The sequence below is a fragment of the Sorex fumeus genome, unplaced genomic scaffold, assembly GCF_029834395.1.
Source record: "Sorex fumeus unplaced genomic scaffold, SorFum_2.1 ptg000072l, whole genome shotgun sequence".
NCBI lineage: Eukaryota > Metazoa > Chordata > Mammalia > Eulipotyphla > Soricidae > Sorex > Sorex fumeus.
The window spans coordinates 4,295,826-4,575,690 of NW_026606129.1; the positions used below are offsets into that span (position 1 = coordinate 4,295,826).

At 59.0% G+C, this 279,865-nt stretch overlaps 3 protein-coding genes across 9 annotated transcripts; 2 read left to right on the forward strand and 1 right to left on the reverse strand.

Annotated features, from left to right (window-relative positions):
* The first annotated feature begins 6,628 nt into the window (after nucleotides 1–6,628).
* On the forward strand, nucleotides 6,629–10,473 carry LOC130037428 (histone-lysine N-methyltransferase SETMAR). Its single transcript, XM_056129271.1, has 2 exons — nucleotides 6,629–6,782; nucleotides 9,628–10,473. The coding sequence occupies exons 1-2, from the start codon at nucleotides 6,666–6,668 to the stop codon at nucleotides 10,471–10,473; spliced, it is 963 nt and encodes a 320-aa protein (XP_055985246.1). The 5' UTR covers nucleotides 6,629–6,665.
* Nucleotides 10,474–16,398: 5,925 nt separating this feature from the next.
* On the reverse strand, nucleotides 16,399–42,545 carry SUMF1 (sulfatase modifying factor 1). 2 transcript variants are annotated; one of them, XM_056129514.1, is made up of 9 exons: nucleotides 42,313–42,545; nucleotides 35,716–35,889; nucleotides 34,176–34,250; nucleotides 32,321–32,403; nucleotides 31,100–31,222; nucleotides 30,501–30,615; nucleotides 29,950–30,063; nucleotides 25,598–25,657; nucleotides 16,399–17,046 (listed from the first exon to the last, which is right to left on the reverse strand). In XM_056129514.1, exons 1-9 carry the CDS (start codon nucleotides 42,529–42,531, stop codon nucleotides 16,936–16,938), a joined length of 1,074 nt encoding a protein of 357 aa, XP_055985489.1. In that variant the 5' UTR covers nucleotides 42,532–42,545; the 3' UTR covers nucleotides 16,399–16,935. The 2 variants fall into 2 exon arrangements, with proteins under 2 accessions (XP_055985489.1, XP_055985490.1); XM_056129515.1 differs by lacking the exon at nucleotides 25,598–25,657.
* Nucleotides 42,546–78,630: 36,085 nt separating this feature from the next.
* On the forward strand, nucleotides 78,631–220,724 carry ITPR1 (inositol 1,4,5-trisphosphate receptor type 1). Of its 6 annotated transcripts, none has more exons than XM_056129649.1 (60): nucleotides 78,631–78,737; nucleotides 79,897–79,967; nucleotides 121,819–121,934; nucleotides 124,703–124,789; nucleotides 126,866–127,024; nucleotides 127,360–127,458; nucleotides 127,869–127,952; nucleotides 128,028–128,174; nucleotides 128,884–128,979; nucleotides 129,998–130,042; nucleotides 132,491–132,645; nucleotides 136,338–136,437; nucleotides 137,130–137,290; nucleotides 137,547–137,688; nucleotides 137,768–137,926; nucleotides 139,410–139,582; nucleotides 140,211–140,330; nucleotides 140,794–140,991; nucleotides 142,489–142,740; nucleotides 143,870–144,011; nucleotides 144,454–144,607; nucleotides 144,890–145,077; nucleotides 145,993–146,131; nucleotides 146,608–146,666; nucleotides 148,868–149,029; nucleotides 150,200–150,370; nucleotides 150,765–150,827; nucleotides 151,394–151,531; nucleotides 152,341–152,466; nucleotides 152,927–153,127; nucleotides 154,267–154,518; nucleotides 155,342–155,467; nucleotides 156,278–156,406; nucleotides 159,437–159,557; nucleotides 160,736–160,920; nucleotides 161,631–161,779; nucleotides 162,326–162,437; nucleotides 165,459–165,491; nucleotides 170,617–170,652; nucleotides 171,465–171,515; nucleotides 175,471–175,603; nucleotides 176,462–176,652; nucleotides 183,952–184,132; nucleotides 184,588–184,841; nucleotides 185,463–185,663; nucleotides 185,776–185,886; nucleotides 187,129–187,224; nucleotides 189,000–189,122; nucleotides 189,199–189,303; nucleotides 190,067–190,259; nucleotides 191,704–191,826; nucleotides 195,538–195,713; nucleotides 196,227–196,391; nucleotides 197,691–197,886; nucleotides 198,695–198,787; nucleotides 199,123–199,262; nucleotides 199,412–199,577; nucleotides 201,552–201,712; nucleotides 212,431–212,592; nucleotides 219,411–220,724. In XM_056129649.1, exons 1-60 carry the CDS (start codon nucleotides 78,646–78,648, stop codon nucleotides 219,495–219,497), a joined length of 8,250 nt encoding a protein of 2,749 aa, XP_055985624.1. In that variant the 5' UTR covers nucleotides 78,631–78,645; the 3' UTR covers nucleotides 219,498–220,724. The 6 variants fall into 6 exon arrangements, with proteins under 6 accessions (XP_055985624.1, XP_055985625.1, XP_055985626.1 ...); XM_056129650.1 differs by having other exon boundaries at nucleotides 171,468–171,515; XM_056129651.1 differs by lacking the exon at nucleotides 129,998–130,042.
* Nucleotides 220,725–279,865: the final 59,141 nt, after the last annotated feature.

Sequence of the window (279,865 nt, forward strand, 5' to 3'; positions counted from 1 at the left end):
TTTATACCACTATGAGTTGAGTTACTACAGTTCTTTAACCATCAATGCCAGGTATTTACAGCTAAAACTCTCACGCCCACCATGTCCTGATTGTTATCTTGATGTTCTTTGTTGTGAAATTAGCGAGTGGTGGGTAATTGTGGGGATTCATAATTTCATGAAACCAGGTAAATTATGATCTCATCAAGCCACAGTGATAAAAACAGAAAACAATGTGCAAGTTTTCTCTGCTACTGGAAATATATATTTACTAACAGTCTAAATACAAAAATAAAACCTGAAATCTTTTTATAAGTATAAATAGCACAATACCATCACGGTATCACGGCATCACGGTCCTCCTGTTATTCATCAATTTGCTCAAGCAGGCCCAATAACGTCTCCATCGTGAGACTTATTGTTACTGTGTTTGGCATATTGAATAAGTCACGGGGAGCTTGCCAGGCACAATACCATATTTGCATAAAATACAACTTTCAACTTATTTTAACCAATTGCCTTAATTTTTTTGTTGAAAACAATCCAAGTACTACATACTCTGACATCAGCCCTCAGCCACTAAGGACACACTTTTGACAATATTAGGCACATAGGTATTAGCTAGTATGACTGCTCTGACCCCTGTCACTAGCTAGAATGTTCCATTTTTTACTTTTCTATGCTGTGAATTTCTGTACACATTGTTCCGGAGAAAACTTCTTTAGTGAAAATGTCAGAAAGATAAAATGATAATATCAAAACATAGTTCAACAACTTCCTAAATGAATAGACAACTGTCACATACACCCACGAAGTTGTGTCCTTTAGGGGGTGGGAATCTGGCCCTCGCTTCCTTACCATTTTTACTGTCACTGTCACTGTCCTCCTGTTGTTCATCGATTTGCTTGAGCGGGTCCAGTAATGTCTCCATCGTGAGACTTGTTGTTACTGTGTTTGGCATATTGAATACATCACGGGGAGTTTGCCAGGCTTTGCTGTGTGGGTGAGATACTCTAGGTAGCTTGCCAAGCTCTCCGAGAGAGGTGGAGGAATTGAACCCGGGTCGGTCGGGTTGGCCGCGTGCAAGGCAAACACCCTACCGCTGTGCTATCGCTCCAGCCTATTTTTATTAAAACCACTTTTATTAAAATGGTGATACTATGCCATCAGAGATGTGCACGGGATCTTTACCAGTCTAAATTTTTTGAACTAAGTTAACAAAACACACTACCAGAACCTAAACTCAGAGGAAATTTTTTGTTAGACAAGTATGTCCAGTGACTCAGGAAGGACCCAGAACCATCTGCCTGTCCACTTCACATTAATACCGGTCTAGCTGCTTTTGGGCCCCATCACCCTGAGTCTGCCTGCCCCGCCCCCTGGGGTGGGCCCCAACCCAGGGCCAGAAGCAAGTGTGGACGGGGACTCCCAGTATCAGCATGACTGCCAGTGAGGTTGCCGCTGCATGGGGCTGGTGGCCAGGGCCAGCGTCTTCTCCAAGGGAAGCCCCTGCCCCGCTCTGCCAGGAGGACCCGGTGCTACCCTGCAACTACTCACTCTGGGAATGTTGCTTATCATTAGACGCTAGGACGCTCCAAACTAGCCATTAAGTGCTATCGTTGATGCCAGGAGATCTAAAACTTTCCGTAAAGGACCTTTCCCCACTGCTAAAAGGTCCACCCCAGAGCGAGTTCAGGTAATGCTAATGAGACTTTGATGCAAGGGTCTTCTGAGTGCAAAACCACATACAGAACATTAGCCACATTTTTCTTCTTAAGCATTGCAAAGGAACACTTTAACTAGAGTCAGTGCATGTGAGGTGGCCAGACAGTCCTTCGGTCTGTGACTCCCAGTGAGAACAGGCCGGGGAGCGCCCAGGGCAGAGTGAGGTCCCGGTTGGATTCCTGGCAACCCCCTCAAGGTGAGCCTCACATCCCCTGTGGGGCCCCGTGCAGGGGAGCAAGGGGTAAGTATAAAATAAATTCATATCATTTTTTAATTCATTTAAAGGTCATTTTTGTTTTGGAAAAAAAAGAGAGGCTGGTCATAGCCCACAATTTAGCTAAAAATAGTTAAACCTATTTTAGCATTTTATTACACTGCAATTTTTTTATTCCTGATCGGGGCTAGGGTTTTGCCAGTGGAAAAATAAGTCAAAAGAAATTTGGATAATTGATGTAGTATTCAATATTAATAGCAGTTAATTTGGGCAACTCATAAAAATGCTCTTTTTATTTTTTTTTTAACCACGTGCCTAAAGTGATTTTCTGGGCAGATTTTGAAGAGCCAGACCCCTGCCGAGAGTAAGCAGAGATGGGCTTTAGACCTGAAAGGGGAAAACCCAGCTGCCTGTCACTCTGAAGATGGGCTCTGTTAGCCGGCAGACACCCTCTCCTTTCTTTAATCTCGCACTCTATAAAAATGCTCTTGAATTCCTTGCCAGCACGATAAAAAATAAATAAATAAATAAATAAAAATTGAACCGAATGGCTGACATGAACTGAATATCTTATTCTAGAAGGACCATCGCTGACAACTTAAGAAAAGAGGGAACCGGAGCAGGTCTTTCGAAACGGTTCTCGGCAGGCAAACAACTTTCCAACGAAGAATCCGAACTAGAAGCAGCCCGAGCCCCCCCAGCTGTGGGCGGGGGTCTCCTCCCTCCTCCCCTGAGTCTGCACCGTGACCTTCCTCAAGATCCCCAACTTCGGGGCTGGAGCGATGGCACAGCGGGGAGGGCATTTGCCTTGAACGCCGTCAAACTGGGTTCGATTCCTGGCGTCCCAGAGGGTCCCCCAAGCACAGCCAGGAGTGACTCCTGAATGCAGAGCCTGGAGTAAGCCCTGAGCATCGCTAGGTGTAACCCAAAAGGAAAAAAAAAAAGATTCCCAACTTTGGGGATATACCACGTGTCTGCTGGTTAGAAGCTTGCTCGGGGCCCCAGGTTTTCTCTGTGAGGTCCACAGCACAGGGCAGTAAACTGGCCTCGACGCGAAAGGCCAGCAGGGCCTGGGAACCGGGCCGGATGCGATGCATGGGCGTGAGCACGGCCCTGAGCACCGCAGGATGTGGGCCTGGTGCCACGGCCTTCCTGTTGAAGCCTAATATTGAACCGGCCCCTGGTCCCTCACCGGGAGCCCTCCCCTCCCGCAAATGTGAAGATCAGCAAATTCTTTGCACATCGGCGCATGTCTTCCTTGTTCCCCGTCCCTGGAAGTAGCAAGAACCTGCTCCTGCATCCCTGGTGGTCCCCCGCACCCCTCCCGGGCCTGGCTCTGCCCCTCCAACCCCCATCCAGTCCACAGGCCTCTGGCAAACAGTACTTCTACTGTCCAGTGCCCTGATCGCCGTGGCCATAGCAAAGGTGCCGCAGTGACGGCTCACAGCACTGCCCCTGACCCTTCCTGGCATTCTTGGATGGAGTGACCATCCACGGCCCAAGTGGAGGTTCCCCTCCAGAGACCTGGGCAGCATGTGGCCGAGTCTGATAAAAATCTTCCCTCCTGAGGACCCTGATATCTAGGTACCTAATTCAGGATCTCTCACACTAGCACAGATGCTTGGGGGAGGCAGGAAGCGCCCGGGGCTGCAAGATGCCTGCTGTGATTGCCCCAGTCACTTTTATTTTATTTCTGCTTTTTGAGTCGCACCCAGCAGTGCACAGGGGTTCCTCCTGGCTCTTTACTCAGGAATTACTCCTGGAGGTGCTTGGGGGACCCTATGGGCTGCTGGGAATCGAACCCAGGTCGGCCGCATGCATGCAAGACAAATGCCCTCCCCACTGAGCTACAGCTCCAGTCCCGTGAGCATTTTCTCACCCGGTTTGGGTCCCTGGAGCCTCTTCCCCAAGTCTCCACATCTGCGTGGAGGGGCCACGGGGGGGGGGGGGGCAAGGACATTTAATGGGATCTAAGATAACTGTTGGGTTTTCCCAAAGTTTCATTCACTCAAGCATTTTTGATAGTTCCATTAGCCAGGCAGTGGTAAGAAGCAGTAGAAAATAAATGACTCTGAGCCTGCGAAGGGGGCAGGTTTGAGGGTGGGCGGGGAAGAGTGGACAGTGGTGCAGGGCCCAGAGGTGCTGGGCTGGCACTGAAGCCTTGGGTGCCTGGACCAGCTGCAGCAGGAACAACTTTGTAAACCAGTATCAATCAAACGGGGAAGGAATAAAACCACTGCCAATGCAAAGGTCACCAAAAAACACTGCTGGTCATTTTAATGACCTTCTTTCCGACAAGGCTTCCGGTGGGCCCAACGCTCTGGCAGCCTTCTGCATAGACACCACCTCTCACCTTCCCTCTGCCCCTTTCAGAGTACGGTTCGTATCAGATATTGATCTTGAGCAACGTGGTGTGGGGTGGGGGGGCGGTGGGCCACACATCATGCGTGGCAGTGCTCAAGCAACCGTCCGCGGCCGCCCACGTGCAAGGCGAGTGCCACGGGAGGGAGGCCACGGGAGACAATCAGCTGTGCAGCACCCAAAGGCCTCGCCCTCACCGAGAGCCCCGACCTCGGGCCTGCAGCCTCCAGAACGGTGAGAACCCCCATTTCTGCCCAGGCCCCAGCTTACCAACGAGGGGCGCAGAACTGAATGTGGGGGCTGCAAAGAAACGAACGTGGCCGGCTTCTGCAGGCGTCACCGACCATCTGCCAGGTCCTGCCGTGGCATGCCGGAGCCTGTGTGTCTCCACGGCTGCGGAGAGGGTGGCACTGGCCAGGTGGGTCGGACCCAATGTCGGGGTCAGCGGGACAGAGCGCAGCCACCCCACTGCCTTTGAGACACCCGGAGGCTCAGAGCGTCTCTCCTCTAGGGACACCAAGGAAGCGAGTCCGCAGCCAGGACAGCAAGGTGGCCGGACCCTGGGTGACGCCAGACCGCCAGACCTTCTCCAGGGGAAGCGGCACAAGAACCCACAGGGGGCCGGGGGCCTGGCCCGCCCCAAGAGACCAGCAAATCAATCAGCCAAACACGGCTGGACCAAAGGGCTCCCAGCACCAGCAACCCCCTCCCCCCCAGCCCCACAGACTCCCTCTGCTTTTCTCGGATGGAAAAGTCCTTGGCGTGGCATCCGCCTCCAGACCGCCAGCCAGGGTGCGGGGGCAAGCGATGGGCCACTGCGGAGGCTAATTGCCACCCATGTGGCCTCAGCACCCCATAGGGGCCGCCAAGCCCCTCCGGGGCTGAGCCTGGAGCGCAAAGCAGGAGTAAGCTTTGAGCACTGCTGGCTGTGGCCCAGAAACAAACAAACAGAAAAGCTGAAAGACCTGCAGGGTCCAGTGAAGGAAGCAGCCTCAGTTTCCCCTTGCCGGTGGGAGAGGAGGCCTGTTTTCCCTTGCCAGAGGCTTCATCTCTCTCAGGTCCACCTAACACAGACTTCATCCCCAAGGTCCTGCCTTAACTTCCCAGGAACTTTCCAGGATCATAAAATTCTGATCAGCGGCCGAAGACCTCCAGGACCAGCCACCACCATGCTGAGACCACTCTCCGCACACATGAAGGTACTGGCAGAGGGACAAATCCATGCGGGTTCCGGGGCTGAGATCTCCCAGCCTACTCGTATTGGAGTCGAGCATCCTCCACCCAGATCCTCCAAATTCCAGTAGGTGGGGGTCACACCCACCACCTGGCCCCCTGGCGCCGTGTAATCCCATCAACGGCCAAGACTCAGAGACTATAAAATCCAGCTCCGGGAACCGCAAATGCGGCCGCGCTCGGGACATCTTATCAGGACATCTTTCATGACATCTTATCATCTCATTCCTACTTTGGACAAACTTGCAGGCTATCGATTGTAGCCTGCCCACAGGGCAGAGTCTGGCAAACTCCCCGTGGGGTACCAAATATGCCAAATACCAGTAACAATGATGGGTCTCATTCTCCTAAAGAGCCTTGAATATAATCTCAGGGTTAGGATGAAAGAGACGTTACTGGGGCCTGCTTGAGGCAATCGACGAATAAATAAAATTCTGCCCCGGAGCCTAGACCCACGATGCCTGAGGCAAGGCGACCAGTAACCACTTTCCAGCCTTTGCCACGTTTGTCAAGGGCTAGGAAATGGGAAGATCCCAATTTCCACCCGAAGGGGCCGACAGGAAGAGCCCTTCCCGCAACTTCCTTGCATCCTCTGTAACTTTAGTCAGTTGATAAGAAATTCACTAGACCAGGGACCTATAAGAGGGGTCATGCAACTCCCTTTTAACTCAGCCCTGTACTAAGTGCCTCCCGCCTCGGGAGCTCCTTTCCTTCTCCCTGCTGCTTTCCAACAAACGTCTCTACTCTCCAACTCTGAGGCTGAGCACCGAGGGACCTTCTGAGGGCTTCGACGGCCTCCGGAGCTCCGGCCTCCAAACCCAACAGGTCAAACTCGGCGCCTCCAAGCAAGCAGCGCCAGCGCCGGACCTGACGACCTGAGGACACGCCCGCAGACTACAACTCCCATCGGGCGCCGCGGCCGCGGACTACAACTCCCATCAGGCGCCGCGGCCGCGGACTACAACTCCCATCGGGCGCCGCGGCCGCGGACTACAACTCCCATCGGGCGCCGCGGCCGCGGACTACAACTCCCATCGGGCGCCGCGGCCGCGGACTACAACCCCCGCCAGACGCCGCGGCCGCGGGACAGCGGCCCAGCACGCTCCGCGGGGCGGACCAAGGCCGCGGCCCCCGAGCACCGTGCCGGGTGGGGATGGCGCGAGAGGCGGCAGCCCCCGAGGCGGAGCCCGAGCTGCTGGACATCGCGCGCGGCCTGGAGAACCTGCCCGTGAGCGTGTGGCCCCCAGGCGCGGAGCCGGAGCCCTTCGAGGTAGCGCCGGCGCGGGGCCCCTTCCGGGCGGGGCGGGGCCGGGGGCGGGACTTCCGCGGCCGGGCGGGACTTCCGGGTGGGGTTTCCGGGGCGGGGCCGGCGGCTCCAGGTGGGCCCGCGGCAGGTGCGTCCTGCGGGCCTTGGCCCCGCGGCCCGGCCGCTCGCTCGCTCGCTCGCACGAGGAAGCGGTGCTCGGTGCTCCGGGGTCGGTGTCTCCCCCCGATGTCGCGCCCCTGATGTGCTGCTCGCGTCCGCGGGGCCTCCGGGGGGACCTGGCAGGTCGCGCGCCCACCGGCCTCGGGTGTCCCGGGCGCCCCTCCGCGGGCAGCCAGCCCCCCGGAAGCCTGGGCGAGCTCCCCAGGGGGAGGCACAGCCTCAGGGTCCGGTCGCGAGCAGGTGCCTGGCCGCCCCGCCTCAGCCCTGCCTCGAGCGGGCGCTGCGGGGCAGCAGGGAGAGGGGCCAGGCCCAGCCCCCCTTACGTTCGTCCTCCGGGGCCCATGGGAATGCCCAGAGGGGCCCGGGCCACACCCAGCGCGGAGGCCACCGCGTAAAGCAGCAGCTTCGGATCAGTTCTCAGAGCAGGGTATTAAGTATCAGAAACAGTCACTGTGCGCAGCCCAGACTCTGCCAAGTGCCTGGTCCAATCAGGTCCTTATTCAACAGATCACTGTGTGCCCGTAAGACGGCAGGCACCAGTTTAAGCAAAGCAGAAAAGACACAGTGCAAGGATGGGGCGGGGGGGACAGTAGCAGACACCTGGGTCCTTCCATCCGCAGCTGAGGAATGTGACCAGCGATCCGGTGCTCAAACCGAGCCTCGGCCCCGGTGCTCTGGAGCTCTCTGGCTCCTGCAACCTCCCTGGCAGGGTTAAAGTTGCAGAAAAATGAGAAGGACACTCCCTCTGGCACTTAGAGTCCTACCAAGAAGATAAACATTTCAGTGGGACATTTCAGTGACAAGTTTCAGAGGCCTTCAGCTAGCTTGCTTCCAGACATTCAGGGAACACAAAACCAGTTTTACAAGAGGTCAGACTCTTTGTGCCGTGCCAGTCCCGGCCTTCACAGGCATCTGCACACACAAGGATGAAGGCACGAAAAACTCAAGGTAGAAGTAACCGCCTCTGTGCCTTTGGGTGTCCTGTGAAAAGCAGAAAGAACATCCAGCCAGTGAGCTTGGAAAGAGGCCTATCAGTGTCACCGGCATGAGCACCGAGCAGACACAGAGTTGATTTTCGTTAGCGCCTTGTTAGATGAAAGCATTTTTTTCTGATCTCAAAACCCAGCCTCTAAACACCCATGAAGATTCTCTTTTGACCTTGAGAATGAGCTGGCTCAGTCTCCTACTAGCTGCTTGGAGCGAAGACAAAGTCCTGGGGGCTGGAGGCCAAGTACCAGGATTCTTGGAGCTGGTGTTTCAAAACAACCAAAAAAGGAATGAAGATTCCCACAGCGCTCCCTTCCAGCCCCGAGTCGCGCGCTGGCAGTGTGACTCGGGAAAGTCCGACCCTGCACTAGTTGCGGGGCCACCGCACCCGAGTGAGCACACAGGGACCTGGGGCTCACCCCCTCCACGTCTCCAGTGAGGGTTCTCAGCGCAACCATGGTGAGGAAGAGATATGTCGAGTTTTCTGTCAGAAAACCTCGCATCTTCGCCTGGAATCCGGCACCTTTACAGGGCCCAGGCTCCTGTGAAAAGGTGCCCCTGTCCCTGACCTGCCCTTCAGGTCCTGCTGTGTCCAAGTGGCCACGTCCCTGAGCCACTGCTCAGGTGAGGCTCAGCTGAGCTGGTGGTGATGGGCCGCCGGGGCTTCGCATCCTCGTTACCTCTGAGGCCAGCGAGCCCGCGAGTTCCACCCTGGGGACTTTGTTTGCCAGCCTGTGGCCTGCACTCCTGGCGGCCCCTCCACGGGGATATTTGTACGTGGGTTATCCGGTCTTCTCCTTGGCGGGCATCTCTGGGACCGAGAGATGCCTGGGGAGTTGCGCACTGTGCCCTGAGCCTGTGCCATTGGTCGTCTCCGGAGCAGTGGCGGCAGAGGGAGGCGGGTGTGTGGGGGCCAGGGCCAGGTCCTGTTGGTTCCGGCAGAGTGGACGGTCCCTGCTGGGGGCTCTGCTCACTCCCGTCCCCTCCTCACTCTTCAGCCGCTTTCCCGCCCTTTCCCGCAGCCTTCTCAGCTCCCCTTAGGTTTGTCAGTCAGGACTCATTTCGCTCACAAGAAACACAACCCAAAAGGACACAGCCAATAGGGAAACTTGCCGGATGCCAGAGGGTCCAGCAGTGAGGGGAGGGGTGGGTCCCCGGCTGGGCACCCACTCCCTGCTCCGACACCGAAAAACACTCCCTAGGGGCGTGTGTGTGTGTGTGTGTGTGTGTGTGTGTGTGTGTGTGTGTGCCCACTCCCTGCCCCGCCACCAAAAAACACTCCCGTGTGTGTGTGTGTGTGTGTGTGTGTGTGTGCCCACTCCCTGCCCCACCACCGAAAAACACTCCCGTGTGTGTGCGTGTGTGTGTGTGTGTGTGTGCGTGCGCGCGCGCGCGCGGGCGCACTCCCGAGGTGAGGGGGGCTGGGGTAGGGTCCCGGCTGGAACGAGGGCCCACCCGCATTTGTTCCCCTGCGGGCCCAGGATTCTGGTCCAGCGGGTGGGCCGTGGGCCGGCGCCCACCGGTGCCGATCCCCTGATCGAGCGGGCCGAGCGGCTCTGTCCCGCGCGAGCCCCTTCTTGGCCGCCGATACCCGAGTTGGGGGAGGGGCCGCGCAGGAGGGACGGAGGGAGGCCGGGCCGGGCCGGGCCGGGGGTCAGCCGCCGTCCCGCGAGCGCTGACCGGCCCCCCTCTCTCCCCGCAGTACTGGCCGGACCCCGTGGCGGGCCCCGGCGCCCCGGCGGACCCCGCGGAGATCGCGCTGCCCGGCTGCCGCTGCCCGCCGCCCGCCTGCCGCGCCGCGTGCGCCTGCCTGCGCGGGGGCCCCGCGCCCTACGACGCGGCGGGGCGCTGCCTGCAGGCGCTGGGCGCGGCGCCCGCGCGGCCCGTGTTCGAGTGCGGCGCGCTGTGCGCGTGCGGGCCGGCGTGCGGGAGCCGCGTGGTGCAGCGCGGGCTGCGGGCGCGCCTGCAGCTCTTCCCCGCGCGCGCCAAGGGCTGGGGGCTGCGCGCGCTGGAGCCGCTGGCGCGCGGCCGCTTCGTGTGCGAGTACGCGGGCGAGGTGCTGGGCGCGGCCGAGGCGGCCCGGCGGCTGCGCGCGCGGCCCCCCGGCGCCCCCAACTACCTGCAGGCCGTGCGCGAGCAGGTGCCCGGCGGCCGCCCGCTGCGCACCTTCGTGGACCCCGCGCGCGTGGGCAACGTGGGCCGCTTCCTCAACCACTCGTGCCAGCCCAACCTGCTCATGCTGCCCGTGCGCGTCCACTCGGCCGTGCCCCGCCTGGCGCTCTTCGCCGCCCGGGACGTGGCCGCCGGCGAGGAGCTCACCTACGACTACTCGGGCCGCTTCCTGAACCCCGGGGGCGACCAGGGCCAGGAGGAGCCCCCCGAGGGGCAGCCCCGGACGCCGTGCCGCTGCGGGGCCGCCGCCTGCGCCGGCCTCCTGCCCTTCGACGGCTCCCCGTGGGCGCCCGAGGAAGAGGCGCCCACCCAGGACCCGCCCGCGGCCCTGTCCCCCGCCGTGGCCGCCCCGGAGAGCGCGCGGGCAGGATGCTGACGGCCGGCCGGGCCTGCCCAGCTCCACGGCTGCCCGGCCCCGGCGGCCCCGGACCTCGCCGCCCGGCCCCGGTGGGATCCAGGCAGAGCCGCGCGTGCGACCCGGAACACCGAAGAACCGGGGCCTGCCAGCACTTTCTCCTGCCGCCTGGCCCGAGCCCGGGGTGGGCCTGGGAGAGGACCCGGGACGCTCGTGCCTCCTCCCGGTGCCCACCTGGGGCCACTGCGCATCTCCATGACAACAGCGTCTCATCCACCGAACGGCGGCCCTGGGCCAGCTGGGGGGCGCCTGGAGCCCCTCACTGTGTCGTAATAAAGACGGCCGCCCAGCCGCATCCTTCTCGCTGGCGTCTTGCTGTGAATCCTGGGACGGTGGCAGGGCCGTGGCCCCATGTGGCCTGCGAGGGACACCCCCCCCGCCCCCCAGTTCTAGCCCTGACCGCAGAAGCCCAGCTGCCCTCACTGCGTGATCTGTGGTCATAGGGCTGTTGGGGACTCCCTTTTCCGGGATAAGGATAGGCAGTGACCGGCTGGCGGGCAGGGGGAGGGCAGGAACCACGCCCCCGCCCCCTTCCAGTTAGCGTGCTGTCTGGGAGCTGGAATTGGGACATAGCTGAGCTCTGGAAGGGTGGGATTCCTGGGCCCAGGGTGGCACATGTGAAGTCACAGCTTCCCAGTCCGTTCAGGCCCAGCTCAGGAGGCCACTCAGGCCCAGCCTGGAGGCTCTCCGCTTGTTTCCTGGGGCCAGGCCTGGCAGTGCTGGGGCCCTGTGTGGTCCTGGAATTCCAGTCGGGGTCAGGCCACAGCCGAGCACTAAGGTGGCACCTCTGGACTGCCCGCTCTGCGCTGTTTTGGTTTTAGGTTTTTTTGATTGTAAAAAAAAGTTTTTTTTACACTTGTTTGTGCTTTTGGTAGACAAAATTATGCCTCTCAACAACCACCAAAGGACCAGAAGCCACCCACTGTGCCCTGTGTCACTTCCAGCCGGCTGGGCGTCCCTGCTCCCACAGCTTCTCTCTATGATAGGGGGTGTCTGTCTCTCAACCTCCTCCCTCGGACTTGTTCTAATTCTACCCAAAGTTGTGGCAAAGGAGCGTTTCCTCTCAGAGCCGACGGTGGCCTTCATGTCCTCTCCGCCATTTTGCAGGAGAGGGACAGCGGGGAAGGCACTTGGCCACCATGAGGCTGACCAGGGTGGGTCCCCGACACCTCAGTTAGTCCCTCGAAATCCACCAAGAGTGGTCCCTGTGTGCAGAGCCAGGAGTAAGCCCTGAGCATCACCGGGTGTGGCCCCCAAAACCAAGAAATGATAATAGATATTTACCGCTCTAGTGGTTGTATAGGATATACCTGGGTGGTTTTAACATTCAGTACTGGGATGTCTGGCATTTTGTAGAGTAACAGAAGGTGGTGGGGAACGAAAGAGCCTCGCATGGCCCCAACCTCCCCCCAACCCCGTCCATGAACTCAGGAAGCTACAGAGACCCGCATAGGCGGGGGGCTGCAGGAGGTCTGGGTGCCCTCCCCACCCCCACCGTGGCACCAAAGGCAGAAAGAAGAGGGAAGGAAGGGAAGTGGAGGGAGGGGCGGCGGGGGGGGAGGAAGGCCAGGAGACAAGACCTGCATGTAAGCCCCCTCTTCCCGGGTCCCAGCCTTGCCAGCCTCCAGCAGACCCGCCTGCCGCAGGCCCGAGCCGGTCTGGCCACTAGAGGGGGGCAGCACACAGCAAACACGCGACTCCCTCCACCAAGCACAGGCCCAGGGCCGCTTCCCGTCTGCCCCAAGCAGCCTCGAGCTACAGGGCTGGACAGCAAACACACAGTCGCACACAGGACTCTGGCCCCATGCCCTGGAGAGGCCTTTTCCCTCAGGTGAACTGGGGTCCACGAATGTTCTGAAACCCAGACGGGCGTGGGCTGGGGCCGCCCCACAGGCCAGGGGCCGAGTCCCACGGCTTAGTCCCATGGCTCAGTGCTGGGGCTGAGTCCCACTAAGCTAGACAACCTGACACCCGGAGCCCATGACCCGGCCACCAAGCATCCCACCTCGTGCCACTTTCTCCTTGCGTCTCCCCGCGGGACAGTGCCACAGCAACTCAGAGTGACCGACACGGCCGCAGGGGAGGGGAAGGGTGGGGAAGGCACAGAGGGGCAAGGGTCAGGGCCCCAGGGTCCAATCACCGGCACCTGCTGGGCCGTCCACGGCGGCACTCCAGACCAGTGTCCATGCGAGTCGCAGTGACACAGAGGGGGAGGCGCCTGCCCCGCACATGGCCGACCCACACCCCTCCGGGCACCATATAATCCCCCGAGCCCCATCAGGCAGGACCCCTGAGTACTGAGCACCGTGACGTGGGGTCCAGGAACCAAGCACTCCACCTTGCCGCGATCTCCGTCCCTTCCAGCCTGTCGTCTGCCTGGTTCCCCTGCCACTCAAGCCCCTGCGTACCTGCCTCTCCCCGCGGCCCTGTGAGACCCACTGACCTTGGCTCGGTGGGCCTGAAGCATCAGGCGTGGCAGCTTGTGTGCGAGTGACATCCTGGAGGACGAGCTGGGAGGACGCCTGGACCAGGGGCGGGGAGCACTGATCCATGGGGACACTCTGACCTGCGCCGGCCTGGGAAACCGAGGCAACAGGGCAGCAGAGGTCCCCAGACATACTGGGCTGACACCGCCTTTTCTGGAGAAACTTTTCTCAGAGGCCACCTGGAAACCTGGTATTAAGGGACCAAACAGAATGCCACCTATGGCCTGAGGCCACACCCACCCACATGCACATCCATGCATATACATATGCACAGGAACACACATGCACATGCACGCATAAACATGTACAGAAATACGCACACATGCATATACACATACATCCTCGCACATATGCACAGGAGCACGCGCTCACACACTGTTCCAGGCCTTCCCGGGCAGTGCAGGCGCCTCAGGAAACGTGGGCCTGGACTTTGCGCCTGAAGCTCTGGGATCAGCCCGGAGACCTAAGGCAGGTGACGTGAGGAGGAGAATCCAGCCAGCACTCAGGATTTCCTAAACAAATGTCCTCTGAAGCCACATGCAGATGAGCGCAGGGGTCTCCGCAGACCTTGACCCGCAGCTGCCCTCCCTGCCTTCACAACCCTGTCCCTGGGGACACCCCCAGCCCCGTGCACCCACCGTCCCCCCAGCGGCAGGGCTGGTCTCTGTGACAAGCCCAAAGGTCTTGGAGATGGGCTCAGGGTCCACTCTGGCCAGCGCCTGCCCGAATAGCCAAGTGCCTTGAGACGCAGCCTGCAGGGCACGGGGACGCCTGTCGGGTCCTTGGACGGAACCAGATGCGCCTGGTGAGTGGTGAGCAGAGACCAGCGGGCTGTAGAGAAGCACCCTCCCCACCCCCCGCAGCACCCCGAGTTCGCATCGGCGCAGGCCAGGCGTATCGCTGTCCCGTGGGGCGCAGGTGCCGGTTCCCTGCCCCAACTCATGTTCCCTGCACCAACTCATGCTGGGGAAGCAGCGAGGGTGGATGCAGGCACCGGCTCACTGCAGTTTGCTCCCGGCCGTGCCTCGGGCTCCAGGCTCGGCCAGCAGATGCGTCTTCCGGCTCTGGGCTGTCCTGGACACACCAGCCGCGATGTGGCTCGTCCACAGCCACGGCCCTCGGCTGACGGGCAGAGGGGCGCGTTCCCAGCTGCCCAGGGGCACAGTGCGGTCAGGCGGGGCCCCCAGGGACACGGCTGAGCAGAGCCTCTGCACAGCAGAGGCCAGTTGAAGAGACGGGCGAGCAGGGCAGCGGTAGGTGGCACAGGGCAAGTCCGAGGCAGCCGTGTCAAGCCCTGAGCTCACCGCCATCCTCGCACCCCGTCCGTCCCGGCGGAATGTCCCGACTGGAAAGGCGAAGGGATTTCCCTGCCCACCCCCGCCTGAAAACCAGCTGGGCCTGTCCAGGACTGCAGCAACAGGCCCTAGGGCGGCCCCTGAACACACTTACACATCCACACACGTATGTATACACAGAGACACATTCACACACATATGCACCCCAGACCCAAGAAGGACCCCTGAACACACACACACACACACACACACACACACACGCGTATATCACAAATACGCTCCCATATACACAGCCCAGGCCCAAGAAGGGCCCCTGACCACATACACACTTTCACACCCATATTCATACACATATACACACCCCAGGCCTGAGAGGATCCCTGAACCTATATATGCACACGCATGTACGCATGCGCGTGCACGCAAACACACACACACACACACACACACGTTCCGCCCTGGCACAGGCGTAGGGATCAGGCCACCAGCTGAGCTAGGGTGTGTGACAGACATATTTTAATATAAAGACTCACCCCACAGGGTCCACCGGCAGGGCAGGGAGAAAACAGGGCAGCCTGCTGGCAAGTGCAAACTGGAATGTCCTAGAACTTTCCGTGGTGGGTCTTCTCACGTGGACCTACAGGATCTCTGGACAGCAGCTGGTCCCCGGAAGCCACGAGGAGGTTCATCCCGTGGCTCTCAGCTCTCCCACACCTCCCTGTGGGGCTACGGCGCTGGGAAGGCCGAGGCCGGCCTGGGGAGCTGCAGCCCCACCCAGGAGCAGCCCAGGACAGCGCCGTCAGCACCAGCCTCGTGCACCCACCACGGCCCTGAGGTCCTAAGCAGGGATCCCCGGCTCCATTCCCCCAGGACCCCGGTGCTGTGTCCCAAGGGCTAACACGGGGCCGTGCAGGGCGTGAAGGGGGAGGCGGGTGGGCACTGACCACCTGCCCGGGGCGGGATTTGAACCCATGCCTGAGAACTGTGGTTCCCGGCGGCTGGGTGGTGCTGAGGGGGTCCAGGCAACTCCCGGCCACGCTTGGCAGCTGGGCCCCAGGAGTGGGTGCTGCTTGGGGGCCTGGAGGGCCACAGCACTGCGAGGGCCCCTGTGATGCCGCGGCCGGAGCCCCTGCAGGTCTGTCCTGTCCGACACGGCCCCAAACGCGGCGCTGAAGCCCACGACTGCCACGATTTCTTTTGGTTTCGTTTTTTTGGTTTTGGGGCCACTCCTAACTCTGCGCTCAGGGATCGCTCCTGGGGGTGTTCAGGGGACCATCGGGGGTGCCGGGGATCAAACCCGGGCCCGCTGTGTGAGAGGCCAGCACCCTGCCTGCCCTGGCCCAGGTCTTCATCTGAAATGCAGCGCTGCCGCCAATGCCCAAACACACCCCAAAACATCAATCACTGCTGCAGCATATTCACGAGCGAGGAAAACTCAAAACATACACCCTAAAAATACAGGTGAGGGTGCCCACCAGTGGGGGCAGAGGCCATGGCTGGAGGGTGCCCGTGGGTGGGGGGCGGGCAGGGCTGGAGGGTGCCCGGGCTGAGGGGTGTCCGTGGGTGGGAGGTAGGGGCAGGGCCGGGGGTACCTGTGGGTGGGGGGTGCCCACAGCGCAGCACACTCTCCGGATTCCCCAGTTCCCCAAACACTGGCTGGGTTTGCTTGGCCAGGGTCAGGTCCATCGGTGCAAGTGAGGAAGGGCCGTTTCACACCCAGAGCGACAGCCATCGACGTGGGCACACCGAGGAAATGTGCGGCCTCCAGTTCTCACTCCAGGGGCTGTGCCCCGATGGGGGGTCAGTGTGGGGACTCACCTTCCCAACCACCTGAGGGGCCAGGCGACAGGGGTTGCGAGTCACGCGTCACCCTGAAGCCAGGCCTGGCTCGGGGTCTCCATGCGCCTCTGCCCGGTGCAGAGAGGAGGAGGGTCCCAGCAGAGCTGCTGGGCTTGGGGACACTTGAGCTTGGGGCGCCGTGTCCTCAGACAAATGCCGCGGAGGAGAGAGGAGCCGAGACACGGTGAGATGCGTTTATTGGCGTGCGGGTGGCCCCCAGCCCCGGCAGCCCCGCGACTCCTGCCCAGGCCCCTTCCCCCCTCCACCAAGAATTAAAGCCGTTTCATCACGATTCCTTCCAGGAAGGCTTTGGGAACGGGGGCTGAGTCCGGCCCCCTGGTCCAAGGCACTTAATGCTGAAGCTAAAGCTGAGCCGCCCCTGCGGTCACCCGGCCGGCGTGGCTGCCGCAGGACACAGGCTCGCCGTGACAACAAAGACACTGGTTTCCTTGGAAAAACAAAGTGCAGTATGGACAGAATGTCCCCCCCGGCCCTCCCTGAAAATGAGACCCAGACATTCCATGATTTCTAGCACACATGGGGAAGACAGCTCAAAAATAATCTCTCATAAATTCTCACTAGAAAATCACAATAGAATCTGTTCTGTTCCACCCCTCGATGGGGGCCAGAGGGGCCGCGGGCGGGCGGGCGGAGGGGCTGAGGGCCCTCCCGGGCCACCGGCGAGGTCATGGGCAGTCAGGAGCCTGACGCCGCTCCCTCCGTAGAAGAAAGACGCGAGATCTTGGCCACGGTCTCCGGAGACGCCGCTCGTGGACGCTTGTGCTGACCGGGGCGGCTCGGGCTCAGCCCGCGGTGGGCAGACGGTCAGCCGCACAGCGGAAGCCCAGGTTGGAGGCCGAGCTGTCAGGCGTGTTCTGACTCCGCGCCGCACAGCGGTACCTGTAGCAGTAGGCCTGGGGAGGGAGAAGGAGGGTGAGGGCCTACAGGCGGGGACGGCAGGAGGCAGTTGCCCAGCTGTGCCCACACCCCACAGAAGGGAGGCCAGCAGAGGGCACAGCGCCCCAGGGCCTGTATCCTCTGGACCCCACGACACATGCAAAGATCCTGGGGTCAGCGCTGCTCATCACGGCAGAGAACCAGCGCTGCCCTAGGACAGGTGGGGTCAGCCTAGGGCAGGGCAGGGGGCGGAGGCAGAGCAGGGCAGGGGAGGGAGGACAGCTTAGGGTGGGGGGGCAGGGTAGGGGGAAAGCTGGGGCAGTGTGGGGGGGACAGGGTAGGGCAAGGTGGGGGCAGTTAAGGTCAGACACAAGCTTTGCAAGTCCCAAGCCTGACCCCCCACGACCACCCCAAGAACGCAGCAGCTCCGGGTGGTCAGGACCCGACTTTGAGCTCTCCCACCCACTGACCAGATACTGCTGGGCCCGGGCTGGGCACCAGGGCCCTCGTGAACCCTACGGCTGTTTACATGAACTGAAGAGTGACTGGCGTGTTTCAAACCATCCCTCACTACAGAGAGTGTCAGGAGCAGCGCCAAGAGGGGGCCAGCGCGATAGCACAGCGGGGAGGACGCTGGCCTTGCCCGTGGCTGACCCACGTTCGAGCCCCGGAATCCCAAATGGTCCCCCGAGCACCGCCAGGAGTCATCTCTGAGAAGAGGAACAGCACCAAGACACCATGCAGTGTGCGCGGCCGGTCGGCCCCGCCCCGCCCTGCCCTCAGTCCCGCAGACACAGGAGAGCCGGGACTCCGGCTCTCACCTGCCCAGGGGCAGAAGCCAAATGCCAGGCACCCGCACATGCATGCAGACCCCTACCTGGCACACACGTGCAGACAGAGCACACGTGTGCAGACTCGGCGCCTCCCACACATGTGCAGACCAGCACCCGGCACATGTGTGGCACACGCATGCAGACCTGGCACCCGGCACACGCGTGCGGGCCCGGCTCCCGGTCGCTTCAGGATGCTCTGGGATAGTGCAGTGGTCAGAGGAGAAGGACTATGGGGGGCGGGGGGGCAGACCCCCTGCAGGGACACTCCTGGGTGGACAGCCATGACCTGCAGCCCCTGGTCCGGTCCCCACACACCTGCCTCAGAGCACACGCACATAAGCATATCCCCACACATGGACACGTGTGCACATACCCACCCACACACCAGTCCTATTCACACGGTGTCTGTATACACACCCAACACATGCATTTTGTGTGAACATGTGCACACATGTTCCCACAAAATGCACAGGTTCACAAGGCATGCGTGCACCTCTGCACATAATCATGTTTTCACACATTCACACATGCGTGTGCGCACATCTGAGCTCTCACACTCACACAAGACCATGCCATCAGTCGAACACAATCCCTCCCCTGCCCAGTCTCAGCGAAGACCTGCAGACCATCAGGTTCCCAAGCTGGACAGCGAGGTCAGCAGAGCCGCCGGCACCAGGCACTTCCCGGGTAGCCCACGGCACGGCCTTGGGGCAGGAGAAGCTCATCTGGGGGCAGGTCACCCTGAGGAACCCCGGCCTCCCCGGCTGTGGCTGTCCCAGCCCCGCCCCCCAGGGTACCGTCCAGGTACAGCGCAGGCCCGGAAGATGCCCACCCCGCCAGGGGTTCTGCTGGGCACGGACACCTGGGCGGGGCGCACAGGTGTGCGGTGACCATGAGGGTGCCAGGCCACCCCTCCAGGGCCTCCCACTGGGGCCAGGAGTGAGTCAGGTGCAGGGGGTGGGCACAGCAACGCCAACACGTGACAAACCCACCCAGCCCGGAGACAAAGCGGGGAGCACAGAAAAGGCTTCCAGGGAGCGCAGCCCCAGCCCCAGGTCCCTTCCCACCGTGGGGGGCGGGGGGGCTGGCTTTGCAGCAGGGGTAGCTGTGCAGAAGTTCCTGGAAGGGAGCCCCGGGTGAATGGGCCTTCCAGGGCCTGCACTGGACAGCATGGTCAGGCCCCCACAGCCGCACACCAAGTGAGAAACTCAGGTGGGGCCCGTCAATCTGCTCCAAGCGAAATCCTGGGGGTGCACATGGAAGGAAGGGGGGCCCCTGGGAGACAGGCAGGGGGCGGGTGACAGGGCAGTCCCGGCTCACCAAGCACCCGCAGGCCCACCACTCCGCAGCAAGAGTCGGGAAACTGTTTCCAGAAGCAGTGGGCACCGTGCAGCGGGGAGGGAGGATGCGCGAGCCGGTGGCACCCTGCAAGGGTGGCCCGGGAAGACCCCTCGGAGGAGGTGATCAGTGAGCCCCAAGCCTGGGAGGCAGAACCCAGGCCCAGCACACATGGAACAAAGTGGGCACGTGAGATGTGGCCGGGAGTGCGGGCTTGGGTCGAGGGCTGAGAACCACGACCTCTCGCCCTCACGGCCAGCCCGAGCCGTAACCCCCATGGTGACTCAGGGTCCTGACAGATGAGACCATGTCTCTGCCACAGTCCTTTCAGGGTACAGCGGCAAACTCAACCACAACCAACAGCACCCACCCGCATGAGCCAGACCCAGGCCATGGGGCGGGAAAACTCGCCAAGACTTCCAGACTGGACCCTTCTCTCCTGTACCCACACGGAAGGGCAGGATGCAGCGCTAAACTGAGACAGAACTAAGAAGCTGTAAAACAGGGCGGGACGAGCACCCGGGATTCACCGCCCGCCACCCACGCCTGCTCTGTCTCCCTCTGACGCCCCTGCTGTCTTGGAGAAACAAGGCCCTCACAGCCCAGTCCAGGCAGAGCGTCAGTGAGGGGATACCCACTGGCATGCTGAGTGGGGACCAGCGGCGGGGCTGGGCATGGGGAAGCCTTGTGACGCGGGCCCACGCAGGGTGGTTCCCGAGGCTGGGCACCCATGGAGCTGCCGCTAACGGGACCGTGACAACATGCATCCTCTTGTTGAATGTCTGCACACAGGCCATGCATGAGCAGGCGGTGGCCAGGCGGGCTCGCCGGCAGGCTGCAGTGTGACCTTCATCAAGAACGCAACCTCGGCCCATCTGACCTGGCCTCGGGGGTCACTAGAACATCCTCGTGTCTCAGGCTGGACGCAGTCTTTGCTGGACCTTCACCCGTGGCGCTGGGGTGTGAACACGCGTCACCTGCAGATGGTGGAGTGTGCCAGCAGCACACATGGGGCCTGCCAAGCGGGCAGAGGAGCCCCAGATGCCCGAAGGGCCGGACAGCCACTCCCTCGCATGCCCCAGGACGCAGGGGAGGTGTCCGCTCCTGCCCCCGTGTTTACCACGGCCCGTCATTAACATTCCTCACTATTATCCTCCACCGCAGCGGAAAAGTCCTGTTCACGGGACAGAGGAGCTTAACACCCAAGACCACAGAACAGGCTGTTTCACTGAATCACGCACGAAGCGACCCGGCATCTGCCTCAGGGGCTGGGACGAACCAACCCTGAAAGCAGGTCTCGGTCCACGTCCGCGATGGGCCCAAAGCCACGTCCAGAGGGAACGTGGCTCTCTCTGTGGGCACCACCACCCCCGCCCCCCGCCCCCAATCCTGGCGTGCACTCTCTCAGCAATGAGCAGTAGCTCGAGTGCAACTGAACTGGCCGGGCGGGCGCCGTGGAACAGGCCACGGGAGCGGGCGGCCTGGTTAGGAGTGTCCTCTCGCTCCTTCCTCTATCTTTAGCACCAAGTATGGTTATTAATGATGTCTCTCTGAGAGCGGCTGAAATATAGGTCACTTTATTAATTAAGAACGGGGGCAGGAGGCCCCATTTTAGCCGAGTCCATCACAACAGCTAATTAGTGTGTGAAATTGCTCTCCCCCAGGTGCTCGCTGAGCGCACGGCCCCACACTCCGATAAGCCACTGAAGACCGAGATGCTCCAACCCCGGGTCGGGGCCCAGCAGGTCGCAGTCTGGGGCCCGGGAGAGGAGCCAGGAAAGGCCTGGGCTGGGTTCTGCTTTACCTCGTCCCTGGCGCAACCCCGAGCATCACGCCCGTGAAAGCTGCAGCAGGGGCAGGCGGAGGCTGACAGTGGCCGCGGCCACCCCGGGGCCCCGGGGCCACCCCGCTGACCCGCCCGGGCCGGGGGACGCTGCTCTTCTCTGCAGAGGCTCACAGCTCCCACTCAGCTCACCTCCCTGCTAGTGCCTGTTCTGGAACATTCTCTCCAACGCCGAGCCAGACCCAGTGAAAGCTCATCCTTGGGGCAGCCACGAGGAATTTAAGATGTTCAATGTAAACCATTAAAATGTGATCCATCACCGCCAATGAGCTAGATAAGAAGACGGGATGCTGGGGCTGGAGCGATAGCACAGTGGGTAGGGCGTTTGCCTTGCACATGGCCGACCCAGGTTCGATTCCCAGCATCCCATATGGCCCCCTGAGCACTGCCAGGAGTAACTCCTGAGTGCATGAGCCAGGAGTAACCCCTGTGCATTGCCGGGTGACCCAAAAAGCAAAAAAAAAAAAAAAGAAGACGGGATGCAGTGTGTTCAGACCAGGCCAGGGATGTACTCTTGGGAAGAGCCGGTCGCAGCTGTGCGAGGCCCTGGGCTGACCACAGGGGACCACAGGGGACACGGCCAGATCCAGCCTCTGGGCCCAGCACTGCTGAGTGGCCCAGAAACACTATCTGAAGATACGTCAAATATACATATGCTGCATATGTAGATATCATACATGTATCACTGTATCACAGTCATCCTGTTGTTCATCAATTTACTCGAGCGGGCGCCAGTAACATCTCTATTCCTCCCACCCCTGAGATTTTAGCAGCCTCTTCTTACTCATCTTTTCCCAAGAATTGGAGGCTCTTTCAGGGTCAGGGGAATGAGACTTGTTATTAGTTACTGGTTTTGGCATATCAAATACGCCACAGGGAGCTTGCCAGGCTCTGCGCGGACGGGTGGGATACTCTCGGTAGGTTGCCGGGCTCTCTGAGAGGCATGTTATTTATATATTTCTCTCTATAATTTGTTGCCTACTGTCTGAACCCCATCAAATATGTTGTGATAATTATGGAAAATGGGTAGGAGGTGTCTTATAATGTGTCGCGCAGAGTTGGGACTCTGCGCCAGGCTGTTTTCACTCGGGGCGCCCCGGAGGGGGTAGGTGACAGCCCTCCCCGCCCCAAGGGACCCAGCAGCTGACCTCCACTACCAAACCACTACCACACTCCAGGTCGCTTTCCGGACGCTCGGGCTGAGCCTCACCTCACGCAAGAGTGAAGTCCCACAGAACCAGGTAACGCGGAACTTTGTGACTTTGGACTCTGGACTCAATGGAACCCCGGAACAGAGAAGCTCTGCCTGCTTCCCCCAGTCTCCGGCGACGCAGGGGTGACACCCATAAGCCACAGGCTGCTGGCACCAGATAATCTCATCGTTATGCATAAGGGGAAAAGGAAAAATGATAGAAAAAAAACAAACTCAGCCCCAAACCCAGGGTCAGAGTGACAGTACAGCGTGCAGGGCACTTGCCTTGCATGCAGCTCCCAAGACCCATATGGTCCCCCAAAGCCCACCAGGAATGGTCCCTGGCGCAGAGGCAGGAGTAAGTCCTGAGCATTGCCGGTCGTGGACTCAAAACTGAACAAAATTAAAAACTCGCTCAGGCCGCAAGTGGTAAAGCACTCGTGAACTTATTTCAGTTATTTCAGTGAATTAACTGAAATTATTTCAGTTATTTCACTTATTTCAGTGCCAGTTCCTGGCACCCATGACGTCCCCACACGCACCAACTGGTCTGGCTCTGCAGGTCCCCAGGCACAGCTGGTCCAAACAGTCAGGCCGTGCTGGGCCCAGGCCCACAGGAGTTTCCCTTCTATAACAGAGATAGAAAACAAAACAAACAAACAAACAAACAAAAAACCAGTCTGGGACGGACGGGGCAAAAGAGAAGACCAGAGAAGGCCGGGCTGGGGGCGCCGCCTGCCCGCCGACCCTGGCTCGGTTCCCAAATGCCCGGAGCCAGGAGTGGCCACGAGCATCACACCACAAGGGAAAGAGAAAGCAGAGATCAGGATGGCAAATCCAGCCTTGTCAATAAGCAAATCAAATGTAAATGGTCCAAGCACCCAACAAAGGCAGATACTGTGTAATCAACTCAAGGATGCCGAGGAGAGGGACAAATTTGCATCCTCCAAAGATGCAAATTCCTATAGCTTAATGATGAAGAAGAAGAAAGAAGATCATCTTCATAGTCCTGGAGTCAGGAACTAAAATCGATACGGAGAGTTCCAGGCCCAGATGGCGTCTCCAGGGAAACCGTCAAACACTGGGGGGAGAATAACACGAATCCTACAGAAACGCTCAGAAAATTCCAGCCGAAGCACATGTGCAGCTCGGCGAAGGAGGCAGTAACACCCGAGGCCGGTCCAGACAGGAACACGCCAGCACCCACCCATCACGGACACAGATGGAAAAACGTCCGACCAGTTTAGCAAACCTGATCCTCAATGCAGAAGGACAGCACAGCAGGGAGTTATCCCGGGAAGTTAAGAACGCATTAACATTTGGAAACCGATCAGTGTATTAGCGGACTGACAAAAATAAAGACCCTGCAACTATCTCGATAGATGTCGGAGAAGCATCTGGCCCAAGATGAGACGCCGATTTGCAACAGCAAACCCCAGAGGAGGTAAAGGTAAAGGTAAAGGTAAAGGCCCTCCCGTTGATCGTCGATTTGCTCGAGCGGGCCCAGTAACGTCTCCATTGGAGACTTTGTTGTTACTGTGTCTGGCATATCCAATACTCTCGGTAGCTTGCCGGGAACTGAGGCTTTAATGGATGGAGTGCACGGGCGGGATCGCTCAGCAGATGCCCACCATGCTGGCTGCTCGGGCAGAGGCCAGACGCCGCTCCTGCAACCCCGCGACAGAGCCTCCGCACAACATCAAGCCACAAGCAAAAGGTGCTTCTCAGGGAGTTAAGTGTGGCACTAGGGAAATGCAGATCACAAGCAAAAATGACGAACTGTTAAAACAGACATGCTAACACAGCTGACATACGTGGCACTGGGACAGTGCCCAGGGACTAACATACCTGGGTCTGCGTGTTGCTGAGGTCTGACCCCTCGGCCAGGGAACTCAGCCATTGTACTAAAATACTGTCACACTGCAGACTGTCGGCCATGTCAGCACTGAAAGGGCCTGGGTGGCCCAGGGCAGCGATTTTGATTTAAAATTAACACGCAGCAGGGAGGGTGCGCGTCACGCACGCAGCTAGCCCAGCTTCGTTCCCAGGCACCCCACATGATGCTCCAAGTCCGTCCGGGGGTGACCCCTAAGTGCAGAGCCAGGAGCAAACCCCGAGCATAGCTGGGCGTGCCCAGAAATAAAAACGAACAAAAAGAAACTGTGCGTGCAGTGGTGGAGGCCAGCCTGAGTGCCACACACGTGGCCAGGCCAGCACTGAGAACATTAAGGACAGCGGGTCTCCGTCGGGTTATGGACCGGGGCGTGAACCATGACTGTCCACCTGAGCCCCTGGAAACCCGTCAGAAACGCAGCAGGCACACCCGCAAATAAGCGTGCCCTAACATAAGAGACCCAGTGGCACACAAGACCACACACGCACGAGAGCGGGCGGCAGGGGCAGGTGGGGAGCGGGCGCTGTGCTCTTCACACACGCGGGCAAGTCTGAAAACCACCAGCAGATGACGTCTGAGCGTAGGTGGGCTCAGACCATCGGCCCACCCGGCCCCAGCTCGGCCGCTCCTGTCTCCGACTGCCTGGGCCAGGTAACTGTCCGCAGGAAGCTTCCTGAAGGAACAATCTAGAACAGCATGTTAGCAAAGGGACAAAGACTGAGGCTGAGGGGCTGGAGACAGGAAACAATATAGGATCTGGAGGTGGGGGGCTCCATCTCCCAAGTCCATACGGAGGGGGCTCCTGGACCCCCATTCAACGCGACTCGGCCAAACAGCAAGGTCCGGCACCAAGAGCACCCCTCAGAGGAAAGCCGAGCTCTGGGGCATGCACGGGCCAGGCCCTGGGCCACCCCCGCTCTGCAGGGGGAGAGGGGTCCAGCCCTGGGCCGTCTCCACTCCAACACCACCACACGGAACGGGCACCTTCACCTCCAGAGAAGGCGGACACACAGGGCACCCCAGCGGATCAGTGCCATTCCTCCCTCTAAAAGAGGGTGTGTACACACGTGCACGCGTGTGTGTGTGTGTGAGAGAGAGAAGAGAGAGAGAGGCTGACTTGCTGAAAAGGGGTGTGTGTGTGTGTGTGTGTGTGTGTGTATGTGTGAGGCTCGTGTGCACATATGTATGTGTGTGTACATGTATGAGTGAGAGAGAGAGGGACTCGTGCAAAAAAAGGCATATATATGTGAAAGTATGAGTGTGTGTGCACAGACCTGTGTATGTATGCGCGTGTGTACCCAGGCAGACTGTTGCAGAGACACACCCCCCACCCCCCGCCAGCTTGGTCGGGGACAGCCGAGGTCTCCCAAGGAGCAGACCCACAGACAGAGCGACAGGCCACGCCCGCTCTGCCTGCCCGCGCCCGCGCTGACGGCCGCCCGCGTGGCACTCCGCCCGAGCAGCTTACCTTGTGGCACATGTAGGAGCCGCCCTTCTTCACACGGTCCTCCCCAAACGAGGGGCCTTTCTGCGGACAAGGAGGGAAGGCTTAGCGCAGAGAGAGCTGGGCAGGGTGCCCGAGCCTCCCACGGCCGCCCACTCGGAGACCACAGGCGGGGGCTGCTGTGACCCGCCCGAGTCGGAGCCCCGCCTGGCTGGTCCCGGCAGCTCTGAAGCAAGTTTCATCAGCCACCGAGCAGCCCCTGCCTTCCTGCCGCCAGCCAGGGCAGACGCCAGCTCAGACGGGGCCCAAAGAGACCCAGGGCCCGAGCACAGCAGTGTCCGGTCCTCACTGCAACATCAGGCGCCGCCAAGAACCGGGAAGACAGAGAGCCAGCCAGGCACGTCCACCCAGGGCAGAAGTGCGGCCGGGACGCCTGGGGCCTCAGCACCCACCACACAAACCCGAGCAAAAGGGGCATGAGGCAGAGATGGATGGAGAAGGAGAGAGCACAGGAACGATAAATATGGGGGTCTCTGGGGGCGACAGCCCTGCAGTGCTCGGGGGCTCCTCCCAGCCCAGAGGCACTCCTGGCAGTGCCCGGGGCAGAAGCAGCAGCTGCAGGTCTCAGAACTGACAATAATCCAGAGAAAAGCTTCTGCAAAGCAGCAAAATTGCAGGAGAGAGGGACGGGGGGAGGGGCCCGGTGACCCGGGAGCTGGGAAGCACCCTGAGCCCCACAGGACCATCCTTGAACACCACAGCAGGTAAGACCGAGCACCAGCACTGCAGCCCCAAACAGAACAAGAATATCACACTCATTCTTGCGGGTATGAGCACGGAACTACGAGTCCTGCTTCCTGGAAGGGAAAGAGGAGGTCACCGGCGCGCACTCAGGAGGCCCAGGTACTGCCAGGGTTCTGGCCAGGACAGTCCAGTCGGCTCATGATACTGATGGAGCCTGGGGGATACCTGAGCCGCCCACCCCCTTCCCCCTCCCTGCAGCCGGATGATGTCCAGGGAACCGCATGGTGCCAGGAATCGAACCAGCATCACCGAGGACCGTTTCCAGCCTCATCTGTGCATGTGACGAGCACGTGCTCTGGGGACAGACCCCGGGGTGTTCAGCCTTTTCTGGCTAATAACCAAGGGCTGCCCACCACAAAGAAAAACCACACGACAACTGGACGCAGGCAGAGCTGAGGTGCCGCCGGATGTCTCAGCCAGCGCCAGGCGCAGGAGACAAACGGCCTCCAGCTGTCAGGTGACCAGAGACGGGGGCCAAGGGGAGCCCCTGCGGCCTGTCTGGAGGCTTCACCCCACAGGCCCAGCCAGGAGGGGGAGCAGCTCCTGAGCGGGACGCCAGGCGCAGCAGGAAGGGCCGGGGTTCAGCTTCTGGGCTCTACCCCGGGGGCACAGGCCACTCAAGACGGGTCCTGCCGGGGCAGGGGCCGCGCTCACGGGCACAAAGCTTCCTTCCCTCGTCCGCAGCACGAGCCCAGCACGAGGAGAGGAGGGCACAGCTGGGGAGGGGACGGCCGCGGCGCTCAGGCTAAAGGGAAAGGGGTGTGGGCCCTGCCTGGCACTCCTGGCACATGGGGTCCCCGTGCTGCACGGCCCCACAAGCGGGTTCAGGGGGAGCACGGTCTCCTCGGCAGCTCTCCGTTTCCTAGAGGATGCACAGAAACGCCGGGAAGTGCTGGATCCTGTCCCGTGTCTGCTGAGGGGATGCAGGGAAGTCATGTAGCCTGTCACACGTGTGCTGGTGAGATGTGGGAAATGCATGTGTCCTGTCACGTGTGCTGAAGGGTCGCGGGAGTGCGTGCCCTGTCACACGCGTGCTGAAGGGACGCGGGCGCTGCGGACAGCTGGGTGTTAAGCACCAAGGTCAGCGGGTGCCAGTGCAGACACAGTGTGACCGCCTCACTGTTCCGGGATACGGGCGAGGCCCTTGAGCATCAGAGGCTGAGACACTGGGGGAGCGTCAGGGGTGCGTGGGACCCCTGAAGGCCCACCTGTGCAGGAGGCCCAGCACGGGGAGGGAAGGGGCCACACGCTGGGAGTGGGTCGGGCCCAGAATGGGGCCCTAGGTGGCAGCTGCCATCTCTCTGAGAGCTCCCAGAAGGTTCAGTCCTGAGCAGGGGGCTCATTCCACCAGAACCAGAGCTGGGCGGGCCCGTTCCACCAGAACTGGTGAGTGGCCTCCTCAGCCTGGGAAACCTGAGACTGTCAGCTGCAGACGCATGACGCAGACGCATGACACAGGGAGCGACATGACAGGCTGCTCCCGGCCCTGCTCAGGTGAGGGGGGTTAGGCAGGAGGCTGGGGCGGTGGGAATCTGCAAGGAAGGTTCTGGAGTGCCTCCAGGTGGGGCGCTGTCAGATGGCCTCTGGGAGTGTGGGTGGCCTCGGGGGGCTGGATGGCGTGAGGAAAGCTCCGGAATGTCTCTGCTGAAGATGCAGGTGCATTAAGGAAGTCCTGAGTGTCCCATCGCCCTCCCAAGGATGCAGGGAGGCACAAGGAAGGTTCCAGGATAGGCCACAAGAGCAGGGAGAGGCTGGAGTGAGTCCGCGCCCAGTGCAGACCAGCAGCTCGTGCGGTGAAACAGGGACAGGAACCAATGCTGGCATCTCCCTGGCGCTACTGGGCTTTCCCAGAGCCCATATGCCCGGAGGGCTCAGTGGCCAGGGGCCGTCTGGGGCCAGCCCGCTCCTCCTCACGGCCACAGAGGAGGCTCCAGAGCCCCCGCGGCCAGCAGGCGCCGGGGCAGGAGGTCGGCATGCATTCACTGCTCGGACTTCTCCCTGAAACCGTCCGTCCCGGGTGACACGGGTCAGGCGCGGGCTGGCACTGAGGGGCGGGAGCACTGACCCCCACGCCACAGCTGGCCAGTCTCAGAACAGCCACGGGAGGGCCAGAGACACACAGGCTTCGCGTGTAAGAGCTCCGGGCTCCAGGCCTGGCACCAGGGGGTCTCCCAGTCACCCCTGGGGGCGTCCCTGGAGCCCTGAGCTGGGACCCACCCCAGCACCATGGAATGGAGCCCCAGAAATGAAAGGCAAAAGCAGCTGTACGGGGGACATGGGCCGGACTGTGTCAGCACAGAAATGCAGAGGCCCTTTACACGGCTCCCGAGCACGAACACGCACATGCGGGCACATGCAGACATATGCCCCATGCCTGCACACGTCTATTCACGAGCGCCCATGCACACATGCACGCACATGTGTGTGCTCCCTTCTCCTGCCAGTGGGGCTGATGTGACCCCCTCTGCAGGGTCTGACGCCCTGGCTCACTTCGGCCAAGCACGGGCACCTGCTGCAGCCCAATAACCCACACGCTAATGATTAACCCTCCCTCCCCAGGGCCGGAAGGAGCCGCTCCCCGGACCAGCTGTGCGTGCAGCACTGGCCCCCCCCCCCAGCTCCCCGAAGGCTGGGGGATGGGCGCCAAGAGCTGCAGAGCGGGGGAGGGGTGCCCCAGGAGGCGGGCGAGTGCCGGGGCATCTGACAGGAGCAGCCTTCAGAACGGCCTGGCGGGGCACTCGGCTCGGGGGCAGCCTCCCTGAGACCAGCCAGCGGTGCCCGCCGGACCCCGCTGCCCGGGAGGACGGGGCACAGAGACAGACCAGGCTTCAAGGGCAGAGGACCCCAAAGCCACCCAAAGCCACCGTGAGCAGCGGGGCCGCGACGAGCACCCTGCCTGCTGCCCAGGCCGGCCTGCCCAGATGGACGGGGCGGCCGAGGGCCACGGACAGCCTCTCAAGAGCCCAGCGGCTCCGCCTGCCCCACAGAGGGGGTCTGAGTCTTGATTGGTCACGAGCAGCCCACGGGCCATTCCGGAATGCCCAGCATGACCAGCAAACCGACCCACATTCCGAAAGGCGACCTGAGAGGCTCAGGCACGCGACTCCCCTCCCCGGTGCTCTCACTCGCCCGGGCCCTTCGGAGGGGAAGTTCCACCTGGCGCCTCCCGAGAGCCACGCGGCTGGGCTGAGGGCGGACGAGCTCGCGCCCCCGGGGGGCGTCGGTGTGGACCCGTCTGCGAAGGCCCAGCCTGCTCTGCTCACCCCGGGAGAAACGGCACCTTGGCAAGCTCGCCTGCCCCCATCCGTGTCTGAGCTGCGGTCGGCTGCGGGGGGCAGCCGCTGGCCCAGGAGCCCCGCGCGTGGACACCAACAAACGGGTCCTTCCCCCGTCCATCCCGAGTCCTGATCCTGAAGCCTGGGCCGCAGGGGGTGCGGAACACTTCTGACCACGCCTTCCCCTGACCCACTACTGACCCAAGGGCCTCACCCGGTCACTCGGGGCGCTGAGGGGGGGGCAGAGGCCCTGCGCGGCCCCCGGGCGCCACCCGAGCACTGGGGGCAGAGACTCACCGGGTTCTGCGTGGCGGCCGCCGAGTGCTGCACGCTCCACCAGTCCGCCGTCCACTCCCAGGCGTTGCCCACCATGTTGTACAGGCCAAAGTGGTTGGGCGGGAAGGCGTCCACCTGCAGTGAGTCAGGAGACCGTCCCCTCAGAGGCGCTCCCTGGGAAAACGCCGCACGCGGGGCCAAGGCCAGAGACAGCGGGTGCGAGCAGCCCACAGCCGAGCTGCCGACAGAGGCGCAGGCGCCTGAGGCAGGTCGGAGATGGGCGGGGAGGCTCATCAGGACAGTCACCTGGTGCCTGCCTCACCAGGACAGTCCTGAGCGTCACCCCGAGGGGACCGGCTCATAAAGGAAATGGGAGACAGCGTTGGCCCACGTGCAAGAAGCGGGTGCAGACGCAGGGGAGGCAAACCAGCCCGTGCCAAAGCACGGCGGTCTGTCCCCCGGGACACTGGACAGTCAAAGCTCTAACCCCAAGGCCCCGTGGCGACTCAAAGGGACTGTCCCTCCGCCCGCCACTACTCGCGGGGACTGTCCCTCGCCCCGCGGCTACTCACGGGCGCTGTCCCTTGGAAGCCGTCCTCGCCGCTGTTGGTCACGGGGAAGGTGCCCTGCCAGAGGTTGGCATAGTGCTGGCCCCTGGGCTGCAGCTTGTTGCCCCACGGGAACAGCCTGCGGGAGAGACTCAGCCTGGCCACGGCCCCAGGAGGGACACGAGGACGGATGACAGATGGACGGACAGATGAAGCCCCACACCAACTTCGGGGATCCAGTTCCCACAGACAAGACATGCCAGGGACCCAGGGCCGAAGGAGGCGCGGGATGGGCTCGGAGACAGGACCCCCAGTGGGGGCACAGATGGCGCCCACACCTCCGAGGAGCCCCCCAGATACAGGCCCCCAGCGGGGTCTTGGGCTTAAGACCTGGGATACAGGAAGGCCCTGGCCTGAGAGGATGGCTGGCAAGAGCCTGGGGGGCTTCGAGCCTGGGGCACCAAGACCACCTGCCCTTGGGGACGAGGCAGCGCCATGGTGGGGGGGGGCAGGGCACTCCAGGCTGTGGGGTGTCGGGGGTGGGGCCCACCCCAAACTGTGGGATGCGGAGGGATGGGGAAGAGGGTGCCCGAGCTGCGGAACGTGTGAGGGGGGGCACCCACCTGCCCTCCAGGCCGCCTCGGCAGCCGTACTCCCACTCGGCCTCCGTGGGCAGCCGCTTGCCCGCCCAGGTACAGAAGGCCACAGCATCGTTCCAGGAGACGTGGAGGACTGGGTGGTCCAGCCTAGGGGGGAGGACGGACAGAAGTGAGCAGGGTGCGGACATGGTGCCACCAGCACCCTCCGTCAGCCCAGGGCCCGGCCAAGCCCCACGTGCGCTCCAGACACGTGGCAGCCCAGCTGAGAGCGATCGGGTCGGACTCGGTACACCCCACCCCACAGCGGGCTACCCTGCCCATCCCCTCGCGGGGTACAGTGGACTCAGGGTGGCAGCCCCACCCCAGAGGAGGGGCTGCGTGCTATGGGGTGTCCCTCGGGGTCACACTCAATTCTCAGGGTCCTCCCAGTGATGGGGATACTGACAGCCACGCCCGAGGCAGCTGGGAGCATGAGGGCCCAGCCCGGACACCCACACCCGGCCCCCGCGCCCAGCCCTGACCCCTGTGACCAACCCTGACCCCCACGCCCGGGACCCTGCGCTGCTTCCCCGTAGAGCTCAGGCACACACAGCACCCCACACGCACCCTCCTCCCCTCACATTTCCAGGGGAGTGACACCCGCTGTGGTGACTCAGTGGCCTGGGGCCCAAGGAACCTGGCAGCAGGAGTGGTGTCCCTGTGGGAGACGCTGGCCCTGGGACCTCGCCAGCTGCGCCGAGGCAGGTTCCGGGACCCTGGGATGGGGCCGGGACCCTTCTGGCAGTGGCCACCCTCCCTGATGACAAGGCCAGCACTAGGGACCCCTGGGGACCCGGGGCTGCTCCATTTCTGCGCCAGGACCCGGGGGACGCGCTGCCCCACTTGCCACGGTGCCTTCTCCACACCGGGACCCGCGAGACGCACTGACCCACTTCCTGCGTCTGGCCGCCATGTGCCACCCAGGGCAGCTGGGGGAAGGGGCGGAGGAGGGGCAGGGACTCCGGGGCCAGTGGGCTCCCCAGGGCCGCACTTCCAGGGAGTGTCCACAGGGCCCAGGTCGGAGGGAAGTGATGCTGCCGCCTTGTGCAATGGAGCCAGGCGTGAGCCCAGAGTGTGCCAGGAACGAGGCAGGGTCTAGGCACTGCTTCCTGGAGCTCCCTTGGGTGCGGGAAGAGGCCCCAAGGACACGCATCCTGGCAGAGATCCAGCAGCCCACCTGGGCGGGAGCCCCCGTGCGCAGCCCACCTGTGCAGCAGAGTGGAGTTGGGCCCTTCAGGGTGCCGCCAGCTGGCTCCTTTCACAGGTAACCACCAGGGAGCCTCCGCCACCTGCAGCGAACCAGAAAGGCCAAGGTCAGCTCTGCGGGAAGGGACAGACTTGGCCCGGCCCCTTGGCACATCCCAGACTCGACACGGACACCTACAAGAGAGACCCGACACGGCCCGTCCACTCGGAAGAGACCCCGACACGGCCCGTCCACTCTAGGAGACCCTGACACGGCCCCATCTGCCCTTGGGACTGCCCCCGGCATGACGGTTTCCGGAGGAGCCAGGGTCGGGCCACCACCCTGTGACCAGAGAAGACACCTGAGACCCCGAGGCGGGTGTCTGGAGGGCCGAGCCCGCAGCTGGCATGCGGGAGGCCCTGCCCGACCCTGACCCCCAGCAGCAACCTCTGCAGCCCGCGTGCTCTGACACCTGAACGGCACCTACGACGCTCACTCCACAGAAAGAGCTTTCCACGGAAGACACAACTAACGCGGCTCAGCTCCTACAGGAAACTAAGAGACGGACTTCCTGTAGGGGGCGCTGCCAGGGAGTCCAGGGTGGTCGTGCCACCAGGACCTGTCCTCGGGAGCATCGCCGAACCCTGACTGGGGAGCACGGCGGCCAGGGGGGCTTCCAGGAGGACCGTGTCATGGCAGAGCCTGTCACAAACCCAACATTCCTGACATTCCAAATAACGAGGGTGTCATTTAGAACGACCCCACGAGGCGTCTGTGACACAGAAGCCGCACGGAAGTGGACACTCGCAGCGCCCACGCGCGCAAACCTGCCAGGAACCCGCTGACGTCTCCAGCAGCGGCACGGAAGGCGGCTTCCTCCCGGCTGATGGTGGTTCCGGCCGGCTGAGCTGCAGGCGCCCAAGTAACGGGTCCCAGGGGGGCCTGGAAGGGGGGGTGGCCTCGTCCCCAGGGGCCTGGGGGTCCGCTGTGACCCTGGGCACTGCCATGCCCCATGGAGAAAGGCAGAGGGTGGGGGGAGGGGAGGCAGAGCTGTGGGGCAAGGGGCAAGGCTCGCGGGGGAGGGGGGGGAGGGTCATGAAGCCAGAGCAGGGCCGGCCCGTCCAGCCCTTTGTAAACAGGCTTAAAAGGTTTGTACTGGCGTCAGGGGCACTTAGGCAGGAAGCGCCCCGGGCTCGGGCAGGTTCTCGGGGGCCTCCTGGTTACCAGGGCACAGGCTGTGGCCGAACACACAGCCTCAGAGCCCACAACCCCCATGCGGCAGTGTGCCTGGGCCCAGACAGACAGACAGACAGAGGCAGTGTGAGACCCAGCCTCGTTCAACCTGCTCGCTCAGCCGACCCAGAACCCTGCACACGAAGCAGACAGATCCGGTTTCAGGCGGACACATCCTGTCGGCAGGGAGGAGCAGCACACGCACCACGCTCTCAGGCCCCAGAGGCCCCGGAAGGGGCTCAGAGACAGAAGCCACCCCCGTCCCCGTCCCCCACACCTGCTGCCCAGGCTCGCCCTGTCCTTCGGCCCCACGCTCAGAGACCCCCGGAATGAGCACACGGGCAGGACCGTGTCAGGACTCACTCAGCACACGGAGGGACCGTGTCGGGATCGGCACGCAAACCCATCTCCCACAAACGCCCCCCAGGAGCCTGTGAGGGGTCCTCCTTGCCAGCCCCCCGAGATCTGGAGTGCAGAGGGGACGTGACCCAGCCACCACCAGGCGGCCCGGAGTCCAGAGCAGGGAATCAGCCCAGGCCCAGTGGCGCCCCAGAGCACCGGTCAGCGACACGGGGGGGTGGGGGGGGGTGGGGGGGGGTGTCTCTGCAGTGCCGTCACACGAGCAGGGGTGGCAGCCCTCACCGCCTGCTGGATGCCAGCCTTCACGCGCTCGCTCAGCAGCCCTTCAAACACGAACGAGTCCCCGAACCTTTCGGCCTGGAAGGAAGAACACAGAGAGAGGGACCAGGTCAGGGCACATGCCCGTGCAGGAGCCCCCACCCTCTGAATCAAGCTGACCATGCAGGAACACCCCTTCGGCCCCCCGCAACAAAGCTGGGTGCCCTGGGCTGAGGGACCAGCCTTGAGGCCGCACAACCTCCTGAGGGTCACCTCGCCACCAAAGGATGAGCTCCTGGCCCTGGCAGCTACAAGGCTGCAAACACCCCCATCGCCCACCACCAGGGCCATCGAGATGACCGTGACCCAGTGACCCTGCACCAGGCACTGCCCCTGGGGCTGGCTGAGGGACTCCTTGCTGGGGGCTGAGCCCGTACTGGGCTGAACGTCTCCACAGGCGCCCCCCGGTTCAGCCCTCCTGCAGGGTTGGGGGAGGGGCTCCCCAAGTCCCCAGACCTCCAGGGCAGGCCCCAGTTACTCCAAATACCCCACGTCCCCCCCCTCCCCGCCAGGCCTCTCCCGAGCACAGGCGCCCTGTGGCACCTCAGGGCACTGCTATGTCCCTACCCTGCCCCACCCAGTCAGGGAACCACACCTGCAGCCAGCACAGACCCTTCCCGCCGGGGCACCTGGCCTGGCCACCCACAGCGCCCTGCCATGGCCTGCCCGTGCCCACACGATAGGGGTCAGGCCAGCTCTGATCCCGGGCATCCCCAAAGATCCAACAGGACCCCGTCACCGGGCAGAGGGAGGCCCAGGACCCCATCACCGGGTCAAGGGAGCCCCCCCGGCCCGTGACACTGCAAGGGTGACATGAGCCCCAACGTAACAGGCAGAGGAAGCATCAGGAGAACAGACGCAGGGGTGGAGGGGAGCCAGGAACCCAGGAACCAGTCCAAGTGGGGAGAAGGTATCAGAAGCAAGACCACAGCGGGGTCGGGGAACAGGGGACAGGGATGGGGGGTGGGAAGCAGTTTCCCAGTGCCACTGACCCCCACACACACCACGGCAGGTCCCAGGCTGCAGCTGGCACGGGCGTCTGAGGGGCACAAGCCCAACAGGACACACGGTCAGACTGTGCTGCCCCCTTGATGCAATGCTGAGTCTGCTGACAGCGGGGCCAGACCAGAGGGCCCCTCCCCTGTGCGCCGGGGGACTACAGTCCAGCCACTGCACCCCCCCACGTGGCCCGCCAAGGCACCTGTGAGAGACACGAGGCCATGAGGCTCCCGTCACTCTCCCACCAGATTCCTCAGCAGGAACAGGGAAACGACCAGCAGGGACCCCGCCGGCAGGGCACGGGGCAGGGGTCCTGCACACAGGTGGGCGACACAGAGACCCCAGGTGCCCATGTGCGCCAGGAGCCGCCAGGGGGAGCTCGTGAGGGCCAGTGGGCAGTCGCCAGTGTACCAGCCATGCCAGCACTCAGCCCCTCCCAGGGACCCTGCTGCTCCCGGCCTCCCCTGGTGTGATGTGCCAGGTACAGCCCCTCCCCACCCCTCACCTCTGTCAGGTAGCCCGTGGCATTCACGAACTTCTCGAATTCCGCGTTGCTGACTTCATAGGCGTCGAGGTAGAAGGCGTCCACGGCCACCCTGCGGGCCGGCGCCTCCCCATCCAGCTTGGTCTGGGGGTCGTCTGTGCCCATGGTAAAGACGCCGGCAGGGATGGGGACCATCTGCAGGGGAAGGCATAGGGGAGTCAGCTGGGGTGCCCCAGTCACATACGCACCCCACCCCCACCACACACACACACACACACACACACACGCACACACCCCACCCACATACCTACACCCAAGCAGGCAGAGAGAAATGTGTTTCATATGGTCCCTCAAGCCCTGCGAGAGATCCCTGGGCACAGAGCCAGGAGTACCGGGTGTGGCCCCCAAATAAGACACAAAATGAGGGCGGGAGATATAGGACAGCAGGGAGGGCGCTGGCTGCGAGCACAAATCTGGGCTCCACCCCGCCTCCTCAGACGCCCCGCGCCCTCAAGCCCTGCTGGGAGAGATGAGAGCCCTCCCCACAGACTGCCTTCTCCAGTGACTCCTAGCAGGCTGGTAAACAAGGGTCCCCAGGTTCCAAACAGCCTGAGTGTGGCTGTAGATAAAATGTCACAGTATCTCTGCCATGAGTGTGGCTGTGGATCAAGTGTTACACAGTATCTCTGCCGTATCTCAGCAACACTCACGCCCTGACTTTGTAGCAGAGTGAAAGGCCCTTTGGTGGCATCTTGCTTCTTTGTATCTCTGCGCTTCCAGGAAACAGAGAAACATACCCAGAAGGGGTTGGGGTGGCCACCGCACAGGGCTGCAGGACACCCCTCTGATTTATTCTGCCGCCCAGACCCTCCCTGATCCCTCTCCCCCAGCCCCCACCCCCCTCCAAGGCTAACCCAAAGCAACCTTTGATCTCAGGAACTTCCGGAAAGGCAGGAGGGGCCACCTCCACTCCAAGTGCTGTGACTCTCCTGCCAAGTCCGGCCCTGCAAGGAAGGATGCCTCTGGCCACTGCAAGCGAGGGTCGCCGAGAACCCGACTTTGACATCACCTTCTCGGCACACCCAGGACATAAACCTATTCTTAAGTTTGTTTGGTTTGGGGTCACCAGGCGATGCCCAGGGGCAACTTCTGGCTCTGCATTTCAGGAATTACTCCTGGTGGTGCTTGGGGGACACACGGGGTGCTGCGGATCGGACCACGTTGAGCGTGAGCTCGATCTAGCCCGATTCTTAAATCTGTGTCTAAAGATCATCTGCTGAATTAAACAAATCAAACAGAAAACAAAGGTGTGGGGAATGAGTTCAATGCAATCGCAATCCGAACCCTACCGTGTTGTTTTACAAAAGTCAACAAACGCACGCTGAAGTCCACATGGAGAGGCCGAACTCAGTACCAACATCTTTGGGGAGAGTCATGGCCCATTCCACCCGGCACCAAGCGCCACCAGGTGCGGCCCAAACACCCCTCCGAAAATAAAACAAAACAGCCAACACAGGGGACGGAGCAATAGCACAGCAGGTAGGGCCTTGCCAGGAGCTGACTCGCATTTGATCCCCGGCACCCCAGATGGTCCCCGAGCCCACCAGGAGTGACCCCGAGATAGACCCAGGAGTCAGCCCTGAGCATAGCAAGGTGTGGCCCCCAAACCAAAAATAAATAAATAAGAATAGGTAAAAGGTAAAGGTAAAGGCCCTCCCGTTGATCGTCGATTTGCTCGAGCGGGCCCAGTAACGTCTCCATTGGAGACTTTGTTGTTACTGTGTCTGGCATATCGAATACGTCACGGGGAGCTTGCCAGGCTCTGCCGTGCGGGCGAGATACTCTCGGTAGCTTGCCGAGCTCTCCGAGAGGGGCGGAGGAATCGAACTCGGGTTGGTCATGTTGGCTGCGTGCAAGGCAAACGCCCTACCGCTGTGCTATCGCTCCAGCCCTAAATAAGAATAGCCAACACAATATTAAGGATAAAAACATGCAGAGGACCAATGCTATCCAACTTCCAAAAATTTACTAGCAAGTTCCAGCAAAGAAGACCATAGGACCCCAGAGAAAATCGACATACACAAATTCAGCTGTCCCAGACAAAGGAGCAAAGGCAACACAATGAGGCGGCATTCCCTTCCACCAAGGGCACTGGGATCATCGCGTACAAAACTAAGCAAGCCCAGACAAAGACCCTACACCTTTGGCAAACACCGACTCAAAAGGGATTACAGAGTTCAATGTAAATCTCAGTTACTAAGCTCCTAGAAGGGAATGAAGGAGAAAATCTAGTGGAACTTGGTTACGGGAAACACCAATATTTGTTTGTAGTCAACACCTTCTTGTCTCGGTCAGACCAATGATGTACTTGATCACTCGCGCTTGTACCATCAGGTCCTCGATGGATGCATCTGATGCTAGCGTACGTGCATTGAAAGTACAGGCGATCATTTTTGTCTTCCTTCGTTGTGGCAGCCTAGGTCGGCCTTGAGATTTTGTCGGCCTCTCCTTTCTCATCCTTCTCAGTGCTGCCATGTCGGTGAAGCCTTCAGGGTCAGGTGAATGAGACCAGTTGTAGTTACTGGTTTTGGCATATCGAATACACAACGGATAGCTTGCCAGGCTCTTCCATGCGGGCGGAATACTCTCGGTAGCTTGCCAGTTTTCCGAGAGGGATAGAGGCTTTTGGGGCGACCTCTAATCACCCTTGTAGGTGTTACCATATTTGAACCCTATCAAATACGGTACGACAATTCCGGAAGATGGGTATTTAGTGTCTTATGATGTGACCCGCTTCGCGGCCGCGCGGGTCCGGAAAGCATCCTGGAGTGTGGCGACGGCTGGGTAGTGGAAGTAGTGTCGACTTCTTCGTCAAGATCATGAACAATCGGTTTGAGGCCCTTCATGTTCCCGGAGCGAACAGATGCCATTGGGCTACACTAGCACGCGACAGGGACAAATGGAGACGTTACTGGTGCCCGCTCGAGCAAATCGACGACTAACGGGAAGTTAAGTGATTAAGTGATTAAGTCAACACCAAAGCAGCATCTACAGAAGACATAACTGCCCAACTGGGCTTCATTAAAATGGGAACTTCTCCTCAAAGGACCACGGCTATTTGAAGGCTAGCTGCAGACTGGGAGAAGACAGTTCTAGAAGACACAACCGATACAGGACTGTCATCCTGAATCTACAAAGAATACTTAGAACTCGGCAGTAAGAGAACAAGCAATCCAGGTGTGGGGTGGTCCAAAAGGGCAAACAGGCAGCAGACGAGCGCACGAAAAAGGTATATAGTATTCACGACAACCAAAATGCAAATTAAAAGGAATGAAAATGAGAGCCCACAAACCTGTGACACAGCCCAGAGCTGCCGCACAAAAACCCGGGCAGGCAGCAGCAGGAGACGCGCTTATGGCCACTGGGAGAGGTGGTGATCTCTCACCAAACTCACCATCCGCTCGCCATTTGATCCAGCAACCACTCCTAGGGCATCAGCCACGGGAGACAAACATTTATGGCCACACGAGAGCCTGAGCACTGATGTTTGGGGCAACTTTGTTCACCAGTGCCAGGACATGGAAGCCACTGAGCTCCCCCCAGTAGATGAATGGACAAATATTCAATACACAAATGGAAAAGCAGTGTGGTCCTGCCACACAGTGGCCTGTTGTCCCGTGCTAAAAAGACATGAGCTAGCGAATGAAAGACAGGAAAGAACTCAAACATATTACTACCCAAAGGAACCAGTCCACAAAGGCTTTATATTGTGCACTTCCCACTATAGGACATTCTAGAAAAGGCAAAACTATGAAGACAGTAAAAGCACCAGTGGTTGTCAGGAGAGATGAGGACGGGGGACGATGATGGTAATGCTGGATACATGTCATCCAACACCGACAGAGAACTTCTTGATATCAACCAAGAGCGTCCAGAGATCCATGAAGGAGCATTCTTTGTAACAATGCGGCATCTTCAAGGGGGAACTGTGAGGGGGGCTTATGGAAATCTCCACTTTACTGAGAATCTAATCAAATGTGTTCCAGGGGCGGCGGAGGGGGGGGGGGTAGGGGGGAGGGGCAGCTGCCTCTGAGACAATGTACCTCACGGGAGTTCCTAAATATAAAGTCAACGATTGTGTTAGGATTAGATCACAGTTATGAAACATTTGAGACAGAGAGAGAGAAGAATGCCCAATAACTAAGGCTCCCTCTAGGCATTACAGAACATAAATGCGAGGCCTGGCCAAAGAGGACCCTCACAACAGCCAGTGTGGACACAAAACCACTCTAAATGAGGTCACTTACATGTGTGTGCACACACAAAATGTTGTAATGCCTATCTTGTAATGTGACACCAAAGAAACTGGGAACCACGTCCCATTTGGAACTGGGAAAATGAAGCACTGGAAATGGTAAATTTGGGGCTGAAGCAATAGCACAGCGGGTAGGGTGTTTGCCTTGCATGCGGCCAACCTGGGTTCAATTCCCAGCATCCCATATGGTCCCCTGAGCACCGCCAGGGGTAATTCCTGAACGCAGAGCCAGAAGTAACCCCTGTGCATTGCTGGGTGTGACCCAAAAAGCAAAAAAAAAAAAAAAAAAGAAAAGAAAGAAAGAAAATGGGAAATTTTCAGTACTTATGAGAAAGCTATAGGCAACATTTCAAGACAACCCTAATGTGTATCTCCTACAAATGAAAGACGCCCTCTAAGCACTGAGCAGATGTGGGAATTTCTCTGTAGAAGGAAGGAAATTATCAATTACTGAGCATGTTATAGAGGAACTAAACTCAGGCATGGCAACATACATTGCAACTGTGATGGATGAGCCCAAGTCCTGCTGAATGCCCCACCACGCAAAACAGAGAGTGGCAGTTCCTCTGTGGACTAAAAGGAAGAACTTTAAATGCCAATAACTGCATGCAAAGTGATGGCACTGACCCCCCCACCACCACCAATAGACATTGACAGACAAGCACATCTAGTGACTATGTCAAGAGTAAGAAATAAGAAAGGGGGAAACAGGGGTGGGGTCTGTGAGGGACAGGCCCAAAATGGACTACCACCAGAATTAATTTAGCTTAGCTTAATAGGAACCTGCATTGCAAAATAACTTGTTTTTCAAGGAACAGGTCTAGATAAGCTTTTTCAGATCCACTTTGTAGGAGCCTGCACTGCAAAATAACTGGTTTTTCTGCCCCTGACCAAGGAATTCAGATACAGGTACTCGAAGGGTGGGGGTCAGACCAGATAACCGGATGTCTCTCACAAGACCCATGTTGCAAGACCCAGGACTGCCTTAAAAACCTGTCAGTTCCTAAGCACCGACACAAAATGCTGATCTTTAAACTATAGGCTAAGAAGTGATGTACCCTTAATTGGATTGGTTAAGAAAGCATATGTTGTTACAAATCTATTGGCTATGAAATGTGCGGGCTTTGCTGTAACGGCCAGTGAAGGCCTATATAAGACCCCCTTTGAAGAAGTTTGGGGTCTTGCCTCACCTAACTGACCTGCGTGTCTGTGTAGGTGGCTTGACCCTGGCTAGCCAGTCTTACAATAAACCTTGCTTGCTGTTTGCAGTCTTGCAGTCTCTGGAGTCTCTTTGTCGTTAAAGGGAGATCACGATCGCGCCCTAACAGGGTCGGCTACGGCTGCCCCAGGATGTCTCCTCCCACAGAGTCCTGAAACTTGTCAGAACTAATCAGTCCTCAATGAAGTCAATGAAGTGGGGTAGAAACGGCGGCCCTCGCCTGGAAGAGCTAGTTTAGGATTGGATGGTCCTGGCTGTAGTCTCCTCCTTGCTTCCAGAAACAAAACAATACACAAATTACCCTGGCAGACAGGAAGAACAAAGCAATGGGCATCTGCCTTGCAGGCGTCCAACACGGTCAACCCGAGTTCCAGGTCAACCCGAGTTCCATTCCTCGGCCCCTCTCAGAGACCCGGGCAAGCTACCGAGATCTCTGCAAGCTCCCCGTGAGGTATTCGATATGCCAACAAGTAACAAGTAACAAGTAACAAGTAACAAGTCTCATAATGGGGATGTTACTGGGCCCGCTGGAGCAAATCGCTGTAACAACCGGAGGACAGACAGTGCTGCAGTGCCACTTATATATCCTGACATCCTGGCACTCACACATCCAGGCACAAAACGACGGTGGTCTTGGCCTCGCCCGGGTGCTGGAGTGCCAAGGTCAGGAGGGAAAATGAGGCAAGTCGTGGTCGCCTAGGACACGCCCAACCACCCACAGGAACGCAAGAAATGCTACGCGAGAGACGCGACGTCAGAATCAGCCTCCCGATTCCTCGCCGGCGAACAAGAACCCGGGACCCAGACCTAACCTGGCTGGGCTGACATTCCGGGCGAGGGCAGAGGGAGGAGGAAACGGCGGGTCGGGGGCACGGCAAGGCCCAACGACGGCCTCCGACCATCCTTCCCGGAACCGGGCACGGCCGCCGAGTCCCGACCACCGCGCGAGCCGAGGGCACGGAGCCCCCCGCGGGACCCGTGGGCGAGGGCGCGGGTGGGGGCGGCCTCCCCGCCCGCCCCGCGCCGGCCTCCCGCCACCCCGACCGCGCGCCGACCCCCGCCCGCCCCGGGGCCCCGGGCGCACCTTGGCCGGGCCCGCCGCGTTGGCCTCGCGCGAGTAGCGGTGCGCGGCTGCCGAGGCGCCCTGCGCTCCGGGCCGCCGCGGGGAGCCGCAGCCGCACGAGCCCGGCCCGGCCTCCCCGTCGCCCGCCGCGGCGCCCGGCGCCCAGAGCAGCGGCAGCACCAGCATCAGCTTGAGCCCCGCTCGGCGGTCCCGAGCGCGCCTCCGCGCGGGCGCAGCCATGTTGTCCTGCGCGCCATGTGACCCGGCCGGTCACGTGGGCCCGCCTTCCTTAAAGGCGCCGCACCCCGGTCCCGTTTAGACGGCCCATCGGACCGCGCTTTGGCCGCCTGCCTCTTTCCCCTTGGGCGCTGTTGGGGTAGAAACTCCACAGAGTCCTACAAAGTTCTAGACCTTGCACAGACTTCTGCTTCGTATTCTTTATTGGTTAAAGAGACTGTTGCCAAATCTTTTTTTTGTTTTTTTTTTTTTTGCTTTTTTGGTTTTTGGGTCACACCCGGCAGTGCTCAGGGGTTTCTCCTGGCTCATGCACTCAGGAATTGCTCCTGGCGGTGCTCAGGGGACCATATGGGGTGCTGGGAATTGAACCTGTGTCGGCCGTGTGGGCTGCGTGCAAGGCAAACGCCCTACCCGCTGTGCTATCACTCCAGCCCCACTATTGTCAAATCTTAACTGACTTTTTTCTAAGGAGACTTTTTTATTATTATTTTTAGTGAATTAGTCGTAAACGGCCTTCCATTGGGGCAGGCTTGAATGGTGGCTGGGAAATTTTGAAATAATCGTGGTAGGGAGGTGTAATGGTGGCGGGTTTGGTGTGTGGAATATTCAACGTAATAAATTATTGTGAACAACTTTATTCAAATTTTTAAAAAGGAAATACAAAAAAAAAAGGAAAAACTGTTGTCGCATTTATTGCCCATCTGCTACGGCAACTGAAGACCTCGGGAACCCAGCCATATCCATGCTTAAGACCACTCTCCACACGCTCGGACGGGCCTTATGCACGAAGGAACCAGCAGAGGAACCCAGGCATGCGGGACCAGGGCCTGAGATCACCAAGCTTGCTCGGATCAGGACTGGTCCGCCTCCATCCAGTTCCCCCATCTTCCAGTAGCTAGACAGTTACACCTGATGTAGGCAGGTAGATAGGGAAAGGCTCCTTGCAATTCTAGGAAGAATTCTAGGAATGACCCACCTTGTGGACACAGAAAACAAAGGCCTGATAAGACCATCCGCAGACCCTCAGGACATAGGCCTCCCCATGGAATTCCTCTTTTTGGACCTCCCTGGTAACCTCCTTAGCAACGGACTTTTACCTGGGAAGAAGCCCCACGTGGGGGCAGGTTGAAGAAACCCTATAAAGGCCACCTGGAACAAAGGAAGGGCTCGCATATGCTGCCTGAGCCCATGTGTGCTTACGCCCACGTGGCTGAGCACATGTGGTGCCCGAGCACATGTGTCGCCCGCATCTCCCCTCTTGAGATGTGTACTTTCATGCTTTGATCTCTCTCTCTCTCTCTCTCTCTCTCTCTCTCTCTCTCTCTCTCTCTCTCTGCCCCTCCTATTTCTTTCACTGCTTGTCTACTGAAATTCCTTTCTGCGAGGCGAGACAAGAACCCAGTAACCCTGGGTCCCGGATGGCAGAGGCGGGGAGAAAGTGACTGTCTTTCTCCTCCCCACTTCATATAAGTCACCTGTGGGGCCCACCGACATCACACCCACCAACTGCCGTGTAATCCCACCAACAGCCAAGACCCAGAGACTATAAAACCAAGCTCCCGGAAGCGCGCGGCCTCTTATTGTCTAGTTCTCGCTCTTGGAGAACCTGGCAGGCTACCAAGAGTATCTGCCCACACGGCAGAGTCTGGCAAACTCCCCATGGCGTATTCGATATGCCAAAACCCAGTAACAGTGATGGGTCTCATTCCCCTGACCCTGAAGGAGCCTCCAATGTGGCACTTGCTAAAAGCTCAGGGCTAGGACGAATGGAGACGTCACTGGTGCCTGCTCAAGGAAATCGATGAACAACGGGATGGCAGTGATACAGTGATTCTAAGTGCCTAGCTATTCCAATTCCTTGAAATCTAATTAGCTTCCCAAGGGCATGCACAGAACATGGAAATGACTTGCCCAAGGCCACTAGGCAAAAGCTTATTTAAACACAGAGAAGCTGTATTGCAAATCATAATGCCCCAAAGTAAAGAGAGCATGGGGTAAATTGTTTGCCATAGAGGCAGGGGGAGCAGTGGGATGGAGGATGGGGTCGGTGGGATATTCTGGGGACATTGGTGGTGGAAAATGTGCACTGGTGGGTGGGTGGGTGTTAGATCATTGCATGACTGAAACTCAAACAGGAGAGCTCTGTAACTGAATTTCACGGTGATTCGATTAAAAATAAATAAGTAGAAACCAGAGGATCAAACGTCAGCCCCCGAGTTTTAACCAGAGTGCCACACTTCCTGCATTAAGTGAATTTCTCCCAGCAAAAGCTAAAGAGGAAGGGGCGGTGAGGGCCCTGCCACCAGCGTCCACTAGACAGACCTCCACCGTGGGCCGGTCAGCACCTGGGAATTGAGGAGAGACGCAAGACGGAGTGGCACTTTCTGGCCACGGCCTCGAGCCGCGTGCCTCAAACTCTCCTCTGAGCCCATCGGGGCGGGTGGTGGCCATGCTGACCGAAAGTGGCCGCACTGTTCGCCAGCAGCGTTTCTGCAGTCACGACTGAATGCGAACCCCAAGGGAAACGGTGACGTGATGGCGTGGAGGGAGGCTGGGGGTGGGGGTGTACAGGTGGAAAATCTCCTGTCAGCCAGTTGCAGTAGATGAACCTTATCTAAACCCTGACTCAAACCTGCTTATCTCAAAATGTGGGAGAGAGTCAGGGAAACGTGACCGCTAAATCAGAGTGTGATATCTGATGGAAATAAGTCAGTACTGCCCTTTTACTTGGACTTTTTTAAAAATTTTAAGACAGAGATTTGTCAGTTGGATTTTTATTTGCTTTAAAAAAAATTCTTCCTGGGGCCAGGCCTGCAAACCCCAGGGCCACATTAGATCCGAAGCACCAGGTGTCTGTCCCTGACCCGAGTGCCCCCCAGAACTGCTGACAAAACAGCGCTGCATCGCTGGGAGAACAGCCGAGCCCCCCAAAGCCCCTTCCTTGGAGCTGCCGTGGAGAGATGGCTGACAGGGGGGTGGGCAGGCGGGCAGTGAGCAGGGCTGTGTGTGTCCAGAGTTCATGCCCCACAGCAGGTCCTGGGTGACAGGCAGGAATGAAGCCCCAGGGCCACGCACCGATCATGTCTAGGCGTTCCTCGCACAGGTCTCTCTAGGTTGTACTTCAGCTTCGGAGAGAAAGTCCTTCTCTCCGTGGGCACCGTCTTTACAGTTTGCCAAGAGCTTTCACACGCGTCCCCCTTGGAGCTGATTCCTGCAACTCCTTTGCCTTCACAGCTGCCAAAGCTGCAGTTGGAGGCGGCTTGTGTGCCCGCTGTGAGGCACCTTTCTGGGGCCCAGGCACGCACTGCGGGGTCCCAGCACAGCTGCAGCAGCTCCAGATCCTGCTCCCCTCCTCGGCCGGGGGCTCCCCCAGGCCCAGGCTCCTGCCCCTTCACCACCCCGGGATGGGCAAAATTGGGCCTGGCACAGAGTAAGACCGTTATTGAATTCACGGGTACAGGGATGAATGGCGCTCGCAGCCTCTTTCCCTAAAAGGAAGCAAAGTGCTGAGAAAATCATAGACATTTTAGACTCAGGAGCGGCTGTGTTCCAGACCATTCTCCTGGGAGAAGTCCGACCAGCGCCCAGAACTTCCCCTCTAGGGTCTGTGTGAAGTGGGATAATAACCCCTCCCTCGGTTAGAGGGTTGAGGTAATAAAAGACGCGGCCCATGCTTGGCATGACACGTTGCGTAAAAGTCAAGTTCGCTCTTGTTCTTTGTCACTGTCTAAGACAGAAACCTTGCTTGTCCCGGAAGCGTCGACCTTCTCTCTCAACTGCTCCATCATTTCTTACTGGCCATTAGTCAGTGGCCAGTAAGATGTGGATGAGTCGCTCAAGTGAGCGTCTGTGCGGAAACAGAGATAAAGTTCCCAGGAAGAGAAATCTTTTCTTTTCTCTTCCTTGTTGGGGGGTCTCACCTGGGGATATTCTGGGGTTACCCCGGTCCTACACTCAGGAATCACTCCTGGCAGTTCAGGGGCCAGTTTGGATGCCGGGGATCGAACCTGGTTGGGCTCGTGCAAGGCCAGGCCCTAACCACTGAACCCTCTCTCCAGCTCCTGACCTGGAGAACCGTCTGGAATCCTGTAGCGGCCCCATCGCCTCCATCCGCTGCCATCCCCGCCACTTGCTGGTGGCGCCAGGGGCTGTGGGCAGAGGGGGCAGGGAGGTGTGGAGCAGTGGGGAGGGCCTGAGCGGGCCCCGCCCTCAGGAAGGGAGACCCCTGAGCTGTCCCGAGAAGACCCCACAGTCTGCTGCATGCCAGGGTTGTTTCCAGCCTGGATGAGGACCCCTGGACCACCCTGGCCTCCTCCCAGCTCACACCCACCTCCCTCCCAGCTGCCTCCCACCCCTCCTGGCCTCCTTCTGGCCCCCTCCTAGGCCCCTCCCATCCCCCCACTCCCACCCCCCAGCCTCTCCTGGCCCCTTTCCAGCTGCCTGCAAGTCACTGAGCCCAGAGGCCACATCCAGTCTACTGTGACTTCTGAGGGGGCTGCGGGAAGAGGAGGGGCCCTTGGGACACGCCCCCACTCCAGGGCTCTGGGGTTCAAGACCCTCGGGAGTGACCATTGGCGACCACTTCTACCTGCACCCCAGTTCCTGAGCTCAGCCAGGGAGGCAGCAGTGAGGGGCAGGGGAGGGCGGCCGGGCGCTGCCCGCGTTGGTGGCTGCGTGTGACCTGCCCCGGGCTGGGACCTGCAGGGCCTGGACCTCGAATGGGCCCTTGGTGCCTCCCTGCGCTGAGTGGGCCTGAAGGAGCCCCCGCCCACCACAGCTGTGCTGTCACCTGCTTCCTGAGGGTTGGCTCCCCAGGGACCCCTGCCATGCCCAGCCACAACAGGGGTGAGAAGGAACTGTCGGCGCTGGGGCTGTGGCTCAGGGGCCAGAGATGAGCGCCCCCCCCCCATGCCCAGAGTGCCCCCCCACACACCCAAAAAATCAAAACCAAAAGGTGAGGAAAGGGCATTTGTCAGGGTTTTCTAAGAACAGGGCGGGAAGCAGGGAGCTGGATGGATGCCAGGTTCTGAGAGCAAGCGATCAGGACGGGTGAGGTGCCATCTCCGAGGGCAGACAGGCTGATGGCTCCGGAAATAGGCTCGTGGAGGTGGGCGGGTCTCAGAGCAGAGCCCAGGGAGCTGCGGGCAGTTGGAATCGGAGGAGTCCAGAGGCCTGACGCCCCGGGGGGCTCAGGGGGCTGTCTTGGTCCCAGCCAGCAGACTGGAGCATGAGGCAGATGCTGTCTCACGGTGTGTTTAAGTGCAGGGACAGGGCCACGAAGATGGCCCAGGGGTTAGAGCCTGGGTCTGTTCCCGGCACAGCTGGAGCGGTCGGGGGCTGCCCCGCTACTAGAGAGCCTGAGCAGCTGTCCCTGGTACTGAGTAGCTACCTGTTGACCATGTGTCACCAGGCCTCACTCTAGGTGGCGGAGCACTGCTCAGGAGCTCCCCACCAAAAAAAAAAATAATAAATAAAAATGCAGAGGAAGGGGATCAGGGACAGCTGGAAGGGCTGAAGCCCCAAGCAGGCGTGCAGAGGCCTGGAGTCCAGTACTCCGCCCCTCAGACCCGCTTCCGCCCACTCACCAGGGGTGGGCTGACCCTGTGTGAGTGTCCACTCCAGCCCTGAGGGTACAGCCGTGGGCACGACAGGGAACTGGTCTTGCCAATGTGGCAAGATCTCAGGTCCAGGGCTGGAGCAATAGCACAGCGGGGAGGGCGTTTGCCTTGCACACAGCCAACCCGGATTCGATTCCCAGCATTCCATAGGGTCCCCCGAGAACTGCCAGGAGTGATCCCTGAGTGCAGAGACAGGAGGAACCCCAGTGCAATGCTGGGTGTGCCCCCCCCCCCAAAGAAAAAGCAACCTCAGATCCAGCAGGTGCAGTGCTTGGGACATTACTCAGTATATAACCTAGCACTGCAAGCTATTACCCACATTCAATACACACGGTGAGGGCCCAGCGGGACACGAGGGTGGGAACGCACAGCGCAGAGGCAGGAGGTCTTGCTGGCGGCCTCTCGTGCTGTGCTGCCGGGGGCTCGGCGCCCCTGTGCCCACTCACTCTGCTTCCCTTTGTTTATTTTGAGACCACACCAGCTTGGTGCTTGGGAGTTGCTCCAGGGGTGCCGGTGAACTGTGAGATGCCGGAGCTAGAACTGGAGGCTCACGCAGGCAGAGACGTGCCCCAGCTCCTGCAGCCGCCGCCAGCCGCTGCTCCGATTTTTTAAGTTTGTTCAAGTATGCTGCAGCCAAAGGTAGATATTATTTCACTTTTGGTGTTTTACCTCTTTTCTGGTTGAAACAGTTTTATCCTTTGCTGTTGCCTTGAAATCGGGTGCTCACATGCGTACACACACACACACACACACACACACACGTCCACACGCCTTCCGTGGAAGGATGGCAGGAGACATGCTTTCAGAACACACAGAGAGAACAAGGACAGCAGAACGTGGTTCCCATTTGGAGGGTCTGGATCACAGTCAGGACCCATGCTGGGCTGGACCCTGGACAGTCTGAAGCTGCCGGGGGCCTGGGCAGCCGGGTGTGGGTCATGAGGGTCCACCAGGTCCAGCCTCTCTGTGGCGACCCTTCCTCTCTCTCTGACCATGCAGCTGCACCCAGCGCACTCCTGTCTGCTGCCTTCCTATGACCCCCCAACCCCTGCCCTGCACGCGGCCTCCTCCCTGCAGCTCACCCAGACCAGTGGGGCCTGGGGCTCTGTTGGCGGTCCCGGAGTTGACTTCCTGTCTCCATTCAATTCAGCAGCACTGAGAATTTGGGCCGAAGCTAAAAGTGTGTCAATCAGGGAGAGAACCTGCCCTTCACGTGCACCGAGGCTGCTGCCACTGCTGCCATCGGGACGTGCTCCCTTAGAGAGCCCACCCTGATGCCACAGACAGGGCCAGGGCAAGGCACCCTGAGTGGCCAGCTCAGCACAGCCTGGCCGCCTCGCTGCCCACATTCCTCACTGCCGATACCCGGCACAGGGCATGGTGTGTAGGGCGGCTGTCGAGGTGGCAGGATCCAGCTTGAACTCTCGCTCGGTGCTGCCCTCGAGTCCTCTCCACCAGATCCCCGCTCCGCAGGACATGAGCAAGGAGCCTCGTGCTCCCGAGATGAGCTCCCGTGTGTCCACGGGATGAAAACGCCCAAAATCACTGTTCCAGGTGCCCCCATGCGGCGGTTCAGCCCAGAGTTTTTCATCAGAGTCCAGGAGCTGGAGCGATAGCACAGTAGGGAGGGCATTTGCCTTGCATGCGGCCGTTCCGGGTTCGATTCCCAGCATCCCATAGGGTCCCCCAAACACCGCCAGAAGTGATTCCTGAGTGCAGAGCCAGGAGGAACCTCTGTGCACCTCCGGGTGTGAGCCAAAAAGAGAAAAAAATCAGAGTCTGGAGGGCAAAGACGGTGACCAGCAGGTCTCATGGGCCCCCTTCCTCAGGAGGCGTTTCTTGGGCACTTCAGCCCATGTGCACCCGGGGCTGCATCTGGCCCCTGGCCCTGGTGCTGGGGACGCTGAGCCACAGCGGGCGTTAGGTCACCCTGCTACCCGTTTCCTACCGGGTGCAGCGCTGAGGTCTGCAGTGCAGAAGGAGGAAGGGGGAGACCCTGCCTGGGGGCATTCGTGTCACTCTGATCCCATGCATGTATATCACCCCTCTGTTGCATTCATGCACTGAGCATAGCACTGGTCCTACAGACGGGGCCAGGGTGAGAGTACAGGTAGGCAGGGGGGCGGGGGGGGGGCACTTGTCTTGCACGGTGCTAACCTGGTTTGATCCTGCCAGGAGTGATCCCTGATTGCAGAGCCAGGCGTCAGCCCTGAGCACCACCCAGTGTGGCCTTAAACAAAAGACCCAACTCAGGTGGGTCCTGATGCTTGGGTCTTTTCCGCGCCCGCGTCTCGTCTTGAAGCAGGAGTGCAGGGGGCGGGGGGGGGGGGGGGTGGCGGGAGGAAGGAGCCGCGCCCTCCTCAGTCCTCGGCGTGTTTCTGATGGATGACCTGAGGCTAGTCCTTGCTTTCTCTCTCCGTTCCTCTCTCTGCAAGCTCACCGCTGTCTCGTGAAGGAGAAAGTCGCCCCGTGCACACTCAGACCCTCACAGCCCACTTCCCTTCCCAAGACGCCCATGACCACCCATTGCAAGGGTGACGTGGCAGATCTGGGTCCACGAAGCTCTTTAAATTAGGGACATTGTCCTGGACCAGGCAGAGGGGCCCAGTGTGACCACCACAGACCCATTTGGCTGATGTGTGCTCATGCATGCACATGTGCTTGTACACCTGTTGCGTGTGTGTGTGTGTGTGGCCAGAGACCAGCCCCAGGGCGTCACACGGCAGGAGCCCTGCCCGAGAGCCACAGCCCGGCCCGCCGCTCGGCTGGTCTTGAAGGAGGAGGAGGCTGTGAGCTGAGGGGTGAGCCAGGCGGCTCCGGGGACGGAAGAGGCGCACGCAGGATCACTGTCAGCCAGCGTCTCCACCCCATCTGCAGGAGCCTCCTCTGGGACCGGGAGAGAAGTGGGGAGGGTCCCCGCCGTGCCCTGTGGGGTCTCATGACGGCAGCGATGAGAAACGAGCTTAAGCAGGAGTCTCAGCTGCGGCTCTTGGCGCGGCCCAGGCAGAGAGCGGGGTACGCAGAGCCCGACTGCACCATGCAGAGCAGGACAAGGGGTTCTGGCCCAGAGGGGACACGGGGTATGGCCCAGAGGAGACATGGGGGTCTGGCCCAGAGGGGACACAAGGGTCTGGCCCACCAGGGAACATGGGGGGTCTGTCCTGGAGGGGACACTGGGGTCTGTCCTGGAGGGGACACTGGGGTCTGTCCTGGAGGGGACACTGGGGTCTGTCCTGGAGGGGACACTGGGGTCTGGCCCAGAGAGGACACGAGGGTCTGCATCAGCGGAAACCCCTCTTCCCCTCTGGTCATCTCCACTTGCCATGGCGCCAGGCAAGCGTTGTGATTCTGCTGAGTGGGGCAGGACATGGTGTGAGGGCGGCCAGTCAGGGCTGAGACCCAGGTGACCTGATGCACAGTGGCCGCTGTGGGGAGTCAGAGAAACGCCTACCACTGCTCCCAGACTCTGTGTGGCCGCGATGTCCTCATGTCCGAGAAGCAGGAACAGGCCAGGGGAGTGTCCACAGGCGCCCCCAGGCCTCGAGGACTGCGAGAAGCACTGCCCACACTCACTGGCTTTCTCATTCGGTTCTTTGAGCGCAGCTGGAGAAACGGCCCTGGATCGGCAGGGGTGCGGGGACCCGGACAGGTGCAGCTGCGTGCAGGTGCTGACTAGTCCCTTCTGGAAAGATCTTGGGCAACTGAAACGGTGAGATTCTTGGGCTGGAGCGCACACTGTGCACAGAGCCCCAGGCCCGAGCTGTGGCATTGCCTGCCGCTGAGTGGCACTGGACGGGGGGAGGGGAGGGGGGCTCAAAATGGAAGAAGAAAATAACCACAGGATTGGGATTCTTCACCTCCCCCCAATGTGTCCATAGGACGAGTAAAACCCCCCTCTGCGGGCTGTGACGGGGTGAGTGAGCTTAGTGGCCGGGCCACACAGAGCCCTCGGGGGAGGATCAGGACACGCTCTTGTCATCCTTATGGTGATTGATGACCAGCTGCTACCTGTGACATAAAAGGCTGGCAGGGGCTTGCAGACTAGCCAGCAGCAGACAAGAAATGCTCCCTCACAGTGCTCCTCCAACCATGAGAACATTCTGGAACCCCCACCTCCCGTTCCCCCCCCCACACACACAGACACACCATGAAGAAGCCCACGTGTCTCTGAAAACCAAGAGTTTGCCTGGGAAAGAGATTGCATCAGACCCAGCACCCCAGAACCCACTGAAGAGGAAGCAGGGGGCTTGCAAACGCTTTGAGAAAATGTGTCCCGCAGTAGGAAGAGGAAACTCATTTGGGTGCGAGGCAACGGCTGGCGAGTAAGAGTGACCCAGGCCAGGAGCAAATTCACTCGAGAGTAATTGCAGAAAAGAAAATGGAACCGTGCTTGGCTCAGCGCTCCGGGAAATTCTGCCAGAAAGGAAGAGTTTTCTGTTTTTCTTTCCCCTTCCCAATTCTGTCGAGTTGGTGTGGCCCTCGTGAGGAAAGGGAATGTCCCCACTCCCCATGACTTCATTGTCCTTCCTCCTGAGGGGTCATCCTCCGTGTCACAAACACCAGAAAGGCCGACTGGGCTCTGGGGAACCAGGAAGTTCTTGGGATTTCTTAGAAAGTATCTCCTTCCAGGCAGAGTTTGGCCATCTGGAGGGACACGCCCAGGAGAACAGGGTGGGGTTCAAGCCCACCGTGGGAAAGGGGCTTCCTGCAGCTTGGCTCCTTCTGTGACCACACAAAGGGTCTCCCCCCTGCCATATTGTGACACATCGCCTTCGCTTTCTGGCCTCATCCAGTGCTGGGGACAATGTCAAGTGGTTCAGTCATTTTGGAAAACAGTATGGACACTCCTAAACTTTGGTACATCTACACAATGGAGTACTGTGTAGCTCTTAGAAGAGATGAAGTCATGAAATTTACATACAAGTGGTACAACATGGAAAGTATCATGCTAAGCGAAGTGAGTCAGAAAGAGAGGGATAGACATAGAAAGATTGCATTCATCTGGGGGACATAAAGTAACAAAATATGAGATTAATACCCAAGAATAGCTGAGATCAGCACCAGGAGGATTACTCCATAGCTTAGTGGCCAGCCGGGCATTCTAGAGGAAAGGGCAGCTCAGATAGAGAAGGGAGCACCAAATAAAGGGTGTTTGGAGGATCCTCCCAGGAGGGGAGATGCATGTCGAAAGTGGACTATGGACTGAACATGTTTGCCACTCAATGCCTCTTTTGCAGACCACAACACCCAAAAGGAGAGAGAGAACACAGGGGATTGCCCTGCCACAGAGACGGGGGGATGGGGGGATGGGGGTGGGAGGGATATTATCCATGGTGGTGGAAAATGGGCACTGGTGGAGGGATGGGTATCTGATCATTGTATAATCGAAACCCAAGCACAAAAAATTGTAAATCTACAACTGTACCTCATGGTGTTTCACTAATAAAAAAAATTTAAAAAAAAAACAACTAAGAATTGAGCTTCCCAGCAATTCCAACCCTCAGAATCTACCCCAAGGGCTCAAAAAAACTGATCAGAAATGTCATTTGCACTCCTGTGTTTATCGCAGCACTATTCACGCCAGCCAAAGTCTGGAGACAAGCCAAGTGTCCAGGAACAAACAACTGATAAAAAAATAAATAAATAAAATGGAATAAAAGTGTGGTACAGAGACACTATGGAATACTATTCAGCAGGAAGAGAAGACAACATCGTCCTGCCACCTGGATGGAACTGGAGAGTCATTGAGCGAAGTCAGCCGGAGGAGAGAAACAGCTGGAGAAGGAGCACTCTCCCCGTGGAATATGAAGCAGAGCAGAGGGTAACGGGAGGCCCAGAGAAACCGCTTCTCGGGACTGGGATGTAGGTAGAGCCAAGCAGACCACGTTTGCCGGGGGGGGGGACCCTGAGCAGGGGAGGGAAGCAGCTCTGGTGGGGGGTCTGTTTCCATGAAAACCTCTCGATGGCATTGTGAAACAGTAAATCTTGGCACTAGGAAAGCTACGAGCCAACCTCCCCCGCCTTATCTCTTCCTTTATCAGTTGTGGGATTTGGAGCGGCTCCACTTTTCGTCTGGCTTTTTTTCGAACGCGGGGCTCACCCATGCGTGCAGCCTTGCACTTTTGGCCGATTGTGGCGTATGTGCCGCTCGCTGGCCATGCCCAGGGTCCTGTGGGCCACGTTTCCTGTGTCTGGGGCCTGGCGACAAGAGAGAGGGAGCAGCCCCGCCTCTGGGCTCCTGCTCCTGGCGGGCGCCGAGGACAGGCAGATCTTGTGCGCAACCTTGCACATGAGTATCACCGGCTTGGTCTTTGTTTCGTAGCAGCTTTACAGGAACGACATTTTCCTTAATGATGTAGCTGGACATTAAGTTCGCCCAGTTTGCTCAGAATCCTCTAAGGATCTCCACGATCACTTGAACTGACCTCAGAAACCCAGACTTCCTGCGCACATACGTAGTGCTGGGCCTGAGACGCATTTAGCATGGCTGCTTCATGCGCTTGCCCATAAGGGGCCAAGGTTTCTGTTCTGGGACTGCATGGCGCCCTGGGAGCACCAGGTCAGGAGTCACCCTGAGTACATGTGCATCTGCTGTGTACATATGCGTGTGCGTATGTGTGTGTGTGTCTATGCCAATGGGGCCAGAGAGATAGGACAGCACTTGACTTCCGTCTTGCATGTGGTGGATCCGGGGTCGATCCCCAGCACCCCACTTGGTCCCTTGAGTGCCCCAGGAGTGCTCCCTGAATGCAGAGCCAGGAGTAAGCCCTGCACACCCCCGAGTGTGCCTCCAAACTAACGAGCAAATATCAAATACAGATATATTTGATATATATGCTCTACTCCTTATAGATTCCTTACAGCATACATATGCGTTTATATACGCTCATATATATGTTCCAATATGTTCCTTTGAGCATATATATATATATATGATGAACGAGTATGTTTTGTATATTGGTGAAATGAGCATGTGTTACAAATATCTGCAGTAGAGTAAGTGCAGAATATAGAGACATATAGCACAGTCGAACATGTGACAGTATAGTATCGTCAGTATAATAAAGCACGGTGTGGCGTAGAAATAGTTCCGCATAGCACAGTGCAGTATAGTCAAAAGTACAGTAAAAATAGTAGAGTTTAGTAAAGTATCACCTCATGCCAGGCTCTGTGGGAGGAACCGGGGAACTCCGGGAATAAAAACAAAGGCCTGGAATTCTCTGAAAACCACATACGCTCCCTTTGCTGCCCGAATCTGCCAGCTCTCTGCCATCGTGTGCGTTCCGGATGCCAGCAGCGCCCAGACGTACCTTCCTAACGGCGAGATCTAGGCTCGGAGCAAACTTGTCTTCCCTTTGAACACACTTCTTCTGCAGGGGCATGACAGAAGCCAGTGATTTTCTTCCTTATAAATTGACTTTAGGGGGCTGGAGCGATAGCACAGTGGGTAGGGTGTTTGCCTGGCACGCGGCTGACCTGAGTTCGATTCCCAGCATCCCATATGGTCCCCTGAGCGCCACCGGGAGTAATTCCCGAGTGTAGAGCCAGGAGTAACCCCTGAGCAACGCCAGGTGTGACCCAAAAAGGAAAAAAAAAAGTTGACTTTAAAGCAAACCTTCCCGGTCCCGTATCCCTGCACCTTTCCCACGGTGTTTTAAATGAAGCTGTGACGCCAAGGGAGATCCTGCCCGTAGAGGCTGCGGCTCATCTGCTCTGAGTTGCTGCCGAACAGGAGCTAGCACAAGAGACGCCACGAAGTGGTCTCCCTTCCCCTCCCCGGGAACCACACGCCACCACCCGCTGGCTCGAAGCTGCGCTCCTAAGTAGGTTAGCCTGGCAAGAAGCCTGATTTCCTTCTCTTTTTTTGATATTGGTGCCTCTTCCCTTGTGATAACGTTCTGGAAATAAGTCAAGAGAAAGAGAAGTAGAGGCTAATTTAATCCGAGAACCTAATTTTCACGCTGATTTGAGGTCAGACTATTCATAGTCTTCCACGGCAAGGATACTAAAGGCAATACGAACACTTCCCAAACCAGATGAAACTGAGCATTCTGCTTTTTCTGAAGGTCAAAGGATCGCTCGGTGGAAATGTCTCACCTGTCTCGTTTTGTGCTTACGCGGTCCTATGGCCTCGCCAGCCAGCCCCATGCCGTTGCAGTGCTTCGCGTTCAGCTATGAAACAGTGTTTTCAGGACGGGACTGACTCGCAGGCTTTGCCCGCAGGGTTCGTCCCTGGCACCACACGGTGGCTGAGTGAGTGTCCCCAGAGCAAGTCCCAAGCACAGGACTCCGAGCACGGCAGCCTTGGCCCCGCAACCAAAAAGAACCAAAACAGCATTGTCAGAAACGTAGAGAAGAAGGCCTTGCTTTTCCTCCAGTGGGATTGCTTTTGGGACACAATAACATTTTAATTGTAATTTCCTTTAAGTTCGTTTTTCTGAACTCATTGGTCAGCTCACTGGTCAGCTGCTCACAGGGGCACAGCCACCTGCCAGGTGCCGAGGCCACCTTCGTTGTTTCATTGTTTGGGGGGACTCAGGATTAGGCCACACCCAGAGGTGCTCAGGGCTGAGTCCTGGCTTAGAGCTCTCCCTGCAGTTCTAGGGACCAGGTCGTGCCAGGGCTGAAGAGGGTGGGCAGGGTACAAGCCCCGGGGTGCTTTTTTTTCTCTGGTTTGGTTTTGGGGCCACACCTGGCGGTGCTCAGGGCTTACTCCTGGCTCTGGGCTCAGGGCTTACTCCTGGCTGTGTGTGGGGATGGTATGTGGTGCCGGGGATCGAACCTGGGTTGGTTGCGTGCAAGGCAAACGCCCTCCCTGCCGGACTAGCGCCTGAGAGCACTGTTGAATAGACACCTCCTTGGCTCTCCCCCCGCCATGAGGTGACCCCGCTGGAAAGGTGAGTGGAGGGGCTTCTCTGGGGGTGACGTGAGAGAAATAGAAGCCCTTTTCGGCTATGTTCCATGGCAGGGTTTACACGAGAAAAGCTCGTGCTAGTAAAGTCCCTTGTCTGAGTCTGTGAAATGCGCAGGGCCAGGATGGTGGGAGATCGGTGGCTCAGGGAAGCTGCCGAGCTGGGGCTTCCGGGCTCGGGGTCTGCAGGACATTCCTGGGAGAGAAGTGGGTGGGGGCCTGGGCTGCAGCTGAGTTCAAAGCCAGATTCAAGGGGGGGGGGGCGTCCGAGGGCGCCTGTCTCAGCACCCTATGGGACAGGAAGGAGGCGAGGAAGCAAGCTGCCCCCGCCCAGGGTCCAGCCGGAACACAGGGGTGTCCTGAGATGGTGGCACTCCGCGAGCCGCCACTTAAGCCACCGCAGGTTGTCCCTGTCAACCCCACTTCCCAGCTGACCCCCTCTGGCTGATCTGTCTCATGAAGATGGGCCCAAACGCTACCCTCAGGTGCACACCTGGCACCGGATACCTGCTGCCACCACCTACAGCAATAGGGAGTTTCGGCTTTAAATCTGGAGCAGAGCATCTTCAGGGATGAAACTCCAGTGACCAAGCAAGTGGAAGCCAAGATAAACAAATGGGACCACACTGAACTAGAACCTTCTGCACCTCAAGGGAAACGAGGATTAGGATACAAGCAGAGCCCAGGGACTGGGAAAAATTATTTACCCAATTCCCATCTGTAAAGGGTTAATGTCAAATACATAAAACACTGGTAGAACTTTACAAGGGAAAAATCTCCAATTCCATCAAAAATTGGGAGAAAGGAACAGAAAAGAAACTTCCTCAAAGAAGAAATATAAATGGCCAAAAGGCACATGAAAAAATGTGCCACCTCACTAATCATCAGGGAGCTGCAGATCAAAAAAACAATGAGATATCATCTCACTCCACAGAAACTGGCACGCATCCCAAAGAACAAGAACAACCAGTGCTGGTACAGATGCGGGGAGAAGGGACTCTCATTCATTGCTGGTGAGAATGCCAACCGGTCCAGACGTTATGACAAACAATATGGGCATTCTTCAAAAAACCAGAAATCGAGCTTCCATATGACCCAGCAACACCACTTCTGGGAGTATACCCCTGGGGTCAAAAAATACACAGCAGAAAAGCCCTCTGCACATCTGTGTTTACGGCAGCACTATTCACAATGGCCAGAATCTGGAAACAACCTGAATGCCCGAGAGAGATGACTGAATTAAAAAAAAAAAAAACTATGGTACATCTACAGAATGGAATACTATGCAGCTACCAGGGAAAACGAAGCCATGAAATTTGCTTATACATGGATGGACATGGAGAGTATCATGCTGAGTGAAATGAATCAGGAGAGGGACAGACATAGAATGGTCATACTCATTTGAGGGATATAGTTTAAAAAGTAGTATGTGAATAATACCCAAAGACAGTAGAAATGAGGGCCAGGAGGACTGGTTCACTGTTACTGTTGGAAGCTTGCCACAAGGGGATGGGGAGCAGTTACAGTTACAATAGAGATGTGACACTGTGACAATGATAGTTGGAAATGGTCACTCTGGACAAGAACGCAGTATTGAAAGGAGGTAAATATATACGCATGATAACTTTTCAGTAATAGTATTGCAAACCACAGTGCCCAAAAGGAAAGAAAAGAAATGGGGAGAGGGAGAAAGAGAGAGAGGGGAAGAGGATAAAGAAGAAGAAGAAGAAGAAGAAGGAGAAGGAGAAGGAGAAGGAGAAGGAGAAGGAGAAGGAGAAGGAGAAGGAGAAGGAGAAAAGAAAAGAATGGAAGAGGAAGAAGAAGAGGAAGAGGAAGAAGGAGAAGATGAAGGAGAAGGAGAAGGAGGAGGAGGAGAAGGAGAAGGAGGAGGAGAAGGAGAAGGAGGAGGAGAAGGATTGAAAGAAGAAAAGTGCCAGCCACAGAGGTGGGCTGTGGAGGTAGGGGTAGGGAAACTGGGGACATTGGTGGTGGGAAATGTACACTAGCGAAGGGACGGGTATTGGAACATTGTATGACTGAAATCCAATCCTGAACAACTTCCTAACTGTATCACAGTAATTCAACAAAAAAGTTAGAAAATTTTGGAAAAGGAACAAAAAGATTTTAAGTCAACAGCCCCTCCCAGTTTCCTGACCTGTTTTAGATGCTCGATTTCTCTTTTTTTGTGGCTCTTCCTCTTCTTTCTATAAGCTAAAATATAGTCCAAAAACCCCCCAGACATAGAGCAGAATGAAGCGGGGACAACAGGAAGCGGTTCATTTGCCTGAGGCCACGAGCCCAGAGACATGGGAAGTGAGACAGCCGGGCTGTCCTCCGGTGGGTGGCTGAGGGGCGTCAGGGGAGTGAGTGGGATGCTGGCATGGAAACACCTTCCCCAGGACAGGGCACAGTGACGCCCTCGGGAATTCTTCATCCTCCCGCCTCCCTCTCTCATGCATAATTCCCCTTGCTTTTCTGGTTGACTTAAGAAACCCTGGAGCAACTGGAATTATTCATTACTTGGAGAAAGTTGACCCAGACATCACCCAGTGAGGTCACTTGCTTTGCATCTTACCCAAAGCGTTAAACGCACTTTTCTCTAAGAACATAATGCCTGTGATTGTTCAAGAAAAGTAACTCACAAAAATTTGTAAATCTACAACTGTACCCCATGGTGTTTCACTAATAAAAATCTAAAAGAAAGAAAGAAAGAAAGAAAGAAAGGTAACTCGACTTTCACTGAATTGATTGCAGAAGTGTCAATTACATGTGCAGAGTTGGAGTTTCTAAAGAACGTGACAGGTACAAATATATGAACATAACTTTCTTTGAGAGTGAGTTTCAGACTCCATGAGCTTCCATTTGAGATACTTTAGGGTAAGTGGGCTATGTACCCCAGGGAAGGGACGGGTGTTGGAACACTGTCTGGCTGAAACCCAGTCCTGAACAACCTTGTAACAGTGTATCTCACGGTGGTTCAGTATAAATCAATAGCACAGTTAAGGGTACTTCTGCCAAGGATGGGGCATTGTACCCCACAATGCAGTGCTGACCCCAGACCGGGAACTCAGTGACCCCCTCAGTTTTGGACCCTCCCCCTTGGTGCTCTGGGGCTGGGGGACCATCTTGGTGGCTCCTGGCGACCGGACCAGATCCCAGGCCCAGGGACCCACTGCCCCTTCAACACAAGGTCTAGACTCACATTTTCCAGCTGCTGAAAAATTCCTCTATAGATTTATTTTTGTTTCTCTTACTTTGGGATCCAGTCATGGGTATAATTTGCCTTTACAGACAATGGTCATCTTTGTGTTTGTAACTAGAAGTCCACCCAGTGGGGTTCGGACATGGGATCACTCCTGGTGAGGGGCTCAGGGTCTGCCAGGGCTACATCTGGGGGTGCTGGGGGCCACCCACGCGGGAAGGGGCTGGACCTGCCTCCCCCAGCATCATTGTGCTGCCTCTCTGGACCCCCCACCCCCGTGCCTTCTCTGAGCCCTGTCCCGCCCTCTATATCCCTCCTGCCCATTTTCTTCTTCCCAGGATGTGGATCGCTTGCAGAGGCCGGACCAAGGCGCCTGTGGGATACACCATTTGGGGGTGTCTGCGAGTGTCCTTGAACATGTCTGAGGGCTGTATGATGGTGGGTGCCCCACAGAGAATTGGGGTGCAAAGGGATGCTTTTTCCAGGCTGTCCGTGGACACTTGGTCCGATAGTTCCTGGTGGTGGCGTGTGGACCCTGTGACGATCTAGTGTCCACTTTGTGGCTGGTGGGAAACGTGGGGTGATTAGGGAGGCCCCGTTTCCTTCCCCATTGACATTTGGCCCAGAGGCACGGCACCTACTGCTATTTTGTCTAAATAAATTATTACTCAGGAAGCTGAAAGTGGTGATTTTCTAATTTTATTATTCTTTCCACGTGTGTGGGTTGCATTTTTCTGTAAAGAAGCACTCTCTTGCTTTTCTTTTCACCAATTTCGTTTAATTTCTAAGGAGGGGACAATGAGGCCTTTCCTGAGCTTTTCCTCAAGGCCACAGCTAGGGCTGGGCTCCTGGGCGGCTCTGGTGACGGTCTTGAGGTGGGGGCAGTGTGGGAGCCAAGTCAGCCTTGGCAGGGTTGTGTACCTGGTTTTAGAAAGGCGGGTGGCTGGCACCGCCCACGCGGGAAGGGGCTGGACCTGCCTCCCCCAGCATCATTGTGCTGCCTCTCTGGACCTTCCAGAATCCAGCAGTGCTCTGTCAAGTGCCCTCTAAAGTCTAGAGAGCACTGAGGCAAAGAGTATTCCTATTCCAGCTTCTCGCACCCCCTTTCCTGACACCGCCCTCCCCACCCCGGTCTCTCTTGCTCCAGCACCATACATACTTGTGTTTTTTGGGTCTTTTTTTTTTTTTTTGGCTTTTGGGCCATGCTCAGCAATATCCTGGCCTTACTCATGGCTCTGTGTTCAAGGGTCACTCTTACTCTTGTTGGGGCTCAGAAAACCATCGGGGATGCTGGGATCGAACCCGGTTCCACTACGTGCAAGGCAAATGTCTGACCTGCTGTCTCATCTCTCCTGCCCTCACCGTGGACACTTCCCATGTGTCCAACGATCACCTCCCCTAGCCAGCATGTGGCCCCGACACCCAGTTAACGGTGAGCCCCATCTCTGGATCAACTGAGTCGGGTGCCTCAGCTGCACCAACTCCCCACCTGCTCCCTCCCTCTGTGGCACCTGGGAGGGAGATGGGGGGGAGTCTGAAGCTGCTTCCACATGCCACGCCCCCGCCCCCCCCCCCCCCCCCCCCCCCGTTACGCGGCCTCACGGACTGCACAGGAACCTAGCATCGCAGTGCCTTCGAAGAGAAAAAAGCAGCTGAAATGCTTTTCAACAATCTGTTTGATTTGACCCGATCTATACAAAATATTCTTTCCCACATGGGCTGAATATAAAAATGATGGAGATATTTTGCTGTTTGGTATCATCTTTGAAAGTCACCGTGACTTGACACCCATTTCACATCTCACGTGGCAGGAGAGTTAGAACGGCTCAAGTTGCCTATGGCAGGGCCTTTAGGCAAATTGTCCCAGGAGCAAAGTGTCACGAGGCCAGAAGTGCCATTTCTAGCACTCTCACTGGACAGACGGCAGAGGTCTCTCATCACCGTGCCAGAGAAACAGCTGGACACCTGGCCCGGATCCTGGTCAGTGCAGGGTATGTGACCACAGAGTCCATGAGCTGCCCACCACCACCTGCCTCTCTGATCCCCTTTGGCCCTATGAATCCCACTGCCAGGGGCAGCTGCACCAGTTGTGGCCCCTTGGTGTGGGAGGCTGGAGGGGAGCGGAGGCATTCAGGTTGAGACATTCAGCGGAAGGTTCTAGTGCCCAGGGAACAGGGCACTGGGCTGGAAGAGAGGAAGGGCAGGTGAGCAGATCAGCGATACAGTGCACCGGGGCCTTTGTCCATTCCAGGTCTGGCTTTCAATGCGTCCATGAGCAGAGGGACACATGTCTCCAGGGCGGCTGTGCAGGTGGGAGAGTCATCGTCCACGGGTCAGACGCCCCAGAAAGCTCTTCCGCTTCAGGGAACTTCAGCACCTTCTCTGGGCTTTAGTTTCCTGAGTACCGAAATAACAGTTTTCTCTCACAGATTCGATAAAGCAATGTACAAAACCAGCTCCGATTAATGCCTGGCGCATAGCACACACATCCGATAGACCCCAAGCTTATGATTAGCTCGGCCATTAGCAATCTTGTATTAATATGTTAGCCCCCTGGCTGCAAGGGTCTTATTCTGGTACTCCCCTGATTTGTTCGGGAAGTTTCTCTCTCCAGGCTCCATTAAGCAATCTCTATGTAGATTTGTTATAAAGCAGCAAATGGTAATGACCTTTCCCTCCAAGAGTGCAGAAGTGGGGCAGAGGGATCGCTCAGGGCTGCTTCAGGGCCGGCAGGGGCAGTGACTTCCCCAGAGACAAGGACCCAAGGCTCGGGAGCAGAAGGGTCAGAATCCAGGCTGTGCCAGTTAATTCCCTGCTCGCCTTGGGAAATGCCCCGGTTTCCAGAGTCCTCCGCAGAGTGCCCGTCCCTGGGGATAATGAACGCTGGTAACACCGGGCCCCCACGTGGGAACTCTCCTACTGCTCATACTGCCGTTCCCAGCTACTGTGACTCTGGGGTGCCAGCCAGGTCCCTGAGCCACGGGCAGTTCCCCTGTGAGGTGAATGCTGGGTTGAACCTGGCAGCCAGCTGCCGAGGACACAGGCATATCTTCCAGGGCAGAGGTGAGGGAGGGTGGGTTAAGGGGCAGCCCGCAGGCGGCCTCTGACCTTCCTCAGCCTGCTTTCCTTAGCTGGGCGCTACTGTGCTGAAAACCCCACAGCTGCCCAGGTGGGGTCCCCTCCCCACCGTGTGCACCTGCTCTATTGAGCTTCCGTTTGTCTGCCGTGCTGTTCAAGCTCCCAGAGCTCCTGGGAGCAAAGGTGCCGCTGAGGGTCCCACTCACTCGGCTAAGTGGGGATGTGTACAGGCATTTGCGTGTGCAGGGGTGAATGTGCACACATATGCGTGGTGTGTATGTGCTCAGGTGTGAATGAATGTGCACAGGCGTGAATGCACGCACATATGCGCGGGGCGCGCTTATGCACAGGTGTGAATGGTCTCACACACGCGCGGGGCGCGCGCACAGGTGTCTGCATGCATTGCGTGTCTGCGCGTGCCCAGGTGTGAATGCGCGCACACAGGCGCGGGGCGCGCGCGTGCCCAGGTGTGAATGCGCGCACACAGGCGCGGAGCGCGCGCGTGCCCAGGTGTCTGCATGCATTGCATGCTATGCGTGCCCAGGTGTGAGTGCGCGCACACAGGCGCGGGGCGCGCGCGTGCCCAGGTGTCTGCATGCATTGCATGCTATGCGTGCCCAGGTGAGAGTGCGCGCACACAGGCGCGGGGCGCGCGCGTGCCCAGGTGTGTGCATGCATTGCATGCTGTGCGTGCCCAGGTGAGAGTGCGTGCACACAGGCGCGGGGCCCGCGCGTGCCCAGGTGAGAGTGCGCGCACACAGGCGCGGGGCGCGCGCGTGCCCAGGTGTGTGCATGCATTGCATGCTGTGCGTGCCCAGGTGAGAGTGCGCGCACACAGGCGCGGGGCGCGCGCGTGCCCAGGTGTGTGCATGCATTGCATGCTGTGCGTGCCCAGGTGAGAGTGCGTGCACACAGGCGCGGGGCGCGCGCGCGCGCACAGTTGTGTGTGTGCCCGTGCGCAGTCGGGAGCGGCACTCCGGTCCCGGGCCGAGCGCGGACCCGCCGCCCCCCCGCCCTCCTCACGGAGCTCTCGGGACCCTGCGGGGTCCCCGGGCGGCGTGGGCCGTCCTCCAGAACTTCTTTCTCCCTCCAGGCCAAGCCCCCGGGGCGGAGCGAGCGCGGCGGCCCGGCGCGCCCCGCGAGCCCTGACCGCACAGCCGGGCGCCCCAGCGCCCCGGATTTCTGAAATTCTTGGCTCGCGGAGCGGCGCGGGCGGCGGGGGTGGGGGCGGGGGCGCCGGCCGCGGGGAAAACTTCCCCAAGCAGAAACCGCGGCTCCTCCCCGCCCCCCGCGACACCCGATCCCCGGGGAGGGGCGGGCCGAGCGCCCCCGAGCCGGCCGGGGGCCCCGGGAAGCGGCGGCGGCGGGGCGCGGACGGCCGGCGGGGCGGGGCGGGGCCGGGCGCTCCCGCCCCGCCCCGAGCGGCCCCCGGAGCCCGGCCCGGCGCGCGGGGCATGCCGGGACTTGTAGTCCCGCGGCGCCGCGCGAGGCCGGCGGGGCCCCGCGCGCGGACTCCATCTCCCAGGGAGCCCCGCGGCCTATATAGGGCGCGGGAGCCGCCGCTCAGCGCAGTAACCATGTGGATGCGCTGCTGAAGCGCCCTCGACTCGCCGGGGTGGGCGGAGGAGGCGGAGGAGGCGGAGGAGGCGGAGGGTGGCGAGGAGGAGCACGTCGAGCGAGGTGCGGGCGCGCCGCCTCCTAACGGACCGGCGGGCCGGGGCCGGGGGCGCGCGGCGGGCGCGGGGAGCGGCGCTGCCCAAGTTCGCGCCCGCCGCCCGGGGTGCGCGCCGCGGGCCGGGGCCGGGGGTCCGGGACCCCCGCAGCCCGAGCAGGGGCCCTGGGCGCCGTCCGCGAAAACTTGCCGCAGTTGCAGGAAACCGTGGTGCTCCGTTCGTGCTCCGTTATTTTTTCGAAAAATAAAAACGCTGGAGGCGGGGGAGGGCTCTGGGGTGCCCGACGTGAGTCCGCCGAGGGAAACGGTGTTCGGTGGGATGGGGGTCCCGGAGGGGCGCGCTCGCGGGTCGGGGGCCCGTGCGGGACGGAAGGGTCCCCAGCGCGCCGGCAGCCCCTTCCCGGGGGCGCGTCTCCCCAGGAAGGGGGGCGAGGGGCGCTGGAGGCGTCCCGCGGGGTCCATCCCGGCGCCCATCCCGGGGTCCTTTCCCGGGTCCGTTCCCGGGACCCACCCCACGGGGTCCATCCGCGGGGTCCATCCCGTGGGGTCCATCTGCGGGGTCCATCCCCCCGTCCATCCCGCCCCCCGGCGCTCACTGGCTCTCGGCTTTCCCGCAGGCGCCAGCCGGCTCGGACCCTGCGCACCGGGACCCCCAGAGCGGTACTTTAGGACCAGCCGCGACCCCCGCCGGCCTGGGGGCAGGTGAGTGTGTGCGCGCTTGTGGGGGCGTCGGGGTTTTCGGTTCTGGAGGGAGGGCCCGGCGGGGAGGAGCCGGAGGAGCCGCCAGGGGGTCCCCGTGGGCGCCCAGTCTGCACCCCGCTGGCCGCGACCCCCAACCCGTTGGGGCGGGGGTGGGGGCCCTCAGGATTCCGCGGCCTTGGCGGGGGGCGCGGTGCGATGCTGACCACCCAGATGCCCAAGGCCGACTGGCGGCGTTTCACCCGCTCAGAAACAGTAAGCAAGAACCCGCGGCCTTGCCATGGCAAAAATAGTCACTTTCTTTTTTCTTCCTGTGAACGTGTGTTTCATCAGAGGAGGCAGGAATGCCAGAAATGAAAGTCGCTGCTGGCAGATTGAAAGAATCAGAAGTTCGAAAAGGGAAGTTGGTTCTCCTGGCCCCAGAGGCCTCCCCAGACACCTGGGTGGCGGCCGGGCCCCGTCTAGGGTCCCTGCGTGGGTGCCCGTGTGGGTGCCCCCTGGGCCAGGAGCCGAGGGCAGCGCTGCCCTGTCAACACAAACCGCCCTTTCCTTTCCCCAAAATGGTCAGACTGCTCTCGGGGAGTCGGAGGCTGGGTCGGGGGCCGGCACCCGTGCTGCCCGGCTGGCCATCACACACTCTCTCTCCCAAAGTGGTCAGGGGCCAGGGTAAACAGAGGGGACGGGTGGGGACTCGACTCGGACGCTCTAAATATTTGCCTGTTCCCTGGGCTACAATCTTGGGGTTTTCTAATTAGAAAATAGAAGTCAGACCCCTCATTAGCGGAGCTCGCTGGCTTGCTTCCTGCCGATAAGATCCTCAGGAGTGCTGGGGAAGTGCTGTGCCCGCCTCCGGGCAGCCACCCCTGCCCCCGCCCACCGGGCTCCCTGGCCCTCAGGCCCGTCCCCAGAGGGCCACTGAGTCCCGAGGCTCCTGACACGAGTCCTCGGAGCCGCGATGGCAGGAACCCGCAAGGCAGGTCAGGAAGGGGCAGGGTGAGGAATGGAGTCAGTGTCCCAGGGAATGGCCCCGTGTGTGTGTGTGTGTGTGTGTGTGTGTAAGTGGAGTTGTCCCAGGCCCTGGATATGTGTGTGTTTGTGTGTATGTGTGTGGAGTAGGTGTCCCAAGGAATAAGCCCCTGGTTGTGTGTGTGTGTTTCTGTGTGTGTGTGTGTGTGTGTGTGTGTGTAGAATGGAGTCATTGTCCCAGGCCCTGGATTTGTGTGTGCGTGTGTGTGTGCGCATGTGTGCATTGATGTAGTCACTGGCCCAGGGAATGGGCCCTTTGTGTGTGTGTGTGTGTGTAGATGGAGTCACTGGCCCAGGGAATGGGCCCTGGGTATGTGTGTGTGTGTGTGTGTGTGTGTGTGTGCAGATGCAGACCTGGGGTGGTGTGTGTATGTGTGCGTGTGCGTGTGCGTGTGTGCGCGCACACGTGTGCAGGTGTCGTCACTGGCCCCCAGAGCGGCCCTGGGCATGTGCGTGTGCAGGGGTGGCCAGGATCCCAGGGCACGCACTTTGTCACTGTTGCCTGCGTGGCTCCCAGCAGAGGGAGGCTGAGTGTGTCTTGGGAAGCCCTGGCTGGCAGTGGCCTGAGCAGAGCTCAGGACCACCGTGCCGGGACCCAGTGTCCGCTGTCACCTGAGACCCGCTGTCTGCATCTTTCCTTCTGGCAGCCGGAGCTTCTCGGGATGACCCGGAAGTTGCAGGTGCTGGCTGGTAGCCTCTCACACACTCTGCATGGCTTGGGGACTAGTTTGCAGAACACTCTCACTGATTCCCGGGCACGTTGCGAGTGCGCCTGCCCTTTGAATAATGCAAATCGGGACAGAACATAAAGATTCCTTACCAGGAAGGGGCTGTTCCTCATGCTTTGAATGGAGTAATTCCGACCTGTGCTTCGAGACCCGGGACAGTTCTTTGGGGTTGATGACGGTCTCATCCACTGGCGCAGAGTGGCTGCCTCTGAGGGGAAACTGGCATCTGTGGGAACGAGAGATGGCACGGCATGTAGGGAAGGAGTGGGCGAACTTAACTCACGGGCCCTTTCCGCCAGATACTTTGTGCTGAGGAAGACCGAGACACGTGTGTGTGTGTGTGTGTGTGTGTGTGTGTGTATGTGTGTATGTGAGAGAGAGAGAAAGAGACAGAGACAGCGACAGAGACAGGAGAAGCTTGCAACCCCCTGGTGTGCAGGCAGCTGACTTCCAGAGAAAAAGGAGTGCATTCCGGAGAAAAACGAGTGCGTGCCTTTCAAGCTTATTTTTATGATCTCATGGAAACTGCCCGATTCCTTCATAAGTAGCTCTTGAAAAAACAAGCCCTGGTGAAACAGCAAACACCAAATATGCAAAAGAGAAAATAAAAACTCCCCTCAAAACGGGACCAAGTGGGTTGGAGTTAGGTTTCTAGGTCAGGATACATCTAATTAAGGCGTGTCCCCCAGGCCACTGTCCCATCTGCTTTGCTCCCTGTATGATCTCTTCAAGTAATGCGCGTCGGTTCCATGCTCCAGCTCGCGTGTATAAGTGGCTCTGGGTGAAATGTGTGGCAGCTTCACGCCAGTGACGGGAATGACAAAATCGCCGCGAGTTCTCCGGTGTGGCACAGAGTCCGTCGAGATGGGGGCGAGCTGAAGCGGAGTCGAAACCGCCCCTCTTGGTCTGAGCCCCCCTGCACCCGCTTTTCACGACGCTGCAGCCCCGTGGGCGCTGTCACAGCCCAGCTGCCTCTCGCTCGGCTCTGGAGCGCCTGCCGGGTGTGTCCTCGGGGCTGGGAACGCGGCAAGGAGAAACCCGTCCCCGCACCCGTCCTTGCATCTCGCATGGGCGTTAGACGCGCGTGTCTGCCACGGTGCAGCTGGGAAGGCGGGGTGTTGGCGAGAGCGGGGGAGCTGGGATGCGTTGCTCCGTGGGTGGCATGGGAGAAGGCGCTTGCCTGGGAAGAGTCCCCCTGACCCCCCTCTGCTGGTGGACGCCCCGGGGATGTGCTGGGGGGGTGGTGGTGGCTAGCCCTGCCCATTGCCCGGGGCTGTTCTCAAGGTAGATCTCAGCCTGGTGCCTGGGTGGCAAAGTGGCCAGGCCAGACCTTAGCCCTCTTCAGCCCAAAGGGGGTTCCGACATGCATCCCACAGAGCTCACCCAGCCCATGGACTGCAAGGGCACAGAAGCGCCCCGACTCTCCCCTGGCCCTTCGACACCAGGCCTGGGTCTGAGCTGAAGTGGGGAGTGTGTGGGGGGAGTCGGTGGGGATGGCGGGGCTGGGGGGCCAGTGCCCGGTGCCAGGCGTCACCCAGGAAAGGCCCAGGGCTTGGGCTGTGGCTGTTGGCCACAGGGGTGGCCGCAGCAGCTGCATGCCAGCCAGGCCTTCGGGGCTCGGGCTGGACAAGGTGCCCCGGGCGATGTGGGGGGGAGGGGCCGGTGCCCTCGGGGTCTTGGGTGGGCAGGAGGCCGGGCCGAGCAGGTGGGAGATGCAGTGCTGGGCGCTGGCAGGGGCAGAGGTTGCTTCCGGGGCCGTGTCCTCGCCCAGGGGACCGGCCAGCTCTCATTTGGACTCGGGTTTCCAGACTGACCGGTCGGCCGGCCGGCTCATGTGGCCTCTCCTGTTGGGAGGGTCTGAGGAGCGCCGGTCTCCACGGCCCGCCTGATGCTTCTCACTCGTCTCACCCGCAGCCCCATCCCGTGGTGCCCTCTGCCCTCTGCTCTGCTTCGCTCCATGGCCGCTGGGGGGTGTGCACAGACAGACAGACAGACAGACAGACACTCCCCTCTCGTTCCTGGTTGCCCGAGATGAGCGTGCAGGTTCCCACAGCAGTCGGAAGGTGTGGCCGGCCCTGCTCTGGTGGGGTTCCCCGCGTATGCGGAGCCAGGGTGTGCGTGTGGCACCTTGTGGGGTCCCTGCCGTGGGCCTTCCACACAGGGGCACGCTCCCTCCCCCACGGGGCCGCCCCCGGGTGACTGCACCCTGTCAGGGCGAGAGTTCCAGCTCCTTGGTCCAGAGCGGGGTCTCTCGGGTCACCGAGTCACGGGATTCCTCGGGGGGAGCTGCTCGCGGTGGCCTGACGGGTGCTGGCCTGCGCTCTCCGCTGTCGCTCCTGGGGCCGCTGCATTTTTCTCTCGTGTCTCAGGCCGCGGAGCCGCCCCGGGCTGCCATTCTTTCTGGGAACGGAGCCCAGGGATTCTTCTTGGGAGCACTTCTTGGGAGCCTGTGGTCAGTTTGTTAAGTGGGCGTGTGCGCGTGTAAAATGACGCGGTCCCTGTGCGCATGTCATGGTGCGTTTCAAGCAGGTGCTGGTCGAGGTTGGTGGGGGGCCGGGGGGTCTTCCCAGCTCGTGTTCCTCTGCGCCCCTTTGTTCTTGCACTTTGAGGTGGAGTCCGAAGAAACTGGCGATGCACTTGCCCCAGTTGGGATGTCGCTGGCTGCATTGTGGCGGTTGGTGGGGTCGGGCAGGCCCTGTCCCCGCTGGCCCCTGTCCCCGCTGTGCCCCACGGCTGGTGATCAGCCCCGAGACAGGCCGAGTCCCGCTCTCCCCGCCCCCACGGGCGACCCGGTGAACTTCACCCTGGGGCGTGTGTGATGGGTCCGGCCTCTCTCGTGAGCAAACAGTGTCCGTTGCCTCAGTGCCCGAGTTTGTTCGGTTGCAAAACCCCCCGGCTGCCAGCTCCTTGGTGGGCTGGAAGACTCGGTCACAGGCAGGCTCCTCGGTGCTGCGAGTGCCGGTCTCCCTGGGGCGAGTCTGTCTCTGTCTCACTCTTCTCAAACAGGCACCATCATCACCCAGGTCACACAGGGCAGCATCTGCGGGCACCACGAACACAGAGGGCTCCTGGCCCCGATGGGAACTGTCCCTCCCGAGTGACAGTGGGGCCTGTTTGTGTCGGTACATCAGGAGCCCCTGTCCCACCTGCGGACACGACTGCTCGGGTTCCCCCTGGTCCTGCCGGCTCGCTGTCCCCCGCGTGGCATCCCACCCTCCCCAGCCGCCCTCGTTCTCTGCAGAGGGGAGTGGGTCAGAGGCTGAGGCCAGGGCCGGGCCGGGGCTTGTGTCTTTCTCGTGTTGGCGTCAGAGAACGTCAGGGCAGACCCAACGGGGACCTTTCCTGTCTCTCGGTCAGTTGGTGGACTGAAAATCCCCCCCGTGTGTCGCTGGTCCGGGGGGGCCCCCGGAGCGGGTGGCCCGCGGATGGCAGATCGTCTCCGTGTCTGCCTGGGCTCCGACACGCAGCTCCGGGGCACGGGGCGCCTCCTGGTTTTTTCATTTCTGTTTGTTTTGATCTGCTGGCAAGCAGGCTGGTCCCGGCTCTGTTACTTACTCGTGGTAGTGAGCAGGGGGCATCGGCTGCCATGCGGGGGTCCACCTCGGGGCTCTGCGTGCAGAGCGTGTGCTTGGCCCAGTGTGTTCAGGCCATACGCGCCTGAACATGGAGCCGGGGCGGCCAGACCCTCTGGCTTCCTCTCCCTTAGTTCCCTTCCTCTCCCTCCCTTTTTTCCTTCCCTCTCTCCCCCTTTCTCCCTCTTCCTCTCGCCCTCTGTCCTGGCGGGCCCTAACTGCTCTCCTAACTGCTGTCCTGAGGCTGGGGATCCTTTGGTCTCCATCCCTGGGATGTGCCTCACCCTTGATAGAGATGCAAATGTCCCCCGACCCTGGCTCCCAGGTGCCTGGAGCCGGCCAGCGGCCAGCCCTGAGAGGAAATGTGCCCGTGCCTGGCCTTCGCCTCCCGCCTCCTCCCGCACTGTGCAAACATCCTGAGGAGCTGCCACTCACAGGGCAAGGACAAAGCCTGCCTCTCAGGCCCAGCACTGTGACCTCCTGTCCTCGTGTCCCGTGGCTGGGCCTCACCTGCTGGCAGCGGCCTCTGCGCCTGGGCCGCGGCTCCTGCATCGGGAGAGAGGCCGGCGGAGCTTCCTCCGACAGCTCCGGCTCCTGGCGTCTGGGCGTTCTTGGGGCGTTCTTGGGGCGTTCTTGGGGCGTTCTTGGGGCTCGGGTAGAGAGAGCCCCGTCCCCGGGGAGGCTGTGCGGATGGACAGAAGCAGCTTGGCCTGTGCCCCTTCCCTGGGGCCTTGCTGGGTAGTGGGGGCCCCCCTCAGCTCAGCTGCACCCCCAGCAGACTGCGGCGGGAGTCGCGGGCTCACGTTGGCCTGTCAGGGCACCTCTCGGGGGCGCAGAGCGGGGAGGCTCCTGCCCACTGCGGATCCGCCGGGGCTGGTTGTGCCGTTCCCCGGGTGTGTGTGTGAGAGAGGAGAGTGTGAGTGTGTATGCGTGTGTGAGAGAGGTGTGAGAGTATAATAGTCTGCAAGCGTGTGTGAGCATGTGTGAGTATGTGAGGGTAGTGTGTGTATTAGTGTGCGTGCGAGTGGGTGAGAGTGGAAGTGCGTGTGTGAGTGTGAGCATATGAGTGTGTGAGGTGTGAGGATGCGTGTGTCTGTGTGTGTTTGAGTATGTGAGGGTAGTGTGTGAGTGTATATTGGTGTAAGTGGTTGTATACAAGAGAGCGTGTGAGTGTATGAGTGTGTGCACGTGTTAGAGCGTGTGTGTGTGTGAGGTGTGAGAGTGAGTGCATGTGCAGGAGCATGTGAGAATGTGAGAGTATTGTGTAGGAAGGTGTAAGAGTAGCGTGTGTGTTAGTGTGTGAGAGTATTAGTGTGAGTGCATGATGGTGTATGACTGTGAGTGTGCAAGTGTGTGATGGTGTCTGAGAGTGTGAGTGTGAATTTGTGTATGAGTGTGTGCCTGAGAGGTGTGAGTGTGTGTTCATGGACGAGTGAGTGCATGTATGCGGAGAGTGTGCTGTGTGTGTATGTATGAGAATGTGAGTGTGCGTGGGCGTGTGTAGGTGTTTTTGTCAGTGAGAGTGTGACGTGTGAGTGTGTGTCTGAGTGGAGGTGTGTACGTGAGGTGTATGGATATCTATGTGAGGGAGTGACGGCTATGTGAGAGAGTGTGTGTATGTGTGGTCTGAATGTGTGGGTGTAGACGTGCGTGTGACCTGGAGAACATTCACTTTTCACACCTCGCCCTCTGCCGTGACGCCCCATGAGACTTGCTGCCCTCCTGTTCTGGTGCAGTTCCTTCTCTTCTAGGACGCCTTTTCTCACTCTTGGAACTCACATAGCCTTCTCTGAAGCTCTGGGCACCGTGTTTCGCTGTGGGCCTTGGTGGGGCCCCTGTGGGCACTCGGGGCGGGGCCTCTCCACAGTGCCTGTCCCAGCAGGGCTGGGGGCTCGGCAGACCCCGGCCTGCCTGGGGGCGTGCAGGCTCTCCAGCCGCATCTCAGCCTCGCCTTCTGGTTTAAAACTTAAAAGTGATTTATTTGCTCTTTGGCCTTCCAAGCAGTGCTCGGAGCTGCTCCCAGCTCTGCTCGGGGGTCGCACTGGGGCCCGCCTGCCATTCCCCTGGCCTGTCGCTGTGATCTCCGGCCCGTAGTGCACCTGTCACCCAGCTCATGGAACGCTTGTTTTGTGCAGTTCCTTATTTCTGGACCTTTTTCTGGAGGCTCTCACTGCTTCTCAGGAGGATGGTGGTTTGGTCCCCTTTCCTGATGGAGTGTCTGGGGTTGGGCTAACCGCTGAAGGTCCTCGCTGCTGCGGGAGTAAGAGCCCTGGGGACACGGACTGTTTTTCCTCTCGGTGGGTGCAGACATGGATCAAGAGGATCTTTGCATGGGGCAGACTTGGAGGAAGCAGCTTCTTTGGGAGAGTATGGACGAGTTTCTCAGGGAGTGAGTGCTCCCTGGTCGGTGTAGATGTGGGGTGAGTGCTCCCGGGTTGGTGTGGGTGTGGGGTGGGTGCTCCCCCATTGGTGTGGATGTGAGGTGAGTGCTCCCTGGTCGGTGTGGACGTGGGGTGAGTGTTCCTCGGTTGATGTAGATGTGGGGTGAGTCCTCCTTGGACAGTGTAGATTTGGGTCTCTCTCACCTGGCAGTGCCCAGGGGCTACTCTGAACCCAGTGCTCGGCGTCAGTCCCAGGGTGCAGGGTGGTGTGTGGTGCTGGGACTGGGCTGGGCCCCCTGCCTCAGTGGTCAGCCTTTCACCTCTCTCCTGGGCCCAGCTTCTCCTGATTGACAGCAGACACCCGACCCCCAGACTGGGCTGAGCTTCTGGGCCCCTGCGTCTCTAGGGGGCCATGGGGGCTTCTCTCGGCCACGGGAGGAGCCGCTTAGGGGAAGTGTCTCCAGGCCCGGGCCCACCACCCCCTGAGCGCCCGCCCTGCCCCCCGTGCCTGCTGCTGCCCAGCCGGCCTCCTGCGGGCCTGGCTGAAAGCGAGAGCAGAGGAAAAGGCTCACGGCTGCACCCTGTGAGACCAGCCCCGAGACCCCCACACTGCCCTCTGCTCGCCAGAGGCTCCGTGTTACCATATATGTCCCCGCCCCGCAGCTCCTGCGGCCACTCTGTGCTGGAGGGGTCCTGGCCGCCAGCCAGGAGACTGACCCGAGGCCGCCCTGCATCCTCTCTTGGCCAGGCCCCGTTGCCCTTCTGGGGGCCCTTCTGGCGGGGTCCCCCGAGACTGATGCTGCCAGCGCCTTCAGGCTCCGGGACCCCCAGGACGTTCCGCTGTGCAAGAGTGCAGGACAGACGGGCCTCTGGGACAGAGGGACGCCAGGAGGGGGATGGTGGCCACGCATACCCCTCCCCGTGCACATCCAGTGACCGGGATGGCCGGGACCTGCGTGCTGGCGGGTCGCCGTCCTTGTCCTTCCGGTGGTCACTCCCGGCAGCCTGGAGGACACGGGAAGTCCCTCTCCGTGCCTGAGGCTGCTCAGGCCTCTTGCTGTTGGCAGCTTTCACGCCCCCAGATCCGGTTCTGGGCTGGAAAGGCCCCGGTCATCGGTCGGGTCCCATGTGCTACGCACGGCCACTCGGTAGACGCTTTTGAGACGCCATGGGGATTTCCCCGGGGACCCAGGCTGGGCAGGTGGCCTCTGGGAGGGTCCCCACAAGCCCCTGGCGAAGTGTGTGAGGTTGTCGGGTCCCGGACGTTGAGGCTGGTCATGCTGCAGGGACGGACGGTGGGCACTGGCCCGTCCACTCCTGGGGGATACAGTGGCGCCTGAGGTGACTTCTCGGCTGAGCCAGTGGTTCTAATTTAGTCGCATTTCAGGAGTTGCTAACTTTTGAATTCTGACTTGTGTGTGGGCGAAAGTTGATTTTTTTTTTTTAGAAAAATGAACATAATACAATTAGTTAAGTGTATGCAGAAGAAATAGATGGGAAAAATTTCAATAAGTGAGTTTTCTGCCAGAGTCAAAGCTTTTAGCAGAGACGAGGGGGGAGGGAGAAAGATGGAGAGATGGAGAGATGGAGAGAGAGAGAGAGGAAGAGAGAGGAAGAGGAAGAGAGAGGGTGGGAATGCTCAGGAGCGAGAGCCGTGGGGGAGGGGAACCCATGGCCAGTGTCTTGAGGAGCGTGGCCAGGCCCTCCCCAGAGCTGGCCTCCGTCCGCATGCCGAGGCCCGGCTGTCCTGACCCACCCCCGAGTCCGCCTTCCTGTGGTGCTTTCCTCGCTGTGTGTCCAGCAGTGCTGGCCAGGTGGCCTGGAGGGTGCCCGCGTGTCTCAGGGAAGCCCACAGGCCCTCGGAGGAGCCCCGGTGGGAGCAGATGCGAGCAGATGCGGGACCGGTCCGTCCCAGTGCCCGAGGGCAGTGACATCTCAGGCCAGACCCCCGGGTCACGCTCACACCCCCACCTGGGGGCGGCCTTATGGGTGGGTGAGCTGCTCCCCCCAGCCTGGTGGGTCTCTGCTCCCTGGAGCTGTCTGGCCGTCAGGGCAGCTGAGTGGACGCTGGTCCAGCGCCCCCACCCCCCGCCTCTCCCCAAGCGTCTCTCTGAGTCCTTGTGTCCCCACTTCCTGCGGGACGGGCTCACACGCCCCTTTGCTCAGTCCTGGCTCCCAGAGCCCCTCAGGGGCAGGACCCGGACTGCCCTGGGGATGTCCAGGCAGGAGAGTGGCAGAGCGGCTGGGAGGGCTGATGCTGAGCTGGGGGTGCCCGCCAGGCGCTCGGGGTCAGTCCGTGTTGGGGTGCGTGGCGAAAGTTGGGGAGAACGTCCTGCATTGGGCGTCTCTGAGTGTCTGAGGAGCGGAAGTGCCAGAAGCGGCTGTTCCCATGGGGAGGCCTGGGCGGGGGGGGGGGTGTCCTGGGCTCAGGGGCCCCCAGCTCCGTCTCTGCAGGCATAGGTGGGGGTCTGATGGGGTCTGTCCATCTGACACTTCGCAGGCTTCAGGGTCCCCAGCAGGCGGCCGCGTCCTCTCCCGGTGCTCCCGGCGCCCGTCCTCAGAGGCAGGTGCAGGCCCTGTTGGGGGGCTGCCTGTTGGCGGCTCAGGGGTCTCCAGGCGAGGCTGAGCAGGGGCCTGCCTGAGTGGTCAGGGATCAGATAAGCGGCAGCTGGGCCTCTGCACAACAGGAAAAGCCTCCAGCCCAGCCCGCGGCCTGTGCAGGCTTCCCGGCCTTTGTTTTCCTTCCAGAACATTCACTGATGACCATCCCGGCTCCTCCCGCCGCCCCTGGCCAGGGGAGACCCCGAGGCTTCCAGCCGGCAGGAAGGGCCCAGCCCGGCCTTTGGGAGGGGCCTGGGAGGGGCCTGGACGGCCCCACGAGAGAGGGTGGCCGAGCGGCTGGGCTGGGAGGAAGCCACACGGCTGGGTCTTTCCTGCCCGTCAGGTTCCGTGGCCGTGGCAGCACCGGGAGGAGATGGCCTTGCCGTGACAGAGCAGGAGGGGCAGGGGGCGGCCCCCCAGGCACTGCGGGCGAGGCCTGAGGCCCCCCAGGGGCCCCCGCGACCGGCCTTGCACCCCTGTGTGCTGCGATCCTTGGGTCTGCCTGACTCTGTCTGCCGATGGCTGAGGGTCACAAGGAAACAAGACCAGGACAGAGCGGGAAGCCAGGTGGCGCCCTGGGCCGTGTCGCCCCACGCCCTGCTGGCCCCTTCTCTCCGGTGCTTGGACAGAGTGCGTGTTGGAATTTGGTGTGTTCTAAAATTCATGGTTAAGTTAGAAGCTAAGAGGAAGCCCAGCATCCCCGTTAGCTGGTGCCGGGGCCATTTTGGCCTGCCTTGGTTTCCCCCAGCGACCTCCTCTTACGGCAGTGCCTGCCCTGCACGGCCAGGCCACAGGAGACTGAGACTGTCCAGGCCGCTCACCAGTGCCCCCCGGCAGCGCCGCCCTGCACCTGCCAGCCTGCCAGGGCCCCATGTCGCACCCACTTCTGCTAGGTACCACAGGAAGTACTGGGCACCCAGCACCGGACCCGGTGTTGTCTGCCGTGTTGTCGCTCTCCAACGGGGAGGTAGGGTGGGGCCGGGGAGGCCTGGGCAGGCCCCTCCCGGCCGAGCTCAGCCGCGTGGCTCGGGGATCGTCTTGCTGACCCTCGACGCTTGGTGTCTCCAGGCTCTGGTGAGACTCGGCAGGTCGGCCTTGGCCGAGTGTCTCCAGGCCCGGACAGCATGTGTCCCCCTGTACCAGCCTCAGGCGCGTCCCTGAACTGTTGCAGCGGCTTCCTGGGGTGCAGTTTGCTTGCTGTTCTCTCCACAGACGCCCGACGTGAAGGTCTCCCCTGCTCCCCCCGCTGGGCGCCTGTGGGTCTGAGCACTGGCCACCCCTTCTGGAACTTTCCTGCTGATGGTCACTCGCTCTGCCATAGTTCGCAGGCAGGGAGACCCGAGGCGGGGAGAGGGTCTGAGCAGGGACCTCCCGAGCAGCCCTTGGGGCCACTCCAGGCTGTGGACTCACAGCTCAGTGCTCGGGGTCCCCCAGGCCACCCCACAGTGCTGAGTGAGGGCCTCATGCAGGACTGTGCTCTGTGCCCGCTGTGGGGCGTGTGGGGCCTGGTCAGCGCTCGAGCCTGCCCTGGGTATGGGGTCAGCGTCCGTCTCACGCTGTCTTCCCACGGTCCTCGCTGAGTGGGGTTCAGTTTTGGGGGCCACACCCAGCGGTGCTCAGGGCAGGCCCCTGGCTGTGCACTCAGCCATCACTCCTGGCGGTGCCGGGGATCGAACCTGGCTTGGCCGTGTGTGAGGCCAGCGCCCCTCCCCGCTGGACTCCGGCCCCGAGCTTCTCAGCATCACTGTGTCTGTGGGGCCGGTTTCCGTTCCTCGCGGGAGCTGTTGCTGGGTCGTGTCGATGTTCCTGCTGGTATCGAAGTGGGCCGTGTGCGTGTATGTGCACATGTATGATCGTGCACCCTTGTATGTGTGCGTGATAGAAACGTGTATCTGTGTGTGCGTGTGTGCGTGATTGTGCACGTGTGTGTCCGTGTCCTTGCATGTGTGTGTGCATGAATGTGCACTGTGCATCGTGTGAACACGTGTGCCTGAGGGCACCCATGGCTGGCACATGTTAGTGCATGACAGTGCACGTATGCAAGCCGAGTGCGGCCGTGTGCGTGTGCCGTGTGTGTGTGTGTGTGCCGTGTGTGTGTGTGTGTGTGTGGTCTGCTGGGGGTCTCTGTGCCGGATTGTGCGTCTGACTCAGCTCACGTGTCCCATCTTGCCGGACCCCTGCGGCACCCCCACCCTCTGCCCAGAGAAGGGGTGTGGCTGCGAGGCCCCGGTGCTGGCCGGGAGGGGCCGGGGACCTTCTGGTCGCTGTGACCAGGCTCCGCTCGACCTCCTCTGGCCGCCGCGGTGGGTCAGCCAGGCGCTGCCGGCCCCGGGGGAGCCCTGAGCCGTGTCCTTCCCCGGGGCGCCCTTCCAGGCGACCGTTCTGTGCTCTGGGACTGCCCTGGGCTGACCCGGTGAGGGGTGAGGGGCCATCCCACAGCCCACCCCGCCCTCCCGGGTGTGTCGCCAGAGGGGGTGGGGGATGGGCCGCGTGGAGCAGGTGCCGCTGGGGTGTCTGCCAGCAGAGAGCAGCTCTGGGGGACCGCTCGGAGGCCCTGGCCATGCTGACCCTCCCAGCTGCCCCTTCCCCTCACTGTGGCCGTTTCCCTCGCCAGGAGCCGCGCTGAGACATGTCGGACAAGATGTCCAGCTTCCTGCACATCGGGGACATCTGCTCCCTGTACGCCGAGGGCTCCACCAACGGCTTCATCAGCACGCTGGGGTGAGTGTGGGGCGGGGGGTGGGGGTGGGCATGGTGGGGCGGGCACTGGCAGGCTGGGCTGGTGGTTCCTGCCCAGAGGCGGGGTGGGTGGGAGAGTGGACGGCGGCGCTCTGCGGTCACCCAGGGACCTGGTCCTTGCCTTTCACCCGGTGCCAGTGCAGGGCTCCGGGCCCGGGCCTCGCCTGTTCCTCTCCCCATGCCTTGGATCTGTTCATTTTCGCGTTTGGCCACACCCTGCAGTGCTCAGGGCCGACTCCTGGATCTGCCCGTGGGGTCACTCCTGGGGGTCTCTGGGGACCGTGTGGGGTGCGGGGTTGAACAGGCCAGCTGTAGGCCGGGCCAGCGCCCTCCCCACTGTCCGGTCTGTGTGGCCCGCGAGCGGCCTCTGCTCTTCCTCGTCTCTGCCGTCTGGGTGCTGCTCTGGGTGCTGCCCGGTGAGCCCAGGGCCGTGGAGGGCAGCAGCCCCAGCCTGTGGTCGCTGGCTGAGTGCTCGGTCAGCTGGGACGTTCCCGGGCCCCAGAGCCAGGTCACCCGGAGATGCTGGGCCAGAGGTGCTTGGCGGGAAACTGTCCCTGTTACAGTGACGCCTGGTGGATGTGTGTGCTTAAGTGTACTTGTGTATCTGTGTGTGCGTGTGCACATGTGTGTCTGTGAGTGAGTGTGTGTGTTTTCTCTGGGTTCAGTCACAGCTGTTCTGTGCCCCTGAGGAGTGATACCCTGGGGCTTCTTCCAGATGGGGAAGGGTTGGCTCAGGGGTGCTTGGGTGGGCGCTGAGTCTTGGGGTGCTCTCCGTCTCTGGGTATCTCCTTCTGTGTGTTCCAGGGGTGCCTGTCCTTCTGAGCATGTCTCTGGCTCCGAGGAGTCCCAGTCCCTGACTTCTGCGCACACACAGCAGTCCTTGTCTGCCTGAGACGGCTGCTCGGGCCTGGGGCCTTCCTGGTGGGCTCCCCTCTGCCTGTTGTGGCCCTTCAGAGCTCCCGGTGTGGCGCTCGGGTCAGGGGACGTGTGGTGCTGGGGAGCGAACCTTTCCCTGTGCTGGCACACCCCTCCCCTCCCCCCAGCCGCCGCCCTGACCCCGACCCTGGGCCGTGCCCGCCAGGCGAATGGGCGAATGGCTTTTGCTGAGCTCCGTGTCCCACTTGTCTCTGTCCTCCTGCAGCCTCGTCGATGATCGCTGTGTGGTGCAGCCGGAAGCCGGGGACCTGAACAGCCCCCCCAAGAAGTTCCGAGGTAAGGGGGCGCCCCTCCTGCGTGCGGCCCTGCTCCCCAGGGACTCCGGAAGATGCATCCGGTGCTTCTCTCTGGGCAGCTGCTGTTGGTTCACTCGCTGTCTCTGAAGGCGTCGGCTCTCAGCTTTGGTCTGGAAAATGCAGTTCAGGGCTGTGGCTGGGGGCGCCGCGGGGCCTGTTGGGTGCAAGTGGACAGTGGACCTGGGCACAGCCACACGGGCTGCCGAGGGCGCTTGTGTCCCCTTTGCCCTGGGATGATGGTCTCTGGAAACCCTCGATGGCTCTGGGCTTCGGCGTGATGGTCCCTGCTGTGGGTCCCTGCGTGGTCTCCTTGTCGCCCCTCCCCCGCCATGCCCCCAGGGTGGCTTCCTGAGGCTGCTTTGTTGTCTGTCGTGCCTGATGTGTGGCTGTGTGGTCGCGGCTCTGCGTGGACGAGCCCCGGGCCTGACCCCCAGCCGTGACCCCACTTGCTGTGTCGAGGTGCTTGAGCCGTGGAGGTCTTGGCTGTGGAGTCGGATGGTCTGGGTGGCAGGTAGAGTGGCTTGCGGCGAGGGGCGACTCGAGGCCCGGGACGGAGGCCTGGGGATGGGCGTGTGGTCAGGTCGCCCAGTGGGTCAGTAACCCATTACTCAGTTGACCGCTTGGGCGTTTGTGCCGGTGCCAGGGACGGGGCCATCTGCAGCTCGGGGCGCCGAGCGGGAACATCCAGTGGCCGTGCTAGGGGCCCGGGGCTCTCCTGCCACGCCCAGGGTCACCTGGCGCCCAGCTCGAACCTGGGCCTTTTGCATGCTCCGTGGGGGGGTCCCTGATTTCTGGGTTCCCTCCCAGGCCCCCCTGGTCTCTCTCCCGCCGGGCGGGGGCCGGGGGTGGTGGCACCTTGTCAGATTTTTAGATGCTGTGAGTTTCTATCGAGAAAAGAGGAGGACGTGGGAGTGAGCACTGAGTGAGGCGCAGGGGCGCCCTGGCCTTGAGCCACAGTGGCCAGCGGGTGTCCGGATGCCGAGGCCCCTGGGGACCCTGGCCTTGAGCTGTGTCTGGTGCTGGGCGCTCTCGGGTCTCTCTGACCTGCGACGCTTCCAGACCCAAGGGGGCAGCAGGACCCGGAGCCCAGCACAGGGGAGCGAGTGCAGCCGAGGGCAGCAGTGCTGAGCATCACCCTGGCCGTCCTGGGGTTCCTCACGTGGAGCAGTGCCGCATGCCTCAGTTTACCCACCGACAACTCAGGCAGTGCGTTGAGGCCTCTGTGCGGGGTCAGGGTCTGAGTCCAGGTGCCTAGGAGATGGGGGTGGGCCCCGGGAGCTTTCGGCTGCTCCGAGCACCGCCAGGTCTGCCATGCCACCTCAGGTGGGCACGAGGCCTGGCGAGGGTGCCAGCCGGGGTGCAGGTGTGTCGCCCTGTGCCCAGGCGGCTGGGGTGTTGAGAGAGTCCAGGGGCCCTTGGGGTGCCCGGAGGACATTGCTGCGAGCAAGGCCAGAGTCGGGGTTGGGAGGGGCTGGGGCCGCCTCCCAGGTGAAGGGCAGGTGGCGACCCCGGGGCTCTGCAGGTCACGTGCCTGCCCCCACCCTGGTGCCCTTTCTTGGCTGAGGGCGTCTCCCTTGGGAGGTGCTTCACGCTTGGGGGAGACCTGGGCCAAGCTGCCCTCGGCTCTGCGGACGCCAGCGGGGGTGGGCATCCACGGACCCCTACTTCCCCGCTGCCCACACGCCACCCTCGGGGGCCCTGCACCCAGGGGAGACCCACACCCACAGAGGCCCCGCACACAGGCCCCACACCCAGCCCCGCGCTCTGACCAGGCCCTGCTCCGAGCCAGCCCTGCCTGCAGGAGGGATCCCAGTGTCGGCTGGGATGGGGGTTGGGTCGGCCGTTCTCTCTCTGCTGCCACTTCCTCCCCACTCCTTGTCCCCGGACCCGGGAGTGGTGTCCGTCCGCGTCCCCGGGGGCAGGTGGAGCCCCACGGCCCACGCCCCCTTTGCTCTCGAGCGTCGCACTCAGCGTCGCTGCCCGCTGCCCCGTGGGTGCCGTGGGCGCGGCGTTGGGCCGCTGGACGAGGCCGCTGCCGGCATTCCTTCCCGGTGCCTGGCGTGGCCATGCGCTCGGGGACCCACGCTGGCCCTGGCCTCTTGTTCTTGGGGCGCTGCCTGCGGGTGGGCACGGCTGTGTCACGCCCTGCCCGGCCACCCCCGGAAAGTGAGAACCTGCAGGAAGGCGCCTCGCGGGGAGGGAGTGGCGGGTGGGGACAGGTCAGCGGTGGGGCCGGGGTCAGGGTTGTGCGTGGGGCCGGCCTGGCTCCTTGTCTCTGCCCCCGTCAGCTTGTGCCACGCACAGCCCTCGGCGCCTCTGAACGGGCCTCGGTGACGAGCGGGTGTTCCGTGACGGGGTGAGACGTGCGCCTGCCCCTTGCTCCCATGGCCATGGGGGGGTGGAGACCAGGGCCGTGGCCTCAGCCTTACCCCCTGGGGGGTCTCTTTGACTGCCAGGCCTCAGTTTCCCTGTCTGTTCTGGGGAGCTTGGTGAGGTGACTGGAACCCTGGTGCTCGCCTGGGGGGGTGGGGGGCAGGTCGGCAGCTCACAGAGGAGTTTGGGGTCCAGGCCAGGCCAGGGACAGGCTGGGAAGGGTGTCTTTGCCTTTACAGGACATTCGGGTCGGGATGCAGCGAACGGAGGAAGCAGCCTGGCCCACGCCTGACGCCACTCGGGGCTATGGGGACCTGGGGGACTCAGGTCATCTGGGCAGAGTGACCCCGACCCCCACCCTCACGCCCCTCCAAGCCCCCCTCCCAGCCCCCGGAGGAGCGACTCCTGGGGGCCCACCTGCCGCGCTGGCCCCGCGCCGCTCGCCCCCGGCTCACGAAATCAATTCCAGTTTAATCAAAAGATCAGCAGGTTCTTCTAATCTTCGTTTCAGATTTACCAGCTTATCTCCGGCGGGCGCCACTGAAGGGGGATCAGGCCCGTGATTCAGACCCGTCCCACCGGGAGCTGCGAGGGAGAGGCCCCGCCCCCCACGCGCCCCCAGCCCTGCGGCAGCCCACGGAAGCCACGCTCGCACGCGCTGACACCCCGCACACTCCCGCACACACACATCCTGCACACACACACACACACACTCACCCCTCCCCGCATACTCACACCCCCCCACACTCACACTCACACCCCCCATGCTCACACACAAACACACATTCCCACACACTGTCACCTCCTACACCCTCACCCACATGCTCATACACACCTGCACACTCTCACCCCCCACCCCACACACACTGCACACACACACTCTGACCCCCGCATGCATACCCTCAGCCACACACACACCCTCACACTCTCACCCCTCCACCCCCCCATTGCATACCCCTCACGCTCTTACCCCCCCGCACCCTCACCCTGACCCCCCTTCACCGTCACACACACTCACCCTCATACACTCACCTGTGCACTCCATCCTCACACACACCCATGCGCACTCACTCTCACGCACCTGTGTAACACCCTCACACACTCACTCTCCCCCACACACACCCCCACGCACATACCTACGCGCTGCGGGGGTGGGGGGTCGGGGGGACCCTGTGTGAGAGAGGCGGGGATGAGGCTGTGACCTGACTGCTCTCGGGGCTCTGCAGGGACCTTGGGGGCAGCCCCGAGCGAGCGTGGGCAGGCTGCGGGGCTTGGCGGCCCGCGTCCCTGGGCGCCCACTCAGGCTCTCAGGAGGGGCCCCGCCCCCCAGCTTCCTGCTGGTGTCACACACCGTCTGCTGGAAAGTTCCAGCCCCAGGCTCTGTGGTGGCAGGGGTTCCAGCGCCTGGGGGCCGAGGGCCACCCCCATCCGGCCTGTAGGAAGCGGGAAGCGCTGCTTATCTGGCCACCCGGCTTCCTGTGGTCCAGAAGCAGGACCAGCGGGCGCTGCCCCCCTGGACCCCGGGGAGGGTGTCGGCCCTGGGAGGTGCTGCTCGAGCTGTGGAGACCCCTGGGCGTCGGAGAGCAGCCCCTCGCCGGGGCCCTTGTCTCCCACCGCGACTGCAAAGTTCCTGGGCCCGTCTGGTATTTTTCCGGCACATTCGAGTTCCAATTTGGGTGCCTCTGAAATGTCTGGATGTTTTGTGCTGCTAAAATTACGTGTGTCTAAAAATGTTCCTGTGGGTGACACTTGTCTCAGCCGCCGAGGCCGAGGCCCCGCTCTCCCCGGCCCACCCGGCCCACCTCAAGGGCCCCGCGGCTCCCCGAGCCCCAGGCCCGGCCTTGGGATCTCCGCTTACCTCATGGTGAAGGATCCTGGAGTTTCGTTGCCATAGTTTCCGTGAGAAATGTGACCTTAGCTACAATAACACAGTTAGGGAGAACTAGCTAATCGGTTTTCTAAAATTAGTGCGCCTGCGCTGGGGGCGGCTGGCCGGGGGACAGGACAGGCCCGACGCCGTCCGTCTGGGCAGGAACAGGGACATCGGGAGTGGGCCCACAGCGGGTGCAGAGAGGAGCTGCCAGGGTTGGGGACCCCTGGGAACGGCCACTGGCTCGGGGCTGTGGCGGCTTGTGCGCTCTCGGGGCCCCGCACCCTCCGTGCTGCTGCCACACCTTCGTCTTCTCCCTTCTGCTCTCTGGAAACTTGGCGTGCGGGGTGTGTGTGTGTGTGTGTGTGTGTGTGTGTGCACGCGCGCATGTATATGTATGTGTGCGCTCATGTATCGTGTATGTGTTTGCATGGATGGAGTTTGTGCATGCATGTATATGTGTTCCGTGTGCGTGTGCACATGCATGTGTGTGTGAGTGCGTACATGTGTGCGCTCATGCATGCATGCATGTGTACGTGTGCATGTATGGAGTTTCTGTGTGTGCACACATGTATGTGTGCATGTGTGTATGCCTGTCTGTGCATGTGCACATGTCTGTTTGTGTGCATATGTGCACACGTGTATGCATGTTTGTGTGCATGTGCTGTGTGTATATGTGTGCATCCATACGCATATGTGCACGTGTATATGTGTGTGTGTTGTATGTGTGCATGCATGCATATGTCTTGGTGTGTGTGTGCATGCATGCATGCATGTGCGTGTGTGTGTGTGTGTGTGTGTGTGCGCATGTGTCTCTGGGCTCCGGCTCTCCATCCGCAGCTTGTGCCCTTCCCCTCCAGCGCTGCTGTGCCCGTGGTGCCCGGAGGAGGCTGCCTGCTGCCCTCAGCTGCTCTTCCACATGGCACTTCCTCCTAGAGGGCAGAGGGTTCACCCCTGATTAGCTCAGAAGATTGTTGTGAATTGGCTGCCCCTCAGGAATGAGGGGAGAGATGTGGAGAGAACTGGCCGGTGGGGGTTTGCCGCCCGCTCTGGCCCTTGGCCAACGGCCCCGTCTCTTGGGCTGTGTTTCCCCGGGAAGGGGGTGGGCTCGGCTCTTACACTCTTGGTTGCTGATTGCAAGTCACCTTGAAGTTTTTAGTTTCTGCCCCTTAGTGTTTTCCTCCTCTTCCTTCTCTGGGACCTCCCAAGCGTGCTCAGGGGCCCACATGCCCTTCCTGGTGATGCCACATGGGCCGGGGCCAGGCGCTGAGTGGGTGCTGCCGTGCCGGGCACCCCTCCCTGGCCCTGAGTTATATCTCGCTTACACTGAACAGTGACCCTCAGACTCTGAGCCCCCTTTCCCGTCCCTCGCAGCCACACTCTGAGCTCTATGGATTCTGGCTTTGGGGGTGTCCGGTTCTGTGTGCCCCGGGTGGGAGCTTCTAGGCTTCCTTCCTGAGACCCATCGCACCGTGGCCGGACAGCCTGCTGGGCCCCAGAGCGCCCTGGATGCCAGGACTCGCCCTGCGTGTAGAGGACGCTGCGCTCTCCCCCCCTCGTGCTCCGTCTCCCTGGGGCCGCCCCCACGCCCTCCCCGGGCGGCTTGGATTTCTGGCCACCTCGCCAGTGGTTGAAAGGCTTCTGTTACCCATTTTCTCTTGATTTGGGGAGATGACGAAACTGTCCCTGCAATGGCTGAGTGTTGGAACTTAGAATTGTTCATCACAAATTCTTTTTACTGCCTAGAAATATATATGTATATATATTATATATGTGTGTATATATATATATTTTGTATATATATATGTGTGTATATGTATATTTTTTAAAGTCCAACAACACCCCCCGTGACAGTGGCTCTGCGATTCTGCTTCGTAGTCTTTTGGGATTCTTTTTTTTTTTCTTCCTTGTTGGGTCACATCCAGCAATGTACAGGGGTTATTCCTGGCTCTGCACTCAGGAATTACTCCTGGTACTCGGGGGACCGGATGGGATGCCGGGAATCGAATCCGGGGTGGCTGAGTGCGAGGCGAACGCTCTACCTGCTGTGCTATCGTTCTAGCCCCATCCTACAGGACTCGTGCACTGACGTTAAGGTGTACTGAGCTTGTTTTGATAAAGGACAAGAAAGTCATGGTCACTTTCTGGTGAACTACATGATTTCTCCTCATATAGGGTTCGTCTTTATCTCCTGTCTGAAATCGGTTTCATCCGAATGACATACTCACATAAGAATCAATCTGTGTTTTCTACATATATTGGTTTGGGGGCCACACCCGATGATGCTTAGGGGATGCTCAGGGGACCGTCTGGGGTGCCGGGAGTCGAACCTGGCTTGTCTGCGTGCAAGGCAAGTGCCCTTCCCGCTGTCCTGTGGCTCTGGCTCTATTCATATGTCTTTGCCTGGAACTTTATTTGGGGGGGTGGGGGCCACACCTGGCAGTGCTCAGGGCTCATTCCTGACTCTGTGCTCAGGGCTGCAGCCTGGCATGGCTTCATGCAGTGCAGGTCCCTTGCCCTCGGCCCCTGGCTTGAACTTCAGATGAGCTGCCACTGGGGTTCAGAGGTCAACTGTTGAACAAGGGTGTGGAGACCCGACCCTCCACAGTGCTCGTGTGTTTGGGGATGCCCGGGGGAGTGTTAGCCTCAGAGCCTCTTTGCTGCCCTCTTCAGACTCGGGGGGCTGCTGGCTGTTCTCCGCCCCCCCGCCCCTCTGGCTGGAGGGTCCTTTGGCAGCTGCCCGGCCTCAGAGCTCCTTCGAGCACGGGGATTCCTGTCGCGCACACGCAGCACATGCTTCCGCTGTTCTTCGCGTGAGCCTGTTATTTGTTTCTTACTTAAACTTGGCACATTAATAGCGTTTGTTTTATATTGTCATTAACAAAACCATCCCTTAGGGATCATTTCCTTTCTGTGTTGAGGAAGAATCTTTAGACTTTAAAGGGTATGTGAGTGGAAAATACTCCGATCTGATTTTGTACTTTCAGTGCTTTCGTGCCACATCTCATGGTGCTCAGGGCTCACTCCTGGCTCTACACTTGGGCGGGGCTGGGGGGACCAGACGTGGCGCCCGGGGCCGATCCTGTGCCGGCAACACGCAAGCTAAGTGCCTTCCCGCTGTCGCTCTGGCCCTCAATTCCGTACTTGAACGTGTTCACTTCGGGGGCTGCAGAGGTATCTCGGAGGGCTGCAGCACACGCTTTGTGGGTTCGGATCCCCGAGTTGGACCCGGTCCTCCTTGCATGCTCCCCTCCCTGACCCTCCCCCCCATATGTGACTAGGTTCAAGCATGGAGTGGTGGGGCCCCATGGACTGAAGATCACATGGGTTTCCTGAGTGCCGTGGTCCCTTCGGGACCCACCCCACGCCTCACACCCCCAAAAGGGTAATACTCGTGGTTCCCTGGTACATCTGGAGATCTAACTAGTTTTTTCCAAGCACCAGTTCAAGCTGGCTCAGAGACTGACCGCGGGGCTCCCTTAGCACGGCTGGGGCAGCGGCGAGTGGACTTGCCCTGCCAGCCGGCCTGTGTTGGTTTCCTACCGTGGGTCAGGCTTGGCTCTGGACGCGCCCGTCCTCATTGCGGCCTGCCAGCCTCTTCCTCTCTCCGTCTCTGTGCTGAGCACTTGCTGGAGGCGTCTTCCAAGCTCCCGGGCCCCTGCTGGGGGGGGGGCACTCTCCCGGGCCCCCCCTCAGCCCACAGCGCTCCTTTCAATCGGGATTTATTTCTAGGTTTTTTATTTTATTTTATTTTGCTTTTTGGGTCACACCTGGCGATGCACAGGGGTTACTCCTGGCTCATGCTCTCTGGAATCACTCCTGGCAGTGCTCAGGGGACCATACGGGATACTGAGACTCGAACCCGGGTTGGCCATGTGCAAGGCAAAAGCCCTACCCGCTGTGCTATCGCTCTAGCCCCCCCCCCCCCTTTTTTTTTAATTGAATTCTTGCTTCGCCTTCTGTGCAAGCCTCCATCCTACTTCTTGTTACGTAAAAATCCATAAAAGTACATTTCCCCCGGGCCTGGGTGACACTCAGCCCCCGGACTGGCCTGTCCAGTTTCGCTTTCTTGCAGCACTGGCTCTGGACAGGGCCTCGTTCCTGCCTGTGCGGGTGAGGTTGTCGGCTGTGTTTCTTGGCGCGTCACCTGAGGGGTTTCTGCGAGGCCTGGGGTAGAGCGAAATTTCTTCCGGAGAAAATGATTTTCCTTGGCCAGCCGTCTGAGGACTGACTCAAACTCCACTCTGGCCGGCCCTAAATCAGTGCTCGCGGGAGCGTTTCTGCGAGTCTTGTGCCGACTTGTTCCCTGGTCAGCTTCGAGGATTTCCCGGCAGTGGCCTGTGGGTGAGGGCACGCGGCTCTGTCCAACCCCATCCCCGCCTCCCCCAGCAGCGGGCGGCAGTGACGTCTCCCCGTTTCTCCCCATTTCCGGGCAGCTATGCAGACTCAGCATGGTTTGAAGGCGTGACCAGGGCTGTTATCTTCACGCATGGGCTCTGCGGAGGGGCCAGAGGAGGCTCTTTTTTTTCCCGTTTCAACTCTGCTTTCAGTTTTATTGCTTTATTTTTAAAATGTCTGAAGATCGTGATGTAGGACGTTGACGGTAATAGAGTTCGGGCATCTGATGTTCCCGCCCCCGCAGCAGCGGGACGTCCCTTCGGCCAGTGTCCCGGATCCCACCCTCAGCTCCCAGCCCCTTCCTTGGCAGGCACATTTTTGTTTCCTTATTGTAGTTTGGGGAATGATGAAATCCTTCAACGCACGCACTGCAGCTTGGGGGTGGGGACAGCCAAGTGAGAAGGACAGGGGCTGGAGCGAGAGCACAGCGGGGACGGCGTTTGCCTTGCACGCGGCCGACCCGGGTTCGATTCCCAGCATCCCATAGGGTCCCCCGAATACCGCCAGGAGTAACTCCTGAGTGCAGAGCCAGGAGTAACCCCTGAGCATCGCCGGGTGTGACCCAAAAAGCAAAAAAACAAACAGAAGCGAGGACAGATGCCAGTTCCTGTCACTTAGAGCAGGGCAAGGGAATGCAAGGTGTCCAGAGGGTCACCTTGGTCACCTTTGACTCCTGTTCACAGAGAGGACAAGGCCTGGGGTTCGCCCTCCCATACACACTTGCTGTCAGACACCTGGTTTCCCAGGAAACGGGCACAGATGACCACGGGCTGGCAGGGCCCTGGGGTGCATGTTTGAGCTCTGCTGGCCTCTCTGGCCTCTGGGTGAGCTGGCAGCTTCCGGTTTAAAGCTCGGCGAGGACCTGCGAGGGCCTGGCTCCACACTTGAGGGTCACAGGCTTCAGTGCAGGATGCCTGGGGCTACCCAGAGCCCCACAGTGTGTGGCCCATCGGCCAGCAGCTGTCCTGACTGTCCCCTGCTTTTCAGGGTCCCCGGGGAGGGTCCAGCAGTGCTCGGCAGCCCAGCAGAGGACACAGCTGCCACAGTGCTCACTGTCGACCAGAGCCAGAGTCCTGGGGAGAGGATGCTACTGGTGTCCATCAGGGTCCTTCTTCCAGCTCAATCAGCTTCAGGCCGGGGCAGGGGCCAGTAGTGTTACTGTGTTGACACAGAAACTGAGAGAAGACTCTTTGGGCCAGGATCGGGTCTGGAAAAGCGAAGGCACGACAGAGCCTTCCAAGTCCCCAAAGCCGGGGGTCCCGGGGGGTGGCCGGGCTCGGTGAGCGCCCCCTCCGGCGGCTCATGGCTCGCACTGTAGAGGCGAGGGCGTTAGCTGGGGAGGGCCTTTGTGCCGACTTGGAAACCCAGCGGTGGGCAGTGCCAGCTGCAGGCAGGAGTCCGGCTGCCTTGTGCCCTGGAGCGTCAGGGCTGGACTTTCCTTCTCACCTTCTTGTCCCCTCAGGGCTGCGAAATGGCCGCAGTGGCCCCAGACATCTGCATGGCTTTCACGGCAAAAATAGAGGGGCGGGGGCAGCAGGGTGAGCGCGCCTCACATTCCTGTCCCTCTCGGAGGAGACACAAGCCCATCGTGGTCCTTCTTCACAGCCTGCTTTCACATCCTGGGTCCCTCTCACAGTCCTAGGCTGCCAGGACCATGTGGAAATGCTTCTCCATCTTTCCAGCCCTACGCCCGGGACGGCGAGTCACCAGCAGCTCCGAGGGGACGCGGGTTCCGTGGGACAGGGAGTGTCCAGCAGCTCAGAGGGAACGCAGGTTTCCATGGTGCTGTGGAGCCCTCGAGGCCCGGCGTGACAGCCCTGCCCTTGTGCCAGTGGCTTCTCTCAAGCACCCCCTGGGAGCAGCAAAGCCCCTAGAGCGTCAGGCTGCCCCGCGTGCACCCAGCTGCCAGCGCTCACTTCACGGCGGGCCCCTCCCGAACCGTGTGAGCCCCGGGTCTGTGGCGCGGTGCCGAGAGGCGCCCCTGTCCTATCACGGCTGCCCGGCTGACCCCCGAGCATCCAGTGGGGTGCGTGAAGAGCTTCCCCACATCCCGGGGTCTCTCCGTGGCCAGCACGGCCTCCACCCTGGTGGGGCTTACGGAGCCACGTGGCCAGATGCAGAGGGGAGCGAGTGGCCCCTGGTTTCCTGGCACCCTTCCGGGCCGCCCTCCTCGGAGCCGTCATGAGAAGCTAGAGCCCACGTGGACGGCTGCTGGGATCACCACTTCTCCGAGGGATGACACTTGAGGGGAAACCTGAAATAAATTAGCCACTCTATTTTAAAATTCAGCACATTTCCCTTTTTTTTGTCCTGTGGAGGGAATTCATTTTTCCTGGAAAGTGCTGGAGGCAGCATTGGCTGCCTGAGGACCGCTCCATGGTTTGGGTGCCGGGGACAAGCGGGAGGCCCAGAGGTTCGGCCCTCACGCAGCCAGGAGCCCGAGACCAGGATTCCTGGCGCGGGGATAAAGAAAGAAAAGAGACTGTGGGGACCATCCAGGGTCTAGCACGCGCGGCCCCGCGGGCTGTCCCTGGAAGATGTCTGGGCCTCCGGTCTGATGCTGAGCACAGAGACTCTCCCGGTCAGAACCTGCTGCCCCCACTGCTGTCGGCTCCCAGGCAAGTTAGTTTGCCACAGCTAAAGCGGTGACAGCAGTTTGGGGGCGCGGCACTCGCTCGCTCGGGGCACTGCAGCACGGGCTGCAAGGAGAGCGGCCTTTCCTGGGGGGGATGGGCTTGGGGAGCAGAAGGCAGCCTCGCAGGGTTCCGGGAGACGTCTCCGTCCCCCCTGCTGTCCCCCTGCCCTTGGAGGATGAGGCGGGTTAGGGTCCTTTCTGGCCCGGGGCCAGGGGTGGCCGAGCTAAGGGAGTTGGTGGGGTGGGATGCTGTTCCGACCTTCAGGACAACGCGCGCTCGTCTCAGGGGAGCCCCTGGGCAGAGGAGCAGGTGCTCCGTCTCTGCAGACCCAGGGCCCAGCCCGTTCTGCTGACTGATGACCCGCCATGGCTGGGAACAGCGAGATCCTGCCCTCTGCTCTGGTGGGTCCCGGTGGGAGGGGGGGATGCCCCAAACCCAGCACTAGTTTCACTAAAGCCTAGAGCCGCGTCACCCCCTGCCTGCCACTTCCAGGCCCTTGACTCTGGCCGCCCCCCTGCCCCGGGGGCTCCAGCTACACCCCCACACTCGGGGTTCCAGCCGCCTCCCCCACCTGGGGCTCTGGCTACACCCCCTGCACTGAGGTTTCCGCCTGCATGAGTCCGTGGTAGCACAGTGGGCAGTGTGCTTTGGTGGTCAGTTCTCGACCCTCATGGCCTGACCCCATGGAGGTAGCGGTCCCTCCGTCCTCAGGCCACCACGTGAAGGGTGCTGTTGGCCACTTGCTGCCCATGGAGGAGGCGCCGTGGGGCCAGGAGCAGGTGTTTTCTCTGTCCTGGGTTTGCTGGCTGGTCCCTCGGCACTGACCATGTGGGGGTGCTGGAGCGTCCCCCCAGGAGCTCAGAGGGGCTGCAGGGAGAGTGGGGGCCACACCCGGTGGGGACCACATGCCGCGAGGGGCATCAGTCTCAGTGGTTCCAGGACGGCGTGGCAGGACCCACTCATTGATCGGAATCCTGCCTTCCCATGTGGGCGCGCAGCTGTGCCCGTCGCGACGGCACAGGTGACCTCTGCTGACCCAGAGCAGGGGCGCAGCGGCTCTTCTGCCAGCCGGGAGCCGCACCCGTGCGGGGGCTGGTGCGGAGGCTGGGCTCGGGGCGCCATCCGGGCATCGCGCGGTGCCCACACGGAGCTTCTCTCCATCTGGCGTGGACTGTGCTTTTGGAGCGACAGGCTGGTTCCCCGGCTCCCAGCGCCGGCAGTGGGGGCGGGGATCCCTACTTCCCTCTGTAGAAAGTGCCAGAATCCCGCCACAGAAGGCAGGCCCCTGTGCCCTGGGAGTGAGCACCCCGGGCATGGCGGGGAGGGAGTGTTGGTTGGCACCATGACGCTGCGCAGGGACCGGCCACGGGGCCGCTCCTGGAGGCAGCTCCAACGTGACAGTGTCCGTGGCTCTGGACGGCGCCCTCATTCTTCCGTCAGCCTTTGCAGGGCAGAGTGACGGGTGACTGTGTGCGGATTGAAGGGCACCTTCTGTTTGCTGCCTGGGTGCAGTGTCGCTGCTTTGCCGTGCCAGTCCTGCCTCTCAGCTGTGATCCCCACTTTTTTGGTTTTTTTGGGGGGAGGGTCACACCTGGTGATGCTCAGGGATTCCTCCTGGGTCATGGGCTCAGGAATTACTCCGGCGGTGCTCGGGGGACCATGGGATGCTGGGAATCGAACCTGGGTCGGCTGCGTGCAAGACAAATGCCCTCCCTGCTGTGCTATCGCTCCAGCCCCCTCCCCATTTCTTTTTTGTGGGGGTTAATTGAGATCCGCTCTCGCGTAGACACTTCAGCCTCTGAAACGCCTCTCGTGGCTGTTTTGTTTTTGTTTTGGGGGGTCACACTCGGTGGTGCCTCAGGACTCCCTCAGGGCTCTGTGTTCGGGGATCTCTCCTGATGGGGGTCAGGGGTGCCAAGGATTGAGCCCGCGTCAGCCACACGCAAGGCCAGCGCGCTCCTGACTGTCCTGCTGCCCTGCGCCGTTTGTGCCTTTGGACCAACACCCCCTGGAGTGCTCTGCCCATGATGCCCTGCTGGGGCCTCGCTTGCTCCTGGTTCTGCAGGCTCCCGCCTTCCGCACGGGCAGGGTTGCCTCTGCCCCCGAGTGATGCCCGCAGGCCCGTCTGTGCTGCGGAGAGTGGCAGGATGGATGAGGTGCATGTGTGCACATGTGTGAGAACTGGGTGTTCTTGTAGAAAAGGGGCAGTTTATGTGGTTGTAACAACACATGCTTAAACCCTCCCATGTGCTTCTCCGACGTCTGTCCTGAGGCCAGAGCTTCTTTCTCCTCCGTCTCTGTACCCAGAACAGGCACTGCTGGATCCTTTGTTTAAGGCCCTCCGCGTGTTCTGCAATGCTGGTCTCCATCGAGGCCCCACAGTGGACACTACCCCAGCTCATCTCCAGGTAGTGGGGTGGGGAGCGAGCGCGTCACAGGTCCCTGTGGTCTGGGCCTGAGTAACGGGGACGGACACACATGCGTCTCCTGCCAGCTGTCCCCGTCCCATCTGACAGGGTCATTGGGCCTGCGGATGACATTCTGTATATCCAGATGGGCGTTGGCAGAAGGAAGGCTCCCAGCCCCTGGTTTCGTGGGTGCCAGTGGGTGATCTGAACCCAGTCTTCCCACTGTGGGGTGGCTGAACCCAGTCTCCCCACTGGCTCCAGGATTAGTGGGTGCCAGGGGTGACCGAACCCAGTCTTTCCAAATGCGGGAATTCAGTGCTTAAAGCTCATTTCCTTTCAACTGTTCCCTTGGGCCTTCATTTGATGCCGCGTTTTGACTGAAACTTTGGGCTCTCACAGTGTCTTTGGGGACCTTCTCGCTTAAATATGTGTTTTCTTTCCCATTTGGAGTCCTGGGCAATTGAGGCCATTCCGTTGGAGGATCTTTCCCCTTTAGAGTCTTGCTGTGCATTCCCTGAGCACAGGGAAGGCGCTGTGGAGCCGGTGTGTGTGTGTGTGTGTGTGTGTGTGTGTGTGTGTGTGTGTGGTGGGGGAGTGGCCTGATTCTGACTGTCCAAACACATATCATGCGGGCAGAAAATACGGTCTTCAGCCTCATTCAGGGCGAATTCCCAGGTGTCAAATAATGCACGTCAGGAGTGTTTGAAGTAAGTTTTGGTCCAGCCACAGAAACTGCACCTGTCCCTTCGTGCAGGGACAGGTCCCTCAGAGCTGGCTTGGGGAACGGTGTGGCTAGGCCTTCCCTTGAAAATGCCCTTCATGATCGATCATACAGCAGATCATACTTGTCTTACATGTGCCTGACCTGAGAGCACTGCTGGCTGTGGTCCAAGATCAAATAAATAAAAATAAAATTCCCCTGAAGAAACGGTGAGTTGTGCTTTGGAGTAGTGATTCCTAGTGAGTTTCTATAGTCCCTGGACAGGGTTAGTACATATTAAAACATAGATCTCAGCGAGTGGCAAAGCGGCTGTTCGTTTCTTTTCTCTCTGTCTCTCTGTCTCTGTCTGTCTCTCTGGATTCCTTATTAGGGGCTGGTTAGCTGGCTGGATCACTCTTGTCAGTACTTATAGGACCCCATGGGGAATTCCCGGTGTGCACCAGGAATGTGACCCCCGAAGATTGAGTGTCTGTGTTTGGAAAGTGACTCAGCCTATATTCGCACTTGCTGATCTTGGAGCCTCAGCCCCTAATCCCTTGCTCCATGGGGCTCCCAGCTTTGGTGTTCTAGAACCTTCCTTATGGGCGGTGTCCTGTACTGCTGTGCATGGGTCTGGGAGTTAGCCCACCTCCTTTTGCTCTCGACTCTGACACATCATATTTCTCTGAGCTTGCATGAGTTTCTTAGCCACTGGGCCTCAGTTCCCCTGCCTGGCAAAGGTGATCGTCCTCTTGCTGCACAGATGGTGATGAGGCTCAGGTGACTCGGAAAAGGCCTTCGCTCTCCCCCTGCCACCTACACACAGGAGCCATGGCGACGGCCGTGGCCCGAGAACCCTGACAGGCAAATGCGGCTGGGTGGACAGATGGACAGATCGGGAAGCGTGGGCTCCAGCTGCGGGCTGTTCCTCCTGGAGCGTCATCAGCCGAGGGAAGCCCTTCCTGTCAGACGCTGCTCCCTAGGTCCTGAATGCTGGGCGGTCAGCATTGTCCCCTCGGCCTGGGCAGCCAGCACTGCCCCTCAGTCCTGAGTGATCAGCACTGCCCCCTCAGTCCTGAGTGATCAGCACTGCCCCCTCATTCCTGGGCAACCAGCATTGTCCCCTCATTCCTGGGCAACCAGCATTGTCCCCTCAGTCCTGGGCAGCCAGTATTGCCCCCTCGGTCCTGGGCGGTCAGCAATGCCCCTCGGTCCTGGGCGGTGAGCACTGTGCCCTCAGGTCCTGCTTGCTTGGTGCTCAGTGTTCCCCTGGGCTCTGAGAGTGCCTTTTCCATGGGTCCTTTCCCTCAGACCTCAGGTTCAGTCAGGAAGCCGTGGGGCCATCCTCTCTGAGGAAGGAGAGCGACCTGGGTTGGGTTTAAAGGGAAGGAAAAGCTCCATCACCACATTGAGAAGTTGCGAAGATTCTGGAAGAACCCACGAAAACGTGCACCAGGGGCAGCAGATCTGGCGTTTGGCCCCGCAGCGCCTTCAGGATGAAGTCAGGAAGACTCCAGGGCTTCGGGCTTGCTCTGACGCTCTTTTCAACCGTCTGGATTTTGCTGAAAGCTGATTGCTCGTGAACAGGAGGCGAGGCTGGGGAAACCGCGACGTGCCTCCGAGTGGCCCCTGCACCGTTTTGTTTGCAGAGCCAGAGGTGGGCCGGGGCCACCGGCGTGAGGCGCGTGTGCTGGCTGCGCCGCGTCTGACCCCCTCTGCTGCCTCGAGGAGGTGGCTGTGAGGACTTGAAGGTCGTGCATGAGTGGATTCGCCACCGAGGATGGGCAGGACCCGGGAGGAGACTCCAGCAGCGCACCTGGGGGCTTGCGACTCGCTGATCACAATCGGGAGCGCGCCCCAAGATGGGGGCGTGGCCTCGGGTGCAAAGGCGCCGTCTCATTGGCCTCTCGTTGAAGGGGCGCCATCTCATTGGTCGTCTCATCAAAGGGGCGTGATCGCGTTGGTCTCCCAGCAGAGGGGTGTGATCTCATTGGTTGGCTCAGCAAGTGGGTGCGATCTTATTGGTCCCCCAGCGGGGGGGGGGGTGCCGTTTCATTGGTCATCTCTGCAAGTGGGCGTGCCCCCACCGGGGACAGTCCCTCTGTCCTGATTGAGGAGGACCGCGGGCTTCCCGCCCCGACGTTTATTGGGCTGAGCCGGGACCCAGGCTGGGGTCTCTGCTGAGGGGCCGGGCCCTGCTGGTGGTGCCTGCAATCCTGGCTTGCTCTCACCATCCTGTTAGATTCTTGAGCCTCCTGAACTTTGCTAATGAGACAGTCCTAGCCTAAGAGCCAGAACGCATTCAGTTGGTTTCTAGGTCCAGACATGGACAGTTTTGAGCCCAGTCTGCTGTGCTGCCCCTGAAGGGGGCGGGGAGAGAACAGTGATGCATGTTACTGACCATTATTCCTGGGTCTTGAGTCTGGAATGAATTTCGGCGGAGGGTGTCACATTTCTCCAGAGATTGGCTTTTTATTCACAAGATTAGCTTGTGTTAGTCACAGTTTAGCTAGGATGACTTACGTTGAAAATTAAATGCGGGGTAAAGGGACATGACTAATGGACCTGCCAATAGCTCCTTACAAATGGAAGCAGACACGCCGCTTTGTTTATCCCGTCAACTTCAGGGCCCGGCACCCGCTGTCTGACTTCAGGAATGATTTGAAAAGGGGAATTTGGAAAAGTCAAACGGACTAGCTGGTAGGTCACTGACCTTTATATTCAGCTTGGTTTGTAATGCTTGTTTACTCTCTGAACATGCAGAAGATTGGAATTCAGATAAAACCCATTAAAATACTCAACGTTGTAAAAAAATTTCCTAATTCCTGTTTTTATGAGGAAAAAAATGTTTGGTGGTATTTCTAAAATGCACCTAACAGCTTTGTCTTTTGCCTTTGAATATGCCCCGATTTTATTAAAAGCTTGGCTCGTGGTGTCTGTAGTTTTTCTCTTTTTAATTAAACTGATAGTGCGTAAAAAAGCTCCGGAGTGGGTGCAGCCTTCGGACTAATTGTTTAAGCTGAGATTACTTAAGGAAGAGTGTCTGACGTGTTTATGTTACACAGAGCGAATTGTTTATGGTAGGGATAATTTCCATTCGCATTACCGATATCTTAGGTGTTAGATTGGTCGAGGCTGTATGTTGAGACTTTCCAGAATCTCCTGGTTGCACCAACTCCTGGTTCCCCCTCGGATAAATGACAGGATTTTCCCACCTGTGAAGAGTGCGCACCGTTCACCGTTCACCAGAACCAAACCGAACTGAAACCCAGCAGTACTGTGCACCGAGCTAAACGTGGGGTCGTGCTGGTCAGGGGATTTAGTGCTGGTCATGGCGGTCATGGGGTTAGTGCTGGTCATGGGAGGCTGTGCTGGTCATGGAGGGCGAGCTGGTCAGGGGTAGGGCTGAGTTCAGGAGAAAGGAAGAGTCCGTCCTCGGTCCTCACTTACGAGTGGGGAGAGGGCATTTGAGCAGACACTGAATGCTAGAAGATTCTTCCAGAGACGAGAACGTCCAGCTGGGTGGAGGTGGGTCTGGGCGGCAGCGCCGGGCTGCGAGGGGAGGGCAGGAGTCTTCTGTGGAATGGTGGGTGACGGGGTGCTGCAGCAGGAAGCCCGTTGAGGCGCTGACCGGCGGGTCGGGATGGTCATGCATGTCAGGAGGGAGGGAGGAGGCCCTGGCCCCGGGACAGGCCCGGCACTGCCATTCTTCCTCCTCGTTCCGGTCTCTGACCTTGTGTCCGGGCAGGAGCGGGCTGGGCGCCATCCAGCCGTGGTGCAGAAGCGCCACGTGGCCCCAGGAGTGCTGCTTGGTCACACCCGAGGGCCACCGGGATGCACGTCCCCCCACGCCTGCGGGCAGCACCCAGGGCCCTCGGCTGCTGCCTCCCCCCTCTGTCTGGGTGAGGGCCCCTCTGCTCCACTGTCTCGGCCTGGGCACTTCGAGGCGCGTGGCCTGCTGGGATGGATGAGGTGCTGGGGCCCAGCTCCCCGCCCCTCACAGTGTGCCGCGGCCCCTGTTTACCTCGAGGAACGTCCCCCCTGCCGCCCTCGAGGAGGACCGTGGGCAGACCCTCCCGCTCACACGCCGGAGTCGGGCTGACCCTGAGCGCCCCGAGCTTTGCTGCTTGATTCTGGTCTGTGGGGGTCATAGCGCAAGACCTGCCCTCACCCGCTCCGGGGTCCGTCCCGCCCCGTCTTGCCGGGTGCCCTGTTTGGGAGAAGCCCCCGAGCACTGGGTGACGTCGCATCCCATGTCCAGCTGCCAGGAAGGAAGCGGGGCCGGGGGTCCCCTCCCTGGGGGCTGGGGGCTGGTGGTGGGTCCCTTGCCGTGGGAGGGGCAGAGGCTGCCTCTGTCCCCGCAGATGGACGGCGGGCGGGCAACAGGTCTCCGGGGCTCCCTGGAACGGGCGCCCAGGCGGCTGGTGGGTTCCGTGTCTCAGAGGGTCCGGGGGCGCGTCTCCTATTTGGGGTCCGTGTGGCTCCCTCTGCTGGCCTGACGCCAGTGCTGGCTCTCTGGAGTCCCTTGGCGTGCCTGAGTGCCCAGCCTGAGACGGTCTCAGATCCTTGGGGCAAGAAGGGAGGCCCAAGAACAAGGCGCAGAAAGGTTCAGGATTGCAGGGCGGCCCCTGAGCTTACTCCCGTGAGCCCCCTGGCAGGCCTGTGTGGCCAGAGGACCCGTGTTTGCACAGGGGCCGCTGCAGGCAGCTTTGGGGCGGGGCGGGCAGCGCTGGTGTCTGCGGCTCCAGGCTCCTGGTGGAGTTGTAGTGCTGGAAACTGTTTCCCCCTGAAACTGAACTCTGGAATAACTGGTTCTGAGGCCGCTGCGGAAGGCCTTGGTGCGTGTCGCTCTTCCGTGAAGCCGGTGTCCCTGCGGCTCCAGGAGGGCTTCCTGTGCAGCCTGCAGCCGACCACACTATCCTGGCCACAGACTGGCATCTTCTGGCCCGTGGGACTGTAGGGCCCGTCTGTCCCCGTCAGCTGCACCGGCTGCTCCCCGCCCGCCGCCCCTCCAGCTAGCGGCCTGGAGACGCCTGTTTAGAGCAGAACGTTTCTCGGTGCCGACGGCCACGCCTCAAGCGTGCCCAGACGTGGGTGGGCTGTGCTCGCTCACTGGAACTTCTCCTGTTGGAACCACTCGGAGCATCACGTTAAGGACACGGCCGTCGGGATGGAGTTTCCCGAGAGCTCCTGCGCGTCTCGGGAAGTGACGGTGTGGCCGCCAGGTTTCATGCGTTTGTGGGTCACTTTTATGAGAGCCTGGTGCTAACTTGAGTTTGTATAAAAAACTCCCCAAGCAAGCCTCCAGGTTCAGGGTACAGCCTGGGCACTCGGCATGGATGGACCATCTCTAACTACACCCGTCTCTAGGTACCCCCGTCTCTATACCCGTCTCTAGGTACCCCCGTCTCTATACCCGTCTCTAGGTACCCCCGTCTCTACACCCATCTCTAGCTACACCCATCTCTAACTATACCCGTCTCTAGGTACACCCATCTCTAGGTTACACTGCCTCTAAGTACACTGGTCTCTCAGTATACCTGGCTCTAAGTACACCTGCCTCTGCCTACACCCGTCCCTAAGTACACTGGTCTCTACGTACACCTGACTCTAAGTATAGCTGTCCAGCTGCACTGGTGTAGAACTCTAGCCACAGTGCCTGTTGCCGGGGTGTCCCTTCACCCCGCTGTCTGCTAGCACGTATCAGAGCAGATCTCTGTCCCCATCTCCTGTGCCTCAGTACCCCGAGGGCAGGTCCTTGCTGCCCCGGCCGTGCAGTCACACAGCCTCGCGTCTTTGCGCTCTGGCTCAGACACGCCAGCAGCCTCTCTGGCCCCCACTGCCCGGCCCGGGCCCCCAGTGTGACTCCTCGCTTCTCTCCCTCTCCTGGGGGCTGCTTCATGAACGTCCCGCAGGGGCCCGTCCCCCTCTGGACGTGCCCGTCGCTCTCTGCTGGACATGGGTGCTGGTCACGGCTGCAGGTGCTGCCTTCCCCAGGGGTCTGGAAAGGCTTGTGGGAGGAGCGGGTGGAGGAACGCTGGTCCTTTGGGGTCTGAGGGGCTCCGGCGTGATCCCAGGGCCTCTGGCAGGTGTGTGGCACATCCTGGGGTCTGTCGTGCGGCCCCTGACCAGCCGCGGTCCTGGCTCAGGTTCCAGCGGGCGCCGCTGCCCCGTGCAGCCTCGCCAGCCCCTTGCTGGCCCGCCGGCTCTCCTGCCTGCTGGGCTGTGTCTTGGCTGCCCCTGGACCTGTGGCCGCGGTTCCTGCCCCGCGAGAGGCGACTGTGTCCTTTGGCACAGCGCGAGCTGGAAATGGGCTTGAAGCCATGGACAGGGCAGGACACGCCGGGGTGACATCAGGGATCCGGGCACTGGGCTCTGCTCACGGTGGATCCCCCTGGCGTGGTCACGCCGCCCTCCTGGGCTTCAGGGACTGCGGGGTGGGAGGCGCGGGGAGACTCCGCAGCCCCCACTGGGTTAGTCACGCGTTGCTGTGGCGGGGAGTGGCTGTTTGCGTCCCTCTCGGGGAGGGGCGCATGCGGGCTGGGCCAACGCTTCTGCCTCCTGTGGTCTAGGGGCTGCGGGAGGGAGACCTGTGCCCGCAGCCTCCGCATTGTTCCCTTCTCCCTGGCCCCTCTGCGGACTCCCGGGTCTGTGCTCGGCAGCCCGGACTCTGCAGGCTGCAGAAAGATGAAAGGCGACCCCAGACTGTGTGTGAGCGCTCAGGCTTGCTGCCCTTGCGTGGTGCCCACGGGGGGGGTGGCCCTGGGCCTCACCATTTCCGTGTGTGTGTGTGTGTGTGTGTGTGTGTGTGTCGGGAGTCACACAGCAGGCCACAGCCTCAGATCCGTGCTGGGACATAGGGAACGCCGAGCACGGGGCAGGGGTGAAGGAAAGGGGGCTGGCCCGCGGGAAAGTGCTAGGAGGGAAGGGGTCGGGGCCAGCCCTAGGGCTGCCTGGGAGGGGAGTCGCCGAGCCAGAAGGTGCCAGTCCCATTGCAGTGTGCTCAGCCCCCTGCCCCGCCACCTGCCCCTTGGCCTGGCCAGACGAAGCTGAGTGGGCAGCTGGACGGTGACTGGACAGCCAGAGGGCGACGGGCGGGTGCTGCTTCCTGGCACTGGGGAATGTCACAAGAGGCACATGGCGCTGGCGGTTGGCCAGGCCCGAGGACGGAGGAGAGGACTTGGGTTTGGGTCCGGGTGCCGGGGAGGTATGGCGGGGGTGGCGGCAGCAGCCGCAGATACACAAAGACTGAGGTGGGGGTGCTGTGGAGGGGCACGCGGGGACCCGCCGGGGTGGGTGGTCCATGGGGGTGCGGGCAGAGTCGAGCAGGCCAGAGAGGGTGGAGGGGAGCGGGAGCACTCAGGGAGGAGACCCCGGAGTCTGCATGTGGGGTCCTGGCGGGAGAGGGGACCCGCCACACCTGGCGCTCACGCACAGCTCAGCACCTGCTCTGGGGCTGGGGCAGGGGCCGTCGGGTGCGATGTCCCGCACACGGCCATGCCTGTCTCGGGGAGACCGGGATCCCGGCTGTCAGCGCCGGGGAGCACGTGAGCCCTGCAGCTGGGCCACACTGTCACATCGCCTCCTGCTGACTCAGTCACCTGCCCACACTAGCTCCGGGAGGAACAGTCACCTCCTCTCACCATCCCAGAGAGGAAAGTCACCTCCCCACACGGCCCAGGAAAAACAGCCACCATCTCACTCTGTGTCTGTGAGGAACAGTCACCCGCCAGCTTCCACACCGACCCCTTGAGCAATAGTCACCGCCCTGTACTCACCCCCTGAGAAACAGTCACTGGCCGCACTGTCCCCCCTGAGCAGCAGTCACCTCCCCATAGTGTCCTGAGAAGAAGCCAGTGAGGTCCCCGTGAAGAACGGCCACCTGCCCACACTGTCCCTGTGAGAAATGGCCACCTGCCCACACTGTTCCCACGAGGAACGGTCACCTCCCCACACTGTCCCCATTTGGACTCAGCCACTGCCCCACGCTGTCCCCTGCACCTGGCCTGGAGTTTCGGGAGCAGTCCCCGTTTCCCAGGACATTAGAGACTGGGGGTTGTGTTTGCCTCGTCACTGTTGCCGTGTTGCCGTCTCCCCTCAAGACCCCGTGTCCCTCCTCCCCGTCCCCTGGCAGTCCTGGGGCCAAGTCCCATGGGCAGGGTCGGCCGGTCGCCCGGCCTCGCGTGCTCCCTGGCTCTGTCTGACTGGCCCTTCGTCCTCTCCTCCCCGACCCTTCTGGTGCACGACCGTCGTCACTCAGGATTCTCGCTCTGCCGTGTGGACAGCCTTGTCCTCCTCCTCTCCCGGCCTTGCTTCGCTCCCGGAACTGTGACTGTAATGAATAAAGTGCACATGTATTCTTTCAAATTAATGGTTTTGTGTTCTTGGGAGCGATGCCAGGCGGGAAATCACTGGGTCATATGGAAATGCTATTTTTAGCTTCATGAAACGTCTCCATACTGTTTTCCACAGAGGCTGAGCCGGCCCCCGGAGCCCCCCAGCAGCGAATGTGGCTCCTTCTCGCCACGTCCCGACAATACGCTGCTTCCCGGCGCTGTGACGGAGGCTGAGGGAGAGCTCGGGGTCCTTTGGATCTGCGCTTCCCTGGTGGGCGCCCAGTGGTGACAGGCGCCGTCTCTCCCCGCCGAGGCCGTGTCTTTGCGGTCCCGCCCCACCTTTCGAGTCACGTATTTTCAGCTGAGTTTTGCGAGGCTCCGTGTGATTCGCACATGAGCTCTTCGGCGGATCCGTGGGGTGTGAACATTTCCGTGTACTGGGGACTTTCACTTAGGCCTTACGGAGAGGCTTGGAGTTGGGTGTCATCCTGTCTGTCTGTGCTTCTGTTTACCAGTGGGGTGGGATCGTTTCTGACTCCTCCGAGACCGTTTCCACCAGCGATCTGCCTGTGGCTCCCTCTCGGGTCCGAGCGCAAGGCTTTTGGTCCATTTTGGTGCCGTGGGAGACGGGGCCAGTCTCGTCCTGGGTGTGATGCTGGCCAGTTTCCCCGAGGCCACTTGAGGAAGCCCCTCCTCTCGGACCCTTCACGGGCTGCGTCTCTGTGCCTTAAATTAACTGTCCACCGGCCGGAGGGTTTCCCTCTGGATTCTGAGTTCTGTTCCATTGATCTAAGAATATGGCCCCCCGCCAGTACCACACAGTTTTAGTTATTATAGCTTTATACTATAGTTTCAAGTTAGGGACTGTGATGCCTTTCATATTCTTTCTCAGAACTGCCATTTTTATTCTGAGAGTTCTATACTTTTATGTAAATTGGAGCAGTATCTGTTCTGTATCCTTGAATAATGCTAAAGCCTTTCCCTGGGACAGGGAATAGTGAATAGTGCTTTGTACCAGCTGGTCGTTTCAGCCATATCAATTCTTTCAGTCCATGAAAACAAGGAATATAGTTCCATTTTCCTGTGTCTTATTATTTTTAGTGGTTTATCATTTGGGGTTTTTTTTTTCCTTCTTGGTTTTTGAGCCACACGCTGCAATTCCCAGGAATTACTCCTGGCTGTGTGCATTCAGGAATTATTCCTGACGGTGTTCACGAGACCTTATAGGATGCTGGGATCGAACCCAGGTCGGCTGTGTGCAAGGCAAACACCCTTCCTTCTGTTCTATTGCTCCGGCCTACCAGTGGTTTATAGTTTTGGCTGTCTTTCATTTCCAGTTAAGTTGATTTTGTCATACTTGATTTTTTTGACATGATTATTAATGGCATTTTTAAATACCTCTCTCCTATATACATCATTGTTTTCATATACGATTAGAATTCTTAGTCATACAGATTGGCCAGCTACCGAGAGCATTCCGCTCGCACGGCAAAGCCTGGCAAGCTACCCGTGACGTATTTGATATGCCAAAAAGCGTAGCAACAAGTCTCACAATGGAGATGTTACTGGTGCCCGCTCGAGCAAATCGATGAACAACGGGAGGACAGTGCTACGGTGCAGTGCATAGATTGGGCAAGAAATGAAAGGGATCCAAAGGGGTAAAGGGGTGAAGCTTTGCCATCTATTTGAGAATGGCATTGCATGTAGAAACCCCTGGGTTTTCACCGGAAATCTCCTCGGGGCAGCGGGCTGGACAGCTGGTGGCAGGCGGCAGGGTCAGCGCACAGGGGTCTGAGATGGGCTTCTGGCGAATGGGCTCGATGGTCTTGTGCAGTGCCCAGCAGAGTGCCCCAACCTGGCCACGTGAGGTGTCTGCCCGACTCTGCATCCAGAGCGAGGCCCGGCTCCCAAGTCTCTGCCCCCTGCGCTGTCCGGGAGCTGATGCCATAGGCGGCGGGCTGCTGGCTCCGCATGGAGTCCCGACGCTTGAGATCTGAGGGGCCCTGCCAGCCACCACCGCACTCCGGCCACCAGCCGTGTGGTCCGGGGTGGCCGGTTTGAGTCGCTGACTTGCGCTCAGCTTTATCTGAGGTTGGACAACGCGTGTGAAACTCCCCTGTTGAAATCCATGTGGAGACTCGACCGCCCTCCCGCCGCCTGTCTCATTAAAGGATGTCATGTTGGTGTCCTTCTGGTTGGAGCAGGACTGGGGGCTTCCCCGGCCCTCATGGTTGCCATCAGCACGTGGCAGGAAGGACTTGGTGCCCTGGGCGCGTGTATCGGGAGTGGACCAGTTTGTCCTTCCTGTACGCCCCCAGCACGAGGCTCCTGATGAGTGGGGGGTCGCAGCGTACTGCGTCCCTAAGTGACCTCACGCTCGCCACACACCACTGTCATCTCTCCTGGTATCCGTGTGCTCCCGGTGGGCAGAGGTGCCCACGTCAAGCTGTGTCAGCGCTGACCTTCTCGGCTCGTCCAGGGCCGGCAGTGGATCAATAGCCACGCGGCCACGTGGTTCAGAGGCTGCCCCGAGTGGGCCTGACCGCGTGAGTCCAGGGCGTGCTCTGGGGAACAGCTGCCCTCTGCCATTGCCCAGGGACGCTCCCGACTTCCTGGTGTCGGGGACAGGGCAGGGGCACCGCAGGGAGAGAGGAGGTGCAGCCTGGCCTCGCTCCCGACTCTCCTGCCGGCTGAGCTCTCCAGGCCCGCTGCAGTGTCTGTGACCCTCGCCGCGTGGGTTGGCACCTCTGGGCCCTGCGAGCAGCCTGGCCATGCCAGGCCGGCAGGCTCAGCACCTCCCACGGAGCGGGTGCAGCGAGTCGTGGGCTCTCCTGTCCCCGTGTGTCAGGACGGACTCAGGGAGAGAACCTGAAACCACTTCTCGAACCTCCAACCAACAGGTCTTTATTGCAGTAACTTGACCTGGCTTCCCTTGTCCCCCCTCCCCCCATTGTATAGATGTAGATGCTCCATCAGGGGACTCGGGGCACGCTGGGGGACTTGAAAAAGTCATCGTGATTCCCGGCGTCTGCCCTGTCCTCGCTCACGAGCCTGGGATGTTCTAAGCAGCCCTCCACGCCCAGCCGGGAGCCGACAGGACTCCCCCCTGCAAGGCAGCCCCCAGGCCAGGTGACAAGACCCCACTTCATCCCAGAAGCCTGCTCCTGTGGGCTCAACACCATGGTGCTCCCTAAGTGGCCGTAGCCCTGTTCACGCCAGGGTCTTCCCCACTCACCCCTGCGCAGCCCTGCTTCACCCTGGACTCTCATCCACTCACCCCTGCACAGCCTTGCTCACCCTGGGGTCTCCTCCACTCAACTCCTGCATGGTCCTGCTCAGCCGGGGGTCTCCCACTTTCACTCCTGCACGGCCCTGCTCATCCTGGAGTCTTAACCCTGCATGGCCCTGCACATCCCAGGGTCTCCCTGCTTCACCTCGCACGGCTCTGCCCACTCACCCCTGCACACTGTCCTGACTGGAAGGCCCACAGCACCTGCTCTTGGTCAGGGAGAGTCCCAGAAACCCCTCTCACCTCTCCCTGTCCTGATACCCAGTGTGGCCAGCAGGGACGGAGCCGCGGCCCCACAAGAAACACAGAACCAGGAGGCCCCCCCTCAGGGCTCTGGTGGGCCGGCCGAAGACCCTGGCGTGAACAGGGTGCTCAGCGCCCCCCAGACCCACGTTGTAGGTAGGGGTCTCGCTCGGCGGGCTACATGGCCCTGGAAGAATCTCTCCGGAGGAGAGTGGTGCTGGGGGTCCACCGCGGGAGCCCGCCCACCCCACGCATGTCCTGTGTGAAGCAAACAGCTATTTTTGCTCCCACGGACTCCACTGTATGCAGCGCTAAAAATAGCCAAATGCTCAGAAACCATCAGAGATGCAGAAGTGACCGGTGGGGGTGGGGCGCGTGTGCCCGCTCGGGGCCCTGGCACGGGGCCTGCCCCTCGCGCCCGCCAGCGCGCCCCGGCTCCCCCTCCTCCCCGAGCACCGCAAATGTCAGCTTGCCCACACAAACTGTTAGAGAAACTGAAAATAATTTAGGCAAGTTCTTTTTCTTGTTCCTTTTTTTTTTCTTTTTTGAAATATTTGGGTCTTGAAGATTTTCGAGGCTTTTTTTAGGACTTGGAAAAAAGAGAGAGAAATGGAAATAAACAGAACGCAGAGTAGCCAGGAGATGGGCTGCTTCTCTTCCCCTCGTGTGTGCCCTCGCTTTCGGCCCTGATGCCACTCCGGGCACCGTGCGGGGGACACGGGAGCCCCCGGCTGGGCCCCAGGCAGTGACCATGGGCTCAGTCTCGAGCTGACCAAGGCCGATTTCCCACAGCAAGGGACAGCTCCCTGGGACCCAGAAACTCGGGCTCTGACCCTGCACCGCAGGGTGCCCCTGCCCTCACCCGTACTGCAGAGGTGGGCGAGCCTGGTGGGTGGTGCTGTGGGTGCCATGGCGGCACGGTTGGTAGCGAGAGGGAGCAAAGATGACTCATTGCCAGGAGCCTCAACCCCCCCCAACCCCCCGAAAGTTCTGGATTTAAGGGTCCCGCCCTTATCCAAAGGCTACTTTCGATTTTTAGTTTTTGGCTTTGGGGTCACACTGGGTGTCCTCAGGGCTGTCTCCTGCCTCTGTGCTCGGGGATCCCACCTGGCCAGTCCTGGGGGAGCACAGGGGGTGGGTCAGCTCTGCACGGCCGGCCCCTCCCCCTCGCGCATCTCCGGTGGAGGCGTTCCCCAGTCCCTGAGCTCGACGGTGCCCGGGGGCTGCTCTGGAAGCTTCCTCCTCTCCCGAGTTCCTGCAGGGACGGTCAGGAAGGAAGAGCGGCAGGAAGGTGGAAGCAGCCGTTTCTCTGGAGCCGTGACGGCGTGTGTGCGGGGCTGACGGCAGGGCCAGCGCCCACATTCCCAGGCCTGGGCACCCCCCACACCCGCAGCACATGCGGCCTGGCTGGGCAGAACCCAGGAGAGAGCCTTTAGTTTTGAAAATTTTTATTTATTCTTTTTTTTTTTTTTTTACCTTCTGCCTTTATTTTAGCAACATTTCCCTCCAGGAGTCGCATGAATTCATCTTGGGCATATAAAAGACTCCTGGCACGTTGGGGAAAGGAAAGAGGTTTTTGAAAGTCATGTCTCCTGTGAAAGATTTGCTAAAACAGGAAACTGAGAGCTGCTTTGAAGGCAAAAGAAAAAAAAATAGAAAAGAAAAAAGAAGAAGAAGAAAGAAAAAAACTGTTCAGAGCAAGGCTGAGAATCAGCCTTTGTGGAGTGTGGACAGTCCCTGGGGGTCAGCCTCACCTGACTGTCCTCTCTGGTCGCCAGGCTGCAGAGTGGACAGTCCGCGGGCAGCCTCGCCTCTGAGGGTGCCCGCCTGTCCAGCCTGGGCCCGGAACACGGGCAGCGAGCCGCGGGTTCTGGGGGGCTGCCGCGCTGCAGGTCTCCCTGCGGCCCCTCCCTCCGCCGCCCCCCTCCGTCCCTCGGGGGGCTCGCAGGACCGTGCTCCAGCTGGCAGGGTTCGGAGAGAAGCAGCTGGAGCCGCACTTCCTCCCGGAGCCGCTCACTCGCCTTATTTGGTCAGGCCGCGGCTGTTCCTGGAAGAGGCGGCTGGCCGCCTGGCCCAGCCACCGGCCTCCGGGCCGGCCACTGTGGGGCCTGGCCAAGTCCCCGAGGCCAGGCTGGCCAGGCTGGCCGGCCCGGCGTCCCCCCAGCTCCCTCTCCTGGTTTTGATGTTCCTCTCTGGGCTGTTCTCTGCCGCCTCTTTGGGGATTCCCGGGGTCCTGGCTTCTCCTCCTAACGGCTCGCTCTCGGGGAGGGGGAAACGGCCCCTGCAGCCGGCGCCCGAGCTCTCAGCCCACCCCTTCTCTGGAGCACAGAGACCCCCGTGTTCGGGGGAAGTTTTCGGAAGTCTTAAGTGAGAAGGTGTGGCTTCTTTCTCGGCGCTTGTATTTGTTTTGTGTTTTAGCCTAAAAAGGAAGTTTGTAGCCCCCCCGCCCCCCGAGACAGATTCTTTCTGGGCTGAGAGGCCCCGCTGCAGGGCGGGAGCCGGCGGGCGTGCTCCTGGGGCTGCCTTCGGTGACGGAGAAGGAAGTTGACTTCATCGGGGCTTGGCGGGGTCTGCGGGGAGACGGCTCTCGGCTCTCCCCGGGGGAGTCTGGCCCACGGGGGAGTCTGGCCCACGGGCCCCAACTGCTCTCCTTTTCCGCTCCGGATGGGACCTTACTTCCTGGCTGCTGCTTCTTCACCGGCATCAGCCCATTCCTCCACCTCTTGGGTGTGTGTGTGTGTGTGTGGGGGGGGGGGGCTGTCCTCTGACAGCCTGTCAGCCCCCTACCGCGGTGGCAGGTCTGTAGTGATTGGTCATACTACCTGCATCTGTCTGCAGTGCTGACCCCAGGGCCCAGTTGGTCACCGGGCGTCAGATCGAGTTTAGAGCGTCCCGACAGCCCCGAACTGTTCTAACTAGTCTCTCGATGTTGTAACTAGTCCCCCAGGCCTCTGACCAGTCCCAGGGTTCCAGCTACAAGCCAGGTGTTCTAAACCACCCCCGGCTTGTAACTGGTGTTGCAACTAGTTCCCGGGTTCGATTCTAACCAGCCCCTGGCTGTTATAGCTTGTCCTAGGTGTTGTGGCTAGTCCCCAGGTATTGTAACTAGTCTCAGGTATTATAACTAGTCCTCAGGTGTTGTAACCAGTCCCAGGTGTTGTAACAAATCCCTGGGTGTTGTAGCTAGTTCCAGATGTTATAACTAGTCCAGGTGTCATAACTAGTACTTGGGTTGTAATCAGCCCCCGGGTATTGTAACTAGTCCAGGCCTTGTAACTAGTCCCCAGATGAAGTGACTTGTCTCAGGCCTTGTAACTAGTCCCCAGGTGAAGTAACTAGTCTTAGGCCTCATGAAGTACTAGTCTCAGGCCTTGTGACTAGTCCCCAGATGAAGTATCTAGTCTCAGGCCTTGTAACTAGTCCTGGGTGTCGTGGCCCAGAGCTGGCCCTTCTGCTCTCGCCCGGGCCTTTCCTCTGGCTTGGGGCTCGGGCTCCTGCTGAAGTGCTCGCGAGGCAGATGTTGGTGCCCACGGAGCCCGGAACCTCCTGGAGCCCAGCGCGGGGCTCCCGCCTCATGACACCGCTCAGGCAGGGCGTTTGTGCGGGGCCGTCTCTTCCCCTGAGCTCCGGGCAGAGGCTCAGCCCTTGGACGATCTGTCCGAGCACTCGGGCAGGCGGCCCCCACAAGGGGTCCGGAGACCCCAGGACCAGAGCGGAGCTGCAGGTTGGCTTTCCCTTGCATAGCAGAGAGAAACAGAAGAAACGCAACGGAAGGGAGAGGGGAGTCAGAGAGGGTCAGCGCCCACGTGGACCGCGCTGTCCCTCCCTCTGCTGCGGCCCAGTCGGCTTCCTGCCTCTGCTTTCCTGGCCCTTCGGGGGAGGACCCGCCAGAGCTGCTTCCCGCCGCCCTCGACAGGCCTCCTGCTCCCTGGGCACCTGCTCGGCCTGGCCCGGCCCTTCGCCCGGCTCCCTCCTCCTGGCCTCTCCTCCCTCCTCCCTGCCCCCTCCTCCCTGCACCCTCCCTCTTCCCTCCTTCCTCCTCCCTACACCATTCTCCCTCCCTGCTCTGTCCTCCCTGCCCCCTCCTTCTTTGATCTCTCCTCCCTGAGCCCTCCTTCTTCCCTGCTCCATCCTCCCTGTGTCCTCCTCCCTCCTCCCTCCTCCCTCCTCCCTCTTCCCTCCTCCCTGCTCCCTCCTCCCGCACAGGCTTTGGCCCCTTGCGCCCTCCCCATGTCCCTCGTGCCCATCTGTCCCCCAATGGGACCCACATCCTACTGCCAAGAGTCCGGCCATCCTTTGGACTTGGTCTCTGCTTCCCACACGGCTTTTTTTAAAAAAAAATTTTTTTATTAGTGAATCACTGTGAGGTACAGTCACAGACTTACAGACTTTTGTGCTTGTGTTTCAGTCATACAATGGTCAAGTACCCATCCCTCCACCAGTGCCCATTCTCCACCACCAATGGTCCCAGCACCCCCCCAACCCCCCCACCCCGCCTCTGTGTCAGGGCACTCCCTTTTGTTCTCTCTCTCTTTTTGGGTGTTGTGGTTTGCAATATAGGTATTAGGTGGCCATTGTGTTTGGTCTGTAGTCTACTTTCAGTCTGCATCTCCCATCCCGAGTGGACCCTCCTAGCACCCTTTACTTGGTGGTCCCTTCTCCATCTGAGCTGCCTTTTCCCCCAGCATGTGGGGCCGGCTTCCAAGCTGTGGAGTAATCCTCCTGGTCCTTATCACTACGGTCCTTGGGTGTTAGTCTCCCATTTTGTTACTTTATATTCCACAAACGAGTGCAGTCTTTCTATGTCTGTCCCTCTCTTCTGACTCATTTAACTTAACACGATACTGTCCATGTTGATCTACCTATATGCGAATTTTATGACTTCATCTTTTCTAACAGCTGTATAGTATTCCGTTGTGTAGATGTATCAGAGTCTCTTTAACCAGTCATCTGTTCTCGGGCACTTGGGTTTTTTTCCCAGATTCTGGCTATTGTAAACAGTACTGCAATGAACATACAAGTGCAGATGTCATTTCTACTATACTTTTTTGCATCTCCGGGATATATTCCCAGAAGTGGTATTGCAGAGTCAAATGGGAGCTCAATTTCTGATTATTTGAGAAGCGTCCATACTGTTTTCCAAAAGGGCTGAACCAGTGCATTCGGCCTTTTTTTAATTTTTGATTTTATTTTATTTTTTATTTTTTGGGTTTTTTTTGTTTCATATATATATATTTTTTAATTTATTATTTTTCTTTTTTCTTATTTGCTTATTTATTTTTTATGTAGGGGTACTGCCATTTATTCAGCCACTGATTAGCTGATTGAATTGGGCATGAACTCCACCTTACTTTTTTTTCACAGTTTTATTTATTTTTCATCTTATATTTATTTATTGAATCACTGTGGGAAAAGTTCCTAAGCTTTCAGGTTTAAGTCTCGGTCATACAATGATCAAACACCTTTCCCTTCACCAGTACTCATTTTTCACCACCAGGAACCCCAATATACCGCCCCTCCCACCCCTACCAATGTCTGTGGGGCAGATGATTTCTACTTAACTCTTCTCTACATTGATTACATTCATTATTTCGACAAAAGATGCACCATTATTGTTTAGAATTTCCCCCCCAACAATCAGAATTGCTGAAAAGGCCTTGTGAAATACTTTGTTTTCTATAGCTGGTTATGAGAATCATATAATGTTGCGTGGCCGCTATTGTGGCCACGAAAGTTTGGATTTCTGCAAAGAGCCAGATAAATTAGAGATTGGTTTCTGTGCGTCTGGTGTTATGGTTGTGCCGGAGAGCTGTGTGAAGGACGAGCCGGTACCGCCCCTCTTCCCATGAGACTGCAGTTGCCCCGTCACCGCTGGCTTTCCAATAAGCTCTGAGGCGGCGGCCACCTTGCTGCTGGTGGGGAGAAAGGCGGAAGGGAGCAACACCCTTTCTCCACCGGGGCGGCATGGCGCCGTAGTTTAATGCATGGTCCATTCATTTTTCTGCCACAAGCTGCCGGGCTCTCGATTACGTCCTTTTGCCTCTGGAGCCATGGCTGTGTATGCGGTTCAGATACATTTCTGCCAAAAGCTGCTGGGTTTCAAGATTTGTTTCTGAGTCTCTGGGATCATGGCCATCAATCAGCTTGATCAGGAGCCAGAGAGGCCGTTTGTAGGCGGCGACTTGGGGTCTCGTTGGAATGGGGAGGAAAGGGCCAGTTCCACCCCCATCTGTGAAGCCCCATGTGTCTTGTCACTGCAGGCCCAAACCTGACTGTCCAATGGCCTCTGGAGGATGGCGGTCACCGGGCCGCCAAGGGGAACAGGCCAAGGCACGAAACCTATTCCCACCTGGAGTGGCCCAGCGCCAGTAACCTACTGCAGGAACAGGACACATTTCTGCCAAAAGCCTTTGGGTTCCGAGATTCATTTCTGAGTCTCTGGGATCATGGCCGTTAAGCAGTTCGATCAGGAGCCAGAGAGGCCATGACTCCACTTATATAGCTAAGCCGGAGGTGGTCTGTGGGTGTGTCTCCCACATACCTAACTTTTGGCCGTTTACTTTCTTGGTAAACTTTGCCCCAAGTTTTTGGGGTCTGGCCAAAGGCACAGCAGCAATTTGGGGGTATCTGAAGGCCTGACGGTGCCATCAGGCTGCTGATGCACTCGCCTCACAGGTACAGATTGACCTGCTGGCGGCACCAGACCCCCTTGATTTTATTTTTTAATGAATAAAAAAGGTACATTTACAGTCTTGCAGACATTTGTGTTTACATTTCAGTCATGCAATGATCGGGTGCCCATCCCTCCACCAGTGCCCGTTCTCCACCACCAATGTCCCCGGCGTCCCTGCCCCCACCAAGCCCACCCCATCTGCCCCATCCCACCTGCCTCTGTGGAAGGGCATTTCTTTTTGCTCTCTTTCTCTGTCCTTTTGGGTGTTGTGGTTTGCAATATTGGTACAAAGACAGTCTACAGAATGGGAAAGGATATTTACCCAATACCCGTCTGATAAAGGTTTGATATCAATGATATCAAGGCGCTGGTGGAACTCTAGAAGAACTCTACACTGGTTCAGCTCTACAAGTTGAACACGACAAGCATCCAACCCACGCGGCCTTTATGATCAGGCCCAGACTCGTGGTCCCGCGAGTCACAGCCCACCAAGGCTGGCGGTGCCCTCAGTGACCGCCTGGCCTGCTGCTCCCTGGGTAGGACCCGCCCCCCACGCCACCCCCCCTCCCCGTTTGGCAAGAAGAAGCCCGTCTCCTGTAGCCAGAGACAGGCATGAAGTGGCAGGTTCAGGGGTCAGCAGTACGGGTTCAGAGGTCAGCGCTGCAGGCTCAGGGGTCAGCACTATGGGTCCAGGGCTCAGTGCTGCAGGTTCAGAGATCAGTGCTGTGGGTTCAGGGGTCAGCGCTACGGGTTCAGCGGTCAGTGCTGTGGGTTCACAGGTCAGCTCTGTGGGTTCAGGGGTCAGCACTGTGGGTTCGGAGGTCAGCGCTGTGGGTTCAGGGGTCAGCACTGCGAGTTCGGAGGTCAGCACTGCCGTGGAGGGACCCAGTGACTTGCCAGTCGCTGGCTAGCGGAGGCAGTTGGCAGAGAGCTGTCCTGTGTCAGATAGCAGTGAGTTCCCTCCTCGTGCGGCTTCCGACCCTGTGAAGGCCCAAGCACCCTGCGTGCCCTCGGAAGGACGAAACAAGAGCACGAGAAGCGAGCCCCGTGCGGTGGCAGGTCTCTGCATACGTCTAGGATGTGTGCCCCTGGCCTGCCCCCACCTGTGTGTATCTGCAGTGTCCCCCCGAATGTGTGCCCTGGGCTGCTCTGGACCACGGCCCCCCCCCCGCCAGACTGTCCTCCAGCTGGACTCCCGCCCCTCCCCTGCGCCCCCCCAGGCTCACTCCGCCCTCCTGCCCCTTTCTGTCCCAGCGCCACTCCCCTGCCCGAGCTCACTGCGTGTCTTGTGAGGCTCACGTCCCTGGCGTCCGTGGCCTGTGCCCCTGCCCCTCCCCTGGACTCCGGCCGGCTGGCCAGGCTGGCGCTGTCCCCTGAGCACCTGCTGCTGCTGTTCCTGTCCTTGCTCCCGTGCTCAGGTCACTGTGGCGGTGGGTGGGTGGGGGACGAGACGCGTCTGCACCCCTGCCAGGCCGTGCCCCTGGGCCACTCCGTGTGTGCCCAGGGGAGGAGCAGGAAGGGCAGCGGACACGTCAGAGGTGGCGTAGCCGGCTGCCTCCTGCCTTGGCGGCGGCTGCTTGTGCCTTTTGGTTTACCTTGGGCACTTCGTTGGGGGACGAGAAGAACCTGGGCCTCGGGCAGGATTCCTAGCACCGGGTGGGCACCCCTGGGTGTTCGCCGCGAGGCCTCGCAACGGCTGCCGGAGGAGGTGACGGGCGGGTGTTCCAAGACGTCGCCTCTGGAGCCCTGTCAGCTCGGGTTCCGGCTGACATAACCGTGTTACATAACCGGCTTCTAAGGCTGCAGCTTGAAAAGGCATCGCCGCACGCCGGGCTTCCTGCTTCTGATCTGCTACCCTTGATCCCGCCTTCCCCGGGGGGCCGTCTAGAGGTGGGCTTCTGAGGAGTCTCAGCTGATGGGGAGAGGGGCACGCGTGGAGCCAGGCAGGGTTGGGCCCGCCCACCTCCAAGCAGGATCCCGTCTCCGAGCAGTGCTCCTGCTGCTGACGGGTCCTCCCCGTCTCACAGTGCTCTCCCCGGCCTCAGCATCATCCCGTCTCTCAGTGGTCCCCCGGCCTCAGCACTGTCCCTGGCCTCCAGGCCATGATGCAGGGACCAGCTGTGTCCGGGGTCCAGGAGATCCTCGAGCAGCAGCTGCGTGTTAGAGTCTCTGCCTCCCTGGACTGTCGCACTCGGGCACCGCGGCCCTCACGTGGGCCTGCGGTCCCCGCTCTGTCCCTCTCTGTGCCCGGGTGGTCTCGTCTCTGCTCCTGTCTGTGCCCGGGTGGTCCCCGTTCTGCATCCATCTCTGCCCAGGTGGTCCCGGCTCTGTCTGTGTGTGCCCGGGTGATCTTTCTGGCTATCGAAAGCCCTTCCAGGCTGTCCCTGGCCATCATGGCCAGGGTGCAGACAGCGGGACCCCCGTCTGCCCCCTGGCAGCTGTTCCTGGGGTCGTCTGAGCCTGAGTGCGGGGAGTGACCGGGTCTCTGTCCCTGCCTCTCAGCAGTGGAGCCCCTTGGTGGGCTGGGGCGGCTCATCTTGGAGAGAGTTTGGGGGCCCGGTGGGCGCCAGCAGGTGCCATCCCTGGAGCCTATGCCCTAGGGTCCCGTCTCGGCCTGGAGTGGCTGCGTGGCTGCCCCGGCTGCAAGTGGAGTCGGGGATGTGGTGTAGACACAGGCTTGGGTTCGAGTTGGGGTCCCACTCTCCGCTCTGGGTTGCCTCCACAGTCGGGTCACCTGAGTTCCCGGGGATCCTGGACCCCTTGACAGGGGCAGTGCCCATTGCCCTCTGAGCACAGCTCACGGCTGCTGGAGGCACCAACAGGCCACTCACCTTCTGGGGCTGCACCTGTGCCCACACACGCGGCCACCCGTGTTTACCGGGTCCTGCCATCGGGCCTCTGGAAGTGGCACCTGCACTGGCCCATGTCCCTGTCCCTCTCCTGTCGGACACTCAGCCTGGCTTTTGTCCAGGTGGCGTCGGGGGGCCTTTAAGGTGTCCCACTGGGGAGTGTCCCCCCCCCTTCCACATACACACAAACACACACACACACACACACACGCATTACCGTCTCTGCGGTGATGGCGGCTGGCCGGGCTCTCGGCAGCGGTGATCAGAGGAGTCTGGGCAGACCGTGTCCAGGGCCTGCCCGGGGCCCAGCCGTTCCCCACCGTCCCTCCCCCAGCCCCGCCTGCCTATCTCCAGCCAGGGCCCCGGTTCCGGGTTTGGCGCTTTGCGATTCCACGTGTGAGTGGGGTCGCGTTTTCGTGTTCTTGGCCCATCGGTCCCGGAGGCGTCGTCCCGTGTCTGGGTACGGTTTAGGTTTGTTCACTAGCCGGGAGGCGCGTCTCACGTCGGGGTTGTGGTGAGGGGACCCGAGGGGGCTCCCAAGCAGGTGTCACAGCCCCACGGCCTCTCCTGGGAGTGTTCGGGCCACCGGGCCACCCCCAGCCGCACTTGGCGACCTCGTGGCGCCTCAGAACAGGTGCGGGACCTTGCAGGCACATTTGCTGCCGAGGTTTCCAGGGTTCCCGGCACGGCTGATCACACGTCCCGTGGGTCCAGCACCGCCCCCACCCAGGGAGCTGTGCCTGCCAGTGTCCCCGGGGCCCTCCCCCACCCTGGCTTCAGTTCCAGGGTCTCCTGTGGCTGACCATTGGCTGTTCCCTCATGTATGCCCCTGCCCCTCAGGAGGCCTCCCTCTCCCTCCCTCCCTCCCTCTCTCTCTCTCTCTCTCTCTCTCTCTCTCTCTCTCTCTCTCTTTCTCACTCTCTCCCGCTCTCTCTGGAGGTGGTGACACCTACACACATACAGATGAATAGAGCTGTTCTCCTGAAATTCCACAACATTGTGGATCAAAAGTTTTTTTTTTTTCCCGAAAACCCCATCTTTTTAAAGAGTTATGTAAATTTAAAAAAACGTTATGGGTAATTCTGCGCTAATACATTGTAGAGTTTATAGGAAGCAGACAAATCATACAAATGTGACATTTAGTCCTGGGGCAGACAGTTAGGACAAAGGGCATCTGAATGGGTCTGGGGAAGTGCGGACTTGGTACCGTTCTAAGAAAGGGAATATTGGCTTCATGTGGGTGATGTATCACAGATGCGGCTTAAGTGTGCATCAATTGGATAAAATTGTAATAAAAAATCTCCGGATGTTTAAAACCTAATCAGGTAGAGAACACTTAGTGTCAATGAGACGTCGATCCGTTATTGAAAATGTATCAAATGCCTTAGGAAACTAGGAGTATCCAGACCTTCTCTCCCCAGTAGAGAGCCCGAGGCAGGGATGGGCAGAGGGTCTGTTGAGGATCCCATCCCGGTCAGGGATGGTGATGATGAGCCTTTTGCTGTGGGAAGGAAGCCGTGCGTGGGTGTCAGTGCTCTGTGCCTTCGGGGTGTGGCAGGGCCGTTGTGGGTGCGGTCTCCGGGGTGAGGAGGATCTCTGTCATCAGGCAGGGGTGTTGCGTCTTGTCAGAGCCTTTCCTGCCTCTGCCGCTGACAGCCCCCCGCGTGGCAGCTGTCACCTCCTGGGGGCTCGCGCCTGGGCCGCACCTCCCATCCCTGAGGCATCTGGGGAACTGGGAGAAGAGGGGAGTCTCAGCACGCAGCCCCCCGTCCATGCTCGTCCCCCTCCAGTTTGGGGGTCCCCGTGCTCGGCATGGCCGCCCGCCGCCCTCCGCCCTGCCTCAGTCAGGCCTCCCGCTGCCTTCCCGCGGCTTCCGAGGTACACGGCGCCCCGCCCGCCCTGGTTGCCTGAAGCAGACCCAAAGCCCGGGGCCCGTCTGCACCCGCGGCAGCTGCCCCTCAGCTCAGAGACTGGGAGAAACGCCCCCGCCTCCCTCCCCGTCCCGTCACGCCTCGCCCCTGCCCACTGTCCCCCAGGGGTGCGGCGCTCTGGAAGCGGCACTCCCTGCCCCCGCAGAGCAGCTGTGCCAGGCTGGGGCCAGGTGGCAGTGCGGCCCCGGGACAGAGCCTGCACACAGTCGGGGCTCAGTGTCTGCCGTGCTCCCCGCTGTGCGGCGTCAGGACGGGCCTTCCGGGGCACGAGTGGGTCAGACAGCCGAAAGACCCTTCACGTGAACTCTGAGCCCCGCGCTTTCCCGGCGCTTGTGCCGGAAGGTCGCTGTGGCTTGGACGTGAATTCGGAGCCGACAGTCGGTGGGCTGCGTGGACGTTGCTTGCGATGCGGCTGGCGTGGAGAGTGGCACCGGGGACTTGAGTCGGCCACCCTGGACAGTTCCTTCGAAAGAGGCCATCGCTGTCCCGTGGGCTTGTCTCTATCCAAGGCCGACAGGGCGGGTCAGGGGAGTCAACGGCAGCATTTGTGGGTTCCCGACGGCCCGGACAGGCCCAGGACAGCGGGACCTGGTGGGGTCAGAGACAGAGAGCCCCCCACCCCCGAGGCCTGACTCGGAAGGACTTTGTTCTTGTCTGTTCTTGGAGGACAGCTGGATCAAAGGTCACGTCAGCCGGGTTCTGTCCCTGGCATCCCATATCCCATATCCCTGGGCCCCACCAGGACTGAACCCTGAGTGTCCATGGGCTTAGGGTCAGCAGAAGGGACGCGTCCATGGGCTGGGGGTCAGCGGAGGGGACGCGGTCATGGGCTGGGGGTCAGCAGAGGGGACGTGTCCATGGGCCAGGGGTCAGCAGAGAGGAAGCGTCCATGGGCCAGGGGTCAACAGAGGGGACGCGTCCATGGGCCGGGGGTCAGTGGAAGGGATGTGTCCATAGGCTGGGGGTCAGCAGAGGGGCCACGCCCTTCCAGCCCGGGGTCAGCGTGTCGGGGCTGCGTTGGGGGCGGGCCCTGATGGGCGCTCGGCTTCTCTCCGTCCTGCCCTCTGTGCTCGGCACCTGGCGTCCTGTTTGGATTTGGGGCCGTACCTGCAGTGCTCAGGGCTTGCTCCTGGCTCTGCTCAGGATTCAGTCCTGGTGGGGCCCAGGGGCCATGTGGGACGCTGGGGACTGGAGCCGCTCAGCGCCCCGGCTGTCCTGCCCGCCGGTGCCGGTGCTCCAGGAGGTGGGTTCTGTGTCCCAGCAGACATCGGGCAGCGCCCAAGAAGGTGCTGTGGGGGCTTCCCGGGGACCCACTGCTGTCAGGGTCCCGTGTGTGCTGCTGGCGTCCAGGTGGCAGCTCCGGGGAGCGCGGTCGCCGCAGTTCCTGGCAGATATTTTGACTTAAAAAGGCTGTCGGAGGAGGCCGGGCTCATGGGATAAAAATAACCCTCCAGGAAGCTGAGCGAGGTCGCGGCCTCCTGCACGGGTGGGTGAGAGGTGGGCTGGGGGCTCCCCCAAGGCAGCCCCTGGCTCTGGGGAAGGTGTGAGGATGCAGAGCTGCTCCAGCCCGGCCCTCGGGGCCTGGCCGAGAAGGAGAGAAAGGGGGTGCAGGTCGGCCGGTGAGGGGGCCCGGCCCCCACGGCTCTGCCGGACCCAGGGACACCCAGCCCCCAACCCCCCCTGGGCAGTGGGCCACTGCCCAGGACTCGCACCCCGTCTCTGCTGTGACCCCTTCCCCGCACCCCATCTCTGCCTGCACCACCGTCTCCCTGCTGGTTCTCAGCATTTCTCCCTCCAGCTCAAGGGTTCTTAAATGATCACTGAGCAAAGAAGAGCGTCAGTGCAGAGCCCGCCCGCGGCATGGTGCGAGAGCTCTGGGCTTTTGTCTCATTTGCGTTGGGGCCTCGCCTGGTGGTGTCAGGCGCTGTTGCCCCCGGTACTCGGGGCCCGACCCGACTCCTGCAGCCCTGCTGTGTTGAGCGTCCCGTTCCCCTCCCCGCCAGCCAAGGGAGTTTGTGCGTCAGACGCTCTGTCCCAGGTCTCAGGTTCTGGGCCCCTACAGCCCCTGCACTCCGGTCACCCACGTCCAGGCTGTCATTTGGCGGTACTGTCCCTCTCGGGGGACACTAGGGTACCTGTTGCCTCTCTCTCTGGTGCGGTGGGTCCCCTGGACACCCCCTCCAGTCAACCTGAAGGAACCAGCGCAGCCGTGGCCGCGTTGGCGTCTCGCCCCACACCGACACGCCCCGTCACGTGTGTCCAGTGTGGGAACCGGCAGGCGAGCTCCGGGTCGCAGCGCCTGTTCAAGGTTTCCTGTCCCCCGCCTGCCCCCGTCCCCCCCGCCCCCGTGTCCCTCATAGGTGCCGGCCTCTTGCCGTCCCTGACATGGCTCCATCTTCAGGGACCCGTCACTGCAGCGTCTAGCGAGCATGCGTCCTGAGCGGGCGGCGGCTTCCGTCCTCTGGCTGGGGCAGGCCCCCAGTGGTCACTTCCGGCCCAGCTGCCGCCCGTGGCCTCCCGTGGCTGGGGGCAGGTCTTCTGGGGGGTAGGTGGGCTTCAGTCTGGTCCCCGCAGGCCCCAGCACCCTGGTCACACTGGACGCTCCCAGCCGTGTCTGCATGCATGTGAGGCGGGGCCGGCGAGTGTAGGCCCTCTCGGGGTCCTTCTCCCCGCTGGCTGCGTTCATCAAGACCTCTGCGTGGCACCGGGGGTCTAGGGTCTCGGCTCGGCCCAGCGGAGGGCAGAGCGTGGAAGGTTACGGGAAGGCCACGTTTGAATTGCTTAATTTAATTTCCGCGTGGAATCCGTTGCTAGGCGGCGCGAGGCAGGCCCGCCTCGGAGCTGGGTCGGGTCTCGCACTGTCTCTGTTCCACGGGCCTTTCTGCACCCCAAGGGGCGGCTGGTGCTGGCTGGGTGTGGGGCCCCCGGCGTCCGTGTCAGGTTCAATCTCTCCGTGTGCTGTGGGCCCCGTGGGTGCTGGGTGGGCGTCTGTCCCCATGTCTGGGACCCCCAGCATTGCGGGCCCAGTGGATGCTCCCCGGGGCCCCTTGGATCAACCTGCTGGAGCTCTACGTGCGCCCGCACGGACGGTCCCTCTCCAGTCTGATGGTCTGTCCGCTGTGTCTGACCCGCACTGCCGGCCTGCGTGCTGGGCTGCGTGTGGTGAGGAAGTGGTTTGCGCTGCCCCTAGAGCGGACAGACCAGGTTGGCTGCTGGTGCTGTGGGCGGTGGGTGTGAGTCGGGTGCCCTCCAGTTCAGCACGGGGACAGCCGCTCTCGCTCCTGGTGACGGACAGCCGCCCGTGATCTGGTGGGGACGAGGCGGGGATGGTTGAAATGGGGCAGCGGCTCCTGTGGGTGATTAGGGCCTTCCCTCCTGACGTGGGTCAGTACTTAGTAAGGCCCGCGTGATCCCAGCTGTGGGAGTCGCTCCGAGGGACAGGGTAGCGCGGGGCTCAGGGCCTGCTCAGCAGTGGCCCTTCCTGCCTGGACAGGCCCGCGGCGCTGAGGGCTGACCCTGGCTGGGCCCCGGGGACTGTCCTCCAGCCCAGGCGGGGGCGAGTGTTTCCCGGGGACATGCCGCCTCGCTGGCTTCTGGGGTGCTGTTTCCTGGCCTGGGTTCCTCCCCCACTGTCCTCATCCCCCGAGGCCCTGCGTGTCAGAGGCGAGCCTGGAGGGCACGCCGGCATCTCCAGGCTCTTGACCGCTGTCCCCCTGTTGTGGGCACGGGGGCAGGGGGCAGCGTGACGGCCTGCAGCCCTCGTGAGACCCAGCTGGGCCTGGTGGGGGCGTGGGCTGGGGGGTCTGTAACACGCTGCCGTGAGCCCCGCAGGCGCGAGGTGTGTTCAGGCTCCACCTCTCGTGGCAGCGTTCTGGCCAACACTGCTCTGGTTTCCGGGGGACAGTGCTCTGGTGTCCAGGGTCCGGGCAGGCGTCAGTGCCAGGGGCTCCTCCCATGCATGTCACGGTGATGGAGGCTCAGGAGGGGCCCTGTAGGGCCTGGGTGCCCGACTCCCACAGCCGCGTTGCTCTGCTACTCCCGGGCCCGGGCTGCGGGCTGGGCCCCTCCCAGGTGTGCGGGGACCTGCCTGTGGCCGTGGCCATGACGCCTTCTCCTCCCTTGCAGACTGCCTCTTCAAGCTCTGCCCCATGAACCGCTACTCTGCGCAGAAGCAGTTCTGGAAAGCGGCGAAGCCCGGCGCCAACAGCACCACAGATGCAGTGCTGCTCAACAAACTGCATGTACGTGTCCGCCTGCGGGGGGCCCGGGGCCGGGGTCTGCGGGGCGCTGGTGGGGTTCCAGCGCTTGGCGTCTGCAGATGCTCGTGTTGTTCCAGCTCCGGGTTGTGGGGGTCCCAGGCTCTGGGGTCTGCCCAGAGCGTGTCAGGTCCCAGCGTCCGGCCGGCTGTGCTCTGACAACACAGCGGTTGTCGCTGGCGGAGGGAAGGCAGCGCCCCCGTCCCCTGCCCAGACCCCGGCTCAGTCCCAGATGTCCCTGCGGAGGGGCCGTGCCCAGGAGTCCCCGGGAGCCCGCGGGCCGGCTCTGCTGTGGGCCTTGGGCTGTCCTGTGGGCTACGAACTTGGGGTCTCCCCAAGCACCCCTGCCCGCCTTCCCCCCACCGGACCGCAGGCCGCGAGCGCCGCTGCTCGCCCACGGAGGGGTCGTAGGACTCGGGCTTTGGAGACCAGCTGTGGGCGGTGTGCAGGGGGCCCGGCCCATGGCTCCTCCTGCCGCTCCCGAGGCTGGACAGGCCCGGAGCCCCTCACGGCTCGTCGAGTGTCCAGAGGCTTCGCTCGCGCGTCTCCGGGGGTCTTGCTGACCCTCCTGCCGACCCTCGCTATGGGGGTCCACACTCCACACGGCCCCCAAGTGCAGCTCTCAGCCCGGCCACCACCAGGCGGAGAAGACAGGAGCCTAACTAGGCCTGGCTGTGCCCCGTGCCACGGGGACAGCGTGGACGTCGGGAGCTCGGCATGCTGGCCGTGTGGCCCCGCCGCCCCAGGAGCCCACCTTGAAGAGAGTGTAAGGGGGTCTCAGCCGCTGCGCCCCGGCTGGGCGGCCCGACTCTGGCAGGCTCGAGGCCTGTGGGATGTGGGTATGGAGCCTTTGCTCAGAGCCCTGAAGGAAGGACCTCCAGGCCACTGGACTCCCTCTGGCCTGGACAGAAGGCACGTGGCTGCTGCTGGTGGCTGGGGTGTCCCACGCATGGGGTGTCCTTGCAGCCAGTCCCAGGGTGCTGCGTGCTGCCCCCGATGACATGTCTTACGTGCTCTCTGAGAGAGCACAGCAGGGCGGGCCCGGAGCAGGGCCGGACCCCCAGGAACTGCACGTGGGCCAACAGTTACGGCACGGGGTCCCGGGGCAGCATCGCTCACTAGCTGGGGTGGGTCTGGTCATTTCCACAGTAACCGCGGTGGCTCCCAGCCGTGCATGCAGCTTCTCGGGGCTGGCTCAGCCCGGGAGCTGCGAAGGGGCCGGCCCCGGTGGGCTGTGGAGGGGACAGGCCGTGTGCGACTGCGTGAGCATGGCCGCTGCCCTCCCGGCGGTGTCTGGGCTTCCCGTGGCCTAGTGTGGAGCTCGGGACGGGGGCCAGCGCCCAGCTGCGTGTCCATGCCGAGGCCTTCTGGGGCCTGGCTTCGCCCTGAGGGGTCACCGACCTGCCTTCACTGAGACTCAGTGGATCCACAGCCTGAGCGCCCCCGAGGCGTCCGGGACCAAGTGCCACGTGGCCGCCTGGCCCCCGTCTGGACCAGGGGCAGCGGGCAGGTGCCCGGGTCAGGCCGAGGGGCAGGTTCCAGCGTGCCGCTGGGGCGACGGGCAGCCCCCCGGGTGTCCGGGGCTCCTGGTCTGGGACCCGGGACTCCACTTGGTGGCAGGAGCCCAGTAGGGGCTGCCAGGCCGACTGGGCCCATGGGTGTGGCCCCGTGTGGACCCGCCTGTGGGTGCTGAGGGGCACCGTGGGAGGGGTTGGGGGAGGAGGGGGGAGTAGAGAGGGGGAGGGGAGCCAAGGAGGGAACGGGGAGGGGTGCAGGGTACAGGGAGACCTGCTCTGGAACGTTCTTCATGCTTCCCGCCCTGTTCCCATCCTCCTGTGTCGGGTTAGGGCTGGGGTGGGAGCCGAGGGGGTGCGTGGAGCTCGGCCCCCGTGAGGGGGACTGTGGCGTCCTGGGTCCCTATGGGTGACTCTCACATCCCTAAGGGTGACTGTTGTGTCCCAGATCCCTCAGAGTGATGGTCACAGCTCAGGTCCCTCAGGGTGACTGTCATATTCTGGGTCCTCAGGGCGACTATCGTGTTCCAAGTCCCTCAGGATGACTGTCAAATCCCCAGGTCCCTCAGGGTGACTGTCACATCCCAGGTCCCTCGGCGTGACTCTCAGGCTTCCCGGGGAGGAGGGGCTGTGTCTGCGGCTCTCGCCCGTCAGTCTGGTAGCCTGGGTCCAGCTGCCCCAGATTCCTCAGCACCTGCCCGCCTGGGGCCAGCCCGTGTATCAGCCAGGGGCCAGGCTGATGCTGACCTGACTGAGTCATGAGCAGCGTTCCTGGGTGGCTGCGTTTCTCTGCGCCAGGCTCTCCTTCGGCCTGTGTGTGACCGTCCCCTGCAGACGCCCCGTGAGAGACAGCCGAGTCCTTGTGCCGTCCTGCCCTCTGCAGGGTGGCCACTACAGGGACTGTCCCATCCCCACCTCCAACGTCTGCACCCTGAGGGTCTCCCTGCCCAAGGACTGTGCCGTCCCCGCCCCCCACGTCTGCACCCTGAGGGTTCCACACTCACTGCACCTTCAGGATGAAGTCCCTAAGAGACCCACCCTGCCCACAGCGCCTCCACGAGCCGTGGCTTCCGGCGTATCCCCTCCCGCTCGCTCGCAGCTCCTTCCTGTCTCCCCGCACCACTGTTCGGCCAGTGGTTCCCTGTGGGAGATGGGAGACGGGAGCTGGACCGTGGGAGACGGAGGCACGGGAGCTGAACGTGGCACGGCTCGCACCGCTCACATGTGGGTCCCTCACAGCACGCGGCCGACCTAGAGAAGAAGCAGAATGAGACGGAGAACAGGAAGCTCCTGGGGACGGTGATCCAATACGGCAACGTCATCCAGGTGGGCCCGGCCCGGGATCCGGTGCGACAGGGAAGTGGGTGGCTCTGGGGACCGTGTGACCCAGGGGTGATCCAGCAGCCCTCCAGGTCAGGGATCCAATGTAACAGTGATCCCGAAGGTCCCTGGACCTGGTGACCCAGACAGTTGTGGCGTGTGCTCTGGTCAGTACCTGTGGCCATCTGGGACATTTCTTCCTTTTTTTTTTTTTATTGCGTCACCGTGAGCTCCAGGTACAAAGCTTTCGTGTTTGAGTTTCAGTCATACCATGATCGAACACCCATCCCTCCACCAGTGCACATTCCCACCACCAATGTCCCCAGTGTCCGCCCCCCATCCCACCCCTCCCCCTGCCTCTGTGGGGAGTCGAGTCCTTTTGGTACTCTCTCCTCTCCTTCTGGGCATGATGGTTTGCAATACAGACACCGAGAGGCCGTCACGTTGGTCCTTCATCTACTTTCAGCACACATCTCCCTTTGGAGGCGTTTCTGTTCAGAGGAGACAGCCAGCCCCCAGACCCAGACCCTGGGTGGTCCCTCCCTCCCCAGCTCCCAGACCTGGGGGCGGCCCCTCCCTGTCACACTCAGCAGAAAGGCCGGGCAGCCTCTAGATCCTTCTCACGTGTGGACTCGGCTTCCTCCTGAGCCTCTTCCTGGGTAGGAGGCACAGACTCGGACGGGCCTTTCTGGCTGCAGTGCGCCTGGCTTGGGGCGAGACTCGGCAGCCTGGTGACCAGCCCCTGGAGCCGACCACTGCTGGCCCAGGGCTGCTCGGGGCTGCTCCTGTCCAGCAGCGGGACCCCGTCTCTGGTCAGGGCAGGCCAAGGAGTGCCAGCCACTCCCGACCTCAGTGTGGTGGGGCCAAGCCCAGCAGCATGGCTGGTCCCCTCCGGCCCTCAGCTCTGCCCTGTGCTGGGCGTCAGATGCTGCGAGTGGCCACTCTCGGTCCCCGCCCCAGGCCTGGCACCCAGCGTGCGGTCCCTGGCCTCGCGCCTTCCCTTCGGGGAATTCTCTTCCTGGCACCCTCACCGGAGGCGGGAGGTGCCTCCCTGCTTCCGTTCCCATGAGACAGGGATCCTGGCAGCCATGCCCAGAAGGGTCACTTGCACGTGTGGGGACGACAGCCTCCTGCATCCAGGCCCAGCTGGAGCAGACCTGGGTGTGCTCACCACAAGCCAGCAGGCTGGACAGGCCCTGCAGAGGGGCTTGGGGAGGGGGGGCGGTCCGGGGAGGGGGTGAAGTCAGAAGCCCAAGTGCAGCTGGACACACTTGCCCGGGAGCCCTGAGCCCATGTGCCACGGGGGACGGAGCAGGCGTCCCCGGCCGAGGTGAGCCCACGTCACCCGCGGGCTCCGACTAGCCGAGTCCACACTGGAAGCCCAGGAGGCTCGGGCCTGGGTCGGGGGCGCCTTCACACCCCCGCGGCAAGCAGCCCTCAGATTTGTGTTGCGTGTTAGCAGTTGGGGGTATCCCAGTTTCCCCAGGGTCTGCTCCTCCCACCTGCCCCTGGCTCTCCTGCTAGGCCGCCTGTCTCTGCCCCACAAGAACAGAGGAGTGGGGGCCCGGTCTGGGAACACGGCCATGCCCCCGTCTCCGGCCCTGTGTGGGTCACCACGCACATGGCGCCCGTTGCTCAGACGTGCCCAGCGTGCCTGCCGCGCCTGTCCTGACCACCTGTGCCAGGTGCACCTGACCGGCCCCTGGGGGTGGTTCTGACCAGGCCTTGTGCTGGCGCCACCCGGAGCCCAGCCTCACCTCACTGCAGCTGCTGGGGGGAAGGCCGTGTGTGTGTGCGTGTCCAGACGTGTGTGCATGCGTGTGTGCGTGGACGTGTGTGCATGAATGTATGTTGTGCATGTGTGTGCGGGTGCGTGTGTGTACATGTGTGTGCGTGTCTGCCATGGATGTGTGCATGGGTGCATGTGTGTGTGCGTGTGGGTGCCTGGGTGTACCTGTGCATGGGTGCATGCAAATGTGTGTGTGTGCGCATACGTGTGCTTGTGCGTGCGTGCGTGGCGCCTGGTCCCCAGGCCCGGCAGCTGCCTGGCGACCTGCGGCCTCACTGCTCCCACGGCTGCAGCTTCTGCACCTGAAGAGCAACAAGTACCTGACGGTGAACAAGCGTCTGCCGGCGCTGCTGGAGAAGAACGCCATGCGGGTGACGCTGGACGAGGCCGGCAACGAGGGCTCCTGGTTCTACATCCAGCCCTTCTACAAACTGCGCTCCGTCGGCGACAGCGTGAGTGGCCCGGCCCCGCCGGCGACGCGGGGACGTGGGAACACGGGGGCGTGGGGACAGGGGGCAGCACGGGTTCACGAGACACAGGGATGTGGGGCCACGGGGACCCCGCCCGGCAGCTTCCCGTGGCAGGCGGGTCCTGCCTCCCGCGTGCCCACGGGGCCCTTCTCAGCCCGTGGCCCTTCCCCGTCCCTGGGCAGGCGGAGTGACAGAGCGGGGAGGAGAGAGGTCTGGGGCCTCCCCACGGCCGCCCCCACGGGCCGAGCAGCATCGCCTCGTCCCCGTGGACTCGGTGGCCCCGTCCCCGGGGGTGCTGACCAGCCTTTTCTCTCCAGGTGGTGATAGGGGACAAGGTGGTCCTGAACCCTGTCAACGCCGGCCAGCCCCTGCACGCCAGCAGCCACCAGCTGGTAGACAACCCGGGCTGCAACGAGGTGGGCACCAGGCAGCTCCTGGGGCCACAGAGCGGGGGGGCAGGTGCTCGGGCACGGGCCTTTCGAAGGGGGAAACTGAGGCCGGGGTCTGAGCGGCTCATGCAGCGCCCCCTGGGCCTGTTTGCTGGGCCTGGCACCCCTGGGTGCCCCAGGCCGCTCCCGAGAAGGGCCCCCCCCGGGGGGCTGCGGTCAGGTCTGTCTCCAGGAGGGTCGTCTCGGGGCCGTCCACACGGGACAGGGTCGTGTCTCCGGGCGTCTGAGGGTGACCATGTGCCCGCGTGGTCGGGGTGGGGATGGTGCGACCCCTCTGGGCCGCCTTGTGCTCGGGGAGAGCTGCTCGGGGCCAGGGCGCGGAGGGGAGACCCCGGGCCCGCAGTCCCTCACGACCGTCCGCGCCTCCTCGTGCTCAGGTCAATTCCGTGAACTGCAACACGAGCTGGAAGATCGTCCTGTTCATGAAGTGGAGCGACAACAAGGACGACATCCTGAAGGGGGTGCGTGGGTGGGCCCTGGGCGGGGGCGGGGCGGCCGCGCCTCCTCCCCCTCCCCGCTGACTCCGGGTGCTGCAGGGGGACGTGGTGCGGCTGTTCCACGCCGAGCAGGAGAAGTTCCTCACCTGTGACGAGCACCGGAAGAGGCAGCACGTCTTCCTGCGCACCACGGGCCGCCAGTCGGCCACGTCGGCCACCAGCTCCAAGGCCCTGTGGGAGGTGGAGGTGAGGCGGGTGGGGGGCAGCAGGGGGGCAGGGGCTGGGAGCCGGGGCGGGGCCAGGGGTGACCGGCCAGGGCCGACAGCCAGGGCCGACAGCCCGGACACACGTGTGCAGAGACCCCCAGGGCAGAGCCGGAGGAAACTGGCTGTCTCTGGCCCAGGCTGTGGGCGCTGCCGTCTGCCTGGCTCACTGACTCTGTAACGGAACGCCGTGAGGTCAGGGGCCTCAGGCTACCCAGAGCCGTGGGGAACAGGAGGACGATGCCCTTCGAGAACCCCATCGTGGAGGCCCGAGCACACTCCCTTTGTGCCAGAGGGAGAGAGAAGGAGGGATCCAGGAGGCCTTCCTGGAGAAGGCAGCAGCCGACTTCCAGAGTGCCCTGCATTTCTGCGGGCGGGGGCCGGCCCCAAGGGCCTGGGGCTAGAGAGGAGGAGGGGCAGCTCGGGAACTGCCCAGTGACCCTGAGCCGTGGGAGCAGGGGGCGGTGGACTTGGGCAGCAGGAGGGAAGCACCTGGACAGGACCTGGGTCTCCTTCCGGGTGGGGGTGCTTGCTCGGGGGGGGGGGGCAGCCGGGGGCGTGCCCTGAAGGTGGGCCCCACGGCCCGCTGCCCCTTCTGTGGGATGTGGTTCACTCTCTCCCCGGCGGGTCCGAGGGACTTTGGTGTGTCCCCAGGGCGGTCGGTTCCGGGCCTGACCTGCCTTTGCTCGCAGGTGGTCCAGCATGACCCGTGCCGGGGTGGTGCCGGCTACTGGAACAGCCTCTTCCGGTTCAAGCACCTGGCCACTGGCCACTACCTGGCGGCGGAGGTGAGTGACCGACTCACGCCCAGGAGGTCCCTCCCGCACCGTCCCTCCGTGTTCCCTCACTCTCCACGGGAAATGGCAGGGGGACGGGCACACGGAGGGTCTCGCGGATATGGGGGCATCCGGGACAGCAGCCCTCCGCCTTGACCGTCCCCCTCGCCCCTTCCTGGTCCCCGACCTCCCCTGTGGCCTCTGACGCAGCCCGGGGCGTGTGTGCCACTGGGAAATGCCGGCCTGGACGCGTCCTCGGAGGGCTCGAGGCTGCCGGACCTCGGCTGCCCACCCACGTCCACAGCCCAGATAGCTGAGTGGGGGCGCTCTGGAGCTGGGGGGCCAAGGAAGGACAGGGACCAAGGACACGACTCTCCCTCAGCATCTGGGTTAGGGGAAAGTGGGCCTGAGCTCAGAGGCCTGGACACCCCAGGCCGGGGTCTGCTGCCCATCCCCGGGGTCCAGCCCTGAGTTCCAGCGTCGACCCTGCCCAGTTGTGTGGTCATGTCCAGAGAGCTTTCACTTTAAGCAGCCAGTCCCCAGGGCTGGCCTGGACTGGCCACTCACCGCGAGCCACAGGGACGGGGCGAGGACAGAGGAGCAGCTTCTCGGAGTGGCCGGTTTCACTGTTGGACGTTGACCCGCCAGGGGTGGCGGTCACTGCTCTGCCGCCTCCTACTCCTCCTCCCAGATCCCGCAGCAGGCCAGACTGGGACGGGGGCAGGGCGGGCAGCGCCCCCCCCCCCCCACCCGGAGGAGCTCGTGCCCCTACCCTGACTTTTCGGCTACTAACTGGACCCAGCAGGACCGTCCCAGGCCCGGGGCCGCGCGCTGTGCTGTGCCGTGTCGTGTCGTGGCATGCTGGTGTGGTCAGCCGTGTGGTGGCATGCTGGTGTGGTCAGCCGTGCGGTGGCATGCTGGTGTGGTCAGCCGTGCGGTGGCATGCTGGTGTGGTCAGCTGGGTCGTGGCAGGCCGTGGGCGGGCCCCAGAGCCCCGAGGTCTTAATTCCCTCCCGATTTCTCCCATCAGGCAGACCCTGACTTTGCCGAGGAATGCCTGCAGTTTCAGCCCCCAGTAAGTACGGCCCGGCCTGCCTGCCCCCGCAGGCGAGGGTGAGGCCAGAGGGGGCGTCCATGGGGCCTGCCCCCCTCACCGCCGTCAGAGCCCGCAGGGACGAGGGCCCTCCCGGCCTCCAGGTGCCGCAGCCCAGCCCGTGCAGAGGCTGCGGGTCTCCGCCTGCCGCAGGGGTCCAAGCCCGGGGACTCAGCCCCCCGGGGAGCATCTGTGAGGCTCCAGGGTGTGTCCGCCCTCTGCCTCGTCCCCTTGCGGCCTGCCCTGCAGGCCGTGTGTCTGCGCCTGAGGCGGTGGCCGCGCAGCGAGTGGCCTCTGCTTTGGCGAAATGAAGAGAAGCAGCTATCTGTTGGTCCAGGCGCAGGGAGTGGGGTTCCGGCCGATGCTGGTTCTGACCCAGCCGAGCCTTGCGGTCCAGTGTGTTCAGGCGAATCCGGGGCGTGGAGCACCCTGGCCACCCTCGAGTCTCTGGCCGCTGCTCCAGCCTCGTGGTGACCTGCAGTCCCGGGTCACTGGCACCCGTGTCCCAGTGCGTCTTGGGTCTGGAGTGACCCGGGACTGGGTGTGGGCGTGGGGGAGTTTGTCCGGGTGCAGGATGGGGGCCTCTCAGGGCCCCAAGTCCTGCCCCTCAGTGGGTGAGCAGGAGCCAGGCCCCCATGACCCGGTCAGCGGCACGGGTCTCGCTCTGTTCACCGGCCGGGCGTGGCTGCGGGCGCAGCAGTGGCCCGTCCCGCCGTGGCCTGGCCAAGGGCCAGCAGAGCGTAGCCGTGGCCACTTGAGGCTCGCCCCATGTGTCCTGTGGGCCAGCAGCCTGCCCTGGCTGTAGGCGTCCAGCGGCCTGGCCGGCACTGGGCTTCTGTGGGAAGGGCTGGCCTGGCCTGGTGCGGCACCTCGCTTCGGTGGCGGCCTGCAGGTTGTCAGTCGGTCGGGGCGTCTTCTTTGCTGCCACATCCTGCCGTGGCCTGAGAGTGGACTGGGGGTCTGGGGGTGGCTTCCAGGCTGTGTGGGGGATTCCCAGGCTGCTCTGCTGGCAGGCAGGTGCCCGTCCAGCCACCAGGTGGCAGACCTGTCCCTGGCCTGGGGCTCGCGGCCGTACGTGGGGGAGGAGGAGGCAGGTATGGTGGGCAGGTCGCAAGGGGGGCAGCGCCCACACAGGCGGGCCGGGTCCCGATCCCGGCTGCCCCGGACTGACCGTGGATGGACGCACGCACACACACACTCTTTCTCAGGACACACACACCCTCTCACATAGACACAGACGCGCACACTCACACTCACACTCACACTCACTCAGAGGCTCCTCGGACTTGCACTTTCAGACAGAAATCACACACTCAGACGCACGTCCCACACTCTCACTGTCTCGCCACACACACACACACACACACTCGCGTACACTCACCTACACACTCACTCTCTGTCATACATTCACTCACACACACACACACCTTCCTATTTTCGTGCACTCTCACACTCACACCCTCACTCTCACAAACACCCTCACTGTTCCGCCCTCTCATCCTCACACTCACACCCTCTCTTACACACACATCCTAACACCCTCTCTTTCTCACACCCTCACACTTTCTCTTTCAGACACACTGTATCACTGTAGCACTGACCTCCCGTTGTTCATCATTTGCTCTAACGTCTCCATTGGAGACTTTGTTGTTACTGTGTCTGGCATATCGAATATGTCATGGGGAGCTTGCCAGGCTCTGCCGTGCGGGCGAGATCCTCTCGGTAGCTTGCCGGGCTCTCCGAGAGGGGCGGAGGAATCGAACTCGGGTCGGCCGCGTGGGCTGCGTGCAAGGCAAACGCCCTACATGCTGTGCTATCGCTCCTGCCTTCTCATACACACACTCTCTCACAAACATCCTCACTTTCACACCCACCTTCTCACCCTCACACACATTCTCACTCACACACACCCTCACTCTTGCACGCACACACATCCTCACGTCCTCACTCTCACAAACATCCTCACACATTCTCTCTCTCTCATGAACATACACACACACACACCCTCACTCTCACTCTCTTACACACATGCACCCTCGTACGCACTCACCCTCACACACATGTACACTCAGCCTGCACAGGTTGAGAGCCTGGAACGTTCCGTGGGTTCTGGGGAAAGTGTCGGAGGCTTGGCCCGGCTCTGCGCCCTGCCCGGCACAGGACCCTGGGCCGACGTGGGGGAGCTGTCCCGAGGCAGCTGCCCGTGCTCGGCTCGGTCCGTCCCCGTGGACGTGGCCACGGCGTGTGACGGTCACCCTCGGGACCCAGGGCCAGCGCCCCTGCCGGAAGGTCGCCGTGGACCCCCGTGGGGGCCTGGTCCCGACTTCGGGGGCCACCAGAGGAGCAGGAGGCTGAGGCGACCCGACGACGCTTCCCCTCCTGGGGCCGTGGCTCCCCGCGGGCCTCACCCCGGCGGCTTTGGCCCGGCAGGTGGACCCCGACCAGGACGCGTCCCGGGGCCGGCTGCGGAGCGCGCAGGAGAAGATGGTGTACTCGCTGGTGTCCGTGCCCGAGGGCAACGACATCTCCTCCATCTTCGAGCTGGACCCCACTACACTCCGTGGCGGCGACAGCCTCGTGCCCAGGTAGGCGCCCCGTGGGTGTTGAGTGGACTCGGCCCCTCTGTGGTTCCCCTTCCTCCCCCTGTCCCTGCCCTGAGTGGCCGCCCAGAGACAGCTGGACGGTCATCTGGCAAATGCCGTTAATGTGACTGAGCTGTGGCTGGGTGCTCGGGGGTCTGGGTCTGCGACTTCGGGGGGGGGGGGGGAGGGCCGTGCAGCCCGGGTGTTGGAGGGTCCTCGGGTGCTGGAGGGTCCTGGAGCAGGGGGTGGAGGGCTCTAGTGTCGGGGGGTCCTGGCAGAGGGCTCGGGTGCTGGAGGGTCCCGGGGCGGGGGGCGGAGGGCTCTGTCTTCCCTCGGCCCTGTTTGTGGTTTTGTGCGTCTCCTCGGCCTTGTTGCACCTCACTTGCTTGGCCTTGACCCGCGGGGGTCTTTGGGAAGTGACCACGCGTGACCCTGCTTGCGTGCCAGGCGCAAGGGCGAGCCCAGCTCCACTCCCCTCCCCCGTCCCACCGGGCTCTGTTCCCCGAGGACCCCTTCATCCCAGAATGGCCATCTCATTCTGTCTGGCGTTGTCTCCCTTGGGTGCGCCGTGCTTCCAAGGGCAAGCGTTTCTTGTTCTTGGTTTCTGTCTGGGGGCAGGGTGTGGGAGGTGCTGGGCCACACGCAGTGATGGTCAGGGCCGACTCCTGGCTCTGTGCTCGGGGATCATGCAGGCGGGGGCCGTGTCCTGAGCCGCCCAGTCCGGGAAGCCCGGAGTGGTCCGTGTGGCTGAAGCTCGCTGCCCTCCTCCTCCTCCTCCTCCTCCTCCTCCTCCTCCTCCTCCTCCTTCTCCCTTTCTCCCCCTGGAGCCCCCAGGTCCTCCTCCTCCTCCTCCTCCTCCTCTTCCTCCTCTTCCTCCTCCTCCTCCTCCTCCTCCTCCTCCTCCTCCTCCTCCTCCTCCTCCTTCTTCCTTTCTCCCCCTGGAGCCCCCAGGACCGACACCTCCCATTCTCCACTGAGAGCGGGCGCTCTGGACATTCGCTTCTCTGGTCTCTGTTGGTGGCACGCGGCGGCTTCTTGCCCGTCTGCCATCCCTGCCGAGTCAGAGGTGGGCAGGGCAGCTGGCCACGCCGCCAGTCCCTCTCTCAGTGGGATATTCCTTCTGGGTGACTCGGCGCCCAGAAGTCCAGGGAACGGCCTTTCTGTGACCTGCTATGTCCTGCGTGAGAACCGCCTCCAACCTACAGGTCACGCTGCAGCCTAGGAGGGCTCCACAGTGGCCCCAGGGAAGAGGCAGGAGGTGTCTGGCCTAAGCTGTGAGGCCCTGTCCGCCTCGCCTGTTGGCCAGCAGGTCCAGGGATGGGCGGTGCTGTCCTTCCCGAAAGGCGTCAGGGTGCAGCCGTGCTTTTCCCTCCACTTGGGCATCGCTCAGGGTGTGATGTGAAGGTCAGAGTGGGCGGGGGGTGGACAGGACCTGCCTGAAATCCCAGTCCAGGGCTTTTGTGATGCTCACCGTTGTGGGGGTCACCCAGGGGAAGTGAGCTGTGGCCCCTCTGGGACTCTGCCCTGGGGCTCGAACCTGGGCTCTGCCCTGGGGGTCTACCCCGAGCCCCTGTTGCAGTGCCCCCCCCCCACTTGCTACCTGAGGTGAAGCCGGGGACGCGCCCAGTGGCGGCTCTTTCCACAGACCTGAGGGACAGAGAGGGAGATGCAGGGACAGTGTCTCGGGCAGGTCAGGCTCGCGGGATGAGGTCACCCAGTTAAGTCTCGGCTCTGGCCTCTGAGACGCGATGCAGCTTCCTGCTGGCCTCAGTCTCTCTTTATGCGGCAGCGCTTCTTGGGTGGACGCTTCTTGGGTGGGTGCGGCCGCTCCCCAGGGAGGAGGCAGAGACGGTAAGGTAAGGCACCTGGTGGCAGGGACTGAGGGGCCACAACCCCACCCCCCCGTGCAGGATCTGCGTCTCCCCACGTCTGAGGCCCCCTGACCTGCTCTCCTGGGGTCCCGCTCCTGGCCTTGCTGCCCCCGACTGACCTGAGATGGTGCCTGTGGCACTGGCCCCCCTGGCTCTGCTGCCCGTCCCCTTCCCAGGGGCCAGGGGGAAGGCCTGCCGCTGTCTGCGCCTTTGAAGGAAACGCAGATGTGGGCCAGCCTGGCGGGCACCACTTGGGCCCAGCTGACAGGGACCCAAGCCTCTGAGAGGGACCCTGAGCCCCCGAGAGGGACCCCGAGCCCCAGCCTCACTGAAAGGGACCCTGACCCCCACTCTGAGAGTGACCCTGACCCCCCAGCTCAGAATGACTGACCTCTCTAGCTGAGAGTGACCCGGACGCCTCGGGAGTGACCCTGACCCCCAGGACAGCCCTGGCCCCTTCTGCCCTTGGCCTCTCGGGGACCCCCCTTGCCAGTGAGGGAAAGAGGGGCAGGGTCAAACCCAGCATGGAAAGATGTCTCTGACCAGATGCTGTCAGGGGAACGCCCGGCTGCCAGGAGGGTCAGGAGGCGCAAGGGGAGAACGTCTGCCTCTGCTGGTCTTTGCCAGAAGGTTCTGCATGAGCGCCACGTAATGGGTCATCCATGGGGGAAGTGCTCCACTCTCCTCTGGACAGTCTGTTCCGGACAGTCCCCAAGGACGCGTCCCCGTAGGGGCGCGGCCACATTGCCGTGACCGTTCCCTCTGAGTGGCTTTGCCGGTCATCCTGGCGCCTGCTCTCATGTCTCTTCTTCCCCTCCTTCTGGGGAGGGCGACTCCCAGCCGTGCTCAGGGCTCACTCCTGCCAGCGCTCCAGGGTCCAGTGGGGTCAGCAGTGTGCGGGCAGGTCCTGACCCCTCACCCCTTCAGGGCAACAGCTCCGAGGCCAGGGGTGTGAGGTGGACAGAGGCACGTTTACACGCTGCCACAGCAAGCGCAGCCCAGCTTCCAGAACATTCCCCGGGGCCCGTGTCCTGGCAACCGTGCAGGACGCGCTGGGCAGTCCCCATGCCCGTTCCCCTGCTCCATCTGGCAGTTTTCCTTCCTGGCGCCCTGTGTGCCACGTCTCACTGCCCGTGAGCATCTCTCGTGGTCTTTATCAGTGCTCGGAAGACCCTGGGTCTTTGTTAGGGAGTTTTCTGTTTCACACTGTTAGCGTTTATGGGTCTCGTGTTTTGCTTCTGTGTCTGAGACGCCGTCCACTACGCCAAGATCGAGGAATTCAGTATTTTTGCTTTACTTTGTGTGCTGGGGGGCTTCATGCGCTGTTCTTGGGGGCTGTCGCTGGGCAGCGCTGCCCCTCTGGCCTCTGCGGGTTCACTTTTTTTTGGCCAGTTCAAAGAGAGCTCCAGAGCGGTTTTCTTTTAGCTCAGGGAATGTTCTGGTCACTCCCGCTGAGTTCTGAGCCTGCGTTTCCAGGATTGGCTCTCACGCTTAAGAATCTGCATCCCTCAATGATGGGTGCACGGGGTCCGGAGACAGCACAGCGGGGCGGGCGCTGCTGCGTGTGGCTAGCCCAGATGGGTGCCCCCATTGGGTCCCCCGAGCGCCACCAGGGGTGATTGCCTGCCGAGGGTCGAGGGTCGGGGCAGAAGTGAGCATCTCCCGGGGCCCAAACAGAACCAGGACAGTGAGCGGCGTGCGGCCGGGACTGGCTTCCGAGTGGTCCCGAGAGCGGGATCCTGCCGGGGGGAGCAGAACACGGTCTGGTGTCCCCTCCTGCGCGGCCCCGCCCGTCCATGCCGCCCCGTCCTTCGCTTCCCGCAGGAACTCGTACGTCCGCCTGCGCCACCTGTGCACCAACACGTGGGTCCACAGCACCAACATCCCCATCGACAAGGAGGAGGAGAAGCCCGTCATGCTGAAGGTGGGGCTGGCGGCCGCAGCGGGAGGGGGTCTGGCCTGGCTGGGGAACTCTCGGACGGACAGCGGGAGGGGGTCTGGCCCGGCCGACGGGGGCCCCAGGACGGACAGTGGAAGGGGGTCCGGTCCAGCCCTCGAGGGGCTCCTGGGGATGGCAGTGGTGTGGCTGCGGCTTCTTTGGGCAGAGTGGAGCGTGGGGGTCCGGGCAGAGCAAGCCTGAGGGTGGGGGGTCTCGTTCTCCGAGGGTGTGGATTGCGCACGGCTGGGGGGGTGCATTTGGCCGGGGCAGTGGTTTTCTGGTCCTGGCAGACGGGCACACGCGGTGTCCATCTTCCCAGCCTCGCCGTTTCCTTGTTTCCTGTAGACTTGCTGAGTGCCCGTCTCCCCTCAGTGCCCTTCCCCGGGACTCAGCCAAGGGTCCCAGGAGGGTCTGTCTCCAAGGGCGCCGTCCGCCACCAGTGGCCCTTCCAAGGTGCAGGGGAGGCCTCTGGGTTTCCTGCTCTCAGGACAGTCCGTGCGAGAGGCCAGTGCCCGCCCCAGGCCCAGCCATCTCGGCCGTGCTCAGGCCCCGCCTCCCGCCTCCCTCCTTCATTCCCTTCCCCTGCCGGGTCCGAGCTGCAGACCAGCCCGTGTCCAGGAGGCTGCAGGGTGGCCTCTGTGTCCACGTGGGCCCCACCCAGGTGCGTTCGCTTCCAGATTGGCACCTCCCCCGTGAAGGAGGACAAGGAAGCCTTCGCCATCGTGCCCGTGTCCCCCGCCGAGGTGCGTGACCTGGACTTCGCCAACGACGCCAGCAAGGTGCTGGGCTCCATAGCCGGGAAGCTGGAGAAGGGGACCATCACCCAGAACGAGCGGAGGTGGGCGCGGGGCCTGGGGGGACCCTCACCCAGAACGAGCAGAGGGGCACGGGGCGGCTTCCCTTGTGGCTAAGCATCGCCCCTTGGTGCGGCCAAGTGCCACTGCCAAGTACAAGCTCCCAGGTGGGACCCCTGAGCTGCCCCCGAGGGTCCGGGTCTCAGAGCTGCAGAGACGCCGCCTCCAGCTGTGTCCGCGGGTCTGGGGGCTGCTGGCTGGTGCTTCCGTGGGGGTCCCAGCACCGCGCTGTGCCCGCAGGTCCGTGACGAAGCTGCTGGAGGACCTGGTGTACTTCGTCACGGGGGGCAGCAGCTCGGGCCAGGACGTGCTGGAGGTGGTCTTCTCCAAGCCCAACCGCGAGCGGCAGAAGCTCATGAGGGAGCAGAACATCCTCAAGCAGGTGGGCGCCCTGCCCCGGGGAACCCCCGCAGCCCCGCGGGCGGGGCAGGGGTGCTGAAGGCCCATCTCGCTCTCGGCAGATCTTCAAGCTGCTGCAGGCACCCTTCACGGACTGCGGCGACGGCCCCATGCTGCGCCTGGAGGAGCTGGGCGACCAGCGGCACGCGCCCTTCCGCCACATCTGCCGCCTCTGCTACCGCGTGCTACGCCACTCCCAGCAGGACTACCGCAAGAACCAGGTGCGGGGCTGGGAGGTCGAGGGGGGCTGCTCAGCGCCGGGCACTTGAAGGGACAAGGCTAGTAAGGGAGCCGGGGGTGTGGGCGGGGCTGCTGGGGGCCCAGGTGGGCGTTGCCGCAGGACCCCGGCGTTGGGGCTCAGTGGCTGTGAGGATCAGGAGCGTGCCCCTTGGAGCGTGCCTCGTGGGTCGGGGCTGCTGGGGGCCCAGGTGGGCAGGGCGGGGCCTGGCTCGAGTCCTTGCCGCCCTAGATGCACCCAGGAGTCGCCTCACGCCGCGTCACCCCGAGTCCCTTTACACGTTCCTGTCCCTGTTCCTCCAGCTGTGTCCCAGCAGGCCGGGAGTCCGCGGGCCGGGCAGGGATGGTCTGGCGGATCCCGTGAGGATGGAGCAGGACTGTATTCTCCCCCACCCCCTCCCCCACCCCCTCCAGGTCTCCCCCCAACTTTTCTTTATTTGGGTTCTGGCTTGTGGCTCGTGACGGACACTCAGCGTCATCCAGCTACGCGTATCGTGCCCTGAGATGCATGGCCTCATGGCCTCGGGGGCTCCAAGCAGCTTGGAAGGTGGGGGACCCCGGGAGGGGCAGGCTCACACGGCAGTGCTCAGCCAAACTGTCAGCCTGCACCCTGTGTGACAGCCAGGGGTGCTGCTGCCACCTTGTGGCTGAGGAGTGCGCTGCAGGACTCCTGTCGCCCAGAGGGGAGAAAGTGAGGTGCAGGCAGACGCAGCCTGTGGGGCCAGAACCGGGCCTCCCTGGGCAGAACCGGGCCTCCCTGGGCCTCCCTGGCCCTCTGCTGAGTCACACTCCAGGGCCTTGGCGTTCAGCCTCCAGCTTAAATTTCCCCTTTCCTCAGCTGAGTTCCTGTGAACCCGGTGCTGCGGGTGAGCCGTGCTGCAGCATCTCTGAGGCTCTGCTGCCCTTGTCCCTGTCCCGGGGCTCCTGACCGGACAGGTGGTCTCCGGGCGCCCAGGGGGCTGGGTGTGGGCATGCCCCTTCCCCGCCATCTTCAGGCCTGAGCCCTTCGTGTCCTTGGGTGACCCTGTCACGCTAGTGGTGTTCAGTCGTGGCCTTACGGAGCACAGGTGGACGCTGCCCGTGGCCGTTCCTCGATGCCCGAGCACCCACGTATCTGGGGACATTCGTGGCAGGTGTCCTCGGCACCTGGGCTCTGAGCAGACAGGCGGCCGGTCCTGGGAAAGAAGGAGTCCGAGGGGTCCCGTCCACTCCAGGCGTGTGCTTGGGCCATCATGAGTTCTCAGGGGAGAAGCTGGATGCTGTCCGGAGGCTCCTGCAGACCGTTCCATGCTTTCAGCCGTGATGTCTCAGGCCTCTGCTCCGTGTGTCCAGCCCGGGGCCGTGGTTCGAAGACAGATCCCGAGAAAACCCGCCGTGGGCCTTCCTGGAACACGGCGGCCGCCATGTGGCAGGCTCCTGGGCACCATCCCATTGTCCCCAACGGCCCTGCCGCCCCTCTGTCCCCAGGAGTACATCGCCAAGCAGTTCGGCTTCATGCAGAAGCAGATCGGCTACGATGTGCTGGCGGAGGACACCATCACCGCACTGCTGCACAACAACCGCAAGCTGCTGGAGAAGCACATCACGGCCGCCGAGATCGACACCTTCGTCAGCCTGGTGCGCAAGAACCGGGAGCCCAGGTAGGCCCACGGTGGGAGCAGGGGTGCGGGAGAGAGGGCTGTGTCTCTCGGGTGCAGGGGTGCAGGGGTGCAGGGAAGAGGGTTGTGTCTCTTGGGAGCAGGTGTGTAGGGGAGAGGGCTGTGTCTCTCGGGTGCAGGGGTGTGGGGGAGAGGATCTGTACCTCCCAGATGCAGGGGGAATGGGGAGGGGGCCTGTGCCTCCTGGGTGCAGAGGTGCAGCAGAGAGGGCTGTGCCTCCCGAGTGCAGAGGTGTGAAGAGCTGTGTCTCCCAGATGCCGGGATGCGGGGGAGGATCCTCTGCCTCCCAGATGCAAGGGTGGGGTTACCTGTGCCTCCCGAATGCAGGGGTGAGGGGGGGAGAGGACGCGTGCCTTTTGCATGCAGGGGTGCAGGGGTCATGCCTCTTCAATGCAGGGCTGTGGGGGAGATGGGTCTGTGCTCCTGGGTGCGGGCGTGTGGGGGTTCGTGCCTCCCGGGTCAGGCCTTCCTCTCCACACACACCCCTGCACCTCTTCTCGCTCCAACTCTGCCTCTCCTCCCTGGGACTGCGGCAGCCCGGGTGGCGTGTCCAGGGTGGCAGAGGGTCAGCGCAGGAGGAGCAGGCTCGGAGCTCGTCCTGTCTCCGCAGGTTCTTGGATTACCTCTCTGACCTCTGCGTGTCCATGAACAAGTCCATTCCCGTGACCCAGGAGCTGATCTGCAAAGCTGTGCTGAACCCCGCCAACGCGGACATCCTGATTGAGACCAAGTGAGCGCCCACCTGCGCCTTGGGGTCAGGGTGCAGCAGGATGGGGCCGGGCAGTGTCTGGACTTCTGGACTTCCCTTCGCCTGACTGGAAGGCCCCTCACCTTTGACACATGCACCCTTCCCCTGGCCGAGGGAATCGGGGGCTTGTCTGCCGAGGGCCTCTGCCAGCGTGGTCCCCCTTGGCTCTCTGGTCGGAGGAGGGAACCGGAGCCTCTAATCCCGGGCTCTCCGCCGTCAAGGGGGTTGGGTGGTGGCAGGAGCCGGGAGCTGGCTGTGGGACTGGCTCCTTCCTGAGTGGACCAGAACTGTCCCCGTCAGCTTCGGGGCAGAATGTCCCAGACGTGCCAGGGTCCCCCGGCGGCCCCCACTTGGGAGCCCTGGAATGCCGTGGGCAGGACTTTCTGCAGCCCTGCCTCCCTGCGCCCCCTGCGTCCAAATAACGGGCTTCATCCCCTGCCCGCAGGCTGGTTCTCTCTCGCTTCGAATTTGAAGGGGTCTCCGGGGCCGGGGAGAGCGCGCTGGACGCGGGAGAGGACGAGGAGGAGGTGTGGCTTTTCTGGAGGGACAGTGGCAAGGAGATCCGCAGCAAGAGTGTCCGGGAACTGGCTCAGGACGCCAAGGAGGGCCAGAAGGAGGACCGGGACGTCCTCAGCTACTACAGGTGTGCAGGCGGCAGTGCTGGGGGCGGGGCTGGGGGCGGGGCTTGGGTGGGGCGTGGCTAAGGGCAGGCCGGGGCTGGGCTGGGCGGGGCTGAGGGTGGGCGGGGCCGGAGTGTTGAGGGCGGGGCTTGGGTGTGGGGTGGGAGTGTGGCAAGACTGGGATTGGGATTGGGGGTGGGGTAGGCCTGGGGGTGGTGCAGGGACCACGGTCGCGGGTAGCAGACAGGTGTGAGGGCCCAGCAGAAATGACACAGACCTGCTGGGCCAGAGAAGGACGGAGCTGCTTCTGGGGACCCAGCTGCCGGCTTCCGCGCAGGCCAGAATATGCCACCTCTGTGTGCCCGTCTCACAGAGCCCCCGGCAGCCGCCGTTCCGTTCAGGGCTAGGAAGTGTGCGTGCACCCTGTTAGCTGTCCACCTGCCCGTCCGTACACACTCACGTCCATAGTCTGTGCCCACTGCATATGCAGAGCTTCGGGGTCAGCCCAGCACTGCAGGCTGCTCTGGCCTCCCCTGCCCTGGCCCTGGCCCTCCTCAGACAGCGCCATCCACTGCCCTGTCTAGCCGCCTGCCTGCTGGCTCTCACCCTGCCGTCTCGGGGAAGGGCGATAGGAGCGTTTGCCGTCCCCTGTCAGGCCTGAGGAGGGCGCTGCCTCCCCCGCCTGACCCTCCTCTCCGGGTTCCCGCCAGTGTGGGCACTACCCCGGGCCTGGAACCGTCAGCGGCTGCGTGCGGGAGCGTGGGCTGCGTCTGCTGTGTAGCTCCTTTAGCGTGGACCCTGCTCTATCAGTGGGCCACGTTTTCATTAGTCTGAGTTGTGGTCATAAGCCCGAAGCTCTATGGTGGGGGCTGGGGGGGCGCTGTGTGAGTGCAGCTTCACCCTGCGAGAGATTCTTGCACCCCCAAATGCTGCGAGAGTCCCGGGGAGTCTGGGGGTTGCCTACGCCCAGCCCCGAGAACTTTCTCCTCATGCTTCTTAACGTGGGCTCACTGCCCGGCCTGGAAGGCTCCTGATTTCATCTTACGGACCCCAGGGGTGACTCGATGGTCTCACCATGGCTCTGGGGCAACAGAAGTGCGTCTGGGCCGGGGTCTGTCGGCATCTGCCCCCGAGCCTCGTCTCTCCCCTTTCACTAGGTTGGTTCTGGAGTCGCTTGAGGAACCTTCTGAGCTGGGCCTGGGGGCGGTGGAGTCCAGGTGCGGGTGGCAGGAGAGCAGGAGCCTCGCAGCCTGAGCCCTGCGCCTCGGTTTCCCTTGTTGGCGGTCAGCACAGACCCACAGAAACTCCTCCGGCTCCAGCGGGGCCTGTGCTGGGCTCGGCCGGCCAGGTTCCCCGAGCAGGGCCAGGGGAGAGGTGCTCGAGGGAGGTTCCCTGTGGCATCGATTGGGTGACTGACGGCAGCCCGGGGGTCCTCAGCTGGATGCCGGGGCGTGAGGCCGCCCATCTCCCGTGTCCCTCCCCCGCCCCCGGGTGTCAGCTCTCGGCCCTGCGCCCCGCAGGTACCAGCTGAACCTGTTTGCGCGGATGTGCTTGGACCGCCAGTACCTGGCCATCAACGAGATCTCGGGGCAGCTGGACGTGGACCTCATCCTGCGCTGCATGTCGGACGAGAACCTGCCCTACGACCTGCGCGCCTCCTTCTGCCGCCTCATGCTCCACATGCACGTGGACCGCGACCCCCAGGAGCAGGTCACCCCCGTGAAGTACGCCCGCCTCTGGTCCGAGATCCCGTCCGAGATCGCCATCGACGAGTGAGTGCACACCGCGCGGCCCTGACTAGCCGAGACTGGTTAGCGCGGCCCTGAGCTAGCTGAGACTAGTCAGTACATCCTGGTGCTAGTCGGGAGACTAGTAAGTGTGACCCAGAGCTAGTTGGGAGACTGGTTAGCATGGCCCTGAGCTAGCCGGGAGACTGGTTAGCGCGGCTCTGAGCTAGCTGAGACTAGTCAGTACATCCTGGTGCTAGTCGGGAGACTAGTGTGACTCAGAGCTAGTTGGGGGAGTGGTCAGCTTGGCGCTGAGCTAGTCGGGAGACTGGTTAGTATGGTCCTGAGCTAGCTGAGACTAGTTAGCGTGGCCCCGAGCTAGCTGAGACTAGTCAGTACATCCTGGTGCTAGTCGGGAGACTAGTAAGTGTGACTCAGAGCTAGTTGGGAGAGTGGTTAGCATGGCCCTGAGCAAGTTGGGAGAGTGGTTAGCGCGGCCCTGAGCTACCTGTGACTAGTTAGTACATCCTGGTGCTAGTCGGGAGACTAGTCAGTGTGGCTCAGAGCTAGTTGGGAGACTGGTTTGTGTGGCCCTGGGTTAGCCGAGACTAGTTAGTGCAGCCGTGGGCCAGTCGGGAGACTAGTGCGGCCCAGAGCTAGCTGCGACTAGTTAGTGCCGCTCTGAGCTAGTTGGGAGACTGGTTAGTGTGGCCCTGAGCTAGCCAGCAGACTGGTCAGTGCGACCCTCAGCCTAGTCAGGAGACTGGTTAGCGCAGCCCCGAGCTAGTTGAGAGACTGGTTAGTGCGTCCCTGAGCTAGTCGGGAGACTGGTCAGTGCGGCCCTCAGCCCAGTCAGGAGACTGGTTAGTTCTCACCTCTCAGGATCCCACGGGAGGGATCTTGAGGGTCACGGGGGAAAACGTGCTCCCTGTCCTCAGAACTTGACAGGGCGGGGCGCCAGTTCTTGGGAGGGCTCTCAGCCCACCCGCCCGGTCGCTGCGAGGGCCCTGTGGGTGGGCCTGGAGCCAGGTCGGCCCTGAGCCCTTCCCTCTCTCGCCTGTGTGCGGGCGCCAGGGCTCGGGGGCGGAGGGGCCGGGCCCGGGGCTGAGACGCAGACGTCAGAGGCGGGGGCTGGGGGGCGCGGGGAAGCTGGGCTGAGGCTGTCTCCCTGCAGCTACGACAGCAGCGGCACGTCCAAGGACGAGATCAAGGAGCGCTTCGCGCAGACCATGGACTTCGTGGAGGAGTACCTACGCGACGTGGTGTGCCAGCGCTTCCCCTTCTCGGACAAGGAGAAGAACAAGCTGACCTTTGAGGTACCGGCGCCGCGGCGGGCAGCACGCAGCATCCCGCTCAGCGTCAGGAGCCGAGACGGGCCACTGGGCCTGGTGGTGGTCACGCTCTCGGCAGCGCGGAGGGCAGGAAGGCGTGGGCAGGGCAGAGTCCGCCTCCTGCCGCTGCGGGGGCTGTGCAGACTCGCCCTCCACTCGCGTTGCTGGCGCATGGACCCGGGGGCACGCGCCTGGCCTTCAGGGTGCTGCTTTCGAGGGGGTGTGTTGCTGGGACGTGTGTCCTGGGTGTCCTGGGGAGCCGTGTGGACCCGAGCCCCGCCCCCCTGCACCGACTGGTGTCGCGGGGGGTCGTGAGAAACCCCTGCACTGTCTTTCCCCGCAGGAAGTTCCTGTCGGCCCCTTCCCCGCCCTGGAGCGCAGGTGGCGGGGGTGGGTGCCAGTCACCTTCCTTGTTCTCTGCTGCCAGGTGGTGAACTTGGCGAGGAACCTCATCTACTTCGGCTTCTACAACTTCTCTGACCTCCTGCGACTGACCAAGATCCTGCTGGCTATCCTGGACTGTGTGCACGTGACCACCATCTTCCCCCTCAGCAAGATCGCCAAAGGGGAGGAGACGAAAGGTGAGGCCGGGCGGGACGCGTCTGCCCACTCGCCTTCCCCGTCTGCCTGGTGCCTGCACTCTGCCCCTGTGCTCGGGGAGACCCAGCTGCCTTGTCATCCCCTTTGGTTCAAGATGTAGTCGCTGTGCCCCCCTGTGCCCCCCGTGCTCTGCTGTGTCCCCCTGTGTCCCCTCTGTCTCCTGTCCCCCGTGTCCCCCGTGTTCCCGTGTCCTCTGCGTCTGTTACGAGGGACAGCGGCCCGGGGGTGTGGCGGCCGCAGCGTGCTAAGCTTGTCCCATCCAGGCAGTAACGTGATGCGTTCCATCCACGGCGTGGGCGAGCTCATGACGCAGGTCGTCCTCCGGGGCGGGGGCTTCCTGCCCCTGACGCCCATGGCCGCGGCCCCGGAGGGCGCCGTGAAGCAGGCCGAGCCCGAGAAGGAGGACATCATGGTCATGGACACGAAGCTGAAGATCATCGAGATCCTTCAGGTAATGGTGGGGTGGATTCCCCGGCCGCGGCCTGGTCCTGCCCTCTCTGTGGTGGGCTTGCGAGAGTGGACTCGCATCCACTGCTGGCCAGGGCCCTGCCTCCTGGGGTGCTGGCCCCGGGCAGACTGGCACTGAGACAGTGCTGGCCGCTGAGCCCGGACTTCGATGTGGCGTCCGAGGTGGGGCCGTGTGTGTGTGTGTCGGGGGTGTTGGGGGGTGGTGGGAGGGGGAGTTGTTCTCTCGGGGGGCTCCCAAGTAGTGCTGGGGGCCGTGGTGACACCGGTCAGCGGGCTGAGGGTTCAGTGCTGGTGCCCTGTAGTGCTGGGAGGGACCGGGGGCATCCAGGAAGTGTTCGGCAGAGCCCGGGGGGAGCTGGGTTCCGACCCCAACCGCAGACCCATGGGCCTGGAGGGTCCGGGCTGTGACTCCTTGCAGGGGTGTGAGGAGGAGGTGGGTTTGCTGCGGCCGGGGGCAGGGCCGAGTCTGGCGTGTGGCCTGTGTCGGGGAGGAGGGGGCCAGGCGGGGCTTACCCAAGACCCAGTTCCGCGAGGACTTGGGGCAGATGTGGTGCCCGCAGGACGGGGTGGGCCGTGGTCACTCGGGAGAGGTTGATGGCACAAAGCGTGGGAGGGGCCCTGGAGCAGAGTGGGCAGTGTGGCTCTCCACAGAGGGTGGAAAGGCAGACGCTCACTGGTGCCCGGGCACCCTGGGACGAGGGGTTTGGAGCTGAGCGGACCCGCGGCTTCCTCCCATCAGTCCTCCGGGATTAAAAGCAGCTGTTTCTCCCCCTCCGCCCCTCGAGCCAAGTCGGCCCCCCGTGCTCCAGGCGAGGCCCCTCTCAGTGGGCAGCTGCCCATGGGCACCGCTGACCCGGCCATTTCTCATAACCAGCGTTTGCGTTTCCTGACTCCCTAGTTCATCCTGAACGTGAGGCTGGATTACCGGATCTCCTGCCTCCTGTGCATATTTAAGCGGGAGTTTGACGAGAGCAACTCCCAGACCTCAGAGGCGGCCCCTGGGAACAGCAGCCAGGAGACGCCCAGCAGCGTGCCAGGTCAGGGGGGGACGGGGCTGGGCCCAGGTCAGTGCGGGCAGAGGGGTCCGGTCAGCTGCGGCTGACCCAGCAGGGCTGCTGCTGAGGCCACGGCAGGTGGGAACAGGCCCGGTGGGTCTCCTGGACACGGGGGGGGGGGGGCAGCTGGTTATTACTGCCCCGAGCATCGCCATCCCCATGGGTAGGGACCCTAGGAAGTCACCCCGATGAAACCCAGGATAAAGCAGTTATCCGTGTTTGGGACATGCCGTCCACTGACCCGGGAAAAGTCCGAGGTTAGGGCGAGGGTGGAAGGAATCATCGCCAGCCGTCTGGGCATCCCCGCCAGGAGGACCTCCAGGCTCTGCTCTGCCAGACCCCCTGGACCTGGGCACTCCGGGCACAGCTTTGAGCCTGGCCGCCTGTCCTTCTGGAAGGTTCCAGGAGGGCCGCAGCCTGCTCTAGTCTCCCCCGTTGCACTGTGTTCTGACTCGCAGGCGCCCTGGACTTCGAGCACATCGAGGAGCAGGCGGAAGGCATCTTCGGAGGAAGGCAAGTGGGGTCCGGGTGCGGCTCGGGGGCCTTCGCGGGGGCTCGGGGACACTGACCGGGCTCAGGCGGGCGCGTCTTTGGGGGCGAGTCTCTGCTTTGGGCTCCTTACATGGACACTTTGAAACTTGGTGCCCAGGTCATAGGGTGTGTGTGTGTGGGGGGTGTGTGTGTGGGGGGTGTGTGGGGGTGTGTGTATGTGTGTCTGTTGTGGGGTGTGTGAGTGTGTGTGTGTGATGTGTGGGGTGTGTGTGTGTGTGTGTGTGTGTATGGTGTGTGTGTGTGGGGGGATGTGGGGTGTGTGAATGTGTGTATGTGTGTCTGTTGTGGGGTGTGTGAGTGTGTGTATGTGATGTGTGTGTGGTGTGTGTGTGTGTGTGTGTGTGTGGTGTATGTGTTTCCTGCCCAGGTCATAGCGTGTGTGTTTGTGTGTGGTGTGTGTGAGTGTGTGTGTGGTGTGTATGAGTGTGTGTGGAATGTGTGTGTGGTGTGTTATGTTTGCGTGTGTGTGGTGTGAGCATGTGTGTGTTGTGTACGCGCACATGTGGTTGTGTGTGTGTATGGTGTGTATGAGTGTGTGGTGTGTTGTGCGTGTGTGTGTGGTGTGAGCATGTGTGTGTTGTGTACGCGCACGTGTGGTTGTGTGTGTGTGTGTGTGTGTGTTTCCTACCCAGGACAGAAACCCTTGAGGCGCTTCTCTCAGCAGACACACTGGGGGATTGCGTGTCCCTTGCTGTTCCTCAGCTGTGACCTCGGGAGCTGGGTGGGGCGCGGCCCCGCACCCGGGCTGTGCTCTGCCCTGGCACTGAGGGAGGCCGGGGGGCAGCGTGAGGCCGCGAGCTGGTGGTCCTGCCGTCTCGTCTCTTGAGCGTGGACACGGCCCAGCCCGGGCTGGAGCACACGCCTCGCCGCAGTCCAGCGCTGGTCCCTCCCCCGGCCTCCTCCCTCAGGCCTGCACAGCCGACAGTGGCCAGGAGCACCGGCCCCGGGCGTGGGCAGTCTCATGGCGCACCTGTTCCTTCTTCCTCCCTCCGATCTTGTGCTCGGGTCTGAGCTCCTCAGGCAGTGCTCGGGTGCATCTCCTGACTCGGTGCTGTGGCGGGGCCCCCTGTCGGCCCTCGGGTGAGGGTGGCCGTCCTGTGCTGGCGGCTCTGTGGGTGGGGAGCAGCCTGGCCCTTTGGGATTCGCATCGGAGTCCCTCAGGACCAGCAGGGACAGCGACCCCTCCCACCCGCGCTGGGGAGCTGACACCAGGGCAGGGGGCGCTGGGCAGAGGTGGGCCCGCGTGCCTCGCGCTTCTGCTGCCCCGCTGACGGGGCAGCTGGGGTCCCCAGAAGGACGAGCAGAGGCGCACGTGGGGGCTGGTGGGCACAGCCTGACTCTGTGCCTCGTGGGAGGGGGGCGTCACAGCCGAGGTTTGCTGCAGTCCAGGGGTGGGTGGTGGGTGGTGACTCGCCCCTGCAGCTGAGGCGTGTCCTGGGCAGCCCTGCCCCGGATTTTCTCGGGGGCCTGCGGCTGGGGGTGGGGGTGCTGCCCAGGTAGCCTCGGGCTGTGGGCAGTGCAGGGGTGACACAGGATTGGATGCCGAGTGTCACTCGGGGCCCATGACCGGGTGCAGGGTGCAAAGCTGATTCTCAGCCCAATGCATGGCCCAGGACCTGGCTCTTGAGGCTGTGTCTGGGGGTCCCAGGTGGCACCTCCCGGGGTCCAGGGCCTGAGGCTGAGCCTCGGTGACAGTGGCCACTTGGCCCGGGGCACTGGGACTTGTTGGGATGTGGGCGCTGCCCATCCAGCCTGGACGTGCAGGGGCTGGCCCTGTCGGTCAGCGGCCCTGAGCCCCAGGGTCCATCCTGCGGAGTGATGCGGGGGCAGGGTGACCCCGGGTGGGGTATCTGTGAGCAGGGGCTTGGGTCCTGGCTCTGACGAGGGGCCACTCACCGACCCCTCACCTCACAAGCGGTGACCCTCTGGCTAGTGGTCCTGGTTAGGAGACCACAGGGAGCCTGTCTGCCTTGGCTCGCGTTCTCCTCCGCCCCCACCCCACCCCCACAGCGAGCCCGAGTGTCCGTCTGTCCGGGAGCTGCCCGCCCAACGCCCACCCTCCGCAGTGGGCCCGGGTGCCCATCTGTCCGGCCCCCCATGCCACCCCCCTTCAGAGTGCCAAGCGCCCACCCGGGCCGAGCTCACGTGCCTGCCCCCCGCAGTGAGGAGAACACCCCGCTGGACCTGGACGACCACGGGGGCAGGACGTTCCTGCGCGTGCTGCTGCACCTGACCATGCACGACTACCCGCCCCTGGTGTCGGGCGCCCTGCAGCTGCTCTTCCGCCACTTCAGCCAGCGCCAGGAGGTCCTGCAGGCCTTCAAGCAGGTGGGCGAGGGCGCGAGGGGCACACGCGAGTGCGAATGTGCGTGAGGAGCCTACGAGGGTGTGAGCGTGTGTCCTTGTCCGAGTGGGGGGGTGTGAGCACGTTTGTGTGTGCAAGTGTGGGTGTGAGCATGTGTGCGTGTTTGAGTGGGGGTGTGAGCGTGTGTGCGTGTACGCGTGTGGGGAGCGTGTGTGCATGTGCAAGTGTGGGATTGTGAGCATGTGTGCGTGTGCGAGTGTGTGAGGGACCTGAGTGTGGATGAGGGTGAACGCGTCCGTGGGGATGTCTCCTTTTGTTCCTGAGTGTTCGTCCCCGAGAGTGTGAGTCTCACAAGCCTGAGTGCTTATGTGCGTGTGCATTGGCATGTGTGAGAGGGTCTGCGTGCACGTGTGAGTGCAGTGTATATAAATACCTGTGTCTCTGTGTGTGCGTTTCTGAGTGTGTCTGTATCGTGTGTGCCCAGAACCTGTGTGTGTCTGAGGGCGTGCTGTCTGCAACGTGGTTGTGTATGTGAGTGTGACTGAGTGTCGTATGCACAAGTGCAGGGGTGTGTGTGTGAGCGCTGTGCCGTGAGTGTACATGAGTGTGAGGGTGAGTGTTTTGGGTGCACCTGACTCTGTCTGTCTTATGTGTGTGCAAGTGTGTGAAAATGGGTGTTGTGTGTATGTGCCATGTGTGGGTACATTGTACACATGTGTATATGGTGAATGCACCGCTGTGAGTTTTTGTGTGCACCCGTACAGTGCATGGCTGTGTGCTTGTGTGCCTGTGTCTGAGTATGTGTATGTGTGCATGAGTATGACTGTTTGCATGAGTACAGATGTGTGATTGTGTGTAAACATGCACGAGTACATGTGTGTGATTGTGTGCACGATTGCATGTGTGGTTGTGTGCGCGTGTGTGCCTGTACTTGTGCACGTGTACCTGTACGTGTATGATTGTGAGCATGTGTGCCTGTACGTACGTGGTTGTGCGTATGTGCCTGAATGTGTGTGTTTGTGTGTGCGTGTGTGTGTGCACATGTGCCCGTGTGTGTGGTTGTACCTTATACTTTGTGATTGTGTGCGCCTGTGTGTGACTGTACATGTGTGCCTGAACACGTGTGATTTTATGAACATGTGTGCCCTGAGAGGTGCCCAGTGCCCAGTGCCACCCCTGGTCATGTTCTCCAGGTCCAGCTGCTGGTCACCAGCCAGGACGTGGACAACTACAAGCAGATCAAGCAGGACCTGGACCAGCTGCGCTCCATCGTGGAGAAGTCGGAGCTCTGGGTGTACAAGGGCCAGGGCCCCGACGAGGCCATGGATGGGGCCTCGGGTGACAGCGAGCACAAGAAAACAGAGGTGGGTGAGTGGCAGCCACTGCCCGGACAGGCCACCCCGCTCGGGCCTCACGCCTGCCGGGAGGTCATGGCACATCGTGCTGCAGTGTAGGGGGCTGCCCCGGGGACACTGGGACCTCAGTGCCGTGGGCAGCGGACACCGAGTAGCCCCTTGGGCAGACCCCGTCCTCAGCAGAGTTGCTCTGCGCCTGGCCCTTGAGTGTCCAGGAGGGACGCCGTGAGGATGGGCCTGTGTGAGTGGGTGGGATCTGCTGCCCCTGCCTACCTGGGGGGCCCCACAGTGAGCTCAGGGCCCAGAGCTCAGAGCCCAGAACCCAGAGCCCAGAGCTCAGAGCCCAGAACCCAGTGCCCAGAGCACAGCAGGCTCAGAGCACTCCTGTGCTGTTTGTCCCTAGGACGGGGGTGGCAGGTCCCAGCAGGAGAGCACCAGCAGCTACAACTACCGCGTGGTCAAAGAGGTGAGTGTCTGCGTGGCCGCCCTCACACCGGGACAGGCTTGGGGGTCGGGCACAGTGCTCAGAGCACATGCCCCCCATGTGCAGCCGTGGGGTGTCCAGGAATCAGCCCAGGGCACAGCAGGGTGTGGGGCCTCAGGTTTGTGCTTCTGAAGGCGAGTGGGGCAGGGAGGGGAGCGGAGGGCGGTCTCAGAGCGTCCCTGCGTGCTGGTGCTAGCTGGGGGCTGGGTCCCAGGTGGGTCCGGGAACTCCGCTCCATCCCTGGGCTCCCGGCGGCAGGCCTGGCATCCCATGGATCTTCAGAACCAAACCCCCAGCCTTCCGGAGCCTTCCCTTAGGCCTTGTGTGGAATCGCTTAGACGCAGCCAGTGGGCACCGATCCCGGGGCAGGAGTCTCGCCTGGAGTTCAGCAGAGGGGGTCCTGCTGACCGCAGTGGCCACGCCTGGCCCCGCCCTGTCTGGGGGAGGCTGCCGAGACCCTCCCGGCCAGCCCCGTCGTAGGCCCTGTCGTGTCTGCGGGGGGCCACGCGGCCAGGGGGCCGGAGACCCAGACGCTGCTGCTCCCGCAGATCCTGGTCCGGCTGAGCAAGCTGTGCGTGCAGGAGGGCGCCTCGGGCCGCAGGAGCCGCAAGCAACAACAGCGGCTGCTGCGCAACATGGGGGCCCACGGCGTGGTGCTGGAGCTGCTGCAGATCCCCTACGAGAAGGTGCGCGGGCCCGGGGAGCCCGGGGCTGCAGCTCCCCGGAGTGGGGGAGGAGGGGGGCCCGGGGGGCTGCGACCCCAGAGAGAAGGGGTCCGGGGCTGCAGATCCCCAGACAGGGGGGCTTGAGGCTGCGACCCCCAGAGAGAAGGGGTCTGGGGCTACAGATCCCCAGAGTGGGGGAGGAGGGGGGCCCGGGGGACTGCGACCCCCAGAGAGAAGGGGTCTGGGGCTACAGATCCCCAGACAGGGGGGCTTGAGGCTGCGACCCCCAGAGAGAAGGGGTCCGGGGCTGCAGATCCCCAGACAGGGGGGCTTGAGGCTGCGACCTGCAGAGAGGGGGAGCCCGGGGGCTGCAGCTCCCCGGAGTGGGGGAGGAGGGGGGCCCGGGGGGCTGCGACCCCAGAGAGAAGGGGTCCGGGGCTGCAGATCCCCAGACAGGGGGGCTTGAGGCTGCGACCCGCAGAGAGGGGCGCCTGGCAGGGGTGTGCCAGCCCACACGAGCCCTGAGAGCAGCAGCCCCCACGGCCCGCCGCCCCCGGATGCACAGCCCTGCCGCAGTCCCCGTCTCTGCACGCAGCCGAGCTCGCGCGGTCCTTCTCCACGTCGGCTGCCGGCGCTCCCGTCCCTGCAGCCTCTCGCTGTCCCCACACGGCCTGGATTGGCGCTTCCCTACCCCGTGGGGACCTTCTCATCCAGCCCTGGGGGAGATGGTCTCGAGGGCTGCCCTTTGTCCAGCAGAGACTTGGGACTCTGTTAGACCCCAGGGGCAGGTAGCCGGTCGGGACCCGGCCTGTTTGTCTCCCCCGCCGCAGGCTGAGGACACGAAGATGCAGGAGATCATGAGGCTGGCTCACGAGTTCCTGCAGAACTTCTGTGCCGGCAACCAGCAGAACCAGGCTTTGCTGCACAAACACATAAACCTCTTTCTCAACCCGGGGGTGAGGCTGGGGCTGGTGCCGGGGAGGTGGCGGGCAGCGGGTGGGTGGGTGGGTGGGCAGGCGGCTCTCTGCTGCCCCGCCTGGCACTCGTAGGGATGTGGCACCTGGCCAGGGGAGAGGACACGGAGCCCGGGGCTTGCTTTCCCTGTGTCGCCGGGGGGCTCCGACGTGGTTCTGGTGGTTCTCGCCCACACGGAGGTTCCAGGTGTGCAGCCTGCTCAGGCCCTGCCCAAGAGGCGCAGAGAGAGTTTTTCTTGGGAGGCCTGTGTGTCCTCGGAGTGAGGGCCAAGATCCGTTTAGTTTGTGTGTGTGCGTGTGCGTGTGTGTGTGTGTGTGTGCATGTGTGTGTGTACGCACGCGGAAGACAGGTGGTGGAAAATGCTGGCATCTGAGGAAGGCCTGGAGGAGGGCGGCCCCTTGCCGTGTCCCTGACCGCGTCCCTGTCCCGCTCGTCCCCCAGATCCTGGAGGCGGTGACCATGCAGCACATCTTCATGAACAACCTGCAGCTGTGCAGCGAGATCAACGAGCGTGTGGTCCAGCACTTCGTGCACTGCATCGAGACGCACGGCCGCAGCGTCCAGTACATCAAGTTCTTGCAGACCATCGTCAAAGCCGAAGGGAAATTCATCAAGAAGTGCCAGGACATGGTCATGGCCGAGGTGACCGCCGGGTGCTCAGAGCCCACCCCCCGCCACTCAGGAGGCTTTTGTCCCGTCGTCCGTGCGAGCGGGTGCGGGGACCGAGCTCGTGTGAGAGTGTCCTCCTGTCCACGCTTGCCTGCTGCAGCTGCGAGGTGGCAGGGGCTGTGGCTGGTGTTCTCGTGGCGTTGGCCCCATCGATTGGGGGGGAGCCTGTGGCCGGAGCAGCCTCCCTGTGGGTCACTCTCCAGGGCGTTAGTGATGGAGTCGCCCCCGAGCTCTGGGAGATAAGGAATGGAACGGGGGCGCCCAGCTGCCCCTGCCTCCCTGGGATCCCTGGGTCCCTGTTCCGCACGGGAGACGCGCCCAGCAGGTAGAGAGGGTCCCTCGTACACGCCTGAGCCCAGCAGGAGGACGGGGAGGGTGGGCTGGGCAGTGGGTAGCAGTGTTGGGGCGCCCCCCGCTGCCTCACGATCTGACCGTGCTGCTTCTCAGCCTCTGAGTGCGTTTCTGGGGGGATGAGGCAGGCGATGTGCTCCCCTGGGTGGTGATGGGGGCAGTTCAGCGAGACAAGGGCGGCCAGGGTAGCTACCACTCTTGGCCCCTCCAGACTCTGTGGCTCCGTGCATGTGGTTTGCTCCCCTTCAGAGTTTCAGGGGGACCGTTTCCGGATCACAGTTGCCCGAGACCTGGAGGCAGCTCGTTCCCGGGTCTGTGCTCAGTTCTCCGGCAGAACTAAGCAGCAGCTTGAGGCAGGTCCCGCAGGTGGCTCTTCTGGCGCCCAGCTCATGCTCCCTGTCGTTGTCAGTGCGCCGCCTGGGAATCCTCAGGAGCCCTTCTGGACGGCAAGGATTCCTGCGCCCGCATTCCGGGGCACAGGCGTTTGGGTTGGGGCCACACCCAGCAGTGTTTCAGAGCCAGAGTGGTGGTTGGGGCACCCGGCAGTGCTGGGGCCGGAGCCTGGGGCTCTGGACAGATCGTGCCCCCGCCATCGAGCCCCCCGCCCGGCCCGTTGCTTGTCCTGGTTGTTTTAAGGTGATGGGGGTGTGGGAGGACAGAGGCCGAGGCCGTAGAGGCAGTTCCCAAAGCCGTGTCGGGACAGTCCCGGGGCCGGTCTCCGCCCGCCCGCGGCATGCCCTCACCCCCCTCTCCCCCTGCAGCTGGTGAACGCGGGCGAGGACGTGCTGGTGTTCTACAACGACAGGGCGTCCTTCCAGACGCTGACCCAGATGATGCGCTCGGAGCGGGAGCGCATGGACGAGAACAGCCCCCTCATGTACCACATCCACCTGGTGGAGCTGCTGGCCGTGTGCACGGAGGGCAAGAACGTGTACACGGAGATCAAGTGCAACTCGCTGCTGCCGCTGGACGACATCGTGCGTGTGGTGACACACGAGGACTGCATTCCCGAGGTGTGCCCAGGCTGGGGGCCAGGGGGAACTGGGGGGCGTCTCCCACAATGCACAGCGGGTCGTGCCAGTTCCACTGGCTGGAACCCTTTCTCACATTCATGGAGCACAGGCGGGGCGTGTGTGTGTGTGTGTGTGTGTGTGTGTGTGTGTGTGTGTCTGGGGGACACTCTTGGCGCTGTCTCCTTGGGAGCGGGGACAGGATGCTGTGCTCGGCCCTGGGCAGCTGACTCACCCTGCAGGGTCGAGAGTGGGTGGAGATCCAGCCCCTCCCAGTGTAGACGGACACAGAGCAGGGGGCGGACCTGGGGCCGGACAGTTCTGAAACCCACAGGGACGCCAGCTAATAAGCCTCATCCCCGTCAGGATGAGAGTGACCAGCAGCTGCCCCGCCCTTAGCAACGTCCTGTGGCTCCCTCCGGGCTTGTCTTTCCTGCGTCTCTCCGGGTTAGTGGCCCAGAGACAGACCCGGCGTCTATTCTGTCCCTGAGCATTCTAAAATAACTGCAACTGCTGCGTGCCTTAAACGCAACACGTGTTTTCGATGCGGCATCTGTTGTGTACATTAAACATACGTTGTGTTTCAGTCTTTTGAAAAGCTAATACAGCTTGAAGAGTCAGATAGCAAAGGCGGAAAGCGTTAGTGCAAGTGAGCTCTCCCTGTCTCACCCTCTTCCCTCTCGGGTTGTTCTCATGCGGTTCCGCCCTGGCTTGAGGTCGGGAGCGCATTGGGATGGCGACTGGGGGCCGAGGCCCCGCGCAGTCCGGCTGCAGGCGAGGACTGGCCCCTGGGAGTGGCCCACAGCAGCCCGCTCCTGTCGTCCAGGTGAAGATCGCCTACATCAACTTCCTGAACCACTGCTACGTGGACACGGAGGTGGAGATGAAGGAGATCTACACCAGCAACCACATGTGGAAGCTCTTCGAGAACTTCCTGGTGGACATCTGCAGGGTATGGGGTCCTGGGGCCGAAGGAGAGTCGGGGGTGTGGATACGCACACGTGTGCAGGTGTATAAATGTGTGCGCGAGTGTGTTCACGTATGTGTATGTATGTGCATGAGTCTGCATACACGCAGGTGTGTCTGTACGTGTCAATGTGTACTTGAGCGTGTGCAGGTGTGAATGTGTGTGTGTGTGTGTGTGTGTGTGTGTGTGCGCACACGAGTCTTTCTGCCTGTGGAGCAGAGGGACACACAGTCTTAGAGTCCAGCGTGCTCGGTGGCGCGCTGTGTGTCACACCTCTGTGGTCCTGGGTACAGAGGAGCCTGGGGAAGGTTTCCTTCCTCCCGGTCTGTCTGCTTTCCTGCCCCTCTTCGGGGTCTGGCCCAGTCAGCAAGGGTTCCTCTTCCTGGACCTGGCGTTTCTCCTCAAGGCGTGGCGGTGTCCCTCTCCCACTCCGGAGGCCTGTGACGCTTGCCCCCGTCCCCTCTGTGTCCCTGGCCCCGTGGTGGGTTTGACACTCCGGGCTTGGCTGCTTAAGGTCCCAGCTGTGCAGTCACTTGGGCTGAGTTTCCAGGAGAGCCCCGGCCCGGGGGAGGAGCAGGGCTGCCCGTGTGAAGCCTGCACCCATCCACCGCCCCTCCCCAGAGGCTGCAGAGCCCCCTTGGCTCTCCCGGAGGGCCACAGATTCCACCCAAGGCCGCCTGCTTCTCTGGCCAGTGCTTGTTGGTTCTGGTTCTTGCTCCCAGGGAGAAACGGGCCAGAGGCAGGCATGCCAAGCCCCGACTCTGGTTTACACACGGTGTCCCCATCGTCTCGTAGGCCTGTAACAACACGAGCGACCGCAAGCACGCGGACTCCATCCTGGAGAAGTATGTCACTGAGATTGTCATGAGCATCGTCACCACCTTCTTCAGCTCCCCCTTCTCGGACCAGAGCACCACGTTGCAGGTGAGATGGGCGGGCGGCTTCCAGGCGCTGCATCGGGGAGGGGGGTACAAGGCAGCCGGGCGCAGCCTCTGCTGTGGGGGCGGGAGTGGCGTGTTCGTCCCCTGGCCTCTGTGCCCCCTCCGCCTCTAGCCCATAGAGCAGGCGGCCTTGGGGCTGGAGCTTGCGTGCGGGTGACGGGCATCTAGAAGCACTGTGCCGTGCTCGAGGCTGGGCAGTGCTGTTCTGCCAGGGAAGCAGGGAGGCCCCGGGGCCACAGTCGGCTCCCTGCTCTGTGCTCACGGCCTGGGGCACAGGAGTCCGGGAGAGTCTCTTACACTGGGAAGATCCCTCTTGTTTTTGTAATGGGCGCTGGCCCGGACCGGTGTCAACCTCGCAGGTTGCCTTCAGAGGTCAGACTGGGCCTGGTCTCCAGAAATCTGAGAGGCCATGCGGGAGCTGGAGGCTGCAGGGCGCGTGGGCAGGTCCTAGGCAGATGGTTGGAGACGAAGGTTGAGTCTCTGAGAAAGGAGTTTTTGGACCAGAGAGCGCTCCTAGGGGCATTTGCCAGGCTCCCCTCAGGGCATTCACCGGAAGCCACAGTACCCCAGGTTCCCTTCTGGGGTGTAAGCTGAGGTTCAGAGAGGCCCGTGCCTTGTTTGGCCTTGCGCCAGGTTCCGTCGGACTGCTGGCCTTGAACTGTGGTGGTCTGGGGACCCTTGAGGACAGTTCCCAGTTCAACCAGAGCACTGTGCACGGAGTCTTGTGTGCTTTGGAACGTCAGTGCGTGCTTCTGGGGTCCAGCCGCAGGGACATGGCCCAGCGGCCCCATCCCTGGGAACAGGTACTGCCCCAACGGTGCTGAGACATACCAGCTGCAGAGCAAACACTTTGGATGGGGTCTGGGGAGTGGACCTTCGTCCTTCACAGTCACGGGCACTGTGGACAAACCTGCTTGCCTGGACACAGGCTTGTGGGGCAGAGCCAGAAGGTCGTGCAGATCAGACAGCCTGCCCGGAGCCGCCCTCAAGACCTCCCCTTCTGGCCTTTCCTCTGGGTTGCACCTCTGGACTTACACTGAAAACTCCCTTCTGACCCGTTTGCACAGGGAGGAGGGTTCAGGTCGCACCTTCAGCTGACGTTCACGGTCGGGCGCGTGTGCTTGGAATGCAGAGCTCGGGCTGAGCCTCTGCGTGTTGTTGGTTTTTCAAATGGAATTTACACAGCAGCCGCAGGCGGTCCTGTGGGCTGGGAGCACAGGGGCCAGCCACACCCGGCGGTGCTGTGGGTGGAAGTTGGGACCCTGCAGTTTGGCCTTTCTTTCCACTCTAACAGATTCTAAGTGGCCATTTCTGAATTCTGAAACACCGGTCAGCGCATCGTCTTTACTAATTCCTGTCTGTGGGCCACACCTAGCAATGCTTGGGGCGTCTCCTTTGCTCGGGGTGGGGGTGGGACCCTGGGCCTCCTGTGCTCATCCCCCAGCCCTGGGATACTACTTCAGAAGGGCTTTAGAAGCTCACGTGTCCTGTCTGTGCACGTGTCGAAGTCTGACCTGCTTTGCTGCTCGTTGGGCTTGGTGAGGGAGGATAGGGGGTTCTCGGGGTCTGTGCTGATGCATCAGTGAGGGGGTGCTGGACCCGGGGGAGGAGGGGTCTCAGAGGCGGAGTCTGACCCCCGCGCCCTCACAGACTGTGCACTCGGCTAGCTCAGAGACCTCAGAAGCTTCCAGTCTCCCCTGGGGCTGGGAGGCTGGCAGTGCCGTGACCTCCGGCACGGTGAGCTGAACCCCCTGGCCCCGGCAAGTCAGAGACCAGAGCTGGTTGTGGCCTGTGCACTGACTCAGGTCTTGGTGCTGCTGTGCAGACTCATTCCCTGTGTCGGGGGGTCAGAGGGCTGAAGCAGCCAGCCAGGGAGGTCGCCTGTCAGCACTGGGGATGGAGGTGTTGACAGGAGAGCGGGCGCTGGTCTCCAGCCAGAGTGCCAGCCGAGATCTCCCTACCCCGAGCTCATCCACGGCACACGGTGCTTGCGTGTGCAGAACTGAGTCCCCAAAGACAGCAGAAACAAGCCGGCCCAGTCCTGCTGGCTGCGTGTACAGCTTCCAGGGCCGGAGAGCCGTCGAGAGGCTGTATGCAGTTCTGAGTGCCAGGGGCCTGGGTCCACCCCCAGGACTTCCAGGACCTCCCAGCACTACTGCATGTGGCCCAGAACCAAAGAACTCCCAAGATTCTGGGCGCTTCTCCTAGTTCTGTGTGATAGCAGAGTTGAGGCTCAGAGAGGGCACGTGGTGTGCTAGGCCCAGGGTTGGCCACTGCAGAGAACCTCCCGCTTCTGAGCGTTCCTCCTCTCCCAGGAAGCTTCCGGAATGCCGGAACCCCACACACACCTCCGCCCTAGGCCCTGCTCTCCCCCAGGAGGGGAGAACTGATGGGGGCGAAGTTGTCACTTCCGGTCACGAGCCTGCCCAATCGCCCCCAGCCATCGCCACTGATCTCTCTCACCCCTCACCCCCCCACGCCTGGCCCCGCCCCTCCTCTCCTAGCCCCGCCCCTCCTCTCCTAGCCCCGCCCCTCCTCTCCTAGCCCCGCCCCTCCTCCCCTAGCCCCGCCCCTCCTCTCCTAGCCCCTCCCCTCCCCTCCTAGCCCCTCCCCTCCCCTCCTAGCCCCGCCCCTCCTCTCCTAGCCCCGCCCCTCCTCCCCTAGCCCCGCCCCTCCTCTCCTAGCCCCGCCCCTCCTCTCCTAGCCCCGCCCAGCCATCCCCTCCCTCCCCTTCTTTTTCCTGCCTCCACCCTCCTTTCCCGACCCTCCTCTCTGGACTCCCCCTGGCCCTGTCTCGCCCGCAAGTGAAAGGCCCCGCCCCCCCAACCCCCCAGCCGCGCCAACACTTCCCAGGCCCTGCCCACGCCCTCCTGCCTCTCCCGCAGGCCCCGCCCATGCCCGGCAACCCCGCCCACCCCCTCCTGGCCCCGCCCGCGCCCGCTAGGCCCCGCCCACCCCCTCCTGGCCCCGCCCGCGCCCGCTAGGCCCCGCCCACACTGCCTTCTCCCCGCAGACCCGGCAGCCCGTGTTCGTGCAGCTGCTGCAGGGCGTGTTCCGCGTGTACCACTGCAACTGGCTGCTGCCCAGCCAGAAGGCGTCGGTGGAGAGCTGCATCCGGGTGCTGTCCGACGTGGGTAAGGCTCGGCGCGGGCGGGCGGGCGGGTGGGCAGCTGCAGGCCAGGCGTGAGGGCAGCCGGGTTGGGTGCGAGGGAACAGCGGGGCCGGATGTCAGGGAGAGCCGCTTCGGGTGAGTGGACAGCCTGGCTGGGTGTGAGGATGGGCCGGGCGTGAGGGGACCGCTGGGCACCGTGCAGAGAGGACAGCCGGGCCCGTCGCAGGCAGCCAGCGGCGGCCTCTGGAGCCCTCCCTCGACTGGCCCCCGAGGCCCCTGGGGAGCGTGGACGCAGGGGTCTGGGCAGGCGCCCTCCGACAGCACCTGCCTGGGCTGCGGGTGTCCCCAGCTGCACCCACGGCGCCTTGTGGGACTCAGACAGCTCCGCCTGCCTGTGGGTGCTGAGGGGGGTCCTGTCGCGGCCGGGAGTCCCTTGCTCAAGGGGTGGGAGGCGGGGAGACAGGGGCCGCCGGCTGCGAGTGTGAGGGTGGGGGGCCTGTCCGTTTCCTGGCTGCCGGTCCAGTGGCCCTCCTGGCTTCTTGCACTCCATGGCCGGGAGACGGGTCAGAGGGCCGGAACTCAGCGTGGCCTGCAGGAGACACGGGTTCCCGCCCGAGCACCAGGCAGAGGCAGGAGTGGCCCAAACCCAGCGGGAGCCCCAGGTGCTTCCGGAAGATTCGCACGTGTGGGGGGCGTTGCCCGGTGACCGGGTTCGGGCGCCTCTTGCTCCGGACGCCGCAGCGGCTCTGCCATTCCCTGCCCTGCCCTGCTGGCCTGTGCTGTGTGCTGAGCCCCAGGCAGTGTGGGTGCTCCCAGTGTGGGTGCTCCCCCACACTGGCCACATCCCACCCCGCTTCCCTTTGCCCGTGGTTGAATCTCGACTTGCCCTGTCCTGCAGGGTGTCCGGGGCACGTCCCCTGCTGAGCCCATTGTTCCCGCGCCCCGTCTGTGTGCGGGTCCCATGTCAGTCCCTGGGTGCCTGCACGAGCCTGCGGGCGGGATGGGAACTGGGGAGATGCTGGGAAAGTTGTTCCCCGTCTGCAGGGCCTGGGGCTCTGCTTGGCGAGGCGAACTCCGTGACCCGGATCGTGAATCTGCTGACGCCACGTGGCCTCGGCGCTGCCGCCCCTGTGCTCCTGTGGGCTCCGGAACCCGAAGGACGAGCACTGGGTTGAATCTCGACTCCCTCTTTCCGAGCAGCAAAGAGCCGGGCCATCGCCATCCCTGTGGATCTGGACAGCCAGGTCAACAACCTGTTCCTCAAGTCACACAACATCGTGCAGAAGACGGCCATGAACTGGCGGCTCACGGCACGCAACGCCGCCCGCAGGGATTCCGTGCTGGCCGCCTCCCGGGACTACCGCAACATCATCGAGAGGCTGCAGGTGAGCGTGGCTGGCCCAGAAGCCGAGGAGCGGGCAGGGCGTCCATGCAGAGCAGGAGGGGGGTGGCCGGCAGGGGCATCTGTGCAGAGCGGAAGGGGAGGGCAGGGGCGTCCATGCAGAGCGGGAGGAAAGGGGTGGGCAGGGGTGTCCATGCAGAGCAGGAGGGAAGGGCAGGGTGTCTGTGCAAAGTGGGATGGTCGCGGGAAGCGGTGTCCATGCAGAGTGGGGAGGAGCTGGTGGGGCCAGGCCAGAGGCCACTTCTGCAGGGTCCTGGTCAGCCTCTCCAGGTCACCTGGATGTTGGGGAAGCAGGGCCGCTAGGAAGGAAACCATCTCAGCAGGAGTCGGGGCTCTGCTGACCCCTGCCTGCGCGCTGAGTCCCTTGGGCCAGCCGGTAACCAAGACAGCAGTGCGGAGAGGAGCTTGTGGTCTCCGGGGGGTGATCGGTCGGGTGCTGAGCACAGCAGCCTCTGCGCCTGCCGGAGTGAGCCCCGCGTGCCCCACCCCGGGGAACTCCGACCAGGGCCCCATGGGCAGGGCAGGGTGAGGGGTCGCTCAGGGATCCCGAGGGCTCAGAGCAGCGACCACTACGCCATTCCCAGCCGTGCAAATGACCACATGGTCGGGACCCCTCCCCCCACTTGGGGCTGTCCAGGCCTGGGGTCACTGCCCGTGAGGGGGGACGGGGCTCATGCTGGCCACTGCCTGCAGGACATCGTGTCCGCCCTGGAGGAACGTCTGCGGCCACTGGTGCAGGCCGAGCTGTCGGTGCTGGTGGACGTGCTGCACCGGCCCGAGCTGCTCTTCCCCGAGAACACGGACGCCAGGAGGAAGTGTGAGAGTGGTGGCTTCATCTGCAAGTGAGTGGACAGGGGCCTCAGAGGGCTGCGCTGTGGGGTCCCCCAGGCGTCGGGAGGCCCCCTGGACAGTATGTCCCCTTCCCTGGGCTCAGCGAGAGACGTGAGCGCCCCCTCCCGCGGCCTCTGCCTGTCCAGCCACCCCACGCCTCACGGACACTGCCAGGAGGCTCACCGGGATTTGCCCCAGTGTTCGTGGGGTTTGTGCGAAAGGCAGCTCTGCGCCCCAGAGGGTCTTACTTCTCAGGGCCCTCAAAGCAAAAGATGAGGGGGGCCAGTTTCCCCAGTCCGTGCCTCCGTCTGTCTTCCCCAGCTTGACCCCGACCCTACCTACTTTAGAAGTGCGCCCAGAGCGCTGTGCCGCCTCCTGCCACCAGGTGGTGCTGTCGAGCCGTGGCCCTGCCTGACTGCTCCGGGCGGCCCAGGCCCGGGACCTGCCTCTGGGTGGGAGTCCCTGAGCTGCTCCTTCCCTGCCTCTGGGTGGGTGTCCGTGAACTTCTCCTTCCCGCGTCCGTGATGGCTTCTGCCCACCCCCACGCCCCCGTGCAGGCTCATCAAGCACACCAAGCAGCTTCTGGAGGAGAACGAGGAGAAGCTCTGCATCAAGGTCCTGCAGACCCTCCGTGAGATGATGACCAAGGACCGAGGCTACGGAGAGAAGGTACCGCGCCGGTTGTGCCGCTGGCCATTGGGCCTGGTCCCCTTGCAGGCCCTGCCGACAGCTGGGAGGTCTCACCCCTACACCTGACCCCAGTGGCAGTCGTGAGGCCTGGTCCCCGTCCGTGACACCTTGTTCCTGTGGAGGCAGGCGGGAAACTGGGGCTGGACCTTCAGGAGGCAGCCCTGCCGGGGCCTCTGCCATGTCCGGTGCAGGCTGCCCCCTCCCCCTTGGTGCTGGGTCCCAGAGCAGCAGCATCTCGCCGCGCTTAGCAGACGATTCTCCCAGATCGGACCCTAGGGCAGAACGCCCAGCGCCGTGCCGGGACCGTGTGCATTGTGGGGACCTGACTGTCCTCTGCCCATGGCCAGCTCTCCTCAGGGGAAAGTCCCGTGAGCCAGAGTTGCCTGGTTGAGGTGGCCTTTCTCTCCCCCGCTCACTGGGACCTCCAGAAACTCGCCCTTCTCCTCCCAGAGCCACCCACACCCGCCTGGCCGGCCCTGGCGGGAGGAACCTCAGTGTCTGCGTGTGGGGACACGGGGGTCTGCGCGAGGAAGGGCAGAACTGCAGCACCCCCTCCCCCAACTGCCACCCCTCCCTCCACGGACATGCGCACTTGCTCACTCGGCCCCCCAGCCTCAAGGCGCGTGACTGGGCCAGTCAGGAGGGCACCGAGCCCAGGGAAGCAGCAGCAGGAAGCAGTGGGTGGGGGGGGCAGCCCGAGGGACATGCCCAGCCCGGTGGCAGGTGGCAACTCTCAGGTCCCGCAGAGTGCTGTCCCCCGCACAGTGACCTGGCCACACCTGAGGGACCTTCTGTTCCCTCACGGAGCTTGGCAAAGTGACTCCTGCTGCAGAGACTTGCACCCACTCGGCCCTCACTGAGGCCGCGTGCCGGGAAGTGTCTGGCCAGGCACGAGCCAGTTTATGCACAGAACCTGCATCCCCCATCAGCCCCCGTGGCTGGGGTCAGTGCCTGTTGCACGGGTGGCCCCCCAGGAGGGACGGTGGGGTCTCCACGTGGGGTCTGTCTCCTGCCCTCTGTGCCGAGGCGAGACGGGGTCTACGCTGCAGGGGGCTGTAGAGAGGAGAGGTCAGCCCCTTCTGTGGTGAGAAGTCCCTGACCGGGATCCGCCTCCTGCCGCCTGTGGCAGGGGACGGTCCTCAGCTGGAGTGACAGCACAGCAGGGAGGGTGCTGGCCCGGGACACAGCAGACCCATGTTCAATCCCTGGCCTCCCACTTGGTTCCTCGAGCACCCCCAGGAGTGATTCCTGAGCATCACTGGGTGTGGCCTGAAAGACCAAATCAGACCAAAAGAAAACCCAGGACGGGAAGGTACTTGGCACATTTGGGAAGCACCGTCCTGGCCCTGTCGAGGGGAGCCGGGGCTGAGCCCCCTTCCTGCCGGCACCAGAACCTTGTCTGCTGTCCTTGGCCGGCCAGGTCCGCTGGGCCAGACCCGAGGCACGCAGCAGCCTGGCCTCAGGCTGGGACCCCAGAACCCCCGTCCAGTGGCAGTGAGGGCCCAGGTCCAGTGTGTCTGTCTCCCTGGCCAGTTCCCGCTAGTGCCCACTGCAGGGCCATGCCCAGGAAGATGCTCCTGCCTGCTCCTGCCAGAGACCGGCACCCCACAGAGCCTCGTCCCTCTCACTCTGGGCTCAGCCGTGGCTTCCTGAAGCCCCGTGCCCGGGACCTGCTCTCACTGGAGCCTCTTGTGAGCCGGAATCTCCAGGGCGGGCTCCCTGGCGCCATCACGCAAGTCTCCATTTTCACAACCCCTGTGCCCAGCAGGACCCGGGCACCCGGGCATGGCCCGACCAGTCCCAGTCTGGGCCACTGGGAGCTGCCTACCCCACTCAGGAGCTTCTGTGTGAGTTGGTGCAGGCACAGAGAGGTTCGGACAAAGGCCTGGAGCCACACAGCAGCCTCCGGGGGCATTGAGTCCCACCCTGATTCCTGGCCTCGTGAGAGGCGGGGGGGAGGGGGGCTTCCCCGAGCTCCAGGACTCATCTCCCTGCTCTGCTCTGTCCTTCCCACTCCTGCACCATCCTCGGGTGAGAGGGTCTGGACCACAGTGAGTCCAGCCCTGGCTGGACCCCAGTCCTGAGAAATGCCCACCCCCGACCTCCAGGATGCGGGGAGGCAGGGGGGCGCCACAGAGAGTGCCCAGGACCAGCCGCACTCACGGGGATCGGGAAACAGAAGACGCAGCCACGGCGAGTGACTCACCCCCGAACGGGCAGGCGTGTCCTGACCGCTTTCTGCCCTGTGCCCCCAGATCCGTACCCTTGAGGGAACCTTCCTGCCCACCTCCAGGCAGGGCTCAGTGGCAGAGGCGGCGCTGCTCTCTGGCCTAGGGGTGGCCCTGAGCCTCCCTCCGGGTCACCCCCCGGCCTGGGCTCTGCCCCAGCTGCCGTGACTGGGTCTCTCTGCAGAAAGCTGGGGGTGGGGGGAGCTCGAGGCTCGACGAAGAGAGACGGGACTGTGAGCTGCTGACAGCGACTTCCGGGGAGCGGGGCGGGGGTGGGCACTGTGCACAGACCCAGCCGGGCCTCAGCTCGCCCGCCCCGGGCCCTCCACCGCTGGGGTCCCGTCTGCAGACGGTCTGAGTGTTGGTGGCGCCTGAGGAAGGCACAGCGGGCAGCGCCCCTTCTCTGCTCACACTGTGATCCTGCTGGTCTTTTTCTCGAATGTGAGGCTGGTGGCCCATCCCTGTTCCTCCTCTCACCGAGTTGGGTAGGGGCCCGGGGTGGGCGGCCTGTTGCCATCACACCCCGGGCTGGGGGACGCAGAGAGCGAGCCTTGGAGCCCCGTGACTGTGAACGTGCCGTGAGCTCCGGGCGGGGCTTCCTGCCCACTCCGCAAGGCCCCCTCCAGCCTCCAGGCCGCCGGGCTGTGGGTCACTCGGGCTGACACCTGGCAGTGCCCCCGCCCCCAGCCGGGAGCTTCCTCCGACCGGATCCCCGCGGCTCGGGCCGCTCGCTCGCCCCCTGCGCTAACGCTGCCTCTCTCCTCTCTTGCAGCTCGCCTCTGTTGAGGAGTCGGATAATGCCGAGGTTCTCTGTCCTCTCTCCTCTCTGTGCTTGTGCTAGTCCCGTGCTGCCCCGGCCCCCCCCCTTGTCTCTGCGTGTCCAGTGCGGGGGCGTGTGCGTGGTACACGCGTGCCCCAGGCAGGAGGCCGTCCTACGTGCCTGCGTCTGCGTCTCCCAGGTCCCTGCGATCGTGCGTTGCCCTTTGTCCTTGGGGAGCGGGAGCGGAGGGAAAGGGCGTCTGAGGTGCGATAAGGCACAATCTGTGTCTGGGATCTCGGCAGGGCTGTGGGCTGCTGTCGGGAGCTGGGGAGCCGCGTGCCCTGCAGCCCCCAGTCGCGCCTGTCTCCCATGGCGGGGAACCCGGACTAGAAGCCCAGAGAGCGGGTCGCCGCGAGGCTCTGCCAAGACTTGCCCCTTGCAGGCCCAGGGGTGGCAGTGCCCCGGGACCAGGCGGCTTCTGTTTGGTTGTTTGCCTTCTGTTTTCTGGGTGCCGGTGCTCCAAGCCAGGGCTGCTGAGTCATACCCCTCCCTCCCCGCAGCGTGGTTCCCAGGACCCCAGCTGCTGCTTTCAGCCCCCGAACAAGGACCCCGGAGACCGTCTGATGGGGACATTTCTTGGGGTCTTGGGGGGGGTCCCTTTTTTTTTTTTCCATTTCGTGTTTGCAGCCCCGGTTAGTCCTGATTTTAGAGTGACTGTGCCTGCGGCGGGGGGAAGAATCTGGTGTCTGTTGTCGTGAGGCCCCTGCTGGGCAGCCAGGCCCTGGGGAGGCGTTTCTGACTCTTCTAAACCCTTTTCATGGCCTGTGTTTGCAGCCTCGTGTTCTCTCCCGTGCCACATGGAGGCTGGCCTGGCACCGTGAGAGCCGCAGTTAGAGCTGGGGGCTGCTCAGCCTCTCCCCTCCCTTGCTCGCCTCTCTCTGGGGGCTTGGGTGCCCTGGCTCCATGAGTGCCCCTCAGTTTGCCAGGCTGCGCTGAGACCTGTGTGATGGAGTGCTTGCAAGGGACCCTGGGTCCCGGATGCAGGCTTGGGGCAGGCCAGCGGGCAGCTCAGCCATAGGAACGGGTGTTTGTGACACCCCCCCCCCCCCGCCCACGAGGACTGGGGTGCCCGGCCCAGCTCTCTGGCCCTGATCTGCATAGGGTGGCCCTTGCGTGTCTCCGGCAGGCCGGGCAGTGGGGGCCACATTGGGGGCTCAGGCTCCACGGGGCCTTACGAGGGGCCCTGCTGCTCAGCTGCTTGCTTCTGTCATACCAAGAAGAGTCCCATAGCTGGGTGACCCCCAACACATGTGAGTAACGGTCGCTGGCATCATGGCCGAAACTAGGCCCCCGGGAGGACACTGAGGTCCCTCCCACCCGCCCACAAATCCTGGCCCACCATGCGCCCACAGACAGGCTCTCGTCCCGGGGGGCCAGAAGCTGCCCGTGGGTGCTTTCCCTGCTCAGAGCAGCACGTGGTAAGCCGTGACCTCCACACCTGGGTCCATGGGCAGAGGGGCTCAGGAGAAGACTTGTGGGTGGGAGAGGGTTGCCCCTATGAGGAGCCCCGCCCTCAGCTGCCCCTCAGGGCTCATCCTCGGGCCTGAGTTGCCTGGGTATTGGCACAGCAGGGCATGGGGCCGCGGGCCCGAGGGGGAGACGCTGGCCCAAGTGGACAGTCACCTGACCACCCCCCACGCGAGCTGTGCGGGCCTCGGAAGAGTTGAGACCTCGGGTTCCCCCCAGGTGGGGGTCTGGGAGCTGCAGACTTCACAGCCACTGTGAGCGGTAGAGCACCGCAGTGTCCTGCAGGGGGCAGCATTCCAACAAGGCGCTGCCCAGCTGGGCCTCCAGACTGGGGACGTCCATAGTCTGGGTTCATGGCCTTGTGCTGCCAGGCAAGAACCTTGAGCCAGTGAGCCATGGGGAGAGGGGTCCTGGTGCAGCCCCCTGCGGGTCTGTCACAGTCCAGGAAGGGCCAGAACGACTTGCCGCGCCTGGAGCTCAGTCCTGACCTCGACCTTACTGTCAGTGGGCCTCAAGGCCCCCAACCCGCCTGTCAGCCCCACCTGTCACAACTCCTGCATGGGGCCGGGCGGCTGCAGCCTGTGGGGACCAGGCCTTGGAGAGGACATGGATGCCTGGTAAAGTTCTGTGGGAAACAGCGGCGAGCCAGCAGGAATAATGCGTTTCCCCTTCCGGGCGTTCTCAGGACACCCAGCCCAGGGTGGGGCGCCCTTGTCTGCAGCGCAGGCCGGCTGGGCAGCCGCCAGCATGCAGCCTGTGCTTACATAAGAGCTGCTTTTTCCTGGAATCCGGGGCTGCTGGTGTGTGACCTTCAGCAGTAATTGCCAATAAGTGCCGCGGCTGTTCAGTGTCAGACCCCGTGTCCAAGCGCGCTGTGGCCGGAAGCCCTTCCCAGAAGCCAGAGGATCCACCACCTCCCAGAGTCCTGCACGGAGGAGCCTGGAGCTCCTCCCCCCGGGGCTGCAGACTCAGACCTTCCTCAGTGTCTGAGACCAGTGCCTCTTGGCACCCAGAGCACAAGGGGTGCTGAGTCTGAGCAGGCCCCCCCCGCCTGTCTTCACTGTTGTGTTTGGGGGTCCTGTCGGGGGGGGGGTCTGCACAGTGCAGAGGAGGCAGAGACCTGGGGGCTCACGCCTGCATACGTTTGTGCTCGTGGAATGAGGTGTGACTTGGTTCCTCTCTGGGGCTGGAACAGGGGAAGACTCGGGCCTCCAGGGGCCATCATGGGACCAGTGTCAAAAGGTGGAGCCCGCAGGAGGGTTTACGTGGCCTAGCTTGTTGCTGGCCTGAAGACTGGAAACACAAGCACGTGTGCACATGCATGTCTGTGCTCAGGGAGGCATCCGTGTGTTCATGGAGAGGTATGCATGTGTGTGCTTAGGGGGATGCGTATGGACATGTGTGTGCATGTTCTCATGGAGATGTGTATGTGCTCATGGAGACACGTGTGTGGATGTACTCATGGAGACGTGTGTCCTTCATCCCGGAAAGACTGGTGTTCTTTATGGCAATGACTGAGTAAGTCCTCGTGGGTGACTCGAGGGGCCTGGATGCACATCTTGCATGTTTGGGCCTCTTTGTGAACCCCAGCAACGCCCTGTTCCTGCCCAGCGCTTCAGGCGGGAACCTCGGAGGCCCTTCAGGCACCCCCAGAAGCTCCACATTGTCAGGCCATGGCATGGAACCGTCCTGGCCCACTTGGCCAGGTGTGACCAGGTGCGGCCACCAGGACTGCGAGGTGAGGTCAAGTCTCGTGCATCCCTGCATGTGCACCGGTGCCCAGCTGACCCACGCAGCAGTGGCCCTGCCCAGAAGGGACACCAGTGAATCTGGGTCTCAGAGTTCCACTTTGCATTTCTGCTCTGAGAAGTTGGATTTTGCTGTGATGCTGTATTTGCTGATTGTGTCCCAGAGCTCCAGAAAGACTCGAGCCTTTGAAAAGGCCCTGGGGGACCCTGCTCAGCACCAGGCAACTTCCGTGCCCCATCCAAGTCTGCAGCCTTGGATCCTCAGGAGCTGGGACGCATCCACCGTCCCCTTGCACCCCCTTGGACACTCTTGTGCCCGACTTTCTTGTGGGACACAAGGCTGGACATGTGTAGCAGGGACTGCTCTGAGCCCTGATGACCACCTTCCCTGCGGCCCTGTGCAGCTCTGGAATATGATTGCAGTTCTCAAAATAGTGACTTGCCACCGTCAGATCCTTCGATCATCAAGGGAAGGGGTGGACCCTCGGGTGGGGGTGGGGCAGTGGACAGTGCTGGGAAAGGTCTCAGGCTGGATTTGTGTTTTATTTTCCCTGCCTGGTGCTGTGCTTTGGGAATGTGGCTGTCGGGCTGAGGATGAGGTTCGTGGCTATTGGACGCTGGGGGCCAAGAAACACAACAGTTGGGTGCTGTGGGCTGAGAAATACGGCCCTTCGGCACTGTGGATCGAGGGACGTAGCCGCCGGGCCATACACACAGGCCTTGCTTGGGGATTTGGTGGGAAGGGTCCACCCCAGAGGCCAGCTCAGGAGGCCCTGAGGTCCTGTGACGGGCTCAGTGCTGTTCAGCTAGTGCCGGGGTGACTGGGGGTGCAGTATGCTTGGTATTCCTGCCAGACCATGTCCAGCCATGTAAACTGATGCCTGAGATGTTCAGGGAAGACTTTCTATCCTGCACTTGTGCAAACTGCCAGTGGTGGGCGTGTGGGGTACCTGGTACCAGTGGATCCTGGAGAGACCTGAGTCCCTGACCCAGGGCCATGAAGACGTGGCTGTCGCCCCCTCGACCGTCACCCACTCAGAGATCTCAGAATTGGAATCAGACGCCCTGCACCCCATCTGCCGTGCCCTGAGCTCCACTGAGGCCACAGTGCCTGTGACCCCCGTTCTGCTCAAGCCCCAGCCAGTATGGAGGACAGCAGGACAAGACGGGTCTGCAAGAGTCCCTCCACATCGGCGTGGCCGTGCTCACATGCAGACTGCTGACTTGGGCCTGGTATCCCATTGGGTTTTGCACGAGGATATGTTGGCAGAAATGTTGGCGCAACCTCCAGTGAAGTGCTGGGGGCATCCATGTGAGGGGCTGACGCTCCCGGCCTCTTGCTGCCGCTCAGGGCTGGGGCAGTGGGTGATGTCCCCCTGCTGAGACCCATGTCTCCCTCTATCTGCTGGGAAAGGAAGAAATGGCTGAGGCTGCTGGACACGGCCAGTGCCTCATGCAGCGCCACCCTGGCCCTCACCGGCAACGCAGGGGACTAGAGTGCAGGGCCATCTACACCGCGAGCCTCACGCCCACTGTGGTCATTGGGGATGGGCAGCTGGAGAGTGACGGCCGCATCCCTCCTTACCCCATGGACATACTCAGGCCCGGAAGCACTGATGTCCAGGGCCTCGCTCCCCACGCCCCTCTGTGGCCGCCCTCTCTTCCTGGCCACTGGCCACCCACACGCCAACTCCTGGGTTCGCGTTTGTCGTCCTCAGAAGGCAGGTGCTGGGCTGAGTGCGTCCACCCTTCCGGGCTACCGGGCCAGGAGTGAGGCTCCGCTCCCCTCGCGCTCACTTGTGCTCCCCTGTGTCCCGTCTTGCGTGTGGTTCGCTGCCTGTCTGTGCCCCGGTCCGGCTGCGGCACTAACCTCGCTACCTTTCGCTTCTACTCAGCTGCCGCCGGCTCCGGACGCAGAGAACCCCACCGAGGTGTGTGCCGCAGGGCCGGTCCACGGGCGGCGTGTCCTGGCCGAGCGTCGGTCCTGGGTGTGAGGGCAGGGGGCAGCGTGGTGCCCTCCCAGTCTTGGTGTTTGTCTCTGCAGGGTGCCTGGGACGCCCCCCCCCCCCCGCCCCCCGCCTGCCCTGTCCCCAGCATCCCTCCAGAGAGGGCACAAAGCATGTCTCAGAGCACTTCCCCGTGAGCTTGCCCCGTCCTGAGGAGATGCACAGGGACGTCCGTAGGGTTTGGGGGAAGCTGCTTGTATTGCCAGTCCTGCCCGGGCTCAGCCTCTCAGTCATGGAGACGCCCTCTAGGGAGGCAGTGGGATTGGAGCGGCACGGACCTGCTTTGGAAGCTGCCACCAAGCTCGCCTGGGGATCGGGGTCCGGGGTGTGGCATGCGGCTCGTCTCTGTCCTCGGTTCTGGCCAGAGGCTGTGCACGGGGCGAGGAGGGGCTGCGCGCTGCATGCGTGCACGGGGCGTGCCCGGGGCATGCACAGGGGCGCTGGTGCATGTGGCGTGCACGGCCAGGTCTCGCCAGCCTCATGCCAGAGCACCGCGTCCAGGGGCCCAGAGCGCCGTGACCTTCGTGGAATCCAGCGGTGGCCCAGGTGCCGGTGCCGGCTTGTTCTGAACAGTGTGGGAGTGGGGGGAGCGTGAGACCCGGCATCCCCGGAGCGCCCGTGTCGGGCCCCGTGGGCAGCCTGCACCCAGGCCGCTCCTCCCTGTGTGGGTTCGCCTTGTTCTGTGTGATTGACGTCTGTGTCCCGAGTGTCGGACTGTAACTGGCCTTTCTGCTTAGCAGGAACTTGAGTCGAGCCTGCCGCTGAGGCAGCTGGAAGACCACAAAAGGGTACGTAGCGCCCGCACCCCTCCGCCCTCTGTGGGTCCAGGCCCCTCTGGCTGGGGTTAGTGCCAGGTCCGTGGGCACAACCCCCCGGAGCCACGAGGGCGCCCCGCTGCTCTGAGTTGCTCCCCGCCCCGCCCTCCCTCCCCCCTTCCTGTGTAGAAGCCGCCCAGGTGCTTGCTGGGGGTTGGGGGGTGTTGTGGTGCCGGCCCCAGTCTGGAGCCCCACCGGGAGCCTGGGTCACCACTGCCCTTTGCCTCTCACGCATCCCCGGGCATGTGCTCACGTCGCAGGGAGCCTTAGCATGGGTGCCATCCCTGTGACAAGGAGGCGGGCATGACTGCACTTCTGGGGGGACGCCCCGTGAACTCTTCTGCCCAAGGGCAGCTGTTCCCAGCAGCCCTGCCCCCAGGCCAGTGTGCTGTGCCTCGTCCAGGATGACCAGTGACCCAGAGGCTGATGGCCACACTCTGCTTTTTTTTTTTTTTTTTTTTTTTTGCTTTTTGGGTCACACCCGGCAATGCACAGGGGTTACTCCTGGGTCTGCACTCTGGAATTATCCCTGGCGGTGCTCAGGGGACCTTATGGGATGCTGGGAATTGAACCCGGGTTGGCCGCGTGCAAGGCAAATGCCCTACCCGCCATGCTATCACTCCAGCCCCCACATTCTGCCTTTGATGGGCACTCAGGCATCACCCCTGATGCATCCCCACTTCACAGATGGAGAAACTGAGGCTCAGGCGTGGGGCAGCCTGTATGCTGGAGCACTGAAGCCTGAGATTGGGGGCGGCTTCTTACACCCCCCAGCCCTCTTCGGTCCTGCCGGCTCCAAAACCTTCCCCATCTCTGGCTCCCGGGAAGTGGGATTCATTCCCTGCAGTGTGACCTGGCACTGCCGTGGCTGGCCTGGGGAGGCCATGCCCAGCTCTAGGCAGCTGCCCCGGCCTCAGGCCCAGGTCGTGGCTCTGGGGGAACACCTCCAAGCACTGAGCTCTGGAAACAGAAGAGCCGGCCATGTGGGGAGCAGGTCCTTCCCACCTCCTGGGCCTTGGTTTCTCCTGTGGAAGGGGTACGCTCTATCCCTGGGGCCAGTGTCCTGGTGCTGTCTCCAGTGTTCCAGGCTCATGGCCTGGTCAGGGTCCTGCTCTCCTGACATGCTTGGCTGCCAGGGGCCGGACTGAGAGCCCTGGGGGTCTCTGTCTCAGTGTGGCTGGTGGCCACCCGCGCCCATCTGTGTCCTCCCGGACTCAGTGTCCGCTGACTCTGATGGGAGTGAAGAGACTCCAGGGTACCTGGCACGAGCCCGGGCTGCTGTGGCTCCGGGGGCTTCACGCAGGGCACTTCCCATCACCTGCGCTTGCTTCCCTGAGGCAGACAGCAGGATCTGTCGCCTCCTGTGCAGGGCACTTCCTGTCACCCGTGCTTGCTTCGCAGAGGCAGACAGCGGAGTCTGTCGCTGGCTGGCAGGGAGAGGGCTGGGAAGGAAAGCACATTTCAGGAAGGTGGCCGGCTGGCTCTGTGGGTGGTGCCCAGCCCTGTCACCTGCAGTCCTCCCCCACTGCCCTCAACCGGCTCCGTCCCCCCGCCAGGGATGAGGGTGCTTCCCTACAAGCAGCAGTATCCCTGCACCCCGTGACGGTGCTGTGAACCTGTCCTCTGGCCCTCACCCAGACCCTCCCTCTGGTCAGGAGAGGAGCCCGCCTCCTGCTTCTGAAGAAACCAAGAAAGCCCACATGCTGTTTCTCTTCCTCACAGTTTAAACGTGTGTCTGTGTGCATGCCGGCGTGTGTCTGTGTCTCCATGTCCGTGTGTGTCTGCGTGTATGTGTCTGGGTCTGTGTGTGTACATGTGCCCGTGTGTCTGTGTCTGCACGTGTGTGCACCTGTGTCTGCGTGTCTGTGTATGTCTGTCTGTATGCCTGTGTGTATGTCTGTGTACACACGTGACTGCTTATCCGTGTGTCCGTGTGAATCTTTGTGCGTGTGTCTGATTGCATGTCCGACTGTGGTGTCTGCGTATGTATGTGTATTTGGCCGTGTGTCTCTGAATATCTGTGTGTGCATGTGTGTGTGTGAGCGTGCACGCGGCACACAGGTGAGGTGTGTGCGTGCTGGAACCCGCTGGCGCGCGGGTGAGGCCGAGGGGTTGCCGTGGGGCTGTGGGGCTGCCTTCCATAATTAGCAGCTTCCTGGGCTTCTCTTTGGGGAATGTTCTGGTGGAAGCATCGTTACCATGGTAACTGCTTGGGTTTCTCTGTCGGAGGGGAGCCGCACTGCAGCCCCCGTGGGCCTGAGTTTGGTGCCTGTCCGCGGGCTGTGTGACTGTGTTCTCACCCGCGAGTGTCACATCTCACCCCCCGCTGCCCAAAGGCGAGCAGTCGTGACCGCTTCTGCACGTCCGGGGATGTCCAGCGGCCCAGCGGGAGAGCTGCATGCAGGGCCCAGGGCGGGTGTTCCTGATGGACACTCACCCAGCGTGCACTGGCTGGTCTGGGCACGCAGGGACAGCGAGCAGCATTCGGAGCAGTGAGACTGTGCCGTGGGCACCAGGCCTGATCCTGCTGCTGGCCGCAGGGATGGAGGCCGTGGGACGTGGACACGGGGAGACGCCTTCCTCGCCCCCCCTCCTCCCCCCGGCTCAGGCTCCCTGAGTGCCCCCGGGAAGCTGCATTTCTCTGGGGGTCGGGCTTTCCCTTGCTGTGCCCAGTGGGGAGAGCAATTCTGGGGCGCTGCCACCCGAGCCCAGCCACATCCCACCTTCTCCGAGCCGCGCGAGACGGTCTCGCAGAAGCCAGTTTATCCCGAAGTGCCTGTGAGTGCGACAGATGTGCCAGTACCCTGTCCCAGAAGGTGGCAGGTTCCCGTGGTCCAGGGAGGAAGTTGGTGCCGTGGGTGGGTAGAAGGTGAACCGGGGGCGGGGGGAGGGGGGTGTGGGAGGTCAAGCCTTGCTGGCCTCCTAGTGGCTGGGCAGTGGGGTCCCTGGGCCCCCTGCTCTGACACAGGGCTCAGAACCTCTTCTGTTCTCCGTATCCCTGCCCCCCCACCCCGCTGGGAGGCCCCCCGGTCTATTCTGGTGCTTCTCAGAGACTCACACGGGGCCCCCACCAGACTCGCATCTTTATTTCAGACGCCTGCTTCTCCCAACACCTCTGCCCCGCCAGACTTCTCGCTCTCTGGCCTGGGCGCCCCAGACCTTGGGTTCTGGAAGGGGCGGGAGGCGGGGGACTCAGGCAGCCATCGGTGAGAGCCCAGCATGTCGGAGGTGGTCTCAGCGCACCCCCACCACAGCCGGACAACTAAATCCTTCAGTCAGGTCGGAGGAAAAGGTTCTGGTGTCCACGGGGTCCCTCTACAAAGAGGCTCCGGCCACCTTCAGAGGCTCTGGGGGCAGAAGCCTTGGCGCTGGCCCGCCTGTGACCCGGCCCCGACCCTCCTGTTCAGCATCGCATCAGGGCGACACCTATGTGCCCGTTGGCCACCGCAGCCGGGTGGCCTCCTCTGCATCGCTCTCTCCACTCTGTCCTTCAGCATCAGCCCGTTTTCAGCTCATCCGGGCTTTGAGCAACTTCACTCTGAAATCTAATATTTTCTTAGGACCCCGGGAAGGGGCGTTTTCCTGTTGCTCTGTAGAGGCAGAGGGACAGTTTTCAGTCGGGCTGGGATTGGCTTCTCAAGTGTGTCGGTCCCTTTTGCTTGGTTTTGGTTCTGCCCTTCAGAACCAGCGTCCTGTCTGCTGCTGAGAGACAGAGGCCTGTGAATATTCCATAGTTTGTACAACGGGTTGGGTTTTGCTGGGGTTTTTTTTGTTTTTAATCCTCTGGTTTCCTGAGAAAATATTGAAGAATTGGACTTCAGAGTACCAATGGCTTTCATGAATGATCTAAACAGTTCTTGCCTGGGTCCCCCACGTGGTCTGCAAGCCCCGTCGCTCCGGACCCTGATCATGTTCTCCTGCCACCCAGGGGGAGGCACTCAGGCAGATCCTGGTGAATCGTTACTATGGGAACATCCGGCCCTCGGGAAGGAGAGAGAGCCTGACCAGCTTTGCCAACGGCCCGTTATCCCCTGGAGGGCCCAGCAAGCCTGCGGGAGGAGGTAGGTCACCGGGTGCCTGCTGGCTTGTGGGCACGTGGGCTGCAGTGATGTTGCTTGGCCTAGGGTGGCAGGCGTGACGCGGCCCGGATGCCCGTGCTGGAGCAGCTCTGGGGCAGGGTTCTGGATCTGTCCCCGCCGTGGGCTCCACGCAGCTGTGCTTGGGGCCCTGCCGATGCGGCAGCCCCCAGGGCAGCCCCAGCCAGGGCGACCACAAGGGGACTCGACCCTCTGTCCTGTCGGGCTCTACGAGTCCATGACACTGGGCGTGGCCCCGGGTGGCTGTGGGGAATAGTGTCTCAGATGAGCACAGCGGGGACGCAGCATGTCCCCCTTCCCTCCCTCCCCCGTTTCTCCCTTGTCCCGTAGACATAAACGTGTCCTTGGGGCTGAGGACAGAGGCGGGAAGGCCAGGACTGGGTGGTCATGGTTTTCCGCTGCCCAGGAGCTGTGGGCACCAACTGTCCCGCTGCTCTAAGACCAAGCAGGCCCATCCTGGGTCTCGGGACCCAAGCCGAGGGGGACAGCACCCGGGGTCCCCAGCCTTGACCCTCAGACCAGGTCAGCACTTGGTTCTGCCAGAACCGCATGGACAGGGCTGGGGCTGGGGCCGGTGCTGAGGTCAGCACAGGACGTGCTACCCTTTCTTGTACAGTTGTGCAGCATCCGAATTGGACTCAGTGGCCGCGGGGTCACTGCATCCTGAGGACACTGGGCATGTTTGTTCTGGTGCTGCTGTCTCTGCTGCATGCCACGAGGGTCACGACCAGTGCCGGCCTTCCGGGAGGAGGACCCAGCGCCTTCCTCAGGGGTCCACCCCGCGGCCCTCCAGGCTCTCACCATCCCTGCGTCTCCTCCTAGGGGGAGGCTCTGGCTCGAGCTCCGTGAGCCGCGGTGAGATGAGCCTGGCTGAGGTCCAGTGTCACCTGGACAAGGAGGGCGCCTCCAACCTCGTCATCGACCTCATCATGAACGCGGCCAGCGACCGCGTGTTCCACGAGAGCATCCTGCTGGCCATTGCACTGCTGGAGGGGGGCAACACCACCATCCAGGTAGGGGCCTGGGGACCCACCCCCAGCCCACACGACCCGGTGCTGACCGGGGCAGGGAGGGGCCCGGCCACCAGGTGTTGAAGGAGCTGTCGCAGACGGGGACTCATGGGCTCTTTGCCAAGGACCTGGGTCATCCCAGGGAGTGTTGGGACGGCCAGCGGAGTGTGGACAGGACAGGCACATGCAAGTCCCGTGGGCCTGACCGCGTGTGTCGCTGACCAGTCCACGGGGGCGGTGGTGGTAGCCCTCCCATGTCCCACTTCCCTGCTGGCTCCGGGAGCACTTGTCCACTGGGAGTCTAGGGGCCATGGAGGACCCCACCGTGGCACCCCTTCCCGCCCTGGCGCCTGTGTGAGCCAGAGTCATGCGGCCGTGGGCATGTGCCCTGGCCGAGACACCGCGGGCCCCTCTCGCCACTGCCCCACAAGAGTGACAGGCAGGGCCAAGGCCCCCTGGAGCTTGCAGGGCTGAGACATTCTCCCTGCTCTGCCACAGTGAGGAAACCGCCTGTGTGGGCCTGGGTTTCTTTTTTCCTCGTCAGCCCCATAAGAGGCTGGAAGCTGGGGGTGCCCCATCTCCTCTCCAACCCTAAAATCCCGCGGGTCTGAGAGATCGCAGGAACTCGCCCCGAGAGGGGAACACAGTGCTCAGAGGGGCCAGGGCCTTGTGGCATGGGGCTGTGCTGCCCTGGGTCCCCGCGCCCTGAGGCTGTCCCGGCAGGTATCGGGCTCCGCTGCTGCTCTTGCTCCCGCGATCCTGGCGGGCTCCGAGGCAGGCACTTGGGCTCCTGGACCGGGTGAGGCCACGGGGGTGGGGCTGATTCAGGCTTCTCCGTCTAGCGTCGGGACTCCGGGAGTCACTTGTGCTCACTCAGGGGCAGCCGAGGGACTTCTGGGGGGACGTCCGAGGGACAGGGGAGTGCCGGGTGCCCGCGGAGATCGCACCCCTGTGAGCGGCAGGAGGACGAGCAGCGTGTCCACCTGACCTTGCCCTTTGGGCGGCAGAGAAAATGCCCGCTGGTCCCGGAGGACCAGGACACAGCTCTGCCACGTCTGTGGGGTTCACTCCTGGGACCCCTAATCAGGACAGCAGCCTGCCGGGCTGCCCAACCCACTGCCCCCAAGTGTGTTGTCCCACCCCCAGTCTGCACCCCCCGCCCCGAGCCTCCCCAGCACCGGGACTCGGGGTCTCTTTCCCCTCCACCCCCCGCTGGCCTCTGACGACAGTGACGACGGCCCCTCCCAGCACACCCCACCCTCCCGCCCGGCCCCTCGGGTCTCTCCCTGCACCCCTCCCAGCTGCTCCTGCGCTGCCTGCGTGGCCGAGGCTTCTGCCAGGAAAGGCCTTTCTGGGAGAGAGCGGGCTGCGGCGCTGACGTGCCCGGAGCCCGCGACACACCCGAGCCTCCGTCACGTACTCACTGGGCCGGGAATGCGAGGGCTGCCAGGCAGCCGCTGAAGCCTGCCCGCTCCCGGCACGTCCCCTCGGCCGTCGCCTGGTTCTGGAAGGCCCCTGGGGTATGCCGGGGTGGGGGACAGGCCACCTGGGCCCCAGCCCCCTCAGAGAGCAGCGGGGGCCGGTGCTGGCCAGCGACCGGGCAGAAGGGCAGCCCCGGGGGAGCTGGCGGTTACGGAAGCGGGTGTCGCCCCTGGCGCGGTTGGCGGGTGACTCAGCTTCGTTTGCCCAGCCAGCAGAGCTCCCCACCAGGACGGCCTGCGCTGGACGCCCAGTGGCGCTCTAGCCTCTGGCCTGCCCAGCCCTGCTGGCCACCAGCAGGACGCCTGGGCCTGCACTCGACTCTCCTGTCTCCCGCCCAGCCTGAGTCCGGCTCCTGCGGGGCCCTGGCCTGGATCCTGCTGGGCCTCGACCCCCCCAGGGTCCCTGTAGGTTTCAGGGCCGAGAGAGCCGCATGTCCTTATGTTCCCTCACTGGCAAAGGCCAGTCTGCCGGCCCGGAAGCCATCTGAGGTCAGAGCTCAGGAAGTGGCCAGAGGGGCTGCCGGGGCCCCTGGGACACGCCAGACGCCCCCCTCGTTGGCCAGTCCTGCCTCTGATCGCCGATGCCCCCCCAGGATCGAGGCTTCGGGCATTGTCCCTCTCACCCAGCTCACTGTCCCAGGGGCACCTGGCCGGGGCCGCCGGGGTCTAGACATGCGACAGACCACCGAGCCTGCAGCTGGGGTGCAGGGGAAGGACAGACCCTGGTCTGTTCTCACCCCCAGGGCTGAGGGGCGTGGGGCTCTGCCCCCGTGATCTCAGTGGGCCTTTGCCACCCTCATGGCCTTTGTGACAGGTCACTTGTTCTAGAAGCTTCTCTGGGACCCCTGAGACTCAGGGTTCGTTCCCGCGGGGCAGCGGCTCAGTGATCATGGCTGACTGGGGGGCCCAGGGCACCCTACTCCTAGAGCCGTCTCCATGGGTGCTGGCGAGGGGCCCACCCGAGCCACAGCGAATAGCAACATCCCATGCCTGGCCCTCGGCCCCACGCTCGTCCCAGAAAATGTTCTGCTGAGCAAAGCCATGGCACGTGCTCGGCCTGGGGGGAGCAGCTGGCCGGAGGGACGTGTGGGAGCTGGGCTGGGCTGCTCCGGCCCCTGGCCCCCCGCGGGGTCACAGCGATGGTCACAGCACATCCACGTGTTTCCACGTGTTCCCCAACCCCACTGCTTCAGCAGATCAGCCCCAGCCCCCGTCACACCCCCACAGGGCCTGGTCCCGGGGGGAGGGCTCTGCTCCCTGTCCTAGAGGGGTGGGGTCTGCGGCCTGTCCCGGGGGGAGGGGTCCGCTCCCTGAGCCAGGGGGGAGGGGTCCGCTCCCTGTCCAGCAGGGGAGTCTGCTCGCTGTCTCAGCTGCGACAGCCTGGGCATGCGTGTGCGTGCGCGTGCGTGTGTGGTATGCATGTGTTGTGTGTGTGCACGTGTGGTGTGTATGTGTGGTGTGCATGTGTGTGGTGTTCGTGTGTTTTTGTGTTTGTGCGTGTGTGTCTGTGTGGTGTGTGAGTGTGTGTGGTGTGCATGTGTGTGTGTGGTGTGTATGTGTGCATGTGGGGGTGTGTGTGCATGTGTGTTGTGTGTGGTATTTGTGTCTACATGTGTGGTGTGTGTTCGTGTGTGGTGTGCGTGTGCATATGGTGTGTGTGATGTGTGTGGTGTGTGTGCATGTGTATTTGTGTGGTGTGTGGGAGGGGTGTACATGTGTGTGTGTGCCCTCGGGGGTCGGGAGGGCAAGGCCACACCTCCTGTCCCTCTGTGCCCCTTGTCGTCTTGGGGTCACCGTGCTCCATGCTGCTGGGCGGACGCCAGGCACAGGGGAAACGGGGCCCTGAAGGAGGGGCTGGGGCTCGGCTGAGACCCCGTCTGTCCCGCCAACAGCTCCCTGCACCAACCAGGCAGCCCGAGGCAGCCCCAGAAGTGTGGGTCATCGGGTGCCCTTAGTGTGAGGCCGTGGCCGTGTGCCCAGTGCCCGCGGCCTTTCCCTGGGCGTCTGCCGGTACTCGCTCTGGTTCAGGCCGGGGCCAGGTCGGGACGGCGGGCCCCGTGCAGACGGAGCTCGCAACCCCCCGACGGTTCCCGGTTCGTGTGCTCGAGCTGGGCGCCTTCTTCTATTTACAAGAGGAAGTACCCGTTTAATTTTATTTTCACACCCGGAGCCGAGTGTTAAGGGAACATGGTGTGTCGCCTCCCGCGCGCGTCAGCTGTGGCGGAGGCCGTGTATTGTCACATTCGGCGTCCCGGCTCTATTTCCACATTGGCCACCTGGCAGCACGCGCGCTGGGCCTGGCTGCCCGCGACCCTGGGGACCCGCCGGGTGTCTCCTCGGGGGCTCGGCTGCCTGGCATCAAGTGCTGCAGGGGTCTGCGCTGTGGGGACAGTATGAGGGGACAGTGTGAGGGTCTATACTGAGGGGACAGTGAGGGTCTGTACTGAGGGGACAAATGTGAGGGGACAGTGTGAGGGTCTGCGCTGTGGGGACAGTGAGCGTCTGCGCCTAGTGGACAGTGTGACGGGCTGAGCTCCTTGGGAACCCGGTCTGAGAGCCTTTGGACAAGGACAGGCCAGGTCCACTCTGTCTGGGGGAAGCTGCCACAGGACTCCGGGAACCAGGAGGGCGTCCCTCAGTCCCTGAGCTTGACCGCAGGATGGCTTGCGGGGGCATCTCAGCTGGCAGCTCCCGCCTGGCCCTGTCTGTCCCTGGGGAGCGTCATCGCTGGAGCCATAGGGACAGTACCCCGGGGCCCACAGCCTCCCCAGCACCGGGCCGCCCCCTCGAGTGTCCAGTTGACCCCCCGCCCTGGCTGTCCCCTCAGCGTCCAGCCGCGCCCTGGGCCGGGCTATGTCTCCCCGAAGAGCAGCCGCCCTGTGGCCGGGGGAGCTTCTGGTGCCTGGGGAGGGTCCCAGCGGGCGGGAAGCGGTGCCGGTGGGGGAGGTGCGTGAGGAATGAGGTCGGCGGCGGTTATGTAACGGCTATTTATAGGCCGCTCACTCGGCGCAGAGGCAGTTAACCAGCCGGGCTCTGCTCACCTTCCCGCTGCTCGGCCCGCACTGGCGGCGAATGCGTCAGCAGGGGCCGCGCTGCAGTGGGCGGCTGCAGGGGACGCGTTGCCATGGCGCCCGCAGCTCCTCTGGGCCCTCCCCGCCCTCCCCCTCCCTCTCTCTCCCTCTCCCTCTCCCTCTTTCTCCCCCTGCCCCCCTCTCCCCCTCTCTCATCTGTAAACTTCCTTGTTTCTCACACCCACTCAGGATTCTTGGAGCTGTCACCGGAAACAGACGCACGCCCCCTCCTAGAGCGCCTTGCCGTGGGCTCAGGACATGACAAGCGTCCCCTGGGGTGCCACCCCCACCTCCTCCCCAGCACTCTGGTCCCCAGGGGGTCCTGCCTGGGCTCAGACAGCAGCCTGGCCCCGGGAAGCTACCTCCTGGCGTCAGTAGCCCTGTCCTGGGTTTCTGTCCACGTCTGGCACCTTCTCCCGCCTAGCCCCCCACTCCTGGAGCATGGTTAGGGGGTCCCAGCTGGACACGTGCTGTGCGAACAGTGGCCAGGGAGCCCCCCGTTCAGGCGCCTGCCAGGATGGAGGGTGGGAAAGGCAGGGGAGGGAGGTCAGAGAGAAGACGCAGTGGGCAGCGGAGCGGGGCTGAGTGAGCCCAGGTCACGCCCCCACTGCACGCAGCCCCCCACGCACGTAGTCCCCCCATGCACACAGCACCCCATGCACACAGCCCTCCCACTGCACAGCCCCCCCCCCGCAGAACCCACCTACACAGTCCTCCACCCCTGCAGTGCACACGGCCCCCCAGAACCCGGCCCTCGAGGTGGCTGTCCCTGAGGAGCGCAGGGCTTCCCTTGGGCCTCCTTCTGAGCTGCTGAGGTGGCGGAGCCCCTGCCACCCTGAGAGCCCCCCCACAGCACCCCCCCCCCGTGCTGAGCAGCTCCCAGGGCCTCTGGGCTTCCCACCGAGTCTCCAGGCTCCCCCAAGGGCCCCGGTTCCGAGGTATGGGCAGAGGTGCCCGCTCAGCACCTCGTCAGGCGCGTGCCCCTCCTTCAGGACGGCCCGTGTCATGTGAGTGCCTCAGGGGTACCAGGCTGAGCTCCGGAATCGGGACTTGGCAGCTCTGTGCTGTGAGTCTTCCACCTCCAACCAAGAGGGCCGCTTCCCGGACGGGGACGGGGGGAAGGGACTGTCCCTGCCCACAGCCGAAGTTCCGAGACCAGCGGCTCCCAGACGTGGGTCCCCCCGAGCCCTCTGCAGTGCGCCCATACTCACGGCTCGTCCGCTGGGTTTGTTTCGGTTCCTTTGCCTCAGGGGCTGACCCCTGCAACTGTCCTCACATCCTGGACATCCTCACATCCTTACTGCGAAGCACCGCCTGGGTCTGTCCACATACAGCTGCCACAGCGGCCCTGGGTGGACAGCTGTGAGCACCCGCATGTTGGGGTCTCATGTCCCTGGACATGCCCTGAGCGGCATCATGGCGCCCAGCTCATCCCCTTTTCTGTTCTAAGGAGCCTCCGTCTGTTTCTGTGGCACCTGCCCCCTCCCTCGCCGTAACCTTGCCCACACTTGTCCTCGCCATCTAGGCCATGGCCTCACGTGTGTTTCATTAGCGTGTAGCACACAGTACTGTGGGTCGGCACTGGGGGAGGGTCATGTCTGTGGAGCTGTGGTGAGTGGTGGTGTGCTTTGTCATGATGAGTGGATGGATGACGGATGGATGGATGGATGGATGGATGGATGGATGATGAATGGATGGATAGATGATTGATGATGGATGGATGACAGATGATGGGTGATGAATATGGATTGATGGATGGATGACGGGTAATTGATGGATGGATGGATGATGGATAGATGATGAATGGATGATGGATGACGAATGATGGATGATGGATGGATGGATGATGGATAATGATGGATAGATGATAGATGATGGATGGATGATGGATAGATGATAGATGATGAATGAATGATGGATGGATGACAGATGGATGGATGATGGTGGATAGATGGATAGGTGAATGGTTGATGGAAACCCAGATGAATGATGCCTGGGTGGATGGGTAGGTGGTTGTATGTGTGGATGACTAGGTGCTTGGACAGTCGGAAGGAGGGAAGGAGAGTAGAAAGGAAGCATATGTGGATGGGTGGAAGGAAGATGAGTGAGTAGATGGCTGGAGTCAAGAGTGAGGAGTGGGTTAGGGGATGAGTGGAGTAGACCCAGGATGAAATCATCAGAAAGTAGAAGGAAAGGAGCATGGATTCGAACTCAAGTGCGGTTCTGAAGGGCTCTGGGCGCACAGGGTGAGACTCCCTGCCCTGGGGGGACAGTTTGGGGGAACACCCCCCCCGAGGCAAAGGGCAGCAGACGGTGTCCCTAGGACTTCAGAGTCAGCACAGGGGCAGTGAGTGTGAAGAGATGGTGCGTCCGAAGTGACCAGGGCACTGGGGATCCTGCCCAGGTCAGTGTCCCCCGACAGGAACGACGCAGGAGAAGCCGGTGCCTTGACGGGCGTCTCCATCTGCTCCTGCATTTCCATGCAAATAGCTCATGGGCGCGGCAGGTTCCAGGGTGCAGGGGATCCCTAGCCACATACCCACCGCGGCTGCAGAAACGCCTCCACAGGGCTGCCTGCCACACCAGCCACTCGCCTCACGGTCAGCCCCGGACGGCGCGTGGGAGGTCTTGGTGCTCCTCCGGGAGCAACCGTGTGCCGGTGCGTGCAGGGGTGACACTGTCCAGGCACGTCTTAGGGCTGCTGCACTCGGTGTCCACGAGCTGTGGCCCACAGGCTGCTCCCCCCACAGCACTCCTTCTTCTGCCGCCTCACGGAAGACAAGAAGTCAGAGAAGTTCTTCAAGGTTTTCTATGATCGCATGAAAGTGGCCCAGCAGGAGATCAAGGCCACGGTGACTGTGAACACCAGCGACCTGGGGAATAAGAAGAAGGATGAGGAGGCTGACAGGGACGCCCCCTCACGCAAGAAAGGTGCGGTGCCCGGCAGCCCACCCAGACACACCCGTACCCGACCCACACTCACCCGTACTCTACCCAACACACCCTGTACCCGACCATGGAACACCTTGTACCCTGCCATGATATTCCCCGTACTCCAGCCAGACACACCCCATACCCCACCGTGACTCACCCCTACTGCTCCATGACACCTCCATACCCACCACAACAATCCCCGATCCCCTGCAGATGGGGCGGGGGGCTTCCTCGGGGTGGGCGGGAGCCTGCACCCCTGCCCTGCTCTGCCGGGTCTTGGCCCCGTTTCCGTTGGGTTTTGCTGGGAGTCAGTCCCCGCGGTGATGAGGGACCGCGTGGGCTGGCATGGCTCGCTGTGCCCCCATTTCAGCACGTACCCCGCGTGGCAGTGAGGCTGGGGGTGGGGGGGAATGAGCTCTGTCCCCAGCCATGACCGTGCCGTCCGCCCGCAGCCAAGGAGCCGACCCCGCAGATCACGGAGGAGGCACGTGAGCAGCTGCTGGAGGCGTCGGCTGCCACCAGGAAGGCCCTGAGCACCTTCCGTCGGGAGGCCGACCCCGAGGACCACTACCCGGCATCTGAGGGCACGCAAGCCACCACCGACAAGACCAAGGACGAGCTGGAGATGAGCGCCGTGGTCACCGTCATGCAGCCCATCCTGCGCTTCCTGCAGCTGCTCTGCGAGAACCACAACCGCGACCTGCAGGTGTGCTGGCCGCGGCGACACAGCCATGGTCCCCATGGTCCCTGCAGCGACAAGGCTACGGTCCCACGATCCCTGCGGCAACAAAACCCCACGGCCCACGGCCCCCACGGGCCCCACGTTGTTGCTCCTCACAGCCCCCCACAGCCCCCTCCCAGCCGGTGTCCCCTCCTTTCCCTGGCCCCACTGGCGCCTCACCTCCCTCCTGCCCCCTTGGGGGTGCCCTTTACGTCCCCTTGGCTGCCCGTGCTCCGCATGGCTGGAGGCGCTGGGCCTGGGCAGGGTCCCCTGGGGCAGCGGGTCGAGACCGCAGCCCCCGGGAGCCCCCGTGGCTGACGCAGACCCGCTCCCGTGGCTCCCTGGGCAGGATGACCGCGGGGTTGCCGGGCTGGTGGCTGCTGGACTCATGCCCGGTCGGGAGCCCCCGGTCCCCCACCCCAAGATGATAGGACTGCTGTTCAGGCCCCTCCCAGGGCTGACCTGGTACTGAGGTCATCTGTCCCCCGAGCCCCCCGCAAGCTCCTCCCAGGAGCTGAATGGAGGCCCCTCTCTCTGCCCCATCCCGATCCCACTCTCTGCCCCACCCCATCCCTCTCTCTGCCCCGCACCCCTTCCCCACTGCAGAACTTCCTGCGCTGCCAGAACAACAAGACCAACTACAACCTGGTGTGCGAGACGCTGCAGTTCCTGGACTGCATCTGTGGCAGCACGACGGGCGGCCTGGGGCTGCTGGGGCTCTACATCAATGAGAAGAACGTGGCGCTCATCAACCAGACACTGGAGAGCCTCACCGAGTACTGCCAGGGCCCCTGCCACGAGAACCAGGTGGGCCACGGGGGGCTCGATGTAGGGGCGGGGGCCCGCGGGAGGCTGTGGGGGCCGTAGGGGTGCAGGGGGCAGAGCTCACCCAGCTGCGCGCTCGCTCGTGTTCCCCCAGAACTGCATCGCCACACACGAGTCCAACGGCATCGACATCATCACGGCGCTCATCCTCAATGACATCAACCCTCTAGGCAAGAAGCGGATGGACCTGGTGCTGGAGCTCAAGGCACGGCAGGAGGCGGCGGGTGGCAGTGGGTGATGCAGACCGTGGTGACGCGGGCTGTTTTAATCAGGGACCATCGGTCAGGGACTGTCCGTGACGGGCACAGTGGCCCTGTGCACTCAGCCTGGTGCACACAACCTTCCCGTGTGGCCTCCCTGCAGGGCCGACTGCCCTGTGAGATAGACCGCACGGCCACAGGCTGACCCGAAGGCCCTCCTGAGCTGCGGGGCTTGTGCGCATGTCCCTGTTCACCTGGCCCCCCGCCCCCAGCTCCCTCATGGGACGCAGTGGCCCCTGGACCGTTGGGAAACGTCTGGAAGCTTGGGGCCTCCGGGGGCTGCGGGGTCTTGGGGCAGCCCTTGCCCAGGGTGTGGCCGAGGGTGATGAGCGGGGGCAGCAGCCGGCCTGGGCATTAGGCCAGTTCTCATGAGCCAGACACGTGGGGGTGTGGGCATCAGGTGGGTGCTTGGGTGTTGGGGTACGTGTGACCCTCAAAGGCAGCTGAGCTCGAGGCCAAGCCTGGGAGGACGGAGACCAGTCTCCCCGCAGGCCTCTTTGCACTGGGTTCTCTTTCCAGTGGTGGTCCACGTGGTCCTGATTGCTCTTTGGCGACGACCCTGCGACCCGCAGGGCGTCTTGTCAGTCAGGGCTGTGCTCGTCAGCTTGACCCATCCAGCTCTGTCCCCAGTTGACCCAGTCCTGTGTTCAGGCAGTGAACCCGATCTGACCCAAGTCCTCCAGGGGCAGCTTGGCCTCCTCTGCCACAGAGCAGCGGGCCCATGGGTGCTGGACCCCCCAGTGTCTCAGCAGTGGGACCATGGGTGCTGGACACCCCCCAGGTCTCTCAGCAATGGGCCCATGGGTGTTGGACACCACCGTGTCTCTCAGCAGCAGGCCCATGGGTGCTGGACACCTCCCGTGTCTCTTGGCAATGGGCCCATGGGTGCTGGACACCCCTCCCCCGTGTCTCTCAGCAGCAGGTGTGTGGGTGCTGGACCCCCTGGGGGCCTGAGAGTGGGTCACTCTGTGTCCTCCTGACATTGGGACTGAATCTCCGATCTGTGCCGCTGCTGGCACCAGCCCAAGAAGCAGGAGGCAGTGGTCGTGGAGCCCACTCGGGGTGGGGCAGCGTCTCTGCCTGGCCCGGTGCTTGGGGTCGGGGGATGTGCCTGCTCCCAGCACCCCCACGGGAGCAGGTGTGTCTCGGGCCCTGGTCCACGCCTTCCTCCCTGCCTCTCCCATCAGAACAACGCGTCCAAGCTGCTCCTGGCCATCATGGAGAGCCGGCACGACAGCGAGAACGCCGAGCGCATCCTCTACAACATGCGGCCCAAGGAGCTGGTGAGTGCCCAGCCGCTGCCCGCAGACGCCCCCTCTCATGCAGACACACCCCTCCCACGGATGGCCCCTCCCACACACGCCCCCTCTTGTGCACACACCCCCGGTATCCCGCAGATGTCCCCCTCCCACGGGCGGCCCCTCCCGCCGCCTCCCGCCTCGCCCCTGCTTCCCTGCCTCCCTGCCCTGCAGTGGCGGCCCGGCCTGCTGAAGGCTCGTGGCATTGCTGGCTCGTTAGAGCGTTGCTGGGTGCCGGGTTCCCCTGCGCTCAGCACCCATGACCGCTCAGGTGCCCCTCCCCCTCCTGCTCTCGGGGCCACGTTTGTGTCTCTGCAGAAGCTTCAGGGCCTCCTGGAAGCCAGGGCTGGGTCACCAGCTATTCCTGGGTGCCGGCACTGCTCTTCGTCCCGCTAGAGGAAGCCCCACCGTGTGTGTTGGGAGTGGTTGGCTGCGCAGAGGCGCCATGAGCCTCTGAGTGGACCCAGTCTCTTTGCTGGGGCTCTGTCCCGGCCACCAGACTGCCCAGCGGGCTTGAGGGAGGGCGCCAGCCTTTGTGCCAGTGTGGCCGCGCACCAGGCCAGCTCAGGGCCGTGGGTCCGGTTTGGAAGGTGGATGCCGGCAGCTCGATCCTGGAGGCTGGGCGGGCTCAGCTGCACATGGAGGCCAGCAGGAGTGTCCACAACCGGGTCACCCCCGTTCTCAGAGGATGTGTCATAGGGAAGGCCTGAGGCTCTCTGCTTCCCAGAGCCGCCGAGCAGCTCCTCTGTTCAGAACAAGCACGCGTGTCCAGGCGTGCTCAGGGACATGTGTGTATGTGCGTGCGGGTATAGGTGTGTGGATGTGGGCCGTGCGCAGGTGCACGTGTGTGCTGGTGTGAGTGCGTCGTCGATGTAGGCTGTGCATAGGTACACATTTGTGCTGGTGTGTGTAGGACAGACTACATGTGTGTTTACATGTCTGCTGGTGAGAGGCTGTGTGTATGAATACGCGTGTGGCCACGTGCACATGTGTGTGAAAGCCTGAGCGTGTGTGTGTGCAGGCTGCGTGTTAGTGTGTGTCATGCGTGTGTGCGTGAGTGTGTGTGCCGGCACTTGCGTGTGTTCGTGAAGGTATGACATACTCTGGCCCCCACATTTGAGGAGTCTGGCTCAGGCTAGATTCCTGGTGGGACTGGCCTGGGGACAGGCCTGTCTGCGGGGACGGTGTAACTGACCATCGATGTGTGGCCTTGGGATGACCCAGGGAGGTGGCTCCGGGTCGCCAGAGAGGACAGTGAGCCCATGGCACAGCACTGGCCGCGAGTCCTTGAATCCTGCTGCTGGGCGCGGGGACGGGGACCTGCCCACTCTGCCCCAGCCCTGTCCGCGTGATCGAGACCAACGGGGCCCGTCTGTCCCCACTGTCTCACGTGGAGTATCCCAGGGCCCTGTACTTTCCTTCCTGTTGGTTCTTTGGGGGGGGGGGGGGGGGATGTTTGGTCACACCCGACAATGCCCAGTGCCGACTCCGGATGCTGTACTCAGGGATCACTCCTGGTGGGCTCAAGGACCACATGAGGTGCTGGCACTGAACCTGGGTCAGCCGTGTGCAAGGCCAGCGCTGCCCGCTGTGCTCTCTCTCTGGCCCCCACGGGGCTCCTGCTTTCCCGAGGGGAGGCTGCAGCCTGGGCCCACGGGCACTCAGGCCGAGGGGCGGAAGTGGTTCGTGGCCACTGTCATGAGGGCCCCTGGGATAGGCGGTGGGGGCTGAGGGTCCACTCCCCGCTGTCCCGGCCGCAGGTGGAGGTGATCAAGAAGGCGTACATGCAGGGTGAGGTGGAGTTCGAGGACGGGGAGAACGGTGAGGACGGGGCGGCCTCCCCCCGGAACGTGGGCCACAACATCTACATCCTGGCCCACCAGGTATGGGCGCGGGGGAGGGGGCGGGCGGGGCCGCGTCCCGGGCCGAGTGGCGGGTGCAGATGGTGTGTCCTTGCAGCTTGCGCGGCACAACAAGGAGCTGCAGAGCATGCTGAAGCCGGGCGGGCAGGCGGACGGGGACGAGGCGCTGCAGTTCTATGCCAAGCACACGGCCCAGATCGAGGTGAGCCGTGCTGGGCCCCTGACGTGGGTCTGGAGGGAGGGCTGGCGGGCTAGGGGGCCGGGGGCTGAGGCAGGAGTGACCCTGAATCGGGCCTCTGGGGCCCAACTTGGACTGAGTGTGTCCTCAGGCCTGTGTGTAGGGACGCTCCTCCCTGCACAGTACTCCTGGGTTTGCCTTGTGAGTCCTGGAAGCTTCCAGAACCCACTCCAGCAGGATTGGGGGCGTTGGCGGGAGATCGTGGCGGGGAGGGGGGGGGGGACGGAGCTCTCATGCCCCAGAGTTTCCTTCACTGCAGGGAACAAGGGTCGGGGGACAGGTGCAGACTTGGGGTCCCAGTCTTGGGAGCTGCCTCTGGGTGACTCACACCGTGTGAGCAGCCCCATGGATGCCCTTTAGGCTGAGGTTGTCAGGCCCCCATGAGACGCCGAGAGATGCGGGCTGCTTGGGAGCACAGACTCACGAGGTGTCGGACATGATGGATCTCAGGAGGGGATGTCCTGGGTGTCTCCAGGCACTGTGACAGGCAGTGATGCAGTGGCCAGAGGGTGGAGCCGGGGATGCCTGCGCCTGCTGCAGTGTCAGGTGTGGCTGACCGTCCCGAGGGGTCAGGCTGTCCCATGGGTTCCCCCTGAGCTCCTGCCTACAGCCTTTGGGGCAGGACAGGTACTCGGCCGGCCCCGGGACTGCGGGTCCCAGAGGCCCGCCGGAAGCATCAGGAATGCGCGGGGACGGGCCTGCAGGGCCTCACCTGCGCCATCTGCAGATTGTGCGCCTAGACAGGACCATGGAGCAGATCGTGTTCCCAGTGCCCAGCATCTGCGAGTTCCTCACGCAGGAGTCCAAGCTCCGCATCTACTACACCACGGAGCGCGATGAGCAGGGCAGCAAGATCAACGACTTCTTCCTGCGCTCTGAGGACCTCTTCAACGAGATGAACTGGCAGAAGAAGCTGCGGGGTGAGGGCGCGTGGGGGCTGTCCCCGCACAGGGTGTCCACAGGGGGCTGTCCCCACACTCGGGGGCCCCACTGCTGCTGACCGCAGACTCCAGCTCCAGTGTCCCCACCCATCTCCCGAGCCCAGGTCCCCCCCCCCGGGAGCCCCAGATCTGACCCAGCCCTATGTGCTCTCGGGGGCACCTCACTGCCCACCCGCAGGGCACTGCAGAGTCCTGCCGGGCTCGCCCTGTGCCAGCTGGACGGAGGGTCTCCGGGTCTGCCCGTAGACAGGGGCTGCTTCCCCCATTGCCTGCTCAGGCTGTGAGGGAGAGAAGAGCCCCAATAAAAGGGGGCGCCACACCCATGTGGGCGTCCTCGGGTCCCCAGCTCTTGGGTCTAATGGAAGCTACTTTTCCGCCCGGGGCGTCCCCAGGGACCAGGTTCCAGGGTGTTTTGCTGCCCTCGGGCCCCGCAGCGCCACCATCCCGCCGCGTCCCTGGTGAGGAGCGGCCCTTCTCGCCGGGTCTTGTTTCGATCCAGCGTTGGTGGCAGGCGGGGGGCGGGGTGGGCAGGATCCAGCCGCCACCTCGGGAATGTTGCTCTCGTTTCAGCGGTTCCCAAACCATGTTTGTTTCCTGGGGCTCAAACACGGCTCTAGTCAGCTGAGAGGTTTTAATTGGCATCAAAGCTCTCTGGAAGCGAAAAACTGTCTAATAGCAACCAGCGGGACTGGTGTGTGTGGGGAGGAGGGAAACGGGCGACGGAACCCCGGCTCAGGGGGCTCCTCCGCGGGTGTGCAGGTGACATGCCACCCCACACTCTCTGTGCCCCCATTCCCATGCCCACAAATGTTTATATATGACCACTTGTGCTCGTGACATGTGAGCACACGGTCCGTGCGTGAACATACATGATCTGTGCGTGCACATAGGGACGTGCACGGCCTGTGTGCCCAGGCAGACATGCATGACCTGCACACATACACACACATATGACCTATGGACACGTGGACACACATGACATGCACACAAACACCCATGACCTGCGCACAGACATGAACTACTCACACAGCAACACGTACGACCTGTGCACATGGACATACATGACCTACACACGCCAACACACATACCCTGCGCGTACATGGATACACGGCCTACACACGTGGGCACTCGTGTAACCTGCACACACACACTGACACACTTGGCCTGTGCACACACGTGAGCACACGTGACCACACACTGACATGCATGACCTGCACACAGACGTGATCTGTGCGTGCACATAGGGACATGCACGGCCTGTGTGCCCAGGCAGACATGCATGACCTGCACGCCATGGCCTGCACACTTGCACACAGACATGCACGACTGGCGCACACACATGCGTATCTTGCACGCATACAGGGCCGTGCGGCTTCCCGTGGGGTGGGGTCCTGGCTGCCACCCAGCGCCTGTCTCCCCGCAGCCCAGCCCGTGCTGTACTGGTGCGCCCGCAACATGTCTTTCTGGAGCAGCATCTCCTTCAACCTGGCCGTGCTCATGAACCTGCTCGTGGCCTTCTTCTACCCCTTCCGAGGGGTCCGCGGAGGTACCTGTCCGGCCTGCCCGGGCGGGGCGGGGCGGGGCGGGGCGGGTGGGGCCGTGTCCACCAGGTGCCCGCACTCAGGCAGTGGCCCTCTGGTGTCCTGTATCTCTCACTTCCCGCCTGTCCCCGCCAGCTGCCCGGGGACGGGGGTGGCCAGATCCCAGGGAGCCCGTGGGTGCCCACGGCCCCCAGCTGGGAAATTGCTTCAGAAGCATCTAGATTTGCCCGGGGGACACTTGTTCTCACCCCGGGTGCCGGGGATTCCAGCTAGAGGCGCCTGGTCTGGATTATTTCGAGGGCCTAATGGAGGTTCTGGTGTGTCCATAGCACGGCCTCCGGGCTGGCCCATGTCACAGGCTGGCATGTCCCTCCTGCATTTGCCAAGTGGTTGGTTTGGGCCCTTCTGTTGGGGGCTCACATGTGGGTGTCTGGTGGGGACAGAGCACTGGACCTTGTTCAGATGGGGCACTGGGCCTGGTGGGGTCTGGGGGCTGGGCCTGGTGGGGTCAGGTGTAGAGGAACTCAGCCAGCTTCTGCTGGGGTCCCAGGGGCCTTGTGGGCACATTCGGGTCCCCTAGGAAACTTCTAGATGGTGCCTTGGCATCTGACCTGCCCGTGTGGGACTGAGCTTTCCCACTTGAGTGGTTCCCCCTCACCTCGATGCCCCCTCCTACGGCTCAGGGTCCAGGAGTTCAGCTGCTGCCCAGGAAACCCTCTCCCTGTGGCCATGGCTGAGGGCAAAGGTGTGAGAGTTAGTGAGCTCTCGCGTCTGCTGTGGGCGGGCCCCTGGCACACTCCGGGACTCACGCGTCCTGTTGTTCCCTTTGCTGAGACAGGAGTCAGTGCCCCACAAGGCCGTGTCCTGGGCTGACTGCTCCTGCCCGCTCCACTGACCAGCCGTGTCCATTTAGGTGTCCAGGCCTGGCACAAGCTGCTCCTGAGAGTCTGGGGCCACTCCTGGTGCTTCTGTGCTCAGGGGCTGTGGGGGCTGCCTTGCGTCCTGGGCCCTCCCCCACTGGGTTTGGGGTGGAGCTCAGGTCTGTATTTGCCTGTGACATGCTGGGGCGTCTGCTCGGCCTTCCAGGAGCCTGGAAGCCAGATCCTGCTGGTGTTTGGGGTGCAGTCTCTGTTCCTTGAAGTCCTGAATCCGGGGCTGCTGAAGCGTGAGGATGCGGGTGGCCTTAAAAGCTCCTTTCAGAGTGCAGGCGAGCGGCTTTGCATTTCTTGACGCTTGGAGCACGCCACGAAGCCTAAAGCAAAGACAGTGGTGTTTGAGCCTGGCCTTGGGTGTCCATCATGTGGGCAAGTGGAGAGAACCACACGGTAAACCTCGAGGGGTCTGTCAGCTCGGCTTCACCATCTGCTGACTCGTGGCCAGTACGGGCCCAGCTGCAGCCCTCTGTGCTCTGAGGCGCTGTGGGGAAGTCTGCCACCTGGTCGCCATGCCCGTCAGCGGCTCGGGACACATTCCTAGCCCGCAAGGGCATCCAGAACGCTTGCGCCCTCCCGACAGAAGCAGCGGTGAGACCTGTGCACATCTTTTCATAGCCACATAGCCCCCAGAGTTCCAGACCTGGCCGTGACGGCTGTTTGGGGAGCTGGTGGTGGCACTCCCAGTGGGCAGACGGGGGTCAGGACCTGCCCGTGCTCGTCCACCCATTACCCTGAGCAGCACTCAAGTGGAGGTCAAGCCCCGGGCTGGGGAGGGGTGGGGCCGACATCCCAGCATAGGAAGGTTTCCACTTGGCCTCTGACAAGAGGGCTGGTCAGGTAGAAGTCCCGCATGGACTGCCGGGGAACCCCAGGCTGTGGCTGGCACCAGGAAGACCCACGACAGGAATTGACCTGATGGGTGGGGGGTGGGGGGCACTTTTCCGGCCGGAAGAGAGGGGGTCCCATCCCTGAGAGAAACCGCACAGCCATGTCCGACTAGCCGAGCTCACACTCGGGATTCTGAACCCTTGCCGGCTGGTATCCCCGAGTAGTCCCAGCCAGAGGCATCAGACACCAACGCGTCAGCTGAGCATGCAGACTGGGGCCAAGTGTGTAGACCAGGGCTGAGGGCGCACAGATGGCAGCCGAGCACGCAGGCTGTGGTCTCCTCGTGCTGTGGCGACACCCACCACCAGACTGGAATGGACTCAGACTCTTACAATGGAAGAACGCGAAAGGCTTAGTGCTCGGGTTATGTTTCTATGAGGGTCTAGAAAGTTGGAAGCTATAGTGACGGAACACACTGTTGAGCACTTCCTTGTCTGCTGTATTCCTTGTTTTCCTTGAGCACTTCCTTGCCGACCCAAGCACAGAGCCAGGAGTGAGTGTTGCGCACATTCCCACACACACATACATATGTACAAACCGACACACGCACATGTGCGCACACATACTTATATGTATATGTGTGTGCACGTGCCTGTATGTGTGCATGTATGTATGTGTGCGCACATGGGTGTATGTCGGCTCGTACATATGTGTACATGTACACACACACACACACACACGATAGATGAATCTTCGCCATCGTTACACCTGTGTGCACATGGGTAACAGGAAATGGGGCTGGGGTCCGGGCGGGTCTTAGAACTGCGCTTGCTGGCTCCCGTGGCAGCCACTAGAAGGGCCCAGCCGTGCACTTCGCATGGGCCGTTTGTTTTAACACCTGGTGCTAACAGCCGGCAGTGGGGATGCAAGGACACCCCCCGCCCCGTTGCCGTGTGGAGGATGACAGGCCCAGCTGCTCCGGGCGGATGGCGTTCAGGCAAGGAAGGCCAGGACCCCCAGTGTCCTGCTCAGTGGCCCTCCTCCTGGTTTCTCCTCAGGCTTGGGCCCCAGCGCTGCGGGTTGGGCCTCCGGCGGCAGGGAATGGGGAAGCTTTACATAAGCCCTTTAATCACGGAGCACTGCTTGTTTACATCTGAAGGAGAGTCGAGATGTGACAGCGTTGGAAACGGCGTTTTTTTTTTTTTAATGAGTGTTTTACAGAACTGTATTTTTAGTCATGTCGGCTTGTGTTATATAACAAGACGTCTCGTGGGCCACTCTAAATAGCTCCTGCAATAGCAAGAGATGACAAAGACTGGTCTAAAGTCTTTGACTGCAAGGAGAATCTAATGACAGGGCGGTGCTAGTGAGGCGGAAGTCGCCTTCCCCCTTGCCTTGGAGGAACCGGGCTTGGCGGGGGGGTTGGGGGCTGCAGTTTTCCTTTGCAGGAATAGAAACGAGAAGTTTCGCTTTCCCGGGAGTGAGATGCGACACGTGTACGGTCTGGCTCCTTGAGCAAGCCTTTGACAAGTGCTCGCTGGGGGCCTGCGACTCAGGCGGGAAGCCCGCAACTAGGTCGGGCTGGGTGGGGCGAGCAGTAGCCGCAGGGACGAGGGGCCTGGACGCAGGGGGCAGGCAGGGCACCCACTTGGCGCCGAGGAGGACTGGGGCTCCTGGAGAAGCGAGCGAGAGGTGAGGGAGAGGAGTGCGATGAGGAGGAGAGGAGAGGACACGAGGGCGATGCGAGAAGATGGGGGGGAGGGAGCAGAAAAGAGGCGTGAGGGAGACGAGATTGGCTAAGGGTTGGGGATGAGGATGAGAGATGAGGGGAGGGAGAAGATGGTGGAGATGAGGAGAGAGGAGGGTGGTGAGCTGACTTGGCTGAGGGGCGGGCAGAGGGAACCGGCAGCCGCGGACCCAGAGGTGCCGGGTGTGAGCCGCTGGTCCCCGCAGGGACGCTGGAGCCGCACTGGTCGGGGCTGCTGTGGACGGCCATGCTCGTGTCCCTGGCCATCGTCATCGCGCTGCCCAAGCCGCATGGCATCCGCGCGCTCATCGCGTCTACCATCCTGCGGCTGATCTTCTCCGTCGGCCTGCAGCCCACGCTCTTCCTCCTGGGCGCTTTCAACGTAAGTGGGGCCCGGCCTGCGGCGTCCGGCTCTCAGCCAGCTTTCCCTGGGCCGCGGTGCACCCGTCCTTCTGCACTGCAGTGGGTGCCTGTCCAGGGGGCTCTGGGATTCCACGGGGCCCTGCGGCAGTGGGATTTAGGTAATTTCACCAGCTGGGATGGGAGATGTCAGACCCCAGATGGTGCCTGAGTTCTGCCACGAGTGACCCAGGGCTGGTGCAGACGGGGCGTGTTTAGAGAGGACCCGCGGGCGTGAAACTGAGGGCTCCGGGTCACACTGGCCCCTCAGGTGGGACACGGGGTGTTGCCAGGGACCCCCCCCCCCCCCCCCGCGCCTGCTGGAAACCATCGTCTCGGCAGCTGTGAGCTTGGATCTGCCACAGACGCCCGCAGTGCGGCTGCCCAGGACTCTGTAGGTGGGGCCAAGCAGAGGGATGGCGCAGCTCTGTCCCCCCGTGGCTCTCGGGTTCAGGGATGGGGGCCACCAGGTCTGAACCTGGCGCACCCCCCTCAGGTCTGCAATAAGATCATCTTCCTCATGAGCTTCGTGGGCAACTGTGGCACCTTCACCAGGGGCTACCGTGCCATGGTCCTGGACGTGGAGTTCCTGTACCACCTGCTCTACCTGCTCATCTGCGCCCTGGGGCTCTTTGTGCACGAGTTCTTCTACAGCTTGCTGGTGAGGCTTGGGGGAGGGCGGGGGTTTTGGGGTGACGGTGCTGGTGAGACTCGGGCACGGTGCGGGGGTCTTGGGTGCAGAGGGTGCTGGGGTCTCGGGGTCAGAGACGGTTCTGGGGGCTCAGGGGCAGACTTGGCGCCAGAGCAGTTTTCTGGGCCTCTGTCGTCTCCACCCTCCGTCCGTGGTGTCCAGGACTCCTGGTCAAAGGTGACATGGGCCCGTGGGGAGGGCAGTGGGCAGCGGGCACTGCCCATCAGCTTCACACTAGCTCCTCACTGGAATCTTCCTGTGTGCCCCCTCTCGGGCACCTTCTGGAAGCAGTGGGACGCTTCCCCCCGGGGAGGCACGTTGCCCTGAGAGCAAGAGCTGGACTGGACAACCCAGGTGGTGTGTCGGGCACGCCCCCTGCCGTGACCCCCCCAGGAGGAGACAGTGGCCCGGGCTGGCCTTGTCTCATCTGGTGTTGGGACCCCCCCAGCGTGTGTCGTGTCTGGGCGAGGGTCCGGTTGACTGTCCTGTGGCCCCTTACGGCCCCACTTGAGCCCCGCTGCACGGCCCAAGGCGGAGTCTGCCATGGGTCAGCCGAGACAGGACGTTGCCAGGACAGAGGCCCAGAAACAGCCCGAGCTGAGCTCCCCGGCACAGGCCGCCTCCCCTCCCTGCTCCCAACTTCCTGCTTGCACCTCAGTTTCCCGTGCGCGCCAGGTTGGGCCGGGCAGGGCCTGTGCGGGACCTTCGTGCCCTGAGGCCATGTGCCAGAGAGGACGGTGCCCAGCCAGACCCCCAAGCGGATCCTCCCCAGGTCTCCCAGGGCTGCGTGCACGGGGCTCAGGCGTGTTGCGTCCCCGGCCTTCGTCTGCCTGCGTTTGCTCTTCCTCGCTGTGGCCTTTGAACTCAGTCTGCTGCCGAGAGGCACGTTGTGAAGCATGAACAGGACCGTATGGGACAGAGCACAGCGAGAGGGGCACTCGCCTTGCACACTGCGCACCCAGGTTCAGTCCCCAGCACCCCGAGCCCAGCCAGGAGTAAGCCCTGAGCTCTGAGCCAGGAGTAATCTCTGAGCACTAGCCATGAGTCGTCCCTGAGCCAGGAGTGATCCCTGAGCACTAGCTGTGAGTCAGCCCGAGCCAGGAGTGGTCCCTGAGCACTGAACCAGGAGTCCGTGTGTGGCTGTCGCCCCCCAATCGAGCCAAACCGAACAAGATAACCGTGCGACGCTTTTGAGCTCACTGGCCGGTGAGCCCTGCCCATACCCGTACGGGCGCCTCGGGCTGATCCCTGTCCCCTGTGTGGCTTCAGCTCTTCGACCTCGTGTACCGGGAGGAGACGCTGCTGAACGTCATCAAGAGCGTGACCCGCAACGGCCGCTCCATCATCCTGACGGCCGTGCTGGCGCTCATCCTTGTCTACCTCTTCTCCATCGTCGGCTTCCTCTTCTTCAAGGACGACTTCATCCTCGAGGTGGACCGGCTGCCCAACGACACGGCCCTGCCAGGCGAGTCGCAGCCACTGGCCCGCAGTGCCCCGAGCAGAGCCTGGCCCGGGGCCCGTGTGAGGGTCCAGGGCCTGCGCGTGGCCACTGAGGTTCCATCTTCTGGGACCCAAGCGCGTGTGTATGTTATATGTTAGATATTGTGTGCTATGTATTATACACTATATGTCATACTTCGGTTTTTGGTGCTCGGGGATCACTCCCGGCCGTGCTGGGGTTGAACCAGGGCTGGCCGTGCGCAGGCAGGTGCCCTCCCTGTGGCCCTATCACTGCAGCCCCCGAGTGTATCTTCAAGGAATTAAGATCCCCCGCGCTGCAGAGCCCGGCTCCCTCTTGGTTTGCACGGAGCCCGGATACGTCGTGTACACATGAGACCAAGGCTCACGCAGGAGCACCCGGTGAAGCCGCGCCCTCGCCCTCAAGGGCCGGCCCCAGAAATGTGAGACCCTCAGCTGGTTCGAGCCCAGCCGGGTTGCCGCGGCTCTTCTGCACAGCAAGCACACAGCCGGGCCCTGGCTGGAGTCGGGACGCGGGTTTCCTAGTGTTTGTCCGCGAGCCTGGCCGTGTCGTAAAGCCGGAGAGGTGCTATTTACGTGATGTTTCTAGTGAGCCTACGGGAACAGACACTGCTGGCGGTGTTCCCGTCCAGATTACCAAACGGGAGTGTAAATTGCATCCCCTGCTTTAAATTTATGTGCAGGATTGTCGGGTGTTGTTTATGTAAGGAATTGTTTAATCAGCCGTGAATTTGGGGACTTCAAACACTCTCACTGCGCTGCCAGAATGTTCATCATCAAATTCCCTTTCCCAGAAGCCGGCGAGAGCTTGGCAGGGGAGGCCCTGTCCTCTGACGTGTGCCGGATGGAGATGGGGGAGAACTGCTCCTCTCCTGCTCCCCAGGAAGGTAGGGGCGGGGCCTGGGGGCTGCGAGGAGGCCCTGGGGGAGGCTCTGGGCCGTGCAGGGCCGAGTGCGCCAAGTGCCGGGGCCCCTGGGTGGACCCTCACCCCCTCCAGAGCAAGAGGAGACGGGGACACTCGGGAGGCGGCTGGGGGAGACCGGGGAGTGAGCGGGGTTGGGTCAGTGGGCAGGAGAGGCACGCGGGCAGCTTAGAGCGGCCATGGCCGGGCTGAGGGGAGATGGACTGGGCAGTCCGAGGGGCCAAGTGTGAGCGGAGCGGAGGCTTCTGGAAGCACCTGGCGTGGCCTGGAGTGACTGACTGGGCTGGGCTTGTCCCCCAGAGCTGGTGCTCCCGGAGGAGCTGGAGGAGGACAAGGAGCACACGTGCGAGACGCTACTCATGTGCATCGTCACGGTGCTGAGTCACGGGCTGCGCAGCGGGGGTGGCGTCGGCGACGTGCTCCGGAAACCGTCCAAGGAGGTGCGGGGGCCCGGGGGGCACGGGGAGGGGCAGGGCAGGATGGCGCACGAGTCCCCAGCCTGGGGGCCAGGCAGGGCAGAGCTCCCCCGAGGCTGGGGGCGGTGGCCGCGCGGGGCCCGGACCCCCTGACGCAGCCGCCGCGGTTCCAGGAGCCACTCTTCGCCGCCCGGGTCATCTACGACCTCCTGTTCTTCTTCATGGTCATCATCATTGTCTTGAACCTGATCTTTGGGGTCATCATCGACACCTTCGCTGACCTGAGGAGTGAGAAGCAGAAGAAGGAGGAGATTCTGAAGACCACCTGCTTCATCTGCGGTGAGCCTCTGCCCCTGCCCGGTGGGCCAGAGCCCCACCCAGCGCTGCCCGGCCCCTCTGCCCTGCCCGGCCCCCTCTGCCTGCCCGGCTCCTGCCCTTCAGGCCCGTCAGGACTGAGCTGGGCTTGGGGCTCAGAGAACAGCACGCATGCTCCGGTCGCTGTGGGGATCTTCGCAGTGGCTGGGAGACAGCTGTGGAGATGTGTTCCCTCTCCCAGCACAGAGGGAGGGACACGGGCTCGGTCTCTGGTGGTGCTCCTGCCCCTCAGCTGTGGACAGGGCTGAGTCCCGGCCCCGGCCCGACGCCTGGTGCCCAGGAGGCACGGGGCAGCTCCTGGCCGGTGACGCCGGGCTCTACCTGTTCTGTGCATGCAGGGAACCTGGCTGCTGGGTCATCCGATCAGGGTTATTCAGATTCAGTTACCGAACATACGTTCCCTGCGAGTTTGTGTGCGCAGGAATGAGCATTTTTCATTTAAGAGTTAAAATTCTTTCTTTTTTGCCCCTTGGAAATCATGAAGCTTTTGTGCAGAGTTCCAGTTTCCAGAAGGTCATAAGAATAGTACAAAAAAATTATACTTCCTCTCCACCCGGGTCTCCCTAAGTATTGGCATTTCACGTCCGCCTTCTTCCCGTCCACACGCACGCACACACGTCACTTTCTCGGATAGGAGTGGACGGATGACACGGGCCTTTATCTCGGCTTGGTCCCTGCTTCCCACGCACAAGAGCCTATTCTTACCCTCTGCGGTGTCCTTGTGGTAAAACGGGGGCGTGCTCCCTCCCACCTCCCCCCTCCCCCCTGCTGGCGAGCCCTGCCCGCACCTGGCGTTTCCTAGTAGAGCCCGTGGCTTGGGTTTGGGGGCTCCCGAGGCAGACCAGGCCGTGCCACCCCACGGCTCAGCAATGACTCCCAGGCGTCTCCGGGGCGGTGACCCTCTTCCTGCCTGTGGCCAAGAGCCACTTGCGGGAACAGGATGTGGGTGCCCCGTTTCCTGGGATGCAGAGTCGGCCGCTGCCTCCACATCCACTGACGAGTCTGTGACAGTGGCTGCCAGGTGGGGTTTTTCCCAGCACATGCAGTTGCCCAAGTCTTTCTCCAGAACTCTTAACGCAAAGTCCTCTAACGTCACATGGAAGGGACCTCAGTGACTCTCAGGCTAATCTTCCATTTTACAACAGGAGTTTTAAATTTTTACTTTTTCCTTCTGGCGTTTGCTGGTTTTATTTTTGTTGTTTTTTAAAGCACCGTCTCTGGCTGGAGAGCTGATCCCAAAGAGTCTAGGCCTGTGTCTTGACCGTGGCCCACCCCGTGTCAGTAGCGACAGCACAGGCTGAGCACCTCCGGGAGTGACCGCCAGGAGTGGCCCCTGAGCAGTGCTGGGTGTGACCCCCGTAGGAGCAGAAAGAGCTTCCCCTCCCCACACGCTCACCCACCGTGCGCATCTGAGCCGAGGTCTTGACAGGGCTGCCCCGCACCGCCCACCCCTCCCTGCGGGCAGCGTCTCTCCTCACCTCCTGCCTGTGGGCATGAGACAGTCCCGGCTGAGACCAGCCCATACCCCCAGCCCGCCCGGGCTTTCTCCATGGGTGGCAGCGCCAGGTGGGAGTCTTGCCCCGCCTTGGGGATCCCCTTCCACGATGGTCTTGGGGCACCGTGTGCCTCTGCACCTCCACTGCCCCTTCCCTCACCCTGGCCGTGGCCTCCCGCAAGGGGAGAAACTGGACTTCCGGCAGATGCCTCGGAGACGTTTCCTCCCTCACACCAGAAGGCGGACATAGCCGCCACGTCTGCAGAGGTCACGCGTGTCTGAAGGACCGAGTCCTCCTGGGGGTGCTCGGGGCAGCGGCCTCTGCGCACGCGTGCGTGTCTACTCTGCACCCTGGCCCACAGCACCCGCCCGCTGTCGGGAGGAGGCGGCCCCAGGTGGGCGCCCGTGCCTGGGCTCACTGCAGGGACCGCATCTCCCGCCAGGCCTGGAGCGCGACAAGTTCGACAACAAGACGGTGACGTTCGAGGAGCACATCAAGGAGGAGCACAACATGTGGCATTACCTATGCTTCATCGTGCTGGTCAAAGTCAAGGACTCCACGGAGTACACGGGCCCCGAGAGCTACGTGGCCGAGATGATCCAGGTGAGGCGCGTGTGACCTGCAGACCCTTCCGCCACCCGTCTGCATCAGGGCCCAGTGGGGGGGACACTCTGCTGCCCCTTAGGGTCCCGGGGTTGGGGGTCCGAGCACCCCTCCATGCTGCGGGGCAGTGCCCACCTGTTGGGACCCATGGCAGCATTGAGCTGTGTGTCTGCGCCCGCAGGCCCCTCCGTGGGGACATTGTTCACTGCTCAGAACCACGTGGCCGCGTTTCGGGGGTGGCTCCAGGCTTTGTGGCGAGCCCATCCCTCCGCATCCCAAGGCCCAGGAGTTTCACCCTGGGCACTGGCCCCGCCCGCAGCCACACTGGCCCTTCAGGCTGCTCAGGCTCTTGGTGACTGTCTGGCAGGTCCGGGCACTCGAGTCCTTGGGGGCAGCCAGCGTGAGCAAGACTGAGTGGACGCAGCCTCCCGATGGGAACGGTGGAGACCAGGGTCAGTGGTCAGCAGAGGGAAGAAGCAGCCACAGAGATGAGGGAACTGTGAGGGCTCGGCCAGGGGGCCAGCACGGGCCACTCGAGGTGGACAGGCGGGAGGCCACGGTCGCGGCTCTGGGCACCAGGCAGGCAGCACGTTCCCGATCAGACAGGTCACCTCAGAAGGGCCAGTCTTGCCTGCTGAGCTGGAGCCGGAATGGAATGGCCATGACCCCTGGCGTGGCACAGCAAGACACGGGCCGACGTGGGCTGACGTGGGTTGACGCAGACGTGACACGGGCTGACACAGAATGATGTGGGCTGACACTGCATGACGTGGATTGACCACAGGCATGACAGGACACGACATGACAGGCTGACCCAGGCATGAGATAGGATGACATGAGCTGGCACGGGCATGACATGGGCTGACACAGGCATAACGTGGGCCAAACATGGGCTGCTGCAGGATGAACCGGCTGATGTGTGCGTGGACAGGCGTGACAAGGACTGAGGGGACTGGCTCCCGGTCCTGCTCCTCCCCCCTCGCTCATTCTGGAGCGTACAGCTGTGCGTGTCTGTAAAGCAACGGGCAACTCCGCGCGAACATGGGCACGTTGCCCTTTGGCGTTGTCGGGGGCCGGCGGCTGGGGCGTGGCCAGGAAGGCCCAGGCCGTGCTCGGAGAAACTTGGGCTCTCGGGTCGCCGTGGCCTTTGGCCGGCAGCGGGGCCACCGCCCTTGGCTTCCTCTGCGGGAGCTGCCGGGCGCCTGCACCAGGCCCGCAGCCAGCGCCGTCCTCCCTGCGTCCATTCTGAGAGCCCTGTGCCCCTGCCGGGCTCAGCCAAGCCCACGTGACCGTTCCGGAGTTGCCCTCCACCCCAGCCTCGGGGCTCCACTGGCCCTGAGCAGAGTCTGCCATGGGGTTCTAGCCTACTGGGCTCACTGGCCCGCAGGACCAGGCTCTGCTCCCTGGCACCCGACTCAGGTGCCTCTGCCCCTGCCCGAGACGGAGCCCACAGAGCCGCTCTGCAGACAGCTCCTGCCCGGAGCGCCAGGAAGGGCCCCACCCACATAGAGAGCCGAGGGGACACTGTCCGGCAGAGGGGCAGCCCGCCGGAGCACGAGCCCAGGGCAGACATCCTGGGAGCACCACAGCCTGGCTCATGGGCACCTAACTCCCCGGTCCAGGCTGCCTCTCTGGGAGCTGGCTTTGCGCCATCAGGAGGACGGGAGGGTGGCCAGACGCTCACCCATGGCCCGTTTCTGCTTCAACACTATGGGAGACGGCACTGGGCTCTGTCTCGGGGGGTGGAGGGCACCTGCCGCTCCGTGCCGCCCCTCTCCCTGGTGAGGCCGGGGCCCCGTGACCCTCTTGAGGCCCGGCCAGAGAAAGGAAGGGCTGGGGGTGAACTCTGCTCATGCCCGGCTGCGTGACCGGCTGAGCCCCGAGGCTCTCTGACCCAGTCCTGTCTGCGCACGGGGTAGTGGGCAGGAGGCCGAGCGTGGCCCTCAGACCCGCATAGCCGAGGCAGCCCCCGGCTGGTGGGCAGACACCAGAGCGAGTGTCTTGATTCCAGGAACTTCTCACGTGGAAAATTCCTGCGTGCAGCCCTCCCTTAGACTCCAGCACGCCTGTGCCCTCCAGTGCCAGGCCAGACAAGGTCAGCCTCTGCCCTCTGCAGCCGGGGGTGCCAACGGCACGAGCGTCTATCAGCCACGCCCGCCTCCCACATCCCTGCCAGCGCCAGGCATCAGGTGACCGGGGCTGCCGCCCCCGAGTCTCTTAAGTTCCACATGCGTGACTGGCCGGCGCGGCCTCGGGGGACAGGAGGGGGCGGCACGGAGCGGCAGGTGCCACTGTGTGAACTGGGCCCCAGACAGGCTTCCCAGAGGAAACGGTGCTCGCAGCATGACCTAGCCTGACCCTGGCAGCTCCCGGCAGGAGGGACGAAATCCCTGGGGTCCTGCTCCCCCGAATGTTGGTGCTAGAATGCGTAGCGATTTGGTGACAGTCCCACAGTGAGCTTTGCCCCTGGACCCCGTGACAGTATCCGCGGCGCCACCCACCCCCGGGTGAATGGTTTTAGCTGTTTGGGCTTTTCGCTGGGGGGGGAGCGGGGGTTGGGAGAGACTTGGTCGGTCTGTGCTGGGAGCTGACAGGCCTCGTGTCTGACATCTCTCACTCGGCCGAGGGGGGCGTTGGGGGCACCTGAGCATCGTGGCGGGGAGGGAGGGCATCACCCCGCGCTCCTGGGGCTCGCCACGCGCTGGAGCACTCGGCTTGAACCTGGGCACGTGTGTTGGCTGATAAAATTGAGACTTCTGTTCCCAGCCCGGAATTCTGTCTCGCTCTCGTAAAGGTAGAGACTTTCCGGGGCGTCTGTGAGGGAGCCGCTCTCACAGGCAGGGATCGGGCAACCGGGCAGTGGACAGGGCACTTGCTGACCTGGGTTCTCTCCCTGGCAGCACACTTGGCCCAGTCCCCCGCCCCCAGAGAAGAGGGAGCCGAGAGACCAGCCGTGTCCCCCTCTTCCCACTCGCCCTGAAGCCTCGGCTGCTCCAAGCTGATTTGCTGGATTTGGGGGGGCCTGGAGTCGGGGTCTCGGGCCGTAGCTTCCGGAGGCTCCCAGCTTGTATGTGGCAGCCCAGCCCAGCCAGGTCTGGGGGAGCCTCCTGCACCCACCATGAGGCCGAGTCAGCCCCCAGAGGCCCCGGGTGGGAGAAGTCTGGGTGACTCCCTTAACTCTGCCTGGGGGCCCCACACGGGCCTGGGGCTGCCCCACCCGGGAGGTCTGGAGCCGTGGGAGGCCGAGCTCAGCTTTGCGAGGTGTGTCTGGCGTTCCCTGGCCCACTGCCACCGAGCAGCTCCGGGCCCTCACCTCGCCCAGGAGCGGGCCCACAGGACACGTTCCCTGGGTGACAGCTGCGTAGTGCACGCCCAGTGACTCATCGGAGCGGGCCTGACCTGCAGACGTGTGAGCGGCTCTTGGGCTTCCTCACGGCTCGGGCGGACAGCCGCCCCTGCCGCCCCCCTCTGGCCGGCCGCTCGACCCGCCTCTGCCCAGAGACCGAGTGCAGGGAGGACAGCAGGGTCACTCTCCGCAGACGTGAGGGCACTTTCCTGCTCCCGTGAGAGGGAGATCCGGTCGCCCCCTTCCCGGGAGCTGCCGAAGCCCCCCAGCCCCCCAGGAGAGAACCTTCCCGCCCAGGCCAGTCCCGCCAACGGCCAACTCAGCAGTGAGCTGCCCCGGCTCTGGGTCCAGCCTGGCCTGCCGCAGGGCTGGTGGGGACGGCACGGAAGCGGGCCCGTCGGAAGCACGGGGCAAAGAGCCCAGAAGCCAACAGCCAGTTTGAAAGGGGAAGTGGGTCTGGCCTTTGTGACCCAGCCTGTCCCGGCGGCCACTCGGGGGCCACTGAGGACAGGAACTCACAGCGGCTGTCACCGAGCAGAGAGGGGCCCGGAACGGGGCCCGCACCTGCCTCTGTCCCCCCAGCTTGGGGTCCCAGCTGCCGCCACGCTGACACGGAAACTGCTCGTGCAGACAGCAGGGCTGGGCCACTGTCTGACCGACCTCCCGAGGCCGCGGGGACAGGCCGCGCCCTGCAGAGCTGTGCCGGCCAGCCGGGCTGTGGGCTGGGCGTGGAGGGGACGCCGGGAGCACTGGAAACCGCATGTCAGCACTGGCCACAGCCCAGCCAGGCGTGTCCGCCCGCCTCTGCGCCGGCCTGGCCCAGCGCCCGCCCACGCTGCACTCTCTGTGCCCCCAGCGGGGCACTGAGTCCCGGCCGGCCCTGGCAGGCTGCAGGGGGCAGCACTGGGCATCCGGCCCCTCCCAGTCTGGGTGCCCACGTGCCGCCTCACAGGGGCTGGCAGGGGCGCAGGGAGGGCAGCTGTTGTCCGCCCCAGAGGTCACCTTGCCAGGGATGCCCAGTGGCAGCAGGAGGGTGCAAGGCTCCCGTCAGCTGCCGGAGTCCCGCACGAGAGCGCGCCCCCCACACCCCTGCTGGCCTGCACAGACCCTCCTGCTCCCCCGCCCCCGGCCCCACCTCCAGGCCGAGTCAGGCAGAGGAAGGCCGCGTGACCCGCCCGGTGCCCGTCCTGGAGAATGCCCCGTGCTTGACCGGGCATGAACAGGCCTCCGGGATTCTTCCGACTCATCTCCCACGGCTGGAGCCCTCCGGCCTGCCCAGGGCCCAGGCGGGGTCACCCGTGGCTCTCACGAGGCAGCAGAGCCCGGGGGTCCTCTCCTCCCCGAGTGCCCCGTCTCCTCAGGCACTACCCACCCCGACACTTCCGGAGCCTTCTCCGGGGGCTGTGGGGCCGGGCGGCCAGTGGGGGAGTGACAGCCCCCCACGTCCGCACGCGAGAGGAGATGCCCCCGAGGGCCGGGGGGTCTGTGTCAGTGCAGCCCCGCGTTCTGGGTGCACTGAGACGCCACTCGCACCCCTGGACTCCGGGAGAGCACGCAGCAAGAGCTGCCCCCGCCCGCCCGTGATGATGAGGCATGTTCTGCTCCCAGGCCCTGCATGCCCTGCACCCGGGTCAGAGGCGGCACGTCAGCGGCTCCCCGGGGAGCTCTGGGCCCGCCCATCCTCCCTGAGAACCGGCCTCTCCCCCGGCAGGCAGCCCAGGTGGCACGGGGGAGGGGCGCCGCCTTCTCACGCCCTGCTCCCCCCCCCCCGCCCCCCCTCGGCCGGCGCAGATCCCACAGCTGCCTCTCCCGGGTTTCATCACAGCTGGGAGTGTCTCCCGGCCGGGGCCGCCCGTCTCGTTCCACCGTCTCCTCCAAGAACAGCTCCGGGTCTGGCCAGGGGACTCAGCTGGCCCAGCCCAGCTGAAGGTTATATAACGAGGCCTGCTGCAGAATGTCCCCGGGGCACCTTGGATACCTGGGCTGGGGGCCGTTGGCAGGGACCGTCCCGGGCTCGGGGGTCTCACAGACCCTGATGTGCAGGGAGGGACCCCTGGGCCACAGTGGGGCTTCAGTTCTTAGCAGTGGTCAGTGGGGACCAGCACTGGGCAGTCTGTGTCACTGAGAATATCACCAGTCCCCCCGAGCGGCAGATTCTGGATTTGTCTGGTGATTTTTCTGGCTTTTTGCTGTGGTCTGGGGGGGAGGGGGGTTGGGGAGCGCTATGCAGCCTCTGGCCATCCTTCTCGGGCTAGTGACCGCCCGAGCCCCCAGAAGGTACAAGTGACTTCGTCTGCTGAGTGGTCCCTGCCCCACCCTCCTCCTCCGCCCCCCACTATTCTAAGGGTTTGATAACGGGGAGCCACCCCCAGGCCCCTTTCAGATCTGTCATTCCCAGCACTCTGGGAAAACCCATCTTGTCATCTTGTGTGCGAAAATAGCTAATCCAGTAGCCAGCGGCTGAAAGGGCGGCCCAGGCCCTCTCGAGGCTGCCATGGGGGCTTCTGGAGGAGAGAAAGAGCAGAGCCCCCTGAGACCCCTCTTCCCCGGGGCACAGTGTCCTCTGGCCCTGCTCCTGGGGCGCTCTGTTCCCCTCAGGCTCTCGGCCCTTCTTGGCTAAGAAAGGGCGGGGCGGGACTCTCTGGCAGGCTGCCCCACCTGAGCCTGGTCTGAGGCTGGCCGCGTCTTTCTCAGAACAGACTCTTCAGCTGAACCTGGGGGCGGGGGGCCGGGGAAGACACTTCTCAGAATGAGTAGCATTTGCAGCATGCAATCCTACTTCCTCTCCCCCCCCCCCCCCCCCCACACACACACACACACCCTTCACACACACACATGCACACACACACTTTCCAGTCAAGGACATTTCAAGAGGTCAGTGCCACCCCCGTGTCTAAAACTTCAGTGTTTGCCTTCACAGGGACTTTTCCAACATTACCTAGAAAAGAACTAACCAGAACTTTAGCACTGTGGTCAGCCTGCTTCCGGCTGCGGCTCCGGTCGGCTTGTCTGCTCTGACGGAGGAAGCGCAGCTGTGCCGGGAAGCCGCTGGCTGGACTGGGGACCGGCAGACAGTGGCAAACGGTGTCGGTATGTGAGATGTCGGGGGAGCGTGGACCTGGACAGGACAGCAGATGCAGAGATGGCCCAGGGAGCCCCGGGCCTTCCCAGCCCCACCCTGCTGACCGTGCACACGGACACACACGCACGCGTGCACATGCACAGACACACATGCATACATATAAGCACACACGTGCAGACACATGGACACGCAGACACTTGTGCGTGCACAATTCACGCGTACGCACGCACACTCACATGTGAACACACACATGCATGCACACACGAACATACGCACGCTCACTGCATACAGACACATGCACGTGTGCAGAATCGTATACACGGCAAGACAGATTCATGTGTGAACAGTGTCTTGGTGGAAGGGACCTTCCTGCAGAAGCCGTGGAGGGGCAGGAGGGCTGGTGTAGCACTGCCCTCGGCCATGACACGGGTTCAGTTCCCAGACCCCACACGGATGCCCCGAGCCCTGCCAAGAGTGATCTCTGAGCACTGCTGGGTGTGGCCCCCAAACAGCTTGCTGCAGAAGCCGGCCCTGAGCTGCGTTTGCTGGGGCCAGCAAGCACCTGCGGGCCTTGAGCCTCCCCTGGACAGGAAGGAGCGGGCAGCCAGCGACTCTGCGTCCCCTGAGAGGGGCTGCACTCAGGGCTCCCTGTTGCTCCTCCCCGCGTGGCGAGGTCACGTGAACATTCTCCCTCACTGAAGTGACCCTCCCCTGAATTCAGGTGCTGAGCTGAGGAGGCCAACACCACCCACTCCACACAGAGAGCTGTCCGCTTCTTTTTTCCTTTCTTCTTTTGCTCTTTGGATCACACCCGGTGATGCTCAGGGCTTACTCCTGGCTCTGCACTCAGGAGTTACTCCTGGCAGTGCTCGGGGGACCATATGGGATGCCGGGGGTCGGAGTCGGGTCGGCCACGTGCAGTCGAACTCCCTCCCCGCTGTCCCATCGCTGCAGCCCAATCTGCTTCTTTTCAACTGTCACGTCTACTCCTGGCAGTTTGAGACTTGCGAGCCCAGCCAGCCATTTAAAATCCTGGTGACAGCCTGGATTTCAGCTCCGTGGAGCAGCCTGCCTGCAGGGAAGAAGAGTTCCAACCCGAGTCCTCGAACCCTCAGATGCTGAGCTTGTTCTGCAGAGCCCCAGGCTTGGTGGGTCCCCGACTTAGCTGGTCCCAGCTCCGCGTAGAGACGCAGGAGGACGAGGGGCAGGAGCTGGTGTGTGCCGCTCCCGAGACCAGCAGGCCTGCGATCGCCCGAGTGGGAACCGAGTCATTGCCCACCTGAGGTCAGAGCTCACGGCCCCCGGGGCTCAGGGGCAGCCGGGCGGGTCCTGAAGATGCTCACGGTCTGAGTGCACTTCGTGGCAGCCCCTGGAGCGTTTCTCCAAGGAACTCAGTGTTGTTTTGTTGTTCCCCCTGAGCCTGTCCTGGGCCTGGAGCGCCTGTCTCCCTTCGGGACCGTGGACACGTGGCTCGTGGCTCTGGCCTGAGAGCCAGAGGCATGAAGGCAGCCCTCAGCTTAAGAGTTCATTGAGTGTCACACATCCTGAACATTTTCCTCCAGGGGAACTGATCGTTTAGGTTTTGGGGTTTGGTTTTGTGCTCTTTTTGTCGTTTTTAGGTTTTCAATTGAATTACTGTGAGATACAGTTCCAAGGTTGTTCACGACGGGGTTTCAGTTGGATAGTGGTCCAAAGCCCGTCCCTTCACCGGTGCACGTTTCCCACCACCAGTGTCCCCAGTTTCCCTCCCGCTCCCCCATCTCATCTGCCTCTGGCAGGCACGACCCTCCCCCTCTCTCCCTCCCCCCCTTCTTTCCCTCTCTCGCCCTCTCGCTCGCTCTCTTTCTCTTTCTCTCATTCCTCGCTCTCTCCTCTCCTCTCTTCCCCCGCCACCCCTGCCCCCCTGTGTTTTGGGCATCGTGGTTTGCGATACAGACACTGACAGGTTTTGCGTATCCATCTGCCTACTTCGAACACTCGTTTCTCGTCCAGAGTGCTCATCCCTAGCCGCCATTGTCATAGTGGTGCCTTCTCTGTCCTAACTGGAGAATTGACCGTTTTGACCCAGAACCCGCAGACACACCCCAGTATGTGCAGTAAGGACAGTTGGTGATCTGTCAGCACCACTCCTCGGACCCTCTGGAATACAGGGCTGTGTCTTCTCTCTGACGCTTCCGAGTGTGACATCACGTGCCAGGTGCCCCTCAGGCCAGACAGGGCAGTGTCCTGCACCCTCCGCTCTGGGCCCAGTGGGCACCGCCTGCTCCCCCCGCCGGGTGCATCATGTCTCCTGCACAGCGAGCTGTGCCCTCCGTGCCACACCTGGCCCATGACCCTGGCTGGGGGGGTGGGGGGTGGGTCTGAGGGTCTGACTCAGGTGCTGGCCGGGCACCACCCAGGGGGCCACAGCACAGTGACGTTCTGGCACCTGCGCACTTCTCTCTCGGCTGTCCGCCTGGACATGGCAGCACCCCGAATTTTCAGGCTCTTGTAGGGTGTCTCATCAGATGCTCACGGCAGGAATGACCGTGAAAGGGGTGGAGGGTATGGGTGGGCCGACAGACGTGGTTGTGGGTCGCTCGGTGGAAGCAGAAACTGGGCGCAGGCGGGATACAGGAGAGGGAGTGTCTGTCCTGGCGCTCCGAGGCCCCGCTCTCTCGGACCCGCACTTTGCAGGCCCGGGGAGGCCGTGTGGGCGCAGCGCATGCCCCAAAGGGCATCTGTCCGGGACCCGGCCCGGCACGTGTTCTCCACGTTCTGCTCGGGCTTCGGCGCTGCCGGAGTCTCACTTGCCGTCCCATGCAGAGCCAGAGCTGGGCTCCTGGGCTTTTGCTTCCGCCTCCTGTCGTCTGTCACGGAGCTTAGTGGGCCTGAGCCTCGCCCTGTCAGGGACGCGCCAGCCCAGCGCTGATGAACTGCCCAGCTATTGGCAGCAGCCTCCAAGCTGCTGGACGGCAGACCGCACCGTTGGTCCGGGGGGGTCTTTACCGTCAGGAGCAGTCACCCCCGAGTGCTGAGCTGCTGCCCGTAAAGCCTCACTCCTGCGGGGTTGGGGGCGGCGAGAGAGTGTGTTCGATGTCTGTTAGCTCTCTCCTGATGAGACCCAGGTGTCCGCACAGTGACAGCAGAAAGGCTTGAGCAGAGGCTTATTCTCGACCTTTCCTGGGGCTGCTCAGCCTTCTCACTGTTCTCGTCTGCCCCCAGTGGGGCTCGTAGCTCCAGGAAAGGCCCCGAGCAGAGGGAACCGGGGGAGGGAGTCTCGGGCCTCTGCACACCCAACGGAAGGTCAGAGCATCCAGAGAGAAGGTGACTGCGCCTTCCACACGTCCCAGGCAAAGAACAGAGGAGGGGAGAGGAGAGGATTCAGTGAACCCCCAAGGAGGGAAACAACGAAGAGATCACCCCCCGTGGGCTGAGGGGGATGCTGGGGGGAGCGTGGGGCTGGACCACGGATGCCTGAAAGCCATCATTAGTAGGACTGTAGCTCACAGCGCCCAATTAAAAAGAATTTTTTTAGAGAAATGCACTTCCCACAGAGAAGGAAAGCAGTTGAGGGGGAAGATGAAGATGAGAAAGGGAAGTTATGGGGAGCAGGGGGTGGGCCTCAGTTATCCTGGTGACAGGGTGAGTGGTCCAGACTTAGCGACACCAGGAACAGGGGGTCTGAACTGGGAGCACGGAGTTCTGAAAGGTGACTGGCAAGGCGGCAGGTGATGGTTTGGGCAGGGACACGGGGCGGGGAGAGGGGGAGCATGGGGACTAGGCTGGCCGGGACACTGACACTGGTGCCGGGTGGGTATTGTGAGGCCGATGCCTGAGGCTCAACTCGCATAACTTTGTAAATCGTGATTCTTTAATTTTTTTTTCAATTTAGGAGCCAGAGCAATAGCACAGGGGGTAGGGTGTTTTCCCTGCACGTGGCCAACCCGGGTTCAATCCCCAGCATCCTATAGGGTCCTCCAAGCACCGCCAGGAGTCATTCCTGAGTGCAGAGCCAGGAGGAACCCCCGTTTGAGAGGCTCAGTCATCGCCTGTGGAGATGATTCGGGGGCTCAGGAACTTGCCTGACACGTGACTCAGCCCCTGGCCCCTGGGAGCGACCCCGGAGACCCCTGAACGGCCTGAGCTGGGGGGCCGTCGGGGCTTCAGCCTTGCTGACTGTGAAGCGCTGAGGGTTCCCCGGGCCTCGCAAGCCCCCCAGCAGCCCCCCAGCCCTGGCCCAAGGGGGCCCACTTGCCAGGGGCCCCGGGCGAGGAGGCAGCGCCTCTGACGTGCGTGTGCTGCTTCTAGGAGCGGAACCTGGACTGGTTCCCGCGGATGCGCGCCATGTCCCTGGTGAGCAGCGACGCGGAGGGGGAGCAGAACGAGCTGCGGAACCTGCAGGAGAAGCTCGAGTCCACCATGAAGCTGGTCACCAACCTCTCGGGGCAGCTGTCCGAGCTGAAGGACCAGGTGAGCGGGGCAGGACGGCGGGAGCAGCGGCCCAGGCTCTCGCGAGAAACCTCCCAGGGTGCAGGGCCAAGCCCTGGTGGCTGGTGCAGTGCAGGACTGTGTCCACCCCTCTCGCAGGCCGGACCAGAGGCCCTTTCTGGCTGGGCTCCCCAGGCCTCGGGTCCACCAGCTCTTCACGCTGGGCGCTGACATTGGTGTCCCGGGGTGAAACGGCCCTGGACAAAGCCGCCTGGCCTGCTCACTGGCCAGCGGTCCTGGGCACCTCCCGAGCGCCCGGCCGGGACAAGGCAGGCCCCGGCCCGCAGCTCTGTCGCCACGTCTGCCCTCACTGACGCACAGCCCTGCCCCATGAGCAGCACGGGTGGCAGGCGAGCTATGGCCAAGCACCCTACAGCGCGTGCTCCGTGCTCAGGGGTGGCAGGGGGCAGGACGGGCTTGTCAGGGCTCGTGTCTGGGCAGGGACACCAGCAGGTGCTGTGGCCCCACGGACAGGCCATGCTGGCACTCTCCATCCAACTCCCTGGGCTCCCATGCGCGCTCGGCCCCTGCCCATCTGTGTCCGCAGGCAGGAGGGCTGCAGGGTGCCTGGCGGGCGGCGGGCTGTCCCGCCACTCCTCAGGGCTTCGTTCCCGGTCCACACCCCGCTGAGGGTTCCCAGAGACTGTCACGCCTGCTCCGGCCCGTTCTCCCAGGGTGCCCCATTTGGCCTCCGGTTCTCTTCACTCGCCTTCATTAAGATGCAGATAAACAAGGCCTGTGCTCCCGGCTTATGCTGAAGCCAGTGCAGAGTGTGGCCATGCAAAGGCCTCACGATCTTTGGGTAACAGACGAAGATCAGCACGACTTCATGTACTTGCGTCCTGGCTTTGTGGCCCTGAAGTGTGTGCCAGGTGGGCCACGGGCCACGGACCACGGGCCTCGAGCGACAGTAGGACTTGCCTCTCCCTCCCCTCACCAACCTGAGCAGGAGGCGAATTTCTTAGTGCATCTAACAAAAAGCTGGGTTTCCATCTCCCTTTTGAGAAAGCTCCGGCTAGAAGAATCTCAGATAAGTCCTGTTTTAAATTAGATTTAAAGAAGGAAAAGCCCTTACAGGAATTGACCCATGCCCCACTTAAATAAGGGATGAAGTCTGTTCTGAGTGGAGCTGGCCGTGAGTGCGGACAGAGGCTCTTGGGTGAATCCCAGCTCTCCCCAGGGTCGCCCTAAAGCACCGCCCCTGCCCGTCTCTGCACACCGACAAACATGTGAACTCCGGTCCGAGCTGAGGAATAGGCAGAAAGCCCCCTCTGTGCAGGAGGGCACTGCCCGTGCCGGCACCCAGCGCGTGCGCACGCGGCCGGGAGGTGCGGAGAGTCTGCTCGGATCTCCGTCCGCTGTACCCTGTTCGGTCTTCCCTGGGTGACTTCCAAGCAGAGCCTGAGCCTCACGTCCCCGGGAACAGCCCCTCCCTGGGACCATCGCGTACGGGGCAGTGCCCCCCAGTTTTCAAACCCCAGGTCCGACTGTTACTATTAAGCCAACATTTTGACTTAAAATATGTGAGACCGGGTCACCCACGGGCTTAGGTGCTGCCTAAGGTGCTGCTGGTGCTGCCGCTGGGTTTCGTGCTGATTCAGCCGCATCCAAGCGTGAGGCACCAGCAGGAAGGGCTGGCGTCAGCGTGTGGCACTGAGCGGCCGTTTCGCTCAAGCATGGCACTGCTGTCCTTCCCGCATTCTTCATCACAACGTTGGCAGTTGGAAGCTCTCCTCGGAAAGTTTCTTTATTTTTCCTTCGAAGATATTAGACGGGCGAGAGGAAGCACCAAAGCCAGTTCCACTCCTGCGCCAGAGATGAGCTTCATACGTTAGGGGCCCGGAATTGCAGGGCGGGGACAAACATGGACAGTTTTTGCTTTCATCAGGCACATTTTGCTCTCGCAAAGAGAGTTAGTGTTTTCTTTCGGTTATGTAACTTCTAAGAAGTGTGAAGTTTATTTGAGAAGCCGCTTATTGAAGAGGCTTAATTCCATTAGATTCGGTGTCTGTGGCACTCGTGAAGATCTCCTGGGCTATTCTACAGGGAAAGCCATGGAGCCAGGTTCTCAGAGGGCCACGGGGAGAATTCCTGCCTTCTAAAGGGAAAATTCTTCTGGATGAGAGAAGAAAAGTCCCACAAATGATTAACGAGAAAGAAACTCAGATATTTTATAAACAGCTATGAAAGAATACCATTCACTGGTACAAATGATGGAAAACAGAAAAATTGCTTCATCGCTTAGATATTTTTTCAGATCTTCTGGTCCAAAAACTCGCATAATGGAGCAGTGACAGTTTAAGCGGGACTTGCTTCTGCTTTAATCTTTACTGTCATTGACTTCTTTGGTCGATGTTTTCTTGAAAACACAAATTTAAGGAGAGAAAGTTATTGTCAGGGACAGGATATTGGTGGCATCATTTTTCTCTACTATTTACTGCCAAGCAGAGTTAATTAGAATTTCTATTCCAAATGTTTCTTAATGACGCATCGCTTGTCCAAGTTTCCCCTCCCGAGAGATTCTGAATACTGAATGTGATTCTCTTACATTCTTATTCCAAGGAGGAGAACTAATGTAAGAACCTAATTTCTTTGTGCATGTTTTTTTTTTTCCACAATGCAAAAGAGCCAAGTTTGAGAGAAAGACCTACCCTGGTGAAGACGTGACTGGCTTTCAAAGACAGTGACCCTTGCTCACTGTCAGGGGGACAAGAACTGCTTGGAAACTCAGATTACATCAGCACGTTGTATTGCTTGGCCTTTTTTTGCAAGAGGGTTATCAGTTAGCTTTGACTGCCTAAAGGACGGACAGCAAACCATGGGAAAGCTTGCCAGTTGGGAACAGTACTACTGAGTGTCTGTCTTCCTGACCCTGCGCCGGGACCACGAAGCACCGAGGTGAATTCTACCCGGCAGGATTGCATCCTTTAGACGGAGACAAACAAGCACCCTGTAGCTAGGAGATGAAGCCTGTAGAGTTCTGGTCGAGGCGTGAAGGAAGCTGCGAAAAGGCGGTTTCCTGTGTACGGGGGAGGGGAGGGACGGTGTCTGTCTCCGTCTCCAGGCTGTCAACTCTGGACGTGGCAGGAAGTGCTGCAGTGGCATCACAGGAGAGGACTGGGCATGCGCAGAGCATGAGAGCATGGCATGCGCCAGGAATGGCACCCTTCTCGGCACTCTTGGGGAGCACTGGAGAGACGCCTGTGGGCCGGGTGCAGCCCTCACAGTTGGGGTGACGGATGGACAGGACCCTGAACTCACAGTCAGGTCACGAGTCACTGAGGTGTGAAGCCTCCCTGGACGTGCTGCGGGAGGGCGGCAGGGGAGGGCACGTTCGTCCTGGTCTCGCGAGCGTGTCCGGAGCACGTGAGTTTGCCCAGGTAGCTCAGGACCCACCATGAGGTCGCGCTCCATCTGTCCGTGCAAGTCAGCCACTTCCGGCATATTCAAGAGGTTCTTTGCTTTGGTTCTCAGTGTTGTCGACTCTTGGCCCGAGTGTGGCTGATTTTACAGAACTCTAAAAATGAATTTGATCGAGAAGATTCCCAGGCTGTTTAGACTGTGAGTCACCAGGACTTCCCTATGACACGAGAACCACTGTTCAGACAGTGCAGTGCGGCCGCACCAGGCTGGGGCACTGTGGACGAACAGTGCCCCCAGACACTCTGTCTGTCTTGGTCCCCTTTTCCCCTTCAGAGGCCAACGCTGGCCAGTTAGAATTTGCTCATTCACCCTCTTGGGGGCCTTAAGAGGGATCGCTCAGATGTCTGGCTACATCCGACTTTACAGCTACGGTATCCGTTAGCTTCTTGACTAGACTGGCCTGAAAGAAGGAATGCAGGAATTGAAGTGCTTTCCTAGACTTGTAAAAACAGGAAGACCAGGGCTGCCTGGAGTGCCCACACCCAGCTGGAGGGGGGTGCTGAGGATTTTCAACACACCTACGACAAATGTGACATTTTATACGATTCAAAAATGGGCTTCTCATGACTAGCATGAAAATTCTTAGGAAATTTCAGTTTCAGTTCTAAGGAAATTTCAGTTTCCTTAGATTGGAATCTGATATTTTTATCAGGTCACCTTTGTTTCCATGTCCAAAGCAAATACTTGATTAGAATATGCTGAGGATAAACTTCTGTCCTTCTTGCTGTTCTTCTCTAGGTAATATGCTGAGATAGAGATGTGTCAGGGGGGTGTGATGGTTCGTAGGCAAGTAGATAGAACTGAACTAATGAAAGTCAGAAACTGAGTGCCAGAGTGATAGTGTAGCTGGTAGGACACTTGCTTTGCACACAGGTGAGCTGGGTTCAACCCCAGGTACCCTACATGGCACTTCCAGGAGTAATTCCTGAGTGGAGAGCCAGGAGTGAGCCCTGAGCACTGCCAGGTGTGGTACGCCCTCCCCAAATAAATCCGAAATGATGTGATTAAAATGCAGCAAAGGGCGGGGTCTTGTTGACCTTGGTTTCCTACCGGCCAGAGACAGTCCTGGGGAACTTCCTTGCAGCTGTTGTTAGATGATCCTGCAAAGGGGCCAGCTACCCACAGCAGCAGTGGCCTAATGCCTGCCCGCTCACCCCTCTCCTAAGCAAGCCTCTCTGTGTTCGGGGGATGGTTGATGAGAACAGGACTCGGAGTCCTGTGCTCACCACAGGGTCTTCCCCCAGACCCCGTGTCCTCTGATTCAGATATCTTTACTCAAACACCCTTTGTAAGAAGTGTTTGAGCTCACACATAGACCCCCCATGGTCTTCAGCCCTTCTGGGGCTCCAGAGTTCAAAAACGTGGAACTTAAGTGAGCAGAGCCTGGCCGCTCCTCTCTGCAGGAAGGAGGGTGCTGGGCGGCTGGGCGCATGTTGTCGGATGGGCAGGGAGTGAGGAGTGGGGCAACCCCTGGGGTACAGGAGGGGGCCCGCGCCATCAGTGGGAAATCACTTGCTGCCAGAAACACATCGGAGAGACTTGGAGAGAATCACTGAGTAGAGGAGAAACCCTGATCTCAAACACATACACGTTCGCGTGCCAAAGGGTCATTTTCTGTCAAGTCACAATTTATAGAAAAACTCCAGGCAAGGCTTCCGCAGCCGCCTCTGGCTGTGGGCGATCTCGGAGAGGCTGCTGGCAGCCGGCGGGGACTGGTCTGGCGGCCTCGCTCCCTCCCGGGCTCCAGCTCGAGCCCCGCCCAGGCTCCCGGAAACCCCTAGGCCTCCCCCCTCCCCGCCAATTGCTCCTGAAGCCGAGCAGTGCTTGAGGTTACTGAAATTCAGTTACGTTTTATTGGATTCTGTCTCAGGGTGAGCTGCCAAGCAGCTAATTGGGCAGAAGTGGGGGTGGGAGACAGAGCCAGTTTCAGGCAGTCAGATGACTGAACATCCTAAATCAGCACCGTCCAGAAGATTCTGCAACCACCCCAGCACCCCAGATCCCCCCCTCCTCCCCGAGCCCCGCCGGGAGGAAGCCCTGAGCATCGCCGCCAGGTCAAGTGAGAATTTTGTAAAGCTTTAGTAACTGCAGCCTCACAGAAATAGTCGCTCTCGTCATCCCTCCAATCGAAATGATCACAGCAAATGCATTTCACAAGATCCTGGAAATAGTGTCCTTGGAGACGAGGAGTGTGGGGTCTCGGCCTCCGTCCCGGGTGGGACTCTGGAGGTGCCCACACAGCACCGCGTCCTCCCAGAAGCATGGGCCGGGCTGCCCCAGAACCTGACGGAGAGGTTAAGGTGGCCCCAGGGGCACAGTCTCACCAGTTCTCCTTGCGAGGTTCTGGGCCGCTCATCTGCTCAGCACAGCTCAGAGACCACCCACGGGACACCAGGCCGGCTTTGGGGCGTGTCTAACCATGGGGCAGGGGTCTGGGTCGTGCTGACCCCCAGTCTCACTCCTGAACTTGTCTGTGTCTCTGTGTGTGGAAAGTAGAAATCGGCACCTGGAACCTAATTTGGGTCATAAATGCTTTTTTTGAGGGGTCTTCGAAGCCCTTCTCTCCCGGCGGCCTCTTAGTGATCTCGGCCAGTGGGGCTGGGTCCAGGACACAGCCCATGGGTGCCAGGCATCACCCGAGCCACCTGGGCTACCTCTGGCGGTGCTCGGGGGACTGTGTGGTGCCAGATCTGTGCCTTAAGCCCCGACTGTGCCTCTGGCCATGGCCTGACTTCAGAGCACGGTTCCCGGAGGCAGGATCGCGGGTGGCACAGCCGTCTTGCTCTGGCTCCGGGGGGCAGTTCTCTGACCAAGTCTCAGGCAACAGTCTTCCTGGGCCTGGATATTTTTCTTGCGAACCCAAATGACTTGCGTGAGGGCAGAGAGAAGTCAGGAGCCCCCAAGACCAAGGACAGGGTCTGTCCCTGCCCCTCTGGGGGCCCAGGGTTCTAAACACACAGGCGCTTCCACGTTCCTGTAAGCCAGCTGGAAACGGACTCAGGGAACTATCGTGAATCCGCGCGCGGGCGGTTTCTTTGTTTTTGTTCTGTTCTGGGTGCGGGGGCGGGTGGGGGCCACACCTGGCCGTGCCGGAACCCCACCAGGGTCTCCCCATGCAAAGCATGCGCTGGGTCTGTTGTTTCTGTCGGAAACAACAAGCGAAACTCCCGAATGTCATACTGCATGACTTGGTCACAGAATTCCCCGGGCTGCCTCGCTGCTGTCCTCTGAAGCCGGGTGAGACACAGGGACGGCAGTCTTAGTAGAAAGTGGGTTTCGGTATAAGCCAGAGCCACAGAGGTAAATCTACGGTTCAGTTTAGGATTTGACGTACAGGAAGGAGCTGGGTCTAATGACGAAACTTCTTAACTTTCCAGATGACAGAACAGAGGAAGCAGAAACAAAGAATTGGCCTTCTAGGACACCCCCCTCACTTGAACGCCAACCCACAGCAGCCTGCATAAGCAAATGAGGCCAAGTCGGATTTACCTGTTCTCATTATTCGCACGTGGGGCCGGGCAGTCGGCCCGCTGCACCCACGAAGGTTCATGCTTAGTACATTTGTAAATACTCGGTTTTATACTGTATGTATATGATTGCTCCTCTCAAGGGTTGGATATATGTAATTAGATTTGTTGGCAAAATGAGCTGTCTGCCATTTCTGCCAAAAACATTAAAAATGCCTTTTTTGGAAGGACTATAGAAAGCACCTGATTTGCACTTGAACCAGAGTATAAATTTAAAAGTAGATGACATGTATTTTGTATTTAAAAACTAGAATAGCCAGTATTTATGTTTTTTATAAAACTGTGCAATATGAATCATGCAATCACAATAAATTTGACTCCTGAGTATCCTGGGGCGGGCAAATCTTTGAAGCTGGTGTGTTAATACTGTGTAATAAGTAGTCAAATATCAAATGATGCTGCTGCCAACCCCTATGAAAAGTGAGTTTCAGGCCCATGGGCGTTTTGTACCGTGTGATTTTTCCCCTGGTGGCTGTTCACCCTTGCTCGTGGCACCGGGGCCTCTGTCTTCGAGGGACCGGGTTCCGAGCCAGCATTCCTTGAAGAAATGCAACTTTAGTTCCAAAGATGCTTTCAAGCTTCTGAAGTGATTGCTTAAACTAGTTCCTTAAAGGAGACTTAAAGTAGCAGCTCGGACTTTAGGTTACGAAGATGTAGCTGTGTTTGTCAAGAGCACTTTCTGTGCGGTGTCTGGAATGAGTGCGTGCTGCTGTCCGTTCAGTTTCATCGCCAGGGCAAATGGTGGAGTCATATTCTCAAGAACGAGTAACTGATGGTTTCTAGATTATCTAGTCCAAACAGTAGCGTTGATTTTTTTCTTCATCTAAACTGACATGCTAGAGTAGCTGAGAATTAATAAAACGACACATAAAGAAATGAAATATGATCTAGCCCATTAGAGCTCCTAGTTGAACACTGACTTGTTATTCTCAAGAAAGAGCCACGTTTTGGTTTTATTTCTCTGTCACAGGGTTTCTTGATGGCTGAAAGGTATGAACAGACTTTTATATCTGTTGCCTAGTTTTGTACATCGGTCTCATTTTACAAGAGAATCTCTGTAAACAAAAAAAAGTTTAAAAATGTTTCAAAAGCAGAGGTATGAAGTGAGTGATGTTTGTAAATGCATATATAAGAATATTTAATAAATGATGCTGAGTGACAGTGGCTGGTGGCTGTCTTTGTGCCTCCGTATCTTAACGGCGATTCCAATTACATTATTTTCTTTATGACAAGTTTGATGTTGGACTGGTTTGGTTTCTGGACTAATTGAGAAAATAGCTGGTTAATGAGAACTACTTGTGCCACGGGGCCAGAGCGATAGCACAGCGGGGAGGGCATTTGCCTTGCACGCGGCTGACTGGGTTCAATCCCAGGCATCCCATAGGGTCCCCCGAGCATCGCCAGGAATAATTCCTGAGTGCAGAGCCAGGAGTGACCCCTGAGCATCGCTGGGTGTGACCCAAAAAGTAAAGAGAGAGAACCACTTGTGCCAGTATTGGGATGTTTGCTCCACTGTTTGCCTGTCCTTCCAGATACCCAGGGTGGGCGGGGAAAGCGTGTGCTCTGTGGGTGTCTTGTCCTGGGGGCTCCCAAGGGCACTGTCCATTGTCCCTTGCTGCCCAGGATGGATGCCAAAGACTCGGCAGCAGCTGAGCTCTTGTTTGCACACAGTGTCAGGGTCCGTCACACAAGTAGGAAAGGACGTTTTTGAAAGTCCGTGAAACCTGTTCCGCTCCCAACGCAGCCGTCATCCTGGCCGCTCTTTCCCACGGAGCCGCTCCGTGCTTTGATAATGCACCCCGCCCTGGGAACCAGGTCCACATTACCTCCCTGCTCCGTGACTGGTTTCGGGGCCTCTGCGGTCAGGAGCTGATAACGTACAAGCGCCCGGCCTGGGCTTCCAGGCTGCAGCAGGCTCGCTCCTAAGCTCTGCGCCCAGGCAGCCTACGAACCGCCCACCTGCCAGCCAGCGAGGACTTGCTCTCCCGGCTGCCTTTGATGTCCTGGCCCTGCTCGGGCTTGTCCGGCCCAGGGCTCCTCTGAGAGAGCCCTGTCCCTGGAGAGAGAGACCTTGGTTCCGTTGATGCTTCAGCAGAACCCGGGTCCCAGCGCTCACTCCCGGCCTGGGGTCTGGACCTGAGCATGAAGCGCTGCCTTCCTGCAACCGCCGGGCCCCAGGCTCCCGCTCTGGCCGTCCCGATGTGCGATGTGCTGGCACCTTTCTGCGACATCCCTTTTTCTCAGCACCTCTATTTCAAGGATGGAGGTGCGAGTCCCCGCAGTTGCCTGCCAGAGGCGGTTGTGTGAGCGTTGCTGAGCGCAGATCGAGGCGGGAGGGAGCAGAGGCGTGACCGTGTCTTGTGCTTTCTCTGGAGCGCGGTTCCCATTGCAAGATTTTTCCAGTGTCCTTAACTAAAGCGATATTAAGCCCAAAGATCTAGGAATCCCCGCCTACGTTTCAGATACTTGGCGCTTTTCTGTTTCTTCCCATAAGTTAGACACTGACCAACTTTTGTCCCCCTACAGATATTTCCTACAAGTGATAAAGTGACAATATTTTATTTGTGGAAGCTAACCAGTGACCCAGTCTTTGCAGTAGCAAACGGAACATGCTAGGGGGAAGCTACCAAGATCTTCACAGTAAACTGAAATATTCACCTCTTAAACACTCAAGTCTGCATTTCTGTATCCCTTCACTGGGTAGTTGGATAATGCAGTGGTGAGAAACATCCTGAAACGTTCTTGTATCTGAAGGTTAATTTTGAGACCACTAGTCAGACTACTAGTACGGTGATGCAAGTTTACTCTCGAAAATATTAATACAGATATATGAAAGCACGCTTCTGAAAGTGGAGTAAGTTTGAATTGGAAAATACATGCTTGGTAGAAAGTTTAAATCATCTGACAATGAAAGTCACTTTTGCAGAAGACAGGCCTGTATACATCCAAGGCCTCCAGCAACAGCTTTTGAGACAATAAGGCTATCACTACACAATACCGGTAAAGATAAGGAACTAAACCTTCCTGCGTAAAAGAATTTGCTCAAGGACTCAGCTCCAGAATAAACAGTCTCCTGGCTTCTGGCTTTCCAAATCCAGAGAGTTCTTCCCACTTTCACCCCCTTTTAGACCAGATTGCATGGGGCACATGGTACTCCGGTGCCTCCTCTGTCTCCCAGAGCAGAAAGATCTCACATAGATAAGATTTTGTGCCATGGTGTAATCTATTCACCATTCTTTTCATATCTCTTTCAATTAAGGCTCTGAAGATTAAAATATCTTGAATATGATCATTCTGTCCAGACTGAAAAGTGTTGTGGCCAAGAGAAGCTCCTAAGATCTTTCTTTTCCTACAGTAAGTCGCACATACATGCATCTTGTTTAACTGCATTTTCAAAAAGGAGACTGTTCTGTGTCAAAGGAAGCTTTGGGCAGGTGAACATCTTCTGGGCTAGACTGCAGACTGCCCTGTGCTTCACTGTGCTGCTAATTTATTAACAATGAAGTAGAGTGTTGGAAAACCCCTGTAAAGATTTCAATTTACAGAAAGTACCCAAAATTCCACTAGTTTTGCATCACAAAGTCGTGGTTGAAGTCGAGCTTTGAGTAAAATGCCATGTGTGTGGCTTCTGTGGGCGGCTGCAGCTCGCAGCCACTGAGGGCCTCCCCACTCGCTCCCTTCCCGGGAGCTGTGCTGACAGTCACAGCCAAAGCCAGGATCCTCCAGCCCGGCTCTGCCCCTCGGGGCTGCGTGCCACGTGCAGTGCCTGCCACCGCCCAAGGCTGATTCACAGGGGTAACAGGCCTCGCCCAGAGCCCCCCAATGCACTGAGTGGGATTAAAAGGGAGACCACTGGCAGGCTTTTACTGTCTGCTCGACTCCGGTGACGTGTCCAGACTGCAGGCTCTCTGCTGCCAGATCCTGGTAAAGCAAACCGCAGCAGACTGTGGCACTGCATATTTTAAAAGCTTCCAAAGGAGAAACGTAAAAATACTTTAAGGTCATGACAAACCAGTGTGAAAAGAGAACCCTAACACCTCGAAGTGAAACTGCATCATCTACCTCGTCTGGAAAGAAAAAAAAAAAAGCTAAAAACCACTCTAGATAAGAATACAGCTTGAGAAAACCCCTTCAGGTGAATTCTGAACAACAACAACAAAAAAAGAATCCCGCAACATAAGTGCTGTTTCTCTGCGAGATCCAGGAAGGGAAAGAGCTGGCCAGTGCCCCCACCCCCACCCCCCATCCAGAGACCTTCCCAGCAGCACACCAGGACGCCTGGAATTAATCAACCTGTTCCCTCCCCTGCTGGAGCAAGTGGGTCTGTCCCTTTCTCCATACTTTCACGGATCAAGTCTTTTTTTTTTTAAAAAAATTTTTAAAAACTCTTATTTTAAGGAATCACCTCGAGATACCGGCTGGAGCAATAGCACAGCAGGTAGAGCGTTTGCCTTGCATGCAGCCGACCCGGCGAACCCGAGTTCGATTCTTCCGCCCCTCTCGGAGAGCCCGGCAAGCTACTGAGAGCATCCCACCCACACGGCAAAGCCTGGCAAGCTACCTGTGACGTATTCGATATGCCAAACACAGTAACAAGAAGTCTCACAATGGAGACGTTACTGGATCAGCTCGAACAAATTGATGAACAATGGGAGGACAGCGCTACAGTGAGATAGTTACAGACTTACAAATTTTCATGATTACATTTCAATCAAACAATGTTGAGTACCCATCCCTCCACCAGTGCCAGTGCCGTCTCTACCACCAATGTTCCCAGTGTCCCTTCTGCCACCCCTCCTCTCCCCTCCCCCTGCCTCTGTGGCAGGCACATTCTCTCTCTCTCTCTCTCTCTCTCTCTCTCTCTCTCTCTCTCTCTCTCTCTCCTCTTTTGGGTTTTATGGTTTGCAATACAGGTACTAAGGAGCCATCATGTTTGGTCCATAGTCTACTTTCAGCACGCATCTCCGGTCCAAAGCCATCCCTCCAACCATCATTCACTTAGTGGTCTCTTCTCCATCCCAGCTGCCTTTTCCCCCAGCACACGAAATCAGCTTCCAAGCCGTTTCATGGATCAAGTCTTGTCAGAAACATTCTGTAAAAAAGTGTTTGAAGGAAGAAAGACTTGGCAAGTGCTGAACTGCACTGGTCTTGGGTGCTCAGTACCAGTTTCCTTCAGAACCCCTTGGCCATACACCAGGATGAGAAGAACATGACTTCCAAGCTCACGAAGTCTGCCGCCCAGCAGTCTCCCACCGTTTCCTGTATAAAGAGTGCAGAAATCAGCACTTACTTTCTTAGGCAGTAAGAAGCATCAGAAGTTTAGGGCTGGAGCGATGGTACGGCAGGTGGGGTACTTGCCTGGCATGCAGCCAGCCCAGGTTTGATCCCCAGCACCCCACATGGTGCCCCGAGGCCTCCCTGGAGTGAGCCCTGAGCTCAGAGCCAGAAGGAAGCCAGTTGTGGCCCAAAAACAAAGCAAAAAAATTAAGATACAGGGGGCTGGAGCAATAGCGCAGCGGGTAGGGAATTTGCCTTGCACGTGGCCAACCCGGGTTCAATTCCCAGCATCCCATATGGTCCCCTGAGCACTGCCAGGGGTAATTCCTGAGCGCAGAGCCAGGAGTAGTCCCTATGCACAGCCGGGTGTGACCCAAAAAAAAAAGTTAAAAAAAAAATTAAGATACAGGCTCCCAAATGTATTTGACCTACTATTCCCATGTGGGGGGGGGAAGAGCACCCCCCATCCCAGTGCACCTGAAGCTACCACGCCCACCTGGACCAGCGGGGGCGGGGGGGTTGCGCGGGGGCCGTGTCACCCACTTTGGGGAACCTGGGTCTCCGAAGCTCGTTTCCCATTACTCTGCAGTATCATCATTTCCCTTTTCTCACACCCCACCACAATCTCAGCTCCGCGTTGCCCGACCAGAACTGCTTTCTGTTCCACCGCGAGGCCTGAGCACAGGGCCCCCGGGGGACCTGAAACCCCCACGTCTGGATACGGCGCGTCTGGCTCACGGCACCTCATTGTTAAGTTATTCCTAATCCTCATCCTGATTATTATGCTCTTGCTGTCAGTTTGAATTTAACTCTGGGAAGACTACTGGGAGGGTCACGAGTCCCAGAAATTATCCTCGGATTTGTGATCACACTGAATCCAAGTTTGACTTCCTGACTCTGGAAAGGTCTTTCTGTTTCTGCGTTGGGGCCAACCCAGCAGTGCTCAGGGGACCATATGGGACGCCGGGGATGGGAGCCAGGCCAGCCACGTGCAAGGCAAGCACCCGCTGTGCTATCTCTGCGGGACAAAGAGATGCTGTCTTAGGTGGGTGTATTGGCTGGGGTGGGGGTGGGGGTGGGAAATGTACACTGAGAAGGGATGGGTATCGGAACATTATATGACTGAAGCCCGGTCATGAGTAATTTTGTCATTGTGCATCTCATGGTGATTCAATTAAAAAAAATTAAGAGTAATGACCAATGACTTGTGACCCTTCTAGTCCCACTAGACGTGACCCCCGACACCCACAATCCTGGATTCTCTTTTTTTTTCTTTTTGGGTCACACCCAGTGATGCACAGGGGCTACTCCTGGCTCTGCACTCAGGAATCACTCCTGGCAGTGCTCGGGAATCGAACCCGGCTCGGCTGCATGCAAGGCAGATGCCCTACCCCCGTGCTATCACTCCAGCCCCTGATTCTCACTCTAGCTTAACACTCTAGGGCCCGTTCTAGTCCCTCCCTCCTTCCCGCTCTCCCTTCCCCCCTTCCTCTCTGTCTCTGTCTCCCTTAACTCCACGGATTTCAGCCTCTGCCTTCCTATGCAGGACTCAGGAGCCCTGGTGTGGGAGTAGTCAAGGAAAGGGGCCAGAGAGGCTCTTGGTACGTGTTCCTTGTCTAGTGCCAGCTGGTCAGACGTCCCAGAACAAGTCCCCGACTCAGGCCAGGACGACCGTAAATGGCTCACGTGTTTGTCATGCACACGGCTGGCCCCGGTTTGGCCATAGCAGCCCATATGGTCTCCCAAGCCAGAAAGGAGCGATCCCTGAGCACAAAGCCAGGAGCAAGCCCTGAGCATCTCAACAACTGTACAAGCAAACGGCCATCCGTCTCGGCACCTACCACCACCCGCCCCTCTGAGGGTTGCAGCTGCTTCACCTGCACAGAGGAGCCAGGTCAGGAGGGACAGGGGCATGTCCCTGGGAGAAGAATGAGACAGAGCCCTCAGACGCGGTCCCAGTGGGAGAGAGATGCTAGTCTGCTGTCTAACATAGATGCTCACCAAGCTCAGAAGAAGAGAGTTTTCAGTGAGAACTTCGATAAAGACAAAGAAAGTACCAGACAGAAGTCGCATCTCTGGAGAATGCACTACCCAGGGCTGAGGAGAGCAGGCTAGGGGATGGCATCCCTGGCACCACAGATGCCCGCCCCCCCCCCCCGCCAAGCACCACCAGGAGCAAATAGCCCGCTGGGGGTAGCCCAATGCACCCACCCTTCCCCCCAAAAGTACAATAACCAACCTGAAAAAGACAATAGGCGAGTTGGAGCAGCCTAGATGCAGCAAAACGCATCTGTGTGCTCCAAGAGAGGGGGGTCTCCCCAGGCAGGCCCACACAAGGAATGAAGGATTTTCAAAACAGAAGTTGGCTTCCAGAACATCTAAGACAGCGTCAGGCAGAGTAACAGCACATGCCGGAGGAGCCAGGAGGAGAAGCTCGTGGTGGACGAGACCAAAGGCAGAAGTGTCAGAGTGATGGCAATTGTCCTGACTCATCAGGGCCATCGAGGCTGTGCCGGGTCATAGATGATGAGACTCATGGTCATCTTGAGCTGCAAATACAAACCCATGCAATTGGATTTGATTTTCATTTCGACTGTCTTTTTAAACAGTGTCTCTGACTTAGAAAAGTTCTGAATATGATTCTTTGGAATCAGGCCTAGGAAGCTCAAAGTTCCAAGCAAAACAAACCCACAGAAATTCACACCAAAACATATTATGATTGAAATTCCAAAAGTTAAGGACAAAGACAGAATTAAATTGCCATCAACTTCAAGCAGAAGTTGACACATGAAATATTTCTAAATACGTATTAACAAATAAGAAAACAATAAAATGGCAATAGATGTGCGTACTCATCAATAATCCCTTTAAATGTGGAATGACTACTTTCTGCAATCAAAAGAGAGAGCCGGAAAGGGTTAGTAAACAAACGAATCCACACGATGCCAACAGGAGACCCACTTCAGATGTTGGCACGCTCACAGGCTGAAAGTGAAGAAACAGGAAGAGATACCCATCCAAACGGCCACCCAAACATGCTGGCAGAACCATACCCGAAACAGACCAGACTTTACAACAAAATCTGGAGAACTAGACAAAGGAGGGCACTGCAAAACAAGACAGGGCCCAATCTAAAAAAAAGACAAACATTTGTTAAAGTGTATGCACTCGAAAAAAGAGCAGCATAATAAAGCAAAGATCATTGGAGATCTGACTGCAACGCAATAAGGGTAGGAGACTTCAACACCATTCTGGCACAAATGTACAGAAACAAGAAAAATCCAAAATAACCAGTATGACTTTCTGCCAAAAGGAAATGGAAAAAAATCCAAAGAGAGAAGGAAGGAAATAATATTAGAGACAAAGTAAAGGAAATAGAGACGAAAATTCATAGAAGAAAGCAATAGAAAAGAGCGATTAAATTAAGAGCTAGTTCTTTAAGAAGATAAATTGGCAAACCCTTAGGACCTCACCAAGAAGAAGAGTACTCAAATAAATGAAATGAGAAACAAAAGAAGTTTACATATCTAATACCGTAGAAATCAAAAAAGTCGCAAGAGACTGCTGTGATTGTCAGTGTGCCTTTTTGTAAGCATTCAAATTAAACTATGAATTCTTATCTTCCAAGACTGATCTATGAATATATAAAAATATCTAACCAAATTAGTAAGAAGGTTGAAACAGTAACTAAATATATCCCCCAAATAAAATGTCCAAAATCTACTGCCTTCCCTAAAAAATTATACAAAACATTAAAAGATTAAGATCTGTATTTCTCTAACTCTTTTTTGAAGTGAATAGGAGGGAATACTTTCGAAGTCACCTTACCAAACTGCATTACTCTGAAACCAAAAGCAAGCAAGGACATCACACAAAAAAGAAATGTATATGTCAATATCCCTGATAAACATAAAAATCCCCAGCAAAGTATTAAGAAATCAAGTTGAGGACCACGTTAATTAAAAGGATCATCTATCGTGATTAAATGGGATTTACTCAGGGATACAAGTAGGGCTCAACACCTGCAAATAAATCAACATGATGAACCACATTAGCAAAAGAAAGGATAAAAATCATTTATCATTTCAAGAGAAGCAGGAAAAATTGACAAACACACACAGACACACAATAAAAACTCTCAACAAAGTGCTACAGACAAAATCACAATCTAATGAAGGCCATCTACAACAAACCCATAGCAAACATTATCTCAACAGTGAAAATTAAAGTGCTCTCTGTAAGGTCAAGAATAATACAGGGTGTTCATTTAGTCAGCAAAGTCCTGGAAGTTCGTGTCAGAGCAATCAGGTAAGGAAAATAAGTAAGAAGGACCTAAATAAGAAGTAAAATTATTACTATTTGAAAATGACATGACTTTACACCTTTACAAAATAATCCACCAAAAACACACTTACATCAAGTACAGGAAAGTTTCAGGACTCAAAATCAAAATTAAAACAGCATAGCTACATAGTAACAATGAGATATCAGAAAAATAAAATCAATTATGAGAAAATAAAAAATCTAAAATAATATCATAACTAGGAATACATTTTACCAAGCAGATAAAATACCTCCTTGAAAACTACCAGACATCCGGCTGGAGTGATGTCCCGCCGGCAGTGCACGCTTCTTGGATGTGGCTGACCCGGGTTCAATCCCTAGCATTCCATGTGGCCTCAGGAACCAGCCAGGCGTAACCCCTGAACACCACCAGTTATGACCCAAAAACAAAACCAAACAAACAAAAACCCTACAAGACATTGATAAAAGCAAAAACAAAAGTGAAATGAAAAAAATTCCATGTACATTATTGAAATAAATGCTGGTAACATTACTCAGCTGTTCATATTACCCACGGTAATATACACACAGATTGATGCAATTGCTATTAAGATTCTGATGGATTTTTTCACAAAAGTAAAACAATTATGGAATTTGTATGAAACCATGAATATTCTAAGTAGCCAAGGCAATTCTGAGAATAAAAATTAGCTTAGGGATCACACTCCCTGATCTTAAATAATACTGCAAGCTACAGTAACTGCAGGGGGAAAGAAAGAAAAATGACCCAAAAGAAGTAGCCAACTTGAACTAGAAAGAGATACAGATTCATGGAATTGAATAGAAACCTAAAAATAGAACCAAGTGCATATGGTCAAATTAATTTATGACAAAGGAAGTAAGAGTATATACTGGGGAAAGGAGAGTCTTTTCAACAACTGGTATTGGGAAAGCGTGGAAAAGAATGAAACTGGGAGACCATAAATTTACATCACAGATAATAATAAACCAAAAATGGATCAGAGATTTTTTAAAAATCATAAAACACCTAGAAGAAAATCTAGTTGGCATCAACCTTAAGGATATTGGGGCGGGGGGTCTGGAGAGATAACACAGCGGGTAGGGCGTTTGCCTTGCATGCGGCCAACCCGGGTTGGATTCCCAGCATCCCATCATATGGTACCCTGAGCAACACCAGGAGTAACTCCTGAGTGCAGAGCCAGGAGTAACCCCTGTGTGTTGCCAGGTGTGACCTAAAAAGAGGAAAAAAAAAGAATATCGAGGGGAATCTAATTCCAAAAATGAAATCAGTGGTAGAATGCAAAAAAAAAAAAATTTAAGTGGGATACATTCGATTAAAAAGCTTCTGCACGGCCACAAAAACCAGCAACAGATGAAAAGGCAAACCCATAAATCTCAACTACTTCGTAAGTGAGCATGTCCCATATACTTTAGGCCTGGTTCCATGCCCAGCACCACAAAAGAAAAGAGAAAACAAGTAAATGGGTGAAGATATCATATACCACATTTCCAAAAGGGGACAACAGTCAAGACATGTAAAGAACTTAGACAACTCAGGAGCAAAAGCCGCCCACGAGAAACTGGGCAGAGAGACTGTCCCCACAAATGAAGAGGCACAGCTAGCTGAAGGCACGAGAAACCGCTTCCACGGGGCTGCTCATCTGGGAAATGTCCCCAAACCACAGTGCTGTCACCTCCCCTGGAGAATAAGTGTTGGAAAATATGGAAATGAAAAAGGGAAACTCACGTGCTGTGGGCAAGAATGTGAATCCATGCAGATAGATGCACCCTGTGTTCACAGCGGCATAATTTAGCTAATGAATGGATTAAGATGTGCTACACACACACAATGACAGAGCCCATAAGACACGTGTGTGTGTGTGTGTGTGTGTGTGTGTGTACAATCTTTCATTTTCAACAACTTGGGTGGACCTTAACACACTGCTAAGTGAAGTAAGTCAGAGAAAGACAGAATGTCCTATCACTTATATGTGGGACCTAAAACCGTAACATGGGTGGGCTGGATGGCTATCTATCCAGAAGGCAGAGACGTGCCAAGCCCATAAAGGAGCCGAAGTGGATACCCACAGTCTCAAGCCCCGCCCCAGTCTCAAGTCACTGCTGAGTCTGCCTGGGTTTCACCCCACTGTTCAAAACAGAAAAATCAAATGAACAAAAGCCCGCATGGCTACAGAGTCCAGACAGGCAAATACCAGGAGATGGGAAGTGGAGAGTAGATGAAGAGAATTGAGAGGCACAAATCTCCAGTTAGAAACAGATCAAGTCTTGGGAGTTTGAATAGACTGAATCCTGGGAATAAGCAATTAGACCACTTTGTAAAACTGTTTAAAACTGCTAAAAATAGGTTAATCGGTAGTTTTACTATGTTCATTTTGTACTGCATATTTCTGTCAAAAACATTATACTGTTTGTCTGAAACCAGCACCTTCAAGCATTGCTTAACGATAGGGGTAGACTTGGAGAATGTGGTGCTGGGAAATTTTGTCATCATGCAAATACCCGAAGGGTAATTACACAGACCTAGGTGGTCCGTTCTGACACGCACCCAGACTCCATAGTGAGTCCTCTGTGACCACAATGGTACGTGTGGTCCATTCTGGACTGAAAGATGGTTTAGCAATGCACAAGTGTATTATATTCAACGTCACTTACACGTCAATTAAAAGTAAAAATGCTAAAAATCCTAAGGAAGTTGCAGGCAGTGTTCTCACGAAAACTTGTCCCTCTTCAACCCTGAATTCTGACTCTGGTCCAGTTCTCATCATCTCTCCAGCCTCCGACTAAGGCCACTTTTATTCGACCTGAGTAATCCTGATCTTAAAAAGCAGAAGAGGGTCCGGGAAGTTACCGTGCTCACCGAGGAATTCTGGCACGGGTTGTCTGCAGTCAGACCCCCTGAGAAAAGCACCGCTTGGTGTTGGGCCCATCACAGGCTCAGTAAGCGCCTTGTGAGCTGCACGTCATTGTGAGTTGGGTCCACGCTCACCCTCACCAGAGGGGGCAGAGGCCCAAAGGACTGCAGTGCAGACCCCGCGTGCAGGAGCCCAGGACCCTGTGTCCCACCGAGCACCTCCACCCCCGGGGAAAAACCTTCCACTGGCCAAGGTGGGCCTGAACACAAAGGTTCCTTAGGACTTGCAGGCACGCTGTGTTCATTTTTCTTGCTACTCTAACAGTCCGGTAACACGAATTTACTGTCATCTCTGCTGGGGGTAGCTCTAGTAGAGCCCCGACAGCCAGAAACCTCCAGAACTCAAGCACCACCATGCTCACGGCCGCTCTCCACACGCTTGGGCCGAGCCTTACCCGCGAATGAACCTTCTCCCAGACACTTCGTAGACACCTCATTGGACACACCCTACCCTACCCATACTCCGAGGGTACCGCACTACATTTGATGGGATTCAAAGTAAGAGGCAAACAACCTTAGAAGGAAATATTATATTATTTCGATTCTGCTTTAGGGGAGGGATTGGGTTTCGGAATGGAAACACCCGAAATATGGTGGTGGGAAGATGTAATGGTGGTGGGATTGGTGTTTGAATATTAAATGTAATCAAATATTGTGAACAACTTTATAAAATAAAAAAATTAAGTAAATAAAGAAAAGAAAAGTAGGGGAACCAGAGCAGAGAAGGTGTTTGCCTTGCACGCAGCTGACCTGGGCTTGATGCCCAACATCCCATATGGTCCCCTGAGCACCACCAGGAGTAATTCCTGAACATTGCCAGGTATGTCCCTAAAAACCACTAAATGAGTAAATAAAAATAAGACAAGGCTGAGGTGAGCACTCTGGGGCCAGGCACACGTCTTCCACATGCAAGGCCAAGTCTGGGCTGTGCCCTCCTCGGGGCACCAGCGCCAGGTCCCGGCATGACCCATCTATGCCCACGGGCATCACTAGGGATGGCCCTAGCTAGGCTCACCGAGCACGGACCAAACCCCCCTCCACCCGCCCCCACCACCCCTGCTGCCCAAACAAAAGAGAGTGACGCACAGAGAAGAGTGAGTGGTCCTGGCTGGCCCAGAGCAGCAAACAACTTGGCACGGAGCATGGGGTCCAGGCCTGACACAGAGGAAGATGAAGCCCATTTTATTTCTTCTTTTCCTGTTAGTTTCCTTTCCTCTGCAGTGCTTGTCTTTTGTGCCTAAGAAATCTTTGTTCACATCTTTGATCTCCAGGGCTGCCGCGGGCTGCGCACTAGAATCCCACCAACCACCCCATCCCACAGCTCTGCGACCCCGAGTGGAGGCGGCCGCTGACCAGGCCGCTGGCCGGAGCAGAGCCACCTCATGCAAACACTCACCAGAGGAGCTTTGCAGCCCTCGTGCCAGTCCAGGCCCCGCTGTGCCCGCGGAGAGGCCTCCCAGCCCTACTGAGCTCTAGAGGGCAGGTGGCAACACCTCACACCGCGCAGCACGCTGGCACCCAAGCAGAGGCAGACTGGCAGAACGGTTCCCCCAGAGCCCAGAGCCATGCCAATACCAGCACCACACAGATTCGCCCCTACCCAGGGCTACGGGCAGCTCCAGCTCCTTCCCAGGGCTCCTTCCGGGGGACTGGAGGGCATCTGGCCCCCTCCAGGCAACGGAGCTGGAGACACAGCCCCACCCACTACAGGGAGCATCCCCCAGTCCCATCTGGGCAACAGAGTGGGACGATGCCCAGAAGCTGTGAGCCCCGCGGTTCCAGCAGCCAGGGAAGACCAGGCAAGTTTGTCAGTGCCGGGGAAAGCCAGGCTCCCTGTTCCACCACTTAAGCAAGTTGGCTTAAGATGGCAAAGAACCTCACCACTGTGGAACTGCTTCTTGCACGGTGCCTGGGCAGGGATGGCATGTTATGGCCTCGACCATCTCTGAATACCTCACTGACCGCTAACTGGAGCACAAGGAAAGGTGAGGGGTCCAGACCACAGATGCACAGGGACATGTGAACAGAGAAGTCAGACCACAGCTGACCCTCGCTGCAGAGCAAATCCCATGGTCTTGCCGGACGAAGGAATTCAGTGGACATCAAGGCCCAGTTGGGCCGTCCCCCCAGTGAGGCAGGACAGCTAACTGGGAGCCCCGTCTCTGCCAACTACACCAGCCCTCCCCGACATCTGGGTCTGGCCTGAGAATCTGAGCAACACAAAGCATGTTCTGCAGCTTCACCTGGGAAAGCAACACGCCGTCCTCAGAGCTGGAAGAGGCACCTCACCCCAAACAAACCAGACTAGCGGCCACACCTGGCTATGGACGGGACCAACAGACACACCCAGAAACTAACTGAGCCGTCGGTCAGAGCAAAGCTGCCGAGTCTGCGAGAGGAACCAGAGACCCAGATTTGCAGAGACCAGCAAAGGAGACCAAGAGGCACCAAAAATGAGAAAAATGTGAAAGAAGAAGGAGGAAGAGGAGGCAGAGGAGGAGGAGGCAGGGGAGGAGAAGAAAGAGGAGGAGGAGGAGAAGGAGGAGGAGGAGAAGTTCTAATAACTGACACTAAAGAAACAGAGATCTATGAATAAGAATTCAGGATAATTCACTTAAGAATTATTGAAACCTCTTAAGGAGGTTTCCTAAATTGTAAGAAAATATAGACAATTGATGAAAGTAATAAAACAACTCATAAATAAGATCAACAAGCAGTAAAAGCAAATTTTTAAAGAAAAGAAAGCAAATAGAAACTCTAGAGTTTAAAAATGCAACTTGACTGAAGGCTTTAATAGAAAAATCCAAATGCAGACTTGTCCATCGAGAAGCCAATGGTCTGGCGGTAGGACACTTAACACTGATCTAATTGTTGCTGGCAATAAAGGTTCCCTTTTTGTCACACATACACACACTAAAAAATCATGGACACCTTTCACTTTGTGACAGGGATGTGTTCTGAGAAATGCATGCTCAGGCTAGTTTGTCCCGAGTATCGCAGAGCCTGGATCTCGACCTTTGGGATCCAGAGGGTAGCGCTGGTCTGTGTGACGGGCATTAGAAAACCCACATCTAAGAGCATATGGCATTTTTTGCAACCTCCTCATCCTCAGCACATCCTCTGAAAGCTGGACAGACCTTGGCTCTTCCATGAGCCTCGTGCACTTCTCAGCGCCATTGCCCCAAGTCCATGCCTGGTCCTGGATGCGATGACAGATGCCACAAATCTTGAACTTCCGGGCCCACATCAGTGTCTCAGCATCTTCACTGCTCACAGCGGTAGGTAAAGCAGACTCGTCCTCAGATGTGGCCTTGGCAGCTGCGGTACCCCCTTGACCCACAGTAGGGAGTGGAGAGAGGATGCGTATAGGGAGAAAAACCCCTTTGAGAGTGGAGGGATGACCACTTATCAAAGAATGTCGAGAGCATCTTGAAAGGTGTCTGGCTCTGCAAACAGGATGTGTCCAGTCCCAGGGCACAGGCAATCCAGAGGGCCTTCAGGAGGAGGAGGCACTCACTGTTTCTTCTTCAGCTCCCGTAGACTGATTACTGCCGTGTGAACTCACTGACATGCTTGGAGGTAGGGGCCTCACTGTGAAAGTTTGGCCAACATGAAGGTTTCCTGTTTGTAACCCGCATATCCTCCAAGCAAGATGGTTCTTCAGTCCTGAAAGGCCTAGAAGGCCGGTGATGATTTTGCCTCTTCACAGATGAAACTTTCAACACATGTTTTCCATGTAGTGCCCTAGAAAGTCATTTTCCTCCACATTGTTTCCCCCAAAAATGTTCAGCTATTTTCCACAGCATTCGCCGACTTACTTCTGACTTTGACATTGCATCATGAATAATAATTCCTGTAATCTTTTTAGCTACCCAAAGCTACCGGTAATGGCAACATCATAGTCAGAGCCGTCTTTTCTTCCAATACTGCAAACAAATGTCTTGATTTGGTCATGTGATGCTCTGGGGGACACTCTTCCAGGCCTGTCCTTCACTCTGGGTCATTGGACGGTTCTCCATGTGGAATCCGGGGCCTTCTGAAATTTGTGCACTGGACATTTCTGCATATGTAATATGGGGCCTTCTCAAGATTGTGTGTCTTTCACTGCTTTCAGAGATTCTTGAATGCTTTCTGTCACCTGGTTCCTATTCTCCAAGACTGTAGAGGAACCTGTAGTGATGACAGAAAGGACATGCCTGACTGGCAAGCGATAACCACCACTAATTTTCCACCTGCATACACCTTAATCACTTGTAATTTAATTTTCAGCTCAATCACTCAACACAGCCTCTTTCTGGCAACGTTATCCATGGATTTTGTATGCTTAGGGGTCAAGATAAATAAAATAACATGATATTAAATCAAGCATGAGATAAAGGATGCTGTCAAGAGAGGCGATAGAGATGAGTCGTGGAAGGCTGCTGTCCCAGTGAAGCTGTATGACACATAAACAAGAAGAACGTTGACAGCACCATCACAGACAATCTCCACTGACAAAGACATCATCACAAACCAAGTCACAGGAGAAAGAATAACAAAGAAAGTGTTAAGAAAGCCTATGGGGGATTATGCACATAATGAAAAGAAACAATATTCACCCTAAGACAATTACTGAAAGAGAAGAGTAAAAGAAAAGGGTTGAAACTGTATTAAAGCAATAATGTCTAGATGCTTCCCAAACACGAAAGGGAAAGGCACATCCAGATCCATGAGGCCCAGAGGACCTGACACAGGGACTTAAACAGAGAGACACAGTAAGACACACAGACACATTATAATGACTTTTTAAAAGTCAGACGATAATATTTTTAAGAACTTGAGATAAGAGAGAAATGACCTTCAGGGGAGACTCACATCAGACAATGTGTGTGTGGGGTGGGGGAGGGAGGATGTTCTTAATAGAGACTTTTAAGTCAAGAGGTAATAGAATGACATTTACAACTTCTTGAAAGAGAAAAAATTATCAACTGAGAATTTTATACCTGGCAAGCCTGTCCTTCAGAAATGAAGTAGAATAAAATTGATTTCCAAACAAATGAAGCTAAGGGATTTTATTACTGCCAGGTATGAAATCCATAGGGAGTTTTATAAGTAAAATACTAAGAAAAATAATAAAAGCACAAAAATTCAGTGTAAATAACATCAAAGATGGTAGTCATAGTTAGATTCCATAATGGTAATATGATAACAGTTGGATATAAATGTATAATTCTAGTATCAAAGTTATTATACCATACAAAAAAGCATGGAAATTATAACAGCAATAATCAACAATGTGAGAGAGAGAAGAATTAAAAGAATGTTTATATGAATTCTTTTGAAACTTAATCAGTTTGAAATTGGGTTTAATAACTCTAATACTTTATAAAGGGCTGAGGAGATAGTTCAATATGCTGGAACTTTGTACACTAACAGGCTGGGTTCGATCCCTAGCATCACACTGTCCCCTGAGCACCTACTTAGCCATAAGTAGCCCTAAGCACCACCAAGTGTGGACCCAAAACAAAACATATATATATATATATTTATGTAAATATATGTACACTTTATGTAAATCTCAACAAAATAAAGAGAAAATTAAAGCCAGGCATTAATTGGTATTGCATTGCTTAACAACATTTCAGTCTATAAGGAACCACATAAGGATAGTGGTCCCGATGTACAGCACCCCAAAAATAGCCAAATGCCATTGTTCAGAATATATCGCTAGTCATCATATGATGTAGGGCTGTGCACAAAGAAGTCGAAGGATACTCATAGCAACTGACATTGAAAGATACAACCAAAAGAGAGCAAGGTAAGAAGTTATGAACAGAGTCAGAGAGAGGACAAGGATTAGGGCGCGTGCACCGTCAGTTGGGCCCTGGCTGACCCTCCGTCTCCATGGAGTGGCCCAGATGGACCCTGAACTGTGGAGTCCTCAAAGGCTCAAAGGAGAAATTTTAAAAAGATGTTTAAAAGCTTCTTCAGAAAAATTAACACACCAGACCTTATGAATGCAGAGTAGTTCTGAAAGGGGAATTTATAGCAATAAATGACTACATTAAGAAGCAATAAAGAATCCAAATAAAGCAACCTAATTTCAGGTTTTAAGGAACTAGAAAAAGAAGAAGAGAAGTTGACCAGTGGATCAGGAAAAAAAAGAACTAAGATAAAGGCAGGAGAGAATGAAAATAGAGAATAGAAAAATGATAGCATATATTAATCATATTAAGAGCTGGTTGTTTGGGATAGAGAAATAGTACAGGAGATAAGGCATTTGCCTTGCATATAGCTGACCTCAGTTAGATCCCAAGAAACCACAGATGGTGCTCCAAGCACCACCAGGAGTGATACCTGAGTGTAGAGAAGGAATAAATCCAGAGCATAGCCAGGTGTGGTCCCAACCACCTCCCCACCCCAAAGAACTGGTTGTCTGTAAACAAACAAAAACTGACAAATCCTTAGCAAGAATAACCAAATAAAAAAGAGAAGGTGCCCAAATTAACAAAATTATCAATGAAAAAAAAAGGAGCAATTATAATCAATACCACAGTTCAAAGGGTAAGGAGACTCTATGAAAAACTCTGTTAATAAAAAGCCTGATTTGTTTTGGGGGAAAGAGGTACTTAGAAACCTACCAATACTAAGACTGTCAGTAAAAAAAACCCAGAAAAATAAATACCAATTACTTACAAAAATATTGAATAGTAATTTTTTAAAGTCTCCCAAAAATAAAAAATTAAGGACTAAAATATTTCACTGGCAAATTTTACCAAACGTTTAAAGCATAACACAATCCTACTCAGAAATGGATGAGGAGGGGAATATTCCCAAGCTCATTCTAAAGGGCCAGCACAGTCCCAATACCCAAACCAGAAAATGTCGGTTATAGACCACTATAGACCAATATTCTTAATAAGTAGATGTAAAACATTCAGTAAGATACTAACAAACACAACTCAGCAGTATATTAAAAGGATCGTTCATCACGATCAAGGGGGGTTTATCCCTGGGCTGCAAGGATGATTCAATATGAGCATATCACATGACAGATGACCCTAACAAAATAACTATACTTCATTAGATGCTTCACATAACTTCACACCCATTTATGATAAAAATCTCTTAATGAACTAAGCCAGGGATAACATATCTCAACATAACAAATGCCACAGAGGATAATCCCACAGCTAAAATCACATTCAATGGTAAAAGACTTAACTTTTTTCCCCACATGACCCCGTGGATAAATAATCCCACAGTTAAAATCATATTCAATAGTAAAATACTTTAAGTTTTTATCACATGAACCAGCAATTCGACTCCTTAGTATCAACCCCAAGAATACATGAACTCAAGAAGATATCTACACACCTACTTTATTGTAGCACTAGTTATAATGACCCCGATTTGGAAACAATCCAAACATCCAGTGACCAATTACAGTAGCTAGAGAAAATATAGCTCATATACCCAATGGAATACAGCTCAACTCTAAGAAACAATAAGATCTTACCTTGGATTTATCCAAGCTCTGATGGAACTAAAGAGTGTCATATGAAGTTAAATAAGTTACAGGGAGGAGGACAAATGCCAAATGATTCTTTTATGTGATTTTAAAGAAATAAAGGGAATAAGCAATGGTGAATGAACCAAGTCCTTGGCTTCCACAGCAGAAATGGAGTGGGACAAAGGGAGAAAGGGGATGGGGTCAGACAGTATTAACAATAGTGTAGAACATACATACCTGTGAAAATGAAAACAAAATCAAGCATTTATCACAGTAAAATTCCGACTCCATCACTTTTATTCAGCACAGACTGGAAGTTCCAGCTTTGACAAAAACTATCAGCGAAGTGAAGACTACCTGAACAATGAGAGAAACTTTTCTTGTTGAATCACCACGAACTACAAAGTCACAAGATATTATGATTGAGTTTCAGGTGTATGTTTTTCCAACAGCATTCTCTTTCCTAGTGCCCACTACCCTCCGCCAATGTCCCCACTTTCCCTCTTGCCCCCCTGCTGCCTCTGGTGCAGACACTTTTGAGAAACATGTTTGATAACCACTTATATGATAAAGGATTAACAACAAGAACAAATAAAGAACTATACAATAAAAGAGAAAAAAATCAATTCAAGAAGGGCTGAAAGAGAAAAGTGAATGGACCATGCATTAACCTACGGCGCCATGCCTCCCTCGGAGGGAAAGGGTGCTGCTCCCTTCCTCCTTCCCCACCCCCACCCCCGGCAGCAAGGTGGCTGCCGCCCCAGAGCTTATTGGAAAGCCAGGTATGAGCCGGTGGTGATGGGCCAACTGCAGTCTCATGGGAAGAGGGGTGGTACCAGCTCGTCCTTCATGCCCTACTGAGGTCACGAGTTGCCCCCCCACGAGCGGCTCTCTGGCATGGCCATAACACCAGACACACAGAAACCAGTCTTGTAATTATTCTGGCTCTTTGCAGAAATCCCTCCAGACTTACCTAGTAAAATATCAAAAATCCAAAATCACGCGGCCGCAAAGTGGCCGCATGACATCATATGGTTCTCATAACAAGCTATAGAAATCAAATTATTTCACAATGCCTTTTCAGCGGTTCTGATTGTTGGGGTGACATTCTAAGCAATGGTGGTGCATCTTTTGTTGAGGTGATGGGTGTGGTCAAAGTGGAGAGAAAATTGGGTGAAGATCGTCTGGCTTGCGGGCATTGGGAGAAGGGGTATATTGAGGTTCTTGGTGGTGAAGGGTTAGTACTGGTGAAGGGAGGGGTGTTTGATCATTGTGTGACCGAGACTTAAGCCTGGAGGCTTTGTGGCTTTTCCCACAATGATCCAATAAATAAATATAAAAAAAAAAACTTCGAAATTTCAAAACCATGCGGTCACTACTGCAGCCACACAACATCATATGTTATTCTTAACCAGCAATAGAAAACAAGTTGTCTACTGTTGCCTTTTCAGCAGATCTGAGTGTTGGGGTAAAATCCCAAATAATAATGGTGGGTCTGGTGTCAAAATATTGAATGTGATCAAAGTAGAGAGAGAGTAATGTGGAAATCATCTGCCCCACAGGCAGGGAGAGGAAGTGGGATAGGGGTTTACTGGGTTTTTTGGAGGTGGAGAATGGGCACTGGTGAAGGTACAGGTGTTTCATTGTATGACTGAGACTTAAACCCAAAAGCTTTGTAACTGCTCTCAAAGTGATTCAATAAATAAAATTATAAAATAATGGGGGGAAAAAGAAGGACTGAAAGAAACTTAAGATATTGCTCCAAAGAAGATACACAAAGGTCAACAGGTATTTAAAAACATAATCAGATGCTAAACATCAGTACTCATGATGTTTAGAATAATGATGTAATGTTACTCATTACAATGACAATTAAAACCACAAGGAGGTATATTAGAATGCTTATCATTTTTTTAAAAGACAGATAAAAGCTAGCATAGATTGAGGGGAAAGAAATCCTTTTGCACTCTTGATGGAACTGTAAATTGGTTTCAAAATTTATACACCATGTGAAATGGTGGGGTACTCTCAGAAGGTTAAAAATAGAACTGCAGCATGATTGAGCAATTGTGTTTCTGGGAAGATATTCAAAGGAAATAAAAACACTAACAGGATCCTCTGTTCACAGCAGCAATATCTACAATAGACAAGATATGACATCAACCTAAAATATTCATCGTTGGTTGAACAGGTAAAGAACAAGGGGTAAAACACTTGCCTTGCATGTGGCCAACCCCAGTTTGATCCTGGCACCATACATGGTTGCCTGAGCACAGGGCCAGGAATAAGCCCTGAGCAACACTAGGTGTGGTACAACCTCCCATCCTGCACCAAAACGTGGCATAAAAATACAGTGAAATATTGCTTAGCTATCAAAAAGGAAGAAACCCTATTCTTTGTGCCTACACGAATGACCTTGCAGGCATTATGTTAAGTGAAGTCAGGGAAAGATAAACACTGTCGAGTCTCGGGTTGGAGAGATGGTGCAAGGGACGGGGAGCCCACCCTGTACATGGCCAACTCCGGAGCCCCCTTCCCCCGACACACTGCCAGGAGTGATCCCTGAACACCGCAAGGTGTGTTCCCCCACTACAACAAAACAACAAAATCACACACAGTCTCACTTCCATGTAGAACATATGGGGAGACCTCAAAAATGTTATTGAATTTGCGGTTTGTAAAGGCAAAGGGCGTAGGGAACAGGAATGAGAGTAAAAGTGGCCAAAAGGTAAACACTTCCAGTTACACTGGCAGAGAAATGAATCATATGAAGACAAAATGCTATGTGACATAAAGGAAAGTAAGTGTTCTCATCACAAGAACAATTTTATTTCTTTTTGTTTCTTGGGAAAATGGATGCTAGTTGAACCTATGTGGTCATCATTTCACAACACATGTTAAATACCATAGTTATTTAAAAATCACATTGTCTTGATTATTGTGATGCTACAGTAAATCCGGGGCTGGAGCAATAGCACAGAGGTAGGGCGTTTGCCTTACAAGCGGCCAACATGGCCGACCAGAGTTCGATTCCTCCGCCCCTCTCGGAGAGCCAGGCAAGTTACCGAGAGTATCTCACCCGCATGGCAGAGCCTGGCAAACTACCCGTGACGTATTCGATATGCCAAACACAGTAACAAGTTTCATGATGGAGATATTACTGGGCCCACTCAAGCATATCAATGAACATGGGAAGACCGTGACCATGACCATGACAGTAAATCCTGGAATCATATGGTATCCTGCAATGTTTTTTCTTTTTAAAATCTATTTTGGTTATCTGAGTTCTTTGTTCCTCTCTACAAACATTAATAGCCTGATGATTTCCATAAAGATGATTGTTAAAATTGTGACTAATTTTATTAAACTTGTACACCGGGGCTGAAGCGATAGTACATTGGTAGGGCTTTTGCCTTGCACGAGACCGACCCAGGTTCGATTCCCAGCATCCCCTATGGTCCCCCGAGCACCACCAGGAGTAATTCCTGAGTGCAAATCCAGAAGTAACCCATGTGCATTGCCAGGTGTGACCCTTAAAAAAAATTGGGGCGGCTGGTGAGACAGTAGAGCAGGCACTTGCTTGGCACTTGGTTAACCTGAGTTTGATCCCTTGGGAACCGTATACGGTCCTCTGAGGACCACCAGGAGTAATTCGTGAGCACAGAGCCAGGAGTGAGCCCTAAACACCACTGGATGTAATCCCAAACCCAAACACCTGTACATCATTTTGGAAATAAATAATCCCGACAATTTCCCATTTCATGAACACAGTATATCTGGTTCTACTAACTTAGGCATTACTTGATTAAATTTTATCAGTTTAATTGTTTTCAGCTTAAGTTGTTTGGATGCTATTATAAATAGCATTTTTAAGTATTCAAGTTCAAAACACAAATAGAAAATAATACAGGCTTTTTCCACATACAAATCCTTTAACAAAGAAAGTTGACTTTTAATCCCAATTTTCTGAGTTTTATGAGGAATAAAAAATTTCAAACGTTCATGACATGATTTTATTGCATCTATTGAGATGCCTATATCTCATGTGGTTTTTCTTTAATTTTCTGACAGTAAATTGCCCTGTTTGCTTTATGAATATCACCAACCTCATGAAAAAACCTAGTCGTTTTCTAATCTGGGGGAATAGAAAACACATAAGGCATAAATATGCTATTTTACCTATTTTCAGTTTGCAGTTTCAGGGCACATCCATGTGGTGCCAATGAGCACTGTCAGTGCAGAGCTCTTCCACCTAGCACACAGGGAGCCACGTGGCCTCTATGGGCATCTCTCTTTCCCCCTCCCTCAAGACCCTGGAACCATCATTCTTTCTCTCCCCATGGTTAAGATTACTCTAATAACTCCCTAAAAGAAATCATGCAATATTTATTTTTAAGTGACCGGCTGATTCTTTTAGCATCTATTCTCAATATTCACTACAGCATATGCTAGAATTTTCTTTCTTTTTCCTTTTCCTTTTTTTTTTTTTTGCTTTTTGGGTCACACCCAGCAATGCACAGGGGTTACTCCTGGCTCTGCACTCAGGAATTACTCCTGGTGGTGCTCAGGGGACCACATGGGATGCTGGAAATCGAACCTGGGTCGGCCGCGTGCTAGACAAACGTCCTACCCACTGTGCTATTGATCCAACCCTGGAATTTCCTTCTTTCTTAAGAAACAATATCCCACGGCATGGATAGACCACATTTTGTTTATCCATTCTCCAGCTGTTGGGACATTTCAAGATTCTTCCACTATATAGCTATCAAGAATAATACTGAAGAGAACATGGGTGTACAGAAAACTCAGTTTTTAATTATTGGGGATACAAACCCATATATACAAGTAGAGGAACATACAGTAATTCTATTTTTAATTTAAGACACTATAACACAATTTTCAATAGATGCATTATATATTCCATCACCATAAGCATTCCAATAACTCTGTATTGGAATTTATTTCATTTTTACTTATTTTATGGGCTTTTTATAGTAGCAACCATTAATGATATGAGATGTAATATCAGCATTATAAAACTGGGAAGTTGGGAAGAGTTCTTTTCCTATTTCTAGAAGTGCTTGTGAAGAACTAGAATGGTTTGGCCTTAAATACGTGGCCAGTGAAGCCAGGATTTTTCTTTCTTTCCTTTTCTTTTTTTTTTGTTGCTTTTGGGGGACACACCTGGGTATGCTCAGGGCCTGCTCCTAACTCCGTGCTCAGGGATCACTCACAGTGAAGCTTGGGGCACCATATGTGGTCCTAGGGATTGGACCCAGGTCAGTCACATGTAAGGCAAGCCCTAACCACTGTACTATCACTCTGGCCCCAAAGACAAATTTTTCTGGGGGAAAGTTTTTAGAGTATTCATAAGTAGTTCATTGAGGAATTTGTAATTGTTATTAAATAACAGAATAAAACTCTTTTTAAAAAATTATCTCATTTTATTATTCTCTTAGCGGATACAAGTTACCACAGCATATTTGGAAGATAATCTAACAAAAAGCTTATCCATTTCCAGGTTCCTAATTATATTTCCAAGATTGTTCAGAATAAAATTCTTAACAGAATAAGTATTCCTGATATATAAGTTCTTAAAGACTGTGATTTTAAAAGCAAATTTTTGTAACAAAATATATTTTAAAATCTATAGACAAGGATTAGGTACCTATGATCTATTTGGAGCACAAAAATCACCAAATTTCCAAATAAAACTCAAAACTTATTTCTGATGTTCAACAAACATTTGGTTCATTCATTTTCCAATCTATTAATTCCAGTCCGGGCTTTCTTTTTTTTTCTTTTTTCTATCTTTAAAACAACATAGTGCTCAAATTGAGCATTTTATTGATTTCTGGGTTGGGGCTACACCCAGCGATGCTCAGGGATTACTACTTCTGGCCCTACAGGTTGGCCATATGCAAGGCAAACACCCACTTCACTCTCGCTCTGGCACCCTCAGTTCAGGGCTTCAAGGGGACAAAAGTTTATCCCGGAAATACAGGACACAATTCAGTCCTGGATATTATGTGCTCCGATCACACAAAATGTGGCACAAACATGGCACATACACACTCACTCATTTGGGATGCAGGAGAATTCCTAGAGAAAACCCACACAGATTCAGCAAGAACATGAGCGCTCCAAGGACGGTGGCAGTGCGGAACAAAAGAACTTTATCTGAGGACCTATGGGACTCTTAATTGCTATCACTAAAATTTTTGCAGTATCTATAGTGACCTGATAGTTTTCATTCATGACATTGCCATTGCATCTTTCCTTTCTCCTGATAAACAGCTAGAAGTTCGTTAATTTCATCTTTCAACTACCAGCTTTTGTTTTTAATAATTCTCCTACTTTTCTTCAACTTTATTTCCGTCTTTATTATTTCCCCATTTCTGCTTGTTTGGCACTAAATTTGCTCTCTGCTTATAGTTTTATTAAAGTAGAAGCTGAGATACTTGATTTGAGGTCTTTTTTGTTTTCTAATATAAGTATTTAATGTTATGTATTTTTCTAAGTGTTGATTAAAATTATTCCCACAAATTTTGATGTCTTAGATTTTCATTAGTATTCCTTGGAGAGAATTTCTAATTACTCTTATGCTTTTTCTTTTTAACTTGTTGGTTATTTAGAAATATGTTGTTTAATTTCCAAATATTTGGAAACTGTCCAAGTATTGTTATTAATTCTAGTTTAGTTTGTGATCAGAAAAAAATACCTCATGTAAGTTCTTTTAATCCATTGAGGTGTATGCATGATCCAGAATATGATCTTATTTGGCCAAATTTCTGCATATACTTGAAAGAATGTATACTCTGCTATTGTTTGATAGAAAATTCTCTAAAAATCATTCAACTGTTTGATAGGGCTATTTGCATTTCCCACAACCCCAAAGGAAGAAGGATTGTAGAAACAGGATTATAGAAAAAGGAAATACATTACAGTAACATATATAATATATACATACATATATGCCCATGCACACATACATAATAGAAAAAGAAATCTCTCTCTCTCTCTCTACACACACACACACACACACACACACACACACACATACACACACACACATGCACACCCCATATTAGAGTTAAGAGCTCTGTGACAGGTTGGATAAAGGGAAAAAGAGAGAGTAATGCCTAGATTTTTGTTTGTTTTGGAAATTGAGAGACTAGTAGCCTTCCTTGTCGAGAGAAGGGTTATGAAATGGGTATATATTTGAGAGAAAGAAAGTGAAGGGTAAAGTAAAAGTTTCAGTACTAGGCAAGTTGAATCTTAAGTAGAAATTGGAGATGTGAAGTGTCTATTAGTTTAATAGTCTGAGAGTGAATTGGTCATGGTCACGGTCCTCCCATGGTTCATCGATTTGCTCGAGCGGGCCCAGTAACATCTCCATTGGAGACTTTGTTGTTACTGTGTTAGGCATATTGAATACGCCACGGGTAGCTTGCCAGGCTCTGCCATGCGGGCGAGATACTCTTGGTAGCTTGCCAGGCTCTCCGAGAGAGGCGGAGGAATCGAACTCGGGCCAGCCATATTGCCTGCGCGCAAGGCAAACGCCCTACCGCTGTGCTATCGCTCCAGCCCTGAGAGTGAATTGGCAGGCTTAATTTGTGTCCAGGGAGTTGGAAGTCATTGAGGAGACAAAATTTGTGTCTAGTTAACTCATTAGGGCTGGGATATTATCATATGTATACTTCAAACTCTTAAAAATAAACAGATGTTTAATTTGTATAACAAACCTAAAGAAATTTCTAGAACAAGGAAGCATCACATAAGTTAGCAACTTTGAGAGCTCCTTTAACAGGTAGAAACCCAATTAAAATAATAGTAGCTGGCCTGCGGCGAGAGTACAGGAGGTAGGATACATGCTCTAGACATATGCGACAGTCGTTGGACCTGTAGTACCCCACCCCTGCCTAGCACCCCTGAGTATAACTCCAGAGACCCATGAACATCCATCAGTGGGTGCAGACCTGCTGATTCCTAGACCATACCCACCTCCCACATCTTTGGGCCTTAGCTTTGAACTGTCCAGGATGGTTGACTGAGCTTCACTGAGACAGCTCCCCAGATCCGCTGAGCACTTTAGGAACACCTCCCCCAGTCCAAACATTGAGTTCAAGTGGTCTATTACATACATATCGCATGAGGCCTGAGTTCTTGGTCTCTGGAACCACCCCATGCAGCACCACCAGAATCGGTTCCAGGTCTCCAAGACTGCTGGGTGTGTCCCTATTAAAAATGAGTGCAAAGAAGAGAACTCAGCTTACTTTTAAATTGCTGTTGGATCATTACGCTATATTTAAAAATCAAGAACCAACTCATATGCTATTTATAGCAAACCCACCTTAAATAGATATTTAAGCATAGATATACTGAAAGCTAAAAGGAGGGGGAATATCTAGCATGCAAAGTGCTGTGAGAAAGAGAGTAAGGTGGACTCATTAATAGCATATAATAGACATTGCCTCTGGAGTATAAAAAAATTGCTTCCAAAATAGAAATTCATTACTTAATGAATGAGAATCAATTCATCGAGAGTACATATGATTCACAATGTAACTACATCAGACACACAAACTAAAAGAACCAAAGGGAAAATAAATATACAATTTGAGTTAGAGAATACATATATCACTTGATCACTTGCTATCCCATTACTCATCGATTTGCTCGAGCAGGTGCCAGTAACGTCTCCATTCGTCCCTGTTGCATGCTGGCGTAGCCCAATGGCATCTGCTCGTTCTAGGAACACAAAGAGCCTCAAACCAATCGTTCAGGGTCTTGATGAATAAGTCTGACCATCTTGTAGGTGGGCAGCCACGCGATCTTTTGACATCCCGTGGAATCCAGTCAGTAATGGCTCTAGTCCAGCGGTTGTCTCTAAATCTCATTACGTGTCCACCCATCTGATTTTTGCTGCCTTGGCAAGCGAGACAGTGTCCCTGATTCTTGAGCGTTGACAGAGGTCAGAACTTCGGATTCTTTCTCTCATTTGAGTGAAGCATGATACTCCAAGCATAGCTCTTTTGATTCCTCTTTGGGAGACCCGAATAGCGCTCTCATCCTGTTTTCGTAGGGCCCAGGTCTCTGAGGCGTATGTTAATGCAGGAAGAACAGTGGAATCGAAGAGATGTGCTCAAAGCTGGAGGTTCTTCATCCTCTTGGTTATTTCTTCAATGCTCTTGAAGGCGTTCCAAGCCGCTCTCTTCCTCCTGTGCAACTCAGGTGCCAGGTCATTCGTCATGTTGACTTCTTAACCTAGATACACATAACCTAGATACACATAACTGTTGCATTCGGAGATGGTCATTCCATTGAGAGTGAATGGAACGTCAGGAGCAAGACTGTTTCTCATGAACATTGTCTTTGCGAGATTCAGCTGTAATCCGACCTTTCCACACTCATGGTCGAAGTCAGCCAGCATTTGTGCCACTTGGCTGATGTTTGTTGTTATTAGAACGATGTCATCAGCAAAGCGGAGGTGGTGTAGTTACCAACCATCTATCTTCATTCCCATTCCTTCCCATTCCAGTCATCACATGACGTTCTTGAGGGTGGCACTGAAGAGTTTCAGTGAAATAGTATCAACCTGCCGAACCCCTCTCTTGACATGGATGATCACTTCTTTGTAGAATGGTGAGATCCTGGTAGTGAATCCATAATCATGGAGGATCCTGATGTATTGAATTTGAACGCCCTGATTGCCTAGGGCAATGACCGCTTTTATGACCGCTTCCATCTCAACAGAATCAAAGGCCTTCTTTAAATCAATGAACGTTAGACAGAGCGGCATCTTGAACTCCCGAGAAACCTCAATGAGCTTGGTTATAGTGTGGATATGGTCAATCGTGCTGAATCCTTTGCGGAACCTGGCTTGTTCGCATGGCTGTCCTTCATCTAGTGTTCTGCCAATCCTATTCAGGATGACTCGAGTGAACAGCTTATAGATGACAGACAATAGGCAGATTGGGCAATAGTTGCCAATGTCGTGGATGTCTCCCTTCTTGTACAGTAGTACAGTTCTGCTGGTTTTCCACTGGGACAGAACCTTGCATTCAGACAGGTAGCGTGTGAAGAGCTGAGCCAGTGTATTGATGAGTACTGACGGTGGGTTCTTCAGGTATTCAGGTCTGACCTTGTCTGGGCCAGGTGCTCTTTGTTTCTTTACTGACGAGATGGCGTGTTGGATTTTGAAAGGGAGAACATTGGGAACTACATATCCATCCTGTGGAATTTGGTATGTGGGCAGGTGGACATGGCTATTAAAGAGATCTGAGTAGAAGTCATGAATAATCTTCTCCATTGCCCTTCTGGAAGATGTGATGGATCCATCAGGACGTTGGAGGGCAGTCATCTTGGTCTTGTAGTTGGCGAAGGACAGGCGGGCATTACGAATGCTTTTTCCGGCTTCTGCTGCATCTGCCAGCACTGCTGCTCTTCTCTCTTTGAGGTCTTCCTTGATCGCTTCTCTGCACTGCTTTGTGAGCTCAGACGTTCGCTTGCGGTTGCCTGAGGCATGCACCAAGCCACGTTGGTGAATAAGCTCAAGAGTTTTCGAAGACAGGCTTTTTTTGTGGTTATCTCTCTCTTGGCATTCCTCGCACAATCATAGAGGTGCTGAATCAGTCGATCATATTCCTCTTCAATGTTGTCAATGACGGCATCTTCCCATATTGCCATAACAGAGCCAAAGAGTTCCCAGTTGGTGATCGTTCTGGGAGTTCTCTTCTTAAACGTTGCATTCCTTTCTCCCCGCTCTGTGAAGTAGAATTTTGCACGAAGGAGACGGTGGTCCGATCCCGTTTGAATTTTTGGCATAACAGCGACATCAGTCAGGTATAACCGTCGATTGAATATGATGTGGTTAATTTTGTTGTGAAATCATCCACCAGGAGACTCCCATGTCCAATGTTTAGAATCGGCCTTCTGGAACTGTGAGTTACCATGAATGGTCTTGGTCGACATGATGAACTCAGACAGTCTCTCACCCTGTTCGTTCCATTCTAGGCCATGGGTCTCGATGTGGAGTTCTTCGGCTGATCTTCTTGGTCCTATCTTGACATTAAAATCACTGACAATGATCTTGTAGAAGGTGTGGTCTTTTTTTATAGAACTTCTCCAGCTTCATGTAGAACTTCTCATAATTTCTCCTTCAATTTCTCCTTCACCATAATTGGATGTTGGTGCATAGACAACGAAGATAGAAACTGCCAGCAGTGAGCCACATCTATTCAAGTGTAATCATCTGATTTGGGTTGTTAGGCATTCGAATGAATCAGTGCTCGTGGCTAAGTTCGTGTTGACAAGGACACCTACACCACCGATGCCTCTTTTGTCGCATGTTCCAAGTAACAGTTCTTCTCCAGTGTCAAAAACGGTGTGATGTGATTGATGCCTTCTCATCTCGGTCAGACCAATGATGTCATACTTGATCTTTCACACTTGTACCATCAGGTCCTTGATGCCAGCATATGTGCATTGAAAGTACAGACAGTCATTTTTGTCTTTCTTCGTTTTGGCAGCCTAGTTCGGCCTTGAGATTTTATCAGTCTCTCCTTCCACATCCTTCTCAATGCTGCAGTATTCAGGGTCAGGGGAATGAGATGCATTGTATTTACTGGATTTGGCATATTGAATACACCACAGATAGCTTGCCAGGCTCTGCTGTGGGGGTGGGATATTCTCAGTAGCCTGAAAACACAAACTTTACAGGTGTTCCTATTCAGGCATATGTGCTGGTATGATACTCTCAGTAGTCGGCTGGGTTCTCTGAGAGCGAGAACTAGAGAATAAGAAGTCGCGCGGCCGTGAAGGCGGAAGCTTGGTGTTATAGTCTCTGGATCCTGGCCATTGATGGGGTTACACGGCAGTTGGTGGGTATAACTGTCTAGCTACTGGAAGGCCCAGTCTGAACCGAGCAGGCTTGGAGATTTCAGCCCAAGGTCCCACACACCTGGGTTCCTCTGCTGGTTCCTTCATGCATGAGGCTCATCCAAGAGTGTGGAGAGTGGTATCAGCATGGCTTTGGCTGGGTCCCGGAGGTCTTCAGCTGTCAGGCCCTGGTGAGGACAGTCAGGCATGGGGGTAGGAGACTCTGCTTTGTTCTCTTCCGGGAGCTTGGTGTTATATATGTATATATATCACTTGATCACTTGATCCTCCATTATTTATCGATTTACTCGAGCGGGTGCCAGTAATGTCTCCATTCATCCCTGTTGCGTGCTAGCATAGCCCAATGGCATCTGTTCGTTCTAGGAACATGCAGAGCTTCAAAACGATCATTCAGGGTCTAGATGAAGAAGTCTGACCATCTTGTAGGTGGGCGTCCACGTGATCTTTTGACGTCCCGTGGAATCCAGTCAGTAATGGCTCTAGTCCAGCGGTTGTCTGTAAACCTCATTATGTGTCCAGCCCATTTGATTTTTGATGCCTTGGCAAATGAGATAGCATCCCTGATTCTTTTTTTTTTAAATTTTTTTTTATTAGTGAAACACCATGAGGTAGTTGTAGATTTACAATTTTTTGTGCTTGGGTTTCAATTATACAATGATCAGATACCCATCCCTCCACCAGTGCCCATTTTCCACCATCATGGATAATATCCCTCCTACCCCCATCCCCCCATCCCCCCTGTCTCTGTGGCAGGGCAATCCCCTGTGTTCTCTCTCTCCTTTTGGGTGTTGTGGTCTGCAAAAGAGGCATTGAGTGGCAAACATGTTCAGTCCATAGTCTACTTTCGACATGCATCTCCCCTCCTGGGAGGATCCTCCAAACATCCTTTATTTGGTGCTCCCTTCTCTATCTGAACAGCCCTTTCCTCTAGGATACCCGGCTGGCCTCTAAGTTATGGAGTAATCCTCCTGGTGCTGATCTCAGCTATTCTTGGGTATTAATCTCATATTTTGTTACTTTATGTCCCCCAGATGAATGCAATCTTTCTATGTCTATCCCTCTCTTTCTGACTCATTTCGCTTAGCATGATACTTTCCTTGTTGTACCACTTGTATGTAAATTTCATGACTTCATCTCTTCTAACAGCTACATAGCACTCCATTGTGTAGATGTACCAAAGTTTCTTTAACCAGTCATCTGTTCTTGGGCATTCAGGTTTCTTCCAGTTTCTGGCTATTGTAAAGAGTGCTGCAATGAACAAACAAGCGCAGATGTCACTTCGACTATACATTTTTGCCTCTCTGGAATATATTCCCAGGAGTGCGTCCCTGATTCTTGAGCATTGACGGAGATCAGAACTCCGGATTCTATCTCTCATTTGAGTCAATCGTGATATTCCAAGCATAGCTCTTTCGATTCCTCTTTGAGAGACCCAAATAGTGTTCTCATCCTGTTTTCGTAGGGCCCAGGTCTCTGAGGCATATGTTAATGCAGGAAGAACAGTGGAATCTAAGAGATGTGCTCGTAGCTGGAGGTTCTTTGTCCTCTTAGTTATTTCTTCAACGCTCTTAAAGACATTCCAAGCCACTCTCTTCCTCCTGCGCAACTCAGGTGCCAGGTCATTAATCATGTTGATTTCTCGACCTAGGTATATATAACTGTTGCATTCGGAGATGGTGGTTCCATTGAGAGCGAATGGAGCGTCAGGAACGAGGCTGTTTCTCATAAACATAAACAGGTGTGATAACATATATATACATATGTTAAAATATATATTCAATATTTTTTCTTTTTGAGTCACACCCGGCGATACACAGGGGTTACTCCTGGCTCTGCACTCAGGAATTACTACTGGCAGTGCTCAAGGGACCATATGGGATGCTGGGAATTGAACCCAGTTTGGTCACATGCAAGACAAATGCCCTACCCGCTGTGCTATTGCTCCAGCTCCTCAAATATTTTTTGTTTCTCTTCCCCTTCTCAACTGCAATGTTACTAGCCTCTTCCAGATGACCATCATTTCTCATCTGGTCATCTACATTATCCACTTAGTGATTATTCCTCACCTATTAGTCTTAAACTTCCATGCATTCTATGCTATGTTTCAAACCTTTATTCAAGACCCCAAGGACTTAGTGTGCTTCCTCTTTATTTTTCCACATGTCTCACGACTTCCTCCTTCAGGAAAGCACTGCTCTGAATACAGAGGATGATCTATAGTGATTAACTCTGTGCCCTGTAGGGTCCAAACAGGTGCTGTCTTTTGCCTCACTTTTCCACTTGCTTTCACGTCCTTTACCTAGAACGGTGTTTCCCAATCTTTCCCAGGGCCCCTTCTGTCCTTGGTCCTTCCTGTGACCCCTGTCCTGACATTTTGGCCCCTAGTCTCATGCTATGAGCCCCTCCACACCTAGACTTTTACCAGTGCCCCCCTTAGACTATCCTGGGCTTCCCCAGAGCCCTCTGGCCCAGCTGAGAGCTACAGACCTAGAACAGCCATCTGCTGCCCTCACTTCTCTTTGACTTCCTGTTTGGGCTTCTATTTGGATGTCCCACGTGAGCTCTTTACCACTGGAAGCTTTTGTATTTCCCTCGAGACTGCAGCCTCCATGGGAGCTGGGTGACTTCATATCTCGTTCATCACTCGGCTCCTAACATAGCTAAACCCAGACATTCTGATTCATGGATAGACATGTACAAATCATAACAAATCAAGCATCTAGACCAGAGGAGGAATTGTCCTTTAGGCAAACTGACTATACTGACCAGGGACTTGAGTCAAAAACAGAGCGGAGGGGGGGACACTTGTCTCACACACAGCTGACCCAGTTTTCATCCCACGCACCACAAAGGGCCTAGCAAGCGTGATCCCTGTGCACAGAGCCAGGAGCGAGCCTTGAGCACCACTGGGTTTCACCCAAATCCCCCCTCTTCAGATTTAATACCCATTGTGTCTATTTTTATTGTGTTACAACCAGACACAGAAGACCTGGGCAATGCTCTTCACTTTCTCTGAAAATTTTAATTCATTTATTAAATGTGTAAATCCTTCAAGGTAATATATGAGAATTATGAGATAAAAATATAAAAATGGCATATCTACATATTTATCATATTTATCATATCTACATGTATAAAAGGTAAAGGTAAAGGCCCTCCCGTTGTTCGTCGATTTGCTCGAGCGGGCCCAGTGACGTCACCATTGGAGACTTTGTTGTTACTGTGTTTGGCATATCGAATATGTCATGGGGAGCTTGCCAGGCTCTGCCATGTGGGCGAGATCCTCTCGGTAGCTTGCCAGACTCTCCAAGAGGGGCGGAGGGATCGAACTCGGGTCGACCATGTTGGCTGCATGCAAGGCAAACACCCACATATTTATATGTAGCACATTGCATCAACTAACTAGTGTGCTCAAAGTCTAGTGGTTATTTATCAGTGGATAAATTATTCATCCATCACTAATTGCCTACACTTTCAATTTTCATTTTTAATGTAGCATAGAATAAATACAAATTAACCTTTCCTATACTGAACTCTAAAACACTTGCTTTAAAACCATCAAACCATACAAAACCATTTAAAGCCATACAAAATCAATTTTATAGGCAGATTCTTTAGGACTACTATGTGTTAAATTAAAATTCTTGGTCCCTTTGTTGCAGTTAGAAATAGTTATATTTTGGCCTAAGGGTCAGGCTAACATCATAGAATCTAGTTATTAAAAATGATATAATATGACAAAAATATTAAGGGAAATTTGTATTTTCTCAACGAATACATCCTATCACAATTAAAAGGCCTATATTTTCAGGAAGATCGTTTTAACCTCACCACCACAACACAAAAATCCAACACTCATGAACGCCTTGCATGAGTGAGACCCTAAGTCTGAGATATGTAACCATGAAACAAAAAGAAAAAACAATGAGAAAATTTCTTGAGGTAGAACAACATACAACAAACACTGTTTTATTCCTCACTGTCAATGAAGTAAAATGAAAAATATATGAATGACATATAACCAGTAAGTATTAACAGTACATTCTCAATAAACGTTCACCTTAATTATTGTAGTTATTCAGCATCTTATACTGCTACATGATGTGTATTTCGATCAATTTCAACTACCTGGATCAATAGCAAGTAACCTGTAAGATGGCCATTGAAAACACTAGTGGGAAAAACTAAAAATAAATCTAAAGGTCAACTCTAGCACCTCTATGATTTTAATCATAAATTTTAGAATACTATGCAGATGGCTACGTTTTTCCAACAAGATGTGTTTGGGCAAACCAGGTACTCCGGCAACCACGTGACTCCTTGGCTACACCGCGTATTGTGCAAGCTGTCACGGTGGGCTTACAAAGAGCGAGTTACATTCTGGTAAAGCAAGCTGTGTGATCAACAGACCATAAACAGAAACCGCTGCAGCGCCCGGGCAAAATCCAGCCGCGGATTAGGGCTGCTTTATCCCTAATCCCAGTTTCAGCTGCAGGTTTTTTCCCAGAGAGAGCAGAAGTCTGATTTACTCAACCCTCCGCAGTCAGGGTGTGGCCGTCCTTCTCTAAACACGGTTACGGATGGATTTCCCCTGGACTCTCGCGCAACAGGATCTGACTGCGGTTTCTGGTCGGAAAGGGGGAGCTGAAGGTCAGGAGGAGCGGCCGGCCCGGAGGAGCCTCTGGAGAACCTCCTTCGGGCCGGGGCCTGGGAGCAGGAGAAAGGTGACACCGCCAAAGCGGGCGCCGGTTCCCGCCTGCGCCGGAGCCGGAGCGACCCGGGCATCTGCCAGCTTTGCTGCTGGTGCACGCTGAAGGGCAGAGCCCGGGTGACTGCCCACGCAGACGGCCACTGTCGCTCGTCCCCAGGACGAAGCGGAGGTGGGCGGGCAGAACCCGGTCGCACCTTTCCGACTGCCTCCCGCAAGCCCAGCCGGCAGGGTCCAGGCGCCCACTCTGCTCTGAGAGGGAGACCCGACCCCTGCTCTGAGGAGAAACCTCACCTCTGCTCTGTGAGGGAGACCCCACCTCCTCTCTGTGAGGGAGACCCCCACCTCTGCTCTCTGACGGGCAGACCCACCTCAGCTCTGTAAGGGAGACCCCACCTCCGCTCTGTAAGGGGAGACCCCACCTCCGCTCTGTGAGGGAGACCCCACCCCGCTCTGTGACGGAGACCCCCACCTCTGCTCTGTGACAGAGACCCCACCTCCGCTCTGTGAGGGAGACCCCCACCTCTGCTCTCTGACGGGCAGACCCACCTCAGCTCTGTGACAGAGACCCTACCTCCGCTCTGTGAGGGGAGACCCCACCTCCTCTCTGTGAGGGAGACCCCACCTCCTCTCTGTGACGGAGACCCCACCTCCGCTCTGTAAGGGAGACTCCCACCTCTGCTCTGTGAGGTAGACCCCACCTCCGCTCTGTGACGGAGACCCCACCTCCGCTCTGTGAGGGAGACCCCACCTCCTCTCTGTGACCGAGACCCCACCTCCGCTCTGTAAGGGAGACTCCCACCTCTGCTCTGTGAGGTAGACCCCACCTCCGCTCTGTGACGGAGACCCCACCTCCGCTCTGTGAGGGAGACCCCCACCTCCTCTCTGTGACAGAGACCCCACCTCCGCTCTGTGAGGGAGACCCCCACCTCCGCTCTGTGAGGGAGACCCCCACCTCCTCTCTGTGACGGAGACCCCACCTCCGCTCTGTGACAGAGACCCCACCTCCGCTCTGTGAGGGAGACCCCCACCTCCGCTCTGTGAGGGGAGACCCCACCTCCTCTCTGTGACGGAGACCCCACCTCCGCTCTGTGAGGGGAGACCCCACCTCCTCTCTGTGACGGAGACCCCACCTCCGCTCTGTAACAGAGACCCCACCTCCGCTCTGTGAGGGAGACCCCCACCTCTGCTCTGTGAGGCAGACCCCATCTCCGCTCTGTGAGGAGAGACCCCACCTCCTCTCTGTGACGGAGACTCCACCTCAGCTCTGTGAGGGAGACCCCACCTCCGCTCTGTGAGGGAGACTCCCACCTCTGCTCTGTGACGGAGACCCCCACCTCTGTTCTGTGACAGAGACCCCACCCCTGCCCTGCGGGGCGCCCCCAGGCCCCAAGGGTGCTGCCTGCACTGCTTAGGGCTCATACCGCTGCCCATGTGCCCGGGCAGGTGACACCCTGGGGACGACGACGACGACAACGACTCCACAGGAGGGAGCCCAAGTGTCCCGACCCTGCCTGTCTCGTGACCTCTGACCTTGGGGCGCACCCCGGGGCTAAGGGCCGGGTAGGAGGCTCACGGACCACAGGGAGTGGCCTCCGAGAGGCCACGCCGCCCAGGCCCTCGCCCTGACACGCCCCTGACGTTCACGTGGCCTAGCCCCCGCCAATGGCAAGGCGGATCCCGCGCAGGTCCCACAACCCCCCTTGCTCGCTCCCTGAGCACTTGCCCTTCCCACGTGCACAGGCACATGCTTGCAGGCGGGTGGGGGCTGAGCCCGGCTGTGCTGGTGGAGGGGGCCGCTGGCCGGGGTGGCCCACAGGATTGCACAGAGGAAGGAGAGTTTGGTGCTGCACAGGGGTATGGGGAGCTCTCGGCAGCCTCTTGGAGCACTCAGGCTGCTGCCAGAGGCTGGCCCCTGCAGAGACCCAGGAGGGTCCCACCTGCCGGCAGGTGCAGTGCGCCCAGCTGTGATGCACCCTGGGCATCTTGCAGACCCGGCCCAGGGCGCTGTGTTTCAAGCACGCGTCTTCTGGGTGGTTTTCTACTAGGAAGAAAAGCTGACAGAAGTCTAGACCGACAGCGTAGCTCTCCTAAAACCTCCAAATAGCTGCCTTGGGTGCCTGGGCTTTCCCTGGTCCCCTGGAGCACGAAGGACCTTTGTCATGTTTTAACTTAGAAGCCCTCACCAAGGCCCGTGGGTGATTCTCCCGACCTGGAGAACACGTGCTCCCCATTTTGGCGCTTCAGGCGCCCGTTAGGGCTGAGCAGTAGCACAGCAGGTAGGGCGTTTGCCTTGCATGCGGCCGACCAGGGTTCGATTCCTCCACCTCTCTTGGAGAGCCCAGCAAGCTACCAAGAGAATCCCACCCATACAGCAGAGCCTGGCAAGCTCCCCGGGGCGTATTCAATATGCCAAAAACAGTAACAAGTCTCATAATGGAGATGTTACTGGTGCCCGCTCAAGCAAATCGATGAACACCGGGAGGACTGTGCTACAGGTGGCCATTTCTTTGTTCCTGGTCCCCAGGGACTGTTTTCTGTGTTGAAATTGGGTGCAATATGTCCTGGGAAGTAGCCCCTCCCCCAAGTCTCATTTTCTTCTTAATCTAGTGAACTGCTGTGACAGCAAGAACTGGACAAATAAAATCCTTTACTGATTTCAAGTCTCCGTGTCCCGCTCTTGCCCTTCCAAAGCCCAGTGACTGGCCATTGAATTGAAACGCAGCTTCCTGCGGCACATCTGAAAGAACCTTCCCTCCTTGGGGACTCAGTTGTCATATTAACATCACGGAAATGCTGGATGGGGCTGTGGAGGGAGAGTGCCCGGCTCACCAGATAGATCCTGGTTTGTGGAGGGTGGCTTGGAGGTGACCAAGACCCAATACCGCATGGCGACCCGTCACCCCGCCTGTGTTCTGGTCCTTATAGGAACAGAGACTCGGGGTCTTGAACAGGATCTGCATGTTGCTAGAGGCGACCAAAACAAGATAATCTTTTCATCATCAGAGGAGTCATTTCGGTTGCAAAGGACTTGAGAGTCCTGACAAGAGAGTAAGGAAGAGCAGGCGAAGTTGCTGACAGCTTCCTGCCAGAAAGAATCGGACCCAACTGACATCTGTGCACAGCTTTTCAAGTGCCCCCTGCCCCCAGTGTGGCATCAGGGCCCTCGGTAGAGGAGTAACTGGGCAGCCAGGGGAGACTGGCTTTCTGGAAGGCTCCGGAGCTGGGCACCAACCATAGATCTGCGGCCTGTTGGGTGTTCCTAAGAAGGATTCCTGCTGATCCATTGTGCAAACTTGCTGGAGGAATCAGATATTTCAAAATTAACACAGCCCACAGCTGTTTAGATTCCTAAACAGAAAAAAATACTATTTCCCTTGGCCGGAGGGGGGCAGCTGAGTGGTGGAGTCATGCCGTGGAGGCAGTATTTTGAGAGGGCCTTGCCTGAGTCCATAACTGTCATTATTTCCTTGGGAACCATGATGCTTCCTGCCCCCTATAAAAAGGTCCCTCAGCTGAAAATTGTACCAGTGTTTGGATTCTCCACGTGGAAGGGGGAGTGGGCTGGCATGGGAGCCCCGGATGGAGAAGGTGCCACAGTGCAGTCAGCCAGTGCGTGGCTGGAGGTGAAAGGAAGAGCCACTGCAGGTGTGTTTTTTGTTTGCTTGCTTGCTTGCTTTTTGGGTCACACCCGGTGATGCACAGGGCTTACTCCTGGCTCTGCACTCAGGTGCTGGGGGACCATACGGGATGCTGGGAATCGAACCCCAGTCGGCCGTGTGCAAGGCAAACGCCCTCCCCGCGGTGCTATTGCTCCACCCCCTCAGGTGTGTTCTTGAGAGGCAGATTTGGGAGCTACACAGCTTCCTGGAGCTCAGGCTGACATCCAGACCTGGGGCAAACAGCCTAAGTATTCCCAGGGCCCTTGGCTACTGCACACAGGTCGTTCTTGCTGCATCTTCCCATTCATATTGAATTTATCCTTCCATCACCTGTGGAAGAGCGTTTGACGGCTGCTGGAACATATCCGGAAAACAGAAGCGCTTCAACCGCTCCCCCAGGGGCATCTGAATTTTGCGTTAGAGATTCAATGAATGTCATCAGCTTTCATTTTGTTCAAAGTTACTGCTAATTGCAACACTTAATAAAGTTCATTCATTTTCTTTCTAGGTGCCTTGCTTTGGGGTTACAGTTTAATCTTCGTCTCCCTGGGGATTTGGATTGGCGCTGGCGGGAGGGGGTTGAGTCATCTGCTGGGTTGTTGCTGTTTTGTAAACCTCCGCCTTTCAAAAAAAGAAAAAGAAGAAGTTTTCCTGCTCCTGTTTGAAGCAAGCAGGGTATTCATAGCAAGGTTGAGACATCCTGAATTTAATCTGCCTCTGGCAACCACATATTTTAGAGAAAATTAGTTTTGCCGGCTGGGTGACAAGTCTTGGAAGGATCCTACTAGCTGACATTTCCAAGGGTCCGTGCAGCTCACACAGCCCACCGCGTCAGCCTGTTCTCCCGCGGGGATCTGCAGCATCTCAGCGCTCACCTGGCACCGCGGCATCAAAGGTCTGCAGCGCCTCTGCTGTTGCCTAGCAACCCCCAAGCCGGGACCGGAAGTGAAGCGCTGTCTGCCAGGGATGCTGCTAGGAATCTGATTATGCCTAAGACTTAATGAGCCAAATTGAAGTTTTTGTGTGTGTGAAAGGCAAAACTAACATTTCTGTTATTGCAGAAACATGCCCCAGGACACATAGTGAGGAGCAGAGGAAGTGTGGGGAGGTCTGGCCGCTTCCAGCGACTTTGTGCCAAAGTCTCTGGAGATTCTTACATGTGAAATAAAACTTTCAATAAAAATGTGCCCTCTATCTCTTGGGTATCACACCTGTGTGACATCCCTGGCCCGGCCGCAGACCCTCAGGCCTTCTTCTTATTGTCCTAGTCCATGTTTTTATCATAGTCCAAAGACATGTGTTCCGTGAATCTTCACCAGATTTTGACTTTCCAAGATGCCTCTGTCCATTTGCATTTTAAAAACGTTTCGGGAGGTTCCGGTTGTCTGCATTCAAGCCCTCCCCCCGCCCCCCCCCCCACAAATGGGGTGGGGTTCGGACCTTTTGCCCGGCAGCTGAGTCCTGGCACCCCACGCTGGCACCGAAGCCTCTAATGACGCAGGTCCCTCTGAGACAGACAGTTTGGTGCGGTTGTTCACGTTCCTGCATAATATAATCTCTCGCATGGCTAAGGAGAGGCCAGGCTGATCCTAGCAGAAACCACTTCGTTTCGGTTTGTTTTAAAGGGAACGATGAGGTCATTTGCTTGGTTGTTTGGTTTCTTTTTAAATATTTGTTAGGAAAAATAAAACTGGGTGATACGCTCAGGAATGCTATAAATTAAAAGCTAATTTATGAGGAGAGAGGAAGGAAGAAAGGAAGGAAGAGAGGGAGGGAGGAAGGAGAGAAGGAAGGAGGGGAGTAGAGAAGGGAAGAAGAAAGGAAGGAGAAAAGGAAAGAGAGGAGGAAGGAAGGAAGGAGGGAAGGAGGAAGGAAAGGAAGGAAGGAAGGAAGGAAGGAAGGAAGGAGGGAAGGAGGAAGGAATGGAAGGAAGGAAGGAAGGAAGGAAGGAAGGAAGGAAGGAAGGAAGGGAATGAGAAAGGGAGGAAGAAAGGGAGGATGGAAGGAGGGAAGAAGGTAAGGAAGGGAGGAAAGTGGAAGGAGGGAAGGGAGGGAGAGAGGGGCAGGCAGGCAGGCTAACTGCAGAGCGGTCAGGCAGAGGTGTGGCTGTGGCACGCCCAGGGTAACGCAGTGCCCGGACCTCACTGCTGGGCGCAGCACTGGTGGCTCCCAGCACCACAAGGCAAAGAATATGTGATGCACAGAAGACAGCAGAGAGTGTCTGCCTTCCACGGGTGAGAGATGCGCCCTGTGTCCCGGAAGCTCTGGGGCCACACATCTGCTCACACATCTGGCCAGACAAGGCGCGGCGGCCACGCCCTGTGCTGCAAGGTCTGTCTGCAAAGCCACAGGGTCCAGGCTTCACAGCCGCTGCACAGCCACAGAACGAGCGAGCGTCACTCAGAAACGAGCTGGTGCTGACAGCAGAGCAGCTCTCATCAGCCCCTCTCCCCTCCCCCTCCCCTCCCCCTTTCCCCTCTCCCCTTCCCTTCTTTCCCTTCCCTCTGCCCCGCTCCCCTCTCCCCTCTCCTCCGGGGAAAGCCTGGAAACTGCCCCTTGTTGGGGCTCAGAGGATTTGCAGCAGGGTCAAATCTTCAGGAGTTTCCACCAGCCCACAGAATGATTTGGTGCAATGTCCAGCCTCTGTGGTGTGTCCCAACCGGGAGAAAGGTCCCCTGGACTCGGCAATGACCCTTCCCAGTCCTGGTGTCAGACCGCAGTGGACATCCAGAGTTCACTTCTCTTGGAGCACTGGTTCTCTAGTGCTGGGAAGGAAGATAATCCCGCACACCCTGCTTTTTTGGGGGGGTACGTCACCCAGACAGTGGCCAGGAGGTTGGGGCCAGCCAGCCCACTCCAGGACGGAGAAGGAAGTGCCGCCTAGGCCCTATGGTGCAGGGTTACCCAGGCCACATGAGTTTTGCTGGGGACTGAGCAGGGCTGGCCCTGCCCCCTCTCCAACCGTCGTTCCCTGCTTTTATTCTCAGGAATGTTGCTAGGAGAGGGGTTGGGTCAGACGTTAACAACTGTGAATCAAATGTTTTCTGGGCAATGCCATCTGCACATGTACGTTCACTGCAGCACTGTTCACAATAGCAAAAATCTGGAAACAACCAAAGTGCCTGAGAACAGACAACTGGGTAAAGAAACTATGGTACATTTACACAATGGAATACTATACAGCTGTTAGGAAAAATGAAGCCATGAAATTTGCTTATAAGTGGATGGTCATGCAGAGTATCATGCTGAGTGAAATGAGTCAGAGGAGAGGGACAGACGTGGAATGACTACACTCATTTGTGGGATATAAAATAACATGACACTAACACCCAAGGGCAGTAGAGACAGGGCCAGGAATATTACCCCATCATTGGAAGCCTGCCTCATGAGCTGGGGGAGAAGGCAGCTGGAATAGAGAAGGGGTCACTAAGTCAATGATGGTTGGAGGGATCGCTCAATGGGAGATGTGTGCTGAAAGTAGATAGAGGACCAAACATGATGGCCTCTCAGTAACTGTATTGCAAACTATAATGCCCCAAAGTAGAGAGAGAGAGCAAGAAGGAAAGTGCCTGCCATAGAGGCAGGGGTCGGGGGTGGGGTGGGGAGGTGGGAGGGATATGGGGGACATTGGTGGTGGGGAATGTGCTCTGGTGAAGGATGGGTGTTGGAACATTGCACAACTGAAACTCAATCATGAGAGCTTTGTAACTGTAGCTCATGGTGACTTGATTAAAAATTTCATTAAAAAAGAGTTTTCTGGGTTCTTCAGCCACCACTCCACAGATCAGTGCTGGCCTGCAGGCTGAGAAAGGGTGACACACCATGGACTGCCACACAGGGCGGGTACCACAATAGCCGCTCCAGATCCTGTAGCACACGACAAGCGCGTTCCACCAAATCCTCGTTGCCTCTAGGAAACATGCAGGCACCAGACGGGCTCAGAGGGGTTTAGTCGTTCCAACGCAGCGAGGGAAGGCACACGGCATCTGACTCAGCCCTCTGCTGAAACACGCGTGGAAGTGACTGTGAAATGCTCCCTGAGAAGTCAGCGTCGGGGAGGACAGCTAAGAAAGCGTCAGGCTATGAACCTGGATTCAAGACTGTCTGTACAAGGCCCTGTGTTTGGTCTCTTTTTGAAGTTTCCATTCCTTTTAATTTGCAAAACACGAAGCTTTTGTTCGCACTTTTTTAATGGTAGCGATAAGCAATCAGGGTAGAAGAGAAAAGTTCCTCTTCCGAAAGGAGAAAAGTGGGCTGTCAAACAGCTGGGGGGTGGGGGGGCTGCAGCCTGTCCCCAGCCCCAGAGGGCCATTCTCGTGCTCCAGAAGCAGAATAAAATGTTTTAACTCTGCATGTGTTTGGAACTCTGATATGCAGAAACGCATATTGGCGTCACTTATATATGGGCTGGAGCGATAGCAGAGTGGTAGGGCATTTGCCTTGCAAGTGGCCAACCCTGGTCAACCCGGGTTCAATTCCTCTGCCCCTCTCGGAGAGCCCAGCAAGCTACTGAGAGTATCTCACCTCCATGGCAAAGCCTGGCAAGCTCCCCGTGACGTATTCAATATGCCAAAAACAGTAACAACAAGTCTCACAATGGAGACGTTACTGGTGCCCGCTCAAGCAAATCAATGAGCAATGGGAGGAGAGTGTGACAGTGCTTTCTGCTGTAATTATGTATTTGTGTGTGCATGCAGACACATACACACACACACAGACATAAAAGAAGACTCCAAAGCACAGCTTGTTAAACAACAAAACGTTCAGCAGAGATAAGATTTGGCAAACACCTTAAGACTCCAGGTTTGCTAATATCCCTGATGCAACATGCGTTTCTAGGAAGCCCCAGATCTGGAAGAAAGATTCCAATATTGTTGCCATATGCAGAGGGGTGCTCAGAATGCGTTTATTTGTAAGAAAACGACCTGAGTCTTTATTGAGCCAAATGTCCATGCCGGGACTAGAGAGGAGAACCAGAGAGTTCCTAGAAGTCAGAGCTGCACCTTGGACTTCAGAGAGGCCCATGGGACAGAGACTGGACAGGAGCAGAGACTGGACTCTGGCCAGTTGCCGCTCACATCCGAGCGCTGAGATTGTGCTGAAAAAAGGGCGGTGAGGAATGGCTGTGAACTGACTCCTTAGGGATGCCGGGGTCCAGATCTGGGCCCAGAGCCTGGAGAGCCCTGAGGAGCGGGTGAGCACCAGAGGCCAGCTGAGGGCATTGGCCAGCCCGTAGCCTGTCCCTGATGTGGATGGATGCAGACTGGGGGCCTGTCCAGCTCACCCCGACAGCAGCCACGCCTTCACGCTGGTTGCTTCCAGGCCGTTCCCCGGGAACTGGGTACGCCCTCGGGAGCACATGGGCCCCCCTAGGCCATTCTCGACACCACGGGAAAGGAAAATGTCAGGAGAGGGGAAAAAATGACTCGTTTGAACACAAGCCCCTCGTAGTACCCCCAGGGTCAAACAATTCTTCTGAGATGAGGCAAGGTACAGGGCCCCCCCATGCCCTGGACTGGGGTCTCTGGCCACCGACTGCCTGTTCTCTGAGTCTGGTCAGTGAGGAACTGTGTCTGTCCCTCCCAAGAAAGTCCCGGAACTGATGGTCTCATGTCATCTCTTATTTCTGGAATCCGTGACCCGGTCGTCTGAGGCACCGAGCTCGGACCCAGGCACAATCAGAACTCAGCATCTTCAGTACAGGGACCACGTCTAACCCTGCAACACAGAAAATGCTGAGGAAATTTGTTCACACAGAACAATCCCCAGTTGTGTGGATTGTCCGGAAACAAGTTCTAGTTCATGCATTTGATTTGAGGGCCACACCCAGCTGGGCCCAGGGCTTCCTCTCGGCTCTGGGCTCATTCCTGGTGGTGCTTCAGGACCATACTTGGTGCCAAGGCTCAACCCCAACTTGACCTCATGTAAGGCAACACCTTATCAGTTGCACTATCTCTGTGGTCCCTGGAAAGGGTGTTTTAAACCAGTGTAATTGTAGTCTGTTACAGACTAACCCATTAGTGCTTTGATTTTTTCATGATCTTATTACACACACACACACACACACACACACACACACACACACACACAGCCTTTCGTTTTTCACTTATCACAAGCAGTTTTTTTTTCTTTTTGGGTCACACCTGGCTGGCTCATGCACTCAGGAATTACTCCTGGCAGTGCTCGGAGAACCATCTGGGATGCTGGGAATCGAACCCAGGTGGGCTGCGTGCAAGGCAAACGCCCTACCCACGGTGCTATCGCTCCAGCCCCCACAAGCAGTTTTCATACATGCCATTTTCATGGAGAGTCAAACGAGGAGCTTCCTGCTGCTCGGGGAGAAAGTCACGGGAGATGCAGCACGTCAGAGAAGGAAGCTGAGGCTGCAGCCTGGGCAGCCCTGGTCTTTAGGGACTGCACAAAGTCGGTGCCTTCCTGGCCCCTTTTCTTTTCTTTCTTTCTTTTTTTTTTTTTTGGCTTTTTGGGTCACATCTAACAATACTCAGGAATCTACACTCAGGAGTTACTCCTGGCAATGCTTTCGGGATGCCGGAGATTGGAACCTGGGTCGGCCGCGTGCAAGGCAAGTGCCTACCTGCCACGCTATAGCTCCGGCCCCTAATTCCTGCACAAAATCAGCGCCTTCCCCGGCTCCCATCATTCTTGGCTTCTCAGCCGCAGACAGCTGCAGCTCCTCCTGTTTGATCCCACAATTCCTTCTCCCATCACTGGCCACTGTCCGGTCACTGACGATAAGTTGCTGGGTAGTTGGACCTCCCAATGGTTACTTCCTGGAGGTGCCTTCATGATGGGTCCGGCATTCACACACACACAAAGCTAGACACTGAATTTTAGAAAAACGCAACTGGACTCTGCGTTTAAGCCAGCCACATTCTTCACCCCAACTCTGACTTTCTTTCCCAGAAAAAAGCTTCTCGCCTCTGCCAATCACCTCGCTTAAGTAGTTGCACAAACTGGGGAGAAACTGAGGCACAGCTTCAGGGATGCTTGATTTTCTCTCCCTCTAAATTCATGAAAGAGTATAGATCTGTTTACATATTAAGCAAACTTAAAGCTCATTTGGCCCTGGGCCAGGGAGATGGTCAGGGTTTGAGGCACTTTCCTTGCACCTCAGTATCTCCCTGGGCTCCGCTGTGAGCACAGAACTGGGAACAGCCTCAACGGTGGGCGGGTGTGCTCCCAAAACCCAAAAAGCAAAAGCCAAAAATACTCATTTGACTTCAAGTTTATACCGGTTTGTCTTTTTAGGGGCTGGGGGCTGGAGCCACCCCTGGCTGTGCTCAGGGGCTATTCCTGGCTCTGTGTTCAGGAGTGACCCCTGGCAGTGCTCTGGTGTCAGCCCAGGAGTGACACCATATGCAGTGCCAAGGATGGAACCAGGATCAGACGCGTGTGAGGCAAACACCCTATACTCAAGTTGTTCTTTAGAAGCAAACCAAGAAAAAAACTCTTTTTGTGTGTGTGTCACACCCGGTGAGACACAGGGGTTACTCCTGGCTCATACACTCAGGAATTACTCCTGGTGGTGCTCGGGGGACCCCATATGGGATGCTGGGAATCAAACCCAGGGTGGTCGCACGCAAGACAAACCCGCTGTGCTACTGCTCCAGCCTCAATTCTTTTACTAGATATACAGTTTCTAGTTACAAAACTTTTCTTTAATGGTCATATTATGCTCCTACAAAATGCTCCTATTTTCAGAGGAGATCGGACCTGCCTTGTGTGTTCATTTTAATTTCAGGATCAGTGTCCTGGAGAAAAAAGAGATCCCTATACAAAGAGCTTTCATTCTTTTTCTATCTCCACTTTGTCTGTAGGATCCAGCTAAGCTAAGCCTACCAGAGGATCTGATGGAGTGAAACAGTTTTCTCTTTTCTCTGTCCAGTTATGTAATCCTGCCCTCCTCATCCGCCAGTGCCTCTGTATAAGCGCCCAGGCCTCTCTGAGCCTTGGTGGATGTTTTGAAAATGATTCCCTAAACCTTTAGACACTAGACTTGACATCTTCTTCCAAGGAAGAAGCAGAGAAGTGGGTCCGGTTTGGTCCATTGATGGTGACAACCTTGTAAAATCGTCAAGAAAAAAGTCTTCCGAGTTATTGTTCTATCGATTTCGTGCAGAGAGTGCCGGCTGGTTCCCGAAGCTCTGTGGACAGCTTCTCCGAGAAGGGGTCAGGCTGGCTCTGCCCCTGGGAGCTGGAGTCTGGGTGACATCTGCCTGATCTCTCTGCTTTGCAGCTTTAGAGCCTTTCTGATTCAATTGTGCCAGAAATCACCTGAGCCCCTGCTGTCCGCACTGTGTAGGGCCAGCATGATACCTTCCCTCAGGCCTATTTGCTCTAACACACAACTCTACGCACGATCATCTAACACCTTTCACAAAAACATATCTGCTTTTTGTTTTGTTTTTTGCTTTTTGGGTCAGACCCGGTGATGCTCACGGGTTACTCCTGGCTCTTCACTCAGGAATTACTCCCGGTGGTGCTCAGGGGACCATATGGGATGCTGGGAATCGAACCCAGGTTGGCCACGTGCAAGGCAATCACCCTACCCGCTGTGCTATAGCTCCAGCCCCCATCACAAAAACGTATTTGAAGGGAACTCTAACAAGTATTTCACAAACATCCCATTGCATTTTAGAAGCAAACACTTTTACAAAATGATAATACCTGCCTGTGATAATTTGTGATTTCGGGTTAAGCTGTAAGTTACCACACTAAGGGATTCCAGGACAGACCACAAGCTCTTGCCAACACCGCTTTGTGAAACAGAGTCACCTTTCACTTGAAAATACACTCGAGGGCCAGATAGTTCAGTGGGAATGTGGAGTTTCCCTTGCACACTGTCAGCCTGGCTTCAATACCTGGCACCCCATAGGGTCCCTTGAGCACTGCCAGGAGTGACCCCTGAGCGCAGAGCACAGCTGAGGGTGGCCCAGAAATAAAAATAATAATAGTAGTGAATAAATAAATTCCAGGAGGGAGCTAGAAAGATCGTGCAGTGGGTAGGGTGCTTGCCTGGCACGTGTCGTTGCTGACTTCAATCCCTGGCGCCCCAGCTCAGAGCCAGGAGGAAGCCCTGGGCACTGCTGGAGGTGGCCCCAAAACAAAACAAAATAAATAAAATATATTCCAAGGGCCAGGGAGAAAGTTCAGGCTGGAGTTTTGCATGTGGGATTCCCGGATTTTATCCCCTGCCATCACAGAGTCTCCTGAGCACTAAATGGGATGCAGCCCCCCTGGAACTGCCAGGAGTGGCCGATAAAATACATTACGCATAAAAAAACCTTCTTCCCTAAATATAGAGATTCCCAGAAACTGAGGGGATTTCACTGAAAATAGATTTTTTCCCCACAACATTTCAGTGTCTGCAGAATGATCTCCAATGTGAACAGTATTTTCACATAATCAGAAATGTTTTTCTTTTCCTAGAACATTCTTAAGGAAGCAACGACTGCAGATTTGTTATCAGGGAAAACTATATTTAAAATAAAAAATAGACAAAATTAGACTTTATCTAATTTCAATCTAATTATCTAATTTTAAAATCAGATTAAAAGATAAAATCATTTTAAAGATTAAAAAAAGTAAACCTTGCAGTGTCCTGAAAGGAACCTAAAACCAAGAGAATTTTTAAGATTTGAAATGTGTAAAGGTAAGTATTTGCCCCCAAAAAGTCAGAAATTGACCCAAATGGATCAATGGAGGACAAAAATGATTTTACACAATGAGGTAGAAATATGCACAGGTGTGTGGTTGATGATGGGACCGTTGGGGAGGCGTTCTAGGGAGCACAGCTCAGAACAGGATGGCTTAGATGAGAATCATATATTTGAAGAGAAGTACTCCAAAGAAGGAAAACGGTCCCTTCTTAAAGACCTCGGCCACTGCGCTCCTTCCAGTGGTGACTCATGCCCTAGAGCCATAAAAACAAACCAACCCATATATACATCAATGGGTACAGTCACATAAAAGTAAATTTTCTGTGGCAAAAACCACCTCGAACAAGTCAGTCAATAAACAATGGGGTGAGATTAAAATCACATATGAATCCTGTGACTAACGAGGTCTCAGCTACCTCCCGGGAAAGAGCCTCTTTAAACTCTTAAAAAAGAGAAAACTGACATCAGAAAATCTTCGACAATGAAATCGTGAGATGCCGGACTGCGCCAACACACACACACACACACACACACACACACACACACACACACACCACACGTTGACAAGACCAAGTGGGAAATAAGCAGGGCCCTTTCTGGGGCAAGCCACCCATCCGGACTCCCTGGGGGATTGTGGCGGTATGTCTGATGACTAATGGTGAAACACTTTGGCTGTGATGACCCAACTTACCTCTGTGGTGGTGTTCCTGCAGGACCGGGTAATGGGAACCACCGAACCTCTCTCATGCGGGGGCTGGTTAAGCCAACAACAGCCCTGTGCTCCTGGGAAGCACTCTCGAAGTCAGGTGGGAGGATTCTCTCCCGGGGCGAAAGCTCTCTGTGTGCAGGGCTGGCCTTTCTGTTCCAGGACTGGACCTGTATTGGGACACTGGGCGTTGGTGCTTCCCTGGGTCTGGCCAGGTGGGCTGAGCTGGAGGCGGGTGGGCAACGGATACGGCTCCGAGGCCGTGTCGAGTTTGGGGATTTGTGCTATTATTCTTTTTTTGCTCTTTTGGTCACACCCAGCGACGCTAAGGGGTTCCTCCTGGCTCTGCACTCGGGAATTACTCCTGGCGGTGCTCAGGGGACCACATGGGATGCCGGAGACTGAACCTGGGTTGGCCGCATGCAAGGCAAACGCCCTCCCCACTGTGCTATCGCTCAGGCCCCAGCTTTCTACTGTTTTTCAAGAGTGCAAGTCTCAACTAAATTAACTCTAAATTGACATTTTAACCTCGCTTAGACCTAGTAAGTGGTCACATTTAATTCATCCATGATTGTAGATCTCGCAGTCACATTTCCTGAAACCGCCTGTGTGCTAGAGATTGAAGAGTTACTTAGGTTGAGTTGAAACGGATTTCACATAAATCGTGGAAATTGTTGTCATCCTACATTTATCTTCACTTTGGTTTTTACTGCACAACTCCGTCCTTAAGATTCAGCCTCAGAGAGAATCATTTTATTCCTTAGAAATACAGGGACTGGTCCTGGGCAAGGAGCCTGACCTTCCCACTGAATGACCTTCCCCAGTTTGGGCCGCTCCAAGCACACAAGCACGTTCGGTTCTTTGTGTTTTGGAGTTTCTGGCTTTTAACCCCCAGGGTGGCGTCTGACTGGAGAAGCTCGAGGCCATCTGCATTTCCTCCCCTCTGCCCCTGGTCCCAGGTGGCAGGCTGTGTGTGTGTGTGTGTGTGTGTGTGTGTGTGTGTGTGTAAGCACAGCCTCCTCTTACTCTGGGTCAGGCTGTGTGTGCGTGTGTGTGTAAGCGCAGCCTCCTCTTACTCTGGGTCAGGCTGTGTGTGTGTGTGTGTGTGTGTGTGTGTGTGCGTGTGCGTGTGTGTGTAAGCGCAGCCTCCTCTTACTCTGGGTCAGAGGGCATTCTCACGAGAACTAGGATGCTGTGTGGGTCCCGGGAGGAAACTTTCCTTCCAAAGAAAGATTTCATCCACCTGTCCACGCTTCTCATAGAGACCTTCGACTCTTCTAAATATGAATGACTTCTTTAAAGGAAAAAAAATAAGGCAAGGTTTGATGGCGGGGACACCCCCAGCAGTGCTCAGGGCTGACTCCTGGCTCTGCACTTAATGATCACTCCTGACAGAGCTGGAGGGACCGCACGGGGAGCCAGGGTCAAACCCAGGCTATGCAAGGCAAGTGAAACAGCCTACAGCTGTACAATGACTCCAGCCCACACAAGGAAGATTTGAATCCTGGGCTGAGGATATTGCTCACCTCAGAGATTGAATGACACACGCATACACACACACACACACACTCAAACATTCATATACAGAGACACACACACAGACACACACACAGACACACACACACTCATACAGACACACACACTCACAGACACACATAGACACACAAGCTCATACACAGAGACACACACAGAGGCACACACTTAGACACACACAGACACACATTCTCACACAGACACACATACACACACTCATACAGGGACACACACAGACACATACTCACAGACACACAAACTCACACAGACACACAGAGATACACACTTAGACACACCCACACACACACTCATACACAGAGACACACACTCAGACACAGACACACCCACACACTAACAGACACAGACACACACATATATATACACATTCATATATACAGAGACACACACACAGACACAGACACAAGATGCACACACACTCATACACAGAGACACACCGAGAGGCACAACTCACATACAGACACACACTCACACACAGAAACATACACTCACAGACACAGACACACACATATACTCACACACTCACACACACTCATACACAGAGGCGCACACTCACACACAGACACACACACGGACATACACTCACAGACACGCACAGACACACTCACACACAGACACACACTGACAGGCACAGACACGCACACACACTCACACACTACTCCGCATCATGCCAAACACAACTGAAACTTCAAGAACTCCTCAGGCAAAAGTTTGCTCCTCCTTCCTCCCCATTACCCGCCTGCAGTCCTCCCTGGAGAGATCCTTGCAGCGCTTCCCACAATCAGTTAAGCAATTAGGTCCGCAAATTGTTTCATCTTCGCCTCCTGGTAGACCGCGGGGCGGAACCGGCTCCCCCTCCTCCCCACCCCCGGTGGATCTCTCGTCCCCCACCTCCCAGCAGCGCTGACAAAGGCCTCGATTCAGCACATTCTGCACACATTTGTTGGGTAAGTGTATGACGCCTTTGTTTCCTCCCCAGCCTTCCCATCTGTTAGAACTGCAAGTTCCAGAGGTTAGAGGCTGCTTTCGGGCAGCGGATTAGGTCCCGTGAACCAAGTATGGAACCCAAACCTCTTCCGATTTACTTTTTATCAGAGAGGCCATCGGGTACCCACACTGACAGACGAACTAGAACTCGGCAGGCTTCTGTTAAGAGGATGATAACGTTCCCCAGCAGGATGGGCCCTGGCCCAGTGACCCAGCATTCATCTTGGGTTTGGTCTCCGACACGACAACAACAAGAAGAATGTTTTGTGTCAACAAATCTGACAATAGATGGGGGTCAGTTCCAGCAGTGTTGGGGACCATGTGACAGCGACAGCCCCAGGGCCCCTGCACACCAAGCGCCCGCGCAGTCCTGAATCTCTCCCCGACCTCGGATGATGTCTTACCTTTTACCAAGAATATTAGCTGGAGCAACGAGGCCAGCTAATATTCTGATTTTTTAACTGCAAATTCTGTCTCCAAAGTAGATCTACAACTGACCCCTAGCATGCAGCAATTTCAGAAAGACTGACACATTTTAGCCCGCCTGGGATATTAAAATATTTGCGGTACGCACGCATGAAAGTCTATCTTCCATTCAAAATAGCTCTTCCTTCGGTTTTTGTGATGACAATTCCCTTAACCTGATAAGATAACAGATTTTTTAAAATGCAATCCTGTATTTATTTTATGGTTTGCACAAGATGTACCTTTAGTACATCCAGATTTTCAAAACCCATCAAACAGTTTTTCAGTATGTGTTATGGCAGGATATTCTAGAACTGCCAAGAAAAGTAAATTCAGAGAGCTGCTTGCAACTCTCCAACTACAACAAATTAGCATAAGCAACCCCATTTTAGAAGGAACGGCTTTTACAAGTTACACGGGAAAATCATGCGGTTTTGCAACTTTATCATTAAAAACTGTCCAGAGCACGTGTGGGTCCATCACGAATGTCAGAGACACCCAGAGAATATGGCCAGCTGAGCCACTGACCACGCCGCCAGGGCATCTGCGGTGGGCCTCATGAGAGACGGAATTGATTATGATCTCGAGATGAACTAGGAAGACTAACATGTACCTATTTTTATGGACTTTTTTTCCTACTTGAAAAATGCATATCAAATAAAACCTCTCAACACTTGTCAGCTCTCCTGTGAACATACCATATAAACGGACTGGCACCCCCGCCAGGAAGCACGAAAGGCCAGATTACTCCCTTCCACCAGGCTGTGAAGTTCAGGGAGGATCTCTCCCGCGCCAGCGCCGCGCAGACAGGCACAGTGAGCCATCATCGCAGGTGCAGACACGTCTTGGGGTGCGCTGCCCCAGGCCCGGCCCAAGTGGCTCCATCCCCCTCGCCAGATGACGCCGACCGGCCTTCACCACCCGGAACCGAGCTGAACGTCCACAGATCCAAGCGTCTTACACTCCCTCCGTGGCGAGGGCGTGCTGGCGGCCAGACAGTGAGGACCGGGTGCTGCGAGCACTGCGGAATAAACCGAGAGCCAGGAGGGCCTGTCGCCCTGTCGCCCGGCGTCCTGGTCCCGAGGAAGCGCCTGCACAGGGGCCGGCAGCATCGAGGGCCTTGGCGGTTTGGCAGGGGTGGGGGGATCTCCCTGGCCCCTATCCGCACACAGGGAGAGCGGGGGCAGGAGGGCCGGGGGGGGACAGGGAGGTGGGTCTTGGGGTCTTCGCCTTCCTCCAAGTCCAACATCATCCACCCCCGCCTCCCAGAGGCTCTCCCCACCTGGGTCCCCAACTGCCCAGTGCTCAGAGGCCAGAGGGACCCCAGGGACAGGCTCAACAGTCAAGCCCACAAGTCCTGCAGAAGCAGCTCCGTAAACTCTAACATGAGCCGGGAGATAGTACAGGTTCGGGCACTTGCCTGGCGCGTGGGTGGACCCCAGTTCCGCCCCCAGTACCACGCGGTTCCCCCGGCACAGAGTCAGGAGTAACCCCCACACACCCCTGATTGTGGCCCCAAAAATAAAAAAAGGAATTTAGAGGTTGCCCAGGTTTCCCTTCCGCAGTGACCGTCTCGCTCAGCCCGTCCCATCGCATTCCTGAATTCTGACAATCCCCTCTGAGTGAGTCTCCTCCGGTCCATCTTCAAAGTCCAAGCCCCGCTTTGGCCCTGGTTGCCTCCTCCCCGCCCTGCCCCCACGGCCAGCACCGCTTCCGCCCACCCTCCTCTCTGGCCCCCTGTCCCGCCCTCCAGCAAGAAAGCCCCTTCCCCCGTCTTGCCGAAGAGCAGCCACGGGCACTGGCCCTGGGCCCCTCACGGGACGCCTTCCCCTTCCCTCTCTCCTCACTGGCCTCCGGGTGGACGTCTCCTGAGGGGCCTCGTCCAGCTCCCTTCCAGGTCACACCTCTCTCACGCAGCCTGGCACACAGTGAACCCGAGCGCGATCCCCGGCATCCCATGTGCCCCGAGGGCCGTCGGGTGTGATTCCTGAGTGCAGAGTCAGGAGTGAGTCCTGAGAATCACCAGGTGTGGCCCGCCGGGCAACACACAACAGAGCAACACAACAACCCAGAAATGTGCAGGGCTGCCCGAGAAGCGGCCGTCGCGTGAATAAGCGGCTTCTCCGAACACACTTGATTTCTCCAACAGGCAAGGCACAGAGCTAAGGGGTGTGTCTCACGCAAGTCTCAGGTGTCTCACATGCGTCCCACGGACTCCCCAGTGGCCTTGGCAATCATGCGATCCCATCATTCCCCAACGAGGTTCCACGTGAACAGGGGCAGGGGGTAGAAGCCGCTACCTCCCAGGCTCTGGGTGGTTCTGGGGTGGATACAGGCTGTGTGTCCACCCAGGGCAGAGGGACCCTCCAGACCGGATGACAAAGAGGAGTCTGCACGGGGGCCAGCCCGCGGGACAGCCCATGAGGTCCAGGCCCCGGGCCCCGGGCCCCAGGTCACCTCTCTGCCACCCTGGCGGTGGGCGGCCCCATGGGGTCTCCCGAGTCCTGAGGGCGTGAGAGGCGTGAAAGGACCCAGGGCTCCAGCGCATGGGCCGGTCACAATGGCTCTTTCCAGGAGCCACTGAGGGACCAGGCCATGGCACTATGAGTGCCCGGTGTCGGGGAGGACGCCACAGCCATGGGTGAGCACTCAGGGGCAAGCTCTCCCACCTCCCCTGGCCATCCATCGACCCACCACAGTTGATCTGCAAACAGAAAAGCAAAGGCAGATCGTGAGAAGCTGCAGTCCCGTTTCTAAGCCGGGCGCGGCCTGCGTTTTCCGTCAGAGCCGGCGTGGGAACAGCACCTTGGGGGCACGTTGATTTGGGGGTGCTGATATGCACCCCCAATGGCACAGGGGGCGCCATGGGTGTCTGAGCGGGTGGGGGACAGACGTCAGGTCCTGCCCACTCAGCGTCCCCCGCCAACCCACCCGCTGACCCTTTGGGGCATGAGGGGTCTGTGGCTGCCACCTGGGAGCCGCCCGCTGAGCTCAGCCCCGTCTGGAAACTGTGGTCTCTGTGTCGGCAGCTGATCGCACCTGACAGTCTCGGGGTGTCCACCCCCACACCCCGACAGTTTACAATCACCCTCCACGCGCCAGTGGCACCTCCCTTGGGATGTCAGACGTGGTGGGATCCCAGATCCCACGCGTGGCCGGCTGGCAGGGGCTCGGGGCAGCTGCTGGTTCAGCCCCGGGGCTCTGACCCGCCCGGACCCGGTTATGTAAGAGGCCCAGCTTGCCGCGCCTGTGATATTCTCGTAAAGCGAAGGTCCGTTTGGGAGCCAGGCGCGTGTGGGCTGCGGGTGCTGGGCGTTGCCTAGCAATAGGCCGAGGGCAGGAGAAGCCCGAGAGGCTGCAATTCACACCCACAGGGAAGTCACATTATTCATAAACACACACGCAGGCACACACACAGCTGACGTCCCTGGCAGAACGGAATCAACGGGCCCAGAGAGGCTCTGGCGCCAGCAGGATGGTCCTCCGGGCGCCTGGAGCGGGGGGACGTGGCGGGCTGTCTGCCTCTCCCGTCCCTGGGGAGCACGGCTGTCACTGAAGGCGTCCTGGCAGGAGAAGGCAAACCCACGTTCGCAGCATCAGCGCGTGAGCGTGTGAAGTCATAGGGAAGGAAAAGTGTTGTGCAAGAGAGGCACTCTCCCTCTGCCACCATCCTGCGACAGCACCGAGGGTCGCCATTCCCACCCCTCAGAGGTACTGGGTGGCCGGAAGCCCAGTGTGGTCCCAACCCCGCGCCCCACTGGCCACGTGACCTCCTGCAGCCTGAGAGTGCTCCCGAGTCCACGGGGAATAAGGAAGCTGCCCCCTCCCCTGGCTGGTGGGGATCGGGTGGAGGGTGGGAATCGGGGCTCGGCACCCCGACACGGACCCTCCCCCTCTTCATGCACGGAGGCTTCCGGGACACTCAGGCCACCCACTGGCCACCCCATGTGGGCAGAGGCCACTGCCCGGAGGAGGACGGCGGGACAGTTTCAGCCAAGCCCTGAGCAGAGGGAAGAGAAGCCACCCCACTCTCTCCTCCTGAGCCCACCAGCCCTGGGCCTTCCCCATGCATGGGACCCGAGGCTCAAGGGCTCGGAAACTCTCTTTCGGCCAAAGTGATAGGACAGCGAGTCCAGCTCTTGCCTGGCACACAGCCAACTCTGGTTCAATCTGCAGCATCGCATATGGTCCCCTGAGCACAGAGCCAGGAGTAACCCTGAGCAGTGCCAGGACTGACCCCTGGGCCCTTCCAGGAGTGATTCTGAGCCAGGTGTGATCCTGAGCAGAGCCAGGAGTGACCCCTGAGCACAGAGCCAGGAGTAACCCTGAGGACGGCTGGGTGTGGCTTAAAAAACGACCAGAGGCAAAAGAAATGCTCTTCTTTGCAGCTGACCTTAGTGCTCTCAGGTCTGGGGAGTGCCGTGAGCAACTGATTGACTTTGCCTGCTGGCGGTGGAGTCCAAGGCTCTCACACACACAAGGCAAGTGTTTCACCTCTGAGGTGCATCTCCCAACCCTGTGACTTCTGGAGGGCAGAGGGGTGGAGGAGGGGGGATGGGGGCAGCAGACAGGGAGCCGGGGGCAGGGGCAGGGGGCAGGGGCAGGCACGGGAGTCGCATACGTCCCCTCCCCCTCCCAGCAGCCGGCCCTGGTTCCCGCCGTGTCTGTCTCTGCAGCGGTAGGTGGGCAGACGCAGAAAGGTGTGAGCAACAGTTTCCGGTGACTTCTGACACCTGGGCGAGGCGGGGGATGAGGGGGGCCCCTGAGACGGTGAGTGGACGCAACGCGTCTGTTCCCTGCAGGCAGCGACACGCAGGAAGCCCGGAGAGACTGTTCTGGAGGGAACCGTGAACCAGGCAGCATTTCTCAAAAAGGCATCACATTTTGATCGATTCCTAACCTCCTCTTATTCTATGAACTTGGGAATTTTTTTTTTCCTTTTGAACTTCTTTGAGCAAAGTTGAAAGTGCTTTGGGTAGTTACTATGGCATAAAAATACCTATTGGGATGAGAATGAAAAACTTGAGTCCTCAAAGCAGCAATTCATTAAAAATATGAAGGAAGGGAAGGAAGACCGGGCGATATTAGCCATCACAAGCCTAAACGTGCAAGAATAAAGGAGCCGTGAAAGGAATCGTTCAAATGTTAACCATGGTTTTAGGTTGAAGAGACTTTACAAAGAAGCTGATTGTCCTTAAAATATCTATAAGTAATAAGACAACCCAATTTTCAAAAATTTTTTAAAAAAAAGCTGCGTGAGCTGATCAAAACATTCATAGAAAAAAAAAGAAACTAAACAAAAAACATGCAAGGAAGCCCTGAAGAAGAAAAGTAAGACTTGTCCAGCCACGTTTGACATTAAAACACAAAGTGATGGGGCCGGGAGATGGCACAGTGGTTAGGGCACAGGCTCAGCTAGCAGGGGATCAACTCCCAGTACCATACGGTCCCCCAGCACCGCTGAGTGTGACCCTGGGTACCCCTGGCACATCTGTCTTCAGGCCCTTGTATTGACCCCGAATCATCAGTGGGGCCCTGGGCCTCTGAGCACCACCTGGGACCCCCCCAATACAAAGCTACGCCAAGATCAAAGGGGTATCATGGCACAGCAACGTGGGGGCGCACAGCAGAGTAGGCATGAGCACGAGGAGGAATTTGGTTTGGGTAAGAAAGCGTCTCTTGGGGCTGGAGCGATACAGCACAGGGGGAAGGGAGTTTTCCTTGCATGTGGCCCACCCGGGTTCGATTCCCAGCATCCAGTATGGTTGCCCAAGCACCTCCAGGAGTAATTACTGAGTGCATGAGTCAGGAGCAACCCCTGTGCATCTCCAGGTGTGTTTCCGGGTGTGACCCAAAAAGAAAAAAAAAAGAGAAAGAAAGAAAAGAAAAGAAAAAGAAACCGTCTCTTCCATGGAGACAAGTGCTCGGGCATTGGTGCTCGGTCTCAGGGCACCTCAGCACAGCTGAGACGGGTCCTCATGGCTGAGAGCAGGTCCCAGACGCTGTCCCCCACCAAAAGGAACAGCAGGGAAACTGCCGGGTGGGAACTCGCCCTAAAACCCTCCGTACGCAGCACACCAGGCACTTCGAGCTTTATAACTGTGAAGGACCAATTCTATCTCCTGGGCTGGAAATGGTGTTGGAGCTGGGGAGGAGAGTTAGATCCGAATCTTACACGTTCACCACAAGCAGTTGCAGCTAACACACTTTTCTACAAAGAAGGAAAATCCTGCAGGCTCAGCAGAATACAGCAGTAGGCAGCCCTGTTTGGGGGGTTTAATTTTGGGTGTTGCCAGTGCTCAGGACTTCCTCCTAGCTCTGTGCTCAGGGCTCACTCCTGGTGGGGCTATCAGGGACCGAATGTGGTACTGGGGGGGTCAAGCTCAGGCTGACCATGCGCAAGGCAACGAGATCTACCCTCTGCACTGTCTCCCCAGCCCCTGTTGGCGGAGTTTTCTCTCATCCTGGAGATCAGGAAGCCCTTTGAAGTGGATTGAAAAAAAGAAGCCAGAATTCGCAAAAGATCGATTTGTGCATAAAATCAAACATCACTGTATCGTGGGCCAACAACACAATGCTGGGAAGCTTGAAAGGAAAACGACTTCTGAACGGTCGTGTTTGGTACTGCAAGGGTCACAC

Bases quoted from the DNA above. Each gene is read 5' to 3' on its own strand.
- ITPR1 (XM_056129649.1), top strand. From the start codon at position 78,646: ATGTCGGACAAGATGTCCAGCTTCCTGCACATCGGGGACATCTGCTCC. The intron at 140,331-140,793 runs GTGAGCGCCCAC...CCCTGCCCGCAG, and splicing joins GACATCCTGATTGAGACCAA to GCTGGTTCTCTCTCGCTTCG. The intron at 142,741-143,869 runs GTGAGTGCACAC...GTCTCCCTGCAG, and splicing joins TCCGAGATCGCCATCGACGA to CTACGACAGCAGCGGCACGT.
- LOC130037428 (XM_056129271.1), top strand. From the start codon at position 6,666: ATGGCGCGAGAGGCGGCAGCCCCCGAGGCGGAGCCCGAGCTGCTGGAC. The intron at 6,783-9,627 runs GTAGCGCCGGCG...CTCTCCCCGCAG, and splicing joins CGGAGCCGGAGCCCTTCGAG to TACTGGCCGGACCCCGTGGC.
- SUMF1 (XM_056129514.1), bottom strand. From the start codon at position 42,531: ATGGCTGCGCCCGCGCGGAGGCGCGCTCGGGACCGCCGAGCGGGGCTC. The intron at 30,616-31,099 runs GTGGGTGCCCCC...TCTCTCCCGCAG, and splicing joins CGAGGCGGCCTGGAGGGCAG to GCTGTTCCCGTGGGGCAACA. The intron at 17,047-25,597 runs GTAAGCTGCTCG...CTCCCTCCCCAG, and splicing joins GCTCCTACATGTGCCACAAG to GCCTACTGCTACAGGTACCG.